Genomic DNA, 288,358 nt, shown 5'->3' with positions numbered 1-288,358 from the left:
GGACACAGCATTAGCCATGGCAAAATGCATAGAATTGCAGGAAACTAGCACATTTTCTCTCAGTTCCATGGCAGAATATGTAGAATCGCAGGAAATTACCTTTAAAACTGCAACATTTTCTCTCAGCTGCATGCGCAAAATGTGTAGATTTGCAGGAAATCAGCTTTAAAAAGGCAAAAGGTCTCTGGCTGGGACTAGGTAGATCAATAGTTATAAATATCTGGCTGGGCTACAACTAGTTCATGGCCATGTGGGACAGACAGAAGCATCACAGGGCAGAGAGGCAGGAGGGAACAGAGAAAATGTCTATCTTCTTTTTCTCTCTCTCTGTCTGTGGACTATTTCCCCCCATGCTACTGGAAAGGGAAATTGCAGCACTCCCCTCCAAGGGTAGTCTGATTGGAGCATCCTCCAGGGTTTTGGCTGCTACAAACAAATAGATTAACAGAGATGGACATATTGATACACTCAGTCACAAGCACACACACACATACACGCACACCACACACACAAAGCTCTTCGAGACTCACCCAGAAAGACTCACAGCTGTAATCACTGCCAAAGGTGATTCTAACATGTATTGACTCAGGTTGTTTTTTTTTTATACAAATGTTAGAATTTTTCTTCCACTTTGACATTATATCATTGACAAATAATTACACTTAATAATTAAACCCATTTTTGTAAGACAAAAAAAAGTGGAAAAAGTCAAGGGGGTGTGAATACTTTCTGAAGGCACTGTATATAATTTTAGCAAACATATTTAAATGTACTTTAAGCCTATTGGACTCTCCACCTATTCAAAAATGAGGTTACCTTCGCACATTCATCCAAAATAATTCCAGCATCCGAACAGTACACTGTGCACCCGCCAAATTTCTTTCAATTGACACGGCTGAAACTACTGTATCTCACCGGAGAAAGCATCCGAGCAAGCTAAACAGCGCCCCTCTGTCTTCCTATATGTAGCCCATGTATCTGATGTTGTCTGGCCAGAAAGAGTATGAAATGCTATAATATTTTTGACCAGACAGCATCAGATACACGGGCTATACATACTGAGACAGAGGGGTTTTCGCTCCCTCAACTTCCTGTACGTGCCACAAGCCTATTCAACCCATACTGGGCACCTATAGATCTGAGAGGATTGGATAGGTGTAAGCAATATGGTGGTATAACTCCATCTTGCCCTCTGCCATACTGCAGACGCCTATCCTCTCAGACCTCCAGTGCCTATGCTACGGGTTGATTGGCATTCAGATTGTCAGCAGTTATGTTCATGAGCCCAGGTTGACGACCACGGATATGGGAGGAGACAATAATCAACTTAACTGCTCTTTATCCCTATTTTTAAAGTTGGAGTTATGCATCATTAAGATCGGGATGCTTGTATTTTAGGCCAGGAAGAAAAAAAGGTTATTGCGATATGATTGGACAGTGGAGTAGTCTGAAGAATCCTGTCATAATCCAATGAGTCACCTGCCTCCATTTACTTGTCTTTGCACCTAGTGCTTCTTCAGCTTTTGAAGTCATTATGTAGAAATGGCCTATTAATAGCGCCACTTTCCAGACCAGCTTCAGTACAACCTGTTTTAGTAATGTTCCATGTTCGTATGACTAACCATAACCATAACAAAGTGCCACAGAAGTGCCACAAAACTGAAACAAGGCCAAGTGCTTGTGTAACTGTCTCTGTTTTTAAAGATATTTTGGTCACGCTTTTCAAAGGACTTCATGTTTCAGTAAGTTTCATGATAGTGTGCATTAATCCAGACTTTACCCACATGAATTAAATAGTCTTAATAACAAAGGAGGCACAGACTAGATCATTTTAAGAGCTATGGTGTCTGAAGAGAACCTTTCCAACACAATAAGAGAGGTGGAAAAAAACAATGATTACCATAGCTAGACAGAAGAGGATTAAAGACATGAGCTGGGACTTCTAATAACTAAATCTAATAACTTTGCAATGTTCCATCTAAAGCACTGAAAATATAATATAGTGCAGTCCATATTCATAAAAAAAGGTCACTGTTGTAGACATTCAGATTTTGCATAACATTACATTTGTAGCATTATGATAGTATCGGTTGTTTACTAGCTAATGACGTGTGTAGTGATGTATGTACTAACTTAACTTTTGGTAATTAAATGTACAATTTTAACTATGGCATGTTTTCTTTGAAGTCTGCTAAGGTTGACAGCAAAGCAGCAGCTATAAAAAGTTATGTTTGGATGGAAGATGACAGTCCTTTGGGCTCAGTGTGCTTATTGAGGCGGCTTCCTCACTTCACAGACCTCTCTTCTGAACCTGGGGTCAAACCTGCCACTTCTCCTGAATGTTGCAGGAGAATGAAAACATACTGCTGTTGGCTTTTTACCTTTATTTAGGAAGGAGGACAGAAGACCGATCCAGAAGAAAAAGAGAATATCAAACTTTGTCTTTATAAACGTTGATTATTTTTTGTCAAGTTCATGTTCGGTTTCATGTTTTGATTTAACACCCTGTCCAGTTTGTACTGGTGATAATTAGAATTTATCAAGTGCAAATTAAAGCCACGTGTGATGAGGGAAGACATCAGGAGGTTAATATAAAAGCAATGTGTTTTCACCCCACCAGTTAAACAAAGCCACTATCGGCTGAACTAATCCTCCGTTAGATCCATTTACATCGCTAACAAATGCCTGCTACAGACATTTTGGCTTCATGTATGAATGCTCTGATTATTGCTAATTGAGACTTTGTTTCAGGCCCAACATTGTTTAACATATGGACCAATTATTGAGCTTTGAGAGCAGACTAGATTCTAGAACAAGGAAGTTACTTGTTCAGACACCTTTTTTTTTTAAATCAGACAAATGACAAGTCCATGTTCCTCAGACAAACCTCAGCACAGTCCCACCTCTAAGGCAGTTCTCTCCTCATTAAGTTTAAACAGTTGCTTTCTTTCATTGAAGTTAGAACATTATTAGATTCAATAATGGCTGTTAATTCAAGAGTGTACTTTATTAGGTAATTTCTCAAAATGTTGCATATGCATTTCTGAGTGGAATACATTTTACAAACAGATCTGTTTACAAACAGTATTTTACTGATACAGTTCCTCATCTATCCCTGAAGCAATACTGAAAAATTACATATTTTAAGAGCACAGCATGCCGTTTTTGGCTCTTGCTTGATTCTGTAAAGAAGCCTACATTTTACTGTTGCTGTTGGATATATCCATATGTTCTCTGTTCTCCCTACAGCAATTAGGCTAATTGAAGGTAGTAGGCTTATTTGAAAGCTATTTGATGTTATGGTGAAATACCTTTGAGAAGCTATCAGTGTAATTTATGAAATACGTTTTATGGACCTTTGCCTTAAGTGTATGTGCAAAGATGTATAAATGAGGCACATGTATGGTACCATACATGTGAAATACAAGGAGACATGGTGAGTGTTCCAGCTGTGCTTGCAGACAGGACACTTACAACAAAAAACATGTCAAATTTGCAGTTTCACGTGTGAAATCACATTTTCACATGTGAAATAGCTGCTTTCACATGTTGAACTTAAAGTTCCCATGTGAAACCATATTTTCACATGTATTAAATGTAAAGTTCACATGTTAACACCACCTTTTCACATGTGAGGAGAATACTATGTTTTCACCTCACATGTCATTTACACTTTCACATGTTAAAAACTTTCATATGTGATAATTGGATTTGCAGTTTCCCAAATATGGTTAAAACCGCCGGGTGCGGATGTGGTGTTCGATGAGGATCTTTCGGCTCGGCCTCTCAGAAAACACGGCGATGTTCCAATTGATGATCTCCTGGAGCACTTGCTTCTGGGCCGGTCCAAGGTCCTCTGCTCGGGACCATTCGACGTCCCTGGTTTTGACCATAACATGGCCAAGGCTGTCCTCACATGCCACCTCTTCAACAGGTTCACATGGTAAATCTATTGGGGTTTTCCTTCTCCCCGGCTTCCATACACGGTAATTTACTGGTCCCAGCTTCTCTGTCACCTTGTACGGCCCATGCCATGTTGCCAGGAACTTACTTTCTGCGGTGGGGATTAAAACTAGAACCTTGTCACCCACATAGAACTCTCGGGGCTGGGTACCCCAATTGTAGACCTTGGCTTGGGCGCGCTGGGCCTTCTCCATATGTTTCCTTACCAATGGCCATATGGCTGTCATCTGCTCCCTCATTGTCTCTATGTGTTCCACCACGCTGCTTAAGGGGGTCGGCTGGGCTTACCACACCTACTTGGTGAGATCCAGTTGGCCGCGTGGTCTCCTCCCGTAGAGGAGTTCAAAAGGAGTAAACCCAGTGGAGGCCTGGGGCCTGAGGCCACATTAGGTGGGGTAGTAGCTGGTTCCAGTTCTTCCCATCCCGCTCGATGACCTCCGCAGCATTTGTTTGAGCATCTTATTGAACTGTTCGACAAACCCATCCGTCTACAGATGTAAGACGGAGGTCCGGATCTGCTATATCTGTAGGAGAGCACACAAATCTTTCATTAGTCGAGACATGAACTCGGTACCTTGGTCAGTCAGGATCTCATTCGGGATGCCCACCCGGCTGAAGAGGTGGAACAGATCCCAGGCAATTCTCTTGGAGACTGCCGCCCATAGGGGAGAGGGCTCAGGATATCGAATGGCATAATCTACTATTACCAAGATTACCAGTGTCCTCGGGCCGTTTTTATCAGGGGGCCCCCATTCTCCACTCCGATGATCAGTACAGGAACCAGCGGGTTCCAAAAGTGTGCTTTTGGGGTGGGGATTTGACGATCTTGGCAGCTGCGATAATAGTCTTCACAGCCTGCCTCATCCCGGGCCAGTGGAACCGGGCAACGATCCGTTCCTGGGTCTTCTCCATTCCCAGACGCTCCCCCAACAAATGGGTGTGGGCCAGCTGAAGAACGGTTCCGACGTAACGGCGGGGTAGCAACAGCACCTCTCGAAGTTCCCCCTATTCGTGCAACACCTGATACAACAGGTTATTATTATTAGGTTATTATTTTAATTGGAAATGGGGGTATCGCCAGTCACTCACCCTCGGAAGAAGCTGGCCATCCACAACTATCACTTGGGCTGCAGCAGCTTTCAAGTTTGGATCCTCCCATTGGACAGTCCCAAACTGTCCTCTCAGGGGGCTCAGGGCAGGTGTCTCGACGAGTCCCTCGAAAACGAGGAGGGGGAGCATGGGCTTCTTGTCCGGTTGTTCACCAGGTGAGGTTGGTTCCAGCACCCCTTGGACCCTGATGCTGGGGTCACTGCTCTCGTCAGTCACCGGCTCATACTCTTTTTCCCAGCTTGTGCCACGAACAGTGGACAATCTCATCCCACAAGGAGGGGTACCGGCAACTCAGGTACGACACCCACCACCATCTGGCAGCTACCTTGTGGCGTCATGATGGTGGCCTGCCCAGGCGAATACTGCTTGGTGTCGCCGTGGACACAGGAGAAGGACATCTCCTCACCACTGTCGGTCGGATGGGCCAGCAGATGCGCTTGTACAAGTGTTACCACACTCCCGGAATGCAGAACAGAGCGTGGGTGTCATGACCGCCGACTTTCACCGGGACCATGGGTGCTGGTGGTTCGCTGTGGGCCCAACGAGGTGTCCACGGGCTCCACACTCAAAACACCTCCTTTGGTCTCCATACACCTGGGGTCATCTGCGGTGGGTCTGCAGTCCTTTAGCCCAGCTGACTGTCGGATTGGGGAGTACGGTGGTGGGGTTTGCCTTCCATCCCTCTGACGGCTCTCGGACTTGGCCTGCGTCCCCTTCAGCAGGGCCTTGGTATTCTGGTGCGTCTCCACAGCTCCCAAGAGGTCCTCCAAGGTCTGGGGTGCACGTAGGCTCGCTGCCCTCTTCATGTCATGAGGTAGCACCCATAAGAAGCAATCCATGATCACTTTATCGATAACGGGGAGGATGGCTACGTCGGTTAGGAGACATGCCCTGGTGATGTGCAGTAGGTTGCTCATCTGGGCTCAGGGGGAAACTTCAGCCATCCAGTCGTGGACCAGTTGGGCCTGACAGGCCAGGCTGTACCCGTAGCGGCTGAGTACCTCCCTCTTGAAACAGTCGTAGTTAGCCAACTGTTCAGTGTTGAGGTCATAATACGTCTTTTAGACAGGAACGGGGCCAGAAGACTTACCCACTTGACTTGGGCCATCCTTCCCAGAGTGCTGTCCGTTAGAATGTGCAGAGGTAGGTCTCGATGTCGTCATCCTCTATTAGCTTGATTAAAAACGGTTTGGGATGCAATTCAATCTGCTTTTCTCCTCACAGCTTCTTGACTTCCTCAAGCAAGCAGACATTCTGTAGACGTTGTTCTTCCAGCGTATGTTCCTGAATGTCCTGTTGCATTTAATGGGCCTGAACAAACTGAGCTATCAACTCGTCCATGCTAATACTGCATAAACGTTCCACATATAAATTTGATATCATGGATGATAAGTCCTTGCATCCATAGACTACTCTATGGATTTGAGAGTGGTTGCATTTCTCCGACACCATCCCTCAGCTTTTTACCAAAACTGTGGTTGGGAGAACACTTTGTTCATGTTTTAATTAAGGATTTTTGCTTTAAACACCTTTGAATAGAGTAATAGGGTTATTAGTATTAGTGTAATCATCTAGTGACTTTTGTGCCATTTATATCAAGCAAAAAGTCTGTAGTCAAGAACAAAAATCTTAGTAAACGCAAACAAAAATAATGATATTGATAGGAAAATGAAATATTGCAAGTACAAATGTATAGTCTTTTTTAATGATAACTCAATTAAATAAATCACCTCCCTCTTTCTTTGATTATATTACCCTGGCCTTTGCTTCCGTTGCCTTTTTTCGAGTTGTAAGTTTTGGCACATTCATTCCAGCAACATAGCAAAAAAAAATGTCACATTGACATATGAAACTTCACACCCGTGTCCAAAAACCAAGAGACTGACTGGTGAAACTTCCACATGAAAACCACATGTTATTTTTCACCACTCCCCATGTCTAACCTGACTGACTCAAGTCAATGATGGCATAATAGGTGGACCGTTTTAGCCCTGTTCCCATTCACACTTCGAAGTCAACCCGGGTTGGGCTGGCCTAACATTACCCCATACTGCTGCTAGCTAAATGGTTAGTGTCATCGCTAGCTTAACAGACTAGCTAGCTAGCAAGCTTAATTCCTACCTTGCTTGCCATGGCATTGGCAATTATATAGCTAGATAACCAAGCAAACCAGACGACAGGTTTGATATGATGTAGCTAGCTTTCAATATGACCTGGCCAGCTAAAATTCCTCGCTAGCTACCTTGTTTCAACTCTGGTTTGCTAGCTAACGTTAGGTATGACTGTTCTCATAAAAGTTTATTGTGCAGTGCTAAAATGTATGAAGCATCCAGCTATGGTGGTAATTCCTGTCATGTCTGACCACTGCAGTACTACTTGTCCATGTGTTAGCTAACAGCAACAAGCCCAGACGGGCAAGCTAAACGTGGTGTCAGCATTCAACAGTGATAGGCTGGTGGTTGCATAGTAACGGCGTCACAAGCCAGAAATCAAATCGAGCTGATACCAATTGTGAAAATGGGCTCCCCCGACCCAGCGGGAATTTGAGAATTTGATTCGAGCCAGCTGGAATTTGGCCCTAATTTTAAGTGCCAGTGGCATTAGAGTGTACCCATGCCAGGAAGTGTAACCTTCAATCTGTGCCATGATTTGTTGAGTCAACTCAACTGAAAAAATATATATTCCATTGCATGAGCCACATCAGTTAGCATCATTTGAATGAACATTCTACATTACCATGGCAATCCAACATAGACCCAGTCGGTTGTGGCCCAGCCCGCCTGTGGGGAAAACAACCTGTGGTTACCTAAGTTACCCCATTGTCACACAGCAAAAGCTTGACCTTTTTCAAACGCAATTTTCTGCGTGTCTTAGTCATTTACAAAACTGCATTTAAGAAAAGTACAACATGTCTAAAGATTAATTTTCAACATTGCCTGCTCCAGGGAGTTCTCACTAAGAAAAACTTAATATTGTAGGGCTTCTCTCATGCCCCTTTTCATGACGGTGGCAGCAGCCACGTCTAAATGAGTCAACAGTCTTTTACTTTATGAAATTACAGCTTGAAGCACTCGCATCTGTGAATTCAACTTAAATTGCACTGCGTTCCTGTGTCCCATTTACAGTGCACAGCAGAGGGAAATTGAACAGACATTCCACAGTCCTAGCTAGGCTACTAAAATGTTACAGTCTGGCTCCTCATTAAAATAAAAACTGCAACAAAACAATGCAAAAGAGAAACATGTAGGCCTATTACAGACACATTTGAGCAATAGCCTAGGTTGGCGACCCAACTACAATACATTTTGAGAACATCATAAAGCAAAGCTGCATTGAACCGCACCCGTGATCCATGCAGTGCCAAAAAAAATGTGTTTTAAGTTTAAATGTTACAACAACCTATTCATAGGTTTCACCTCTTTCACTCGGTCGTGTCATGACATTGTTATGAACGTTGTCAAGCCGCCCTCTATCAGCAGTGCCATAGTGGTGTGCAAAAGGGGTGATAAACCCAGTCATTCTGGACGGAGACTAACTACTGTTACATTTAAATTACACTATAGTGCCTGGAAATACGATGACATTGCTAAAGTAGTCAAATATTTAGTAGAAAACAACTTTGCCAGCATTATCATGTTGTCAAATTTACTTTAGACAGACGGCAATGTTGTCATTGTTTGTAAAAAAAAATAGCTAGCAATGCTAACATTAGTTAGCTAAAATCCAGTGGCCTCCCATCAATCTTAGCTAGCTAACATTATACTGCATCTAAAGTCAAATTGTATGACATCAAAATTATGACAAAAGTTTTTCTTACTAATTATTTGCCTCATTTTGAATGTCATTGTATTTCCAAGCCATTTGAATGCACTTTTGATGAAATCTTCATCAGCGCTCATTGGACGATGTATTGAGTAGAATGCTCATCATCAGTTCAAAACAAATGTTGTGACGAAACATGCAACCAATGAATAGCTAAGTTTTTGTTATTTGGAGTTATGAGATACTTTTTTGATTAGGGTCGCAGCATATTGTGCACATCTGCAAGCATAGCAGCAAATTCGTTGTGTTTTTCAGTATGGCCTGTACGGTGATTGAGTTTGACATCTCTGGGCTAACGTATCTATTTTTGTAACTAGCAAGCTAAAAACACAGAGCCTAACATTAGCTTGCTAGCTGCTGTGAGGATGTCATGTCATTGGAGGAGTGGGTGACTTTATCCCCTCATATCATTTTTCGATGGCTACAGCTAGAGATGCTGCAGGTGTCATTTGGTTAGCGAGCAAGTGAATCGCTTTGCTAGTTAGCTATTCTGTCTTGAACGACTGTTATCCACAGTTAGCATATCTCAGTTGTCAATCAAATGTATTTGGCATCGATCAAATGGGCAGGCAATCAAGTTCCCATTCAGTTGTCAGGCTACTATTCCCCATTGTTTATCAGTGCAATTTTGACAGCCAACTACCTAAAAAAGTTTGAGAGGGTTTATCTAATGTTCCCTCGTTAGATTTTAGTTCATCTCGGTCTGGCTAGAATTAGTTGTTGATCTTGTTGTTGTTTATGTGCACAGGCAACAGAGAGAGAGAGCCTACCTTTTCATGGTTGTTTGATTAATAGGACTATGAAGCTCCCAAATTTAAGAGACTCCTTTGCTATTGTAACCGATGTGAAATGGCTAGCTAGTTAGCGGTGGTGCGCGCTAATAGCATTTCACATCACTCGCTCTGACGTCACTCGCTCTGAGACCTTGAAGTAGTGCTTGCTCTGCAAGGGCCGCGGCTTTTGTGGAGCGATGGGTAACGATGCTTCGAGGGTGACTGTTGATGTGTGCAGAGGGTCCCTGGTTCGAGCCCAGGTAGAGGTGAGGAGAGGGACGGAAGCTATACTGTTACACTATTTACATATATGGCTTTTGTGGAATGTGTTCTAATAATCTAAAGTCACGCTGTTGCTACTGCCTGTAAACACACAGTCCAGTTCAAAGTGAATGATGGTAGGCCCGTGTGGCAAATCGCTTATTTGTATATAGGCTTACTGTAGCTCTTGGCTATGGCACACCGGTCTGCGTAGACTCCGGTCCTGGACAACATGATATCAGCTGATGTAAGAAGGGCTTTATAAATACATTTGATTTGATGTTTTTATTCGGTGTTATTTACTGCAGTATTAAATATTAATTGTCCAAATGCTTTCGCACACTATATTGCTATATAATTTTCACAAATGCCTTACTATACGTCATTCCCAAACATTCTAGGAATCTGTGGCGATTTTAGCATGTAAATCTTGGTGGGGCAAAATAAAATAAAATATTTTATATGCATGCCAGCAAAGCCACTACACTACACAACACATCACTAAACAATACATTAATTGCACTATAACGTTGACAAACGGTGTCAAAAATTGGTTAGGGCATACATAAAGCTGTCCCAACACCTTACCACTGCTACACCTGGCTGTCAGCCGAGCCTTGTCTGGCAGCGAAACAGTTCATTCAGCCTCATTTACTACGTTTAAAAAAAAACATAGTTGACTTGCTAAAACATGTAGTTTCTAATGACAATTGAGATGTACAAACTATGGCATAAGGGGACGACGAGCAACAATCCGTAATTTCAGACAATGAAAGCTCTTACAGTATTCAATGATGACATTTCTCTAAAACAGGCTATAGGCTAAATGTGCAGAACAGTAGGCTAAATTATGAGAGGGACAGGGACCAAATTAATAGGGTGAGGCACATGTGCTACTAACAGCTTACTACACAACATACACTCAGTATTACTTTCTTAGCTACAGTATACATATCTCCCTGGCATATTACATAATTTATGCAGCAGCATACAATAATTGTTTTGACTTACCTTGTTGTGCTCACTTGAACAGGAAGGTGGAGCGGCAGTCCAATTTTGTCATCAAACTTTTTCATCAAAGTCTGGCATTCTCTGGATTTATGGTGCTTTCAAGACAACTGGGAACTCGAAAAAAGGTTGAATCAAGACCTCGGAGCTGTAGAAGGAGGCCCGAGTTTCCGACATGAAATTCCGAGTTGGATGACCGGTCAAATGTTATTTTTCCAGTTATTTTTCCACGAGTTTTCCGAGTTCCCAGTGGTCTTGAACTCACTGAAGTCTGAGATTTCCCAGTTCTGAGTTTCCAGTTGTTTTGGACGTGGCAGAAATCATGCTGGTTTGACAGCATGGCTAATGTTGAATGTTTATCCCTTTAAGCTTTGAAAAGATACCCGTAACCCCAGGCATGAACCACACACCCACTCACTGAATAGCAGGCTAGTGATTGCTTTGCAATGCTTGTGTAACAGTATAACTTTAGACCGTCCCCTCGCCCATACCCGGGCGCGAACCAGGGATCCTCTGCACACATCAACAACAGTCACCCACGAAGCATCGTTACCCATCGCTCCACAAAAACCGCGGCCCTTGCAGAGCAAGGGGAACCACTACTTCAAGGTCTCAGAGCAAGTGACGTCACCGATTGAAACGCTATTTAGCGCGCACCACCGCTAACTAGCTAGCTATTTCACATCCGTTACACTTGCAGTTAGCCACTGAATCCATCCAAACCACTCATTGTTGAATTTGCGATTTCCAACTTGTTATGTAATGTTTATGTCCAATGGCCGATGAGCACCGATACGTTTTATCTATAATTTCTCGTCATAATTTATTTTCATATGAGGATGAAAGGATTGAAAAGGATTTGCCAGTAGATTGTCACTTGATTCATGACGATGACTGCTAGCTAAGATTTTGAAAGTATGACGTTGACACGGTCAGTCCAATCAAAGCTACGGTATATATTTTTATTTATTTCACCTTTATTTAACCAGGTAGCTAGTTGAGAACAAGTTCTCATTTGCAACTGTGACCTGGCCAAGATAAAGCATAGCAATTCGACACATACAAAAACACAGAGTTACACATGGAATAAACAAAACATGCAGTCAATAATACAGGAGAACAAAAGAAAACAAAAAGTCTATATACAGTGAGTGCAAATGAGGTAAGTTAAGGAAATAAATAGGCCATGGTGGCGAAGTAATTACAATATAGCAATTAAACACTGGAATGGTAGATCGGCAGAAAATGAATGTGCAAGTAGAGATACTGGGGTACAAAGGAGCATATAATGTGATTTGACGTCATTTTATCTGTGGCCAATGACCTTGAGCCGTCTTGGATGGGCGCTTGTAATGTAACTCAATGGCAGCACCCAAGGCGCTTGAATTTTCAAGCTCTCCCTGTAGATTTCGCGGTAACCTAGTGTAACCCATGAGAGACAGAACACTGAGCCAATCAGTGGCGCAACAAGAGAACATACCAATCCCTACCCTCTGTATTTTTCGCTGGCTATGCCACCACCACAGAAAACACTGAGCTAGGCTGAAACACCTGCATTTTATAGCTTCCTTACTCAAGAAATCAAAAAAGAGACCACGTTTGTATGAGGCTTTATTAACTCAAAGATTATATATTTCTTTACATTGTTTGCAAACTGATATGTGACATGTATTAATGCCAAAATAACATGCTAAACAAGTGGGGCTCAAAACAGATGGGGCTCTGCCCCACCTGCCCTGAATGACAGGTCGCCACTGCTATGAATTTATGTAAACGGGAAAATTACCATATCTAATTGCTAACTTGTCAAAAAATGTACAATAAAGGTGTCACGTTCTTCCTGGGGGTGTATATGAACACATTTTTATAAGATTTCATGTTGCCAAAATGCTGTCAGTTCCACTTTAAGCTAGCCAAGACCAACAACACAAACAAACTATACAGCTATAAGTAGTGAGGAGTTACAAACAAACTATACTAAACAAGTTAAATGTCTTACCTATGATGAAATGTTTTCCACACCAGACCCCACATTTCCCAATCTCCCACTCTGAATAGCCTGAATCCACAGGGCTCTTCTAGCAGGCCCTATTTGCCTATGTTGGAGCATTGTGTACCGCAGGTCAGTCAGGATCTTTGACCTGGTTACATGTGTATGGAACAACACAGCAGCTTTTTGCTATGTTTTGTTTTTTCTGTACAACAAAAACAATCACTGGGGGTCAATGGGAAAGAATGTTCATTTTCCCCAATTTGTGGGCATGGTTGAGGGGAATTCCTTATTATTACATTAATATCGACTCGGACTATCAGTTGAATCAGTTAATGTAGAACATTCTCAAATTAAATTAAAAGGATTGCATGACAATATCAGGCAGCCATTGCGAGTTTACCAGTCAAATTGCCAGGGTTAGTGCTTCCAAGGCTGTTCTGTTCATTCTATTTCTATACGTTTTGACCCCCTGACCCCTTTTTGACGCTTCTGAATACCTGCACCATTTCTATCCAAGTCAAGCACTCTGTATATGTCTGCTTAGTTACGGATGTGATACAGCTTTAGAGTCAGCTCAAATTGAAGGTAGTCCATGAAAAGCTCAGTAACAGCATCTCACAATACAACATACAACTTCTATCCAATATCTTCTGCTGAGTATAATAGGGGCATAATAGCTTACGTGAAGCCACAGCATACACTGTGCAGATAATAATGTTGATTTAACATGAACATTCACTAACCTGATGCTCTATGTTCCTCACGTTTCCTCCAGTTATTTGGGCCTGATTGTTGATGTTGATGTTTTTCTGGGTTTTCATGTGGTCTTCATGTTATGTGCCATGGTGGCAAACAAATCGCAGTATCTGAGCGGGGGCACAGACCTTTTCTTTCCATTTTCTGCAGAAAGGCGGCATGAGTCTGACAGAAAATTGACACATTTGATTATGAGCCTTTTACTGTATGAGTTAACCTTCTGAGTCAGGTTGTTTATGAACTAAACTGCATTAGTTATACATGCAACTGTACCTTGCTCCCCTTCGAGCACAACAAATCTAGGGAGCTGAAAGATACATTTGCACTCAATTGACTGTGTGTCAGGAGCATTGGAATTATCTATTTACTTCATCCTAAAACAAGATGTGAGTCATGACTGTGGCAAGTCCCTCAGCAGGTGTACGCTGAATGAAATGGAACCCCATAGTTCATTCATTGCACCGTAATGCTGAGGATTTGTTATGACACAAGGACAGGGACAGGGTGTGCAGAGTGCAACATTATATTATGTGCGATCCAAGAAGAGTGTCCAAACATGTAGTTCAATTGGACCACCCACACAGCCCAGCAAGCACATTTGGTTCCTTGGAAGTTGTGGGAATGTATGTTTTTGGTTTCACATTGGTTGTGGCAACGATGCCATACATTTCCTGACCGGTAAAACTGAATGTTTTTTAAACATTCTGAGAACAAAAGTAAACATTTTGTCTGTTCTGGGAACATCTATTTTTAGGTTGCAGGGAGGTTCTGCGAACATTTTACTCAGGTTTCTTGAAAGTTTTCCTGGGAGGTTTTATTAACTCTCTGAGAACGGAAATTATATAATAGTTAGTAATAATGCTTCTAGCTTTGGGTTAACTTTTTTTTTTACTCCAAGCACTGATGTGACACATGGAAATTCATTTCATTAGGCATTAATCATGCAAATACATTTCTTTTTTCAATTGTGATATGGCGAGACAGTGAGTTTCAAACTTATAATATTCTGTTCTCTATCTATGGAATTAGTTCACTGCCCCACCAGGATGATGCTAGCATGCCATGTGTTCACTTTAGTCTATTCAAACAGACCCCATTTTTTAGGAAACAAGCACTCATTAAGATCACACCTGAACACATTTAAGATAGAGGATAGAGATAGTATTGTTAATGCTGAGAACAGAATGTGTGTGTGTGTGTTCTGAGGCGCATGTGCGTACCGATAGGACACATGGGGAGGGAGTAGCTCGACTTTGCACCGTCAAAACTGTGATTATATGTAGAGGCCAGACAACATAGTTTAATTAATCCTTTCAAATCAATAGATCAATATATCCCCAAGCAACCGGGAGAGAATGAGCGGTGAGTTATATACAACAGTGAACCAATCTGTGGGTAAAGCGACGCTGCGACTCGAACCCAACAAGCCATGGCTTCCCTTAGAAGAAAAGACAAAGAACAATTTGGAGATGCAAATGAGAGCAACGAACATCTGAAGGATATCCAGGAAAACATAGCTAAAATTCTCTCAATACTCTGGCCTTCTGGAAATAAAGGTGCAAACTTTAGAATATGAACTGGACCAGCTAGGTAACAGAACAAGACCAAATAATACGAGAAGATTGTCCCTACCGGAAGACGAGGAAGAAGGATACTTTTCCAGCTAAGTGATCAAGGATCTTGGTGTGAATATATTACCGGAGGATTCAGGATAGTCCTGAATGAATCGTGAATAATGATGAGTGAGAAAAATGCTAACCTCCCCTGTTATTGTAATGGTGAGAGGTTACATGTCTCGGGGGTATGATATTTGTGTGTCTAACTTTCCCACTCGTCATTATTCACAATATATTCAGGACTATCCATAATCATGGTAGCATCCGCATGAATGTAGAAGTGTTTAGAAACATATTCTTAATTATAATAAAAGTGACTCCAAAACTACACAATTAATTATTTACCATTCAAATTTTAAATGAAACATAATACAAAACAAGAAACACGAACACCACACAAACAGGAAACTGAAACAATAACGCCTGGGGAAGGAACGGAAGGGAGTGACATATATATAGGGAAGGTAATCAGGGAGGTGATGGAGTCCAGGTGAGGCTGATAACTCGCTGGTGCGTAACGATGGTGACCGGTGTGCGCCATAACGAGCAGCCTGGTGACCTAGAGGCCAGAGAGGGAGTATACGTAACAGTACCCCCTCCCCGACGCGCGGCTCCAGCCGCAGGACGCCGACAACAGGGACGATCCCGGGGATCAGGAGAGGACCGGCCACCTCTGCCGAAGTGTGGGAACCTGTCGAGCCAGCTGGCAACTTAGAGGCCAGAAAGGGAGTATACGTGACAGCAACCCCTCCTGGCGCATGGCTCCAGCCACAGGAATTATAAGTGAAATAATCTGTCTGTAAACAATTGTTGGAAAAGTTACTTGTGTCATGCACAAGGTAGATGTCCTAACCGACTTGCCAAAACTATAGTTTGAAGAAATTTGTGGAGTGGTTGAAAAATTAGTTTTAATGACTCCAACCTAAGTGTATGTAAACTTCCGACTTCAACTGTGACATTTAAGTAGAACCCCCCCGAAATAATGGTAATAGGAGAAAGAAAAAGAATAACTCACTTTCTACAGCAATCCTTTACGTGTACCACAACAAATATTAAATACTTAGGATGCTTAATAATTGACAACAAACAACAAATATATAAAGATAACTTTATTCCATTACTCAACAATATGAAAGCAGATCTAATTAAATTGAGTAACCTTCCCATAAACCTTACAGGTAGAGTAAACCTCTTTAGAATGGCATGGCTGCCAAAGTTTTGTATTTCTTTTTGGTAATTGTAATTATCCCCCCGAAGACATTATTTTAAAAAGTATACTCGGTCATAACAGATGGGCAAATAAAATTCATAGGATAAAAAGGAAACCTTTGCATCTTCCTAAGTCTGAGGTGATTTTAATCTTCCAGACTTGGAATTGTATCAACTCGCTACCCAAGGCTTTTACTTTCAACATATAGTTATATACACTAAAGAGGAACAATGGGTACATTTTGAAGATGAGCATTCTCATCCCCAGAATCTTTTTACCTGTCTATTTTCAAAGGATAAAGCTAAGAACACTTAACAACTTCATAGTTAAGAACACAGTAACAACACAGAAGAAAATGAAATGTATTCTACAAGAGCCCATTTCACTCCCTAAAAACACAATCTTATGGAACAATCCTTGGATAGCTTTTCAGAATTCACCGATATATTGGTCCACATGGAAAACTAAATGCTGAGAAACCGTAAATGATTTGGTTTCTGGAAATAAATGTATTTCCATGACAGAATTAAAACATTAGTTTGGACTGACCAATGTAGACCGTTTCAGATACATGCAACTTAAAACAATGACATTTCACCTTGAAATCTTTTAGACATTAGAGCAACCTTGAGGGAATATTATCTGAGTCCAAAAATGATGTTTATATGATAGGGAAGATATGCAAAACCTTGCAGAGAGCATATCCAACTGACAATCTATTAGAAAAAACAATTGGAATCAAGACGGAGGGAAAGTTGGAGCATAACTAACACATTTACAGCTAAAATAAATGTATGCTTAATCCAGGATAAACAAATGTATAGAATGTATTTTACAGGAGGAACAATTCACTAATTCTACAGCACAACGGCAGAGTTATGTCTTAAGTGTAAAAATAATAATTACTCAATAATCCAGCGGTTCCCAAACTAGTGAGGTCACCTGATATGAAAATGGAGTCGTGGGAGAATTTCCAAAATACTGAGGAAAAAATAAAACCTTAAAAATGTCAATTAAAATGGTTTAAATCTGAAAGTAAAATTACAACCAGAGCGCGCCCTTAGATCATGGGAAAAGGCCGCACTTGACCGTTGCACTTGAATCATTCCCACGATGAATGGCTAAGCAAGCTAGGTTATGAAACGTCACATTACTGCAGAGACTTTGATATTACCGGCCGCCATTGATATGGTCAAAACAATATGTGGGGAGGCAGAGGCACAGAAACTCACATCAATATCTTTGTCAGATAACACTGTGAAACTATGAATTGATGCTATAGCTAGCAAGCAAGACGAAACTCTTACTGAACAGCTCAATAACTCCCCACCTTATAATCTCCAAATGGACGTTAGTTGTGAGGGCCGAGATGCCTATGCATTGACTTTTGTTCACTACTTGTTTGGGGGGATACTATTCACAATTCAATTCTGTCCCACGATTCCCGAGCATGAAACGGCACATGGGATGTTCAGTGTGCTGCATGGCTATATTAATGAAAAACAGATTCCACAGATTTGCACAGATGGGACTCCCTCTGCCATATGGGCCCATCGTAAGATACACCCACTGAGCTATATTGGACACATCAAGAGCAACTGGCGGCAAAAGAGCTGAGCTGTAAACTACATTAACTACATCTATTGGCAAAACTATGTAGAGATATGGGGTTAGAGCATGACAATGTTCTATTTCACACCGAGGCTTGCTGGTTATCAAGGGGGAGTGTCGGAAATATTTTTTAATTGAGAGAGGAATTGTTGTCATTTGCAATGAATGTAAAAAAAATAATTTCTGTGTAATGAAAATAAATGTCTCTCCTTACCTATGTAGCAGACATATTTGGGAAACTGAACGAACTGCATGCAAGCAGGCAGGGGAAATACAAAAAAATTATACAGATGAGAGACCGAATCAGCTGATCAAGCTGTCATGTGACTGAATTCTGCAGACATCGCTTTCACGAGAGACTATGGAGGAGTTTTGGTTCATGACTCAAAGCGAATACTGTGCTGTCTCCCCCCGAGCATTAAACTCACGGTATGCTGATTCAGTGCTCTCGTCTGCATTAAAAACAAATATCGATCCAGGTTGGATGTGACAGGATGGATGAGGTGCGCACTGTCGACCACACCCCCTGACTTTTAGAAACTCCGACTCGACATGCGTCAAGCACACACATTTCATTAATGATGGTGAGATAAGAGAAATTATATCAGACTCATTTGCAATTGACTGTCATAGCCCCACATTAAAAGTAAAGGATATGATAGTGAGTTGAGAATACAATCAGAAATACTGTTAGAATGTTTTGCAATTGACTGCCGTAGCTCTAATTTAAATTTAACATTGACTGTTAATTACATACTTTTTTCCACATGGTTGGAGTTGTGAGAATTTTTAGATATCACAATGGGGTCGTTGGCCGAAAAAGCTAAGGAGCCCCTGCAATAATCCATGCTTCCTGGGAATGCTATAATCTCTGTAAATTGTGTGTTGAGCACTTTGGCTGTCAGAAGTATTACAATGTAAACATATTTATTTATTTGTATATTTTTTACCCCCTTTTTATTTCGTGATTCCGATCTTGTCTCATCATTGCAACTCTCCAACTAACTCAGGAGAGGTGAAAGAGTCGCTAGAGCGCAATGAGCCAAGTAAAGCCCCCCCCTGTCAAACCCTTCCCTAATCCGTACGACACTGGGCCAATTGTGCGCTGCACTATGGGACGGCTAGTTGTGACACAGCCTGGGATCGAACTCTAGGCTGTTGTAATGCCGCAACACTGTGATGCAGTGTCTTAGACCGCTGCACCACTCAGGAGGCCCTTTAAATCTGTCTGTCTGCCTAACGCAAGACATGGCATATGGGGGTGTAGTGAGATACCCAATGGGCTGGACAATTCTCTTCATTCATTTTGAAAAAACATACAGTGGGGAGAACAAGTATTTGATACACTGCCGATTTTGCAGGTTTTCCTACTTACAAAGTATGTAGAGGTCTGTAATGTTTGTCATAGGTACACTTCAACTGTGAGAGACGGAATCTAAAACAAAAATCCAGAAAATCACATTGTATGATTTTTAAGTAGAACTCAATCAATCCGCCATCATTGACACAATAAAAAAATCTAATGATTTATTATTGAAATATTGCAATAGCATGGGCGACCGAGAAAAATGAATTGGTACAATTTAATGCCAAGTGGCAAACACTAATGCAGGCACCGGGGATGAGTTTGTGAGCATGCGGATCTGGGCAGATGAGATGGAGTCATTGTTTGTGTGGATCTGTAAGTTGTTGTTCGTATGTACAGTATATGTATATATATATACTGCCTAAAATGACTACCGACCCGTAGCACTCACGTCTGTAGCCATGAAGTGCTAAGAAAGGCTGGTCATGGCTCACATCAACACCATCATCCCATAAACCCTAGACCCACTCCAACTTGCATACCGCCCCAACAGATCCACAGATGATGCAGTCTCTATTGCACTCCACATTGCCCTTTCCCATCTGGACAAAAGGAACACCTATGTGAGAATGCCTTTCATTGACTACAGCTCAGCATTCAACACCATAGTGCCCTCAAAGCTCTTCAATAAACTAAGGACCCGGGAACTAAACACCTCCCTCTGCAACTGGATCTTGGACTTCCTGACTGGCTGCCCCCATGTGGTAAGGGTAGGTAACAACACATCTGCCATGCTGATCCTCAACACAGGGGCCCCTCAGGGGTGCATGCTCAGCCCTCTCTTGTACTCCCTGTTCACTCCTGACTGTATGGCCAGGCACGACTCCAACACCATCATTACATTTTCCCATGACACAACAGTGATCACCGACAACAACAAGACAGCCTATAGGGAGGAGGTCAGAGACCTGGCCATGTGGTGCCAGGACAACAACCTCTCCCTCTCTTTTAAGACAAAGGGGATGATTGTGGACTACAGGAAAAAGAGGACAGAGCACGCCCCCATTCTCATCGACGGGGCTGCAGTGGAGCAGGTTGAGATCTTCAAGTCCCTTGATGTCCACATCACCAACAAACTAACATGATCCATCGAGAGCATCCTGACTGGTTGCATCACTGCCTGGTATGGCAACTGCTCGGCATCCGACCGCAAAGCACTACAGAGGGTAGTGCGAACGGCCCAGTACATCACTGGGGCCAAGCTTCCTGCCATCCAGGACATCTATACCAGGTGGTGTCAGAGGAAGGCCCTAAAAATTGTCAAAGACTCCAGCCACATTAGTCATAGACTGTTCACTCTGCTACTACAAGGCAAGTGGTAGCACCCCTTTTACTACACAAAGCCCTGCTTATCCATCCACTGGACTACCGACGTAATCTGTTCGAGTTTTTTATTTTTACAACAGGCCCCTCCTTCGCGACGTCCCCTGAATGCCCATCTGCTAGCCGTGGCCCGCTAGCTGTCTAGAGCATATTGGACTGCTAGCTGAAGAGATCCATCTGCCAGTTTCTTGGGCCACTATACCTATTTTGCCAATTGGACTGGACCCCTTTGATACACGGAACCCTACTAATCCATCACGACTGGTCTATCGACGTAACCGCACGAGGAGGCTATAACAGACTTCCTTCGTTGCGACGTCCCTCTAAGGTTCTTCTGCTAGCTTGCTAGCCCCGGCCTGCTAGCTGTCTGAATCGCCGTGTCTCCAGCCAGCCTAACTACTCACTGGACCCCTATGATCACTCAGCTACGCATGCCTCTCCCTAATGTCAATATGCCTTGTCCATTGCTGTTCTGGTTAGTGGTTATTGTCTTATTTCACTGTAGAGCCTCTAGCCCTGCTCAATATGCCTTAGCCAACCCTTTAGTTCCACCTCCCACACATGCAGTGACATCAGCTGGTTTAAATGTTTCTAGAGACAATATCTGTCTCATCATCACTCAATGCCTAGGTTTACCTCCAATGTATTCACATCCTACCATACCTTTATCTGTACATTATGCCTTGAATCTATTCTATCACGCCCAGAAACCTGCTCCTTTTATTCTCTGTTCTGAACGTACTAGACAACCAGTTCTTCTAGCCTTTAGCCGTACCCTTATCCTACTCCTCCTCTGTTCCTCTGGTGATGTAGAGGTAAATCCAGGCCCTGCAGTGCCTAGCTCCTCTCCTATTCCCCAGGTGCTCTCATTTGTTGACTTCTGTAACCGTAAAAGCCTTGGTTTCATGCATGTTAACATTAGAAGCCTCCTCCCTAAGTTTGTTTTATTCACTGCTTTAGCACACTCTGCTAACCCGGATGTCCTAGCCGTGTCTGAATCCTGGCTCAGGAAGACCACCCAAAACCATGACATTTCCATCCCTAACTATAACATTTTCCGACAAGATAGAACTGCCAAAGGGGGCGGAGTTGCAATCTACTGCAGAGATAGCCTGCAGAGTTCTGTCTTACTATCCATGTCTGTACCCAAACAATTCAAGCTGCTTCTACTTTAAAAAATCCACCTTTCCAGAAACAAGTCTCTCACCGTTGACACTTGCTATAGACCACCCTCTGCCCCCAGCTGTGCCCTGGACATCATATGTGAATTGATTTCCCCCCCATCTATCTTCAACGTTCGTCCTGCTGGGTGACCTAAACTGGGACATGCTTAACACCCCTGCCATCCTACAATCTAAACTTGATGCCCTCAATCTCACACAAATTATCAATGTACCTACCAGGTAAAACCCAAATCCGTAAACACGGGCACCCTCATAGATATCATCCTGACCAACTTGCCCTCCAAATACACCTCTGCTGTTTTCAACCAAGATCTCAGCGATCACTGCCTCATTGCCTGCATCCGTAATGGGTCTGCGGTCAAACGACCACCCCTCATCACTGTCAAAAGCTCCCTAAAACACTTCAGCGAGCAGGCCTTTTTAATCGACCTGGAAGGAATCCTGGAAGGATATTGACCTCATCCCGTCAGTAGAGGATGCCTGGTTATTCTTTAAAAGTGCCTTCCTCACCATCTTAAATAGGCATGCCCCATTCAAAATATGTAGAACTAAGAATAGATATAGCCCTTGGTTCACTCCAGACCTGACTGCCCTTGACCAGCACAAAAACATCCTGTGGCGTACTGCATTAGCATCGAACAGCCCCCGTTATATGCAACTTTTCAGGGAAGTTAGGAACCAATATACACAGGCAGTTAGGAAACCTAAGGCTTGCTTTTTAAAACAGAAATTTGCATCCTGTAGCACAAACTCAAAAAAGTTCTGGGACACTGTAAAGTCCATGGAGAATAAGAACACCTCCTCCCAGCTGCCCACTGCACTGAGGCTAGGAAACACTGTCACCACCGATAAATCCACTATATTTGAGAATTTCAAGAAGCATTTTTCTACGGCTGGCAATGCTTTCCACCTGGCTACTCCTACCCCTGTCAACAGCACTGCACCCCCAACAGCAACTCGCCCAAGCCTCCCCCATTTCTCCTTCACCCAAATCCAGATAGTTTATGTTCTGAAAGAGCTGCAAAATCTGGACCCCTACAAATCAGCCGCACTAGACAATCTGGACCCTCTCTTTCTAAAATTATCTGCATCACTACTCTGGACGGTTCTGACTTAGAATATGTGCACAGCTACAAAACTTCCTGATTGATGTCTTGAGATGTTTCTTCAATATATCCACATAATGTTCCATCCTCATGATGCCATCTATTTTGTGAAGTGCACCAGTCCCTCCTGCAGAAAAGCACCCCCACAACATAATGCTGCCACCCCCATGCTTCACGATTGGGATGGTGTTCTTCGGCTTGCAAGTCTCCCCCTTTTTCTCCAAACACGTCATTATGGCCAAACAGTTCTATTTTTGTTTCATCAGACCAGAGAACATTTCTGCAAAAAGTACGATCTTTATCCCCATGTGCAGTTGCAAACCGTAGTCTGGCTTTTTTATGGCGGTTTTGGAGCAATGACTTCTTCCTTGCTGAGCGACCTTTCAGGTTATGTTGATATAGGACTCGTTTTACTGTGGTTATAGATACTTTTGTACCTGTTTCCTCCAGCATCTTCACAAGGTCCTTTGCTGTTGTTCTGGGATTGATTTGCACTTTTCGCATCAAAGTATGTTAATCTCTAGAAGATTCCTTCCTGAGCGGTATGACGGCTGCGTGGTCCCATGGTGTTTATACCTGCGTACTATTGTTTGTACAGATGAACATGGTACCCTCAGGCATTTGGTAATTGCTCCCAAGGATGAACCAGACTTGTGGAGGTTTACACATTTTTTTCTGAGGTCTTGGCTGATTTCTTTTGATTTTCCCATGATGTCAAGCAAAGAGGCACTGAGGTTGAAGGTAGGCCTTGAAATACATCCACAGGTACCCCTCCAATTGACTCAAATCATGTCAATTAGCCTATCAGAAGCTTCTAAATCCATGACATAATTTCCTGGAATTTTCCAAGCTGTTTAAAGGCACAGTCAACTTAGTGTATGTAAACTTCTGACCCACTGGAATTGTCATACAGTGAATTATAAGTGAAATAAAAATTACTTGTTACATGTACAAAGTAGATGTCCTAACCGACTTGCCAAAACTATAGTTTGTTTACAAGAGATTTGTGGAGTGGTTGAAAAACGAGTTTTAATGACTCCAACCTAAGTGTATGTAAACGTCCAACTTCAACTGTATATATACACTGTATTAGACACGTATACTGTTCATATCAACAGTCATGTCATGTTTTAAAAGCATGCGGCATAGACTGTTTATAACCTGTTCTACTGTGTTTCATGATTTGGGCTCAGCTCATCAATTCTTAGATGCCTATGCGGTCTCCATTCCCAATGAATATTCTACATCTCCTGTTTTTGATTTTCAAGAGTTGCTGTGTGTAGTGTGTCAATAGCACTGTAATATTTCCCCATTATGATTTTTCTGGTAATTACATCTCTTAATTAACCTCAATGTTGTTTTTTGTAAATAATGGGAATAACCTCACATAAACTAGAGCTACTCAACGAGATGTATATACAGTATTTGCATACTGTATGTTTATGTGTGCCCATTGAGATGCAGAAAACAATTGAAAGTTGTACATTTTCCCTATAGATGTTTGCCCCAGGCCATGCACCCTGTCACGGATTATAGACAACTGTAATATTGTTGAGTAATTCTGTCAGTGTAGAGATCGAGAGGCCCAGAAGAGAAACATAATATTCTAGCTAGGCAATATTGCTTTGCAATATAAGTAAGAACATGTATTTTCTTTTGTTCTTTACATTGCTCTCCTAATGTTGTAATTTTATTTTTTTACATTTTATTTCACCTTTATTTAACCAGGTAGGCTAGTTGAGAACAAGTTCTCAATTGCAACTGCGACCTGGCCAAGATAAAGCGTAGCAATTCGACACATACAACAACACAGAGTTACACATGGAATAAACAAAACATACAGTCAATAATACAGGAGAACAAAAGAAAACAAAAAGTCTATATACAGTGAGTGCAAATGAGGTAAGTTAAGGAAATAAATGGGCCATGGTGGCGAAGTAATTACAATATAGCAATTAAACACTGGAATGGTAGATCGGCAGAAAATGAATGTGCAGGTAGAGATACTGGGGTGCAAAGGAGCAAAATAAATAAATAAATACCCGTATGGGGATGAGGTAGGTAGATAGATGGGCTGTTTACAGATAGGCTAAGTACAGGTGCAGTGATCTGTAAACTGCTCTGACAGCGGGTGCGTAAAGCTAGTGAGGGAGATGTGAGTCTCCAGCTTCAGAGATTTTTACAATTCGTTCCAGTCATGGGCAGCAGAGAACTGGAAGGAAAGACGACCAAAGGAGGAATTGGCTTTGGGGGTGACCAGTGAGATATACCTGCTGGAGCGCGTGCTACGAGTGGGTGCTGCTATGGTGACCAGTGAGCCGAGATAAGGCGGGGCTTTACCTAGCAGAGACTTGTAGATAACCTGTAGCCAGTGGGTTTGGCGACGAGTATGAAGCGAGGGCCAACCAACGAGAGCGTACAGGTCACAATGGTGGGTAGTGTATGGGGCTTTGGTGACAAAATGGATGGCACTGTGATAGACTGCATCCAGTTTGTTGAGTAGAGTGTTGGAGGCTATTTTATAGATGACATCACCAAAGTCGAGGATCGGTAGGATGGTCAGTTTTACGAGGGTATGTTTGGCAGCATGAGTGAAGGATGCTTTGTTCCGATATAGGAAGCCGATTCTAGATTTAATTTTGGATTGGAGATGCTTAATGTGAGTCTGGAAGGAGAGTTTACAGTCTAACCAGACACCCAGGTATTTGTAGTTGTCCACGTATTCTAAGTCAGAGCCGTCCAGAGTAGTGATGCTGGACGGGCGAGTAGGTGCGGGCAGCGATCGATTGAAAATCATGCATTTAGTTTTACTTGCGTATAAGAGCAGTTGGAGGCCAGGCAGAAGGAGTGTTGTATGGCATTGAAGCTTGTCTGGAGGTTAGTCAACACAGTGTCCAAGGAGGGGCCAGAAGTATACAGAATGGTGTCGTCTGCATAGAGGTGGATCAGAGAATCACCAGCAGCAAGAACAACATCATTGATGTATACTGAAAAGTAATGCTGAAAGCAGTCTATGTACTTGATCATCTCCAGTATTTGTGTGTTGAATTGAGCTCTGTTAACATTTCCTGACAGCCTTTGGCCACAGCAAAGGGAGATGAATCAACAGTGGAGAGGAAGAGATGAGACATACATGGTTAATCAGGCTCTGTCGTGGGTTGCAGTTTATTCTCCTCCTCGCATGGCAGCTCTTGTTCTTTTCACCCCGTAATAATTAGCCACTCTTGGATTTGACTTCAAAGTCTTCCGATGAGCATGAAACAGGATTGTATGTCTGTGAGTTTATCTTTCCACTCAGTTTGACGTTATCAGTTGGTAGTTGGTGTAGAAAGCAAAGTGACTGGTGTGAGACTAGGGCTTAGGGCTGGGGGTTTGAAAGTAATGATAATGGTCATGAGGGAGGGTAATGAGAGGTGGTTGTTACACAGCTGTTCAGCTATGATCTACACACACACACACACACACACACACACACACACACACACACACACACACACAACCAAAGGAAATGCCTCTTCCTCTTTCTGTCAGATGTTTTTTTCACCCATTCACATTCAGCTCTACCAACCTAGGATTATATGATCCAGGAACAATATGTGTCATCCATTCTCGCAAACATGTTTGCCTGGCCTATACAGAACCTTCAAAATAAAGTGGGATAAGTCAGGAAACATAAGTGGTGGTTGTTAACCAGTGATCCACATCCCTGAGTTAAAGAAATACAAACAGTGTTCGCAGATAAGACTTGGATTGACCCTGGTCTGGTGCATTTACAGTTGAACTCGGAAGTTCACATACACCTTAGCCAAATGCATTTAAACTCAGTTTTTCACAATTCCTGACATTTAATCCTAGTAAAAATTCCCTGTCTTAAGTCAGATGGGATCACCACTTTATTTTAAGAATGTGAAATGTCAGAATAATGGAAGAGAGAATGATTTATTTCAGCTTTTATTTCTTTCATCAAATCAAATCAAAGTTTCTTTGTCACGTGCGCGGAACACAACAGACCTTACAGTGAAATGCTTACTTACAGGCTCTAACCAATAATGCAAAAAAGGTATTAGGTGAACAATAGGTAAGTTAAGAAATAAAACAACAGTAAAAAGACAGTGAAAAATAAAGGAAGCGAGGCTACATACAGACACTGGTTAGTCAGGCTGATTGAGATAGTATGTACATGTAGATATGGTTAAAGTGACTATGCATATATGATGAAAAGAGAGTAGCAGTAGCGTTAAAGAGGGGTTGGCGGGTGGTGGGTGGGACACAATGCAGATAGCCCGGTTAGCCAATGTGCGGGAGCAGTGGTTGGTTAGCCCAATTGAGGTAGTATGGGGGGGCTCACAATGCAAAGAGTCCGGGTAGCCATTTGATTACCTGTTCAGGAGTCTTTCATCACCTTCCCGGTGGGTCAGAAGTTTACATACACTCAATTAGTATTTGGTAGCATTGCCTTTAAATTGTTTAACCTGGGTCAAACGCTTCGGGTAGCCTTCCACAACCTTCCCACAATAAGTTGGGTGACTGAGTCAGGTTTGGTGTAACTGAGTCAGGTTTGTAGGCCTCCTCGCTTGCCCACGCTTTTTCAGTTCTGCCCACAAATTTTCTATAGGATTGAGGTCAGGGCTTTGGGATGGCCACTCCAATACCTTGATTTTATTGTCCTTAAGCCATTTTTCCACAACTTTGGAAGTATGCTTGGTGTCATTGTCCATTTGGAAGACCCATTTGCGACCAAGCTTTAACTTCCTGACTGATGTCTTGAGATGTTGCTTCAATATATCCACATAGTTTTCCTACCTCATGATGCCATCTATTTTGTGAAGTGCGCCTGTCCCTCCTACAGAAAAGCACCCCACAACATAATGCTGCCACCCCCATGCTTCACGATTGGGATGGTGTTCTTCGGCTTGCAAGTCTCCCCCTTTTTCTCCAAACATCACAATGGTCATTATGGCCAAACAGTTCTATTTTTGTTTCATCAGACCAGAGAACATTTCTCCAAAAAGTATGATCTTTATCCCCATGTGCAGTTGCAAACCGTAGTCTGGCTTTTTTATGGCAGTTTTGGAGCAGTGGCTTCTTCCTTGCTGAGCAGCCTTTCAGGTTATGTTGATATAGGACTCGTTTTACTGTGGTTATAGATACTTTTGTACCCGTTTCCTCCAGCATCTTCACAAGGTCCTATGCTGTTGTTCTGGGATGGATTTGCACTTTTCGCACCAAAGTACGTTCATCTCTATGAGACAGAACGCGTCTCCTTCCTGAGCGGTATGACGGCTGCGTGGTCCCATGGTGTATATACTTGCGTACTATTGTTTGTACAAATGAATGTGGTACCTTCAGACGTTTGGAAATTACTCCCAAGGATGAACTTGTGGAGGTCTACAATTTATTTTCAGAGGTCTTTGCTGATTTCTTTAGATTTTCCCATGATGTCAAGCAAAGAGGCACTGAGTTTGAAGGTAGGCCTTGAAATACATCCACAGGTACACCTCCAATTGACTCAAATTATGTCAAGCTAGCTTATCAGAAGCTTCTAAAGCCATGACATAATTTTCTGGAATTTTCCAAGCTGTTTAAAGGCACAGTCAACTTAGTGAATGTACACTTCTGACCCACTGGAATTGTGATACAGTGAGATATAAGTGAAATATCTGTCTGTAAACAATTATTGGAAAAATAACTTGTGTCATGCACAAAGTAGATGTCCTAACCAACTTGACAAAACTATAGTTCATTAACAAGAAATGTGTGGATTGGTTGAAAACGAGTTTTAATGACTCCAACCTAAGTGTATGTAAACTTCCGACTTCAACTATAGTTTTATGAACTGACAGTGGCTTTGTTCAGTGCTGTATGTGATATGGAATGACTGATTTGTGTTATCATGCCTACCTATTGATAGAAGTCTGATTTCTATTTCATATAGAGTTCCTTGTTAGTAATGACTATGTTACTACAGTAATCTATTGCAGTGTGTTGATCTCAAAAGGTTTCCCTTCTGCTGTCAATTTGTCATGATTTTTCTGTGTTGTTACCTTCAGTGGGGAATTGTTCATATTATCAGTATACTGTTTTGGCTCTGGTCTATCAAATCTACATAGATTTGCTTCACACTGCCAAATTTCTCCCAGCCAGTTGAGCTGGCTTTCCTGAAGCCACGTTGAAACATAATTTTCTAATGGATAAGTTAGGCTCCAGATCAATGAATGATATTGCATTTTTGACATAGCCCCTGTGCCAGAAACCTGAATAGCTCCATTGTTTGAACAAATTCATATTTATTCTACTAGGTTGCTCTTCATTCTGATATTGCCAAACACAAGTGCAGCTAAAGAGTCTAATTAGGCTCCTTGGAGGAGACTTGGCCGCGGCAGGTGTACCGTTTTCTGACTCCGTTGGAAGCACATTCATTATTATGCAGCTGCAAGTAATCTGTCTGATTTCACTTTCCTGGAATCCAGTGCTGGTGTCATCAATCAGCCTTTCATTATCTCCAAATGCCACATACAGCAGGGCCACATATAACAGGGCCACAAAGAACAGGGCCACAAAGAACAGGGCCACCTAGAGCAGGGCCAGATAGTACAGGGCCGCATAGAGCAGGGCCAGATAGAACAGGGCCAGATACTACAGGGCCAGATAGTACAGGGCCATATAGAACAGGGCCATATAGAACAGATAGAACAGGGTCATATAGAACAGGGCCATATAGAACAGATAGAACAGGGCCATATAGAACAGATAGAACAGGGCCATATAGAACAGGGCCATATAGAACAGATAGAACAGGGCCATATAGAACAGATAGAAATAACAGGGTCAGACGGAACAGGGCCATATAGAACAGATAGAAATAACAGGGTCAGCTAGAACAGGGCCAGATAGAACAGATATAACAGGGCCATATAGAACAGGGCCATATAGAGCAGGGACACTACTTTCACTGCTCAGCGAGCCTTCATGCGGCAGTCAAGTAGGAGTTATGTAGATGGGAATGACTGATGTGAAAATGTAAAAAATATCTGTTGTAATGGTTGCTGATGTGTGACTGACACAGTAAACGTTCTGTGTATCTCTCCATTTGACAGGTTTTGAAATTGAATATCATGGCTGGGGTGGCAGGGTAGCCTAGTGGTTAGAGTGTTGGACTAGTTACCTGAAGGTTGCAAGTTCAAACCCCCAAGCTGACTTTCATTCTGCCCCTGAACAGGCAGTTCCTGTTCCTAGGCCATCATTGAAAATAATAATTTATTCTTAACTGACTTGCCTAGTTAAATAAAGGTAAAAAAATAAATAATAATAATTTAAAACTCCCCAGTATTTGGTTTCCATTCATTCATACACCTTAGCCAAATACAATTAAACTCTGTTTTTCACAATTCCTGACATTTAATCCTAGTAAAAATTTTCAGTCACACAGATTAATTTTGTCCCCCCACACCAAACGCGATCACGACACGCAGGTTAAAATACATTTAAAAAAACTCTGAACCAATTATATTAATTTGTGGACAGGTCGAAAAGCATTAAACATTTATGGCAATTTAGCTAGTTAGCTTGCACTTGCTAGTTAATTTGTCCTATTTAGCTAGCTTACTGTTGCTAGCTAATTTGTCCTGGGATATAAACATTGAGTTGTTATTTTACCTGAAATGAACAACATCCTCTAATCTGCCAATTAATCCACACATAAAACGGTCAACTGAATCGTTTCTAGTCATCTCTTCCTTCCAGGCTTTTCTTCTCTTGACTTTATATTGCGATTGGCAACTTTCATAAATTAGGTGCATTACTGCCACTGACCTCGTTCGTCTTTCAGTCACCCACGTGGGTATAACCAATGAGGAGATGGCACGTGGGTGCCTGCTTCTATAATTCAATGAGGAGATGGGAGAGGCAGGACTTGCAGCGCAGTCTGTGTCAGAAATGGAACTGATTTCTATTTGAGCCCTTGGCAACGCAGACGCTCGTTGGTGCGCGCTAGCAGTGTGGGTGGAACAATTGAATAACATAGATATCTAAATTTATTTTGCAACGCTCGTGCACGCAAGCTGTGTAGTCAGCCTGTTAGGATCACCACTTTATTTTAAGAATGTGAAATGTCAGAATAATAGTAGAGAGAATTATTTATTTAAACTTTTATTTATTTCATCACATTCCCTGTGGCTCAGAAGTTTATTTAGGTGGATGGAAGGTAGCGTAGTGGTGGACTTGTAATCGTAAAGGTTGCAAGACCAAATCCCCAAGGTAACAATCTGTCGTTCTGCCCCTGAACAAGGTAGTGTTCCAAGTGTTCCACTGTTCCAAGGCTGTCATTGAAAATAAGAATTTGTTCTTTAACTGACTTGCCAAGTTAAATAAATATGAAATAAAAAAATAGTTGGCTATTCAGAAAATGTTTTTGCCAGGGAGTTTTGCTCATCTACCCCGTGTGTACACATATGTGTATGAACCTGTTCCCTGTTTTTACTAGAGATATGGGCCACAGTAAAGACAGGAACGCAAAACAAAACACCCTACTAGCACTGTCACCAACTGCCCCACTTTCAGTTGTTTTAATGAGCTGCAACACTAGCTGCATCTAGGATCAATGTGATGGATTACTGCACTCCAAGGCAAAATATTAATATATTTCTTTGTCATAATGTTTTATTTATTCCATCTTTATAATTTAGGTCGTGTCAGTGTGTGCTTCATGATTTCGAAAAATTTGATACTGGATCATTATGGTCATGACATGTTTTTATTAACAAACTGTTTTCTGAAAAATGATGCTGAACAATATTTACTTCAATTAACCCTCTTCATGAAAGAAAAGAAAACAGTCTATGTTATCGGAATTGTCCCTTCGATTCCTAGGCAGTCGTGATCAAAGGACTTCCTGGAATCAAAATGACAGTACCATCATCAACTCAAGCGAGTCACAGCAATTTACTAGTGCTCTTTTAACGGTGGTTTCTTATGTCATTCTCAGTAAGGCAGCACAGATGATATTGATTCTTTGCACACTTGTGGACGTCTGAAGGAGAAATATGTATCCCTCTTTATTCACCGTTTAGCTGACGTTTTGAAGTATTACATAAAAGTCCAATACAATGTTATTATTCTCTGGAGGATAGAGCTTCAGTCTAAAGATGAGTGAGTCGAATCCTTAGAGGACCTAGTTGTGGAAGAACAGGTGTGATGAGTATTCCTGTTGCTCATAAGAAGCATATAACTGGAGATATTAGATAACCAAATTTGTTTACTCTCCATTTAATTGGTTCCCATTCTAAGGGGCTGGGGAGCCTGCTACAGCATTAGTCATTTTGAAATGTTAAAATGAGTGTTTCATTGGCATATTGCCTGTGAGGCGTTGCTGAACAAATGAACACTACTAAAGCTGCATTCATCATCTGGCCCTGTTGATTCATCCACTGGCCCTGTTGATTCATCCATCCATACATCACATTCCACCATTGAGTGCTCCATCCCTCAGTGTAAGATATCTCAGTGTACACAGTTCTATTATTGAAAATGACAACACTTACTGTAAGCTTTTTTATGTTGTACAAAATTTGAATTGGGATCTGTTGAACTCTCAATAAGTTAGTGTGCGTATGTGAGAATAGACCTCTGCCCTCCCACTGGGAGGTCCTTTAGTAACCCCACCTAGCTTTCCCCATTGTGGTGTGTTAACTCTCTCTCTCGCTCTCCTCTCCACAGCATTATGCTAAGAGCCTGGCCCCAGCATGTTGGAATTGGGCTCCTGTTCAGTCAGTGCTCAGACCCTGGCGGACCACAATGCCCTGGCGGTGCCCCATCTGGCCAGGGGGGGCGTCTGTGGGAGCAGCAACCCACGCCACTACATCCTCCACCCCGAGTCAGAGAACTGGCGCAAGCACCGTCTGGGCCTGACCGAGGGTTCCCACTCCTGCTCCCTGCTGGAACCCCAGAGCCTGTCAGACAGCCTGCTTTCCCACACATCCAGCTTCAACACCCTCTACCTCCCCCACAATGCTCATGCCCCCCATGGCCTCTCCCTGGATGTGGCCAGCTCCTACGACAGTGCCGGGGAAGCGCTGGTGATGGACCCGGACCGACCCGTCAGCCCCATCGTCATTAAAAGGCGCCGGGGGGGTCTCATCGAGCAGCGGGACATTGTTAAAGCCCACCAGGCTCACAAGATTCAGAGCACCCCACAGGCCCTGCGCAAAGAATGGGAGTAAGTACTACGTGCCTCTCCTCTCTAAGCAAGTTACATAGGATATACAGGAATTAGTATATACAGGAAGTATATACAGGAATGGGTATATACAGGAATGAGTCTGTGAAACATCTTTCTATTATTTTTTCTACTTCTATTCACTGATGTAAGCTTAGCTTCACCAAAGAACAAGTTTTTAATATCACGTGCACAAATACAGTGAAATGCCTTTCTTGCAAGCTCCATACCCAACAATGCAATAATCAATATCAACGTAGCACTAAAATTAACACAAGGTAGAACAAAAACAAAGTAAGAAGCTATATACAGGGTCAGTTCCAATACCTATATTTACATTGTGCAGGGATACTGGATCAATAGAGGTATATACAGTGAGTGAGAAAAGTATTTTATCCCCTGCTGATTTTGTACATTTGCCCACTGACTAAGATTTTTTTTTAACCTTTATTTAACTAGGCAAGTCAGTTAAGGACAAATTCTTATTTTAAACGACGGCCTAGGAACACTGGGTTAACTGCCTGTTCAGGGGCAGGATGATAGATTTGTACCTTGTCAGCTCGGGGGTTTGAATTTGCAACGTTCCGGTTACTAGTCCAACGCTCTAACCACTAGCCTACCTTCCCACCCCTGAATTATTCAGAGGATCAGTCTATAATTTTAATGGTAGGTTTATTTGAACAGTGAGAGACAGAATAACAACAAAATAATCCAGAAAACCGCATGCCAATAATGTTATAAAATGATTTGCATTTTAATGAGAGAAATAAGTATTTGACCCCTCTGCAAAAAATGACCTAGTACTTGGTGGCAAAACCCTTGTTGGCAATCACAGAGGTCAGACGTTTCTTGTAGTTGGCCAACAGGTTTGCACACATTTCAGGAGGGATTTTGTCCCACTCCTCTTTGCAGATCTTCTCCAAGTCATTAAGGTTTCAAGGCTGACGTTTGGCAACTCGAACCTTCAGCTCCCTCCACAGATTTTCTATGGGATTAAGGTCTGGAGACTGGCTAGGCCACTCCAGGACCTTAATGTGCTTCTTCTTGAGCTACTCCTTTGTTGCCCTGGCCGTGTGTTTTGGGTCATTGTCATGCTGGAATACCCATCCACGACCCATTTTCAATGCCCTGGCTGAGTGAAGGAGGTTCTCACCCAAGATTTGACGGTACATGGCCCCGTCCATCGCCCCTTTGATGCGGTGAAGTAGTCCTGTCCCCTTAGCAGAAAAACACCCCCAAAGCATAACGTTTCCACCTCCATGTTTGACGGTGGGGATGTTGTTCTTGGGGTCATAGACAGCATTCCTCCTCCTCCAAACATGGTGAGTTGAGTTGATGCCAAAGAGCTCCATTTTGTTCTCATCTGACCACAACACTTTCACCCAGTTGTCCTCTGAATCATTCAGATGTTCATTGGCAAACTTCAGACGGGCATGTATGTGCTTTCTTGAGCAAGGGGACCTTGCTGGCGCTGCAGGATTTCAGTCCTTCACGGCGTAGTGTGTTACCAATTGTTTTCTGGGTGACTATGGTCCCACATGAGATCATTGACAAGATCCTCCCATGTAGTTCTGGGCTGATTCCTCACCGTTCTCATGATCATTGCAACTCCACGAGGTGAGATCTTGCATGGACCCCCAGGCCGAGGGAGATTGACAGTTATTTTGTGTTGCTTTCATTTGCAAAAAATTGCACCAACTGTTGTCACCTTCTCACTGTTGTCACTATCTCAAACTGAGATTAGGAGCACTCCCTTTAAGAGTGTGCTCCTAATCTCAGCTCGTTACCTTTATAAAAGACAACTGGGAGCCAGAAATCTTTCTGATTGAGAGGGGGTCAAATACTTATTTCCCTCATTAAAATGCAAATAATTTTATAACATTTTTGACATGCGTTTTTCTGGATTATTTTGTTGTTATTCTGTCTCTCACTTTTCAAATAAACCTACCATTAAAATAATAGACTGATCATTTCTTTGTCAGTGGGCAAACGTACAAAATCAGCAAGGGATCAAATAATTGTTTCCCTCATTGTATGTATGAGGGGTAAGGGGCCTAGGCACCAGGATATATGATAAACAGAGTAGCAGCAGCGTAAATTATAATTGTAGGTGTGTGTGTGTGTGTGTGTGTGTGTGTGTGTGTGTGTGTGTGTGTGTGTGTGTGTGTGGAGTCAGTATAAATGTGTGTGCATGTTATGTGTGTGTTGGCGTGTCAGTGTGCACGAGTGTGTAGAGTCCTGTGAGTGTGCATAGAGAGTGCAAAAATAAAATACAAGGGTCAACTCAAATTTCCCGGCAGCATCCTCCTTGTGTGGCCGTATTGCCCCCCTAAAAATCCATGCCTTTTTTTTGCCAAAGTGGCAGTTGTGCCCTTGGGCTGAATATAATATGCTAATTATAATTTCTTTAGCCATTGACCGTCATGTGATCGGGTCCAACTCACAGGCATTTCAGAAAAGAAGTAGGCTACAAGTAAATTAATGCAGACACATTGTGGGTCCCTCTTATCGAATTCAGAAGCAAATATTGAAGATGTTAGAACGGTCCACATTTAGCCTACTTTTCGTCAGCCAACAAGATGAGTAGGTCTAACAAAAATCAAAGGGGAAGGGGAAAAAATGCATGTCATCTATGCACTTAAATAGCGAATAGAGGACACTTTTCTCGTGGTTCATTTTCATGCCAGCCAGATAGGCTATACACCTGTTGTAAAGAGAAACAATGCACTTAATATTAGGAAAGTTGAGAAATAAATATAGCAGGTCTAGCCTATAGAAAGCAGCACGTTTGGTAGGCTACTAATCAGTAGCATCAGAGTTTGGAGAAACCTAATTACCGTGACTAAGCTGTTGACTGCCATCCTGACTCGTGACCACTGGTTTGGTGGTAATACGGTCATTGTAACAGCCCTAATCCCTACCATCAGAAACAATGGAGAAAAATACATCCCATAACATTTAAACATGGGAATTGCTGCTCTGTCATTCAACCTACATGAGCAGCAAATGTGTGGTTTTCAATCTAGGCCTACATTCCATGAGACTGTTGAAAAAAAACATGCAGGGCTCGACATTAACCTGTTCATCCACTTGTCCTTTAGACAAGGAGGTGACTGAAAATGTTGTGTTGTTTGATGCAAGAAACCACTTTACAAAATAACATTCATTATCAAATTCATTATTATTCCCATACCATTATTACAGAGAATCAGACAAATTATGCTACCCTCTGCCCATTGGCTACTTCTCTTATTCAAAACCACTCAAAATACAACACTGCCACTTTAAGATATAAAAAAAAACTCTTTACCGGACTGAACACATGTTGCGCTCTCTTGTAGGCCTACTGCAGCTCTGATTTGTTGCACTGGCCTGTGTAGAGTATGGGCCTGCTTGTCATTGCAGTAGAATCCTATTTTATTTATTTTTATTTCACCTTTATTTAACCAGGTAGGCTAGTTGAGAACAAGTTCTCATTTGCAACTGTGACCAGGCCAAGATAAAGCATAGCAGTGTGAACAGACAACAACACAGAGTTACGCATGGAGTAAACAATAAACAAGTCAATAACACAGTAAGAAAAAAAAGGAGTCTATATACATTGTGTGCAAAAGGCATGAGGAGGTATGCAATAAATAGGCCATAGGAGCGAATAATTACAATTTGGCAGATTAACACTGGAGTGATAAATGATCAGATGATCATGTGCAGGTAGAGATACTGGTGTGCAAAAGAGCAGAAAAGTAAATAAATAAAAACAGTATGGGGATGAGGTAGGTAAATTGGGTGGGCTATTTACAGATGGACTATGTACAGCTGCAGCGATCAGTTAGCTGCTCAGATAGCAGGTGTTTAAAGTTGGTGAGGGAAATAAAAGTTTCCAACTTTAGCGATTTTTGCAATTCGTTCCAGTCACAGGCAGCAAACAACTGGAAGGAAAGGCGGCCGAATGAGGTGTTGGCTTTGGGGATGACCAGTGAGATATACCTGCTGGAGCGCGTGCTACGGGTGGGTGTTGTTATCGTGACCAGTGAACTGAGATAAGGTGGAGACAAATATATAGCGAGGGCCAGCCGACTAGAGCATACAGGTCGCAGTGGTGGGTGGTATAAGGTGTTTTAGTAACAAAACGGATGGCACTATGATAAACTGCATCTAGTTTGCAGAGTAGAGTATTGGAAGCTATTTTGTAGATCAAATCAAATGAAATGTATTTATATAGCCCTTCGTACATCAGCTGATATCTCAAAGTGCTGTACAGAAACCCAGCCTAAAACCCCAAACAGCAAGCAATGCAGGTGTAGAAGCACGGTGGCTAGGAAAAACTCCCTAGAAAGGCCAAAACCTAGGAAGAAACCTAGAGAGGAACCAGGCTATGTGGGGTGGCCAGTCCTCTTCTGGCTGTGCCGGGTGGAGATTATAACAGAACATGGCCAAGATGTTCAAATGTTCATAAATGACCAGCATGGTCCAATAATAATAAGGCAGAACAGTTGAAACTGGAGCAGCAGAACGGCCAGGTGGACTGGGGACAGCAAGGAGTCATCATGTCAGGAAGTCCTGAGGCATGGTCCTAGGGCTCAGATCCTCAGAGAGAGAGAAAGAAAGAGAGAAAGAGAGAATTAGAGAGAGCACACTTAAATTCACACAGGACACCGAATAGGACAGGAGGAGTACTCCAGATAAAACAAACTGACCCTAGATGACATCGCCGAAGTTGAGGATCGGTAGGATAGTCTGTTTTACTAGGGTAAGTTTGGCGACGTGAGTGAAGGAGGCTTTGTTGCGAAATAGAAAGCCGATTCTAGATTTGATTTTGGATTGGAGATGTTTAATATGAGTCTGGAAGGAGAGTCTACAGTCTAGCCAGACACCAAGGTATTTATAGATGCCCACATATTCTGAGTTGGAACCGTCCAGGGTGGTGATGCTAGTCGGGCGGGTGGGTGTGGGCAGCGAACGGTTGAAAAGCATGCATTTTGTTTTACTAGAGTTTAAGAGCAGTTGGAGGCCATGGAAGGAATGTTGTATGGCATTGAAGCTCGTTTGGAGGTTAGATAGCACAGTGTCCAAGGAAGGGCCAGAAGTATACAGAATGGTGTCGTCTGCGTAGAGGTGGATCAGGGGACGCCCGCAGCAAGAGCAACATCATTGATATATACAATTTGACACACTGAACTCTATCTGCAAAGTAGTTGGTGAACCAGGCAAGGCAGTCATTAGAAAAACGAGGCTACTGAGTGTGCCGATAAGAATATGGTGATTGACAGAGTCGAAAGCCTTGGCCAGGTCGATGAAGACTGCTGCACAGTACTGTCTTTTATCAATGGCGGTTAGGATATCGTTTAGTACCTTGAGCGTGGCTGAGGTGCACCCATGACCGGCTCGGAAACCGGATTGCACAGCAGAGAAGGTACGGTGGGATTCGAGATGGTCAGTGATTTGTTTATTAACTTGGCTTTCGAAGACCTTAAATAGGCAGGGCAGGATGGATATAGTTCTGTAACAGTTTGGGTCCAGGGTGTCTCCCCCTTTGAAGAGGGCTTTCCAATCCTTGGGGATCTCAGACGATAGGAAAGAGAGGTTGAACAGGCTGGTAATAGGGGTTGCGACAATGGCGGCGGATAGTTTCAGAAATAGAGAGTCCAGAATGTCAAGCCCAGCTGATTTGCAGCTCTTTCAGAACATCTGCTATCTGGATTTGGGTAAAGGAGAAAATGGGGAGGCTTGGGCGAGTAGCTGCAGGGAGGGGGGGGGTGGGCTGTTGGCCGAGGTTGGAGTAGCCAGGAGGAAGGCATGGCCAGCCGTTGAGAAAAGCTTGTTGAAGTTTTTGATTATCATTTATTTATCGGTGGTGACCGTGTTACCTAGCCTCAGTGCAGTGGGCAGCTGGGAGGAGGTGCTCTTGTTCTCCATGGACTTTACAGTGTCCCATAACTTTTTGGAGTTAGAGCTACAGGATGCAAATTTCTGCTTGAAAAAGCTAGCCTTTGCTTTCCTCACTGACTGCGTGTATTGGCTCCTGACTTCCCTGAACAGTTGCATATCGCGGGGACTATTCGATGCTATTGCAGTCCGCAACAGGATGTTTTTGTGCTGGTCGAGGGCAGTCAGGTCTGGAGTGAACCAAGGGCTATATCTGTTCTTAGTTCTGCATTTTTTGAACAGGGCATGCTTATCTAAGATGGTGAGGAAGTTACTTTTTAAGAAAGACCAGGCATCCAGGCATCCTCATCCTTCCAGGATACCCGGGCCAGGTCAATTAGAAAGGCCTGCTTGCAGAAGTGTTTTAGGGAGCGTTTGACAGTGATGAGGGGTGGTCGTTTGACCGCAGACCCGTAGCGGATACAGGCAATGAGGCAGTGATCGCTGAGATCCTGATTGAAGACAGCGGAGGTGTATTTGGAGGGCAAATTGGTCAGGATAATGTCTTTGAGGGTGCCCATGTTTACAGATTTAGGGTTGTACCTGGTGGGTTCCTTGATGATTTGTGTGAGATTGAGGGCATCTAGCTCAGATTGTAGGACTGCCGGGGTGTTAAGCATATCCCAGTTTAGGTCACCTAACAGAACAAACTCTGAAGCTAGATGGGGGGCGATCAATTCACAAATGGTGTCCAGGGCACATCTGGGAGCTGAGGGGTGTCGGTAGCAGACGGCAACAGTAAGAGACTTATTTCTGGAGAGATTAATTTTTTAAATTAGAAGTTTGAACTGTTTGGGTATGGACCTGGACATGACATTACTTTGCAGGCTATCTCTGCAGTAGATTGCAACTCCTCCCCCTTTGGCAGTTCTATTTTGACAGAAAATGTTATAGTTGGGTATGGAAATCTCAGAATTTTTGGTGGCCTTCCTAAGCCAGGATTCAGACACAGCAATGACATCAGGGTTGGCAGAGTGTGCTAAAGCAGTGAGTAAAACAAACTTAGGGAGGAGGCTTCTGATGTTGACATGCATGAAACCAAGGTTTTTTTGATCACAGAAGTCAACAAATGAGGGTGCCTGAGGACATGCAGGGCCTGGGTTTACCTCCACATCACCCAAGGAACAGAGGAGGATGAGGGTGCGGCTAAAGGCTATCAAAACTGGTCGCCTAGAGCGTTGGGGACAAAGCATGAAAGGAGCAGATTTCTGGGCGTGGTAGAAAAGATTCAGGGCATAATGTGCAGACAGGGGTATGGTGGGGTGCGGGTACAGCAGGGGTAAGCCCAGGCACCGGGTGATGATAAGAGAGGTTGTATCTCTGGACATGCTGGTCATAATGGGTGAGGTAACCGCATGTGTGGGAGGTGGGACAAAGGAGGTATCAGAGGTATGAAGAGTGGAACTAGGGGCTCCATTGTAAACTAAAACAATGGTAACTAACCTGAACAACAGTATACAAGGCATATTGACATTTGAGAGAGGCATACAGCGAGGCATAAAATAATCGCAGGTGTTGATTGGGAGAGCTAGCTAAAACAACAGGTGAGACAACAACAGCTTATCAGCTAACACAACAACAGCAGGTAAAATGGTGATGACTGGGCAGAACATCTCTGCCTACAAGAACATCTCTTGCATAGTTTGTTTTGTTTCAGTATGCTTCATTGAAAGTGGCACATTTTGCATTTATTCGAGCACAGTAGAGCGAAACGTTGATAGTGTTAACTAAATGGGAAAGCTCTAGAAAGTTGAGTGAAGTTCAATCTCGTGCTTCTCTGCACGAGCTGATATTTCTTCTGCGTGGCAGTCCAAGGGGAGCTGCACGCTTGCAGCTTAGAGGGAACATTGGATATCACACTGAGTAATATTATCAGGCTTAGCATAACATATAAGCAATAGAAGCAGACAAATCAGGTTGAAAGCAGCATACTGCAGACTGAACTCTCTCACCACCATGCTAATACCCAACCCAGCTATAGAGGAGGAAGAGGGGAGACCGGCATCTTCCCTCCCTGTGGTGCTGTGGAATCTGTGATTTCTGACAGTGATGATTGCCTCTCTCTCGCTGTGGAGCAGCCCTCCAGTGACCTTGCCTTCCTCCTCAGCACCCCAGGCACAGGAAGACTTGCCTGGTTGGAGAGGGAGAGGAAGATGGGGGTCTTTAACTGGAGCTGATGGTGTCCTTAATTGCTGCTTTAATTCTCTGCCCTGACCCCTCCCCTTGGTTTTCATTAACAAGGTGTCAGGGGAGGAGGCAGGGAGCAGGGAATCCAGACATTATTTAAGCAGCTGATATCATCTTGTATGTGTTGTGAAAGTAGAAAATAGATGGTTAATTAATGGTTCATTCCTGCATCATCTGGCCGGTTCAAATGATTGTCACAGTTTGGTTTGTCTTCCAATGTCCAGGATAATTAATGTTACTCTATTTGGGACAATAATCTACCTAGCCAGTCAGGATGTTATTACCATGGCCTTTACCTCTCACTGTCATCTTCTCTGAATAATTAAATCACCCAAATAACAGTACTTAAAGGCCTAAACTGCAAATGATAATGACAGTACTCTTGCAGAGTTGATCTGACATTTCTTTGAGCTGAGAATTAGGTTGGAGGGCATACAGGAAGGCTATTGGTTGACCAAGTACATTTATTTAATAGTTTCTTTGCGCTTTGACCTAAAAATAACTAGGAGACACAGCCTTTGACTGACGTGCTTTACTTTGTTCAACTTTTATTTTTGTTTTAATGCATAAATAGCGCAGTCACTGATGAAAGAGAAAACACTAGGCCCAAGACAAGTTGTTCAACAAGTGGGAGCAGCGGCTCCTCCCCTCAGTGAAAAGATCAACACAGAGGATTTGAAGGCCGACATTCTTGCTGTCCTCAGAGCAGACATTTTATCAATACTCAAGGAGGCGCTCAATGAGGACTTTCATTTTATTAAGTCGAAGGCAGTGAGATCGATACTTAAAGCTCATTAAAGAGCAGTGATACTATCAAGAGCAGTGTGCGGGTTCCCTCTTTTTTTCTAATTTTATTCAAATGTTACCATGCACCTCCAAAACAGATAGCTCAGATGTGCGAGTGCCTTTTGAATTCTGAACTAAGTCGGAGTTACAAGCAGTCAAGAATGAACTCGCAAAGCATACAGCATGTCTCTGACATGGAACAAGGCTTGTCAACATGCTCAGACAACACAACTACGCCACAAACCATGGTTAAGAAGCTCGAAACTGATGTGGCTAGGAACAATGCATACATTTACAAGGTTATATGCGAAGATCCATTATCAGGATCATGGGGGTAGCTGAGGACCCCGGGCTCAAGTTCTACTTCATAGGTCTCAAAGTTATTGAAAGAAGCCCTCAAATTGGATAAAGACATCCTTGTAGGCCGCTCACACCAGAGCTCTCAAGCAAGAAAGTATTTTGGAAAACCTTGCGTCATTGTGGCTAAACTGCACTACTATCAGGATTGTGGTAGATGTTCTCCAGAGAATTTGGCCCACTTTGATGGAACAGAGCACCCATCTCTAACTTCCCAGACTATGCCCCAACCGTTGCTCGTGACCGTGCCTCTTTCAACGATGTCAAGAGTCTGCTCCGTGGACGGACCAACGTTCGATATGGTGTGGCTTTTCCTGCCTGCCACTGTATAACATACAACGGCACGAGAAAGAGTTCCAAGACCTCCATAAAGCGATGGCATTCGTAAAGGCCAACATTCTACCGAGGTCGGACGAAGCAAATGGCTGAATGTTCACCTGTTTGACGATTAGGGTAATGGACGAATGTGTCTACCACTGCAGACTCGGTTTCTCTTTCGTAGATACTGTATAGCGTTGCCAGTGGTATCAGTTGATATTGTTATTATTAGGTCATGTTAATGCCTTAGTTCTGGTGAGTCAATTCTCTGTTTGTTTTAACATTTTATTTTATTACCATGAAACAGCCTAGTTTTGGGTTGTAAATAAGCATTTCTTATTTATTTATTATGTGCAACTTGTTTTAAAGTCCTTCACTATTTCAGCAGGGCTCTCTACTCGATATGTTTAGTGTTCCCCACTACAAGCACATCATGTGTGGATATCTTTACGTGCGGATTAGTGGTTACCTTGTTCTATTAAGTGACCAGGGTGGGTTTTCTTTTTCATACCAGACTTCAGAGTATTGTTTGTTTATGTTTTTTATTCTTCTTCAACTTTTGGGTTTTTATTTGCTATTTTTGGGAAAAAATGTTCAGTGGATCAATTGTTGTTGTAATCTGGCATCTGTCCTTTTCCCACCTGACTATACATGGCCTAATATCATGAGAGGGACAGCTGGTTGCTTTTGCTCGCTGGAATGTTAAATCTTTAAATCACCCAGTGAAACGTAAAAGGGTTCTTTCTCATTTAAATCACCTTAAAGTACATATCGCCTTTCTTCAGGAGTCACATCTCCGAACTTTTGACCACTCTCGTTTTTAAAGGACGGTGGATCGGTCAATCATATCATTCCAATTTTCATTCTAAAACTAGAGGAGCTTCGATTATAATGAGTAAAAACATACCGTTCGCTATGTCAAGTGTGGAGGCAAACTCAGCAGGCCGTTTCATTATTGTAGTAGGAAGACTATATAATACACCTGTTTTCTTGGCTAACATTTATGCACCAAATTGGGATAACAGTGAATTCTTCACAAATGTATTTTCTCGATTACCAAATATGGACACACACCACATACTAGGTGGTGATATGAATTGTTTACTGTCTGGATCGTAGATCTCCTAATGTATCATCTTCATCAAAGACAGCATCCACAATTCAGCTATTTCTTAAGACATATTTTTTTATTTATTTTTTATTTCACCTTTATTTAACCAGGTAGGCTGGTTGAGAACAAGTTCTCATTTGCAACTGCGACCTGGCCAAGATAAAGTAAAGCAGTTCGACACATATGACAACACAGAGTTACACATGGAATAAACAAACATAGAATCAATAATACAGTAGAAAATCTATAAACAGCATGTGCAAATGAGGTAGGATAAGAGAGGTAAGGCAATAAATAGGCCATGGTGGAAGTAATTACAATATACCAATTAAACACGGGAATGGTAGGGTGTGCAGAAGATGAATGTGCAAGTAGAGATACTGGGGTGCAAAGGAGCAAGATAAATAAATACAGTATGGGGATGAGGTAGATTGGATGGGCTATTTACAGATGAGCTATGTACAGGTGCCAGCTTCAGATTTTTTTGCAGTTCGTTCCAGTCATTGGCAGCAGAGAACTGGAAGGAGAGGCGGCCAAAGTAGGAATTGGCTTTGGGGGTGACCAGTGAGATATACTGTACCTGCTGGAATGTGTGCTACGGGTGGGTGCTGCTATGGTGACCAGCGAGCAGAGATAAGGCGGGGCTTTACCTAGCAGGGTCTTGTAGATGACCTGGAGCCAGTGGGTTTGGCGACGAGTATGAAGCGAGGGCCAGCCAACGAGAATATACAGGTCGCAGTGGTGGGTATTATATGGGGCTTTGGTGACAAAATGGATGGCACTGTGATAGACTGCATCCAATTTGTTGAGTCGAGTGTTGGGGGGTATTTTGTATGGCATATCTGATGCGTGGCAGTATTCTTTTTCCTGTCAGTTCATAATACTTTCTCACGTATAGACTACTTTTTCCTAGACAATAGATTTCTGCCCCTTATCACGGAGTGTGATTACCAAGCTATAGTAATTTCGGATCATTCTCCTCTTACTATGAAACTACTTATAATAAATACACAGCCTAATTATCACACTTGGTGGCTTAACCTTTGTTGCTATTTGGAGCTATTTGGAGCTATTTGTTGCTATTTGTTGCTATTTGGAGCTATTTGTCAAGCTTAATCAAACCCCTGGAATGTCTCCTACAACAGTATGGGAATCAATGAAGGCTTATCTAAGGGGCCAAATGATTTTGTACAGCGCAAGATTAAGGAAGAGCAATCTTTAACACCTAGGGGAACTTACAAATAAAATCTTGGCTTTGGATATGGCATATTTACACTCTTCATCCGCAGATTTACTAAAACAACGTTTGACACTTCAGACAGAGTCTGAAGAGTCTTTCAACTCGACAAGCTGAAAATCGAATTAGTAAATCTCGATACAAAAATGATGAACATGGAGAGAAATCAGGGAAAGTGCTAGCACACCAGCTGCATCAGAGAACCGCAAATCAAACCATACCTGAGATAACTGATGAGCTGGGTATCAAATGTATTGATAATTTAGAAGTCAATTCATGCTTTCACAACTTTTACTCATAATTATACACTTTAGAATCCTCTGGTAATGCTACCTTACTCGACACCTTCTTCGAGAACTTAGATATTCCTACATTTAAACCTGAGATAGCTGCTGAATTAGAAGAAAAGTTCTCCGTAGAAGAGATTGTGTTGGCAATTAAATCTTTGTGGTAAATCCCCTGGACCCGACAGATTTCCCAGTACATTCTTTAAAAAATGCAACGCTCTCCTCTCTTGCGTTCCGTATTTGAGGAATCATTCTCCTCAAACTCTTTACCCTCAACAATGAGACAAGCATGTATTTCACTTATTCTGAAAAAAAACAACAAGTGCGTGTGGTTAATTTAGGCCAATTTCTTTACTGAATTGCGATGTAAAGATACTTTCTAAGATGATTGACTGCCGTTTTGAGTCAGTCCTCCCCTCCATTATCTCTACAGATCAAACTGGTTTCATTAAAAATCGTCATTATTTTATAACTTTATAACATACTTTATAATCACTTTTCATCTGACACTCCAGAGATCTTGTTATCACTTGATGCTGAGAAGACGCGTTTGATCGGGTGGAGTGGGATTATCTATTTTATACTTTCAAACAATTTGGATTCGGTTCCAATTTTATGTCCTGGATCAAAGTTCTTTACTCCTCCCCTATGGCTGCAGTGCGCACAAATAATAACCTTTCATCCTATTTCCAACTTCAACGTGGGCAAGACAGGATTGTCCTCTATCCCCTCAGCTGTTTGCCATCGCAATTGGGCCTTTAGCCATAGCAATACATAATGACACCACTATCAAAGGTATTTGAAGAGGGGGCTTAGAGCATAATGTTTCACTCTATATGGATGACATGCTATTATATATGTGTCAGGAGAATTCTATACTCCTGTTCATTTATCAATTCAATTAAGTTACCCGTAGTCTGTTATATCAGGATTTGTAAGATACTGATAGAAAAGGAAACAGACAGAGGCCCAGTCTACCAAAGTTAAATGTTTATTCACGGGAACGTTCTGAAGTCAAGAATACAAATCAATTCATACACACATACACACAAACATACGCACACACATACACACAATCATATGCACACACATACACACATACACACAAACATACGCACACACATGTCCTGCTACACACACACTGTCTGTCTCACTTCCCAGCCGTCAGAGATAGTGACTTTGTCCTTGAGACGTACTCCCCGTTCTCTCCCAAATCTCTAGTCAGGTTGGCACCAAGCTCAGACAGTCTGTGTTTAGAATACCATAAAGGCATATTGTTTCACCCTAATTCTGACTAGGACTACACATTTATTGATTATGATTTCATACATTATAATCAATTCCATACAATTATATGTTTCAGGGCGGAACATTCTAATAATTCAATTAACAGACAATTCTCACCTATCAATATGTCTGACCCTTTAACTGGTCTTCCAGAGATGCAAGTTCTACTAATGACATTTGGTAAAATATCCAGGTATAAGGTTAATCTACAAAAAAGTCAATTGATGCCTATTAATCCTTCTGCCATGCAAACTTATTTTAGTCATGTGCCCTTCAGAGTAACTACACAGACATTTAAATATTTGGGAATTAGGGTCACACACAATTTCAAGGATCTCTATAAAGCCAATTTCCCGGTGTCATGAACATCGTCTTGAAAATGACCGGACCAAGGTGCAGCGGGGTGAGCTTACATTTTTCTTTATTTTTAAATGTCGCCAACAAAACAATAAACAACAAAAACGAACGTGAAGCTCCGTAAGGCTATACATGCATTAAACGAAGACAACAGGTCTCACCGGACTGAGGAGACGTATTGGAAGCCTGGTGCGTGGAGCTGCCCCAGGGCTTACCAGGCTGGTGAGACATACTGGAGGCCTGGTACGTGGAACCGGAACAGGTCTCACTGGACTGGGGAGATGCACTGGAAGCCTGGTGCGTGGAGCAGACACCGGATACACTGGGCCGTGGAGGCACACTGGAGGTCTCAAGCGTAGAGCTGGCACAACCTGTCCTGGCTGGATGGTTACTTTCACCCGGCATCTGCGGGGCGCTAGCACAGGACGCACTGGGCTGTGCAGATGCACCGGAAACACAGTGCGCAGAGCCGGCGCAGTACCAGGCTCCCTACCGTGTGCCCCCCCTAAATTTATTTTGGGGAGTGGCCTCCCGGTCTTCCTTGCCAGCCGTGACCCTGTGTAACGCTGGGTCCCTTTACTAACTGCCTCCGCCTTCCTCGCTGCTTCCACCTGCACCTGCTTGGTCAGTTTGTGGTGGGTTGTTGTTTTCTGTTTAGTTGATTTGCCTTACAGAACTGTTAGTTTTTTCTCTTTGTTATTTTGTTAGAGTGTTTTGAGTAATAAATAATCTTGAACACTTACCACGCTGCGCTTTGGTCTATGCCTTCTGACGAGAGACGAAACAGAACTACCCACCACCAAAGGACCAAGCAGCATGGCCAGGAGGAGCAGGGATCCTGGGTCCGGGAGAAGAATGAGTGGAGGACCTCATGGACATGGGAGGAGGTTGTGGCAGGGGACAAGACCCTGCCATGGAAACAGGCGGAAACAACAAGGGAGGAACGGCGTCGATACCAGGAGTCACGTCAACAAGGCAAGCACGAGAGGCAGCCCCAATTTTATTTTGGAGGGGGAACACAGGGAGAGTGGCAGAGTCAGTGTTCAGACCTGAGCCAACTCCTCGTGCTTACCGTTGACCTGTCAAGCACCATGCTACCCGGTTCTGCACACCATGCCTTCAGTACGCATCAACAGCCCGGTGCGCTCTGTGCAAGCTCCCCGCAGTGGCCGTGCTAGAGTGGGCATTCAGCCAGGACGGATTGTGCCTGCTCAGCGTTCCTGGCCTTCGGTGCGTCTCTTCGGCCCCGGTTATCCTGCGCTAGCTCTACGCATGGTGTCCCCGGTTCGCCAGCAAATCCCTGTGCAGCCTGTTCCAGCTCCCCGCACTTGCCGGGCTAAGGGGGGTTTCCAGCCAGGATGAGTTATGCCAGCTCTGCGCTCCAGACCTCCGGTGCACCTCCACCGTCCAGTGCGTCCTGTGCCAGCTCTCCACACTCACCGAGCTAGAGTGGGTATCCAGCCAGGACGTGTTGTGGGAGCTCCACTCACTAGGCTGCCAGTACGTCTCCTCAGCCCGGTGAGACCTGTTCCAGCTCCACGTTCGAAGCCTCCAGTGATGATCCATGGCCCGAAGCCTCCAGTGATGATCCATGGCCCGAAGCCTCCAGTGATGATCCATGGCACGAAGCCTCCAGTGATGATCCATGGCACGAAGCCTCCAGTGATGATCCACGGCACGAAGCCTCCAGTGATGATCCATGGCACGAAGCCTCCAGTGATGATCCATTGCCCGGAGCCTGCAGTAAGGATCCATGGCATGAAGCCTCCAGCGTTGGTCCCCGGTCCGGAACCTCCGGCAAAGGTCCCCAGTCCGGAGCCTCCGGCGACGGTCCAGAGCCTCCGGCAAAAGGTCCCCGGTCCGGAGCCCCCGGCGATGATTGGTGGTCTGGTTCCGCCGGCGAAGATCTGCAGCCCGGTTCCTCCAGTGAAGGTCCATGCACCAGGGCCGCCACCAAAGCAAAGGGATCTGTGGGCGGAGTGGGCGGAGGGGGGGATCTGTGGGCGAAGAGATGCCCACCCGGACCCTCCCCTTTAGAGTCAGGTTTTGTGGCCGGAATCCGCACCTTTGGGGGGGTACTGTCACGCCCTGGCCATAGAGAGGCTTTTATTCTCTATTTTGGTTAGGCCAGGGTGTGACTAAGGTTGGTATTCTAGTTTCTTATTTCTATGTTTTCTATTTCTTTGTTTTTGGCCGAGTGTGGTTCCCAATCAGAGGCAGCTGTCTATCGTTGGCTCTGATTGGGAATCATACTTAAGTAGCCTTTTCCACACCTGTGTTTTTGTGGGTAGTTGTTTTCTGTATAGTTGATTTGCCCTACAGAACTGTTTGTTTTTTCTCTTTGTTATTTTGTTCGAGTGTTAATAAATAATCATGAACACTTACCACCCTGTGCTTTTGTCCATGCCTTCTGACGAGAGACGTAACACCCCCCCAAATTGTATTTGTCACATGTGTCGAATACAACAGGTGTACAGTGTACAACCTTACAGTGAAATTCTTACTTACAAGCTCTTAACCAGCAATGCAGTTTTAACAAAATACCTAAAAGAGAGTAAGACAATAATAATTTAAGAGCAGCAGTAAATAAATAAATAATAGCCATTTGATTAGCTGTTCAGGAGTCTTATGGCTTGCGAGTAGAAGCTGTTTAGAAGCCTCTTGGACTTGGAATTGGCACTCCGGTACCACTTGCCGTGTGGTAGCAGAGAGAACAGTCAATGACTAGGGTGGCTGGAGTCTTTGACAATTTTATGGCCTTCCTCTGACACCGCCTGGTATAGAGGTCCTGGATGGCAGGAAGCTTGGCGATTTAGCTTGGTGATTTACCCGGCCGTATGCACTGCCCTCTGTAGTGCCTTGTGATGGGAGACTGAGCAGTTGCCATACAAGGCTGTGATGCAACCCGTCAGGATGCCAAGGAATTTGAAGCTCTCAATCTGCTCCACGACAGCCGCGTTGATGAGAATGGGGACATGCTCAGTCCTCATTTTTCTGTAGTCCACAATCATCTCCTTTGTCTTGACCACATTGAGGAAGAGGTTGTTGTCCTGGCACCACATGGTCAGGTCTCTGACCTCCTCCCGATAGGCTGTCTCATCGTTGTTGGTGATCAGGCCTACCACTGTTGTGTCATCTGCAAACTTAATGATGGTGTTGGAGTCGTGCCTGGCCGTGCAGTCATGAGTGAACAGGGAGTACAGGAGGACTCTGAACACGCACCCCTGAGGGGCCCCCGTGTTGAGGATCAGCGTGACGGATGTGCTGTTACCTACCCTTACCACCTGGGGGCGGCCAGTCCGGAAGTCCACTATCCAGTTGCAGACGGAGGTGTCATTTAGGCAGGTTACCTTGGGCACAGGCACTATGGTGGTCTGCTAGAAACACGTTGGTATCACAGACTCAGACAGGGAGAGGTTGAAAATGTCAGTGAAGACGCTTGCCAGTTGGTCAGCGCATGCTCGGTGTACACGTCCTGATAATCCGTCTGGCCCTGTGGCCTTATGAATGTTGACCTGTTTAAAGGTCTTACTCACATCGGCTGTGGAGAGCATGATCACACAGACGTCCAGAGAAGCTGATGCTCTCTATGACTAGTGGGAGTTAGACTGTACTTGCCTCGAAGCGAGCATAGAAGTTATTTACTCGTCTGGTAGGTTCATGTCACTGGGCAGCTCTCGGCTGCGCTTCCCTTTGTAATCTGTAATAGTTTGCAAGCCCTGCCACATCCGCCGAGCATCGGAGCCAGTGTAGTATGATTCAATCTTAGTCCTGTATTGATGCTTTGCATGTTTCTTATAAGCTTCCGGGTCAGAGTCCCACTCCTTGAAAGCGGCAGCTCTACCCTTTAGCTCAGTGTGAATGTTGCCTGTAATCCATGGCTTCTGGTTGGGGTATGTACGTACAGTCACTGTGGGGATGACGTCATCAAATGCACTTATTGATGAAGCCAGTGACTGATGTGGTGTACTCCTCAATGCCAATGGAAGAATCCCGGAACATATTCCAGTCTGTGCTAGCAAAACAGTCCTGTAGTTTAGCATTGGCTTCATCTGACCACTTTTTTATAGACATAGTCACGGGTGCTTCCTGCTATAATTTTTGCTTGTAAGCAGGAACCAGGAGGATAGAATTATGGTCAGATTTACCAAATGGAGGGCGAGGGAGAGCTTTGTATGCGTCTCTGTGTGTGGAGTAAAGGTGGGCCAGAGTTTTTTTCCTTCTGGTTGCACATTTAACATGCTGATAGAAATTAGGTAAAATGTATTTAAGTTTCCCTGCATTAAAGTCCTCAGCCACTAGGAGTGCCGCCTCTGGAAGAGCGTTTTCCTGTTTTCTCATGGTGGTTACAGCTGATTGAGTGCGATTTTAGTGCCCGCGTCAGTATGTGGTGGTATGTAAACAGCTCCAAAAAATTCTGATGAAAACTCTCTAGGTAGAATGTGTTGTCTACAACTTATCATGAGATACTCTACCTTAGGCAAGCAAAACCTTGAGACTTCCTTAGGTATCGTGCACCAGCTGTTGTTTACAAATATGCGTAGGTCCCCGCCCCATGTCTTACCAGAGGCTGCTGTTCTATCCTGCCGACAGAGTGCATAACCCGCCAGCTGTATGTTATTAATGTCGTCGCTCAGATACAAACTCGGTGAAACATAAGATATTACAGTTATAGTTTTTAATGTCCCATTGGTAGAATATACTTGCTTTCAGTTCATTCCATTTATTTTCCAGTGATTGAAGGTTAGCTAGCAGTACAGAGGGCAACGGCAGATTAGCCATACTTTGCCTGATCCTCACAAGGTACCCTGATCTCTTCCACAAAATCTCAGTTTCCTTCTCCAGCGAATTATGGGGATGTGGGCCTGTTCGGGTGTTTGGTGTATATCCATCTCGTCTGACTCATTAAAGAAAAACTCTTTGTCCAATTCGAGGTGAGTAATCGCTGTTCTGGTGTCCAGAAGCTCTTTTCAGTCATAAAAGGCGGTAGCAGCAACATTATGTACAAAACAAGTTACGAACAACGTGAAAAATAAAAATAGCACGGTTGGTTAAAAGTCAGTGAAACGGCAGCAATCCCCTCCGGAGCCATCTTTCTCCTTTCTGCATTATTTGGAGTGGCGCCAGAAGAGGCCCCTCTAAACAGTTCTTAGGGCAACATACTGGCATTTACTACGCTTCTAACTTGACGTCTTATACCATTTAAGTAAAAGGATCGGTTTCCTCCTACTTTTAACCATTGAAAAAAGGATGTTATGCAACATCTCAAGCTAGAGAAAATACGTTACTCCATTAGGGGATCTTTAATTACATTTTATAATATCTGGCAACCACTCCTTGTCACAGTTGTTTGAATGATTGGACCAAGGCGCAGCGTGCGTACCATTCCACATGTTTAATAAATATGAAACTCACCAAACAAAACAGAAGAAAACGAAACGTGACGTTCTGGGCTGCTCACAGGCAGCTACAAAAAAACAAGATCCCACAATCTAAGGTGGGAAAAAGGGCTGCCTAAGTATGATCCCCAAAACATATAAGTATTGTTGTAATTGTCATTGTTAAAAATAAATAAATAAAAATATAAAAATATAAAAATGGCAGATTAATTGGTATTGACATTTTTTGGTCCTCCAGCTGCCTCTGATTGGGAACCATACTAGGCCAACAAAGAAATAGAAACATAGATATGCCCACCCAAGTCACACCCTGACCTAACCAAATAGAGAATAAACAAGGCTCTCTATGGTCAGGGCGTGACACTCCTATCCTTTGTAGAAGACAGGAACCCATCTAATTTCAGAACTCCATAAACCAATCCAAATTAATATTTTGTAACTTTATGTTTTATAATATGTTTGTATTTCTTTTTACTATTTGATTATATTACTCATTTTACGGTATATGCCTGCTTTAAGTCTGGTTTTGAGGTTGGGCTCTATTAGAGCATGGGGGTGTTGGGGTGGGTTTGATTTGATTTGGTAGGGGATCCGTGTGTGTTCTGCCCTCTACCTGTTCTGTCTGTTATCTGTAGAATCATAAAAAATGCCAAAAATAAAAAATAAAAATATTTCATAGATGACCAGCAGGATCAAATAATAATAATCACAGTGGTTGTGGAGGGTGCAACAGGTCAGCACATCAGGAGTAAATGTCAGTTGATTTTTCATAGCCGAGCATTCAGAGGTCCAGATCGCAGGTACGGTAGAGCGATCGATAGAGAGTCGAAAACAGCAGGTCTGGGACAAGGTAGCATGTCTGGTGAACAGGTCAGGGTTCCATTGCCGCAGGCAGAACAGTTGAAACTCGAGCAGCCGCACGACCAGGTGAACTGGGGACAGCCAGGAGTCATCAGGCCAGGTAGTCCTGAGGCATGATCTTAGGGCTCAGGTTCTCCGGGAGGTTAGGGAGAGAGGGAGAGAGAGAGAATTAGGATACCAGATAAGACAGGAGAATTACACCAGATATAACAGGCTGACCCTAGCCCCCCGGCACATAGACTATTGCAGCATAGATACTGGAGGCTGAGATAGGGGTGGGTAGGGGGACACTGTGGCACTGTCCAACGATACCCCCGGACAGGGCCAAGGCTTTCCACTAGATGTTGGAACATTGCCGCGGGGCATTAGTGAGGTCGGGCACTGATGTTGGTCGATTAGGCCTGGCTCGCAGTCAGTATTCCAATTCATCCCAAAGGTGTTCGAAGGGGTTGAGTTCAGGGCTCTGTGCAGGCCAGTTAAGTTCTCCCACACCGATCTCGACAAACTATTTCTATATGGACCTCGCTTTGTGCTAGAGGTAGAACGATTATGATTTTTCAACGCCGATACCAATACTGATTATTGGAGGACCAAAAAAAGCCAATACCGATTAATCGTCCGTTTTTCTATTTTTATTTATTTATTTGTAACAATGACAATTACCGTAATTGCTGGACTATTAAGCGCACCTGAATATAAACCGCACCCACTGAATTATTAAAAAATATGTATTTTGTACATAAATAAGCCGCACATGTCTATAAGCCGCAGGTGCCTACCGGTACATTGAAACAAATGAACTTGGTCACTATCTTCCTCCTCCTGTGCACTGAAACCATTGAAGTCATCTCCTTCGGTGTCAGAGTTGAATAGCCTCAGAATTGCTTCATCCGATGTTGGATCGTTTTCATTGTCGCTCTCGTCACTTTCATCCGGAGGCAAATACCCCGCTGAGCTCATGCTGCCCCTTCAACACGCAGCAGTCCAGCCTTTCGAAACCCGTTGATGATAGTGGATTTTTTGACAATGCTCCACGCTGTCAAGACCCACTGGCAGACTTGACCATAAGTTGCTTTTCGCATGCGGCCCGTTTTAGTGAAGGATTTCTCCCCACTTGTCATCCAAGCCTCCCACTGAACAAGGAGCGCCACCTTAAATGCACGATTTACACTGATGTCGAGTGGCTGCAAATACTTTGGGCCATCTGCTTTTCTTCCCTCTGAAAGCTTTTGTGGTCTTTTTGCACTGAGTCAGTTCCTCACGCTGCTGTTTCCAACGTCTTATCATCGACTCATTAAGGCCAAGCTCCCATGCAGCAGCTCTATTTCCTTTTCCAACAGCCAGATCGATCGCCTTCAACTTGAAAGCTGCATCATATGCATTTCTCCGTGTCTTTGCCATGATGAGGGTGACAAAATTACTACCGTAATCAGAATGATGGGAAGTTTGAGCGTGCTCGATTTACGTCACATTATGTGACGGTGCTCAGTTTTTTGGCGGCATGAATCTTGTGAAAGCGGGAAAAATCCATAAATTAGCCGCGTCATTGTATAAACCGCGAGGTTCAAAGCGTGGGAATAAAGTAGCGACTTATAGTCCGGAAATTACGGTACAACAATACTGAATAAACACTTTTATTTTAACTTTATATAATACATCAATAAAATCAATTTAGCCTCAAATAAATAATGAAACATGTTCAATTTGGTTTAAATAATGCAAAAACTAAGTGTTGGAGAAGAAAGTAAAAGTGCAATATGTGCCATGTAAAAAAGCTAACGTTTAAAGTTCCTTGCTCAGAACATGAGAACATATGAAAGCTGGTGGTTCCTTTTAACAAGAGTCGTCAATATTCCCAGGTAAGAAGTTTTAGATTGTAGTTATTATAGGAATTATAGGACTATTTCCTCTCTGTACCATTTGTATTTCATATACCTTTGACTATTGGATGTTCTTATAGGCACTATAGTATTGCCAGTGGAACAGTATAGCTTCCGTCCCTCTCCTCGCTCCTACCTGGGCTCGAACCAAGGACTTTCTGCACACATCGACAACAGCCACCCTCGAAGCATCGTTACCCATCACCCCACAAAAGCCGCAGCCCTTGCAGAGCAAGGGGAACAACTACTTCAAGGTCTCAGAGGGAGTGACGTCACCGATTGAAACACTATTAGCGCGCACCCCGCTAACTAGTTAGCCATTTCACATCGGTTACACCAGCCTAATCTCGGGAGTTGATAGGCTTGAAGTCATAAACAGCTCAATGCTTGAAGCACAGCGAAGACCTGCTGGCAAATGCAGGAAAGTGCTGTTTGAAGGAATGCTTACGAGCCTGCTGCTGCCTACCACTGCTCAGTCAGACTGCTCTATCAAATATCAAATCATAGACTTAATTATAGTATAATAACACACAGAAATACGAGCCTTAGGTCATTAATATGGTCAAATCCGGAAACTATCATTTCGAAAACAAAATGTTTATTCTTTCAGTGAAATATGGAACCGTTCCGTATTTTATGGGTGGCATCCCTAAGTCTAAAAATTGCTGTTACATTGCACAACTTTCAATCTTATGGCATAATTATGTAATTATGTAATTAATTACAGTCTTTGTTAGGAAGAAATGGTCTTCACACAGTTCGCAACGAGCCATGCTGCCCAAACTGCTGCATATACCCTGACTCTGCTTGCACAGAACGCAAGAGAAGTGACACCATTTCCCTAGTTAAAATAAATGTATGTTAGCAGGCAATATTAACTAAATATCCAGGTTTAAAAATATATACTTGTGTATTGATTTTAAAGAAAGGCGTTGATGTTCATGGTTAGGTGCACATTGGTGCAACGACAGTGCTTTTTTCGCAAATGCGCTTGTTAATTCATCACCCGTTTGGCGAAGTAGGCTGTGATTCGATGAGAAATTAACAGGCACCGCATCGATTATATGCAACGCAGGACAAGCTAAATAAATCAGTAATATCATCAACCATGTGTAGTTAACTAGTGATTATGTTAAGATTGATTGTTTTTTATAAGATAAGTTTAATGCTAGCTAGCAACTTACCTTGGCTCATTGCTGCACTCGCGTAACAGGTAGTCAGCCTGCCACGCAGTCTCCTCGTGGAGTGCAATCAGCCATAATCGGTGTCCAAAAACGCGGATTACCGATTGTTATGAAAATGTGAATTTGGCCCTAATTAATCGGCCATTCCGATTAATCGGTCAACCTCTACTTTGTGCACGGGGGCATTGTCATGCTGAAACAGGAAAGGGCCTTCCCCAAACTGTTTCCATAAAGTTGGAAGCACAAAATAGTCTATAATATTATTGTACGCTGTAGCGTTAAGACTTCTCTTCACTGGAACTAAGGGGCCTAGCTCAAACCATGGATAACAGCCCCACACCATTATTCCTCTACCAAACTTTAATATATTTGTTATTTAACTAGGCAAGTCAGTTAAGAACAAATTCTTATTTACAATGACGGCCTACCCCGGCCAAACCCTAACACGGATTGCGCTGGGCCAATTGTGCGCCGCCCTATGGGACTCCCAATCACGGCCAGTTGTGATACAGCCTGGAATCAAATCAGGATCTGTAGTGATGCCTCTAGCACTCAAGATGCAGTGCCTTAGACCGCTGCGCCACTCGGGAGCCCAAATGGCACTATGCATTGAGGCAGGTAGCATTCTGGCATCCGCCAAACCCAGATTCATCCGTCGGACTGCCAGATGGCGAAGCGTGATTCATCACACCAGAGAACGCGTTTTCACTGCTCCAGAGTCCAATGTCAGCGAGCTTTCCACCACTTCAGCCAGCGCTTGGCATTGCGCATGGTGATCTTAGGCGTGTGTGCGGCTGCTGATGTTGTTTCCAGAGGCAGTTTGGAACTCTGTAGTGAGTGTTACAACCGAGGACAGATGATTTTTATGCACTCGGTGGTCTCGTTCTGTGAGCTTGTGTGGCCCACCACGTCGCAGCTCAGCTGTTGTTGCTCCTAGACGTTTCCACTTCACAATAACAGCAACTGGATCCTGGACTTCCTGAAGGGCCACTCACAGGTGGTAAGGGGAGGTAACAACACATGCGCCACGCTGATCCTCAACACGGGGGCCCCTCAGGGGTGCGTGCTCTGTCCCCTCCTGTACTCCCTGTTCACTCATGACAGCACAGCCTGGCATGACTCCAACACCATCATTAAGTTTGCCGATGACACAACAGTGGTAGGCCTGATCACCGACAACGATGAATCAGCCTATAGGGAGGAGGTCAGAGACCTGACCATGTGGTGCCAGGACAACCTCTTCCTCAACGTGATCAAAACAAAGGAGGTGATTGTGGACTACAGGAAAAGGAGGACCGAGCATGCCCCCATTCTCCAGCCATCCTAGTCATAGAATGTTCTCACTGCTACCACACGGCAAGTGGTACCAGAGTGCCAAGTCCAGGTCCAAGAGGCTTCTAAACAGCTTCTACCCCCAAGCCATAAGACTCCTGAACAGCTAATCAAATGGCTACCCAGACTATTTGCATTGCCCCCCCCCCCCCCTCTTCTACACTGCTGCTACTCTCTGTTATTATCTACACATAGTTACTTTAATAACTCTATCTACATGTACATATTACCTCAATTACCTCGACACCGGTGCACCCGCACATTGACTCTGTACCGACACCCACTGTATATAGCCCCACTATTGTTATTTACTGCTGCTCTTTAATTATTTGTTCTTCTTATCTCTTACTTTTTTTAGATATTTTCTTAAAACCCCATTGTTGGTATCTGTTGTTTGCTGTCAGCCAAGTGTAGCTGAGGGATGCAGTGCGCTACTACCTAATAATCTCACACCATCATCACTTATCTGTAATGACTTTTATGGTGGGACTATAACACTGAGTGGCTGCTCACTGGGGTGGAAATGCACATTTATCATCAAACCCAAACAAAAAAGAAAGGCAAGGAAAGGAATGAAAGTGTTTTAGCTCTACCAATATGCTGCCTAATGCCTGAAAACACTCATAAAGTATCCTTTCAGACAGGAACTCAAGCATACCTTTTCTACTCTGTCATTATGTTTGCTGTGCACCTCTCAAGTTATCCCCATACCCAGAACGTATGAGTGATTTACCTTCCTAGTTCCCTTTCTCCTCCACACAAACACAGGTAAAGATAATTATAGACTCAAACAACTACCCCTAGAGGTTATTCTTCTCAAAGGATAAGTGCAATATGTGTGTGTGTTATTTTTCAGTTTACTGGGCATGTTGTGTCATGAATAGGTTTGCCAACTTGCTGCTCCTCATGTACAACATGCAGAAGACCAGAGCAAAGAAATTAGAGACATAAGAGGTGGCTAATATGAATATATGAAATCAACTCTGGCAAGGCATCAGTCTGTGTTGTACTTCCTCATTCAATCAGATGATTCATATTCATTGGCCCCAAACAAATCTATTAATGTCCCCAATTGGGTGACGGCAGTATGTGGGAGTTACTCACAGAGCCACGAGTCTGGATTTTTATAATCTCAACACTGTCCCTCTTACAGATATAGGATCTTCATTTGATCACTCTTTTTTTGCAGATCATTTTCCTGCACTGCAGGAAATACAAACTTGTCATGTATTTGAGTTTCAAAAAGGCTTCTAAAGTTTGTCATTTCCACTTAGATATTTCAGACTTGATTTGCGGTAACAAAATTGTATCAACCCCTAAAAAATATCCATTGATTATAGTCCACATTCTAATTCACATTTCCTGTTGCTGGAGGATTATTTCCCTGCCCTAGCAAACTGGCTCAAATTAAGATCCTACATCTGTATGTGTCATAAAGATAATTGATCAAATTTTATACTACAACAAAATATGCTTCCTGTTGTCATTGTCTTCAGGTTACTTTGCTAGACATGCGTAGGTTGGTATCTGCAGAGTAGACATTTTTGGGGAAGTTAAATCAACAATATACAGTTGATGTACTCTACAGAGGAGCAGGAAGACATCAGATCAGATCAGCATCAGTTAACATAGCACACCATGTTCAATTCTGTTCTTGACCTTGCTACAAATGATCCTGGTCCTGTCCAACTATATCTCCATAGAAACCACCATGTGTTTAGAAAAATGTTTCTAAGAATATTGGTTCTGAAACGCAGTCAAATGTAATAACTTGCCTCAGAACATGTAGCTATGATTACCTGGGACAGGTAGAAAGGTGAGGGGTCTGTTCTAGTGAACACAGTAAGTCCACTATTCTAATGCCTTCCTCAAATCGGTCGACTAAGAGATAGAGAAACAACAGATTTGTGAGACTGCTACCATGTGACCATGAGATTGTGATTGGGAATGGCACATGGAGGTTGCACTCAAACACAGGGTTCTGGTTGATTGTGGTGATGGTATGAAGGGGATTAGAGTTACCCCCAGGGCTCTCACAGTGCCAGGCATGAGCGTAGTGTGCAGTAGGTGTGCTGCGAGGTGGAGGTGTTCCTGTGTGCACAGGATTTGGGTTGACCAGGTCCCGACACAGGGAAACTGAAACCCCCGGCTTGTTTTCTGTCATGATTTCTCAGTATATCTCTGCCCATTGACCATGCTTATAGAAATGGCTGCACTTTGTATCTGTGAATGAAACTCTCTGTTTAGGTTATCCTCAGATCACTTTGTTTTGAGGCGGTCGTATAAGCTTGAATACACCAGTCAACAGTAGACCCTGAAGGTTGGGCTCAGAGGTCATCTGTAAACCTGTGAACAACATGTAAGACTGACATATTAATCCAACTTCTACACAGACTACTCCATTGCTTTCAATGATTCCCCTGGCCCCTCTAGATCAAGAGAAGTCATAGATAAGCTTTGAAACGTCTTTCATCAGCGTTTGGAGCTCTAAGGTGAAGAGTGGGCCAATAGCGCAATAGATTTGGCCTTTATACGACTGCATCTGATACACAGCTGAAATAACTTATTTCTCAATTGTTGTCATCAGCCTAGAAATATATTAGGCTGCCTCAGAAAAGCAGCAAAGTGTAAATGTCAGTGGTTTGTCACAGCTGCATTATTTATGTTGACATATTGAGAAGGCCTATTCATCAGCCCTATCTGATGTCTCTGGCATCCAGGATAAGGGTAAAACAGAAAATATGTAATAGAAAAGTGCAGGAACGCATTGCCACTGGCTGTATCACAGTAATGTTTTCATTTATATGGTTTAACGTCTTCATTTATGACATACAGACTGTTTGAGCAGGACGGAGAAGACTGTCTGAGTGATGGACTACACTCATTATCTGCATTCATCTCTGTGGCTGTGGTGGTGGTGCAGTGGTGTTGTGTTCAGGCAAGCTGCAGAGTGTCTAAGAATTGATGATCTGAGCCCAAATCATGAAACACAGTAGAACAGGTTATAAACAGTCTATGCCGCATGCTTTTAAAACATGACATGACTGTTGATATGAACAGTATACATGTCTACTACAGTGTATATATACAGTTGAAGTTGGAAGTTTACATACACCCTAGCCAAATGCATTTAAACTCAGTTTTTCACAATTCCTGACATTTAATCCTAGTAAAGATTCCCTGTTTTAGGTTAGTGAGGATCACCACTTTATTTTAAGAATGTGAAATGTCAGAATAATAGTAGAGAGAATGATTTCAGCTTTTATTTCTTTCATCCCATTCCCAGTGGGTCAGAAGTTTACATACACTCAATTTGTATTTGGTAGCATTGCCTTTAAATTGTTTAACTTGGGCCAAATGTTTCGGGTAGCTTTCCACAAGCTTTCCACAATAAATTGGGTGAATTTTGTCCCATTCCTCCTGACAGTGCTGGTGTAACTGAGCAGGTTTGTAAGGCCTCATTGCTCGCACACGCTTTTTCAGTTCTGTCCACAAATTTTCTATAGGATTGAGGTCAGGGCTTTGTGATGGCCACTTGACTTTGTGACCCTTAAACTATTTTCCCACAACTTTGGAAGTATGCTTGGGGTCACTCCTAAATGCAGGTGTTTCAGCCTAGCTTAGTGCTTTCTGCCAGGGGAAAATATGGAGTGTGGGGGTTGGTAATGTTCTCTTGTTGCGCCGTGATTGGCTCAGTGTTCTGTCACTCATGGAGACACTATGTCACCGCAAAATCTACGGGGACAGCTCGAAAATGTAAGCTTCTTGGGTGCTGCCATAGAGTTACATTAGAAGTGCCCATCCAAGAAATCACGTGATATCTCCCATAGTTTTGATTGGACTGATCATGTCAACTTTCAAAAGCTTAGCTAGCAAGCTAGACAAGCAGTCATCATCATGAATCACATCAAGAATCTACTGGCAAATCATTTTCAATCCTTGTCATATGAACAGAAATGATAGATAAAACATATCAGTGCTCATCGGCCATTGGACAAACATTACACAACAAGTTGTGAATCGCAAATTCAACAATGTGGTTTGGAAGGAATCAGTGGCTAACTGCAAGTGTTGCAAAGCAATCTCTAGCCTGCTATTCAGTGGAGTGGGTGTGATCCAAGTCTGGGTTTAAGGGTCTCTTTTCCAAGCTTAAAGGGATAAACATTCAACACCATGGGCCAGAGAAGGTTGAATACATTGGCCGTTCTGTCAAATGTTCTAAACAATTGGAAACCCGGAACGGGGATATCTCAGACTTCAGTGAGTTCTCTGGATTTATGGTGCTTTCAAGACAACTGGGAACTAAAAAAGAAAAAAACAACAACTTGGAATTCCAAGTCAGGAACTCTGGTGTCTTTCTAGAGCTCTGACCTGAGGATCACTGACGTCATAAATCGACCTTGTTTTTTTTAGTTCCCAGTTGTCTTGAAGTGACTATGCATAGATGATAACGACAGCGGTGTAAAGGGGGGGGGGGCAATGCAAATAGTCTGGGTAACCATTTGATTAGGTGTTCAGGAGTCTTATGGCTTGGGGGTAGAAGCTGTTTAGAAGCCTCTTTGACCTATACTTGGCTTTCGTACTGCTTGCCATGCGGTAGCAGAGAGAACAGTCCATTTTTCGGGCCTTCCTCTGATACCGCCTGGTATAGAGGTCCTGGATGGCAGGAAGCTTTGCCCCGGTGATGTACTGGGCCGTTCGCACTACCCTCTGTAGTGCCTTGAGGTCGGAGGCCGAACAGTTGCCATACCAGGCAGTGATGCAACCAGTCAGGATGCTCTCGATGCAGCAACTGTAGAACCTTTTGACGATCCGAGGACCCATGCCAAATCTTTGCAGCCTCCTGAGGGGGAATACGTTTTGTTGTGCCCTCTTCACGACTGTCTTGGTGTGCTTGGACCATGTTAGTTTGTTGGTGATGTGGACATCAAGGAACTTGAAGCTCTCAAACTGCTCCACTGCAGCCCCGTCAATGAGAATGGGGGAGTGCTCAGTCCTCTATTTCCTGTAGTCCACAATCATCTCCTTTGTCTTGATCACATTGAGGAAGAGGTTGTTGTCCTGGCACCACACTGACAGGTCTCTGACCTCCTCCCTATAGGCTGTCTTGTCATTGTCGGTGATCAGGCCTACCACTGTTGTGTCATCGGCAAACTTATTGATGGTGTTGGAGTCGAGCCTGGCCATGCAGTCATTAGTGAACAGGGAGTACAGGAGAGGACAGAGCACGCACCACTGAGGGGCCCCTGTGCTGAGGATCAGTGTGGCGGATGTGTTGTTACCTACCAGTCAGGAAGTCCAGGATCCAGTTGCAGACGGAGGTGTTTAGTCCCAGGGTCCTTGATGAGGCTTATTGATGAGCTTTGAGAGCACTATGGTGTTGAATGCTGAGCTGTAGTCAATGAAAGGCATTCTCACATAGGTGTTCCTTTTGTCCAGGTGGGAAAGGGCAATGTGGATTGCAATAGAGATTGCATCATATGTGGATCTGTTGGGGCAGTATGCAAATTGGAGTGGGTCTAGGGTTTCTGGGATAATGGTGTTGGTGTGAGCCATTACCAGCCTTTCGAAGCCCTTCATGGCTACAGACGTGAGTGCTACAGGTCGGTAGTCGTTTAGGTAGGTTACCTTAGTGTTCTTGGGCACAGGCACTATGGTGGTCTGCTTAAAACATGTTGGTATTACAGAATCGGACAGGGAGAGGTTGAAAATGTCAGTGAAGACACTTGGCAGTTGGTCAGCGCATGCTCGCAGTACACGTCCTGATAATCCGTCTGGCCCTGCAGCCTTGTGAATGTTGACCTGTTTAAAGGTCTTACTCACATCGGCTGCGGAGAGCAGCTGGTGTTCCCATGCATGTTTCAGTGTTATTTGCCTCAAAGCGAGCATAGAAGTAGTTTAGTTTGTCTGGTAGGCTTGTGTCTCTGGGCAGCTCTCGGCTGTGCTTCCCTTTGTAGTCTGTAATGTTTTGCCAGCCCTGCCACATTCGACGAGCATCAGAGCCGGTGTAGTATGATTTGATCTTAGTCCTGTGTTGACGCTTTGCCTGTTCTGTTCGTCGGAGGGCAAAGCGGGATTTCTTATAAGCTTCCGGGTTAGAGTCCCGCTCCTTGAAAGCGGCAGCATTAGCCTTTAGCTCAGTGCGGATGTTGCCTGTAATCCATGGCTTCTGATTAGGGTATGTATGTACGGTCACTGTGGGGACGACGTCATCAAATGTACTTATTGATGAAGGCAATGACTGATGTGGTGTACTCCTCAATGTCAACTGAGGAATCCCAGAACATATTCCAGTTTGTGCTAGCAAAACAGTCCTGTAGCTTAGCATCTGCTTCATCTGACCTTTTTTTATTGATCTAGTTACTGGTGCTTCCTGCATAATTTTTTGCTTGTACGCAGGAATCAGGAGGATGGAATTTGCCAAATGAAGGGCGAGTGAGAGCTTTGAATGCTTCTCTGTGTGTGGAATAAAGGTGGTCCAGAGTTTTTTTCCTTCTGGTCGCACATTTAACATGCTGATAGAAATTAGGTAAAACAGATTTAAGTTTCCCTGCATTGAAGTCTCTGGCTACTAGGAGCGCCACCTCTGGGTGAGCGTTTTCTTGCTTGCTTATGGCGGAATACAGCTTATTCAATGCTGTCTTAGTGCCAGCCTCTGACTGTGGTGGTATGTAAACAGCTATGAAAAATACAGATAAAACTCTCTAGGTAGGTAGTGTGGTCCACAGTTTATCATGAGATACTCTACCTCAGGTGAGAAATAGCGCGAGACTTCCTTAGATATCGTGCACCAGCTGTTATTTACAAAAATACATAGTCCGCCGCCCCTTGTCTTACCAGACACCGCTGTTCTATCCTGCCATTGCAGCGTATAACCAGTCAGCTGTATGTTGATAGTGTCGTCGTTCAGCCGCAACTTTTTTTTGATTGCACGTTTGCTAGCAGAATGGAAGGAAGCTGTGGCCTACGAATTCTCAGTAGGCAGCCCGCCCGCCCTCCGGGCTTTTTCTCCATGTCCTCTTCACGCCAATCACTCACAGGGATCTGGGCCTGTTCCCGAGAAAGCAGCGTATCGTTCACGTCGGCCTTGTGAGGGCCGAGAATCCACTCTCACATAGGTACATGGTTGCAAAGGGCATCAGTGTCTTAACAGCGCAATTTGCCAAGGAAGGATACTCTGAGCACAGCCCAATCCAGAAATTGTTGCAATTTCGATGAGGCTCTCTTCAGATATTGTTTAGTGGGCTGGAGGCAGGGCATGAAAGGGATAACGAATCCAGTTGTTTATGTAATTCATTTTGGGAAAGTACCTGCGTAATTGCGCACCCAACTCACTCAGGTGCTTCACTATATCACATTTGACATTGTCTGTCAGCTTGAGTTAATTTGCACACAAAACATCATACAGAGTCCCTGTAATCCTAGATTCAGATCATTCAGGCGAGAAAAAACATCACCCAGATAGGCCAGTCGTTTGAGAAGCTCGTTGTCATGCAAGTGGTCAGACTATGAAAACTTTGGTCAGTAAAGAAAACTTTAAGCTCGTCTCTCAATAACAAAAAACGTGTCAATACTTTGCCCCTTGATAACCAGAGCACTTCTGTATGTTGTAAAAGCATTACATGGTCGCTGCCTATATCATTGCATAGTGCAGAAAATACACGAGAGTTCAGGGGCCTTGCTTTAACAAATTTAACCATTTTCACTGTAGTAAGCTGTCAGGCATTCCCTTGATAGCTGAACACTAGATGGTTTAATTATATTTTTGGCAGTGAAACGAGGCTACTCAGGCGAGATAAAAAAACTCACCCAAATGTATAGCCCCTTTGAAAAATATAAATGGACTGTTGAAAATGTGAATAATTTATTATTATGTTTTACATTTTTAAAAATGTGAATCACAATTTTAATTGGGCGTACCCCCGACGGCATTGCGCATACCCAGTTTGGGAATACCTGCTTTAGATGTTTATAACAGCTGAATCTGAATTCAGTTCACATTTAGCCTTGAATACAGGAAGTGTTAGATTTCTTGAATATGCTTCGCATCATGACTGACCTTTCTCTATTCAGAAGTGATCAAATTGGAGAAACAAAAGGGGCCCAGAAAAATAACGTTTTTTGATCGGCACATTCATTAGCTACCACTGCATGGCATTTGCAAGGCCTTTAACAGTAGTGAGTGAAGACGTAACACACTCCAGGTCCTATAGCTTGTCAATGTCAGGCATAATGGCAATGTGAAGAGGGCTTAATTATAGGCCCATTTGTTGGAAGAGTCTGACTAATTTGTCATTTTTAGCTGTATTAATAAAGAGAGGTTAGGAAATTGAAAACGGATTTAGACTGGGCTGTAATTATTCGTTCTATGGATCAAATCTTACAGACTAATTTGTGCAGAGGTCGAACATTTGAATTCAATCTAAAGGAAATTAAGACAAAACCTATATGACCTAATAGCAGGTCCATTTTCACTTTGTGTTTTTATTCTTCTATAGCAAAACTTTATCACCATACATCTCAGGCCTCTGCTCCACCAACACAGCACAGCGTCTCTAGAGAGAAACCTGTGAAGTATGTCCATGGCCCTCACATTAAATGTGACAACACGGTCATGTGCACTATACTGCGCCCACATCGCTGTCTGTGTTTCATTATTAAAGGGTACCAATTTATTGATATCTCACTGGCTGCAGGCAATATCTTGAAATAACCTGTCAGCCACTGTTTGATGGGGATATTTCAGTTGTAATTTCATCAGTTTCTTAATATCTATGTGTTGAGCAGCTGACTACTCTCAGACACATTTTGTCTTTAAGAATCTTCTCAGATGAGTTAATTCATAGCTTACTATAACCACTTAATCTGATTTCATTTCAGTAGCTTTATTAGTCACAGTCTTTAAAATAATACACTCACAAACATCACAACTGCTACAGACTTGAAATACACCCTAGATATGAGCAGGCAGCGACAAGTGGTTTTTTTCCCATCTAATGACCTCACATCTTGCTGGGTGATATTAAACCATCCAACACAGTCAACGGCCACATTACACACACAACTTACTCCACAACTGACAATATTGTTTCAATTACAGATATGCAGCTTGCTTCACCTGTGGGAATACTAACTGTAAAGATGTGAAATAAGATAGCCTAGTGGTTAAGAGCATTGGGCTGATAACCACAAGGTTGCTGGTTCAAATCTCTGAGCCAATTAGGTGAAAACTTGTCAATTTTCCCTTGAGCAAGGCACTTAACTCTAGTTGCTCTGGATAAGAGTCTCTTTTATTTAATGTAAATCACATAATAGGTAAGTGAGGGCTTAGTGGATAAGTATTGGTGTGTTCTCCAGAAGCAGTACTAGGTCCTGATGCCATTTGCTAGAGGGTCTGTCAAATCAGATTTTATTGGTCACATACACATATTTAGCAGATGTTATAGTGGGTGTAGCTCAATGCTTGTGTTTCTAGTTCCAACGGTGCAGTAATTCCTAGACTACCTTGGCTTGCTTTCCTAGTCTCATGGTCTCAACATCTGGGCTCTCGTGTAAGGTACAGTAGGCTACGTAGTGAACAAGACAACTGTAGATTACGTAGTGAACAAGACAACTGTAGATTAGTCCTAATGCCCCATTTGAGTACTCTCTCTCTCTCTCTCTCTCCTCACTCTCACTCTCCCCCCTCTCTCCCTATCACTCTCTCTCTTTCTCTCTCCTTTCTCTCTCTCTCCTTCTACATCTCTCGCTCTCTCTCTCTCTCTCCCTCCCCTACTCCCTGTCTCTCTCCCTCTCTGCATGTGGGTAATCTAGCATTTGGACTCCCCAAATCACTAACTAACAAATCGAAATGCTCTAGTGTGGTGACTAATGTTGCTCTTGGGAACTGTATGACAAATAGCTGACGCACATAAACCATCAATCCCACCATGTCTTTATCAATCCACCGACATCTCTATATATCTATATATCCCTACTCCCTCTTGTGGAGCTATGGGGAACTGCTTACAAGAGCACAGGTTGATTTTTTTTCCATTGGAGTTTATTTTTTCAATGAATCTTGTTGCATGCAGCACCAGCAGTCGAGGTGATTTTATATACCCCCAATCAACTGATAAAATACTGTATTTGACACACACACACACAGTGAGTAGGTCTATAATCAAAGAGCAAACATGTTTATCCTTCCCCTGTCCTTACTAAACAGGATGAGATGGAGAACACTGCTGTAATAGATTCTGACAGCATTCATAATAAGCCATTGTCATGATGATTCACAATACGACAGGTTGGGCACATTCATCAGAAAGGAATGGCAGCACTTGAAAATCCATTAGTGGTATTTGCCACTTCTCCTGGACTGATGACACATACAATCCCCGTACAATGTGGGAGAAACTTTCAGAGTTTATGCTGTTTTATCAACTCCAAAACTCTCTGATGACTTTGTGATTTGATGTCCTTAAGGTGGGGGTGCAGTCCAACTCTCTATTGAAGATAGTAGTTGCATGGACAGAACAAGCCTAATCCCACATCAGTCTTTCATTAACGCAGGGCTCATGCACATAATGCCTCTCTCCCCTGCTCAAGGATGTCAATCACGCTGGGAGATGAAAAGAGTTATGTGAGTTTATTTATGGGTGCTAGTAGATTTGTGAGGTGGGTGGAGTGGGGGAGAGGGAGAGACCCTTAACTCTGGCAAAGACACACAGTAGTCTCTCTCTCTCTTTCTCTCTCTCTCTGCCAGGCCAATCTTCCTGTCTTCAGTTAGGTACCAGCTGTCTATCAAGCCATCTGCTGCCTAGCCCCCGTCTCAACTGTGGAGCTGCCCTTCGCTGGTGGAGGGAGGGAGCCAGGCAGGTTCAAGGTGGGGGCCACCAGTAGGTTGCCTCCTGCCCTGGTTCTGGTGCAGTGACCTGGCAGGGAGGGCTCAGGGGAACAGTTTCTGATTAGCAGACTACTGTGCCGGGAGGGAAATGTACAGTCCACTCTGGACAATATTGATCTGATGTGCTGCCAGCATGACAATTAATATAACATTCCTTTCATTCTTTTAATATTTAGTCAGATAGAGATATGATTGTTTCATTAAAAAGGTTAACTGCAGTGAGCACTTACTCACTCTTCAGATTAAACATTGCATATTCTTGGCAGTTTTGATTACTCCCCAAATCATACATCATTTCTCTCAGCAGTTTTTTTTACTATTTCTTCACAGTCGTAAACTTACCCTCCTACTTTTGAGTGTAAAGAAGCCTCCTTCATGTTGCCACAACCATTTCCCACGGATTCATTCCTTCTCCAAATAGAGAGATTGCATAGCTTTGGATACTGCCTTTGTCTATAGGCCACAGCAATGTGTATAACTAGTGCAATGGGTCTATCCATATGGCAAAAAATGCTGACTACTAATTACATTTCATCTCTGGTATGAATAAATGTTTGTGTTGACCATTTTAGAGACAGTACTTACAGTACTCCACCAGAGGGAGGTAAAAGCTCAGAGAACACCTTATCCCAAGAATTACAGCCACAATCAGACAGCCACAACACAAATGCTAATATTGCCACATTTAACTGCCTATAATCTCATGTAAGAAGGCTGATCTGATGCCGTGTGTCAATTATCCACATCTAGGCTACTCAGCCATTGAATTAATTCAGTAAATCAACTATTTCAGAAAAGGGTTAGAGATTTTAGTCAGCCTTGGTTATGGAAAATCACTTGCTTATGTTCAGTTTGAATATTTCAAGCCTGAATTACAATATTCATTGTGTTTAGGGTGAGGTACTCGCCATGCACACGGATGATGTTGTGATTTTCATAATATTGATGCATGAGCTCAAGAACTTTAACATGTTTTGCATGACCTTTGCCTATATGTTGCATAGTGAGGTTGTCTTTAATGAACTCAAGGATCAGCGGTGGAGAAATATCCCAAGGTCTTATTCAAATGATAAAAGAGTTAAGATGCTTCTAGGCTGTTCTATAGAGAAGTGCTTGATTTTGTGCTTCATTTGGTCAACAATGGTTTTTGAATGTGAGAATTTAGGCCATACTTTGTGTCTTGCAGGCAGGAAGTATGCTATCAGATCAGATGGTTTGAGTTGAGAATGCCTGACAAGGTTGTTGTCCCAACCAACCTTGCAACACCTGTGAGACTGAGAGGGATGTTTATGAAATATAAAACCTGTTTGTTCAAAGAAAAGCAGTACAGCGATGATTTAAAATGTATGTGGAATTTCATAAATTAAAGCAAAGCATGTAAAAATATCAGATTTGTTTTTGTATTCAAATGTATTAGTTTTCTGCATTGGCAACAGTCAATTTATTTTCACCCCTGCTGGAAATCCATTTTAGCTTCTATCGATCGATGTGTCACAATGTCATTCAGATTTGAACAGAAAACACATTTGCTGTTTCATGGACAGCACAAATAATGTTGAAGAGGAATTAAGATTGATATGTTTTTTGTATATATATATATATATAAGATGGGGGTTATCGTTACTGCCTTGCTAGTAACGGGCTGAGAATGGGACAAGTTGCTAGGTAACAGTGTAAAGAAAACACTAAACCGCTCAAATCCAGGCTGCGATTGAAATCCTGCAGCAATTCCAAACATATTGCTCTATAAAGTTCTGTAGAAAACACTCAAGCTGAATGAAGGTCAACTCTTTTGATGGTCCAATCATTAACATCTCAATGGTGCTAAAAATAATCTTGCAATCAATTACTTTGTTGCCAGATTTTACATTATGCCATTTACTGTCCTCCACTGTCCTTTTGGTGCTTACAGTACCACTATAATGAGAGTACCACTATAATGACAGTATCACTATAATTTGCTTGGAAATGGAAGAGTAGTTTGACACACAACAGGTGTCATGTATGTGTCTTGAATGAAAATGTGTAGCCTACAGTTACACACTGAATGGCTGATTCAAGGTTTCATGAAGTGATTTTAATGCAAAAGGTGACATAATGTATGCAATTGAACAATTGGCATAGAACCCTCTGGAGTCCCTGGTTCTACCAATATGCTGTCAGTCAGGTGCCAAGGGCTGCGGACATATGATACATCATCATGTTTTTTAACCTAATATAAAGGATTAATGTGCCTGAAACTGTTATTTCCAACTGAAATGATTAGTTTACCTTTATTTAACTAGGCAAGTCAGTTAAGAACAAATTCTTATTTACAATGATAACCAAGGAACAGTAACTGCCTTGTACAGGGGCAGAATAGATTTTGATAGATTTGATAGATTTTTACCTTGTCAACTCGGGGATTCGATCTAGCAACCTTCCAGTTATTGGCGCAACGCTCTAACCACTAGGTTACTTGCCGCCCCATGAATGGTAAACATAAGACTGAAAATGATCAATCTATTCTTTGTTTATTGTGCTACGTTTACAGAGGCTACTAGTCTACTAGTCTAAATACATGTCATACAAATATTTGATAATCACATCCTTTGGAGTATGAAGCATTGTGACTGTGCTGCAAACAATATGGCTCTGTGTGAGAAGCAGGCCTTTGTGGTGGAGGTTTGGGAGAGAGAAGAATCCCAGTGTTGGCAAGTAGGATGACAAATCAGACATTCATGGGTGTACTGTCGCTATGGAAACTACTGTTAAGATGACAAGGAGGCAGCATTATGCAGTAGCGGGAAATCTTTCAAGCTGATACTCCTTGGCTAGCTGCTTAATTAAAAAGGCTTGTGTAGGGAAGCAGAGACAGTTGTGTTTAATCATAACTTTGATCCACCTGGAGATGATTACCATCAGGTATCCTGACACTGGCCTGACTCGTCTGTGGTAATACTCTCTCTTTCTGTCTAACAGAGCTGCTTGGCTCACAAAGTCCAATTTAACATTTCCTTATAAACTCCAAATGCAACAGTTTGTAAGTTGTTTTGAGAGTGTTGGAAATCAGTTGGAAATGTGTGTTTGCTAGTTTAATGCTACCATGTCATGACAATATTTTCAAGCCGGTGTCTGAGCATTTTTTTCTCTCGATTTTGTGTTATTGACTGCGTCTCCCATGCTTTTCATCACATGCATTCAGTACATTATGAAAAACTGTTGACATGTTGTACACAAACACACATGCTCATAGACACACACACACACACACACACACACACACACACACACACACACACACACACACACTTTTGTTTTACAGAGATGTACTTTACCGTTTTATTTAATAATTGGCCTTTCAGAAAAGGCTTTGACTGCTTGGGGAAGCTGGTGTCTTTGTGTTAGGAGAGCTCTGTGGTTATACTGATAATACCTTATTTACAGAGCAGGTCTATTCTATCCACAGAGCCTGTCAGTGTCAGGATCTGCAAGGTTCTGTCCCCAACAGAGACTTGTTTAGTTCAAGACTTATTTTGACAAACATCAGTCTCATAATCAGGTTTGAGAGAAGAACCAGTTTTGACCTCTATGGGATCGGTGTCCCCCCCGTGGGACGGTTGAGCTAACGTAGGATAATGTGATTAGCATGAGGTTGTAAGTAACAAAAACAATTCCCAGGACATAGACATGTCTGATATGGGCAGAAAGCTTAAATTCTTGTTAATCTAACTGCACTGTCCAATTTACAGTAGCTATTACAGTGAAATCAAATCAAATCAAATGTATTTATATAGCCCTTCTTAAATCAGCTGATGCCACAAAGTACTGTACAGATACCCAGCCAAAAACCCCAAACAGCAAGCAATGCAGGTGTAGAAGCACACAATTTACCATGACATTTTTGAGGAGAGTGCACAGTTATGAACTTGAAAATGGATTAATAAACCAATTTTTGTACAACATTTTGAACAGATATGCAATGGTTCATTGGATCAGTCTAAAACGTTGCACATACACTGCTGTCATTTAGTGGACAAAATCTAAATTGCGCCTGGGCTGGAATAACACATTATGGCCTTTCTCTTGCATTTCAAAGATGATGGTACAAACAAACAAATACAGTTTTTTTTCTTTGTATTATCTTTTACCAGATAGAATGTGTTATATTCTCCTACATTAATTTCTCATTTCCACAAACTTCAAAGTGTTTCCTTTCAAATGGTATCAAGAATATGCATATCCTTGCTTCAGGTCCTGAGCTACAGGCTGTTAGAATTGGGTATGTCATGTTAGGCAAAAATTGAAAAAAGGGGTCTGATCCTTCAATGACAGGTGCTTTCATTCTCTGAATGGTCTCATGTATATGAATTTGTTCTGTAGCTGTAGGTTTGTGATCCTTTGATCTTAACTAATGGATATGTCAGGACCAATATTGAAAACGAATCAAATAGGACAGATAACACAAATCCAATGTGTCTTTAATCTTTAACATTTAACACACCCTCTCTCTTTTAATTAAAAAGGCTTTAAAATCCTTCTTTAGCCTGTCTCCTACCCTTCATCTACATTGATGGAAGTGGATTTAACAAGTGACATCAATAAGGGATCATAGCTTTCACCTGGATTCACCTGGTCAGTCTGTCATGGAAAGAGCAGGTGTTCCTAATGTTTAGTACACTCAATGTATTTGCACTACATATTTGATGGACAACGGATAGATTTTCCATTCTCCTTGTGGATTTTGGCTTTAAAAAAACATAAATGTAGCTTCACAATGACACTCTTTACCTTGGACAAAGTAAAGCATGATTTCCCACGTGTTCTATTTCTGCCCTCCATGCTCTGCAGCTGTCTTTTTAATGACCTTGATATGAGACAATACTGGGTCTGTTACTGGATCACTGCCCTCGCCATAATAATTCATTAAACCAGAGCCTATTGGCCAAACTGTGCTAGTTTAACTCTGCAAAATATGCTTATTAGCCTCTTACCTTTCGCCCTACATCATCATCATTTTAATCTCTCCGTTGACGATATTATAAGGCCATGCATAATGATTTCCAAGTCCTCGCACGCGGGTTTCTGTGAGTTAGTCTAGAAAGTTTTAGCTTAATTTCCCTTCTCAGTATGAAATATTGAAAGTTTTTTTCTTAGCTCTCAATGAGTTTCAATGCTTGTTTGAAATAAGACTGCCTGTTTGCTCCACACATCAAAATATAAATTAAATAGTTGATAGATATTTTTGTTTTTTTGGAACTGCCATTGTTTCTGTGAAATATGCTAGCAGCCTCCCCTGACTTGTGCACACTCCACACATCCATTTCCCGTTCAGAAAATACAGCAGCAGCAATACTCCCACTCACTAGGAGATCATGTCCTGAAACAGTGACTTTTACCCAGCAATTACCTCATAGTGGAGAACCTACTCGAAAAAAATATCATGCCTCCCCTGTAATGAATTTCTAGCAGGTGTTTGCTCTACATTTTGGTGCGTTGACTTCCACATTATGAAAGTTTTACCTGAATAATATTTACATTAAATATATAGGCTATGCATGAATGTAACTTGCATTAAATACCCTCTATTTATAGGCTTTGAAGGCCTTATTTAAGGGCAGCTAATATAAAAAAGTATTAATAACCTTTTGAATTATCATCATGGCTATTACAAATATTGTTTTATTCTCATGGTATTGAATTTGAGACACATAGCCTATTTGAAATGTATGGACTGAAGATAAAAGGCAAAAATAAGGCAAAGCATATAGTAGAGAGACGCATTTTCTGTGAGTAGTGTAGCCTAGCCCTAGAGCCTCGAGCTTTGCATAACCAGTTGACACCTCATTGCGGAAAAACCCTCTAAAAAAACTGCGCGGACATGGTGCCTGTACCTTGTACCTGTGTGACTTCCAGTTTAGCTTGTTGCGCATCATCGCATGCCATCTACGCTTTGAGAAGTGGTGGGGTCCTTGTGGCAACGAAAAGCGAAGCAAGATTTTAGAAAATGCAAAAAGTTTGCTCGGTGCTTTTTTTTTTGCAGTGGGAATATGTTTATGACAGATGTGCAAGAGAAAATGAGAGAGTGAGGACAGGGATGTCGGTTTGTCCATGGACCCATACAAAATACTCTTGTTCTTATCTCTCATGAGGACAAACCTTCGGGAGACGTGACTTACGGTGGTTTTGTGTTGAGAACAGTTCCAGTGGGATCTGGATTGATTTTTATTAAGATTTGTTTTAGTGAACAGATTTAAGTTAGAATTTGACATTTTGAGTCTCGAATGATATTTTTTTTTATTTTTGCTTATTGGGTTTGAATTTTATGCGGACAATTGTTGTGTTGCTTTACAACCTACCCACTCGATGTAGACGTGCGTCGACTTTTATTCACAAGAAGTGCTGTAGCCCACGGTCAAAGAAGTCAAGGCTTGAATTCTAACTTCAAAACGGAGGAATATTTATTTGTGAACAACTCGACATGGGGATATTAATATTTATCATCACTTGTTGCCTTGGCTAAGGACATTATGATGGACTAAAACAAGTATTTCTTCTGTCAGATCTGTTGCTGTAACCTACCCCGCCCTGCTTCCCAGGGGCTAACCCTTTCCCCTCTATTCTGTTTTCCTTACTCCTCGCAGAATGGCCCGGTTCGGAGACGACGTCCCCGGCTTGTTGGGCTCTGGGGATGGGGGCTCTGAGCGCAACAGGACCCGGGAGGGACCGGCTCTGTCTACAGGTGGTGGAGTGTCCCCAGCCTTCAAACAGACCAAGGCGCAGAGAGCCCGCACCATGGCCCTGTACAACCCCATCCCTGTCAGACAGAACTGTTTCACCGTAAATAGATCACTCTTCATTTTCGGAGAGGACAACATTGTTCGGAAGTACGCAAAGAAGGTCATAGAGTGGCCATATCCTTTGTGTTTAAGTGTAAACACACACACACACACACACATTCGACAAAAGTTCTTAACTATATTGAACTGTCTATCTATTATGTTAACGTTTCTCTTATAATAATGAATACCGTGAACAGTAGAATTCAGCACCATGGACAGCACCAGCAGTGGTTGTTAAACTTATTATAATTCCACTCAAAATCAGGTGAATACAAATATTTTACCTATAGTACCATCTTTTTACAAATTAAGTTCCAAAATGTAACACCTAACAGGTCCACTTCACTGACCACTCACAATCCACTCAAGGTTAAGGCAGACATGTTTTAAACCATGATAACTTCCCACTGAGTAAAATTGCTGTTTATGATGCTGAACGATTTCCACAGGAGTAGACTTCAGGGTTCTGATGTGTGTCATTGATCAAAAGTCCTACAGGTATTGATATCCCCAATGGAATAAAAGGACACAACCAAATGGAAATGCATGTGATGAGTCAGAGTCAAGAGATGTGTCTGGGCAGAGCACAGACAACAGTATAACACTGTCAGTGGCCCCTTCTTTGTGGTGCTACTAACACAGCCCTTGTTAACCTGTTGGGATTCAAGCCTCAGTCTCCTGGTGGTGAATTAGCATGATGGAGCATGACAGGACAGGCTGTCATAGAGGCAGGCAGCAGGATGCAGGATAAGTCTGGCACTGTAATTGACTGCCAGGAATGAACATAAACCATGATGAAGTGTTTGAGACTGAAGTCTTGTTAGTTGACAGTGTTTTACTCAGTCGTAATTCTTATAGCAATACAGCTCTGGGTATAGATCTTTATTATCAGTGGATTTCAGATTCCTTGTAATTCTACCTTTACCTTTGCATTATAGCTGATGGGCTTCATTACCACCCCTCTACCTCTGGTCTGTCCATCATTTTATGGTTAATTCACTGTGTTAAGATACATTGATTTACCTAAATTGTATCAATATCCGAAGGCACTCTTGAATATCATTTAATGTCACCATTTTCCACTATTCTAAGGTTATTTACAATGGTTGATTTGACTATGAAAATAATGTAATATGGTCTAAGCATTTTTCAAAATATCATAGAGGATTTGCATCAGATTTTAAGGTGTGTATGATGATCAAAATGCATGAACAAAATAATGTGTGTTATCATTGGAAGACTGCTGTAGAGTATGTAAGGCTTAACATGCATGGTTGTCTTTGCCTTTGTCTCTCAGTGGGAGAGCGTGACTCACATGTCAGTCAGTGGAAACTGAATTACACACGTAGACCTCCATTCTGCTCCATGCAGCATTTTCTGTCAACAAGATGCAGGTGTTGTTGAGCGTGATGATCACTGGCTGTATATTTGAGGAATATCACCACATTACCACATGTCACTGAGGAGAGGCGATGGAGGGATGGAGAGATGGAGGGATGGGAAATGGAGGGATGGAAAAATGGAGAGATGGAGGGAACGAGAGATGGAGAGATGGAAAGATGGAGGGATGGGAAGATGGAGGGAACAAGAGATGGAGAGATGGAGGGATGGGAAGATAGAGGGATGGAGGGAACGAGAAATGGAGAGATGGAGGGATGGAAAGCGGAGACGGTCACTAATAGCCTGGAAATGACTTGGCAAAACACCAAACCAAATGGATGGCCATTTCTTAGTGAAAAGGAAGCAAAATAATGCACTTCTGTTGGTCAGCTACTGTTAATCTACAGTACAACAGGTGTCCCAGTTGTGTTGTTATTGTGCTGCCCTGCTAAATGGCTTTTTGATAGACTATTATAGCAAAATAGTCCTTACGCTATCATTTTCATGGGAGTTCATATTTGTGGTCTGATTTCCCATTATTAATTCAACATCGAATCCACTGTTTACCCATTGAACATATCAAATGAGATTGTAGTATGTGGTGAGGGTAGGCAACATGCGGAGGAGTTCAATCCATATATTATTGTGACTGCAAGCATATCATTGTTTATGCTCTGCAGTTTGTGGCTATCTTGCTGTTTTGTTGGGTGGAAATTGCAGAAACTAACCCCAAGGTTAATGTGGCATTGTGTGGGGAGTGTCTCATATTATCTAATTGACTTTCCCAATTTAATGAACAACCATTACATCTAATGACATCTGATCAGTCTGCTGTATCATGTGGTATAAAGTGATTAGAACTGTAACTGAGGATCTCATTCAGAGTAGTTTCCTATCATGATGTGGCACAGCACAGGCTGATGTTGGTGAGCTTTAGATTCAGCATTTAGAGAGCGCTGGCAAATATCCAACATAAACCTTGTAAGACATCCTCACTTGTTCACACACACACACACACACACACACACACACACACACACACACACACACACACACACACACACACACACACACACACACACACACACACACACACACACACACACACACACACACACACACACACACACACACTCTGCATGACTTATCAGAAGGTCATGGCTGTGTGCAGAACAACATGCTCCATATCATAAGCAGTTCTTTATTTTTGAGTGCTCAATTAAAACCAGTGATTGATGAGGGGTTTATTTCCAGGCTTCCGTAACTGGCTTGATGCAGGAGCAGCAGGGTTGTGTCAGGGTCGATGTGGAGGCTGGCAGGGACTGGGTGGAGGAGCCAGGCAGGCCTAATGAAATGTGGCCCACTCTGGTGCAGGTGGCCTGGGGAGGACGAGCAGCTGCTCTCCCTGCCTGATGCCCACTGGGAGGCTGCTACAGGAAGTGCCCCGGGGTGTAGATACTCCTTTAATAATTGATCCTGCCCATTGCAGAGGAGGTCTGAGGGGCGTGGAGCTGACGCCACCCTCTGTAGCCACACCCCACCTTTAGCGTCACATTCACTGACAGCAGCAAATCACAATTTATCTGGCATTGGCACGTCACTACATTTGCCTTTTCTCTTGGTTCCTGTATTCTTGGTTGATCTATGAATCATTTTATTGCGATCATTCAAAATTATTTTTCGCTCAATTCTTAAGACAGCCTTGCTATTCTAGATCGAATTCCCTCAACAAGTTGCCTTCCATCAATCCAGTAACCTTTACATTCATAAGATAATGGTAATATACTTTCAATCAGAAAGGTACTTGAAAGGCTACCTGTTGTGTTTCAATGTCTTTGTTTACTATTATAATCCATCTACAAGCACTATTTGGCATTTTCTCATGTTTGTTTAAAATCATGTTCCCCTCTTCAGTAACCCAGACTCAGTCTCAGTGATTGGTTATTTTCCTCCATATGTGTAATAAGGTTTGAATCCAGTCTAAAAACACAGATGCACCCTGTATCACATTCCATCTCCACTGCTATTTTTAACCTGTTTGAGAAGCGCGAGCCAGCGCAAACTTGTCAATATGACTCACACGTCCCCACGAGCCCTCATTACAAAGTCCCTTCGTGGATAAATGACATAGTTTCCTCAGAAGACAATTCATGAATGATAAAACTGAATTATACATATTGAGATAAAAAACCTTGAGGTTTCTCTGCAGCCCCATGCCTCCTCAATATAGGCTGATTATAAGATGATACTGTAGATACACCTGTCCCTGGAGAAATCACACTTCTCACATTGGATGATATAAAAACACATGGCTTTGTGTATGTATTTAATATATTGTGTAAATGACTCTGAGTGGAGAAGAGATTTTAAACGCAAATTAAATGAATAAGGCAGGTTTGGATTGTCAGGAGGGTGGTTGCAACATGTGGGCCGTCGCAATAGCTCTGACTGACGCCCATTAAATGTGAGCGCTGACTTTTGGCCGAGAGGAGCCTGTTGCCGTGGATACCTCTCTCTCTATCTCTCTCTTCTCTCCTCCCCTCTCTCTGAGTGCAGTGTCAGTGCTCTTGTGTTTGAGGGGATGGGGGTAGGGTGTGGTTGTGGAGGAGTGCCCATAACAGAGAGAGCCATGGGAGTTTGGGTCCCATTTTGTGAGACAGTAACAGCTACAGTAGCACAGTTTTGGTTGTCCTGGTTGAATATAGTTTGTTCAGTGCTCCCATTAGAGCAGGCCAGGAAGTATTTAAACCCAGCAGAATGGTAAAGGTGTGACGGTATGGGAGCTTCTGTTTATTTAGTTCTTCAATGCTCAGACGATGAGGGGCGTCCCTGTGTGACCCTCCAGGCAGCAGCTCCAGCTGCCAGCTCTGTTTGCATTGATCTCTTTCTCTTCCTCCCTCTCTCCCCTGAGGAGATTTAGGCTCCCTCGTTCTCTACCTCTTTTTTCCAAACAGCCAAAATAAATCCAGTGCCCACGCACAACATTTGAGAAATACACATCCTTGGTGTCATCTATGTGCTCCATTTAAACCTCCAACCACCAGGGGTCCCTTGGTACAAGTTGTACGCTTGTAGTAAAGTGCCCTTATTTGTAGGATCAGACTCCTGATCTTCCCACACATCCCCAGTGTGCCTATACTCGCCTCTCCTCCAGCTCTCCTCCAGCTTTCAGGGTTATGGCCTGTCTCCTGCTGCTGTCCCCAGCTATTGTGCACAGCAGTCTCCTGCCCCTCTCCATGGCTGGCTGGCTGGCTGGCTGGCTGGTTGGACAGCCTCAGGGCATTGTGAGGAGCTGACAGCCAGGGCCTCTGTGTGCCAGCCAGCTGTATGGAGGAGAGGAGGAGGCAGCAGCACTCTTCCAGGTGCTCAGCAGCAGGCTAGATTCACACTGGTGTGCCTGCCAATGGAGAAGTCAGAAGAATAGATACATCCTGACATTCAATCAATGAGAGGGATTGTCATCAGATGTCTTAGGAGGGTGGTGTTTTAGATAGGGCTGATGATACTGTCATCCCTGTCATTCTGTATGGGGATTATTAGGCCTCAGCACTCTATGATATATCTCTCTCATGGTGGGACTGAAATACTGCATTATGTTTTTGAATATTACAGGTTACTGTATTTGGAAAACTGTGACTTTGAAATTAGATAGAAGAACAGTATTTATGTGAGGTATATTGTGACAAAGGATTCTTCCTTAACTTGTTGCTTCACTCCGTTTGAGTACATGATCTTAGCCACCATCATCGCCAACTGTATCGTACTGGCTTTGGAGCAGCACCTGCCTGGAGAGGACAAGACTCCCATGTCCAAGAGACTGGTGAGTCAACCATCTACTAATGCACTGTGTCTTTATTCAGTTATTATCAGTGAGATTCTCTAACCTTACGGAGTCTTATTCAAAAAACACTAATTACTTCAAAATGTCTTCTTCATGAAGCTTGATATTTATTTAAAACCTGAAATGTTCTCCAAAGATTAAGTGGATAGTTGCAGCAAAACGAGAACACAAAATCTTGTTTTATTTCTTTATAGTACATTGTTAGCTTAGAAATGAGTATTTTGTGGAAGGCATGTCCCATATTTCTGAGTTACTGTGCGATGTTGCTGCATTGTTTATTCATGAATTCTGATTTCAGTATACCCATTAAACCAGGTCCAAACCGGGCTGTATCCTCTCAGTTCCCTACTGTCTGTGAATGCCCAACACAGAAGAGTACAAATAACTGTGTACTACTGTGACATTTATTATAAACCGGGTAGTTTGGGTCCTGGATGGTGATTTGCTGAAATAGCTTTCAGGCGTGTGTATATTTGACAATATGTCATTGGTATGATGCAAAAATACTTGTTTACTGTTTTATTTATGTTGGTAACCAGTTGATAATAGCTATAAGGCACCTCTGGGGTTTGTGGTATATGGGCCTTATTGCTTAAATATAGCCTGCTATTATATGGGTGTTTTGGCAAGTCACAGTTATCACCTCTAGCTTGTTAGTAGCTCGTTAGTTTCACAGTTGTGTTTTACAGCTTCCTCCAGTAGAGTAAGAAACTAGCTGGATTAATTGGTTCTTATTCTATAGCTATTAGAGCCACAGCCCTCCTCTATATTATCATGCTAAGTGCATCTGAGCGCATGAGAGTGCTTACCTACCCGCTGAGAGAAAGTGTAATTAATCCTTTCCTGAGCATGTGTAAGGGTTAGAGAGAAGCTCTTGGCAAGGGCAAACAACAATGATTAGAATATGATTGTTTGTTATGTAGTACCTATATTCAATAGGGTTATAGTATATGCATCTCCTTTTACACAGATTTCAGTTTTTTTCTAACGTGTGAAAGTGTGATAAATATGTTCACACACACAATACTGTTATTGTATAAGCCTCTGTTCTGTGACCTTTCATATTGACATGGCCATTTTGTGCTCTATTTGTCTGATGTGTCCGTTTTTAATTCACAGGAAAAGACAGAGCCTTACTTCATTGGGATGTTCTGCTTTGAAGCTGGGATTAAGGTTGTGGCGTTGGGATTTGTATTCCATAAAGGATCCTACTTGAGGAACGGCTGGAACGTCATGGACTTCATTGTGGTTCTGAGTGGGTGAGTACCCTGGCCACTGAGACACTACAGGACTACTACTGCTGTATTACATTCTGTATTGCATTCTGTATTGCATTCTGATTTGCATTCTCCTGTTTTGACACCCTGTTTATGGCTGCTTCCTCAAATAAGACAGTTGTATTGCACTTGCACTAGCCTAGTTCATAAAATATATATTTTTTAAAAACATTTTATTGAATGTTCGTCGATGTTACTGGTGTGTTTAATCGACTATTTTATATGTATTAGACTTTATCAGATGGATGGTTATCTGTTGTTAATTTCCTGGAAGGAGTTGAATACATTTCTGAGGCAAATATCGTGGCACATCTTCTCAGTTCTGATGCCAAGCACAAAAAACACTGTCCATGGAATAATCCGATTTTGCGGAGGCATAGCTTTAGGGCTCGTGGTGTCGTCCACTAAAATAACACACAAGATTGCAGTTTACCTTTTACAAACAAGGAAAGGAACTGTCTCGACTCCTGGAGCAAATTATTGCAGTGGTCAATGGAAAGGTTACTGCAGGTTATTTGCAGAGTGGCCTTTGATTTACAATATAATACCTAAAAGGGGTAAGGGATTCTCTTGAAAGGCTGAGGTATGGAGGACAAAGACAGTTTATGTTCGTAACAGCACTGCCTGTTAAAAACAGGGGGGGCAACGCTGGTTCACTTCTGCTCCAAATCAAATAGAAATACACACATACGTTCACAGATTAAATATTCATCCATTCCAAAGTGCAAAAGTACAAAGTGTGGCAAGGCTCTTACAGAATTATACATGTTTCTCTGCGTTTCCTTATTAATGGGTGCAGGCTCACAGTGCTGAATGAGGCCCAGCCGTCTGCTGAAAGGAGGAGAGGAAAAGAAGGAGAGGAGAGAGGGATGAGGTGGTGAGAGAGGGGTGTCAGACTGGGGCTGTGGAGCTCATTTTGGCATATTTAACAAAAGGCTTGTAACTCAGAATGAATTTGTAGCACAACACACACTATAGGCCCAATGAATAAGTCCTATGAGTTATTTTCAGAATAACCAGAGCATATAACCAGCACTCTATTATGGTCAGTAAAAATGTAAATTGGCTCTTATGTTGGAGCGTATGTACAGTACTAGAATCAAAAGAATCAAAGTATGTATTGTAACAGTGTCACGTCTCCTAGGAGTAGTGGGTTTGGTCTCCTAGGAGTAGTGGGTTTGGTCTCCTAGGAGTAGTGGGTTTGGTCTCCTAGGAGTAGTGGGTTTGGTCTCCTAGGAGTAGTGGGTTTGGAGTCAGGTGCAGAGAGCAGAGGGTTCGGACAACCGTATTTTTTGGGGGTACAAGAGGTCACGCCAAAACACTAGGCGCATAACACTGACCGGCCCAAACACAGGATCCAAACAGTCCGGAAAAAATAGAATACAAATGCACATCCACAAACGAACAGAGGAACAATCCCGCACAAACATAGGCGGGCCTAACAGGCTTAAATATACATAAATCAAGAAACAAAATAAGAGACCGGTGCAACCAATAAGACCAAACGAGCAGAAAAGGAAAAAGGGATCGGTGGCAGCTAGTAGACCGACGACGACTGCCGAGCGCCGCCCGAACAGGCAGGGGAGCCCCCTTCGGTGGGAGTCGTGACACACTGTGAGCAGAGCCCATCTGCTACTGCCTAATATGACAGGCTTGTGCTATAACACACTCCACATATGGTTAAAATCACACTCTTAACATGAAATGTTCCTTGCCTCCTTCCCTCTGTGCCCCATTGGAAGATCCAGCAGACCAACGTTAGTAGAACACCAGAAAACAGGTCCCAGCCGGCTCTCGGGAGAGGATTTCCCTGCCATAGTCAATGTAGTCTGGAGCCTCCCGCGGCCATTTTTGAAAATAGGCCTCCTCGCCACTGGAAAGTCATCCCCTGAGCCAAACTGGTGCTCGCTCTGTGGTCATTTGAACCAGTCATGGCCTTTAAGGTATTAAACATAACAGTGTTGTGTTTGGCCTACAGCAGGATTCAGAGTAATCACTCAGCGGGAAACTCTGGATCTTTCTGATGAGGCTTGAAATATGCTCTCTGGCTTCGAAGATCAGTGAAATACGCTTTTATGATTTTCTCATATCCACGGGGCAGAGAGTAACAGTGTTATAGTGATCAGATGTTAGGTGGCTCATTTCTGTGATGCCGTGTTCTTAAAGCTTTGATAATGTCTCCTCAACCACACTGCCCTTGACCCCCTCCTCCACTCACCCCTCCTCTCTGGCTGTGTGTCGTGATGTGTGTGTAGATGGTTGTGAGTGGAGATGTTAGACTTGTCAGATAATCCCAGCCAGGTGAGAGGAGGGTGGTCTGGCTATAGCTATTCTTTCTTCTGCATGAATTACCGCACCACAGCCCAGATTAAAGATTGAATTAAAACACAGCAAGGAGCAGATAATTCAAATTGATTGGTTTACTCCGGTTCACTTTCTCTGTAGACTCCATCTCATCTGGCCTCATTTCCCCCTTAAATGACCTGTCGTGTCTAACCTTTGAGATACATGATTAACACTCTACTCAGACATTTGTCTTCTCACACTGCGTATATTGATAGTCTTACATCTTCCTTTTCAGGCTTTACTGAACATTACATTATTTTCAGGGATACAGTTGAAGTCGGAAGTTTACATACACCTTAGCCAAATACATTTAAACTCAGTTTTTCACAATTCCTGACATTTAATCCTAGTAAAAATTCCCTATTTTAGGTCAGTGAGGATCACCACTTTATTGTAAGAATGTGAAATGTCAGAATAATAGTAGAGAGAATGATTTATTTCAGCTTTTATTTCTTTCATCACATTCCTAGTGGGTCAGAAGTTTACATAAACTCAATTAGTATTTGGTAGCATTGCCTTTAAATTTTTGAATTTAGGTCAAACGTTTTGGGTAGCCTTCCACAAGCTTCCCACAATAAGTTGGGTGAATTTTGGCCCATTCCTCCAGACAGAGCTGGTGTAACTCAGTCAGGTTTGTAGGCCTCCTTGCTCGCACACGTTTTTTCAGTTCTGCCCACAAATTTCCTATGGGATTGAGGTCAGGGCTTTGTGATGGCTACTCCAATACCTTGACTTTGTTGTCCTTAAGCCATTTTGCAACAACTTTGGAAGTATGCTTGGGGTCATTATCAATTTGGATGACCCATTTGCGACCAAGATTTTCCTTCCTCATGATATCTTCCCATCTATTTTGTGAAGTGCACCAGTCCCTCCTGCATCAAAGCACCCCCACAACTTGATCCTGCCACCCCAGTGCTTCACAGTTGGGATGGTGTTCTTCGGCTTGCAAGCCTCCCCCTTTTTCCTCCAAACATAACGATGGTCATTATGGCCAAACAGTTCTATTTTTGTTTCATCAGACCAGAGAACATTTCTCCAAATGACCCACTGGAATTGCGATTCAGTGAAATAATCTGTCTGTAAACAATTGTTGGAAAAATTACAAGTGTCATGCACAAAGTAGATGTCCTAACCGACTTGCTAAAACTATAGTTTCTTAACGAGGTTTGCGGAGTGGTTGAAAACGAGTTTTAATGACTCCAACCTAAGTGTATATAAACTTCCGACTTCAACTGTATGTGCCGGATGAGTGCATTCCAGTCTCTTGATACTTGATAGACCAATATCTTGTACTTTTAATGTCAGACAATAGTAATGTGAATTGAATATAAAATTCATATAGTGTGGGGTGAGCAGTCTGCTTCTCAGATCATTTCGCCAAATTCCTCAAATTGCTTGGCTTACCAAGCATACAGTATGTGTTGTTAGATGACTGTATTTGGCAGTAGTTTCTTACCTCACCTGTCAGTGACTGGCTCTTGCCAACTGATCTCAGCTTCCAGATGTGACATTCTTGCGTTTCTTTTGATTGTATTACTCTTGGTGAACCCTTTCCACTTTCCAGCACTGACCACCAGACAGGTTGACATCTGTGTCATATTTTCTCCACTTTGAATGTACAGAGAGAGTTGAATGATTCATGGACCTGGATGGTAGAAGACATCTGCTTTCTGACTTATAGAAAATCTGGGCACATATCAGCTTCCAGTCAAGCATGACATCAGTCAAGGAAGTCATCAGGCCTGGCATACAGCATGATCAGTATATTTCACATGAAATGGTCCACAGCATGAATACAGTATGCCCCGATCTCATCTTGAAAACATCCCCCTCTGTGGGGGATTTGATGTAGTCTGGAGGTTTTATTGGATTCATTTTGAGTATAATGAAGTGACGTTGAGATGTTTTTTTTATTTATTATTGTTCTGTCCACGGCAACCGTAATGTAATGCAATGAATTTTGCTCCCGCTGTTGTTCTCTCTCACAGACAATCACACTCACAATTCCGGCAGGGGTTTGCAACCTTGTTAAGAAATGAGTGAAGATTATGAGATTCGGTGGTAATAGGGGATGAGTCATCAGTATCCATTCGTTATTAATTAACAGATGTGCAGACAGCGGTCAGAGGGAAAAGGAACGGTCTAAGGACTCAACATTATATTTCTCTGCAACTTAAAGGATTTTACAGTATTGCTATTATCTGCTGTAGCCTAAATGTATTTCACTACAAGTGAAGTGAAAGAGAAAGGGATTTTGTGCGTTCACTTGTGTTGACATGCAGATGTGAGAGATATCTCCTACTGTACTCAAATGTCTTCCCACTGGGCACACCATGTCATTTCAACGTGGAAATGTGGGGAATTTTTGGTTGAGATGTTGATAAATGGGATTTCAACCTTTATTCACCCACTCAACAAGACAGACAGAAGTGTATTGAATTCCCAAAGTGTTATCACTGCACTTTCAACCATTTAAAAGCACCACAAAGTTCAAATGAGAATACAATGTGAGATATTTTGTATTTATGTTATCACTGTGCTTCATCTAATTGCACAACTAAATGACCTGGATTGTAGTTGGGATTACATTAAAAGTACATAGTGCAAGTGATCAAGGCTGTTTGAGATACTGCACAGATGTTTATATTGTGAAGATCTCCACAGACCTGCAACCTTTGCATGCTATCTTGAACATGTATGCTTTCTATGATCACATAAGAAGTTGCAGTAACCTCTATGTGGCCATGGATGAGATACACATTTTAAGGTTGACTAAAAACTGTTACATTAGTTTGTAAGATAGCCTTAACTTTAGGCTAGTTACTGTATTACAAAAGTCATATTGAATAGTGTTCAGGTTGACAATGCAACCAAATATCAACATTTAGAGATGTATCTAATGCTTGGATAGTTTCATCTGAGCCACTGGCTTAATCCTATTCTTTAACTTTATTTTTGGTTTAGTTAAGACTAAAGTTAATAGGCTATTTAATGTATCGCAAAAGTGACATTGAATTGTGTTTGGTTGTCAATGCAACCAAATATCGACATGTGAAGGAGATATACACTACTGGTCAAAAGTTTTAGAACACCTACTCATTCAAGAGTTTCTCTTTATTTTTTATATTTTCTACATTATAGAATAATAGTAAAGACATTAAAACTATGAAATAACACATATGGAATCATGTAGTAACCAACAAAGTGCTAAACAAATCTAAATATATTTTGTATATGAGATTCTTCAAATAGCCACCCTTTGCCTTGATGACAGCTTTGCACACTCTTGGCATTCTCTCAAACAGTTTCACCTGGAATGCTTTTCCAAGGAGTTCCCACATGTGCTAGCACTTACTGGCTGCTTTTCCTCCACACTGCGGTCCAACTCATCCAAAACCATATCAATTTGGTTGAGGTCGGGGGATTGTGGAGACCAGGTCATCTGATGCAGCACTCCACCCCTCTCCTTCTTGGGAAAATAGCCCTTATACAGCCTGGAAGTGTGTTGGGTCATTGTCCTGTTGAAAAACAAATGAGCGGGCCAAACAAGATGGCATTGCGTATCGCTACAGAATGCTGTGGTAGCCATGCTGGTTAAGTGTGCCTTGAATTCTTATTAACAAGTCACAGACAGTGGCACCAGCAATGCACCATCATACCTCCTCCTCCGTGCTTCATGGTGGGAACCACACTGAGATCATCCGTTCACCTACTCTGCGTCTCACAAAGACACGGCGGTTGGAACCAAAAATCTAAAATTTGAACTCATCAGACCATTGGACAGACTTCCACCGGTCTAATGTCCATTGCTCATGTTTCTTGGCACAAGCAAGTCTCTTCTACTTATTGATGTCGTGTAGTAGTGACTTCTTTGCCGCAATTCGACCATGAAGACCTGATTCACACAGTCTCCTCTGAACAGTTGATGTTGAGATGTTTCTGTTACTTGAACTCTGTCAAGCATTTATTTGGGCTGCAATTTCTGAGGCTGGTAACTCTAATAAACTTATCCTCTGCATCAGAGGTAACTCTGGGTTTTCCATTCCTGTGGTGGTCCACATGAGAGCCAGTTTCATCGTAGCGCTTGGTGGTTTTTGCGACTGCACTTGAAGAAACATTCAAAGTTCTTGACTTTAACCGTGGTGACTGGCCTTCATGTCTTAAAGTAATGAAGGACTGTTATATCTCTTTGCTTATTTGAGCTGTTCTTGCCATAATATGGACTTGGTCTTGTACCAAATAGGGCTATGTTCTGTAACCCCCCACCATACCTTGTCACAACACAACTGATTGGCTCAAATGCATTAAGAAGGCACACCTGTTAATTTAAATGCATTCCAGGTGACTACTTCATGAAGCTGGTTGAGAGAATGCCAAGAGTGTGCAAAGCTGTCATCAAGGCAAAGGGTGGCTATTTGAAGAATCTCAAATATAAAATATTTGGATTTGATTAACACTTTTTTAGTTACTACAAAAAGTTAAAGAATTTAACGAAGTTAAAGAAAGGGACTAAAATCTAACTTTAAATGCACTTTAAATGAAGTTTGATTTGATTTAGTCTTATTCTTTAACTTCGATTTTTGGTTGAAATGGAGATGTAAATCCAACATATTCAGTATTATCTTTAAGATTACATTTGATTGAAACCAAAGATTGAAACCTTAGGCTTATATGTATTGTCTATTTTTAGTTGAAATTAAACAATAGCTGTTGGTTGATAACTTCGCAAATGACTTATAGAGAGAGTATGGTTACATTTCATTTGCAATGTTAAACCTATCCTTTGGAATGAATTCAATAGCAACAGTGAATCTATTAAGAGATCTCTCAAATATAGTTCTGACAATAGCACATTGGTTATAGTCATTGACACATATCAAAGCTAAGCAACGCTGGTTTTGGTTTAAATCCTGCTGATAGTGGATATAATGTTGAAGATCTGACATTGTTTTAAAGGTACAAATTCAACATATTCTATACAAGGTTTGTCTATGATGAATATTGGTTACCATGATGATACAATTATGTGGTTGAAATTTCCACCTGAAAACAACAATTGAGGACTTTTTGCAAATTCAATGTGCACAAAATTACCAAAAGTATGTGGACACGTGTTCGTCAAACATCTCATTCCAAAATCATGGGCGTTGGTCCCCCTTTGCTGCTATAACAGTCTCCACTCCTCTGGGAAGGCTTTCCACTAGATGTTGGAACATCGCTGCGTGGACTTCCATTCAGCCACAAGAGCACTAGTGAGGTTGGCCGCTGATGTTGGGCAATTAGGCCTGGCTCGCAGTCGGCGTTCCAATTCATCCCAAAGGTGTTCGATGGGGTTGAGGTCAGGGCTCTGTGCAAGCCAGTCAAGTTCTTCCACACAAACCATTTCTGTATGAACCTCGCTTTTTGCACAGGGGCATTGTCATGCTGAAACAGGAAAGGGCCTTTCCCCCGAACCATGAAAAACAGCCTCTCTCCATTCTTCCTTCTCCACCTAACTGTAGATGGTGAAGCGTCATTCATCACTCCAGAGAACGGGTTTCCACTGCACCAGAATCCAATGACGGCGAGCTTTACACCACTCCAGCCGATGCTTGTCATTGCGCATGGTGATCTTAGGCTTGTGTGCGGCTGCTCAGCCATGGAAACCCATTTTAAGAAGCTCCTGATGGAGCGCTACGCGCTTCAGCACTCCCATTCTATAAGCGTGTGTGGCCTATCACTTTGCGGCTGAGTCGTTGTTGCTCCGAGACGTTTCCACTTCACAATAACAGAACTTCCAGTTAACCGCGACAGCTCTAGCTGGGTAAAAATTTGATGAAATTACTTGTTGGAAAGGTAGCATCTTAGGACAGTGCCACGTTAAAAGTCACTGACCTCTTCAGTAAGGCCATTTTACTGTCATTGTTTGTCTATGGAGATTGCATGGCTGTGTGCTCGATCTTATACACCTGTCAGCAATGGATGTGGCTGAAATAGCCAAATCCACTAATTTGGTATGTTCACATACTTTTGCATATATAGTGTATTTTCCACATACTGTAGATTCCACGTCACAATATGTTGCAAATTACATTGAAACAATGTTGATTCAACCAGTTTGTACCCAGTGGGTTGTGTGTTTGTGTAAGCTTAATACAAGGTAAACACAGGAAGTGCAGATTTGCCTACCACACTATAGCAGTAGATTAAAAAAGACCTGATTAGTGCAGTGAATGTGAGTGGGAGGGTAAATGGATTGCCAATCAAGCCAGCTGTGGATTGCCTGTTATCGGCCAGCTGTGGACTGTAGTGATTTAAATGCAAATACAATGTTGCTAATCTTAGGCCTGGTTACAAGTGGAAACGTCCCCAGCACCATGTAGAAGAGAAGACAAGAATCCCCCCATGCGTAATGGTATTAATTGGCACCTTGGTCCTAGTGGCACGCAGCCCCTCTATTAGACTGAGAACACAAGACACTGAGCTCCTCCCTCACAGGCCTCACTGTGACAATGGCACTGCTCTGAGTGTGTCACTGCTCTGTGTCACAGTGCCGTGCCACACTCACACTGGAAAGAGTGAGTTCATCCATATAATTTACAGTATTTAATTGTGTCTGATTACATCCATTTCTGTAACCTTGACTTGAGCTTCAGATTACTAGAATAATTGCTAGATTTAAGATCTACAGATGCCAGAATACACTGACAATATTTTGCGAAAGCAGCAGTTACTTTTCCTGGGGTCCACACAAAACATAAAACATGACACAATACATTAATAGACAAGAACAACTCAAGGACAGAAATACATCTATTTCAAAAAGGCACAAGTAGCCTACATATCAGTACATACACACAAACTATCTAGGTCAAATAGGGGAGAGTCATTGTGCTTTGAGGTGTTGCTTTATCCTTTTTTTTAACCAGGTTTGCTGTTCATTTGAGCAATATGAGATGGAAGGGAGTTCCATGCAATAATGGCTCTACAGGATATAATACTGTACGCTTTCTTTATTTTTTTCTGCATTTGGGGACTGTGAAAAGACCCCTGGTGGCATTTCTGGTGGGGTAAGTGTGTGTGTCAGAGCTGTGTGTAAGTCAGTGGCGGTCGGTGCCGTTTAAGATGAGGGAGGATGCTACATATTTTTTATGAACATGGCCTTATTTATATTACAGCATATTGGATGACTGTCATTCATATTCCATTCACCTAGCTCAATGCAACATCGGTTAGGCTACTACATGATACTCAAATTTTCCCTGTACCCATCATGAGGTAGCCTACGAAAGAAAATTTACAAAAGTAGGTGCACAGGTCGAGAGAATTTTGAGTAATCAATATGACAGACAGTGACACATTCAATACCACATTGCACACTCTTGCCTGAATCTAGCTGACCTAGGGTATAATCATTAGTCCAACAACATTAGTCCAAGAGTTTCTATTGGACAAATTTAGGTATGTTTATCCCCGTTGTGTTTTTCAGCCGATTCGGTGCTATGAATACACACCTGATCACATGCAAACACAGTTCACTTTCATACGAGACACATACAAACAGCTTGTTGTATTTATAATTCCTTCCAGCATCTATCTGGAAGGCAGGGTAGCCTAGTGGTTAGAGCGTTGAACTAGTAACCGGAAAGTTGCAAGTTCAAATCCCCAAGCTGACAAATCTGTCATTCTCCCCCTGAACAGGTGGTTAACCCACTGTTCCTAGGCTGTCATTGAAAAAAATAATTTGTTCTTAACTGACTTGCCTAGTTAAATAAAGGTAAAATAAAAAAATCTATGCACTCTCCTCCTCTGACATTTTCCGTTCGCTTGTGGACTTCAGTGCAGAACACATTGCTCTCTATGCCTTAGCTAGCCATTTTGTTCTACCTCCCACACATGCAGTGACCTCACCTGGTTTAAATGTTGTCTCTAGAGACAAAACCTCTCTCATCGTCAATCAATCACTAGGTTTACCTCCACTGTATTCACATTTTACCATACCCTTGTCGGAAAATTATGCCTTGAATCTATTCTTCCACGCAAAGAAACCTGCTCCTTTTACTCTCTGTTCCGAACGCACTAGACGACCAGTTCTTATAGCCTTTAGCCGTACCCTTATCCCACTCCTCCTCTGTTCCTCTGGTGATGTGGAGGTTAATCCAGGCCCTGCAGCGTCTATCTCCACTCCCATTCCCTAGGCGCTCTCATTTGTTGACTTCTGTAACTGTAAAAGCCTTGGTTTCATGCATGTTAACATTAGAAGCCTCCTCCCTAAGTTTGTTTTATTCACTGCTTTAGCACACTCTGCCAACCCAGATGTCCTAGCCGTGTCTGAATCCGGGCTTAGGAAGGCCACCAAAAATGCTGAAATTTCCATCCGTAACTATAACATTTTCCGACAAGATAGAACTTCCGAAGGGGGCGAAGTTGCAATCTACTGCAGAGATAGCCTGCAGAGTTCTGTCATACTATCCAGGTCTGTGCACAAACAATTCAAGCTTCTACTTCAAAAAAATCCACCTTTCCAGAAACAAGTCTCTCACCGTTGCCGCTTGTTAAAGACCACCTTCTGCCCCCAGCTGTGCCCTGGACACCATATGTGAATTGATTTCCCCCCATCTATCTTCAGGCCTCGTACTGTTAGGTGACCTAAACTGGGACATGCTTAACACCCCGGCCGTCCTTGTGGAGTTTGGAGTGTGACTGTTTGAGGTTGTGGACAGGTGTCTTTTATACTGATAACAAGTTCAAACAGGTGCCATTAATACAGGTAACGAGTGGAGGACAGAGGAGCCTCTTAAAGAAGAAGTTACAGGTCTGTGAGAGCCAGAAATCTTGCTTGTTTGTAGGTGACCAAATACTTATTTTCCACCATAATTTGCAAATAAATTCATTAAAAATCCTACAATGTGATTTTCTGGATTTTCTTTTCTCATTTTGTCTGTCATAGTTGAAGTGTACCTATGATGAAAATTACAGGCCTCTCTCATATTTTTAAGTGGGAGAACTTGCACAATTGGTAGCTGACTAAATACTTTTTTGCCCCACTGTATAAGTATAGTTTTTTCTAAAACTTTTTAATGTTTCACTATTTTTATTTTTATGAAATTCACTGAGAAGCATGATCCTCCTCTTCCTCTTCTGGGGAGGCCCCACTGGTGTATGTTGACTATGCAAACAATTTTGAATTTTCAACACTAATGTTTCTTATAAAAAGAAGACGTGATGCAGTCAGTCTCTCCTCAACTCTTAGCCAAGAGAGACCGTCATGCATAGTATTTATATCAGCCTTATAATTACAATGAAGAGCAAGACGTGCCGCTCTGTTCGGGGCCAGCTGCAGCTTTACTAGGTCTTTCCTTGCAGCACTCAACCACACGACTGGACAATAATCAAGATAATACAAAAGTGTCTTGCTTTTTGGAGCATGTCTTTGTTTGGTAGGACTGTCTTTTGCCTCTGGAGTTTGAGGGGATGAGCCTGTCCGCTGGAGGGGCCCCTCACTCAGATATGAAAATGCGTAATGCATTCGCAAACAAGGGTGCCTATTTCGTCACATATACACTTCGGTTAATTACAAGTGAAAACTATATAGGTCATGCGTGCATATCATGAATCCTACCCTTGATATGCCCTTCTGTCACCTCGTTGTCAATGTGTTATTAATCATTAGCTAAAATAAATGTTATTAACGTGACCAAACATAATGTGTCCAGAAAGAACACATACTTTTGGCTACTCACCCTTGCTCAGCATTGGGGGAAAATGTGGAAGACATTTTACCTATTGCAATGTCAACCATAACAACCCAATCAATATGTCCTAACAGCTCGCAGTAACTATTAAGTCTGTTAAATCCGATTAGTGTCTTCCACCTTCTTGTTGGAAATGCCTGAGTCTCTCTCGGATGTGAACGTCCTCTCAATGAGGTGATTTCCTTCTTTTTCTGTGACTCTGCTCGCCGACAACGATCTATGGGATGGCCTGCTCTAGTCTTTCCGGTGAAGGCGCCTTTCTTCTTGTGGTATACTCCACTGGGATGCCCTTGACTTCAGGTCGTCAGCCGCCTCGTCTGCATGCTCGTATGTAACCTGGCCATTATCCAGAAATACCGGCATTTTTTGCCAGGAATGGTTTTTGGAAGCGAATACCTTTCTCTTTAAGTATCTCACCCGCGTAGTCATGATCAAAGAACACTCGTTGGCCTTGGAAGTTAACAGGCTTTTTCCTGGCTGCACGTAAGACTTTCTCTTTGATGGAGAATTTTAGGAACCGTAGTACTATGGATCTTGGTGGGACGTCGCTGGAAGGTTTTGAGGCCAGAGCTCGGTGTGGTCTCTTGATTCCCAGGTCAATGTCGTCTTCAAGTATTTCTTTGAATAGACCCTTCACAAATTTGTGCATAGAGTCTTTTTCTGCACCTTTTGCTACAGAATAAAGTCTAAGGTTGTTTCGACATGAAAATTAAAAATCATACAATGTGATTTTCTGGATTTTTGTTTTTAGATTCCGTCTCTCACAGTTGAAGTGTACATATGATAAAAATGACAGACCTCTACATACTTTGTAAGTAGGAAAACTTGCAAAATCGGAAGTGTATCAAATACTTCTCCCCACTGTATATGGTTGAATGATCAGTATACATGGACACACATACTTTTGTTTAGTAGCAGTTCATTGGTCAAAATAGAAAATGGTAGAGGGTCTAGAAAGCTGCCCTGCGGTACACCACACTTTACATGTGTGACATTAGAGAAGCTTCCATTAAAGAAAAGTTATATTAGAATAATAGCTCTGAATCCACGATATGGCAGAAGTTGAAAAACCATAACATATAGTTGAAGTCGGAAGTTTGCATATACTTAGGTTGGAGCCATTAAAACTCGTTTTTCAACCACTCCACAAATGTCTTGTTAACAAACTATAGTTTTGGCAAGTCGGTTAGGATATCTACTTTGTGCATGACACAAGTAATTTTTACAACAATTGTTAACATTTCACTTATAATTCACTGTATCACAATTCCAGTGGGTCAGAGGTTTACATACACTAAGTTGACTGTGTCTCTAACAGTTTTAGAAACTTCAGAGTGTTTTCTATCCAATGCTACCAATTATATGCATATCCTAGCTTCTGGGCCTGAGTAACAGGCAGTTTACTTTAGGCACCTCAGTCATCCGAACTTCCGAATACTGCCCCCTAGCCTTAAGAAGGTCTTACAGTCAGTTTCTTAACAGGTGCATGTTTATAAATAATTGGAAGAAGCAATTTCATAAATTCATCAAGTGCAATGTCTGGATGCTCATTATTAATCACATCAATCACATTTTTGACATCATCCACATAAGAGTCACTGCAAAATCTTTTGTATGATCTCTTATACACTAGTTTAGCTTTATACACTCTTTTAGGCCCAGGTTTTGGAACTTTGTCTTTCTTGGATATAGCCACTATACTGTGGTCACTGCATCCAATGGGTATGGATACAGCTTTAGATCAAAGTTCTACAGTATTAGTAAAAATGTGATCAATACATGTGGAGGATCTTGTTCTTGTAGTGTTTGTAGACACCCTGGTAGGTTGATTAATAACCTGAAACAGATTACAGGCAGTGGTTACAATGATAAGCTTCCTCTTAAGTGGACAGCTTGATGAAACCAGTCAATATTCAGATCCCCAAGAAAGTAGACCTCTCACATACACTATATGTTTGTCTGTTGCCAGTTCGTCTTGTTTGTCAAGTCAACCAACCTTTTGTTTCTCAGCTCCTGCTTTTCCCCAGTCTCTCTTTTCTCGCCCTCCTAGTTTTGACCATTGCCTGTCCTGACTCTGAGTCTGCCTGCCTGACCACTCTGCCTGACCCTGAGCTTGCCTGCCGTCTGGTGCCTTTGCCCCTACTCTGGATTACCGACCCCTGCCTGCCTTGACCTGTCGTTTGCCTGCCCCTGTTGTTGTAATGAACATTGTTACTTCAACACGGTCTTACCTGAGTCTTACTTGAAACGTGATACTATCAAGCATTTCACATATTATTATTAAGATACTGACTGTTAGCACTTTGTGGCCTATACCAACACCCCAAAAGAGAAGGTTTTTGATGTGCCAAGTGAACCTGCAACCACAACACTTCAATAAAACTTGACATAAGATATTTTTTAAGCATTACAGGGATTTGGCTCTGAATATATACAGCAACACTTCCCCCATAAGCATTCCTTTCTCTTCGATAGGCGTTATTTCCCTGTATTGCTACTGATGTATCATCAAATGAATTATCTAAGTGAGTCTCAGAAATGGCTAATTATGAATGTTATCTGATGTTAGCAAGTTATTGATTTCATTAACCTAATTTCTAAGGCTACATATATTAAAATGGGCTATTTTCAGCCCTTTCCTGGGTAGCTTATCATAATATGGAAAAGAGCAAACAAAGCAAGAGAAAAAATATACATTCAGCAGTCCATTAATCAGTTGGTGTGTGTAAGTAAGTATGAGTGTGTGCTGCAGGGTTGAAACTACGAACCCATTGGCTTGGCTCTCTCATCCCTTCCAGGCTTTTGGGAGGGAGGGTAGACAATGAGCCTGTCATAGCGGATGTAAGCAATGTCCCCACGCGCTCTGGCAGCTTTCATGGCTGGGATAAGTTATTTCCTCTTCTGGCACAGAGCTTCGTGATAGTCCTCATTGAGGAAGATATACCGTGCATTCAGAAAAGTATTCAGACCCCTTGTCTTTTTCAATTTTTTTCCAATTACAGCCTTATTCTAAAATTAATGAAATAGTTTTTTCCTCTCATCAATGCACACACAATACCCATTTTTTTGCTATTTATAAAAAATTTAAAACTGAAATATCACATTTACGTAAGTATTCAGAACCTTTACTCAGTACTTTGTTGAAGCACCTTTGGCAACGATTACAGCCTTGAGTATTCTTGTGTATGACGCTACAAGCTTTGAACACCTGTATTTGGAAAGTTTCTCCTATTATTTTCAGCAGATCCTTTCAAGCTCTGCCAGGTTAGATGGGGAGTGTTGCTGCACAGCTATTTTTAGGTCTCTCCAGAGATGTTCGATCAGGTTCACGTCCGGCATCTGGCTGGGCCGCTCAAGGACATTCAGACTTGTCCTGAAGCCACTCCTGCGTTGTCTTGGCTGTTAGGGTCGTTGTCCTATTGGAAGGTGAACCTTCGCACCAGTCTGACGTCCTGAGCGCTCTGGAGCAGGTTTTCATCATGGATCTCTCTGTACTTTGCTCCGTTCATCTTTACCTCGATCCTGTCTCCCAGTCCCTGCCGCGGAAAAACATCCCCACAGCATGATGCTGCCACCACCATGCTTCACCGTAGGGATGGTGCCAGGTTTCCTCCAGATGTGACACTTGGCATTCAGGCCAGAAAATCTTGTTTCTCATGGTCTGAGAGTCTTTAGGTTCCTTTTGGCAAACTCCAAGTAGGCTGTCATGTACCTTTTACTGAGGAGTGACTTCCTTCTGGCCACTCTACCGTAAAGGCCTGATTGGTGGTGTACTGCAGAGATGGTTGTCCTTCTGGAGAGTTCTCCCATCTCCACAGAGGAACTCTAGAGCTCTGTCAGAGTGACCATCAGGTTCTTGGTCATCCCCTTGACCAACGCCCTTCTCCCCCGATTGCTCAGTTTGGCCAGGCGGTCAGCTCTAGGAAGATTCATGGTGGTTCCAAACTTCTTCCATTTAGGAATGATGGAGGCCACTGTGTTTTTGGGGACCAATGCTGCACAAATGTCTTGGTACCCTTCCGGGGGATCTGTGCCCCGATACAATCCTGTCTCGGAGCTGTATGGACAATTCCTCCAACCTCATGGCTTGGTTTTTGCTCTGACATGCACTGTCAACTGTGGGCCCTTATATAGACAGGTGTGTGACTTTCCATCATGTCCAATCAATTGAATTTACCACAGGTAATTTGTAGAAACATCTCAAGGATGATCAATGGAAACAGGATATACCTGAGCTCAATTTTGAGTCTCATAGCAAAGGGTCTGAATACTTATGTAAATAAGGTATTTCTGTTTTTATTTTTAATATATTTGCATACATTTAAAAAAAAGTTTTCGCTTTCTCATTAGGGGGTGTTGTGTGTAGATAGCAGAGGAAAATTATTTATTTAATATTATTTATTTAATCAACAACATTTTGAAAAAGTAAAGTGGTCTGAAAACTTTCAAAAGGCACTGTATGCTCCTCTCAAGTTCTTTGCTCTTTCCAGAACAGCTATTCTTGAACCTCAGGAACGTGACCTCTTTCGGCCTGGGCCTGTCACCTGGGCCGGTGGTGGGTTGTGCGTAGTTTAAATTATCCTTCACCTGTAATAGAGAGACACCACTGTCCTCAACGGTGCTCCTGATGGCTTTGGTCTTTGTCATGGTAGCAAAGTAGGTTACGCTCTTACTCCCCGCAGTTCCAGACAGGGCAGGTTGCAGGGAAGATTGAAAACAACAAATCATTAAAATCCAGACAGAAATATATTTACACAAGAAGCAATCTAATATCACACAGTCAAAACTCTCCGTCGTTTAGTTAAGTTCACCAAGCCCGGGACAATCCACGGTCCCAGCCACAATGGCTAACCGTATCACGGGCTGCTTTCTAGCCCTCAAGAAAATCCTGCTAACTTGTTTGTTTTAAACTCTAGTCTGTGCTTTGTTCCTCTGTCTTCAGGGACATTGTGACATGAATGATTTGGACCTGCTTCACCTCCATCCAGATCTGGCTGTGTATCAGCGCTGACTTATGACCCGTGCTGCAGACTGAGACATGTTTATGGCAGAGCTTTGAAAAGTGGGGCAATTCAATCCCTGACTCTAGGCAGGATTTACAGCTGTGTCTGAGAGTAGAGGAGAGAAGAGACGGATGTGACGGAGCGGGACGGTGCAGGGGTGTCCACACAGACAGGACAGACAGACAGGACAGACAGCTATCACAGCTAGCAGGCCCATTGTTCTTCCTGGGCTTTATAGCCAGGCAGCTATTTTAAAAAGGCTCCTAATGGGAGAGTTTCTCAGTTTCCGTCCTGTCACAGCATCAGCAAAGAAACTAGCACTGGCAGAGCCGACAGAGCCATAATGAGGGGAAGAGGAGTAAGTAATGGGAGCCCATGGTTAGTGTCACATTTAGGAGTGAGCAGGAGGAGTTCACAGATGAGGGCTGACTGTACTTTGAGTGTGCCGTGGGTCTGGTCACAGCTCCATGAAGGAGTGACTGTGTTAATCAGACATTCAGTCTGTTGGTTCTCTTCACCATGTGATTCGGGTGCTGTGCTGATCTGTTCACACACTATTATTATCTCAGGCTGACGTAAGAGAGGGTGTTCCGTGACAATGTGGCTCTGGAATGAGCTGGCCAGAGGCAATGCTTTACTGAACCTAAGGGAGGATCCCTGACAGTGTAGGCTTCTATCATTCAGCCGTCACGCACACACGCCCATGCCCACATATGCTCACACATACGCACACACGCACACACACACACACACACCCACAGACACACTCAAACACACACACACACACACCCACATACACACTCAAACACACACACACGCACATACACACTCAAACACACACACACACACACACACACACACACACACACACACACACACACACACACACACACACACACACACACACACACACACACACACACACACACACACACACACACACACACACACACACACACACACACACACACAGTCTCAAGAGGCCATCTGCCGTGTGATCCATTGATGAGTATGGACAAGGCAGGGGAGTTTGTGTCTCCTGGAGCAGTGACCATGGTGACCCTCCACTATGTCCCTCTGGTCTGGTCTGACCACCAGGGACAGCATGTCAATAGACTCTGTTTGGAGGTTTCACATAATGCTTTGGGACATCAAACTGGTTCAAGGAGTAAATCATTATTTCTGGACAGAAAGAGTATTATTGACCTCTTTATGTTTTTGTGTGGACTGTTTTCACTTCATTCAACAACATCATGAATTGTGTTAGAGTAGGAAATGGAGTGAACATGTTTTATCTCTTATTTAGGATTTGTCTAGTGAATGATAATCGGATTGGTCAAGTACCCACGGTGAGCACTTGTTGCTGTGCTTCAAAGAGAGGATGAGTGGGAGAGACACAGGGAGAGATTTTAGAGAGCTGTCTGCTCCTCTCTACACAAGCGCACTGGAAAGCTTTTGAGATCAGACAAAACAGTTATGATTTTTAGGGTAGTGTACATTATTACTTGTTAAAGGTTTGGTAAATTGTTGTTAAAGTGTCACAGTTTGTTATATTTGTGAGAGAGATAGGCCTCCTCCACAAACTTGAGGCATTGTTCAAGTTTTGTAAGATGGAGAGAACATTTACTTCTCTAGGAAGAAAGGGGCTGGTTCTCTGTACTGCTTCTCTATATCACAGCATGATACATGATATTTGTATCAGATATTTACAAAATGATTTACAAAACAGATATTTGAAAATTATCTGGATGTTAAAGGTCCCCATTTCTGTCCTCTGCTCTTTGTCACCGTGTATTGGTAATGACCTAAATCAGTTTATACTGTATCCTCAAAGAGAAAGGTGAAGGCAGATTAACCACATACAGAACTGAATTATACTCCTCTTGTCTTTGCTCAGTGTCTCTATGGTCCCCTCTAAAGGATGTAGTACCCTGAACTATAATAGATATGACCAGTATATTGAATTTGATCAACCTTTCTGTTTCCCATCTGGTCTCAGTGGTCAACATATAGTACAAAAAAATATCCAGCCATGTTGTAACTCTCAGAGGACTTATAGGCTATTATAAAACGGGTGGTTCGAGCCCTGAATGCTGATTGGCTGAAAGCCGTGGTATATCAGAACGTATACCACGGCTATGACACATTTGTTATTTTTACTGTTCTAATTATGTTGGTAACCAGTTTGTAGGAGCAATAAGGCACCTCAGGGGTTTGGGGTTTATGGCCAATATACCAGTGTCACGTCTACTCCCGCTCCTCCTCTCTGGCGCTCGTTGTCGCTAGTTTTCTTATCATTACGCACACCTGTCACCATCGTTACGCGCACCTGCGCCTCATGAGACTCACCTGGACTCCATCACCTTCCTGATTACCTCCCCTATAACTGTCACTCCCTTTGGTTCTTTCCTCAGGCGTTGTTGTTTCTGTTTATATGTTTAATGTCTGTACGCTACTCGTGTTTCTTGTTTTGTTCCATGTTCGTTTATTTATTAAATTCACTCCCTGTACTTGCTTGCTGATTATTAGTGTACACGTTACAACCAGGGCTAAGGGCTGTTCTTAGGCATAATGCAACTTGACCATATACCACAACCCCTTGGGCCTTATTGCTTAAATATAGCCTGTGCTTTCAAATGACAAAACTGGAATCATGCAGTATTAACTTCTGCAATGTTAACACCCTTTGGGCTTTGGTTGGTATATGAATTTGAGGATGCAATTTCCAACCAAATCCTACAAGACATGGAATATGTTTTTTCTATGTGGGTTATTACATTTGTATCCTGCTGTAAAGAAACCAGATGGCTCTACTGTATAGTTCTTCTACTGTTTGTCTTTCTATTTACCTCTTGATCAGACAAACAAAGACACCTGGCATCTGCTAAGGATAATTCATATCTATAGCAGCACAAATGATCAACCTGTGGTTTTATTCCCCATGGTGTGGGTTTGTGGGGCAAGCAATGTTAAGGTAACTCACCATTCCCCCTTTTCCTGTAGAAATGTGTTTTGTAATTGTTTTGGAGTCACATTGTTTCACTGGGACACAAGGTATTTGCTGAATTGTCCTCAGGGAGCTTCAAATGGCCCATTTAGGTGAAATTGCGTTTTCACTGCTGTAGGATGCCTTTTCTAACTCCTCTCTACGAAGAGTACATTTTTTCATTATTGGCTGTATTGATATCCATGTTCTACAGGATACCTTAGATATAGTTAGGGTGTTTGACTGTGTTTGACCAAAGTGTTTGGTTTGGGGACACTGAAATCAAATGGGCCTTCCTTAGCACAGGGAGGTACAGGCTTCCTCCTGCTACACACACATCATGGCCTTTGATAGCTGCCCACTACTGGGCTGTCTGAAAGGGCTGGTATCCCTGGGTGTGGATCCAGTTCCCACACATATAAAAAGTGCCCACAGACTGGGTCAATGCAAAAAAAAAACGACTGAAAGCTTCAACTTTTGTTTTTAATGTAGTGGCTTTAGGGCCTGTAGTTGTAGTGTACAGTTAGCTCAGGCCCTCTGGTCCAGTGGGAGATTCAGGGGTGAGGCTGGGCAAGGGCATTCCTGGGATGCATGGAGATACAGAAAGAGATTATGAATGAAATAAAAGGCTCTTTGAAGTCTGCATGTGGTAGTTATGTAATGGAGGAAGAGACTAGGCATTAACTCACCCTGCTGGGTCAATATGGAGTGTAATATAGTAGAGACTTTCAGTTTAGTATTGTAGGCTACTAGGTGATACAGTAACCATTGATGTCAGATGCCTAAGAGTACAATTTTTGAGAAAACATGATTTCATCCTGGCATCCTGGTGTAACATAAGCTATTTTTCACAGCAGATGGCTGCCAGCGAGAGAATGCTCTTCCAAATACAGTATTTTGCTTAGAAACTGTCATGTGTCAAGGTTCTCTGGTACACTATAAACATATAGAGCAACAGAATGAATTTAGCATATTATGTTTCAGTTTCAATTTTTATTGTCATGTGCACAAGTAGGATGAAATGCCTTTCTTGCAAGCTCTTTCCCAACAATGCAGTAATAAATACACTATATCTACAAAACACCCCTTCAAATGAGTGGATTCGGCTATTTCAGCCACACCCATTTCTGACAGGTGTATACAATCCAGAACACAGCCATGCAATCACCATAGACAAACATTGACAGTTGAATGGCCTTACTGAGGAGCTCAGTGACTTTGAACGTGGCACCGTCATAGGATGCCTCCTTTCCAACAAGTCAGTTCGTCAACTGTCTGCCCTACTAGAGCTGCCCGGTCAAAACGTCTAGGAGCAACAACGGCTCAGCCACGAAGTGGTAGGCCACACAAGCTCACAGAACAGGACCGCCGAGTGCAGATGCGCTTAGCACTCACTACCGAGTTCCAAACTGCCTCTGGGAGCTACGTCAGCACAATAACTGATCGTCGGGAGCTTCATGAAATGGGTTTCCATGGCCGAGCAGTCCCACACAAGCCAAATATCACCATGCGCAGTGTCAAGCGTCCTCTGGTGTAAAGCTCGCCGCCATTGGACTCTAGAGGAGTAGAAACGCGTTCTCTGGAGTGATGAATCACGCCTCACAATCTGGCAGTCCAACAGGACACATTTTTTACTTATTTATTTTTTAACATATTTACCCCTTTTTCTCCCCAATTTCGTGGTATCCAATTGTTTAGTAGCTACTATCTTGTCTCATCGCTACAACTCCCGTACGGGCTCGGGAGAGACGAAGGTTGAAGGTCATGCGTCCTCCGATACACAACCCAACCAAGCCGCACTGCTTCTTAACACAGGGTTAGGGTTAAGAAGCAGGGTTAACCTCACTAATGCTCTTGTGGCTGAATGGAAGCAAGTCCCCACAGCAATATTCCAACATCTAGTGGAAAGCCTGTTATAGCAGCAAAGGGGAGAGTCAGGGGACCAAAGGGTCAAAGGGGAGAGTCAGGGGACCAACTCCATATTAATGCCCATGATTTTGGAATGAGATGTTTGACGAGCAGGTGTCCACATAGTTTATCAGTTGTAAAAAATATTACACTATCAAATAAAGTAAAGTAGAACAAAATGGCATGTTATTTTTAGTTATAACAGGTAACCTTCTGTCATTAAGTTTGCAGATGACACAACAGTGGTAGGCCTGATCACCGACAACGACGTGACAGCCTATAGGGAGGAGGTCAGACCTGGCCGGGTGGTGCCAGAATAACAACCTATCCCTCAACGTAACTAAGACAAAGGAGATGTTTGTGGACTACTGGAAAAGGAGGACCGAGCACGCCCCCATTCTCATCGACGGGGCTGTAGTGGAGCAGGTTGAGAGATTCAAGTTCCTTGGTGTCCACATCACCAACAAACTAGAATGGTCCAAACACACCAAGATAGTTGTGAAGAGGGCACGACAAAGCCTATTCCCCCTCAAGAAACTAAAAAGATTTGGTATGGCTACTCAGATCCTCAAAAGGTTCTACAGCTGCAACCTGACTGGTTGCATCACTTGTACAGCAACTGCTCAGCCTCCGACCGCAAGGCACTTCAGAGGGTAGTGCGTACGGCCGGGTACATCACTGGGGCTAAGCTGCCTGCCATTCAGGACCTCTACACCAGGCAGTGTCAGAGGAAGGCCCTAAAAATTGTCAAAGACCCCAGCCACCCCAGTCATAGACTGTTCTCTCTACTACCGCATGGCAAGCGGTACCGGAGTGCCAAGTCTAGGACAAAAAGGGTTCTCAACAGTTTTTACCCCCAAGCCATAAGACTCATGAACAGGTAATCAAATGGCTACCCAGACTCTTTGCATTGTGTGTCCACCCAAACCCCTCTTCTACACTGCTGCTGCTCTTTGTTTATCATATATGCATAGTCACTTTAACTATACATTCATGTACATACTACATCAATTAGCCCGACTAACCGGTGTCCCCGCACATTGGCTACCCTGACAATCTGCATTGTGTCCCACCACCCGCCAACACCTTTTTTACGCTACTGTTACTTTCTGTTTATCATATATGCATAGTCACTTTAACCATATCTACATGTACATACTACCTTAATTTGCCTAATTAACCGGTGGTGCCTGTACATAGCCTCGCTACTGTATATAGCCTCGCTATTGTTATTTTTCACTGTCTTTTTACTGTAGTTTTTATTTCTTTGCTTATCTATTGTTCACCTAATATCTATTTTTTACTTAAAAATTGCACTGTTGGTTAGGGCCTGTAAGTAAGTATTTCACGGTAAGGTTGTTGTTGTATTCCTGTTGTGTTCGGCACACGTGTCAAATAAACTTTGATTTGATTTAATAGGAGCCAAATCTTTCCCGCAAAACTAAGTGATGAACATGTGAACAAGCAGATAATGCACTTTGTCTTCATAAAGTACATGAAATCCCCAGTGAATCAATGCTCAAGGCTTAGCTCAATGTTTGGAAATAATCTGCAAGCTCCAGTTATTCATATGAAATCGAGGTGTCGTCATTGACACTTCTGTGTCTCTCTCTGTTGTCTCTCTATCCTTGAGTGTCTATCACTGGTTCTCTATATTACACCTTGTGACAATTAGCTCAAGTCTTTGCTCTTTGCACAAGTTGATTAATAGATCTGGTGGTGAGTGAATGATTCATAAGACACAGAGGAACAGAGCAGGGTTGGTGTGAGACGAGCCCTCATCAAAACACAAGGCTCTCTCTCTGAGTACTGTAGAGTAGACAGGTTATGGAGCGGTTATATATAGGTGCAAATACACAGAGTGCTGGCTAACATTTCACACTTACCACAGACACACCATCATGGGCAAACACATAGAAGGTGTCTTGTAGAAACGGTGAAGGCACAAAGGTAGGCCTTGGTTACAGCAATCTGTCAAAAGCAAAGACTTCAATGACGCAGCTCCATGTCCTCCCTATCAAAGTAGTCAGTTAGATAACTTCCTAACCTAGATTTGCCCTCAAGAAATGACAGCTGTCTGTCATTTGACATAATGTTCATGACAGGTGCCAATCATGTCATGATATTGATAGTATTATGACTTACAGTATGTCACTGTCAAGGGACTTATTATTGTTGTTTCTTGTGTGTGGATTTACAGTTGAAAATGACACCAGCGAATCATTATCAGAAACGGAGATAAATAGGATCAGTAATGAGTGTGAATTCTGCAGCTGAGGGTCCAAGTGGTGTTAAAAGTGAACAGCTTTTGTTTCCTGGCATGATGCAGTAAAATCAGTGACAATACATTGTTCCCTTGCATGCAGTGGTACCAGTGACAGTGGATCGTCCTTACCCAGGCTTTGTGCTGCTGAGGTACTCCCACACTGCTCTGCTTTCTGGCACAAAGAGATAGCATCCATTCCTTCTGGAGCCTCCCACAGTGTCTTCACTCCTCACAGGGTTTTAACATGCTGGATTATGCTCCTAGGTTGAAAACTTAAAAAACAAACACTGTTGCCTCTGAATTTTGTTGCGTAAATTGTATTTGCTGAATGAAATATTAAATTGTAGGAATGTGCACCATCCACATAGATAAGGTTTGTCCGGTATCCAGATTTTCATACTGTCATACCGTTTCTGTATCATACCGGGTTATACAGTATTTTAATATACATTATTATAAAGCCACTTGCACACATAATTTTTCTATCAATATTATTTTTGACACACAAAACAATTTGGCAACAGCGATCTTGATCCAGGAGGGGATTGAATGTCTCTAGTCTGGGAACCAGTCTCTTTAGCTAACATTAAACTCATTGTCACTCCATGTCATTGCCAAACAGACCTTCTTTTCGCAGTGGTTTAAAATACTTAAGTAAAACTACTTTAAAGTACTACTTAAGTCGCTTTTTTTTTAGGTATTTGTACTTTACTTTACTATTTATATTTTTGACTACTTTTACTTTTATTTCACTACATCCCTAAAGAAAATAATGTACTTATTACTCTATACGTTTTCCCTGACACCCAAAAGTACTCCAGTTACATTTTCAATGCTTAGCAGGACAGGAAAGTAGTCCAATTCACTCACTTATCAAGAGAACATCCCTGGTCATCCCTACTGCCTCTGATCTGGAGGATTCACTAAACACAAATGTTTCGTTTGTAAATTATATCTGTGTGTTGTAGTGTGCCCCTAGCTATCTGTAAATAAAAAAACAATTTGGTTTTCTTATTATAAGCTATTTGAAATGATTTATACTTTTACTTTTGATACTTAAGTATATTTTTGTAATTATATTTACTTTTGATACTTAAGTATATTTAAAACCGAACTACTTTTAGACTTTTACTAAAGTAGTATTTTTCTGGGTGACTTTTACTTTTACTTGAGTCATTTTCTACGAAGGTATCTTTACTTTTACTCAAGTATGACAATTGGGTACTTTTTCTGCCACGGGCATTTCAGCAATCTCCATATGCAGCTGGATTTATTGTGGAGTTGCTCATTGGTTGTTGGAAACATCATTCATATTTTCCATGACAAAATGTGTAGCCTCAAAAATAGCATTACAATTAGAATAAAGTGAAAAACAAACATTTAGCTGCTAGCTAGGCTGAAAATCAAAGCAGAGGTTTTGTGGTTGGAATTGCAGTATGTATTTAGTTTGAGAATTTAGACGTGAGTTAGCAACTTTTGACAGAATGGTTTCGTCTGTACAAACAAAAAATGGTTGCTTAGCAAACGGTATTGAAATCATACCGTCAGTTTTTCAAAATACCCTGGTATACAGTGTAAACGGTATATTACCAAAGCCTAATGTAATGTTCTCTTTGTACTTTATTTATGCCTTCTGTTGAATGGGACTTAACGGCTACACATGTACTGTAACTATGTATCATCAAGCTCATGTGCCTAGCCTACACGTGTGTCTGCCCAGTGGCCACTTTCTCTGTCCACTAATATAGACCAGACCAGAGTACAGCTCACCTGGCTGGCTCCTCACAAATCACAAGGGTGTCTGCCTGAGCAGGAAGTCCATCAGCAGAATAAATGGGGATTACAATTTTAGCTCCTAGATCCCCCAGTCTCCATAACAACTAAAGAGCAGGCCAGACTTGGTAATGATTTGGAGAAGGGGAGGAGGCTCTGTCTGTTCTCAGCTCATCCTAGATGGAATAATATAATTTCTGTCTCTGAATGGACGTGCTATTTTAAGATCTCTCTCCAGTCTTAATTAAAATGGCTGACACCCCAGTGTCCTGACACCCCAGATGTGACTAATCTTCAGGCTATAATTGGATCTATGCCATATTCAATGTACTCTGTATTATTTATGTGTAACACTGTGTTAACAGAAAATGACAAAACAGGGATATAGCAATTTACTAATGTTGAAAAAAGTACGCCCTTCTTTGTTGTTTGAAGACATCATCTGCAGCCGCACGTCATTTAATCTCTGTATCTCTGAATTCAGACCTCAGGTTGTTACTTTGAAATGTTCCTGGAACTAATCCTTAGCATCTCTCTCCAGTAAGTCCTGCTTGCTGTGTTCAGAGGGGTCCCAGACTACATAAAACTACACAAAAAGGCAAAAGGCGAAAATGAATGAAAGGCAAAAATGAATGAGGGAGAAAACAGTGAGAGGGGTGACCATGGGTTGTCTATCACTCCCATTATGGTGTAAAGTGAGCCGCGCTGGAAGTGTATTTAGAGAGAGAGGGATGAGGAGAAAACGGGGGAGGGTGATCTGAATCCCCCCGAGTGTGCACAGCAGCCTAGTGCCACTAACACGTGAAGGAGAGGAGGGAAGGAGTAATGGAGGAGATTGGGAGTACACAGTAAACACATAGGCCTCCCTTACATATCTCTCTTCTACCTGCTGTGCTGTATCTACAATGTGTACCATCCTATTAAGAGGCACATCAGAGAAAGGACAACATTTGCATTTTATAATGAGCTGCTTCACATGTGCTCCAGGTAGCTGCTGTCTGTGGACTGCACCATTTTATCCAGGGGGCTGAAACTCTATGCCCACTGCTTAAAGTATTGAAACTCGGTGATCTTGTTTTCATTCAGCGTTTTAGTATGTAAGCCACAGCAAGAATACAATTCAATAATATATGTATCTATTTAACAGTTTACAGCATATTAGCCGGAATGTGCATTGCCTTGATAGAGCTGCAGCCTTCATTTCCTTAATAGAATTTGTCAGTGCCTACGCAGTGCAGCCAAAAAGACGACTTGTTTTCTCCTGCATTCATTGCCTGTTGTAGACCCTCACACTCCCTATTATTTGTGTCTGCGTGCAGGCACACCTGTGTGCCTTTCACAAACAAGAACCAGGGAAACCAGATTGCTTGAACAACAGTACCCCCTTCCCCTCCCTGCTCCTCCTGAACCTTCTGAGTGGGACACATCTATAATGGCTGGTCTCATTTTACTCCAGTCTGATGGGAAAACATAACTAATGTGGTTAGCTGCACACATGTGACAGATGACTCAGATGATAAGACCCAGAGATGAAGTGCTAGGATGGCTGCTGAATGTTAGCTAAACAGAGTAGGAGCAGAATTACACTAATGGACCATTTCACTGCAATATTGATCTGTCAATCATGTGTGTTGAGTCTCGAAAAATGCTATTTTATTGTTTAAAATCAGGAATTTTCTAAGATTCTAGTATTATCCATGAGTAATAGCCACGAATAGTCTTAAGTGTAGACCAATTTGTAAAAGATAACAGCCTTGATAGACTGCGTCGTGTTGTTTTGAGCCAATTTTGTTCTAATAGCATGAAGGGGACACACGGTTCTAATTGCGTAGGTACATAGTTTAATTAGAGCTAATCAGACTGTGTAATGAAGAAGTGTCATGTTTTCCTGGGGAGCTGATGTGATGAATACACCGCCAACAAGTACTTTATTTGGGGGCACCAGTGCCAATACATTACCCTCTCCCCCAACTGTGGTATAGGTTCAGTCATGACCGGTCCTGGACCTGCACAAAGAAATGTATCACACAATGCCTGATTCAGATCATGTTTGACATTACATTCAGACCCCTCTTTGAAATATTAATGGAATATTAACGGTGTATAAATTATTTAATAATTCCCTGTGTTGTGTGTGTGTTGTGTGTGTGTTGTGTGGGTGTATGCAGGATTCTGGCCACAGCGGGAGCTCACATGAACATCCCAGTGGACCTGCGGACCCTGCGGGCCGTACGCGTGCTCCGACCCCTCAAACTGGTCTCTGGAATCCCCAGTGAGTAGCTTACACCACCAGATGTACTGGGTGTCCATGGATCTGCTCTGCCTATCTAAATCTATACTAGTGGAGGCTGGTGGGAGGAGCTATATGAGGACAGGCTCATTATAATGGCTGGAATGGAATAAATGGATTGAGTCAAACATGTGGTTTCCTTATTTGTTTGATGTGTTTGATACCGTTCCATTTATTCCATTCCAGCCATAGCAATGAGCCCATCCTCCTATAGCTCTCCCCACCAACCTCCACGGATGTATACAGTACACATATAGGTATCTGCACTGGTTCTACTGGTGTTTTCTGGACCGCTGTCTAACCTCAATTTGGAGTCCGTAAAGTTAGTCCTAATGAGTTCTTCTGTTGGCAGAACACATCTGAGTCCGACTGACAACTAGCAGATGCAGTAGTGACCCACTCCCAAAAGGCAACGATGTCTTAGGGGGATTGTTGTGTTAGCCAAAGTGAGAGTTCTGACAGTATCTGCTTGAAGTGGTTCCCACACTTACCATTTACAAATGTTTTGTGCTGTTACTCATTGTTGGCACTTATAACACATGACAGTTGTCTCTTTCTCTATCTTTGTCTGTGTGACCAGGCCTGCAGATAGTCCTGAAATCCATCATGAAAGCCATGGTGCCGCTGCTCCAGATCGGCCTGCTGCTCTTCTTTGCCATTCTCATGTTTGCCATCATCGGCCTGGAGTTCTACAGTGGAAAGCTCCACAACACCTGTCTGCCCATGCCAAATATCCTGGGTAAGACAGAATATGCATCCCAAATAACCACTGTATTCCTTTTGTAGTGCACTACTTTTGACCAGGGATTATATAGGCTATAGAGTACCATTTGGGACTCACCCAGACAGAGAAAGGGCACTTTGAGCTCCAAGCCTTAGAGAGATGCCATCAAGTCTGCAGTCATTCAGGACGCACACTGCTCTGCGTATCAATTCGGGTTGGTTCTGTAGCTGTTGGTGTCCCTTTATGAGGTTGAATGTGTTGTATTCAGTGTATTTATACCTGTACTTGCTTATAGCCTATGCTTGCATTGAACACCTAGCTACATAGAATTGTTTTAAACAATGCGTTAGTATCGTGCTGTGATCCTTCGCTGATGTATACATTTAGGGTAAGTTATCGTAAACATCCTTCAAGCTGATCATTTATCAGCAAGGTTATACTGCGCCTACACAACAAGTGGATTATTATTTTCTACGAGGCTTCCTCAGCTGTAATGATAAGCCATACAAACGTCCTGTGAGTGCTCTCTGCTGTTCCCTCCCACCCGCCCAGTGTAATGTATTGTCAGTGGTCAGGATGACACTAGCTGTGTTATCCAACAGACCTGAAACACACAGTACCAATCCTGACTGCACCTGTAAATGTAACCACAGCCAACATGACTGCCTATGTAATTAAACCCCACAATATAGCAGCTCAATACAGTACCTCGACTAATTGTAAAGTCATAGATGCATGAATCATGTTATAATAAAGTGGGTTACACAGTTCTATTCACACACATGTTTATCTCCTGAACATAATTTGTTATTCAGGTAGTGTGGTCTTTTAACAAGCTTACTGGGGATTTGTTCCTTCGTTTCTTTTACATTATAGGAACTTAGTTGTCACAGATAGAGAAGATGATGAAGTTATCTTTCCTTTTCAAAAAGGGTTACCTTACCTTATCTTTTGTCGAGGTTTCAATATCACTCACAGCTTGACTTGGTTATAAAAATGTTCCTTGGTCTGCCATTGACAGGCTGTAGGGTGTTCACTCACTGCTGTACAATGTGGAATAAAATCTGGCAATTCAAGAGGGTGCTACGAAATGAATGTCAAAACGTAGTTGTCTTTGCCCAATGTCATTATAAATGACATAGAATACACCCTTAGATTGTTTTCTACAATATTATAACCTTAATAGACTAGTACTTGACAGTGTTGATGAAATAAAGTGTTAATTTACTGTGACCATTGCTCGTTTAGACTGTGCCGCTTCTATATTTAATGTTGTGATGTTGTACCATTTGGAGGTGTCTCCGCTGGTTGGACCAATCAAAATCAACTTGATACCTTTGTCATTTTCATCACCAGATCCTTGGCTTTTATTGTCTTCTTTATTGCCTAATTGGCGATATATATATACAGTGCCTTGCGAAAGTATTCGGCCCCCTTGAACTTTGCGACCTTTTGCCACATTTCAGGCTTCAAACATAAATATATAAAACTTTATTTTTTTGTGAAGAATCAACAACAAGTGGGACACAATCATGAAGTGGAACGACATTTATTGGATATTTCAAACTTTTTTAACAAATCAAAAACTGAAAAATTGGGCGTGCAAAATTATTCAGCCCCCTTAAGTTAATACTTTGTAGCGCCACCTTTTGCTGCGATTACAGCTGTAAGTCGCTTGGGGTATGTCTCTATCAGTTTTGCACATCGAGAGACTGACATTTTTTCCCATTCCTCCTTGCAAAACAGCTCGAGCTCAGTAAGGTTGGATGGAGAGCATTTGTGAACAGCAGTTTTCAGTTCTTTCCACAGATTCTCGATTGGATTCAGGTCTGGACTTTGACTTGGCCATTCTAACACCAGGATATGTTTATTTTTGAACCATTCCATTGTAGATTTTGCTTTATGTTTTGGATCATTGTCTTGTTGGAAGACAAATCTCCGTCCCAGTCTCAGGTCTTTTGCAGACTCCATCAGGTTTTCTTCCAGAATGGTCCTGTATTTGGCTCCATCCATCTTCCCATCAATTTTAACCATCTTCCCTGTCCCTGCTGAAGAAAAGCAGGCCCAAACCATGATGCTGCCACCACCATGTTTGACAGTGGGGATGGTGTGTTCAGGGTGATGAGCTGTGTTGCTTTTACGCCAAACATAACGTTTTGCATTGTTGCCAAAAAGTTCAATCTTGGTTTCATCTGACCAGAGCACCTTCTTCCACATGTTTGGTTTGTCTCCCAGGTGGCTTGGGGCAAACTTTAAACGACACTTTTTATGGATATCTTTAAGAAATGGCTTTCTTCTTGCCACTCTTCCATAAAGGCCAGATTTGTGCAATATACGAGTGATTGTTGTCCTATGGACAGAGTCTCCCACCTCAGCTGTAGATCTCTGCAGTTCATCCAGAGTGATCATGGGCCTCTTGGCTGCATCTCTGATCAGTCTTCTCCTTGTATGAGCTGAAAGTTTAGAGGGACGGCCAGGTCTTGGTAGATTTGCAGTGGTCTGATACTCCTTCCATTTCAATATTATCGCTTGCACAGTGCTCCTTGGGATGTTTAAAGCTTGGGAAATCTTTTTGTATCCAATTCCGGCTTTAAACTTCTTCACAACAGTATCTCGGACCTGCTTGGTGTGTTCCTTGTTCTTCATGATGCTCTCTGCGCTTTTAACGGACCTCTGAGACTATCACAGTGCAGGTGCATTTATACGGAGACTTGATTACACACAGGTGGATTGTATTTATCATCATTAGTCATTTAGGTCAACATTGGATCATTCAGAGATCCTCACTGAACTTCTGGAGAGAGTTTGCTGCACTGAAAGTAAAGGGGCTGAATAATTTTGCACGCCCAATTTTTCAGTTTTTGATTTGTTAAAAAGTTTGAAATATCCAATAAATGTCGTTCCACTTCATGATTGTGTCCCACTTGTTGTTGATTCTTCACAAAAAAATACAGTTTTATATCTTTATGTTTGAAGCCTGAAATGTGGCAAAAGGTCGCAAAGTTCAAGGGGGCCGAATACTTTCGCAAGGCACTGTATATATATTTAGTCGCTATTTAGTTTTATATTGAGCAGATTTAATTTAGAAAAAGCCCATATTTTCACTCACAAACCTGCAGCCAGCTTGTTAGCTGATGTTCGAAGTTAGCACTGTTCTGCCCGCGGAGCAGCATCACAGGGTTTTATTGGGCAGTGACGACTTATTTGATCATGCCTGTGATGACCTTCCATTCACATGCTACATAAACATGCTACATATTTATTTAAATATTTGTATAAACCTTGAAGGAATTAATCATTTTATGGGTGAACACCCTACAGTCTGTCTCGGTGGTTTAATACAGTAAAGAATTATATATCATATATATTCTAGTATTCCTTTACTACATTTCAAATATATCCCATTTAATACAGTACCCAATTGTATCAAACAACATACTCTCATTTTTAAGATGACATCATAAAGGTTATGTGGGGACCACACTGTACGAGTTAACCTTATTGGCTTTAGAGAGATTATTTATGATAATCACACATTGCACAAATCAAATAGCGTATTATTAGTGTCATCTTTCACAAGGGTTCAGGAAAGGACTTTCACACAGAGAGCTGCTGCTGCTCACTTCATTGATCGAGTCATGCATTACATTACAATCATCATATTGTGCTACTTATTCATGCATCTCCAGTAGATGCAAGTCATTTCTCAGAATTGAGACATTTCTCTGAAGTCATCATATCTCTCATGGGAAAAATCACGTTCAGTTAGATTGATTTCAGTATTGCATCGTTTAAAAAAAATCTTTAGCCTAACCTACACATCCTATAGTGGACTCTGACTCAGGACAATAAGAACAAGTTGAGGAACTTTATTCTCTCTTGTCCCTCTGTCAGAGAATGAAACGGTGGACAAGTCAGAGTCAGAGTTCCCGTGTGGGGTGAGGAAGTGCCCTGACAAGTACGCCTGCAGTGAAACCTGGATCGGCCCCAACGATGGCATCACCCAGTTTGACAACATCCTGTTTGCTGTCCTCACCGTCTTCCAGTGCATCACCATGGAGGGCTGGACCACCGTGCTCTACAATGTGAGTCACACCTGCTTCTGCCATATATGAGGGAAAAATAAGCCTATTATTTGACCTGGTAATATATTTCTTTGATATACCTCTCCGAATCCTAGCTAGCTGTTTTTATCTGTCATTACTAAAGCTATCGGATATTTGTTGCAAGATGCACTCAAACATCCCTTACAGTAGCTTCCCTGTTCTGTGATTGTGAACACAATTGATTACACACCATACCTGAGAAATGATTGAAGCATTGCACAACGATAAACAAACACACCATTTAGGCTGCGTTTACACAGAAAGCCCAATTCGGATCTTTTGCCCAATTATTGGCAAAGCAGCTGATCTGATTAGTTTTTTTGTTTCTGTTTTTTAGAGGGTAGATCAGCTGTAATATTGAAGATAGATTGTGGTTTCTATCAATGTCTGAATCATTTCCAAACACCTGGAGGTGTGTTGGGTCATTGTCCTGTTGAAAAACAAATGATAGTCCCACTAAGTGCAAACCAGATGGGATGGTGTATCACTGAAGAATGCTGTGGTAGCCATGCTGGTTAAGTGTGCCTTGAATTCTAAATGAATCACTGACAGTGTCACCAGCAAAGTACCCCCACACCATCACACCTGCTCCTCCATGCTTCACGGTGGGTACCACACATATTAACCTACTCTCACCTAAACAAAAATCTCAAATTTAGCCTCATCAGACCAAAGGACAGATTTCCACTGGTCTAATGTCCATTGCTCGTATTTCTTGACCCAAGCAAGTCTCTTCTTATTATTGGTGTCCTTTAGTAGTGGTTTCTTTGAAGCAATTCGACCATGAAAGCCTGGTTCATGCAGTCTCCTCTGAACATTTGATGTCGAGATGTGTCTGTTACTTCAACTCTGTGAAGCATTTATTTATTATTTCTAATAAACATATCCTCTGCAGCAGAGGTCTTTCTTTCCTGTGGCGGTCATCGTGAGAGCCAGTTTCATCATAGCGCTTGATGGTTTTTGCGGCAGCACTTGAAGGAACTTTCAACGTTTTTTTAAATTTCCGGATTGGCTGACCTTCATGTCTTAAAGTAATGATGGATTGTCGTTTTCTTTTGCTTATTTGAGCTGTTCTTGCTATGATATGGATTTGGTCTTTTCGGGCTATCTTCTGTATACCACCCCTACCTTGTCACAACACAACTGATTGGCTGAAACGCATTAAGAAGGAAAGAAATTCCACAATATAACTTTAACCTGTTAATTGAAATGCATTCCAGGTGACTTCCTCATGAAGCTGGTTGAGAGAATGCCAAGAGTGTGCAAAGCTGTCATCAAGGCAAATGGTGGCTACTTTGAAGAATCTAAAATATATTTTGATTTATTTACAGTTTTTTTTCGATTGCTAAACGACAGTGGGCACAACTGGAGTCACATGTGCAAAACTCTAACTACAGTCTGCACTACCAACAGTCACCTGAGCTAAACAGTTCACATCACCTGCAAAACAAATTCCAAGCAACAAAACTCTTAACACATGGCTCAAAACACGCTCAGTGCAGCCAAACACTATGCACAACCCTCACTGAGATAACACACACTGTCACTCAGAACACACTGAGAGTAAAAACACTAGCATCAAACACCAATACAGAAAATACAAACTTTTCATCTTTACAGTTTGAAAAATTTCAGTGACTTCATACAAAGTAATATTTTCTTCAAAGAAAAGAGTGACATTCTTTCACATGATTTATAATTTTTTTTAGAACATAACAATTCTTTAAGGTAAATGAAAATTAGCAGTTTGCTTCAATAGTCTGTAGTAATTTACGAAATTACAGTAATGAGAAAAAAAAGGTAGAAACTAAAAGTACATACTGTAATTTGAACAAATAATTGAGGGGCTAATCCTGCCTCTCTCTAGCATCAGGCCACAGGTTTTCTTCAACATCACATCTAATGTTTTCTCTTGCCATGCACCTGGGGAAGAACCTTCTGGAGTGCCTTATCCATCCCTGGCAGTCCTCTGGACTCGTGTCCTCACATCCGGCACGCATGGCTTCCAAAAGAGACATTTGGTCATGTGGGTGGTGACCAAACACTTTCCACCTCCAGGCAGAGAAAAACTCCTCTATTGGGTTGAGGAAGGGTGAATATGCAGGCAGGTCCAAAATCATAAATCTGTGATGTGCTGCAAACCAATCTGTGACAGCTGCAGAGTGGTGAAAAGCAACGTTATCGCAAACTATGACAAAAACTTGGGGGTTTCTTACTGGCTCCACCTGTTCTGCTGGCACTAGCTGAGCATAAAGCTGTTCTAGGAAAGCTATAAGCCTTTCTGTGTTGTATGGACCAATGAGTGGTGTGTTGAGAAGCAAACCATCATTGGCCATTGCAGCACACATGGTGATATTTCCCCCCCTTTTGCCTGGAACCTCCACAGTGGCCCTTTGACCTATAACATTCCTTCCTCTGCGCCGTGTTTTGGCAAGGTTAAATCCAGCTTCATCGATAAATACAAATGAATGTGGTCTTTCCAGTGCTTCCACCTCCATTACTCTCTGAAAAACAGTAAGTGCACAGTTTTACTGTAGAAATGCTAGTGTTTTTTTTTACTGTAAATATTTTGTATAGCTTTGTACGTAACCTCAGATGTCTTACCTGGACATATTGGTATCTTTGCTCTTTTACCCGTTCACTGTTTCTCTCGAACGGTACAGTGTACAGTCCCTTGCGAAAGTATTCGGCCCCCTTGAACTTTGCGAACTTTTGCCACATTTCAGGCTTCAAACATAAAGATATAAAACTGTATTTTTTTGTGAAGAATCAACAACAAGTGGGACACAATCATGAAGTGGAACGACATTTATTGGATATTTCAAACTTTTTTAACAAATCAAAAACTGAAAAATTGGGCGTGCAAAATTATTCAGCCCCTTTACTTTCAGTGCAGCAAACTCTCTCCAGAAGTTCAGTGAGGATCTCTGAATGATCCAATGTTGACCTAAATGACTAATGATGATAAATACAATCCACCTGTGTGTAATCAAGTCTCCGTATAAATGCACCTGCACTGTGATAGTCTCAGAGGTCCGTTAAAAGCGCAGAGAGCATCATGAAGAACAAGGAACACACCAGGCAGGTCCGAGATACTGTTGTGAAGAAGTTTAAAGCCGGATTTGGATACAAAAAGATTTCCCAAGCTTTAAACATCCCAAGGAGCACTGTGCAAGCGATAATATTGAAATGGAAGGAGTATCAGACCACTGCAAATCTACCAAGACCTGGCCGTCCCTCTAAACTTTCAGCTCATACAAGGAGAAGACTGATCAGAGATGCAGCCAAGAGGCCCATGACCACTCTGGATGAACTGCAGAGATCTACAGCTGAGGTGGGAGACTCTGTCCATAGGACAACAATCAGTCGTATATTGCACAAATCTGGCCTTTATGGAAGAGTGGCAAGAAGAAAGCCATTTCTTAAAGATATCCATAAAAAGTGTCGTTTAAAGTTTGCCACAAGCCACCTGGGAGACACACCAAACATGTGGAAGAAGGTGCTCTGGTCAGATAAAACCAAAATTGAACTTTTTGGCAACAATGCAAAACGTTATGTTTGGCGTAAAAGCAACACAGCTGAACACACCATACCCACTGTCAAACATGGTGGTGGCAGCATCATGGTTTGGGCCTGCTTTTCTTCAGCAGGGACAGGGAAGATGGTTAAAATTGATGGGAAGATGGATGGAGCCAAATACAGGACTATTCTGGAAGAAAACCTGATGGAGTCTGCAAAAGACCTGAGACTGGGACGGAGATTTGTCTTCCAACAAGACAATGATCCAAAACATAAAGCAAAATCTACAATGGAATGGTTCAAAAATAAACATATCCAGGTGTTAGAATGGCCAAGTCAAAGTCCAGACCTGAATCCAATCGAGAATCTGTGGAAAGAACTGAAAACTGCTGTTCACAAATGCTCTCCATCCAACCTCACTGAGCTCGAGCTGTTTTGCAAGGAGGAATGGGAAAAAATGTCAGTCTCTTGATGTGCAAAACTGATAGAGACATACCCCAAAGCGACTTACAGCTGTAATCGCAGCAAAAGGTGGCGCTACAAAGGATTAACTTAAGGGGCTGAATAATTTTGCACGCCCAATTTTTCAGTTTTTGATTTGTTAAAAAAGTTTGAAATATCCAATAAATGTCGTTCCACTTCATGATTGTGTCCCACTTGTTGTTGATTCTTCACAAAAATATACAGTTTTATATATTTATGTTTGAAGCCTGAAATGTGGCAAAAGGTCGCAAAGTTCAAGGGGGCCGAATACTTTCGCAAGGCACTGTATAACTAACTGTTTCATTGTAACTTGGTGTTTCTTTAGGACTCGAGCAATAGTTGTTGTGCTGACAGAATTAACATTTTCAAATATATCATTATCAGCCATCACTCTTTCTTGAATCTCCCGCAGTTTTATTGCATTGTTGACAACAACCATGTCAACAATAGCATTTTCCTGCGCATCTGAAAATATTTTTCCTCTTCCCCCTGTTGGGGGCAGCCTTTGGGTCCTGTTGTAAAAATATATTTTACAGTCAAACTTACTGTAATATATATCTGTGTAAATATTCTATAATTGCAATACAAAATAGATTCCTGTAATGTTTTCATTTACTGTAAGGATGTAACTCTCACCTGTTTGCATGATGGAAAATTCGCATTACAGATGCCACTGTGGATCTTTGCAGATTGGGTTGCACCCTCAACCCTGCCTCTCTCAATGAGAGACCATGGTTCACGACATGGTCTATTAGTGTAGCCCTTATTTCATCTGAAATAACAGCTCTTTGTCTTCTTTGTCTTCCTCCACGCATCCGCCCTCTCCCTGCCACCCTTCTCCCTCCACGAACCCATCTTCCTTGTTCCATTTCCAAAATGAGTCTTTCTGAGCTCTACCTATATATACTGTAATATGTGTGTGTGTTCACTAACAAGTCTAAAACAAGACACCTGCTTAGCCTTTCAGCTGAAATTGCAATCAGCAGTGTTTGAAAGGCACAAGGCTGAAATCTATTCCGTTTTGAATGTGTGGTTCACAGTTTTGCCAGCAGTGTGTTAGCATTTGAACAAAGTGCTGTAAATCCACAGTGTTGTGCAGGTTGTGGTTAAAGTCATGGGATAAGTGTGTAGAGTTTTGAAAACTGTGTTCAAGCAATGAAAAACGAACTAGAGTTTGGTCCACATGAACTGCTGCTGTGCAGACTGTAGTTAGAGTTTTGCACATGTGACTCCAGTTGTGTCCACTGTCGTTTAGCAATCGAAAAAAACTGTAACACTTTTTTGGTTACTACATGATTCCATATGTGTTATTTCATAGTTTTGATGTCTACACTATTATTCTACAATGTAGAAAATAGTAAAAATTAAGAAAAACCCTTGAATGAGTAGGTGTGTCCGAGCTTTTGACTGGTACTGTATATTTAAAAAAATATTTTCCTTCTCTAATATTTTCCCTTAACCCTTTCATCCCTTCCCTAATTGGAGTATAATAATGTTTCAAGTTCTAGTGCTGTGAATTGCCTTTCTTGCAAACTCAAAACCCAACAATGCAATATTCAATAACAAGTATTACTAGAAAAAAATACACGAGAAAGTAAGTAAGCTTACTATATACAGGAAATATTTAAAAAGTCAGTTCCAATAACATACTTACATTGCAGGAATACTGGAGTGATGGAGGTGGGTGGATATGTACAGTATAGGGGTAAGAGGACTAGGCAACATGATATAAGATTAACAGAGTAGCAGCAGGTTGTATGTGAGTGGGTGTGCGGGTGTGTAGAGTCAATATAAATGTATCTGCATATTATGTGTGAGTGAGCAAATGATGGAGTGAGTGTTTGTGTGTGTGTTGGAGTGACTGTGTGTGTGTGTGTGTGTGTGTGTGTGTGTGTGTGTGTGTGTGTAATGTGTGTGTGTGTGTGTGTGTGTGTGTGTGTGTGTGTGTGTGTGTGTCGGGCCCTGTGAGTGTGCAAAGAGACAAGGTAAACTTAGATAGTCCATGTAGCTATTTTGTTAGCTATTTATCAGTTGTATTGCTTGGGGATAGAAGCTGTTGAAGATCCTGTTGGTGTCAGACTTGATGCACCGGTACCTCTTGCCGTGCGGCAGCAGAGTAAATAGTCTATGGCTTGGGTGGTTGGAGTCTGACGCTTTTACGGGCCTTTTTTTCACACCGCCTGATATAGAGGTCCTTGATGGCAGGAAGGTTGGTCCCAGTGATGTACTGGGCTGTCCGCACAACCATCTGTAGGTCCATGCGATTGAGGGTGGTGGTATTGCCATACCAAGCAGTGATGCAGCCAGTCAAGGACCCATGCCAAACTTTTTCAACCTCTTGAGGGGGAAGAGGCACTGTCATGCCTTCTTCACAGCCGTGTGTTTGGACTATTTGAAGTCTGTAGTGATTTGGACACAGAGAAACTTGAAGCTGTCTACCTGCTCCACTGCCACCCACGTCAATGTGCTCTGAAAATGTGCCCTGGAATACCGTTGGGGCCCGCGGCCTTGCGGGTGTTGACCTGATTAACGACCCTTCTCACGTTGACCTCAGAGAGCGAGATAGCCTAATCCTCTGGGTCGGTGACGGCCTCACACCTGGCTCGATGTTGTTGTTGTCAAAGCATGCATAAAATGCATTGAGTTTGTCTGGTATTTGGCATTTAGTATTTTATTAGGATCCCGATTAGCTGTTGGAAAAGCAGCAACTACTCTTCCTGGGGTCTACACAAAACATGAAACATAATACAGAATGACATAATACAGAACATCAATAGACAAGAACAGCTCAAGGACAGAACTACATACAAAAATGTAAAGGCACATGTAGCCTACATATCAATGCATACACACAAACTATCTAGGTCATATAGGGGAGAGGTGTTGTGCTGTGATGTGTTGCTTAATCAATTTTTTTGAAAACAGGTTTGCTCTTTATTTGAGCAATATGAGAAAGAACGAAGTTCCATGCAATAAGGGCTCTATATAAGACTGTACTATTTCTTGAATTTGTTCTGGATTTGGGGACTGTGAAAAGACCCTTGGTGGCATGTCTGGTGGGATAAGTGTGTGTGTCAGAGGTGTGTTGTTGTTTTTGCAAATGATTTGGGATTTCCAACACATTAATGTTTCTAATAAAAATAAAAAGTGATGCAGTCAGTCTCTCTCAACTCTTAGCCAAGAGAGACTGGCATGCACAGTATTTATATCAGTCCTCTGATTACAATGAAGAGCAAAACGTGCTGCTCTGTTCTGGGCCAGCTGCAACTTAACTGGGTCTTTCCTTGCAGCACTGGACCACAAGACTGGACGATAATCAAGATTAGACAAACTCGAGCCTGCAGAACTTCATTTTTGGAGTGTGGTGTCAAAAAATCAGAGCATCTCTTTATTACGGACAGACCTCTCCCTGTCTTTACAACCATTGAATCTATATGTTTTGAACATGACAGTTTACAATCTAAGGTAACGCCAAGTAATTTATTCTGCTCAACTTGTTCAACAGCCACACCATTCATTACCAGATTCAGCTGAGGTCAAGCACTTAAGGAATGATTTGTACCAAATGCAATGCTCTTAGTTTTAGAGATGTTCAGGACCAGTTTATTACTGGCCACCCATTCCAAAACAGACTGCAACTCTTTGTTAAGGTTTTCAGTGACTTCATTAGCTGTGGTTGCTGATGCGTATATGGTTGAATCATCAGCGTACATGGACACACATGCTTTCTTTAATGCCAGTGGCAAGTCATTGGTAAAAATAGAAAGAGTAGAGGGCCTAGAGAGCTGCCCTGCGGTACCACACTGTACATGTCTGACATTAGAGAAGCTTCCATTAAAGAAAAGTTGTATTATATAGATAGCTCTGAATCCACGATATGGCAGAGGTTTAAAAGCCATAACACAAAGTCAAACACCATTTTTTCCAACAGTTTGCTAAGAGCTGTCAGCAAGCTCATAAGTCTGCTGTTAGAACCAGTAAAGGCTGCTTTACCACTCTTGGGTAGCGAAATTACTTTGGCTTCACTCCAGGCCTGAGGACAAACACCTTCCTCTAGACTCAGATGAAATATATGACAGATAGGAGTGGCCATAGAGTCAGCTACCATCCTCAGTAGCTTTCCATCTAAGTTGTCTATGCAAGAGGTTTGTTATTATTGATCGATAACAATCATTTTACCACCTCTCCCACACTAACTTTACAAAATTCAAGCTTGCAATGCTTTTCTTTCATTATTTGTTTTTTTATGCATGAATACAATTGCTCACATTTTGTTGTTGGAATTTCCTGCCTAAGTTTGCCCACTTTGCCAATTAAATAATCATTAAAGTAATTGGCAACATCAGATGGTTTTGTGACGAATAAGCCATCTGATTTGATGAAAGATGCAGTTGAATTTGTCTTTCTGCCAATAATTTCATTTAAAGTACTCCAAAGTTTTTGTACTCCATCTTTCTTTATATCATTGATCTTGGCATCATAGTACAGTTTGTTCTTCTTTTGTTGAGTTTAGTCACATAATTTCTCAATTTGCAGTAAGTAGGCCAGTCAGATGTGCAGCCAGACTTATTTGACACTCCTTTTGTCCCATCTTTTTCAACCATAATGTTTTTCAATTCCTCATCAATCCATGGAGCCTTAACAGTTCTAACAGTCAGTTTATTAAAACTCTTGCTCCTACCTGAGACGCAGATGTCTCAACTAGGCACCTGGAAATGCAAATGCACTACGCTAAATGCTAAATGTACTCGTTAAAACTCAAACGTTCATTAAAACACACATGCAGGGTATTGAATTAAAGCTACACTCGTTGTGAATCTAGCCAACAAGTCCGATTTTTAAAATGCTTTTCGGCGAAAGCATGAGAAGCTATTATCTGATAGCATGCAACACCCCGAAATACCTGAAGGCGACGTAAACAAAATAATTAGCGTAGCCGGCGCTACACAAATAGCAGAAATAAAATATAAAACATTCATTACCTTTGACGAGCTTCTTTGTTGGCACTCCTATATGCCCCATAAACATCACTATTGGGTATTTTTTTCGATTAAATAGGTCCATATATACCCAAAATATCCATCTATAGAAACTGTGTGATTCAGAAAAAAAACACTGTTTCAAAACGCAGCGTCATTTTTTAAAATTAAAAAAGTCGACGACAAAACACTTCGAAATACTTTTGTAATCCAACTTTAGGTATTAGTAAACGTTAATAATCTATCAAATTGAACACGGGGCGATGTGTATTCAATAGCTCCACGTCTTCAAATCATGTTTGGGAAACCTCTCTTCCAAGACGTCCTGTCGGAGACCGGATGGAATGGAATCTCTCTCCTTTGTTTGACCAAGAAATAACTCTCAGGAAAATGACAAGACTGGCGAGACTTGGTGTCCCTTAAACAATACATGCAAGTGGCGCATGGATCTTTTTTTCAGTTTTCAGTGACCAGTTTTTCTTGCGCTTTTCGATTAAACACACGAACTGTTATAGTCACAGGCGTGATTTAACCAGTTTTAGAAACTTCAGAGTGTTTTCTATCCACACATACTAATCATATGCATATACTATATTCCTGGCATGAGTAGCAGGACGCTGAAATGTTGCGCGATTTTTAACAGAATGTTCGAAAAAGGAGGGGGTAGACGGAAGAGGTTTTAACAGGTGCATGTTTATCAATAATTGGAAGAAGCAATTTCATAAATTCATAAAGTGCAGCGTCTGGATGCTCCTCATTAATCACATCAGACCAACAAATATTTTTAACATCATCCACATAAGAGTCACAGCAAAATCTTTTGTATGATCTCTTATACATTATTTTAGGCCCAGCTGTTGGAACTTTGGCTTTCCTGGATCTAGCCACTATACTGTGATCACTGCATCCAATGGGTACAGATACAGCATTAGAACAAAGTTCTACAGTATTAGTAAAAATGTGATCAATACATGTGGATGATCTTGTCCCTGTAGTGTTTGTAAACACCCTGGTGGGTTGATGAATAACCTGAACTAGAATACAGGCACTGGTTACAGTGAGAAGCTTTCTCTTGAGCGGACAGCTTGATGAAAACCAGTCAATATTCAGGTCCCCAAGAAAGTAGACCTCTGTTTACATTACATACACTATCAAGCATTTCACACATATTATTTAGACACTGACTGTAAGCAGTTGGTGGGCTATAGCTACACCCCAAAAGAAAAGGCTTTAGATGTACCAAGTGAACCTGCAACCACAACACTTCAATAACACTTGACATAAGATCTTCTCTAAGCATTACAAGGATTTGGCTCTGAATATATACAGCAACACCTCCCCCATAAGCATTTCTGTCTCTTCTATAGATGTTATATGCTTGTATTGCTACTGATGTATCATCAAATTAATTATCTAAGTGAGTCTCAGAAATGGCTAATTACGAATGTTATCTGATGTTAGCAAGTTATTGATTTCATTAACCTTATTGCTAAGGCTACATATATTAATATGGGCTATTTTCTAATGTAGCCGGTGACGGAGGTGGTTAACTTGTCCATGTTTTCGGCGGAGTCTCGTTACATAATCCAATTAGCGCAGTCCTGTAGCATAACCTCGGATTCTGATGACCATTTATAAACGGAGCGAATCGTTGGTTCTTCCTGTTTCAGCTTCTGCTTGTAAAGAGGAAGCAAGAGTACGGAGTCATGATCTGATTTGCCGAATGGCAGGTGAAAGAGGGCCTTGTATGCTTGCTTGTGTTTAGAATAGCAGTGGTCCAGGACTTTATCACCCTTAGTGGTGTTGGAGATCTCTTCGTGTTGGAGTCTCTTAGTGACGCCAATCGCCGACAACCAGAAAGGCAGCCACTTGGTGTAGGTTATCCTGCTTGTTTATAGCCTTGTACAGTTCATTAAGTGCCAGCTTGTTATTTTTATTGTCCTGAGGTGGAATGTATACAGCAGTCACGATAACAGCTGAAAACTCCCTCAGGAGGCAGAAGGGTCGGCATTTGACCATCAGGTATTCCAAGATGGGTAAACAGTGGGTCGACACTTCCACCGTGCTGGAATTAGAACACCAGTTGTTGTTGATGAAGAAGCAAACCCCTCCCCCTGTCAATTTCCCTGGCCACACGGTGAATGAAGAATCCATCGAGTTGGATAGCTGTGGGGGGTATCTTGTCCGAGAGCCATGTTTCTGAAAAGCAAAGACTGTTGAAGTTTCAAGAGTCCCGTTTTTAGTAAATCCATGATCGGAAGTCATTCATCTTATTATTAAGTGACTGTACATTACCCAATAGAAGGGAGGGAAGAAGTGGCCGGTTTTCACTTCACCTTAATCCTACAAGGACCCCCCTCTTGCCTCTGTAACGCCAGTGTTCCCTATTGTGTAGCCCGACAATTGGATTGGAATTACGTAGAGAACCCAGGGCAGATGAGTCGAAGTAGAAGTCGGAATTGGGGTCAGTAACTGCCATTCTGATGTTCAAGGTTTCTTGTCGGTTGTAAGAAATAACAGCGGAAACATTTTGTGAAAATAGAGTAAAAATAAACAGCAAAACAATTACAGAATAGCAAAGTTGTGTTGGAGCTTGCAAAACGGCGGCCATCCAACACGACTCCAACAATACTTAGGTTTCTACTTCCAGCTTATACATACTATATACAGTTGAAGTCGGAAGTTTACATACACTTAGGTTGGAGTCATTAATAAAACTTGTTTTTCAACCACTCCACAAAATGCTTGTCAACAAACTATAGTAATGGTAAGTCGGTTAGGACATCTACCTTGTGCATCTTTTTTCCAATAATTGTTTACAGACAAATTATTTAACTTATAATTCACTGTATCACAATTCCAGTGGGTCAGAAGTTTACATACACTAAGTTGACTGTGCCTTTAAACAGATTGGGAAATTCCAGAAAATTATGTCATGGCTTTAGAAACTTCTGATAGACTAATTGACATCATATGAGTCAATTGGAGGTGTACCTGTGTTTGTATTTCAAGGCCTACCTTCAAACTCAGTGCCTCTTTGCTTGACATCATGGGAAAATCAAAATAAATCAGCCAAGACCTCAGAAAGAATATTGTAGAATTCCACAAGTATGTGATGTTCGTCCTTGGGAGCAATTTCCAAATGCCTGAAGGTTCCATGTTCATCTGTACAAACAATAGTACAGAAATATAAACACCATGGGACCATGCAGCCGTCACACCGCTCAGGAAGGAGATTCGTTCTGTCTTCTAGAGATGAACGTACTTTGGTGCAAACAAAAGTGCAAAATCAATCCCAAAACTGCAAAGGACCCTGTGAAGATGCTGGAGGAAACGGGTACAAAAGTATCTATATCCACAGTAAAACGAGTCCTATATCGACATAACCTGAAAGGCCACTCAGCAAAGAAGAAGCCTGCTCCAAAACCGCCATAAAAAAAGCCAGACTACGGTTTGCAACTGCACATGGGGACAAAAATCGTACTTTTGAGTACGAAGGAACTTTTGGGTACGGAGGAAGGAAAATTATGTGGATATATTGAAGCAACATCTGAAGACATCAGTCAGGAAGTTAAAGCTTGGTCACAAATGGGTCTTCCAAATGGACAATGACCCCAAGCATATTTCCAAAGTTGTGGCAAAATGGCTTAAGGACAACAAAGTCAAGGTATTGGGGTGGCCATCACAAAGCCCTGACCTCAATCCTGTAGAACATTTGTGGGCAGAACTGAAAAAGCGTGTGCAAGCAAGGAGGCCTACAAACCTGACTCAGTTACACCAGCTCTGTCAGGAGGAATGGGCCAAAATTCACCCAGCTTATTGTGGGAAGCTTTTGGAAGGCTACCTGAAACGTTTGTCCAAAGTGAAGCAATTTAAAGGCAATGCTACCAAATACTAATTAAGTGTATGTAAACTTCTGACCCACTGGGAATGTGATGAAATAAATAAAAGCTGAAAAAAATCATTCTCTCTATTATTATTCTAACATTTCACATTCTTATAATGAAGTGGTGATCTTAACTGACCTAAGACAGGGAATTCTTACTAGGATTAAATGTCAGGAATTGTGAAAAACTGAGTTTAAATGTATTTGGCTAAGGTGTATGTAAACTTCTGTCTTCAACTGTACATTTTATGGACACAGTATATTTTACATTAGTTATCTTGTTTTTTTTGTTATTTTTAGTCCCACCTTTCAGCTCCCCTCACACCTCCCATCTTTGTCTGAACAGCATCCATTCTATTAGACATATATTTTTCAACTGTGCTGTGATGTTTCACCAAAGTCCTGAACCTTTCTATTCTCGTAATTTCTACAGATTGTAAATTAAAGATCAAATATTTTGCTAAGAGTATGATTATATTATTGGTGAATTGACTATAACTTTTCAAATCACCCAGCAGTACTATTTGCAGAGTTAGCTCCAGATAAATGATGTAAATCTTTAGCCATTCCTGTACCTGCGACCAAAACAAGCTACATATGGGCAGTACCAAAACAAGTGTTCAAGAGCTGATCTGATTGTTCGAAAGACATACAGTACCAGCCAAAGGTTTTGACACACTCATTTTTTTATTTTTTATTTTTTTTATTTTTTATTTTTTATTTAACCAGGTAGGCCAGTTGAGAACAAGTTATAATTTACAATTGCGACCTGGCCAAGATAAAGTGAAGCAGTGCGACACAAACAACACAGAGTTACACATGGGATAAACAAACGTACAGTCAATAACACAATATAAAAATCTATATACAGTGTGGGCAAATGTAGTAAGATCAGGGAGGTAAAGGCAATAAATAGGCCATAGTGGCGAAATAATTACAATTTAGCTATTAAACACTGGTGATAGATGTCCAGAAGATGAATGTGCAAGAAGAGATACTGGGGAGCAAAGGAGCAAAAAAATTAATAACAATATGGGAATGAGGTAGTTGGGTGGGCTATTTACAGATGGGCTGTGTACAGGTGCAATGATCGGCAAGCTGCTCTGACAGCTGATGCTTAAAGATAGTGAGGGAGATATAAGACTCAAGCTTCAGTGATTTTTGCAATTCATTCCAGTCATTGGCAGCAGAGAACTGGAAGGAAAGGCGGCCAAAGGAAGAGTTGGCTTTGGGGATGACCACTGAAATATACCTGCTGGAGCGCGTGCTACGCGTGGGTGCTGTTATGGTGACCAGTGAGCTGAGATAAGGCGGGGCTTTACCTAACAAAGACTTATAGATGACCTGGAGCCAGTGGGTTTGGCAACGAATGTGAAGCGAGGGCCAGCCATCGAGAGCATACAGGTCGCAGTAGTGGGTAGTATATGGGGCTTTGGTGACAAAACGGATGGCACTGTGATAGACTGCATCCAATTTGTTGAGTAGAGTGTTGGAGGCTATTTTGTAAATGACATCGCCGAAGTCAAGGATCAGTAGGATAGTCAGTTTTACGAGGGAATGTTTGGCAGCATGTGTGAAGGATGCTTTGTTGCGAAATAGTAAGCCGATTCTAGATTTAATTTTGGATCGGAGATGCTTAATGTGAGTCTGGAAGGGGAGTTTACAGTCTAACCAGACACCTAGGTATTTGTAGTTGTCCACTTGAATATGTGGACACTCCTCCAACACTCTGCTCAACAAATCAGAACCGTTCAGAGTCGTGATGCTAGACGGGCAGGCGCGAGCAGGCAGCGATCGGTTGAAGAGTGCTTTTCTTTATTTTTTATTATTTTCTACATCAAAACTATGAAATAACACATATGGAATCATATAGTAACCAAAAAAGTGTGAAACAAATCAAAATATATTTTAGATTTTAGATTCTTTACAGTAGCCACCCTTTACCTTGATGACAGCTTTGCATAGTTTTGTCTTCAATACTATTTTAAAATGTAGAAAATAGTGAAATTAAGAAAAACCCTTGAATGAGTAGGTGTGTCCAACCTTTTGACTGGTACTGTATTTGTTTAAAAAATATCATAATTGGGCTGCCTGGCTAAACACAGCCATAGAGTGTATCTGTGTCAAGTGAGTAGGGGAATTAAATTCAGTGAATGGGCTAGAGCATTAGGGTGGTCATTCATTCTCCTAATCTCCCAGCCAACCTCCCTCCACTGACTCACTACTAACATCTGCCTGCCCACGGACCCACTTCATCTAATCCCACTAAATTACATCCTAAGCACATGGGCACGATTGGGCCGGGCTGGAATGTTGCTAGTAGACATTTAATGCTGACACCATTTTTTGAATGATCAGTTACACTCATTATCTGTATGTTAGATCAGTTGCTTACAGATTGACCATTGTGTCATGATAATAATCGTGTTAGGACATTATAAGCATGTTAGGATATTACTGAGTTCAAACTGGTTCTCTTTCAATTATTAATTTCAATATCTCACATGTGGGATACACCTGAATCTCAGAAGCTTGATGCACCTGAGTCTCAGAAGCTTGATGAACCAATTAAACATGTCTGTCGGAGACAGACTGGACGCGTGGCGAATTAGATGAGCCCCTCCCCTCATGATAAGGAGCCACTCGCCTTCCGTATGGTCATTCTCACCTTTGTTCCTGACAAAGAGTACCTACAGTATATAAGCTCTCCTCAGCATGACTTGATCCCTGTTTTCCTGCTTAACTGTTCACAGGTGTGCTGCGAGGTTACACTTCCGAGTGCAGATTTTTTCATCTTGTCTTTTGTGTTGGGTGACTTTACCAAAAGGAAAGTTTTCACTTCGAATAAGAATTAGCTTTTCAGCTTTTTCTTCCCTTTGTCTCAGTAACATCAAACGGAGGCTACTGAGACTTGGCTATGCAAGGCTTAGCTAACCTGGCTAGCCCGCCGCAAAGCTAGCTACCCTAGCAACTAGCTTTTCTACCTGGAAGGGTAGAATTACAAGCTTGCTCTCTCGTTTATCACAAGCCACTACCGTGCCACGTTGACTAGACCGTAGTGCTTAGCAATTAACAAAATGTAGGTTATTTTTCTTTTTTTAAGAACTAATTGACCACAGTCTGTTCAATTATTTGATTTCCATTTATTTGTTTATTATTTGCTCAATGCGCACATTGCTCAGTTTCTCTAGAGATCAGAGTCAGATCAAGCCTGAACTGTGCGATGCAGTAGGGAGTTGTAGTTTTCAACAGGCCAATATTCTGCATAGTTTAGTGCAGACAACATGGTAATTAACCACAATGACCATAATCCATTGTGTGCCTACTTGTTCGGTCGGTCTGTGTGTTTCTTTTACACCTGCTACGTTTGGTTACAGTGGAGCAGACATGAAGACAAAGAGAAGAGACAGAAGAATGTGCGATCGAGAGGGATAGAGAGCAGTTGCTTCTACCTGAAAATACATGATCTCAGTGATTGATAGTTGGTATTCAGCAGTCATAAAAGTATGCCTTATTTACTTTGAGGAACTACTAAAATAGTGATTTTGCCAAATAGCATAGGCTGCAGCTCTATAGAAATTAGATGATGACTTGGAATCAAATCAAATCAAATTGTATTGGTTAGCAGATGTTAATGTGAGTGTAGCGAAATGCTTGTGCTTCTAGTTCCGACAGTGCAGTAATATCTAACAAGTAATCTAACAATTCTCAAACAACTACCTAATACACACAAATCTAAAGGGAGGAATAAGAATATGTACATATAAATATATGGGTGAGTGGCATAGATGGTATAAGGTACAGTATATACATATGAGATGAGTAATGTAAGACATGTAAACATTATTAAAGAGACATTGTTTAAAGTGACGAGTGATCCATTTATTAAAGTGGCCAATGATATGAGTCTCTATATAGGCAGTAGCCTCTCTGAGTTACTGATGGCTGTTTAGCAGTCTGATGGCCTTGAGATAGAAGCTGTTTTTCAGTCTCTCGGTCGCAGCTTTGATGCACATGTACTGACCTTGCCTTCTGGATGGTAGCGGGGTGAACAGGCAGTGGCTCGGATGGTAGTTGTCCTTGATGATTTTTTGAGCCTTCATGTGACATCAGGTGCTGTAGGTGTCTTTGAGGGCAGGTAGATTGCCCCCGGTGATGCATTGTGCAGACTACGGCACAGTCTGGAGAGCCTTGCAGTTGAGTGCGGTGCAGTTGCCATACCAGGCGGTGATACAGCCCAACAGGATGCTCTCGATTGTCCATCTGTAAAAGTTTGTCAGGATTTTAGGTGACAAGCCAAATTTCTTCAGTCTCCTGTGTGTCTGTGTGGACCATTTCAGTTAGTCTGTGATGTGTACGCCGAAGAACTTAAAACTTTTCACCTTCTCCACTACTGTCCCTTTGATGTGGATAGGGGGGTGCTCCCACGGCTGTTTCCTGAAGTACACAATCATCTCCTTTGTTTTGTTGACGTTGAGTGAGAGGTTGTCTTCCTGACATCACACTCCGAGTGCCCTCACCTCTTCTCTGTAGGCTCTGTAGGCTCTGTAGTTGTTGGTAATCAAGCCCACTACTGTTGTGTTATCACCAAACTTGATGATTGAGTTGGAGGCGTGCATGGCCATGCAGTCATGGATGAACAGGGAGAACAGGAGGGGGCTGAGCACGCACCCTTGTGGGGCCCCAATGTTGACGGTCAGCGAAGTGGAGATGTTGTTTCCTACCTTCAACACCTGGGGACAGCCCGTCAGAAAGTCCAGGACCCAATTGCACAGGGCGGGGTTGAGACCCAGGGCCTCCAGCTTAATCTTGATCTTGGAGGGTACTTTGGTGTTGAATGATGAACTGTAGTCAATGAACAGCATTCTTACATATTCCTTATGTCCAGATGGGATAGGGCAGTGTGCAGTGTGATTGCGATTGTAAATTGAATATGTCCGTAAACACGCCAGCCAGCTTGTCTGCACATGCTCTGAGGACGCGGCTAGTGATGCCGTCTGGACCAGCAGCCTTGCGTGGGTTAACACATTTAAATGTCTTACTCACGTCAGCCACGGAGAAGGAAAGGGGAGAGGGCGCAGTCCTTGTTAGCGGGTCGCGACGGTGGCTTTGTATTTTCCTCAAAGTGGGCAAAGAAGGTGTTTCATTTGTCTGGAAGCGAGAAGTTGGTGTCCGTAACGTGGCTGGTTTTCTTTTTGTAGTCTGTGATTTCCTGTAGACCCTGCCACATACGTCTCGTGTCTGAGCCGTTGAATTGCGACTCCACTTTGTCCCTATACCAACATTTCACTAGTTTGATTGTCTTGCGGAGGAAATAACTTCACTGTTTATATTCGGCCATATTCCCAGTCCTCTTTCCATGGTTAAATGAGGTGGTTCGCGCTATCAGTTTTGTGTGAATGCCACCATCTATCCACAGTTTCTGGTTAGGGTAGGTTTTAATAGTCACAGTGGGTACATCTCCAATGCACTTCCTTATAAACTCACTCACCGAGTCAGCGTATAGATCAATGTTATTCCCTGAGGCTACCCGGAACATTTCCCAGTTCACGTGATCAAAACAATCTTGAAGCGTGGATTCCGATTGGTCAGACCAGCATTGAATGGTTCTAGTCACGGGTACATCCTGTTTGAGTTTCTGCCTATAAGACGGTAGGAGCAAGATGGAGTCGTGGTCGGATTTGTCAAAGGGAGGGCGAGGGAGGGCCGTGTATGCATCGCGGAAGTACCAGCGATCAAGTGTATTGCCCGCGCGAGTGCTGCAATTAATATGCTGATAGAATTTAGGTAGCCTTGTTTTCAAATTTGCTTTGTTAAAATCCCCAGCTACAATAAATGCAGCCACAGGATATATGGTTTCCAGTTTACATAGAGTCCAGTGAAGTTCCTTGAGGGCCGTCGGGGTGTCTGCTTGAGGGGGTATATACACAGCTGTGACTATAACGGACAAGAGTTCTCTTGGGAGATAATATGGCAGGCATTTGAATGTAAGGAATTCTAGGTCGGGTGAGCAGAAGGACTTCCTGTATGTTGTAATAATAATCAAGTCATCAATAAAAAAAAAATGCAATATACACAACAAATGAAATATTGTATTAAAGTAAAGTAATGTGAATGAATGATGGTTAATAAGTGATAAGCAGTAATGGGAAGTCTTTCATTCATTGTTTTATTCTGTGTTGTTACAGCATTCAACACACATAATAAAAAATGGATCAAAACCGAAATCGTAATTTTTAAAATAATTGAACTGAAACCAAACTGACCTCAAAAGAACAAATTTATCTCCACTACTAGACTAACCGTCCTAGCTTCACTGCTTATCAGTCAAGAGACACGCTTTTGTTCATTACACTGACTAGTAGGACAGGAGGAAACTCCCCTCACACCGTCCCAGGCAAGCAACTCCTCCCAGCCATCCCAGCTTGCGTGGCCGAAGCCAAACGTAACTGGGACAGACTTTTTGCCAACATGAATGTCAAATACATGGAAGAGCTGGGCCTCGGCAAGCCACCAGTGGTAGAGTGGCCAACCAACTCAACCCTGCTAGCCTACCAATCTGTTTTGATGCTACCGGATAAATGTCTCTTCGCAATGTATGAAAACGTGGACTGCCCGCTGTTCGCTGGCACACTCTTGGCCGAGGGTGCTGCTTTACTCTTTTCCTCCTCTAACCCTCATACACCCCAATCTATTCAAAGTGAGGAAATGCCTCGATTGCCAGGCAGATCGTTCTTTTGCTGTACGACAAGCCCTGGCAACTCCAGTTACGCAGGGATCTTTTGACCCAAGCAAACTGATATTTTCCACCCTCACCTGGACACCATAACCCTCTGGGCCTGGTCCGTGAGAGGTTAAATCTGGATATGACAGGGTTGCCTCTTGGAGTCATTGAGACTATCCAGAGTGCCAGCCAATGTTACCTCCAAAAAATTGGGGCACTGAGCAAATTTCAGGTTTGCTGAGCGCAAACTTGAACGTTGTGAAAATTCTATGCAACTTCCTGGGTGCGTTTACTGTGAGCACTGAGGCTGTTCCCACTTTAAGGTACAGTTTTAACAGTGGCCAAGTACGCTACTGAGGCTATTTGATCGTCATGTAGGCTTAACATTGTGGCCTACCATCAAAAACAATGGAGAAAATAAAATGTTAATATGGAAATAGCTGTTCTGTCATTTAGCCTACAGTAGCAGCCAATGTGTGGTGTTCAAAATAGGCCTACATTCCATGAGACTTTTGGAAGAAAAATACAAAGGGCTTGTCTCGGGGCTACTGCATGCCCAAAACCAGATAATTCATTACCAATGCTCTGTATCTGAGGTTTTCTGCTTTTTGTAGGACCGCAAAGTGAGTGAGTGAGCTGCATGAACTGTCAGTTCATCATTCGTGCCTAAGGTTTGCCCCAGGTTTTTCCAAGGTTTCCTTGTTGCCCAACCCTGCTTTTATGCCTATGGGCAGCGACTATTACAATTGAGCTTGTGACTTTCCACCCACCGCCCTTCACTTCATAATATTAGAGAACCGGGGTAACGAAAGTAACCTTGAGTTTTACTCTGTCAGGATGGTGTATTGGAGACGAAGTCAAGTGTAGGAGAGCAGATACAATGAACAGGGGAACTTTTATTATAGTTCCAAAAACGAGAGCACCACATGAAACAAACACGCTCAAAAAACAGAACATAAAAGTAGAGCGCGTAAACTAACACCACCTAACATGAAAACAATTACACACAAAAAATGATGGGAAACAGAGGGTTAAATACAAGTAGATTGATTGGGGAAATGTAAACCAGGTGTGTATGGAAACAAGACAAGACAAATGGATATAAGAAAAATGGAGCAGCGATGGCTAGATAGCCGTTGCCCGAACAAGGAGAGGGGCTGACTTCAGCAGAAGTCGTGACATACTCAATGATCTGGGCTTTCTGTTCAGTGCAGCTGATTGATTTCTGATTAGAGTCCTGGAAGCTAATATGAAATTCTGATTCCATGATTTTTCTCCTTCAGATTCAACTAGCAATATGAAATGACTGGGATGATGTTGTTGACACTGCAGAGAGTTGTGATGATTCTTACATGTCTGACTGCTGCTTCACAGCTTTTGATTTCCATTTCATTACTGATTATCTTGGGACTCTGAGGGATAAGAATACTCTCCTATATATAGCACACTGTTACTCTCCCCATCTGTTGCTGCCAAATGACAGCCAACAGTTATCCATATTACAGTATACGTAACATAACACTTCCTCGATATTATACTATACCTGGATTCAATGTGAAAAGGGTACAGCCGCTGGACTAGGAGGAGCAGTTGTATTAGTGTGTTTAGTTTAATGGTTAACCCCCCCTGTCCTCCATCCATAGATTCGTCAGCAGCATACCACCCTGCATCCCACTGTTAGCTTGCTTCTGAAACTAAGCAGGGTTGGTCCTGGTTGGTCCCTGGATGGCACACCAAATGCTGTGGAAAGTGTTGTTGGAGGGCCAATAGGAGGCACTCTTTCCTCTGGTGTATTTTTTGTATATCCCAATACCCCAGGGCAGGGATTGTGGACATTTCCCAGTGTAGGGGGCCATCTTTCGATGCGACGTTAAACGAGTGCCCTGACTCTCTGTGGTCACTAAAGATCCCTTGACACTAATCGTAAGAGTAGGGGTGTTAACCCTGATGTCTTGGCTAAATTCTCAACTTGGCCCTCATACCATCATGGCCACCTAATCATCCCCAGCATCCAATTAGCTCATTCATCCCCCACTCCTCTTCCCTGTAACGAATCCACAGGTCGTTGCTGTAAGTAAGAATGTGTTCACAGACAATCTTACCAGGTAAAATAAGGGTTAAAAAAAATAATAATAATAACATTCTGTCTGACGAAGATCATGTCACTGAGCGTTTTCTTAGAACGTCCCCCATGTCCAAACCACCAGTGCCTGACTGGCTGGCTGGTGTTATGTTGCGGCAGGCAACGTCTATTTCTGGAGGGGTGCAGAAAGACAGTGTAGGAATTCCCTAATCTGATCATCTGCCTGCCCAGTTCAAGCAAACTCAATCATGTTCGCTCTTCTCCCTTGGCAAGCTGAATCAGTTATCATCATTAAAGATGGGATCCGCAGTAGGGGGAAACAGCACCGCTGTCAGCCCCACAAGCGTTGTTATTGTCTTTGTTGCCGAGCTGAGGAGCGTTGTGTGGAGTGGTGATTTTAGCCTGTAAATCTTGGTGGGGCAAACTCCCACCCAAAATGTTTGATGCATGCCAGCAAAGCCACTACACTACACAACACAACAATAAACAGTACATGAATTACACTATAATGGTGACGAACGGTGGCCACAAACTGTTAGGGCCTACATAAAGCTGTCCCAACAGCAGAGTCCCAACAACAGTCCCAACACCTTCCTATTGCTCTACCTGGCTATCAGCAGAGCCTTGTCTGGCAGCGAAAAAGTTTATTTATTGCCTTTTAAAAAACATAGCTGATATGGCTGACCTGCTTAAACAAATGTGGTTTCTACTGTCAACTGAGATGGACAACAGAATTCAGAACATGGGCCATCCTTACAGTATTCTCCCTGTACACCAAGTCAGAACCCTAGGATAAATAAAGGGTGCATATAAACAGACAACGAAAGCCCTTACAATATTTTATAATTACATTTCTCTAAAACAGGCTATAGGCTACATGTGCACCATCAAGTCAGAACAGTAAAAAAGCAAAATTATGAGTGGAAAAGGGAACAAATTATTAGGGTGAGGCACATTGGCTCCTAACAGCTTACCACACAACATACACTTAGTATTACTTTCTTAGCTACAGTATACAGTGCCTTCAAAAAGTATTCAGACCCCTTGACTCTTTCCACATTTTGTTACATTGCAGCCTAATTTTAAAATTGATTTTTAAAATATTTTAGCAATCGACACACAATAACCCATAATGACAAAGTAAAAACAGGTTTTCAGAATTTCTTTCAAATTTATTACAAATTAAAAAAACAGCTATCAAATCAAAACCCTTATTTACTTAAGCATTTGCTATGAGACTCAAAATTGAGCTCAGGTGCATGTGGGAAATTCAATTGATTGGACATGATTTGGAACGGCACACACGTCAATATGGATCAGCACACACCTGACAGAGCTTGAGAGGATCTGCAGAGAAGAATGGGAGAAACTACGCAAATATACAGTGCCTTGCGAAAGTATTCGGCCCCCTTGAACTTTGCGACCTTTTGCCACATTTCAGGCTTCAAACATAAAGATATAAAACTGTATTTTTTTGTGAAGAATCAACAACAAGTGGGACACAATCATGAAGTGGAACGACATTTATTGGATATTTCAAACTTTTTAACAAATCAAAAACTGAAAAATTGGGCGTGCAAATTTATTCAGCCCCTTTACTTTCAGTGCAGCAAACTCTCTCCAGAAGTTCAGTGAGGATCTCTGAATGATCCAATGTTGCCCTAAATGACTAATGATGATAAATACAATCCACCTGTGTGTAATCAAGTCTCCGTATAAATGCACCTGCACTGTGATAGTCTCAGAGGTCCGTCAAAAGCGCAGAGAGCATCATGAAGAACAAGGAACACACCAGGCAGGTCCGAGATACTGTTGTGAAGAAGCTTAAAGCCGGATTTGGATACAAAAAGATTTCCCAAACTTTAAACATCCCAAGGAGCACTGTGCAAGCGATAATATTGAAATGGAAGGAGTATCAGACCACTGCAAATCTACCAAGACCTGGCCGTCCCTCTAAACTTTCAGCTCATACAAGGAGAAGATTGATCAGAGATGCAGCCAAGAGGCCCATGATCACTCTGGATGAACTGCAGAGATCTACAGCTGAGGTGGGAGACTCTGTCCATAGGACAACAATCAGTCGTATATTGCACAAATCTGGCCTTTATGGAAGAGTGGCAAGAAGAAAGCCATTTCTTAAAGATATCCATAAAAAGTGCTGTTTAAAGTTTGCCACAAGCCACCTGGGAGACACACCAAACATGTGGAAGAAGGTGCTTTGGTCAGATGAAACCAAAATTGAACTTTTTGGCAACAATGCAAAATGTTATGTTTGGCGTAAAAGCAACACAGCTGAACACACCATCCCCACTGTCAAACATGGTGGTGGCAGCATCATGGTTTGGTCCTGCTTTTCTTCAGCAGGGACAGGGAAGATGGTTAAAATTGATGGGAAGATGGATGGAGCCAAATACAGGACCATTCTGGAAGAAAACCTGAAGGTGTCTGCAAAAGACCTGAGACTGGGACGGAGATTTGTCTTCCAACAAGACAATGATCCAAAACATAAAGCAAAATCTACAATGGAATGGTTCAAAAATAAACATATCCAGGTGTTAGAATGGCCAAGTCAAAGTCCAGACCTGAATCCAATCGAGAATCTGTGGAAAGAACTGAAAACTGCTGTTCACAAATGCTCTCCATCCAACCTCACTGAGCTCGAGCTGTTTTGCAAGGAGGAATGGGAAAAAATGTCAGTCTCTCGATGTGCAAAACTGATAGAGACATACCCCAAGCAACTTACAGCTGTAATCGCAGCAAAAGGTGGCGCTACAAAGTATTAACTTAAGGGGGCTGAATAATTTTGCACGCCCAATTTTTCAGTTTTTGATTTGTTAAAAAAGTTTGAAATATCCAATAAATGTCGTTCCACTTCATGATTGTGTCCCACTTGTTGTTGATTCTTCACAAAAAAATACAGTTTTATATCTTTATGTTTGATGCCTGAAATGTGGCAAAAGGTCGCAAAGTTCAAGGGGGCCGAATACTTTTGCAAGGCACTGTAGGTGTGCCAAGCTTGTAATGTCATACTTGGTGCTGTAATCGCTGCCAAAAGAGCTTCAACAAAGTACTGAGTAAAGGGTCTGAATACTTATGTAATGTGGTATTTCCGGGGGGGGGGGGGGGGGTTTAATTCGCAAAAATGTCTAAAAACCTGTTTTTGTTTCTCATTATGGGGTATTGTGTGTAGATTGAGGACGGGAAAAACGATTTAATACATTTTAGAATAAGGCCGTAACGTAACAAAATGTGGAAAAAGTCAAGGGGTCTGGATATTTCCGAAGGCACTGAACATATCTCCCTGGCATATTACATAATTTGTTCAACAGCATACAATACCGTTTTGCATTCAAGGCGGCAAGTAGCCTAGTGGTTGGAGCGTCGGGCCAGTAACCAAAAGGTTGCTGGATTGAATCCCCGAGCTGACAAGGTAAAAATCTGCTGTCCTGCCACTGAGCAAGGCAGGGTGCGCCGAAGAACCCCCTGTTTTCTGAGCGCCAAAGATGTGGATGTCGATTAAGGTAGCCCCCCGCACCTCTCTGATTCAGAGGACACATTTCAGTTGAATACATTCAGTTGGACAACTGACTAGGTTTTCCCCTTTAACTTGTGCTATGCTCACTTGAACTGGAAGGTGGCACTGCAGTCCTTCGTAGGCTAATTTTGTCATCAAAGTCTGCCATTCTCTATAAACTCTGAAAAAAACAAGGTTGAATCATGATGACGTCAGTGATATTCAGGTCAGAGCTCTAGAAAGAGGCCTGAGTTCCCGACTTGCAATTCTGAGTTGGATGACTGTCAGAGCTCTTTTTTTCGGAGTTCCCAGTTGTCTTTATCTCAGAAGTCAGATTTCGCAGTTCCGAGTTTCCAGTTGTTTTGAGCGCAGCAGAGGTCATGCTGGATTGACAGCATGGCCAATGTTGAATGTTTATCCTTTTAAGCTTGGACCCTTAAACCCAGACTTGGGACCACACACCCACTCCACTGAATAGCAGGCTAGTGATTGCTTTGCAATGCAATCTGATGTCTTCCAAACCATTCATTGTTGAATTTGCGATTTCAAACTTGTTGTGTAATGTTTATATCCAATGGACGATGAGCACCAATACGTTTTATCTATAATTTCTCTTCATTACTTCTCTTCATATGACAAGGATTGAAATGATTTTCCAGTAGATTGTCGACTTGATTCATTGTGACTGCTAGCTTGCTAGCTAAGATTTTGAAAGTCCAATCAAAGCTACTGTAGATATGACGTGATTTAACGTAATTTTATCTGTGGCCAATGACCTTGAGCCGCCTTAGATGGGCACTTCTAAGATGCACTTCATAGATGTTGTGGTGACGTAGTGTCCCCATGAGCAACAGAACACTGAGTATAATCACGGTGCAACAAGAGAACATCACAAACCTCTACGCTCTATATTCTCCGCTGGCTGCCCCACCACCACAAAAAGCACTGAGCTAGGCTGAACCACCTGCATTTTGGAGCTGCCTTATTCAAGAAAGCAAAAAAGAGACCATGTTTGCATTCAGCCTTATTAACTTAATGATTTTTATATTTTTTTCATTATTTGCAAACTGATATGTGACATTCAAAACAGGCCAAAACAGGGGGGAAATTATATGATTATGTTTTTAGCTAAACAGGTGGGGCTCAAAACCCCCCTGAATGACTGGTCATCACTGGTGGTGCGACATGGTAAAAAAAAAAAAATCAGTACATATTGTGCTCTTCTGTCACACGTGTGTTCGTTGTTTGCAGTAACTTCATTGTTGATATAATATCACAAACGAACGTGGCTGTTTCACCATTAAGGATTCCAACTTTAATGCCTCTTCCTCTTTCCCCATTAATTTCGCTCTCATGCTAATATCACAGTGGAGTAGCAGCCTATTGAACCCTCTGTTGTTAATGATGGTGATGCAATACAATGCAATACAACTTCCTTCATGGCATGCCTAGGGATATTAGTAACATCAGCATGTGCCAATGTATGCTGATGAATAGCTTTATTTAGAAATGACAAACTTCTACTGTGTTGGATAGCATCTACCACAAGTGTAACATTTTGAACGTGATAGCAATAGCATTTTGTCAGCTTGTATCTAATTATTTTATTTTCTAGACATGGATTGATGGCACTGGTTTCAGAGCAAGAATCAATGAGTTGCCAATTGAAGACTGTTGAAGCCCTCTTGCCTTTTTGTGTTGACAAAATTAATCAATATAGTGAAAAGGGCCTGGACACAAGAACATCATCTTTTATCTCATTTCAGCATTTTATCAAAATGCTAATTTGAAAATGAAAATGCCTGTGGCTTTACTCTGGATAACATGCTTGCCATATGCTCCACAACCTCTGAAAACCACTGTCCTCACCAGGGTAATCATACAGTTTAGATCATAGATACCCTGGGATTGAGATTCACGGAAAGATTATCCTAACACATCTTCCGTAAGGTAGTGGAAAATACATTGAATTGATTTTGATTAAAGATGTCATTTTCACTGCTTGACTACCAGTGTAGCACAGTGTATGATAGGCCTACCCACAGAGCATAGATGCCAGGCCATACTTTCTGCTCACTGCTTTCACGGCTCTTTATTTAAATTGATGGAAGCAGATGATTTTCTGCTGTGATTATATTATGTTGACTGACATCATGGTGAATGTAATTTATTAAGGAATGAAGAGAGACAGTGGAGGGTAGAGAATGAGAGTCTCCTCTGGTGGTTAAAAGGGCTAGCAGACAAGATAGTCTCTAATACTGTTTGCTGTTTTTTATTCTTTTCTACAGGAATGCAAACACTGCATGCACGTACACACACACACTCAGTCAAACACACATGTGCACATGAAGAGTTTATTTCCAAAACGCTACATCCACCAATTTTTCAGATGTATTTTTTTTCATCATGATTGCTTATGGGTTCCTTCATGTGTGTGTAAAATATTACTGCTTTCTTCGATTTGTAATTAGAGATTTATGTATGAAAATGTGTTTTTCTGCAAAACGCTATATGTCCATCGTTTAACTGGAATGAAATGTTCTTATCCAAAATATTTGACTCTGATATGTGGTTGTCTCACCTAGCTATCTTAAGATGAATGTACTTACATTAAGTCGCCCTGGATGAGCATCTGCTGAATGACAAAAATGTCAAATGTAAATGTTTTCAAGTACAGTGAAATGCCTTTCTTGAGAACTCAAAACCCAACAATGCAATAATCAATAACAATGTATTACTAGAAAAAACACATGAAAAGTAAGAATAGGAAATATGAAATACACAATAAAGTAATTACGTAAGTAAGCATACTATATACATAAAATATTTACAAAGTCAGTTCCAATAACATATTTACATGTGCAGGAATACTGGAGTGATGGAGGTGGATATGTACAGTTTAGGGGTAAGAGGACTAGGCAACAGGATATAAGATTAACAGAGTAGCAGCAGGTTGTATGTGAGTGGGTGTGCGGGTGTGTAGAGTCAATATAAATGTATCTGCATATTATGTGTGAGTGAGCAAATGATGGAGTGTGTGTGTGTGTGTGTGTGTGTGTGTGTGTGTAGGGCCATGTTAGTGTGCAAAGAGACAAATATTGAAATAAAAGGTCAATAAAGATACTAGGTACACTCAGATAGTCCATGTAGTTATAGTGTTAGCTATTTATCAGTCGTATTTCTCTGGGATGAAAGCTGTTCAAGAGCCTGTTGGTGTTGGATTTGATGCACCGGTACCTCTTGTTGTGCGGCAGCAGAGAAAATAGTCTATGGCTTGGGTGGTTGGGGTCTTTGACAATTTTCCTGGGCCTTCTTTTCATAATGCCTGATATAGAGGTCCTGGATGGCAGGGAGCTCGGCCCCAGTGATGTACTGGGCTGTCCGCACAACCCTCTGCAGCGCCATGCAATCGAGGGCGGTGCTATTGTCATACCAAGCAGTGATGCAGCCAGTCAATATGCTCTCAGTGGTACAGTTGTATAACCTTTTTAGGATTTGAGGGCCCATGCCAAACTTTTCTTTCTTTTTTTACATACAGAGCTCATATTACTGTATTGAATTATTTAAAATAATAATAATAATAATATTGTAAATTTCTTTATAAAATGTTTAGCTATTTGTTACATTTGACTGTGTAAAACCTACTGTGTAAAAGCTAGCAGTACTACTTATTTGTCTAAGAGTGAAGTGCAAAAAAACATGATTATTTGCCTCTCCGAAATGAAACCATCATGTGATAGATTTTAAATTAAACAAATGTGTGTCTGTCATTGAACAACCCCATACCTTGATAAGATAGTGAAAAAACACACCAATCTCTTTCATAATTTCTTTAAACAATAAAAACGAATTTACCAACATTTCTGAAAGTGGAAACAGTATATAGTGTTTTGGAGTGAAACTCTTCATATGTACACTTACACAGACTCTTAGTCAGTCAGTAAGTCACTCACAAACAAACCAATCCATCCACTTCATTGCAGTCTGCTAAAACAAGGTTGAGTACAGATGCTGCTCTTTATTGTTTTCATTGCATTCTCTGATACAGAATCCACTTACTGTCATACAGGATCCAACCTCCCCTCTCATGTTGGCCCAGAGCTAATCAATACTTCTGTTCTCTCTAGGATTGAGACACCAGCAGGCAGTTGCTGCCTCATCCTCCCTGCTGCACACTATATCCTTCTGTTTTATTTAACGCAGATCAAATTGGTTTTCAGTTTCATACATATCCATTACGTTCCCCAAAGTCCACATTCAGTGAAAACCGTTTATACAGTGAAAACCGTTAATACAGTGAAAACCATTTATACAGTGAAAACCATTTATACAGTGAAAACCATTTATACAGTGAAAACCATTTATACAGTGAAAACCATTTATACAGTGAAAACCATTTATACAGTGAAAACCATTTATACAGTGAAAACCATTTATACAGTGAAAACCGTTTATACAGTGAAAACCGTTTGTGAATCGTGGACAAAGGGCATTGTCACATGGACGTAGAGAACAGAATAGGCCCCTTCATTAAGTTATTGAGAGCTCTGTATAACTGTGAAACTGAGGATTTGGGGTACAGCCTAATAGCTTGTTAAAGACTACCACTCTCTGACTCTGAATGCTGCTGTCTGATAAAGCACAGATACCCAAGGTGCAACAGCATGCAGACAGTGCACAGCAGGTCAATGGAACGCAAGCCAGTACGCTTTACACTGGCTTTAGTCAGGAGCTAGTCATAGCCATGTTTACTTGTTAACAATTGCTTGGGATCGTGGTAACACCACCTTTTAGATAATTAAGGGATAGCTCATCCAAATTACCAAATTACACATTGGTTTCCTTAACCTGTAAGCAGTCTATGGACAAGCTTAATCCATGCCATGCTTTGGTCTTATTTCCCTGGGACTGTTTCCAAATGCTAATGTTTAAACATTTGTGGCACCAATCCCAACCAGGTCCTAGCATCGATGTTAGCATTTTTCACACATCATGTCCAAATCATCCAAAAATATCTAAACTTGATTGTGAAGATCAACAAAGTCATAGATGATTTGAACATGGTTCACACAAAAATATAATATTGGTACCATGACTTTGTGGTATTTGTGCCGATATCATACATTTTTGTGTGTGTGGAAGGTATCTGGAGCCCAGACTGTTTACGGCTCCGTCTGCAGCTCTGCACTGCCTCAACACTTCAGGAGGATTCCCTCTGGTTCCTCTCTCATGGCATCCCACTCTCACTAATGGATGAATAAACTGTAGGACTGTAGGATGGAACAGAGCCAGAGACATGCATGTCCATATTGGGCTCAATCCTGTCTTGAGACAGGACTGTACTTTGCACAAATCATGCATTGATGATGATGTCAAAACATGATTTATAATCATGGGTCTCAGGTGCAGAACAACAATGTGGGGCTCCATTTTTTGTGTTGGCATGTAGTACAACAATACAGTGCTTTCTCCTGGATTCAATAGCTCCTGGTTATTGTCTGCTGTTTGTTTTTTATCTCTACAGACCAACGATGCCTTAGGCCCCACGTGGAACTGCATGTACTTCATCCCTCTGATAATCATCGGCTCCTTCTTCGTGCTGAACCTGGTTTTGGGAGTTCTTTCAGGGTGAGTCCAACTTAACATTACAGCAGCACTGTGGCACCGCCACATTGTGCCGGGGTGGCTGACATGTATTTTATACACTCTGTTACCGTCTGTACAAGTTCATGTTTTTTTTTTCAAAAGGTGAACGCACAATATGCTCTAATTAACTGCATGGGAAGGAGACAAGGTTAGAGTCTCCCCCCTCCACAATACTTCTCTCCCATGGTGTCTGAATGATGCAGAGAAGAATAAGCGCTGAACAGCAGGTCCCAGAACAGTCATTATCTTCTGTTGTGTTTGGCTTGCAGGGAGTTTGCCAAGGAGAGGGAGCGGGTAGAAAACCGCAGGGCATTCATGAAGCTCCGGAGGCAACAGCAAATTGAGCGGGAACTCAATGGCTACCGAGCCTGGATCGACAGAGCAGGTACTGAAACCACTGTCTGTATTACACTATAGACCCAATACATGTCATGCTTTTAAAAGGTTACCTCAGAAATGTCCTTGATATTTACTTTCATACTGTATGAATCAGACTTCATTGTTGGGTCTGCTTTGCAGAAGAGGTGATGCTTGCGGAGGAGAACAAGAATTTAGGACCTTCTGCTCTTGATGGTAAGAATGGAAAGATGGCCCCATTGCTTATATTGTCTTTAGACCCCTGCATTAGTTTACTGTTTATCTGTCTGTACTGGATTATTGGCATTCTGTTTTGTACACATGACTGTCTACCATGAGAATATTTCTCATCTGCCTGTCCTCTAAGACAACCACACACTGCAAGCATAACTAAAACATTGGCCGAGACTGAAACATATCATTTGTAGAAAATTGTAATTGTTATTTGTAATTTAATAATATCATATTACCCTATGCGCTGTGCATGATACATACAGTGGGGCAAAAAAGTATTTAGTCAGCCACCAATTGTGCAAGTTCTCCCACTTAAAAAGATGAGAGATGCCTGTAATTTTCAATGACAGACAAAATGAGAATTTTTTTTCTCCAGAAAATCACATTGTAGGATTTTTTATGAATTTATTTGCAAATTATGGTGGAAAATAAGTATTTGGTCAATAACTAAAATGTATCTCAATACTTTGTTAAATACCCTTTGTTGGCAATGACAGAGGTCAAACGTTTTCTGTAAGTCTTCACAAGGTTTTCACACACTGTTGCTGGTATTTAGGCCCATTCCTCCATGCAGATCTCCTCTAGAGCAGTGATGTTTTGGGGCTGTTGCTGGGCAACACGGACTTTCAACTCCCTCCAAAGATTTTCTATGGGGTTGAGATCTGGAGACTGGTTAGGCCGCTCCAGGACCTTGAAATGCTTCTTACGAAGCCACTCCTTCGTTGCCCAGGCGGTGTGTTTGGGATCATTGTCATGCTGAAAGACCCAGCCACGTTTCATCTTCAATGCCCTTGCTGATGGAAGGAGGTTTTCACTCAAAATCTCACGATACATGTCCCCATTCATTCTTTCCTTTACACGGATCAGTCGCCCTTTGCAGAAAAACAGCCCCAAAGCATGATGTTTCCACCCCTATGCCTCACAGTACTTCACTTTGTCCTCCAAACATGACGAGTTGAGTTTTTACCAAAAAGTTATATTTTGGTTTCATCTGACCATATGGCATTCTCCCAATCTTCTTCTGGATCATCCAAATGCTCTCTAGCAAACTTCAAAAGGGCCTGGACATGTACTGGCTTAAGCAGGGGGACACGTCTGGCACTGCAGGATTTGAGTCCCTGGCGGCGTAGTGTGTTACTGATGGTAGGCTTTGTTACTTTGGTCCCAGCTCTCTGCAGGTCACTCACTAGGTCCCCCCGTGTGGTTCTGGGATTTTTGCTCACCGTTCTTGTGATGATTTTGACCCCACGGGGTGAGATCTTGCGTGGAGCCCCAGATCGAGGGAGATTATCAGTGGTCTTGTATGTCTTCCATTTCCTAATAATTGCTCCCACAGTTGATTTCTTCAAACCAAGCTGCTTACCTATTGCAGATTCAGTCTTCCCAGCCTGGTGCAGGTCTACAATTTTGTTTCTGGTGTCCTTTGACAGCTCTTTGGTCTTGGCCATAGTGGAGTTTGGAGTGTGACTGTTTGAGGTTGTGGACGGGTGTCTTTTATACTGATAACACGTTCAAACAGCTGCCATTAATACAGGTAACGAGTGGAGGACAGAGGAGCCTCTTAAAGAAGAAGTTACAGGTCTGTGAGAGCCAGAAATCTTGCTTGTTTGTAGATGTGATTTTATGGATTTTTTTTTCTCATTTTGTCTGTCATAGTTGAAGTGTACCTATGATGAAAATTACAGGCCTTTCATCTTTTTAAGTGGGAAAACTTGCACAATTGGTGGCTGACTAAATACTTTTTTGCCTCACTGTAGATAAACACACATTATTTTACTTAGGTAAGTGCTAGCGAGGAAAAGTAGGTGTTTTGATTCTCACTGTTAATTTCAGTCTCTCCTGAGGCCTGAAATGTATACATTATGTCTCATTGAGTGTTGGAACTTACAGTACAATCTCTTTGGTTGACTCTGTGAAAGTAATTTACTTACACTTTCTCATGACAGTGTAACTACTTTGAGCAGTTTTGTCTCGCAATACTCTTAAATGTGTGTGCTATCCTGTTTTTGTAATATATCTGGGCTTGTGTGTACTCACGATATACAGTACCAGTCAAAAAAAGTGAGTGAAGGGTTTTTCTTTATTTTTACTATTTTCTACATTGTAGAATAATAGTGAGGACATCAAAACTATGAAATAACACATATGGAATCATGTAGTAACCAAAAAAGTATTGGTAGCCACCATTTGCCTTGCTGATTCCATATGTGAAATTCTCTCAACCAGCTTCATGAGATAGTCACCTGGAATGCATTTCAATTAACAGGTGTGCCTTCTTAAAAGTTTATCTGTGGAATTTATTTCCTTCTTAATGCGTTTGAGCCAATCAGTTGTGTTGTGACAAGGTAGGGGTGGTATACAGAAGATAGCCCTATTTGGTAAAAGACCAAGTCCATATTATGGTAAGAACAGCTTAAATAAGCAAAGAGAAACAACAGTCCATCATTACTTTAAGACATGAAGGTCAGTCAATCTGGAAAATGTCAAGAATTTTGAAAGTTTCTTCAAGTGCAGTCACAAAAACCATCAAGTGCTATGATGAAACTGGCTCTTATGAGGACCGCCACAGGAAAGGAAGACACAGAGTGACATCTGCTGCAGAGGATACGTTCATTAGAGTTACCAGCCTCAGAAATTGCAGCCCAAATAAATGCTTCACAGAGTTCAAGGAACAGACACATCTCAACATCAACTGTTCAGAGGAGACTGCGTGAATCAGGCATTCATGGTCAAATTGCTGCAAGGAAACCACTACTAAAGGAAACCGATAAGAGGAAGATAATTGCTTGGGCCAAGAAACATGAGCAATGGACATTAGACCGATGGAAATCTGTCCTTTGGTCTGATGAGTCAAATTTTGCGATTTTTGGTTCTTTGTGAAACGCAGTGTTGATGAACGGATGATCTCCCCATGTGCGGTTCCCAACGTGAAGCATGGAGGAGGAGGTGTGATGGTGTGGGGGTGATTTGCTGTTGACACTGTCTGTGATTTGTCTATATTTCAAGGCACACTTAACCAGCATGGCTACCACAGCATTCTTCAGTGATACACCATCCCATCTGGTTTGCACTTAGTGGGACAATCATTTGTTTTTCAACAGGACAATGACCTAACACACCTTCAGGCTGTGTAAGGGCTATTTTACCAAGAAGGAGAGTGATGGAGTGCTGCATCAGATGACCTGGCCTCCACAATCACCCAACCTCAACTCAGTTGAGATGGTTTGGGATTAGTTGGACCGCAGAGTGAAGGAAAAGCAACCAACAAGTGCTCAGCTTATGTGGGAACTCCTTCACGACTGTTGGAAAAGCACGACTGTTGGAAAAGCATTCCAGGTGAAGCCGGTTGAGAGAATGCCAAGAGTTTGCACAATTCTTGAAGATTATAAATACATTGTATAATAATATTGAAGACATCAAAACTATGCAAAGCTGCATCAAGACAAAGGGTAGCTACTTTGAAGAATCTCAAATATAAAATATTTTTTGATTTGTTTAACACTTTTTTGGTTACTACATGATTCCATATGTGTTATTTCATCGTTCTGATGTCTTCACTATTATTCTGCAATGTAGGAAATAGTAAAAATAAATAAAAACCATTGAATGAGAAGGTTGACTTGTACTGTATATCTATTCCAAAGACATATTTAGAAGCAAATCTTCACAAGAATAGCAATGCCTAAAATACCATTGTTGTTGCTTCTGATGTGGTGCACTTCAAAAACAACTTTGGTTAGGATTATTGAGGACCATGCATGCTGTACCCCCAAAATAATAATCTCTGCTACCTCAATATCAATATGGACTTTTAAACCTACAAGACAAACCCTTGCACAAAGCTATGACTCTATCAAGTGAAGCATGATTTTTTCCCCCCCAACAAACAAAAAAACAAATCGTTTTTATTAAATGTTGATTGACAGCTCCCAAGAGGCTGTCTGAATGGAATACAGGCGGTAACCATGGTGAGGAACAACTTATATTCTACACTTACTTGCCACCTTTTGTTCCTTTTCAACAACTCAGTCTGACATGAACATTTAAATAAAGCCAGCTATTGTTCCATAAACCACACTTACAAATAAACCAGGAGCCATTCTGAACTTCAAACATTTAATTTGGCACAAGCGAACCAAAAGTAGCCGTAAAAAGTTCCAGCTGTTCCAGTGGAAACAAATTCAGAAGATGTAATAGCTTTGAGAGAGTACGCCAGTGTTGCCATAGCAACTAAAATTAAATGTCTGGGTGTCAGCCAGTGTGTGCCTTGTGCAAACACTATTGGTTCACTGGCTTATTAAAAGGGAGAAAGCCTAGGTAAATATTAATAAATAAATTAGATTCTAACCAAAAGGTGGTGGGGGTGTACGAGGGTTGGCTGGAGGAAGAGTTCAACTTACCCTGATAATTAATGGTTATTTCCGCATCAGGCACATATAAAATGATATGTGTGCATCAATACAGCTCTTTAGAATGCTTATGGTATGATATTGTCTCAAACTTAATGTGAGTGTGGGTTATAGCCCAGATAATAGAACTAACAACAACAACGATTAGTTGAAGTTAAGTTGGGTTCATCATACAGTAGATAACAATAGATGCATATTTTAATAACACCATGTTGCTGTAATCTGTTGCACATGTCTACTAAATGCATATGTTTGTACTCTTGTTTTACAATACCCAAAGCACCAAACACAGTGGCATGTAAATGTGTTTATTATTTTCACCATTCTCTTCTTGTTAGTAATGCCCTCATGATCTTGTATATCTACTTGTGTGTCTCATGACATGTTTGGAGTGTCAGAAACATTGTGTTTTGTGTGGGCTTTCTGCGGGGTGACAATGTGAAACCTTTGGCTGCAGTGCTGAAGAGGACCACCATCAAGAGGAGAGGGTTGGATGCCGTCCACCGGGGCCCAGAGGAGGAGCAGTACGGTGACATCTCTTCTGTGGGTGAGTGTGTGTGAAGCCACTGAAAAAAGTAGTATGTTGTAGCTAACATCCCAAATGGTTGAATGATCTGCCATCAGGCAACAGGCACCCCTTCCGTATTAGACTCTGTAATTACAGAGGAGATTGTCATTGTCGTATTGGGAATACGACTGGAAATGGCAGCTCATCAGTTCCAGCCATCATTACATGTCAGTTGCGAAGCTAAATGGACGAGAAGGCCTTTGGCTCTTTGTTTTCCTGTTGGAGAAATTGTATCTATTGTGCAAGTGAAACATTTGACAGAGGAGAGATCTAAAATATACTGTCTATTTGTGATTGCACTACTAGGGGGATTTTAGTAATGATCTTAAATGGGCTGTCCCCTCCAGGCATCCCGATGACCAGAGCCAGCATCAGGAGTGCTAAGAGAGGACCCACGGCTTATTTCAAGCGGAAGGAGCGTCTGCTGCGTATCTCTATCCGCCGCATGGTGAAGACACACACCTTCTACTGGACCGTACTGGGCCTGGTGGCCCTCAACACACTCTGTGTGGCCATCGTCCATCACAACCAGCCCCACTGGCTGTCTGTGTTCCTCTGTAAGTCACACACAAACACACACACACACACACACAGGTACATACCATCATCTCCATCCAAAATAAATCAAGTCGAGTGACATTAATCTTTGAGATGATTGTTTTCTGCTGTGTTTATGAGTGTTGTTGTTGCTGTTGTTGTCTGCATTTCAGACTATGCAGAGTTTCTCTTCCTGGGTCTGTTTCTCACTGAGATGTGTTTAAAGATGTACAGCCTGGGACCCAGACTCTACTTCCACTCCGCCTTCAACCGCTTCGACTGCGGCGTGAGTCCCTTTATTTGTCTGCCTCATCTCTAACCAACATGGAGACACCATGCCAGATGGAAAGACAGGGACATACTATAGATTATAACATTGCCCCCAGTAACGAGGGAGTGAGAGGAAATGCTTTACTTAAAACATTGGACAGTGACTTAAAGGGGCAATCCGCAGTTCCATTTTAAGATTTATAAATTCATTATATATACTCATTGATTCTTGAAGAATATAAATGCAACATGAGCTTAGTTCTGTTGTACCCCATCAGAACCGAATATATAAACTTATTTTACTCCGTTTGTAAACATTGTACATATAAACAAACACTGTATATCCTCAAAATGTGCTTAAAACAAGAATTGTGACATCTTGGATGGTCAGTCCTTGCATCAGTCGCTCTGTCTTTGAATGAGTGGCTACATTTCTCCAGACCCATCCCTCAGAATTTTTGCCAAAACCGATGTGGGGTGTCTGCTTTGTTAATTTTTCAACAATGAATTGCACCTTTAAAGACTTTTTAATGAAAGTGACACTGATGGGTGTAACTTAGTTAATGAAGTGCAGTAAATGTCCCTGTTCTGTTTCTGTCACCTCTGCACTCAGCTGTGAACGGACATCCTTCATCTTTGTCTCTCTGTATACTTACTGTATGTTAAAGGCTGCTGTTGGTGTGCTGGTACATCTGGTGACTATGTTGTTTATGGCTCTGTTGACAGGTGATAGTGGGCAGCATCTTTGAGGTGATGTGGGGGTTCTTCAGGCCAGACATGTCCTTCGGCATCAGTGTGCTGCGCGCTCTCCGTCTGCTGAGGATATTCAAGATCACCAAGTTAGTCCAAGGCCTCCTCATTGGTTTCTAACATTCTTCCTGCAGTATGCAATGAGGCAATGCACTGGCACCTAGCTATCAATGTCCTAGATTATGAAGATGCTGGGTGTCACGTCAGTGGGATATTTGTAGCCTCCTGCTAGGGATAGGTTATGCAGATACGTATGTTCATTTCCAGGCTGGCTACAAATAATTGAAAACACTCACAATAGCAACATTTAGACACTGTTAAATTAAGCAATTTGTCTCTTATTTCGACGGAATTCAAATGCACCCAATCCCACCCCCGGTTGGTTGTGATTGACAGGTACTGGGCGTCGCTGAGGAACCTGGTGGTATCCCTGATGAATTCTATGAAGTCCATCATCAGCCTCATCTTCCTCCTCTTCCTCTTCATCCTGGTCTTTGCTCTGCTGGGCATGCAGCTATTCGGTGGCAGGTACTGTACCATAGACACAAGGACGAACTACTACTGCCCTTCTGTCAGATCTCATCACAAACTATGATGGACACTGGCAGTCAATGTAATCAAAGTGGATGTAGTACAACTGATTGTTTGATTTGTGTCACCATGACCTTCTCCTTGTGACATTTGATATTACAGAGGACATTTTCATCCCCTGTGGCAATGTAAAAACACCCTGACAGGGCTCAGTCTTCCCCAAGAAGATTCTGTCACACATCAAGTCTTAGCTGTTGTGCCACTATGTTCCCACAGAGAAAGGACAATTTCTGTGAAACTGTCACTTCAATGAATGCAGTGCATGCCGGAGACGTATGTTGCCTGGTCACTGGAGTACAGTAAAGAAAACAGACTTTTTATTACCAAGAAAAGGAAAATGTTTTCTCTCTCTGGGAAAAAAAATTTTTTTTTAAAATCCTGGCTCAACTCGATGTCCTCTCTGTCCTCATCTTTCTATGCAGGTTCATCTTTGAAGACTACACTCCTACAAATTTTGACACATTTCCTGCTGCCATCATGACTGTCTTTCAGGTCTGGCTCAATTCAATTGTTTTGATTGAGTAAAGTTTTGTGTTTTTGATTAAGGTAACAAAGCTTTGCATGTGGAAATCTTAGAGTCCATATAAATATTTGGATTGTCATGAATTTACAGATGATCTACACTGTAGCTTGTGAGAGAATCCTGTGATACAGTATGTGGTATTTCCAGTCGCTAGTGAAATTCTACACACCCCTTGCACAATCTTAACATTTTGCTGTCCTAAATTGTAAAAAATGTACATGTATTGATTTTGTGTCTTCACACCCCAGAGTTAAAACTTGGTGGAAGCACCTTTGGCAGCCATTACAGCTATGAATCATTTTTAATAAGATTCTACCAACCTTGCACAACTCTACCAACCTTGCACAAGATGGCGCCGAAGAACATAGCTGACGTTTTACATTCTCCCAAACAATTGTGCAATTTTATTCTTTTTTTTGCATTTTGTGTAACTTCTTTTTTCACTTATTGTGTACATAATGTTGCTGCTACCGTCTCTTATGGCCGAAAATAACTTCTGGACATCAGAAAAGCGATTGCTCACCGGACTGGAAGAAACTTTTTCCTTTAACGAGTCCTTCGAGAAGGATATCCTGCTTTCACTGGAATAGGCCCAGATCCACGCCTTTTGCGCAAAGAAAAGACGCTGAAAAAGGGGATACAGATCGGGGATCCTTCTGAGAAGCGGGAGATGAGCGAGTAAACTCCCAATGCTTTCCATACTCCTTGCTAACGTGCAATCGTTAGAAAGTAAAATTGATGACCTACTATTAAGATTATCCTACCAACGGGACATTAAAAGTTGTAACATCTTATGTTTCACCGAGACGTAGCTGAAAGAAGAAACGGACAATATAGAGCTGGTGAGATTTTCCATGCACCTGCAGAACAGAGACCCTACCTCGAGGAAGACGAGGGGTGGGGTGTGTGTCTTTTTGTCAGTAACGGCTGGTGCGTGATGTCTAATATTAAAGAAGTCTCGAGGTATTGTTCGCCTGAGGTAGAGTACCTTATGATAAGCTGTCGACCACACTATCTACCAAGAGAGTTCTCATCTCTATTATTCATGGCCGTCTATTTACCACCACAAAGCGAAGCTGGCACTAAGACCGCTCTTAGCCAACTCTATAAGGCCATAAGCAAAGAAGAAAATGCTCACCCAGAAGCGGCGCTCCTTGTGGCCGGGGACTTTAATGCAGGCAAACTTAAATCAGTTTTACCAAATTTTTACCAGCATGTCAAATGTGCAACCAGTGGGGAAAAAAATCCTAGATCACCTTTACTCCACACACAGTGATGCATACAAAGCTCTCCCCCGTCCTCCATTTGGCAAATCTGACCACAATTCTATCCTCCTGATTCCTGCTTACAAGCAAAAACTAAAGCAGGATGTACCAGTGACTCGCTCAATACGGAAGTGGTCAGATGTTGTGGATGCTACACTACAGGACTGTTTTGCTAGCACCGACTAGCATATGTTCCGGGATTCATCCAATAGCATTGAGGAATACACCACCTCAGTCATCGGCTTCATCAATAAGTGCATCGATGACGTCGTCCCCACAGTGACTGTACGTACACTCCCAACCAGAAGCCATGGACTACAGGTAACATCCGCATCGAGCTAAAGGCTAGAGCTGCCGCTTTCAAGGAGCGGGAGACTAATCTGGACGCTAATAAGAAATTACGCTATTCCCTCAGACAAACCATCAAACAAGCAAAGCGTCAATATAGGATTAATATTGAATCCTACTACACCGGCTCTGATGCTCGTCGGATGTGGCAGGGCTTGAAAACTATTACGGACTACAAAGGGAAACCCAGACGCAAGCTGCCCAATGACGCGAGCCTACCAGACGAGGTAAATGCTTTTCATGCTCACTTTGAGGCAAGCAACACTGAAGCATGCACAAGAGCACCAGCTGTTCTGGATGACTGTGTGATAACGCTCTCGGTAGCCAATATAAACAAAACCTTTAAACAGGTCAACATTCACAAAGCCGCTGGGCCATACGGATTACCAGGACTTGTACTCAAAGCATATGCAGATCAACTGTCAAGTGTCTTCACTGACATTTTCAACCTCTCCCTGACCGAGTCTGTAATACCTACATGTTTCAAGCAGACCACCATAGTCCCTGTGCCCAAGGAAGCGAAGGTAACCTGCCTAAATGATTACTTCCCCGTGGCACTCACGTCGATAACCATGAAGTGCTTTGAAAGGCTGGCTCACATCAACAGCATCCTCCAGGACACCCTAGACCCACTCCAATATGCATACCGCCCCAACAGATCCACAGATGATGCAATCTCAATCGCACTCCACACCGCCCTTTCTCACCTGGACAAAAGGAACACCTATGTAAGAATACTGCTCATCAACTACACCTCAGCGTTCAACACCATAGTGCCCATGAAGCTCATCACTAAGCTAAGGACTCTGGGACTTAACACCTCCCTCTGCACCTGGATCCTGTACTTCCTGACGGGCCGCCCCCAGGTGGTAAGAGTAGGCAACAACACGTCTGCCATGCTGATCCTTAACACTGGGACCCCTCAGGGGTGTGTATTTAGTCCCCTCCTGTATTAACACGACTCCAAGTTTGCTGACGACACAACAGTGGTAGGCCTGATCACCGACAATGATGAGACGGCCTATAGGGAGGAGGTCAAAGAACTGGCAGTGTGGTTCCAGGACAATAACCTCTGCCTCAATGTGAGCAAGACAAAGGAGATGATTGTGGACTACAGGAAAAAGGCAGTCTGGACAGGCCCCCATAAACATCGACGGGGCTGTAGTGGAGCGGGTCGAGAGTTTCAAGTTCCTTGGTGTCCAGATCACCAACGAACTATCATGGTCCGAACATACCAAGACAGTCGTGAAGAAGGCACGACAAACGGGGCAACAGGGGCAACAGAAGATGAACAGCATAGGGGCTAATGACTTTGGAGATGGGAAATGGGCCGATAAACCGTGTGGACAGCCATACATTCTGCCCTAGCCGATACCGGGGAGCCAGGGTCCAGTGGCAATCTACTTGTCGTCGATACCTGGAGGTGGTCTTGAGGAGGACCGACCGGGCTCTCCTCCAGGTATGACGACAGCGGTGGACAAACATCTGGGCAGTGAAGAGCGGGGGCTGATACCCCAGGGAACATTCAAAAGGGGATAGGCCAGTGGCAGAGCAGGGAAGGGTGTTGCGGGCGTATTCAACCCACACAAGCTGCTGGCTCCAGGTGATGGGGTTGGTGGAGACCAGGCAGCACAGAGTAGTCTGTAGTTCCTGGTTGGCTCGCTCCGACTGGCTGTTGGACAGGGGTGGAACCCAGAGGACAGGCTGACCGATGGCCCAATGAGGGTGCAGAATGCCTTCCAGAACTGGGACAAGAACTGAGGACCCCGGTCAGAGACCATATCTACAGGTAGACAATAGGTCCGGAAGACGTGCTGCACCATGAGCTGGGCATTCTCTTTGGCAGAGGGTAGTTTGGGGAGAGGAAGGAAGTGGGTGGATTTGGAAAACCGATGCACCATGGTCAGGACGGCGGTGTTGCCATCAGATGGGTGAAGACCATGACAAAGTCCAGGGAGATGTGATACCAGGGACGGTGAAGAACAGGCAGAGGTTGGAGGAGACCAGCTGGAGCTTGCAGAGGAGTCTTGTTCGATGCAGACACATCAGGGACCATGGTAGGCCACCAAAAGCGTTGTCGCACAAAAGCCAGGGTCCGACAGGAGCCCAGGTGGCAGGCAAGCCTGGAGGAGTGGGCCCACTCCAGGACGGCGTCAGGAACGAACATCCAGTTATCAGTGCATCTGGCTTGACATTCTTGGATCCCGGCCGGTAAGAGAGGGAGAAGTTGAACCATGTGAACAGCAGGGCCCATCTAGCCTGCCTGGAATTGAGGCGCTTGGCGGTGCGGAGATACTCCAGGTTCTTGTGATCGGTCCACGCAATGAACGGCCGTCCCTCACCCTCCAACCGGTGCCTCCATTCCTCCAACGCCATCTTCGCCGCGAGAAGCTCACGATTCCCCACATCGCAGTTCTTCTCCATGGCGTTGAGGCAATGGGAAAAGAAGGTGCAGGGATGTAGCTTGAGGTCCAGGGCAGAACGCTGGGACATGATATCCCCCACACCGACATCCGAAGCATTGGCCTCCACCAAGAACTGACGGAATGGGTCAGGATGACCCAAGATGGGAGCTGTGGTGAAGTGATGTTTGAGGTTCCGGAACGCCCGGTCAGCAGCTGGAGACCACATGAACAGAACCTTGGGCGAGGTGAGTGCTGACAGGGGAGAAGTAGGCTGGGGCCAATCCACCACCGCTCTCACCTTCCCAGGATCCATTTGTACATTCCCTGCAGCAATGATGTAACCCAGAAAAAGGAGGATGGACCTCGCACTTCTCTGCTTTTACAAACAGCTGGTTCTCCAGGAGGCGTTGGAAAACCTGTCGGACATGGACCACAGGTTCTTGGGTGGAGCGGGAGAATATCATTAACTAGATTCTGGAACACAGCAGGGGCGTTGTTAAGGCCAAATGGCATGACCAGAAACTCGTAGTGACCGCTGGCCATGTTGAAGGCAGTCTTCCACTAGTCCCCTTCCCGTATCTGCACCAGATGGTAGGCGTTCCGTAGATCCAACTTGGAAAACACAATGTCCCCCTGTAGTGGCTCGAAGGCCAAGGAGATGAGGGGTAGCGGGTATTCACCATTATGTCGTTGTGACTCTGGTAGTCGATGCACGGGCACAGGGACTTGTCCTTCTTCTTCACAAAGAAGAACCCTTCGCCAGCGGGAGAGGAAGAAGGAAGGATGAATCCTGCAGCGAGGGAGTCCCCAATGTAGGTCTCCATCAAATCAAATCAAATTTATTTATATAGCCCTTCGTACATCAGCTGATATCTCAAAGTGCTGTACAGAAACCCAGCCTAAAACCCCAAACAGCAAGCAATGCAGGTGTAGAAGCACCTTGGTCTCTGGTCCCGACAGAGAGTACAGTCATCCCCGGGGCAGAGTAGTGCTAGAGTCCTGCGGGAGTCCTGCAGCTACTCCGAAGCTGGACATCTTGCTGGAGCAATTCCGCGGGTTGGCTGAGAGGCAGCCTACTATGACTGTAACCTCACAGCCCCCCAGTAACTTAGCTGTTAGCAGCGTCGCCTCACCGGTCACTCCGCCTTCCCGGGAGCCTATTCTGGCACCTGTCGGGCGTTTCTAGCTCAGTGTGCCCTCATCTTCGAGCAACATCCGGGCAGCCTTTCTCCCGGAGAATGGGGCATCAAACACCTTCTTGACCTCTCCCACAAATTCATCCAGACTGATGCATATGGCCAGCTGTTGCACCATACAGCTCTAGCCCAGGTGGTGAGCTCCGTCCCGGACATCAGCATGATAAGGTACGCTATCTTAGAGCGGTCCGAGGGTAAAGAGGAGGGATGAAGCTTAGAAGATGGTGGCTATCAATGGTGGCTCCTTGGGAGAAGATGGCGTTGCGCAGCTGGTCCGAGTCTGCTGGTTCAGTCATGGATAGGTTGTACTATCATGTTTCAGGTAAGACCTAGATGCAGACAACGTCGAAGTAACAACAGTTTATTAATCCAACAGGGGCAGGCAAAAGGCAGGGAAAAGGTACAAGACGGCAGGCAGGCTCAGGGTCAGGACAGGCATGCTCAGGGTCAGGGCAGGCAGAATGGTCAACAGCGGGGAAACTAGGAAACAGGAACAATCGAGAGACAGGAGCAGAGTGAAAACCGCTGGTAGGCTTGGCAAAACAAAACAAACTGGCAACAGACAAACAGAGAGCACAGGTATAAATACACAAGGGATAATGGGGAAGATGGGCGACACCTGGAGTAGGGTGGAGACAATCACAAAGACAGGTGAATCAGATCAGGGTGTGACAGTATTGTGTGTAGATTGATGAGGAAAAATATGAATTTAATCCATTTTAGAATAAGTCTGTAACATAACAAAATGTGGAAAAAGTCAAGAGGTCTGACTACTTTCCGAATGCACTGTATGTTCCCCTAAGAGGTTGGTAGAATCTTATTCAAAATGATTAACAACTGTAATGGCTGCCAAAGGTGCTTTCACCAAGTATTAACTCGTTGGTGCCAAGACATGCGCAATCAAGACATCTTAGCTTTTTTGTTTATTTATTAATTTGGCAAATGTTTTGTAACCTTCTTTCACTTTGAAAATGTGGAGTAGGTTGTGTAGATCTGTATGAAAAAACCCAAATGTAATCTGTTTTTAAGGCAGAAAACTGAAGACTGTGCAAGGGGTGTGTAGACTTTCACTAGGCACTGTATATCTAGATCCTGACAGGAGAAGACTGGAATGAGGTGATGTACAATGGGATCCGCTCCCAGGGAGGAGTGAAGTCAGGAATGTGGTCCTCCATATACTTCATTGTGCTCACACTCTTTGGTAACTGTATCCTTTCTCAGCTAGCAAATCACTTTTCACACTGTCAGTATGATTAGATTACATGTCTGATGTGTGGATTTTGTAGATCAGACATGTAGGTCCTTGACATGAGTGTGACCAGACACACTGCTGAATGTCTTCTTGGCCATTGCTGTGGACAATCTGGCTAATGCCCAGGAACTAACCAAGGTAAAAAATCTAATTTCAACAATGCACTAGTCTTCCCATAATTGAAGATGATACCCGCTCTCAACAGCATCTGTGATTATTTATTCTGTTCTATGCAATCTTATATCTAGGACGAAGAGGACGAAGAGGCTGCTTTCAATCAGAAACATGCTCTCCAAAAAGCCAAGGAAGTTGGGGCCATGTCTTCCCTGATGTCATCACAGTAAGTGGTGTGTGTACGTACCCCTGCTGCCTGTTCCCCTTCCTCTCTGTCTCCCTCAGGACTCTAATAGACTGCTAACTAACCGTACTAACACTGTGTAATCCCACCAGAGGCTATTGCTGCAGCACATACAACACTAAAGGAAGGGAGTGGTTGAGGCTGACAGAACAACAGATTTGTACATTGCAGCTCAGGGATTCGAACTTGCAACCTTTCGGTTATTAGCCCAACGCTCTAACCACTAGGCTACCCTGCCACCCCTAACCGGTGCACCTGGCACATACTACCATACCCTGTTTAAAGGCCCTTAAATATTTAGTCTTGCCCATTCATCTTCTGAATGGCACAGATACACAATCCGTCTCAATTGTCTCGAGGCTTAAAAATCCTTCTTTAACCTGTCTCCTCCCCTTCATCTACACTGATTGAAATGGATATAACAGGTGCATCAATAAGGGATCATAGCTTTTACCTGGATTCACCTGGTCAGTCTACGTAATGGATGAGCAGGTGTTCCTAGTGTAGTTTGTGTTACTGGTAAATTATAGTTGATTTAGTCAGTTTGATCGAGGCACAGGCTACTGTAATTGGAGCCTATAATGGAGCCCCAGACAGTCGTAGTGCCCTTCATAATGACGTTTATATTGCTGAAAATATGTACTGGAAACAACTGAACTGAACAACTAAAGAGGTATTGATATGCCCTTCCTGATAAGGTCTATAGGTCTGCTTTAGCTTGTACCTCTGTAATTTGCTCTAAATTCAACAGTGTGTCACCATGGCTACCGGCAGTCTTCCCAGGATCTGCAGGGATAAGCCTATACCGTTGTCATAGAGACAGCAGTACTGGCATCCAAATTAATATATCATTCCCATTAGAGAAATATACTGCAGTACTTAGTCACCCTTACTTTCACAATACTGATTTTTTGTAATCATTATGTTTTTGGAATAAGTAGAAGAATTACCAAGTGTCAGGAAGTCATCTAGACATGCCATGTTGGGTTATAAGAGACAAGAGTCCTAAAGTAATGTTATTTCATCAAAGCCCACGGTATTGATTTCCTATATGAATGGTCTGACACCCAGTCTGTCTGGTGGAAGTGCATGTACTTGGGCATGGTGCAACATAGAGAGATGATACGCATGTTGAAAATGAACAGCATATTGCATGGTCATTCAAACCACATGCACGGAAAAGTAATTTTAAAATGTTTCATAATGAAACATTTTGGTCTCATGCTGTGCAGCATTAGTTCTCCTTGGCAATACGTTAGTACAGCAGGAGTAAAGATTAGCAGAGCGGTTGTGATACAAATATAAACAGTTCTATGAATTGCTTATGCGGAAAGATCAAACTGCAGGATTTTTGCCTCAGTATCTTGAAGTTGTTGGTTTTTCATCTAGGTTCACCCAGGTTGAGGCATAGATATACGTGCAGGGTTTTGTAGTGTACCTTATGACATATTCAGGGTCAGGCACTTGTCGAATCACATTGATGAGATTTGAATACCATAGGGTTTTCCAGCATCTGTGTTTGGAGAAAACTTTGAACTTTGGCAGCATTGCATCATGTCAGTGATGTTTGGGGTGAAATGCTGTAACTGTCTTCCTTCCGGGGGCTCTTGCACAACTGACCTTCAGAGCATGATGATGATGATGATGTTGACTAAGTGAAAAAGGTTGAAGCATGTCTGAGACTCTTGATAATGTAGAGAGCGGTGGGTGCATGTCTCTCTCTGACCAGCATGACCAATGAGAATGTTACCCTGGCACAACTTTGGAGAGGAGCGCTGCACACATAATGCAAACTGATATGGTTGCTTTGCCTAAACGATCTCCGTCTCTGTTCTGTTTGTGCCAATGAAGGCCATTTCTGTGTTTTATTCCTGTGCCATACTGTATCTCTGAATGTCTTAAACATTTCAAACTTCCTGAATATTTTATATGTTGCACCTGTTGATGTTAATGTTGTTCTGATCTAATACTGCTGCCATCCTGTTTGTCATGTGGCGCTTTGCCTGGCTAGAGGCACAATACAAAACATTTAGGCAATATTCATTTGGTTGAATCATTTAAGAGGATTTTCCTACTTGGTAATACAGAAAATAATGATTTCGGCTATACAGAAATACAATGCAGTAGACTATAGTCTAATAGTGATCCATTGAAATTGGTCATGTGTTTTGAACTGTGTCTCAGGGCCTGTTTTGTCTCTGCTCACAAAAGCACTAATGTCTTGTTTTCAACCAATCGCTTATTGATAACACGGACCACACAAGAGTACAAGTACGAGTAAGTATTAACACTGTCTGTTCATTTCAATTTCAAAACAAACTGCCTGATTTTCTTAACTGGGTAAATCTTCTGTTCTCATTTTATTACATTCCTCGTTTTACTTCCAGAATCTTACAGTACTTGGCTCTGCATTTAATATCAGTTCCACTGGTTTCTACATCTCCCACTTTCATTATAGTTATTACAACTTCCTAGTTACATTTTGCTTAATTTATTACATAACATCTTCATTGATCCAGTGAATTGTTTTTCATCAATGCTTAATTAAAATTCTGGATCTTGTTTACCAAGCTTTGAAAATCAGACTAGATTGCCTTTTCTTGAATGTGTTCCAACTGCTCACTGGTTTTGTACAAAGGTTTTATTTATAAATGTATATTTCACAAACATTTGTACACAAGCAAGTAAAATAAATTAAAAACAATTCTAACACATTTTGGAATTGGTTTAAAATAAAAAGTAGAGCTTACAACATTCAGTGTATATCACTGTTTTAGACAAGTACTGTGTTGCTATCTCCCTTACTGCTCATCCTGACAGTGTTGTTGTCCTCTCTCCCAGCAGGAGGAGGAGACCGTACCTGTACAGGAAAAGAGCGATACACAGGAGCCGGCCTGCCTACTCTCTGGAGGAGGCTGAGAGCCTCGCCGAGGGGCCCCCCTGCCCGCCATTGAATTCCTCTAACTCTTTCATGTCCAGGGGAGAGAGGAGAAGACGGATGACCATGTCTGTGTGGGAGCAGAGAACCAGCCAACTGCGCAGGCACCGGCAGATGTCCAGCCGAGAGATCCTCTTCAGCAGCCCCAGTGAGGAGCAGGAAGCGCCCCCTGGATGCCCCCACAACCTCAAAGCCACAGGCACACCCACAGGCAGCCTGAAGCTGGCTGACCCCACGGCTGACCCTACGGCCTCCACAACTCAGCCCCCCAAGCCCATGGACCAAACTCTAGAGGAGCCACCCCTGTCCATGGGGGTCCTTGAGCCCCCCTTGTCCCTCCCTTTAGCAGAGCCACCCATACCCATCGACAGTCCCCTGCCTGACCCCCCCACGTCCACAGTTGTGTCCATTCCGGAGCCCACTGAATCTGAGCCATGCCCAGAGGGCCAGCTTGATGACACCGACCACTGCCACCCAGGTCTCAATGGCCGCAGGAGCCCCAGGTTAAATGGGGAGAGAAGGCAGAGAGCAGTGCGTAAGTTCCGCCCTCCTGCTGGTGACACCCTGACCCCTGACATGGCAGGGATGAGGCTCAGGAGGCCAAGGGGCACAGGGCACCACGAAGCCCAGGCTGGGGCTAGAGGCCTGGACTCACCCCAGGGGGAGGGGAACAGTCGCTCTGTCAGCAAGGAGAGAAAGACCCCAGAGGAACGACAGGACAAGGAGAGGAGAGCCTGTAACACGGGAGAGACCAGCCAGCCTTCTGAGACCAGAGAAGCTGAACACAGGTGAGGAGGAACTGACACTGACGTACAGCTAGTTCTATTAGTTCAATAAATAGTAGACTGTTTGTATAGTATTCTGTAGACTCTGTTGGTATAGTAAACTCTCAGTAGTCCGTTTTCTGCTATGTTCAATGTATCAGACTTCAGGGTGCCCAAAATGCAACAAATCCCCAGTGAATCCAGACTCCAAACCAAGATGTTGTCCCTTGTCCCTCTGCTCCTCCACAGACAGGGTGACCCTAACCAGGCTGGGGGTCCTGAGCTGCAGAACAGGGAGGAGGGTCCACAGTCAGAACCACCCCCCATTCAGCCATTTCAGGCTGCAGTACCGGAGCGCCCAGAGGGCCAGACAAGAGACAGTGATACTGGTAACAACGCCACCACTCTGAACCAGGATAAGTCCCCTCTGAGCTCCAGTATCTACATAGAGGTGACCAATGTTCAGTCTTCACTAGAGCTCACCCCCATCACAGGTAACACCTTCAAGTGTGTCCTTATTCTATCACATATGTGCATTCAGTGTGCTCTACTCACATTAAAAATAGTTCAGCTGTGAGGTGTATGAAATGCCTTGGTGTATGAAAGCCTCCATCTCTTGGGGGTTGGAGATATCTCTGATATCCCAGCATGGTACCACAATCAGAGCACAGCAGCACACCCACATTCTCTACCTCTTCCAGGTAACAGTAAAGACATGGAGGCGTCCAAGCCTGAGAAAGAAGAGGAGCAGTTGACCAGCCCAGCCAATATTGTCACGCCTGACAGCATGTTCATCTTCAAACCTGGCAACCCGTAAGTCTCCCTCTGCTCCTCTCTGCACCTCCTATTATATTGTCCTAACACCATCAACTTAACACCATCATCTGAGTACCATCATCCTAACACCATCTACCTAACAACATCATCCTAACACCATCATCATAGTACCATCATCTCAACACCATCAACCTAACACCATCAACTTAAAACCATCAACCTAACACCATCAATCTAAGACCATCAATCGAACAACATCATAATATTACCATCAACCTAACACCATCAACCTAACACCATCATCCTAACACCATCAACCTAACATCAAATCAAATGTATTTTTAAGGCCTTCTTACATCAGCTGATATCTCAAAGTGCTGTACAGAAACCCAGCATAAAACCACAAACAGCAAGCAATGCAGGTGTAGAAGAACAGTGGCTAGGAAAAACTCCCTAGAAAGGCCAGAACCTAGGAAGAAACCTAGAGAGGAACCAGGCTATGAGGGGTGGCCTGTTCTCTTCTGGCTGTGCCGGGTGGAGATTATAACAGAACATGGCCAAGATGTTCAAGTGTTCATAGACGACCAACAGGGTCAAATAATAATAAGCACAGTGGTTGTCGAGGGTGCAACAGGTCAACACCTCAGGAGTAAATGTTAGTTGGCTTTTCGTAGCCGATCACATTCAGAGTATCTCTACCGCTTCTGCTGTCTCTAGAGAGTTCTTCTGCTGTCTCTAGAGAGGCCAGGTGGACTGGGGACAGCAAGGAGTTATCAGGCCAGGTAGTCCTGAGAGGTCCTCCGAGAGAGAGAGAGAGAAAGAAAGAAAGAAAGAGATAATTACTTACTTAATACTTAAATTCACACAAGATAGGAGAAATACTCCATATATAACAGACTGACCCTAGCCCCCCGACACATAAACTACTGCAGCATAAATACTGGAGGCTGAGACAGGAGGGGTCAGGAGACACTGTGGCCTCATCCAACGATACCCCGGACAGGGCCAATCAGGCAGGATATAACCCCACCCACTTTGCCAAAGCACAGCCCCCACACCACTAGAGGAATATCTTCAACCACCAACTTACCATCCCGAGACAAGGCCGAGTATAGCGCAAAAGATCTCCGCCACGGCACAACCCAAGGGGCGGCGCCAACCCAGACAGGAAGATCACGTCAGTGACTCAACCCACTCAATTGACGCACCCTTCCTAGGGACGGCATGGAAGAACACCAGTAAGCCAGTGACTCAGCCCCTGTAATAGGGTTAGAGGCAGAGAATCCCAGTGGAGAGAGGGGAACCGGCCAGGCAGAGACAGCAAGGGCGGTTCGTTGCTCCAGTGCCTTTATGTTCACCTTCACACTCCTGGGCCAGACTACACTCAATCATAGGACCTACTGAAGAGACAAGGCCGAGTATAGCGCACAAAGATCTCCGCCACGGCACAACCCAAGGGGGGCGCCAACCCAGACAGGAAGATCACGTCAGTGACTCAACCCACTCAAGTGACGCACCCTTCCTAGGGACGGCATGGAAGAACACCAGTAAGCCAGTGACTCAGCTCCTGTAATAGGGTTAGAGGCAGAGAATCCCAGTGGAGAGAGGGGAACCGGCCAGGCAGAGACAGCAAAGGCGGTTCGTTGCTCCAGTGCCTTTCCGTTCACCTTCACACTCCTGGGTCAGACTACACTCAATCATAGGACCTACTGAAGAGATGAGTCTTGGCCTCCCGGGTGGCACAGTGGTTAAGGGCGCTCTTCAGTAAAGACTTAAAGGTTGAGACCGAGTCTGTGTCTCTCACACCATTTCATAAAAATGGAGCTCTATAGGAGAAAGCCCTGCCTCCAGCTGTTTGCTTAGAAATTCTAGGCCTGTGTCTTGTGACCGTAGCGTACCTGTAGGTATGTCCGGCAGGACCAAATCGGAAAGATATGTAGGAGTAAAACCTTGAAATCAGCCCTTTCCTTAACAGGAGGCCAGTGTAGAGAGGCTAGCACTGGAGTAATATGGTCAAATTTAGCAGCCATGAAGTTTATTTAGTGCTATATCCGGATAGCCGGAAAGTAGAGCATTGCAGTAGTCTAACCTAGAAGTGACAAAAGCATGGACTAGCTTTTCAGCATCATTGTTGGACAGAAAGTTTCTGATTTCTGCGATGGTTCGTAGATGGAAAAAAGCTGTCCTTGAAACAGTCTTGATATGTTCGAGAGAGATCAGGATCCAGAGTAACACCGAGGTCCTTCACAGTTTTATTTGAGACGACTGTACAACCATCAAGGTTAATTGTCAGATTTACCAGAAGATCTTTTTGTTTTGTCCGAGTGTAAAAGTAGAACATTTGCAGCCATCCACTTCCTTATGTCTGAAACACAGGCTTCCAGCGAGGGCAATTTTGGGGCTTCGCCATGTTTCATCGAAATGTACAGCTGTGTGTCATCCGCATAGCAGTGAAAGTTAACATTATGTTTCCGAATGACATCACCAAGAGGTAAAATATATAGTGAAAACGATAGTGGTCCTAAAACGGAACCTTGAGGAACACCGAAATCTACAGTTGATTTGTCAGAGGACAAACCATCCACAGAGACAAACTGATATCTTTCCGACAGATAAGAACTAGAAGCATAAGCATTTCGTTACACTCGCATTAACATCTCCTAACCATGTGTATGTTACAAATAACATTTGATTTGATTTTGATTGGATTTGGAAGTGAGGGATCTAACATTAAGTAGCCCTATTTTGAGATGTGAAGTCTCTTTCAATAATGGCAGGAATGGAGGAGGTATTTATTCCAGTGAGATTGCTAAGGCAAACACTGCCATGTTTAGTTTTGCCCAACCCAGGTCGAGGCACAGCCACAGTCTCAATGGGGATAGCTGAGCTGACTACACTGACTGTGCTAGTGGCAGACTCCACTAAGTTGGCAGGCTGGCTAACAGCCTGCTGCCTGGCCTGCACCCTATCTCATTGTGGAGCTAGGGGAGTTAGAGCCCTGTCTATGTTCGTAGATAAGATTAGAGCACCCCTCCACCTAGGATGGAGTCCGTCACTCCTCAACAGAGGGCCAATTATCTACAAATTCTATCTTTTGGGAGGAGCAGAAAACAGTTTTCAACCAGCGATTGAGTTGTGAGACTCTGCTGTAGAGCTCATCACTCCCCCTAACAGGAAGGGGGCCAGAGACAATTACTCGATGCCGACCAATCTTTCTAGCTGATTTACACGCTGAAGCTATGTTGTGCTTGGTGACCTCTGACTGTTTCATCCTAACATCGTTGGTGCCGACGTGGATAACAATATCCCTATACTCGCTACACTCTCCAGTTTTAGCCAGCACCATCTTCAGATTAGCCTTAACACCGGTAGCCCTGCCCCCTGGTAAACAGTGTATGATCGCTGGATGATTCGTTTTAAGTCTAATACTGTGGGTAATGGAGTCGCCAAATGACTAGGGTTTTCAAATTGTCAGAGCTAATGGTGGGAGGCTTCAACGTGTCAGACCCCGTAACAGGAGGAGTAGAGACCAGGAAAGGCTTGGCCTCTGACTCCCACTCGCAGCTTAATGGGGAGAACTCGTTGAAAGTTTCTGTCGGCTGAATGAGCGACACCGGCTGAGCATTCCTACATCATTTCCCTCCAGAAGCCATGAGAAAGTTGTCCGGCTGCGGGGACCGTGCGAGGGGATTTATACTACTATATGTACTTACTGGTGGCACAGACACTGTTTCATCCTTTCCTACACTGAAATTACCCTTGCCTAACGATTGCGTCTGAAGCTGGGCTTGCAGCACGGCTATCCTCAACATAAGGCAATCGTTCTCCTGTATATTATGAGTACAGTGACTGCAATTATAAGGCCTTATGTTAATGTTACTACTTAGCTTCGGCTGGTGGAGGTCCTGACGAACCACGTCCAGATAAAGCGTCCGGAGTGAAAAAGTTGAATGAAAAAAAGTAGAGCGAAAAAGGGAAAAACTAAAAATATAAACGTTAATTAAAAAGTAAAAACCGTAAAGTTGTTGTTAGCAGCAACACAGCAGCACGTAAACAAGTCTGTAAATTGTGACTGGAAATGACAAAAAAAGAGTGTCCATGACAGACAGCCATCATCCTCACACCATCAACCTAACAACATCATCCTATCACCATCATCCAAGTACCATCATCTCAACACCAACAACCTAATCCCATCATCCTAGTACCATCATCCTAACACCATCAAACTAACACCATAATCCTAACACCATCACCCTAACACCATCTACCTAACAACATCATCCTAACACCATCATCCAAGCACCATCATCTCAACACCAACAACCTAACACCATCATCCTAGTACCATCATCCTAGTACCATCATCCTAACAACATCATCCTAACACCATAATCCTAACACCATCACCCTAACACCATCTACCTAACAACATCATCCTAACACCATCATCCAAGTACCATCATCTCAACACCAACAACCTAACACCATCATCCTAGTACCATCATCCTAGTACCATCATCCTAACAACATCATCCTAACACCGTCATCCTAGTACCATCACCCTAACACCATCATCCTAGTACCATCATCCTAACCCCATCAACCTAACACCATAATCCTAACACCATCACCCTAACACCATCATCCAAGTACCATCATCTCAACACCATCATTCTAGTACCATTATCCAATTACCATCATCCTAACATCATCATTCTAGTACCATAATCCTAGTACCATCATCTAACACCATCATTCTAGTACCATCATCTAACACCATTAACTTTAAACCATCATCCTAACACCATCATCATAGTACCATCAACCTTACACCATCATCGTAGTGCCATCATGTGGGGATAGGGCACGACATCACCTTTTCCCCCTCAGGAGACTGAAAAGATTTGGCATGGGTCCCCAGATCCTCAAAACGTTTTACAGCTGCACCATCGAGAGCTTCCTGACTGGTTGCATCACCGCCTGGTATGGCAACTGCTCAGCATCTGACTGTAAGACGCGACAGAGGGTAGTGCGTACGACCCAGTACATCACTGGGGCCAAGCTTCCTGCCATCCAGGACCTAAATACTAGGCGGTGTCATAGGAAGGCCCCATGTCACCCAGTCACCCATGTCATTCATAGACTGTTCTCTCCAATAGCGCACGGCAAGCGGTACCGGAGCACTAAGTCTAGGTCCAAAAGGTTTCTTAACAGCTTCTACCCCCAAGCCATAAGACTGGTGAACAACTAGTCAAATGGCCACCTGGACTATTTACACTGAACCCCCCCCCTATGTTTTTACACTGCTGCTACTTGCTGTTTATTATCTATGCATAATCACTTTACCCCTACCTACATGTACAAATTACCTCGACTAACCTGTACCCCTGCACATTGACCCTGTATATAGCCTCATTATTGGTATGTAATTTTCTTGTGTAACTTTTTGATTAAATTTATTTAGTAAATCTTTTCTTAACTCTATTTCCTTAACTACTTTGTTGGTTAAGGGCTTGTAAGTAAGCATTGTATTCGGCGCATGTGACAAATACAATTTGATTTGATCATCCTAGTTCCATCATCTTAATAGCATAAACCTAACACCATCAACCTAACAGCATCAACCTAACACCATCAACCTAACAGCATCAACCTAACACCATCAACCTAACACCATCAACCTAACAGCATCATCCTACTACCATCAACATAACACCATCAACCTAACACCATCAACCTAACACCATCAACCTAACACCATCATCCTAACACCATCAACCTAACACCATCAACCTAACACCATCAACCTAACACCATCAACCTAACACCATCAACCTAACAGCATCAACCTAACACCATCAACCTAACAGCATCAACCTAACACCATCAACCTAACAGCATCAACCTAACACCATCAACCTAACACCATCAACCTAACAGCATCATCCTACTACCATCAACATAACACCATCAACCTAACACCATCAACCTAACACCATCAACCTAACACCATCATCCTAACACCATCAACCTAACAGCATCATCCTAACACCATCAACCTAACACCATCAACCTAACACCATCAACCTAACAGCATCAACCTAACAGCATCAACCTAACAGCATCATCCTAACACCATCAACCTAACACCATCAACCTAACAGCATCATCCTAACACCATCAACCTAACACCATCAACCTAACACCATCATCCAAACAATCTAACAGAGACATGATAGAGATATAGAAACAACACACTCAAATCAGTTTTGCTCTGTCAGATGTTTCTCAGTCAGAGCGGTTGTGTCCTCTGTTCCTTCTCTAGGATCCGCCGGGCCTGTCACTATGTGGTGAACCTGCGTTACTTTGAGACATGCATCCTGCTGGTGATCGCTGCCAGCAGTATCGCCCTGGCTGCAGAGGACCCCGTGTCAGCCACCTCTAACTGGAACAAAGTGAGAGCCAGTCTGGTCACTGGGCTTTACATGGACTCAACAGATGGCTGTTTTCCTCGCTGACCTTGAGCCTCACTATTCTAACTGTCCTTCTCCACAATGGTGGCTAGGCTATTGTCTTTGGTGTGTGGTTGCTTTTGTTTTGCTTTGTTTTCCTCTGCTGTATTATCTTTCTCTCAGCATAACGAGGGGTGCAAACGTGCGCCCCTGACGGGGATTGTGTCTGCGTCTGACACTCTATCTGATCTATATTAGAGTTGTCACTCTCTGCTCACACTGAGGAGCCAGATTGAGGAGAGGAGGGTGTTGTGGGGTGTAGAATCATCACATCACATTCCCTACAGCTGCCTCTGCTTTAGCCTCTTCATACGACAACAAACCAAACAGATAGCTGAAAGACTAAATGAAAGCATTATTAAAACTGCTTTGTGAAGGTCTCCCACGGTGACTTAATGAGGGGGGGGGGGGGGCTTCTCTGGATGTTGGTGATTGAGGCAGATTGAGTTGGAAATGAAATGGGCCTGTGTGATATGCAAGGAAGATAATCAAAGCACATATTCATCAGAAGAGCGCCACTTAAAAGCATCGTATTAGAAATAAAAGGCCCTCGGGGTAAACGTAATCAATGTGACCATTAAAGAGAGAAGTTGGTTTCCTAAAAGCAAAATGTGTCCCTAGTTCAGTGGTGAAGAACAGATGCAACACATTAAACATAGTGTCTCAGAGTCTCTCTCTGGTCAGAAGTGCTTTTTGTTCTCCTGTAATGTATGAGCTAATGGCAAATAATGAAATGTTCTTCATCAACCCCTGGAGTCCAATATTGTGATTAATGTTTTAATATATTTGTCTACTTTTTACCCCACAGGTTTTGCGTTACTTTGACTACGTGTTCACAGGTGTCTTTACATTTGAAATGATAATAAAGGTGAGTTATTCAATCAGCAGGAATCCTGTTTTAAAACAGTGTCATATTGACATGACAGTGGACATACCATACTGTAGTGGTGTCAGTTGGATTTGACAGATGGTACATGAACATGTTTGCCATTAGCTGTTACCCACTGGGCACACACTGGTTGAATCAATGTTGTTTCCATGTCATTTCAATGAATGACGTCTGTGCCCAGTGGGTAGTCCAGGGAAAATTTAATGTCAGATAGACAGAATTTACAGTATTTTGCTAATGAACAGTGAGGCCCCCCTATGCCAATATTTAGTGCTGTTTTCAAATGACTTAATAAGATGTGTACTTGACAGATGATAGACCAGGGCTTGATTCTCCATGACGGCTCCTATTTCCGGGACCTGTGGAACATTCTAGACTTTATCGTGGTGGTCGGAGCTCTGGTGGCCTTCGCCCTCACGTGAGTCATGTGACCTTGCATATGTTATAACTTCCTGTGTAGTGGTTTGTGTAGTGTACAGTGCTAGACTGTAAACTGCCAGTGTAGCTTGACTGGATTGGACATAGCATAGTTTTTCACTCTGTTTTGTGATGTACATGTTTTTCCCACCCTGAGATGTACATGTTCAGTATCATGTCTTTCTCTCTGTCGTCCTCTGCTCCTGTGGATTGTGTTGCTGTGGGACTGCCAGGAATGTGTTGGGGTAAAAACACTTTCTTCACTCCCTTTCTTTCTGCTAATTTCTTAACAGTTCTGAACAGCATCCTGTCTTTCCTCTATAGTGCTATGAAAAAGTATTTGCCCCCTTTCTAATTTTCTCTACTTTTAAATATTTTTGATACTCAATGTTATAAGTTCTTCAACCTAAACCTAAAATTAGAATAAAGGAAACTGATTGAACAAATAAAACAACAATTACATACCTCTTTAATTGATTTCATAAACAAAGTTATGCAACACCCAATGCCCCTGTGTGAAAAAATAATTGCCCCCTTACACTCAATAACTGGTTGTGCCACCTTTAGCTGCAATGACTCCAACCAAACGCTTCCTGTAGTTGTTGATCAGTGTCTCACTTCACTGTGGAGGAAATCTGAACTGCTCACATTAGCTGCTCGTGTCAAGTTCTGCCACAACATTTGGGATTAGGTCTGACTAGGCCATTCCAAAACTTCAAATTTGTTGCCTTTTAGCCATTTTCATATAGACTTGATTGTTCGTTTTGGATCATTGTCTTGACCCAGCTGCGCTTCAGCATCAGCTCACAGATAGATGGCCTGACATTCACCTGTAGAATTATCTAATACATAGCAGAATTCTACTCTACCACCACCATACTTGACCGTTGGTATAAGGTTCTTACTGTGGAATGCAGTGTTTGGGTTTTGCCAGGCATAATGGGACCCATGTCCTCCAATAAGTTATACTTTTGACCCATCTGTCGATAGCACCTTCTTCCAAGGGTATTGCTGATCATCCAGGTGCTTTTTGGCAAACTTGAGTCAACTTTTTGGACGAGGTGAGTCCCATTATGTCTGGCGGCGACTTGCCTTAATAGAAGGAATGATAAACTCTGCTCTGTATCAGTGAATTCTACAGGAGAATGTCAGGCCATCTGCAGCTGGGTCACGCAGCAAGTCAATGATCCCAAACTCACAATCAAGTCTACATGAAAATGGTTCAAATGCAACAAATATTGAGATTTTGTAATGGCCTAGTCATTCCAGACCTAATCCTAATTGAGATATTGTGGCAGGACTTGAAACTAGCAGTTCCTGATTGAAAACCCACAAATGTCGCTGAGTTAAAGCAGTTCTGCATACAAGAGTGGGCCACAATTCCTCCACAGCGATGTGAGAGACTGATCAACAACTACAGGAAGCATTTGGTTTCATTCATTGCGGCTAAAGGTGGCACAACCAGTTATTGATTGTAAGGGGGCAACTACTTTTTCACACAGTGGAATTTGGTGTTGCATAACTTTACTAATTAAATAAATAAAATAACTATACATTTGTTGTGTTATTTGTGAACTCAGGTTCCCTTTATCTAAGATTAGGTTTTGTTTGAAGATCTGATAACATTCAGTATCAAAAATATGAAAAACTGAGAAAATCAGAAAAGGGGAAAATACTTTTTTATGGCACTGTATCTCTTTCTAATCAGAGATGTAAAGTACTGCAAAGCTCAATGTTGGAGTGAGTTTATCAGGTCTTCATTCTATGTGTTTTTACTTGTAGAAATAATAAAGGACGGGACATCAAAACCATCAAGTCTCTTCGGGTCCTGCGTGTCCTGAGGCCCCTGAAGACCATCAAGAGACTACCGAAACTTAAGGTAACCTTTTCCATTTGCTTTCTCAGCAATTGCTTCCCATGTTAACAGTGCCTGCCCCAGTCAACAGTTGGAGGGATAGACTACAGGGCAGCTCTATCAGGCTGTTCAGGGTTTATCAAGGCTGCAGTACTGTCTATGTGTGTGGTATAACGGTATCAGGTCAGTAGCCACTGCCACACATCCATTTAGTCACACCTATTTCCACATGAGGGTTTCCAGGCAGCAGAGAATCAGCTAGAGAAAAGATTGAGAGATGAGGTGATAAACCTGAGCGTTCGAGCATGAAAACATTTTGTCAAGACTGAATTTCCCAAACCTCACACATTCCATTTCTGCTGGGGGGGGGTATCTGTCAAGGGGAATGAGGAAATGAGTCCGACTGATATCTGTGTGAGTGGACCAGGGAGTCAGTCAGCTGATACCAGACACACTGCAATCAATAGACCTGATTGTCCTGGGAATGGAAAGTGAAATAAAGATCTACAGGGTAATACAGTCCTCTTCCAATCACTCATGTAGCAACAACAGTTTGGGATCATATTGGACAAGTGTATGCTATTTACACCACTTGAGTTAGAAGTCAGCGTTAAGGGCCTCCCGAGTGGTGAAAAGGTCTAATCAAATCAAATCACGTTTAATTGGTCACATAGACATAGTTAGCAGATGTTAACGTGAGTGTACTGAAATGCTTGTGCTTCTAGTTCCGACAGTGCAGTAATATCTAACAAGTAATATAACACCACAACTACCTAATACACACAAATCTAAAGGAATGGAACAAGAATACATATATGGATGAGCGATTGCGAGCGGCATAGACAAGGTGCAATAGATGGTATCAGATACAGTATATACATACAGTATGAGATGAGTAATGTAAGATATGTAAACATTATTAAAGTGGCCTTATTTAAAGTGACTAGTGATCCATTTATTAAAGTGGCCAATGATTTGAGTCTGTATGTAGGCAGCAGCCTCTCTGTGTTAGTGATGGCTGTTTAACAGTCTGATGGCCTTGAGATAGAAGCTGCTTTTCAGTCTCTCAGTCCCAGCTTTGATGAACATCTAAGGCACTGCATCGCATGTGCAGCCTGGGATCGAACCAGGATCTGTAGTGATGCAGCTGGCAGCAACCGGGAGACCCATGAGGCGGCACACAATTGGCCCAGCATCATCTGGGTTAGGGGAGGGTTTGACCGGCTGGGTCGTCCTTGTCCCATTGCGCTCTAGCGACTCCTGTGGTGGGCTGGGTGCAATGCACGCTGACATGGTCACCAAGTGTACAATGTTTCCTCTGACACATTGGTGCAGCTGGCTTCTGGGTTAAGTGAGTTTTGTGTCAAGAGGCAGTGCAGCTTGGCGGGGTCCTGTTTCGGAGGACACACGGCTCTCGACCTTCGCCTCTCCTGAGTCCGTATGGGAGTTGCAGCGATGGAACAAGAATGTAACTACCAATTGGGGAGAAAAATGAAAATATATATATAAAATAAAAGTAAGCCTCAACAAATCCCTGGCTAACTGGACGAAAGCTGAACCCCCACAGTTTTAGCGTATCACTTTCTTTGACTCTCTTTTTCAATTGCCTTCCCTCATGCTTCGTCCTCTGCCTGTGTGTGTAGGCAGTGTTTGACTGTGTGGTGACCTCTCTGAAGAACGTCTTCAACATCCTCATCGTCTACAAGCTCTTCATGTTCATCTTCGCTGTCATCGCTGTGCAGCTGTTCAAAGGGAAGTTCTTCTACTGCACAGACGGATCCAAAGACACAGAGAAGGACTGCCAGTAGGTGTCTGCTGAGCTGCCTGTATACGTTCATACACTGGGCCTTACAGAACACTAACATACTGTAGTTGTGGTGGATGGAGACCTATTGGAGACCTACAGTATGGTCATGTTTTTTACTGCTTCTTTGTCCACTGAATGTCTATTGTACACTGTGTGTCTGTCTCTTCCTTTCAGAGGCTTCTACATTGACTATGAGAAGGATAAAAAGGAAGTGAAGAGAAGGGATTGGAGGAGACATGACTTCCACTATGACAACATAGTCTGGGCCCTACTCACTCTGTTTACTGTCTCCACTGGGGAGGGCTGGCCACAGTAAGTCTCACTCTCTCCATACACACTTTCCACTATGTTACAACAGCACCTTGTGGACTAGTGGTTAGAGTGTCCTGCCTGAGATAGAAAGGTTGGAAGTTCGATCCCTAGCCGAGTCATACTAAAGACTGCAATAGACTAGCGTTCTGTCCACGGGGTGTATTTGTGCCTCACACTACAGAAACACTATGAGCAGTTCCGACTCGCACAAGACTACTTTCTTTTACTATGTCACTACTGTACATAAGTTAGACTGAAATATCTTTCAGAAAGTCCATTGCTGAGTACACTGTGGTCTGTCTGTGTGTCTGTCCAGGGTCCTGCAGCACTCTGTGGACGTGACAGAGGAGGACAGAGGTCCCAGCAGGGGCAACAGGATGGAGATGTCCATATTCTATGTCATCTACTTTGTGGTCTTCCCCTTCTTCTTTGTCAACATCTTTGTGGCTCTCATCATCATCACCTTCCAGGAGCAGGGAGACAAGATGATGGAGGAATGCAGCTTGGAGAAGAACGAGGTGATGGAGTCACACACATACACAAACACACACACACACACACACACACAAACACACACACACACACACACACACACACACACACACATACACAAACACACACACACACAAACACAGTGAATCATAAAACAAGCTAAATGGAACCTAGACATTCCTTTTTAACTGTAGACTTTCCAGTGATAATCTAGAACACACCAGCTCAGTGTATGTGTTATTGATATGGTTTGCTGGTGGAATGTAGCACACACATCAAAATGACCCCGTCTGCGCTTTTAGATTTAACTCGCTCAGTCTTGACAGGTTATTACACAGAGGAGCACACTGGCTCATGGAAAATGCCTGGTAAATATACAGGAATAGTGAGATTTCCCCTCCAGACTCACATAGTCTCTCCCACCAGGTATCCCTCAGTCAATATTGACCAGAATGTTCCCAGCAGTCCATACAGCAGTGTCTCTACTTCAAGGAGAAAATATAAGGACTTTCCCAGAGCTAACCGCTTCATGCTTATTCCCAACAAAGTGTTCTTCAACTTTGCTTCTTGTGTGTTTTCCCTTACAGAGGGCTTGCATTGACTTTGCCATAAGTGCCAAACCCCTGACCCGCTACATGCCTCAGAACAGGCAGACGTTCCAGTACCGCCTCTGGCACTTTGTGGTCTCCCCCTCCTTCGAATACACTGTGCTGGCCATGATTGCACTCAACACCATTGTCCTGATGATGAAGGTGTGGATAATGATCACATTCAAACAATACACTGAACTAATCCCATTTGTAAAGCAGAAGTCTAGTCCCTGTGGTGCAGAAGGTATTATGGCGCCTGTAGCTGTAGCTGATTGGGGTTGTAAGATGCATGTCCCTCTACTCTGTGCTGTTCTCTAGCTAACGGTCTGGGTTTCTTCCATTCCCGTCCTTGTGAGCATTTCATTTATTCCAAGAAAAGGCCTTCAGTCAGATGGAAGGAGAGGATGACTCAGCCTCTATTAAATATTGATCTATATCCACCGGCTAGTATTTAACATGGCCTCGTTAACTCTGTCTGTACAACTCAGAGGAATGACTCCTTTTATAGCCTCAGCTTAATGTTACGCTATTTATGTATCAGAGGAAATCTGCTATGAACCTGTGGCTATAGATCTACAGTTGTATGGTGATTGAGCAAGATGGTCTGTGTTTAGGTTCATTGTGTTATTTTGGGTTGTCTGTGCATCCCAGTAATTTGGGGTCATTCCAATGGTGTTTAATGGTGTCTCTCTTTATCTCCTATATGGTGGTAGTATTACTCTGCCCCACCAGCATACGAGGCTGTGCTGAAACACCTGAACACAGCTTTCACTGTGCTCTTCTCTGTGGAGTGTGTCCTCAAGATCATGGCCTTTGGCTTTCTGGTGAGGAGCAAGTTAATGCCTTACTGTCCCATGACATCATGATCTGATCCTGTTTGCCATGCTACTAACATCTACTGACTGAAGAATGGATGTGTTCCCCTCTTCTTCAGAACTACTTTCGAGACACTTGGAATATATTCGACTTCATCACAGTTTTGGGAAGCATCACAGAAATAGTGGTAGACTTGCAGGTAACAAAGCATTACTGAATATCAATCAATGGCTGATTGTGTTACCATTTCTATACAGTGCACTGATAAGGAGCTGTAAACATACTCTCTCATCTCCCTGAAGTCAATTGAGACCTTCAACATGGGTTTCCTGAAGCTGTTCCGTGCAGCCAGACTGATCAAGCTGTTGAGGCAGGGTTACACCATCCGCATCCTGCTCTGGACCTTTGTCCAGTCCTTTAAGGTCAGCTCTACACACAGTACAGTACAGCACTGGATAGGGACACTTAACACTGAAGGCAGGTGTGTGTGTGTGTGTGTGTGTGTGTGTGTGTGTGTTTGTGTGTGTGTGTGTGTGTGTGTGTGTGTGTGTGTGTGTGTGTGTGTGTGTGTGTGTGTGTGTGTGTGTGTGTGTGTGTGTGTGTGTGTGTGTGTGTGTGTGTGTGTGTGTGTGTGTGTGTGTGTGTGAGTGTGTGTAATGTCTGTTACTGTGTCATGACACAGGGTTTCTCTTTCAGGCTCTCCCCTACGTTTGTCTGCTCATTGCCATGCTCTTTTTCATATATGCAATCATCGGAATGCAGGTAAGGTGTTGCTTTATCTATTCTGCCACTTTCTAAGTTTGTCATTGCATGGTGTGAATCTGTCGTTTCTGTATACAAGACTGAGTCAGGACATATCTCATGATATATGCCTGAATATTCCTCAAGGTTTTTGGAAACATCAGACTGGATGAGGAGACACACATCAACCAACACAACAACTTCAAGACCTTTTTTGGTGCTCTGATGTTGCTATTCAGGTACAGTTGGACATCCTTCATGTGTCACACAGTGGCAAACCGGGGCTCATTTTCAGTCACTGAACGACACACCGCTGTCTGCCTGCAGGAGTGCCACGGGGGAGTCGTGGCAGGAGATCATGCTGTCATGTTTAGGGGGGCAGAAGTGTGAGCCAGACCCCTTAGCTCTAACATCAGACCACGAGGAGCGCTGTGGAACTGAGTTTGCCTACTTCTACTTTGTCTCCTTCATCTTCTTCAGTTCATTTCTGGTAAGAGTCCTACTCTGACTCCTACTGTCCTACTCTGACTCCTACTGTCCTACTCTGACTCCTACTGTCCTACTCTGACTCCTACTGTCCTGCTCTAAAAGTACTACTGTCCTACTCTAAGAGTCATACTGTCCTACTCTAAAAGTCCTACTATCCTACTCTAAGAGTCTACTGTCCTACTCTGAGTCTTACTGCCCTACTCTAAGAGTCTACTGTCCTACTCTGAGTCCTACTGTCCTACTCTAAGAGACCTACTCTAAGAGTCATGCTCTCCTATTCTAAGAGTCCTACTGTACTACTCTAAGAGCCCTACTCTAGGAGTCCTACTGTCCTACTCTGAGTCCTACTCTCCTAACTCTAAGAGTCTTACTGTCCTACTCTGAGTCCTATTGTCTTACTCTAAGAGACCTACTCTAAGAGTCCTACTGTCCTACTCTAAGAGGTATACTGTCCTAGTCGAAGAGTCCTACTGTCCTACTCTAAGAGTTCTACTCTTACCAGAAATTAGCGGAAGAAGTTGAAGGAGACACCTACATGCATATATATTTCACTTTCATACACACATACTGTAGTTCCTTGTCTATGACCTCCTCTAATCACTGTTCAGATGCTGAATCTGTTTGTGGCTGTAATCATGGACAACTTTGAGTACCTCACCCGGGATTCCTCGATATTGGGGCCTCACCACCTGGATGAATTTGTTCGTATCTGGGGTGAATATGACCGAGCTGCTTGGTAAGTCAGAGGCCCAACAGCAACACAACACATACAAAGTAGCAGCACATATGTGAATTATTTACTATTTTACAGTTATTCTAATGTTACTCCCACCTACTTACAAAGACCACCATATAGCCCTAATGTCCAAAACATCTCATGATATGAAAAGTATTGCATATTTGGCTAATTGCTGTCCATTGTGTCCTGATGCTTTGCTTTCCAGGTTATTTATCTTAGGGCAATGCTGGCACTTCAGCTCTGGTAAACTTCAGCAAAGCTGAATCTCTATGTTCATTGTTAACTACATAAATGTATGTTCTTTCCAGTGGAAGGATTCACTATAAGGAGATGTACAAAGTAGTACGCACTATTTCACCTCCCCTGGGCTTTGGAAAGAACTGCCCCTACAGGGTGGCCTACAAGGTTTGGCTCCCCCACCACTATTCCTCGCTCCCTCAACCCCTTCCTACGTTGGGATCCTTGCTCTGCCCCCCGCCCCCTCCATTCCTCTCTACCAGTTACTACTACTGCTCTATGGCCTGCTTGCACTGCTGGAGGAGGCCAGCTCTGGCTCTGCTCCAGGCCAAAGAATGACTGGGCTGTGGCTTCAGGATACAAAGAGATGGGTGTTCCATAAGTACCTGCCAGATCCACAGAGGACCCTACTGTCATTCCTTTGGTCATGTTAGATTTCTTCTGCTCCCTCTTTTCTATGCCAGGTCTGCATAGAAAGACCACAACCTGATCTTATCATTTTCCTCTTTCTGTGTAATGCCATTGAATAACCCTCTTTCTGATATCTCTTCCCTTTTACATATTCCTTTCTTCCTCCATTCCTTGGGAATGCCTTCCTTGCCCTCCTCGTCATCTGCCTTGCTCCCTGCCTCCTCCCCAGCGGGCGTATTCATTACACTGACATGTATGAAATGCTGACCCTCATGTCGCCACCTCTAGGCCTCGGCAAGAAATGTCCATCCAAAGTGGCTTATAAGGTAGACCAAATGCAGACAGGCAAAGTTTCTATGTTAGGTCAATGGAGACGGCAAACTAAAACCTTGCTCTCTGTCATACCGGATCATCCCAATTCCAAATGAAGTGTGGGAAATGGCTGTTGTCTATCGTATCGTAATGTGTCGCTTGTTCAACTGTAAGAGAATCTACAATGGTGTTTTTTGATTGGTGGATGACAATACGTACAGTAAAAAGAAAATAAGCATTGTGCTTTGATGTTTTCTTGTTTTCTATTGGTTTGCATCTTGGCAGAGAACTGACTGAGTAATTAATTGATGTTTTGTGTGTTAAGAGCTGTCTGTGGAGTAAATGGCTTTTACAGTCAGTAAGAATGCAGCTGTTTTGAAACGGGTGCATAAACCTGACATATATTTCATAGAGCCACACTGTACAGTGTCAGAATGTCATACAATCTTCCTCAATCAGTGTTTCTTGATTACTTCCTATAAGTATATGCATATGCCTTCTGCCCTTGCACTCTTGCTTTTTTTCACATATCATTTCCCTGTCATTTATTTTGTGATATGTGTGCATGTGCAATGGCAGAGATGCACCTACCCTCTTTGTGCATGCTGTGTTGTGAGAGTCTCTTGGCTGTTCTTACTATGTCATTCTTATTAGAGTATTGTCTTATCACATGTGTTTTTATCCTTATATTGTAAGTTTAGCTTAAACAGTGAAAACATATTATCAAGTAGAGACTTGAGTACTACATTAAGACTGCAAATGGCTAGCTCCTCCCATTTGCATCATGTTGTCTCCTGTTTGATGAGATATATTTCCTGCTTCCCCCTCTGTTCCTTCCATGGACACCCTCAGAGGCTGGTGCTAATGAACATGCCTGTGGATGAAGAGATGTCGGTTCACTTCACCTCCACCCTCATGGCCCTGATCCGAACCGCCCTCGAGGTGAAGATAGCCAGAGGTCAGGCGCTAGCTAACATGCTATATACTTAGTATAACCTTGTTGTTTTTCTCTACTTTCTCCACACACTGTTGATCAATTTCCTCCATAAGTTGCATGCTTGATCTGCTGTTGTTGTGGTGGTTCCAGGAGGGGAGGACCGAGGTCAGATGGATTCAGATCTACAGAAGGAGATAAGTGTCATTTGGTCACACCTTTCACAGAAGACCCTGGACCTGCTCGTCCCCATCCACAAAGGTGACAGTCAGAATGTATGGTCCCACTGGCATTAGTCAATGTAATTGAACTATTTACTCTAGGAGTTATGAATTTCAAAGAATTCCAAATTAGTGACATTATGCCATTGGTCTTCCAGCCAGTCATATGACCATTGGGAAGATCTATGCAGCCATGATGATCATGGACTACTACAAGCAGAGCAAAGCCAAGAAGCTCAGGCAACAGCTGGAGGAGCAGGTATATACCTCTATGTACAGTATAGTTAGGAAACCACCTCCTCTTAACGGTAGTTTGCATACTCTCATACTGTACCTGTTTCATCTTCACCCTCTATAGAAACACGCTCCCATGTTCCAGCGTATGGACGCGTCCTCTCTGCCTCAAGAGATCCTCTGCAGTGCCAAAGCCCTCCCTTTCCTGCCCCACAGCCCTGGATCTGCCCTGTAAATATGTTATTTTACTCATGAATAGGGCTGCCGGCAGTCATGAGTTATGACCGCAGTAAAATTCCACGTGACCGCTACCCATCCCTGTCGCGGGATCATTTTCAACCGCTGAATAGCATAGCGCAACAGTCACATAATATTACTAAAAAATATTAATATTCATGAAATCACAAGTGCAATATTGCAAAACACAGCTTAGCCTTCTGTTAGTCTCAGATTTTGAAATTATGCTTTACAGCGAAAGCAATCCAAGCGTTTTGTGTAAGTTTATAGATAGCTTAGCATAGCATTATGTACACTTAGCATCAGCAAGCTTGGTCACGAAAATCAGAAAAGCAATCAAATTAACCATTTACCTTTGATGATCTTCGGATGTTTTCACTCACGAGACTCCCAGTTACACAACAAATGTTCCTTTTGTTCCATAAAGATTATTTTTATACCCAAAATACCGACGTTTGTTTGTCGCTTTATGTTCAGAAATCCACAGGAAAGAGCGGTCACGTCAACGCAGACGGAAATTCCAAATAGTCTTCATAATATCCACAGAAACATGTCAAACGTTTTTTATAATCATTCCTCAGGTAGTTTTTAAAATATATATTCGATAATATATCAACCGAGTGTGTAGGTCTTTCAATAACAGCGGGAGGAACAATGGAACAACTCTGTAGTGCAAAAACTCACTCTGAGAGCCCCCACCTATCCACTTACGCAATGTGATCTTTCACGCTCATTTTTCAAAATAAAAGCCTGAAACTATGTCTAAAGACTGTTGACACCTTAGGGACGCCAGAGAAAAAGGAATCTGGTTGATATCCCTTTAAATGGAGGATAGGCATGCAAAGGAACAGAAGGGTTTCAAAATGAGAGGCACTTCCTGATTGGATTTTCCTCAGGGTTTTGCTTGCAATATCAGTTATGTTATACTCACAGACAATATTTTGACAGTTTTGGAAACTTTAGAGTGTTTTCTATTCTAATCTGTCAATTATATGCATATTCTAGCATCTTGTCCTGAGAAATAGGCCATTTACTTTGGGAACGTTATTTTTCCAAACATAAAAATAGTGCCCCCTAGCTTCAAGAGGTTAAGTTATGGTAATCACCTCTTATGCACTCTGGGCATGCTTTGATAGTACCCAACTTGCTAACTACCATCAGGTCCTACTGGCCTGGTACTCAGGGCCCTCTAACCACTCTGACATCATCGCAAATGCAATTTAAAATCACAACAAACACTTATCATCAAAACAGTATAGTGCTTTTAAAACTGACTTCACTGTGATGATCAGTTTGAAGACAGAAGTTCAACAGCAGGTTGCATTAAGTGTAAAACATGGTAGTTGTGGATGTTATTTCAAAGCCTAATACAATGAAATGGACAGCGCTTTCTAAGGTGATGATTCATTCAAAACACCTATACACATATTAGAGCATATACATGTGCATAGACTTATGCGCTCAAGCCTGGGGAAAAAAACAGAATAAAATTATGATTGTGCAATACATAGCCTACCGCATGTTACCCATGGCAGAAAAACATAAAACAAAACTGATTTAAAATGTCTGGTGCATAATTGGTCTGGCCTATACTTTAAAATTAAACAAATTAGAGTAATCACCTTTGAGAGTGGTGGACTGTATTATTATGCATACTGGATGGACTGGTTACCTTATGCTCTGCTCCAAAATGTCTATCCATGATTCTGGTAGAGAGCCCTAGGCGATTCTGTTGGTTCATTGTGCAGGGCAGGGCAGCTTACAGGTAGCCTACAATTAAAGGGAATTTGTATTTGATTTTGAATAGCCTAGTAATAGGGATTTAAAAAAATATTTGTATAATGAATTGGGTGGCACATTACCTTTTAGCTACAGAATCTCTCACCACCGTGCGTTTCCATCTCCTCCTCTCTCCTTTATTCCTTTCTCAAGCATGCAGAGGGGCTGTCAACAGTTCAGTGAAATATGTTTTGTTTGCGAAAACATGTTACTATTGATGTTCCCGAACAGATTTCATTCACTTGGTATCCCAAATCAAGCACTGGGTAGCTGCAGGAATAGGGTTGGATAGCCCATTGCATACAGAGTTTGGGTGGAATATCACCTGTCACACAGCAAGCGCATGCTCCTCAAACAGTAATGCATGGAGTGAAATAAGTTTACTTATATGTATTTCTCAGCTGCTCATATTAAGCATAGCTCCGCTATAAAACCAAAGTAGCCTACCGGACCAGTGGGAAAGCACAGAGCCTCCATTCGCTATTCCAGTGCATACAGATGACATGTATTTTTATCATGTCCTTGTTCCTGCCCATTTGATAATGGGCCATTCTAAATCCGAACTCATTTTACATATTAGTAAAGACAAGATTATATTGCTTATAGCCGCATCATGCAGCCTATATATGTTTTCATTTCTAAGACATTCTAAGGTTTGTATCATTCACAACTAAAGTTGCCAAATAACTCTAAATCTTGAGTATAGGAGGACCTGTTTCAAATTATTTTTATGCTCCGGAATGGTAAATATATCTTATTTTATTCAGCTAGTTCAATTATATTCTTCTTACTATAAAATCATATACAATAATAGAACAGGACTTATAAGCGTATCTTGTAAGCTAAATGAACAAGCCTACAGCTTATGGCGCACAGCCAGAAAACATACAGTCTGTCACGGCCGTTGCTGGAAGAAGACCAAGGCGCAGCGTGGTGAGCGTACATTTTCCTTTTTATTTCAAAATGTTGCCAACAAAACAACAAACGAAAAAACAACAGTGAAGCTTACAGGGCATTAGTGCCACAAACAAAGTTAACTACCCACAATGAAAGGAGGGAAAAAGGGCTACCTAAGTATGGTTCCCAATCAGAGACAACGATAGACAGCTGTCTCTGATTGAGAACCATACCCGGCCAAAACATAGAAACACAAAATCATAGAAAACAAAACATAGAATGTCCACCACAAATCACACCCTGACCAAACCAAATAGAGACATACAAAGGCTCTCTAAGGTCAGGGCGTGACACAGTCGGCCTACTCCTATTCTGTTTTCTGAAATACATTTTCTTCGTATCATAATGTTTCTTTAGACTTGACTAAAATATATAATGGAATTATTGTGAAGGTGTATATTAAATTGATTTATTATACTTCTTAAATGTAGATGTTCATCGGCAGCTTGTATGCGTGGAGGGCTGGAGATGCTAAACATGTTTACATTAATTAACAGTCAATTGCAGTGAGACTGACAGTCTTTTTACATTGACATTTTAGTCATTTAGCAGACAGTAGTGAGTGCATACCTTTTCATAATTTGATTCTCCTTTTTTTCCCCGTACTGGTCCCTCATGGGAAATGAACCCACAACCTTGGCGTTTCAAGTGCCACGCTTTACCAACTGCGCCACAATAACCAGCTGCATGATAATAACCGTCTGACAAAATGTCATGACCGTCACAGCCCTACTTCTGAAGTCCCCAATCCTGTGTGTGCGTGCCTGTAGATGGAGTTAATAGATATGTGTTCATCCTAGATAGGCATGCCTCTCTGAGCGTCTGTCTGGCTTCCTATCTGTTCCATCAGGACCAGAGGAGGATTTGTGGCCTTGAGTCCCATATCCCCTCAGGAGATGTTCATGCAGCCCATGTCCCAGGACCTAGAGGACAGAGAGGAGGACTACCACAACTATCACCACCACCACCTGCTCCACCACCAGCTCCACACACTGGTAAGGACTTGGTCTCAAGTACTGTAACACCTCCATGAACACACTCACTCAATGCACTATAATCAAATCAAAATCAAATCAAAGTTTATTCATCCCGTGCACAGTTTACAGCAGGTATAAACGGTGCAGTGAAATGCTTACTTGCAAGCTCCCTCAACCAAGCAGTACAATACATTATGTCACATTGTATGTTATATGTATGTATTACTGTGTTACACACTTAATGGGGAAATAATTGTGTTATTATTACAAACATAATGCATGAGTAGACTTTTGATGGGTAAACCTCCAGTGAGATAGGATGGAGTGAGAAGGGTTCCATTATGGTCTGGTCGGCTGTGGTTGTGATCCAGAGAGATGGGGAGGAGAGGAGTGGGGGTTGAGGCTGTCTCTCCCAGGAGAGGCAGCGTCTGACTGGACTCACTCTGACTCATCCACTCCCCCATCCATCTCTTTGTCACTGTCCAGCCAATTAGCTGTCTCTGTCCACCAATTGTTACCCAAGAGGCCCGGTCCAATCAATATTCGGGTATTTTGACACTAGTTGATTAGTGGGGTGGAGTTGGTTGGGGGGTGGTTGTGGGAGGGTGTTGATTTGTGATTTGTGTTGAAATATTTGATGTATGGTGCCAGTATATTCTGATTCAACATCAAACTCTTGTCTGAAACAAGAACGTAAAAAGTATTGCTGTTGATCAGACTATCATCATAGCAATTAGACCCAGAACAGATTGGTCATTCATTTGTGAGTCATGCACACTCTTACCTTACACTCAAAGCCATTCAAACACACAACAACTTTAGTTAACTCTACACAGTCCAAGCCAGTTCTATCTAGCAGAGCTGGATTGTAGTCGATGATACGGCTGTCTGGCCCCTTCTGTGTCATTCTCAACTTCACCATGGCAATGTCTCACCATGCTGTTCACTCCACACAGTGTCCCTTGTTTAAGGCATTTATCACTACTCACCCATTTCTTTGAATGGTATCATAATTTCTCCGCCATAGGCTTTGATGAACCATGCGTATTATGCTTATTTTGCAAGATTGTTGTGATTCTGCTGAGTTTTGGCACTGTGGGGAGTGTGACTTTGACGACATGAAAGCGTGTGACTTTCTGTAAGTGTGTGAATGGAACAGGGACAGAGACGGCGGCTTGTCTCTGGTGGTTTGGTGTCAGCACTCTTCTCATGGTTTTGTGGTTTAATTATGCTGTGTTGGTATTTGGCACCTTTGTCATCAACAGAGCTAAATGCCATATGGCACTCCCATCCATCTCTCTGTTCTTTGAGCAGCTGTACCGAGTTCTGTTGGAGGATACTGCTCATATTTCGTGGTTTTGGTTTCTCAGCTCTTCTCAGCTCTTTAGTGAAGAGTGGGGCATTTTGGTTTCCTATGCCTGCATGCCTGTGACTGGTTCTTGCCTCCGCTTCATGGCTTTCAGTTATTCAAGCTCCATTTTAAGCTTTAAGCCGTTGTTGCGCATGTAGACACCGCCCACTTCCTTCCTTCAGCCCCTCCTATCTGCCCTGCCCCGCCTGGTTGTCAGCCCCTCGTTGACAGTGGTACTCCTACCCACAGTACTTCTGAGCACCCCAGACAGTCACCACTCACACAGGTTCACAATGAATAATGAAAAATGAATACATTACACTGCCAACACACAGTGCTTTGGCTGCCGTTGTGCTCAGCCAGTGCTTTTAATCTGAGTAAAGAGGGTGTACGGCTATTCGATAGCAATACTGTACAAAATCTCAGTCAGCATACTACATCTGCTTGTGACGTGTTGGTACAGTAGCCCTCTGCTGGTCCTCTGACATCATTGCTGCCAACTCTGTTTTCACACATTAGAACTCTGCTGTGTTTCTCTCTCCTCCTTCTTTCTCTGACTATATAGGTTCCGGAGCGCAAAGAGTTTAACCGCAACCTTTGCCCCACTAACAGGCAGGATGCCCCACTCAGGGTGCCCGGGCGGGCAGTCTCTATCCGAGCCTCCTCTATGCCTCGGCTGGCTGTAGACACACAGGTACCTGTTACTGTATAGCCCCTCACCTCCCCTCCTCTACCCATGGGGCCTCAGAGAGAACAGGACCCAGGCAGACAGCCTCTGTGGGGGCTTCAGAGGGACTGAACACTGGAGCAGTGCAGCCACATATATACAGCAATCAGCCATGAAGTGGAGGAGGATTGGGTGTTAACTAGGTTGCTACAGTATATACATCTGATTTCAGCTGCTACCTTCAATGGTTGTTGACAGTGTGGATGGCGTACTTTGATGGTTTCTAGTTCATCCTTGCGTGGCCAACATGCCAGTGTGCCATGTTTCCCAGACGTTGTATTTTTAGTCCATGGTAATATGGATAGGAAGTGGCTTTGGGTCCTCAAAAAAGCACAATATAATTACCATGTGTTAAACATGGAATGTGTGTTGTGGATGAGAGAAAGTCTTCTGCTCAGAACTCAGATTAGAACTCCACACACTTTCTACCCTCTCACATTCTCTCAACCAAATGTATATGTGTGTATATGTCTGTATATCTATATGTGTGTGTGTCTACTGTATGTGTGTATGTGTTTATCTGTTTGTGTGTAGGTGGGGACAGACAGCAGCAAATCAATGAAGCGCTCCTTCTCCACTATTGGGGATCAATGTGTGAATGGCCTGTGGCAGGAGGAGTACTCTCTGAAGAGGGTCAGTCCTGACCGTCTGAACAGACCACGACAGAGGAGCATCAGAGGTATACTACACTCAGTAACAGTCAGCCACTGAGTTTACATGGCATCTTTTCCTTCACTCTGGTTAAAGCTGGAATGTTTTCAATATGCCTCTGCTTAGGGTCCATTCACTGATCCTGACCCCTTTCATACTTTAAAACCATTGAAGAACAGTGGAAGCTATCAGTTTCAGATGCCCCCTGATGGCTGTGTATTTACTATACTGTGTTCCTCTTCATAGCTCCCCTCTCTCCCCCTGCCTCTCAGGAATCAGGTGCAACCTCAGGGAACCAGTGGATCATGAGCGGGGGCGCTCCAAAGAGAGGCGTCACCTGCTGTCTCCCGACGTGTCCCGCTGCAACTCTGAGGAGCGGAGCCAGGACCCGTCACAAGAACGCAAGCAGTCCCGTTCCCCCAGCGAGGGACGCACACATGCCCTCCACAGACAGGTGAGTGTAGGCCCTGAGCCTATTATTATTCAATTCCTGGCTTTATCTATCAAACACTGTCCCTACTACCATTGAAGCTTGGTTTATGTGTGAGGTCTCTACTCTCTGCAGGGCAACACTTCAGGCAGCCCAGACCTGTCCAGCACACCCCGCGGCCGGCGCCAACTCCCCCAGACGCCCTTGCGGCCACGCCCTCACATCTCCTACTCCCCCCTGGTGTGCAGAGCCCACCTCTCCCCCCCTGCTGCCAGTGAGGGCAGAGCCCGGACCCAGGAGGCCCCCGGAGAGACGGAGGATCCCTCGTTGCGGGAGGAGGGGAAGAGGCTAGCCCCAGAGTCAGGAGCGGGGGTGGGGGTGGTAATAGGGGTGGGTGGCCCAGGGTTAGGGGTCAGTCACCCGCACCACTCACCTCACCGGTACATCTCGGAGCCGTACCTGACCCTGCACGAGGAGTTACACAGCCCAGACTCCTCAGGCCTGGATGAGACTCTGACCTTCGAGGCGGCCATTGCAACCAGTCTGGGCCGGGCCAACACCATCAGTTCTGCCCCCCAGCTCAGACACAACTGGCAGGTCCCCAACGGACACTTCCATAAACGCCTGGGTCAGGCCAGCTCTGTGGTTGCCTGCGAGCTCTTGAGTGACACGGACGAGGATGACCGCTGTTAGGGCCGGGACTTGTAGAAGAAGAGCAGGAAGATGGACAGCAAAACTGGGTATCAGAAAGACAGGGGTCCTCAGTTTGAAGCACACTGTCAGGTCGTGTACTGAGTGTGCATCTGTATGTGTGTGTATCTGCACTCTTAAAAAAAAGGGTTCCAAATGAGTTCTTCAGCTGGCTCCCGAGTGGCGCAGCAGCCTAAGGCATTGCATCTCAGTGCTAGAGGCATCACTACAGACCCTTGTTTGATCCTGGTTTGATCCCGGGCTGTATCACAACCGGCCGTGATTGGGAGTCCCTTAGGGCGGCGCACAATTGGCCCAGCGCCGTCCCGGAGGATTTGGCCGGGGTAAGCTGTCATTGTAAATAAGAATTTGTTCTTAACTGACTTGCCTAGTTAAATAAAGGTTCAATAGGATAACCCTTTTTAGTTCCAGGGGGGGAACCCTTTTGGGTTCCATGTAAAACCCTCTGTGGAAAGGGTTCTACATGGAACCCAAAAGCATTCTACCTGGAACCAAAAAGGGTTCTTTAAAGGTTCTAGAAAGCACCTTCTTTTCTAAGAGTGTGTGTTTGTAGGAGTGCAATATGTTTGTCAAATCAACAAGACAAGGAAGATATGGGGACTGCTGGCGTACAGTGCAAACGTTCACCAGTTGCATTTTGATTAATAACAAAGTTGAATAACTCAAGATGTAAAGAATGTTTCCTCACTTCTTAGACCTATGAAACAGAGTAAGTATGTGTTCAGTACAGTGTGTAGCAGAAAAATAGTATGTGGCACTGAAGTATCAGGAATGTATTGAAATTGTGCTCTTTTCCTCCTGTAAGATAAGAAGTTCTCAGTTATTAGATCTTTATTGATCATGACACAGTGGTAGGTGTGTAGGGATCTGAAGCAGACATTGTTTGTCACAGACACTGTTTTAAAACAACTCTCCTCTCTCATTTCACACGACATCAATGGGGTATTTCTCAGGCAGTGACGTGAATGGTTCTGTGTCAGTCAGCCAATGAGGAAGAAGGTGTCACAACAGAAATGACCGTATGCACCAGTTAACTCACCGATCGTGAGCTCTCACCTGAGAACAAAAAAGGTTGTTGAACAAAGTGAGAGGAAAGGCCTTTCCATTTGTTGTAATGTTCTCTCCAGTAGATATGACGATCCACTTCAAGACGAGACAAGGACCTGACCTTTCCCTGATATATGCTGTACATTTCCAGAGCTCTGGTGCTTTGATCCCTCTAAAGTCAGGTGTTCCAGCGTCATTTCATGTCAATGCTCTAGTTGTCATTTTCAGCCTAAATATGTTGGGTACTTGTGTGCTCCTCAGTGTGTCTCTGGACAGAGGACCCTCTTCCCTGCTTTTGTCTGTCACTGTCACCTCACTGGATTACGCATGATGTCCACTGTGAGGCCCTGGATGAGGTCCAGCCCTGAACTATAGACCCTCACTGGACAGCAGCAAAACTGGCCTCTTGTACAGAACAATATGGAAACAACAGACATAGCATGTCCATGTGCTGGATACTACTGAAAAATATAGTCTACAAAGCCATTTTTCCTGTAAATAGAATCAAGTGTCTTGAGGATGTGTTGCCTTTTATGTCATTATGAATACTATCTGTCCTTTGATGCAAATTATGTCAATATGGATGTGTTTATGGATGATTCCTAACTATGATTTATTTGTAAGTTAACTCCCATGGTACTCTGAACGCTGACTGAGTAAATTTTTGCCAACAGGTTTAGCAGTGCTGTATAAAAAGAGAGTTTTCCCTGATACAGCTCTTTGTTGTAGCAACATGATCGTGATGGTGATGGCGATGATGACGGTTATGGTGATAGTGATGATGATGGCTATGGTGATAGTGATGATGATGGTGATGATGGTTATGGTGATAGTGATAAAATGTGCCTGCCTGTGAGTAGGGCGACTCAGAACAGTTGATGGATCCATGTGCACTCAGTGGTGTTCTCTCTCATCAGACCCCAACAGAATGATGTTTACATTTTGAACAGTGATTGTTGCCAAAAAGAGAGCTTATATTATATCATGTGCTGTGTTGTAATTTGTTTTGTTGACATGTTTCTGAAATGTGAACAGGACGTATTTGGTCCGATGTTCTGCTGGCCTATATGGGCCCACTGCTCTGTGAAACATGATGAGTTTTATGTTGCTTCTGAATTTCTGGTATAGAAAAGCATTCTGGTATATATGTAGTATATATAAATAAATACATGTGTAGTTTAATGGATTGTTTATACTATATTTCAATCTAGATGCCTGTATGACTTTGACAAAAACAATTTGCATATCTGTGTTGTGGCAGAACAGAGGGTTTGGTCAAGACGTTTACACAGATCAGACACGGACAGAAAAGGATTAGCTCAGTTTCAAGGGTGTTTATTTAAATAATACATCAAAAAGAAAGGGTATGTCTCCCCTATGACACTCTCTCCGGGATACCGTCTTCTGGGCTCCGGGTCTTGCTGTATCCTGTTGGGATCAAAACTGCACTCACTCCTGTTACCTCTGTAACCGTCCCCAACTATACAGGAGTCCTTTCTTATCCCACTCTGTCTCTGTGTGCTGCCCTTCTGGCAGCTTTATGGGCCTTGCACAGCTGGTGAGCAATCAGCCCATGAGATTACTCACCAATTCCCAATCAGCCCCAATTAGTCCTGGCCGGAGAACCCATCGAGACCTGGCACGTCCAGCAGATGGAGCCATCGCCTCGTGATGTATACACCGTCTGTCACCAGGCCTCGACGAGTCTCCCCCTGGTGGCTGACGTGCTGTATGTCACCCCCCCCAGCTCTATCGGGGAGGGGACTGTCATCAGTGCGACATATGTCTCCCTTCTCGATAGGGCATCTGCGTTTCCATGCTTTGCCCCTGACTTGTACACAACAGAAAAAGAGAAGCGTTGAAGGGACAAGAACCACCTGGTGACCCGATCGTTTGTGTCCTTTCCCCTGGCCATCTAGACCAGGGGAGCATGGTCCGTGACCAGGGTGAAGTGGGTACCTAACAGGTCATTCTTGAGTGTCTAGCACCCCATCGTGTATCTGGGACAGAACAGCCCCTAGTCCCGTATCACATGCATCCGTCTGGACCACCATCGGCACCTGGAAATCAGGCGTTACGAGAATCGGATGGGAGCACATCGCTTCCTTCAGACGGCTGACCACCGCTTCTGTCTCGTCCGTCCATCTCACTGTTTTCGGGAGGCGGGCTCTGGTTAGATTGGTGAGTGGGGAAGCTATAGCCGCAAAGTTGGGAATAAACCGGCTATAGTATCCTGCCAGTCCCAGGAAGGACTTGACCTGTGTCTTGGTGCGTAGAACGGGCCAGTCACGTACCGTGTGAACCTTCCTCTCCTGGGGCTTAACTTCCCCGTCTGATCAAATACCCCAGGTACTTCACCTCCTCAAAACCTAGTTTGCACTTCTTGGGGTTCGCGGTCAACCCGGCTTGTCCGAGCTCGTACAGCACTTCCTGGAGGCGCATCAGCTGCTCTTCCCAACCTTGGCTGTGGATGATGATATCATGCAGCTATGTCGTTGCGTACTGCTGGTGGGGTCGAAGCATTCTGTTCATCAGTCGCTGGAAGGTAGGCGGGGCCCCATGGAGACCCGAATGGGAGGACCCGGTACTGATACAAACAGTCAGGTGTCGAGAACGCCGTTGTAACGGTTTTCTTCCGTCTCCTCCTCTGATGAAGAGGTAGAACAAGGATCGGACCAAAATGCAGCGTGTAGATTGCGATCCATGTTTTAATGAACAAACGTTAAACACGAATCAGTACAAAAACAATAAACGTAACGAAAACCTAAACAGCCTATCTGGTGAAAACACATAGACAGGAACAATCACCCACAAACACACAGTGAAACCCAGGCTACCTAAATATGGTTCCCAATCAGAGACAATGACGAACACCTGCCTCTGATTGAGAACCATATCAGGCCGAACATAGAACTAGACAAACTAGACATGTAACATAGAATGCCCACTCAGATCACACCCTGACCAATCAAAACATAGAAAATACAAAGTAAACTATGGTCAGGGCGTGACAGTACCCCCCCCCCAAGGTGCGGACTCCGGCCGCAAAACCTGAACCTATAGGGGAGGGTCTGGGTGGGCATCTGTCCGCGGTGGCGGCTCTGGCGCTGGACGTGGACCCCACTCCATGACAGTTTTAATCCCCCTCCTAAACGTCCCTAAATAGGTTACCCACCACAATGATAACATGGGACAGAGGGACAGCTCGGGACAGAGGTAACTCGGGACAGATGGGTAGCTCAGCCCTGAGAGGAAGCTCAGCACTGAGAAGAAGCTCAGCACTGAGAAGAAGCTCAGCACTGAGAAGAAGCTCAGGCAGGTGGTTAGATCCGGCAGATCCTGGCTGGCTGGCGGTTCTGGAAGATCCTGGCTGACTGGCGGATCTGGGAGAATCTGGACGACTGGCAGATCTGGGAGAATCTGGACGACTGGCAGATCTGGGAGAATCTGGACGACTGGCAGATCTGGGAGAATCTGGACGACTGGCAGATCTGGGAGAATCTGGACGACTGGCAGATCTGGGAGAGTCTGGACGACTGGCAGATCTGAGAGAGTCTGGACGACTGGCAGATCTGGGAGAGTCTGGTCGACTGGCAGATCTGGAAGAGTCTGGTCGACTGGCAGATCTGGAAGAGTCTGGTCGACTGGCAGATCTGGAAGAGTCTGGTCGACTGGCAGATCTGGAAGAGTCTGGTCGACTGGCAGATCTGGAAGAGTCTGGTCGACTGGCAGATCTGGAAGAGTCTGGTCGACTGGCAGATCTGGAAGAGTCTGGTCGACTGGCAGATCTGGAAGAGTCTGGTCGACTGGCAGATCTGGAAGAGTCTGGTCGACTGGCAGATCTGGAAGAGTCTGGACGACGGGCAGATCTGGAAGAGTCTGGTCGACTGGCAGATCTGGAAGAGTCTGGACGACTGGCAGATCTGGAAGAGTCTGGACGACTGGCAGATCTGGAAGAGACTGGTCGACACAGACTGGCTGCTCTGGCTGCTCCATGCTGACTGACAGCTCTGGCTGCTCCATGCTGGCAGACTGCTCTGGCTGCTCCATGATGACTGGTAGCTCTGGCTGCTCCATGCTGACTGGCTGCTCCATGCTGACTGGCAGCTCTGGCTGCTCCATGCTGACTGGCTGCTCTGGCTGCTCCATGCTGACTGGCTGCTCCATGCTGACTGGCTGCTCCATGCTGACTGGCGGCCCTGGCTGCTCCATGCTGACTGGCGGCCCTGGCTGCTCCATGCTGACTGGCGGCCCTGGCTGCTCCATGCTAACTGGCAGCTCTGGCGGCTCCTTGCAGACTGGCAGCTCTGGCGGCTCCTTGCAGACTGGCAGCTTTGGCGGCATCCTGCAGACTGGCAGCTCTGGCGGCTCCTTGCAGACTGGCAGCTCCATGCAGACTGGCAGCTCTATGCAGACTGGCAGCTCCTTGCAGACTGGCAGCTCCTTGCTAACTGGCAGCTCTAAGCTAACTGGCAGCTCTATGCTAACTGGCAGCTCTATGCTAACTGGCAGCTCTATGCTAACTGGCAGCTCTATGCTAACTGGCAGCTCTATGCTAACTGGCAGTTCTGAACAGGCGGGAGACTCCGGCAGCGCTGTAGAGAAGGCAGGCTCTAACAGCGCTAAACAGGCAGGAGACTCCGACAGCGCTGAAGAGAAGGGAGGCTCTGGCAGCGCTGGACAGGCGAGGCGCACTGTAGGCCTGATGCGTGGTGCTGGCACTGGTGGTACTGGGCCGAGGACACGCACAGGAAGCCTGGTGCGGGGAGCTGCTACCGGAGGGCTGGGGTGTGGAGGTGGTACTGGAAAAACCGGACCGTGCAGGCGCACTGGAGCTCTTGAGCACCGAGCCTGCCCAACCTTACCTGGTTGAATGCTCACGGTCGCCCTGCCAGTGCGGCGAGGTGGAATAGCCCGCACTGGACTATGCAGGCGAACCGGAGAAACCGAGCGCAAGGCTGGTGCCATGTAAACCGGCCCAAGGAGACGCACTGGGGACCAGCTGCGTAGAGCCGGCTTCATGGCATTAGGCTCGACGCTCAATCTAGCCCGGCCGACACGTGGAGCTGGAATATACCGCACCGGGCTATGCACCCGCACTGGAGACACCGTGCGCACCACTGCATAACACGGTGCCTGTCCGGTCTCTCTAGCCCCCCGGTAAGCACAGGGAGTCTGCCCAGGTCTCCTACCTGGCGTAGCCATACTCCCTGTTAGCCCCCCCCCAAGAAATTTTTGGGGCTGCCTCTCGGGCTTCCTTGCCAGCCGTGTTCCCTCATATCGCCGGCTCCTCTCTCCGGCTGCCTCTGCTCTCCTAAGTGCCTCCACCTGTTCCCATGGGAGGCGATCTCTTCCAGCCAGTATCTCCTCCCAAGTGTAACAGCCCTTGCCATCCAAAACGTCCTCCCATGTCCATTCCTCTTTACGCTGCTGCTGCTGCCTGTTGACACGCTGCTTGGTCCGTTGGTGGTGGGTGATTCTGTAACGGTTTTCTTCGTGAGAAGGAGAGTCGGACCAAAATGCAGCGTGTAGATTGCGATTCATGTTTAATGAAAAACCACACTAAACACAAACACTACAAAAACAATAAACGTAACGAAAACCTAAACAGCCTATCTGGTGAAAACACATAGACAGGAACAATCACCCACCAACACACAGTGAACCCCAGGCTACCTAAATATGGTTCCCAATCAGAGACAATGATGAACACCTGCCTCTGACTGAGAACCATATCAGGCTGAACATAGAAATAGACAAACAAGACATGAAACATAGAATGCCCACTCAGATCACACCCTGACCAATCAAAACATAGAAAATACAAAGTAAACTATGGTCAGGGCGTGACAGCCGTCTTCTCCCAGGAGGAGAAGGCCAACGGTACCTGCCAATATCCTTTGGTCAGGTCGAGGGTGCTGATGTACCGGGCCTTTCCCAATCGATATATGAGCTTGTCCACCCTCGGCATGGGGTAGGTGTCGAATAAGCTTATGTTGTTCACACCCCGGAAATCATTACAGAAGTGGAGGCTACCGTCCGGTTTGGGCACCAACACGATGGGGCTGCACCATGCAATGTGAGACTCTTCAATGACCCCCATCCTCAGCATAGCCTCCACTTCTTGTTTCACGGCCTTCCTTCAGGCCTCCGGAATCCGATATGGCCTCTTTCATACCATTTCCCCACGCCAGGTACGAATGTGGTGTTCAATGAGGGTCGTGCGGCCCGGCTTCTCGGAGAACACCGCCGTGTTCCGATCGACAAGCTCCCTGAGCTCTTGCTTCTGGGCCGGGTCGAGGTCCTTGTTGCTCGGGACCACCACTGGTACCGTTGGTGCCACTTCTTCAACAGGTTCACGTGGTAAATCTGTTAAGGTTTCCGTCTTCCCGGTTGCCGTACGCTGTAATTGACAGGTCCCAGCTTCTCGATCACCTTGTATGGCCCGTTGTTGCCATGTTGCCAGGAACTTACTTTCGGCCATGGGGATCAAGACCAACACCCTGTCTCCCACCTGGAATTCTCGGGGCTGGGATCCCCGATTGTAGACCTGGGCTTGGGCGCGTTGGGCCTTCTCCATATGTTCCCTCACGACTGGCCATATGGCTGTCATCCGCTTCCTCATCGTCTCCATGTGCTCTACCACGCTGCGTAATGGAGTCGGTTGGGCTTCCCACACCTCCTTGGTGAGGTCCAATAGGCCGCGTGGCCTCCTCCCGTAGAGGAGTACAAAAGGGGAAAACCCTGTGGAGGACTGGAGTACTTCTCGGATTGAGAACATTAGGTGGGGTAGTAGCTGGTCCAAGTTCTTCCCGTCCTGCTCGATGACCTTCCACAGCATTTTCTAGAGTGTTTTATTGAAGCACTCGACGAGCCCATCCATCTGCAGGTGAAAAACGGCGAGTCTTGCCCTGGTTGGCTGACGTGCTGTACGCCACAGTGTATACAGTAGAACCATTAAAAATATGAATCCTCTTAAATTACATGTCAACTAAGCTGTGGTAACAAATCGTCTTTTGAAAATCGATTTATGGCTTCATTTTTATGCACAGCGAAAACGCTGAAGGATTATCACAGAATTTTGACTCCAGCGAAATAAGGAGAAGAGAGATTTATTTTGGAGCAGGTGTTTTGGTCTCATCTTTGATGATTAAATGTTTTATTAAACTTATATAATGTATAAATCACACAGCTCACTGCTTAAGATGTAGCAGATATATTTATGATGATGTGGAGAGTTGTCTCTCTTCTCGCTTGGCTGCTTGGCTTTGTCTCGGTATGCTAAAGATAAACCACATGTGGTTTGATATGTAGTTTGATATGGGCGTGTGTGTACCTACAGAGCTCAGGTGAGAGTGGTTCAGTGGTGCGGTAGACAGGCAGTGGTGGAGATCTCTACAGTGTTTGTGAGAAGAGAAGACATGACAACGCTGATACAGTGAGTCATCGTGATCGTGTCCTCAGATCCTCCTGACTAGTCCCCCTGGGATATGATGGGCACTGGAAGGGAACCTGGAGGGGTCGGCATGGCTGAGACCTTGCTGTTTCTCTGGGCAGGACTAGGTCTGTTTGGGGCTCCGGGAGAGGGAGCTTCTCAGGATGGTTCCTCACACGGGCTGTGCCCTGTCCAGCCGGGACCAGAGGAGTATGGGGGATGCAGGGGAGACCAAACACCAACCCTGGCTAAAGGTGAGTACGGCATCCCAGGATAAATGGGATCTGGTCATGGCAGCAATATATTGTATGTATGTTTGCATGTTTTGTGTATTTACTGTAATTGATACTGAAGGTTCTGAGATTATTTTTGATACTGTGGTAATCCCAGAATTGTGATAATTAATTACAAAAGAACTGTAACAAATATACCTGTGTTTAGCAGGAAGGTGTTGTTTTGTGTAATGTGTTCCTTCTTCGTTACTATAACCATGCCAACTTCACCAGAGCCATATATCTATATATCCTTATTGTTCTGGTTTTCCCCACACTGTGCCGTCATAGAGCCCTTTAAAATAGGCAGAGAGTTGGTCCATATCAAACATGGGGTTTGCTCTCATGCTTGGGGAGATTCCACCCAGACATTCCACACTGGCAGCAGGTGAGGCTCCAGGCTTTGATCTCACAGAGGGCAGCCAAGTTCTCTCTTCTCTAGGTAGACACAGCAACCTGTTCCAATTATCAGCGGCTAGTATCTCACCTTGCCCTCACAGTGGCTGGCCAAACAGATGAACATGATCACATCCAGCTTATTTTTAAACTAACTCATGAACTCTTATTTACATCAAAGTCCTGCCCTGATAAGTTTGTTTCAATTCCATTGATTGAGGTGATGATGAATACAGTACTAGCTGATTAATTCCTAACATTCATTTCAATCAAAGTTGGGTATTGCCACGGCTATCAATTCATACCCTGTCTCTGAGATGCATGTTTTGTTCCCTTTTCTAGAAGTGGATCTGTTGGACCTCTTGGACATGCTTTCCCCAGACCACTACAATGTCTCTACAGCAGAGGATGACAGGGGCTGCTTGGCCTACGAAATCGGACAATACGCCACCTTGTTCCTCCCCACACACACAGCGTTTGGCTCTCAGTAAGTCATATAGATAAACAGCTTGTGGAAATGGTAACCAGCGAGCTGATGTAATGAGAAAAGAGAAAATAAAATAATGTTGAGTTTGAAAGCATTGATGAAATACCTTTCTTAGGGCTGCAATCCCGTTAAGGTGATTGATATGACAACAGCCAGTGAAAGTGCAGAGCGCCAAATTAAAACAACAGAAATCTCATAATTAAAATTCCTCAAACATACATGTATCGTATACCATTTTAAAAGGTAATCTTGTTGTTAATCCCACCAAAGTGTCCGATTTCAAATAGGCTTTACAGCGAAAGCACCACAAACGATTATGTTAGGTCACCACCAAGTCACAGAAAAATGTCAGCCTTTTTCCAGCCAAAGAGAGGAGTCACAAAAAGCACAACTAGAGATAAAAATGAATCACTAACCTTTGATGATCTTCATCAGATGACACTCATAGGACTTCATGTTACACAATACATATATGTTTTGTTCGATAAAGTGTATATTTATATAAAAAAAATTCTCAGTATACATTGGCGCGTTACGTTCACCAGTTCCAAAAACATCCGGTGATATTGCAGAGAGCCACATAATTTTACAGAAATACTCATTATAAATGTTGATAAACACAATTGTTAGACATGTAAATATAGATATACCTCTCGTTAATGCAACCGCTGTGTCAGATTTTAAAAAAACTTTACGGAAAAAGCAAACCATACAATAATCTGAGTACAGCTTTCAGACAACAAAGCAGCCAAAAAGATATCCGCCATATTGGGTAGTAAACAGAAGTCGGAAATAGCATTATAAATATTCCCTTACCTTTGATGATCTTCATCAGAATGCACTCCCAGGAATCCCAGTTCCACATTAAATGTTTGATTTAGTTCGATAATGTCCATAATTTATGTCCAAAGAGCTACTTTTGTTAGCACGTTTGGTTAACAAATCCAAAGTCATGAAGCGCTTTCCCTAGTTGAAGACGAAATGTCAAAAGGTTCCGTTCCTGTCCATAGAAACATGTCAAACGATCTATGGAATCAAGCTTTAGGATGTTTTTAACATAAAACGTCAATAATGTTCCAACCGGAGAATTCCATTGTCTTCAGAAGTGCGGTGGAACAGAGCTCCCTCTCATGTGAACGCGCATGGTCAGAGCATGGTCAGCTCATGGCAGACCTTACTCATTCCCTTCTCATTCGGTCCCACTTCACAGTAGAATCCTCAAACAAGTTTCTAAAGACGGTTGACATATAGTGGAAGACTTAAGAAGTGCAACATAACCAATATCCCACTGTGTATTCAATAGGGGCTGGGTTAAAAATCGACCAACCTCAGATTTCCCACTTCCTTTTTAGATTTCTTCTCAGGTTTTTGCCTGCCATATGAGTTCTGTTATACTCACATACATCATTCAAACAGTTTTAGAAACTTCAGAGTGTTTTCTATCCAATACTAGTAATAATATGCATATTTTGCAACTGGGACTGAGGAGCAGGCCATTTACTCTGGGCACCTTTCATCAAAGCTACTCAATACTGCCCCTGCAGCCATAAGAAGTTAATTTATTGGGTAGATGAGGAAATTCCCTTTCGATGAAGTGTCTTGCTCTCAAGGTTGAGATTATGCTTTGGTGCTGAACCTGAAGTTGAATGTTGACATGTCAGGCACTAAAGCTGAATTAATTTGCCAGCGTTGTGGTACACTTTGCATTGGCTTGTGAAACTGGTCTGGATGGACCCACTCGTCACATTGCTCCTATGTGTTTAAAGGAACAGTATACCCCTTACCTTGTCTGAAACATAACCTAAATTCAATTTCACTCCACTTGGAATGCAAAATAGCCTTATTTGGCTTGCTAATTTGCGTCAGTCACAATTGTATAGACAAGACTGTCAAGTGTGTTTCTGCTTGATGATGCAGTGAGCCTGATGTGTGTATGTGTCAGGTTTTCAGATGAGTTGAGCATTGTGATGAGGCTGAGGCTAGGGGGGCTGTGGGTGGAGGAGAGGAGCCTGCTAGCGGTACTGTCAGAGGAAGGGGAGGAGTTGCTACAGCTGAGATTGGGACCTGGACTACTCACCTTCATCAGTACCTGGAGCCGCCACTACGAGTGAGACAGCACCAACATATACATTACATGTGCCATGCTCATGGACACACACAGTCACCAAGTTATCGTTACGCATTGTGTATTTATTCCTCGTGTTATTATTATTTTATTTTCTCTCTGTATTGTTGGGAAGGGCCCGTAAGTAAGCGTTTCACTGTTAGTCTACACCTGTTGTTTATGAAACTTGTGACAAATAAAATGTTATTTGATTTCAAATTTGATTGTATTAGATGTTATCCTCACACCACGGGCTATGGCTGATGATGTTGTAATACATGGCATTAGAATGGTTGGTATACCAAATACTGTGTGTCCTATCACAATGTTATGAAAGTCCGTTGAGCGTATCATTTATTTTGCACTTAAGAAAAAGCTCCATGACTAATTCTACCTGACATAGACACTGTAGCTCAGGGGTCGGCAACAGGCACCCAAGTAATTTTTTGGGGACCCAAAAAGTTTTTAGTAAAATTGCAGTGTACAAATGATTTGAATTATTTTCCGGAAACCCCAACCATTTGCTCTGACAAAAATCAGCCCGCGGGTGAATCTAGTTGCTTAATCCTGCTGTAGCTCATAGGCACAACGTCCTCTACAGTGGAGTGGCTCTATACCAATTGTCTATACTGATCCACCACACCTCTCTTTCTGTGTCCCCCTCCTCTGGGCAGGTTCCCAGCAGGCCTCCTGTGGGATGGCGAGTGGCACTGGCTGGCCCTGTCTGTCTCGCTGTCCAGACTGGAGGTGTATGCTGACTGCAGCCTGCTGGAGAGTATACCCTGGAGGAACTACCCCGGCCTGGAGGTCTCCACCCAGGGTCTCATTCTGCTGGGAGGGGCCACCCAGCCCCACCACACACCCTTTACCGTAAGCCCACTGCTTTTCTGACCCCCGTGCTACATTCCTCACATTGGCCCCAGTCCTCCTCCCACCCCAGGGGAATAGAGGGGGTTGCACCAGGGAGGAAGGCTGGCTCAATATGAAGTTCAATGGCACAGAAAAAGATTTGGCTTGATTGGACTAATCAGTACCTACTGAGCACGCACTGGTTTGTGCCACTGAATCAATGTTGTTTCCACATTATTTCAATGAAATTAGTTGAACCAACATGGAATAGACATTTAATTGACCCAGTGATTTATGCTGATTAATCATATCTTCTGGTGGAGTAAGTAAGATTACTGTTATTTTACTAATTAACTTGTCTTATTTGAACTGATATTGCTCTTGATGATGAAACTGTTTTACGAAGCATTTAATGCATCATTTGAATTTTGTCCATTTGAAGCAAATTAATAAAATTAACATTTGAAGATGTTCAGAGCTTCGTTTTTGAATTTCATATTGGCCCTTTGGGTAGTTCTACACAGTTAAAGCTCTGCCTGATAACATATTAAAATCAATGGAGAACCATCATCATAATATATTTGGTGGTCCTGTATGGCTTCTCTAAGCCAGCCAAGGTGTGTGGACACAGGCAGGTGTGTGGTGTGGGTGGTCTCTGAGTCCAGCCATCTCAGGAGACATCCGTCATCCTGGCCCACGTCAGTGACAAGGCCTCTATGGGTGACGCTGCTGCTGTCTCACTGATGCCCTGCCTGTATAAAACCTCACGTCTCCCCTCACTCTGTCCTTCCCTGCACATGAACAAAGCAGGACTAACACACACCACACACACCAACAGCTAGCACTACCGTCTGAAAATAATTGACCAATGCATATGGAATATACTGATGTTTACGCGTAAGAAGATCCCTGGTGGATACTGACCTGACTGTCTGGAGCTACACACTGTACATAGGAAGTGGACCTGTCACCTTGTGAATTTGTTGTGTGGCGATTGTCTGCTGTGGTTGAGGGCTATTTTCCTGGTCATTCCGTCACTGCTATGGTCTGTGTCTGTGGGAGCCAGCCTAGAACTGGCCCTTGTCCAGGGAGGGGTCTGTTTTAGCACTGCACTGGGTGCTGAGTTAAGAGTGTGTGTGAGTGAGAGGGGGAGACCTGTTCTTACTGCAGTCAGAGGGATCAACCGTCTGTCAGCTCTGCAGCGATGCAGGGCCCTGCCGTGATTCTGCTGCTACTCAGCTATGTAAGTCCACCTCTGCTATTAGCTCTATGGGGTACATTCTGGGGTAAGGGAAGAGCAGGGGATTCTGTTGATTTGAAATGTAGTTGTTATGGATTCTGCGTGAATTCTGGTTCTTCTGTGCTCGATTTTTCATTGACAGTAGTACCTCACATGTAAAGTAAGAGACAAGTGCTGTAAGAATTATAATGCAATACTTTTTTTTATATAATGCGAGATTGGACAAGATTGTTGTGTTTTGCTTTCTTTTGTTGTGTTAGGAGGATTGTTCCTGGTCACATGCAACATAGTATTGGGCCTTCATCCTAACAACTTACTAAACCCTTTGGATCGAGTTATTTCATTTTTATCAGCCTTCTCCCAGTACAGCATTGCTTGGTTATTTTTTCTGGTTTTCTGTAAATGCAACTGTTAGTAACTACTTGCCCCTGCATTGTCATGTGGTGCGTACACAGTGTACAGCCTGTGGCTGGAATATGCCCTGGATCTGTGGATCAAGCCTGAGGCCTTTTTACATGTGCATGCGAGCAGATGACGGACAGAGAAGATTTTCACATTTGCAAGACAACTCTCATAAATCGTTGGGTAAAAAACTGTCCTCTTTGCAGTGGCAAACCCAAGACCACAGTCATATCTCGGTACTTTATGTAATAGTTGCCTATGCAACAAGTAATATTATACAGAATGAGTGTAATATTATGATGTAATACAGTCTTATTCGGTCTTTGGCCTTGACATTCAAGTGGAAACAGGGATAAACTGAGAGGCCTGAATATGATTGAGTTCTTTGTTCAGTGTAAAGTGACATCTCAAAGGCAACCTAATGCATTCGAGAGTAGATACTTCAGTTGTTTTGGAGGTTTTTGGCATGCGTTTCCACACTACTTATACACTCTATGATTTAAAGTTCCAATCACTGCTATAGCTGTTTGACATGTGAAGACTCAGATAGTGGTGTCCCTGACAAGGCCTCTCCTCCACATCATTGGGACTTGTTTTGTTTTCAGCCGTTCCCATTGGAGACTACGTTTACCTAAATCACTGCCCTGGTCTAATTATAGACCGTTTATGGTTTGGGGGGGGGGGAATGTTTTCCCCTAGTTTGACTGTATTTAAATCAGAGACAGACATATATGAGAACGGCCTGCACTCTCAGAAAAAAACAGTACGATTAGGCTACAGTATTTATCCCTGGGGCACAAAAAGATCAATATATGGGTGTGCCTTCAGAGGTACAAGATCATATGTGTATCTTCAGAGATATGCATATGATCTCACATGGTACTGTTATGTACCTTTTAGGGTACATGTGCGGATAGTCTAGTATAATGTTACATTTTTGGACTATATTTTGAATATAAAAAGTACAACCATCACACACTCTAAAAAAAAGTGAAGGTAGAGTTCTGGTTCCCAGGGTGGAGGCGTGGTTAATGGGGGAGTGACTTTCAGGTAGTTATTTTTGGCCACCCGTGAATGGACGTATTGTAGCAGTTAAAGTGGTCTATGGTTATGTTAATTAAAGTTTGAGCATGTCTGCTGCCAGTTCTGAAGTCTTTATACAAGCTTACTTAAGAGCATGTGGCAATAAAGGGCTGTAATTCATATTGTAGTGACATTAACACAACACTGAGAGGCCTTGTCTTGAGGTACAGACCTCTTTGTGTAATGGTTAAGGTGTTGAAAATCGCTGGACTCAGGTTTGAGTCCCGTTTGGGGCTACCCCCCAATTCGCTCCAATGGTGTCAGAAGTGGGATGGTGGAGATGTGTGTGTTCGTAAGGGACTTGATATAGAGAAGAGGAACATTTTTGCCACTTAAAGGAACAAAAAGCTTTGTTACTGTGGTGGTGCCCTAAAAAGGCACATTTTTACCTTTTCAAGAAGATACGGTTTTGTACCTCAAATCAAATCTAATCTAATCAAATTGTATTTGTCACATACACATGGTTAGCAGACCATGTGTATGTGACAAATAAAATGTGATTTGATTTGATTTGATATACTATTGGCATATTTAAGGTACAATCTGCAAGGGTACAACTATATACTTATAAGTAAATGGTACAATGGACGTACCTTACAGGGTACCACTACAGTGACAAGCATTTGTACCCCTTTTAAGTACAATAAGTGTTGGGATGGGATGGAGCTTGTCTGAGCCTTGTCTAGACAAACATGTGACTAGTGAAAGCTGCCACAGATTCATGGCGAGGCTCTACTTCCCAGCTGCATGGCAGTCGGCCTCTTACACAGGGTCACAGGGCCCAGGAATCAGGATCAATGCTACTTGACCCTAGTGGACCCATGGAATAACACTGTCATTGTATGACATCATCAAACAAAGGCCGCCAGTCTGACCGCAGTGTCAACACTGTCTGAGACCTGTCCTGTCCTCCCTGGCTAGGTCATTGACCCAAAAGTTCTCACTCAACTTTGTTTAAATACATGCCACATTGTGGAGTACAACGTGATTGATGAGATTGTCTGGTATCTGCTCAGATTAAAAAGACCGTTAACAGCATTTCCCCTCCAAAAGAACACATCATTTAATGAAGTAAACTTAATTTATTGATCATATCAAATGTTTTAGGCTGTCATTAGTTATGTTTAATGAGCCAAATATTATCTTTCCCAAGTTGTCTTGGTTCAGGAATTGAGCTGCTGGGATTGCTGTTTTTGCCTGTTATTTTAGTATTTCAGGGATTTTTATTCATACCAATTGATTTCCCCTATTGAGAAGATGACATTTTTTTATTGACTTTTTATTGTGTAGCGATTGCCTCATGGGCCATAGATTTTGCCCAAAGCTCTCATGCACTCCGTCTGTTGTATATATGATATTCCATCTGATTTGTTTTATAGCTAAGCATTTCCCATCCTCATCATTGTTTGTGTCACAAGGGAAACCAATAGATCTCTACACTGGGATCAATAGCCAATGTGAATACATACCATATGAAAAATGGGCATTCAATTAGAGTTTTGCAAAGACATGAATGACAGCTTCCAAATGATTAAAAAAAATATTACACAGACAAATCTGAGATACAAGGTATTGCTCCAATGCTGATGATTTGAAAAAGGCATTGATAGCATGTTTTATTGTTTGGTTGATCCATGTCCAGGGCACCATACAACAGATGACCTTCATAATGGGTGATCCTACAGCAGCCAGACAGCACTGTCAAGACTACAACTCCACCTGCATCCCTCACACAGACAAACAGGTATGGTCCACAGGTCTATAGCAGGTGTAGGGCTTAAACTGACCATCAATAATGCTATATGTAACTGATAAGAATAATGTTTTGTTTGTGTGACACCAATGCTTGGAATTTTAACTTCACCACAATTCCATGTCTGTCTGTTCGAGTGGCTCCATAGGGTCATGAAAACAGTCTGCATGAGAGTGCAAGGTTTATGAAAGAATAATAACCTGTATTTGAGGGCGGTCTTCTTTTAAGCACACTCTTTTCTTTACAGGCATATAACAATCCTGCTTAGATTCTTATTTTTAAAATGGACATGAGAATTAACATCTTACATTAGTTTTTATTTCAACTTATTTTCCAGGAGAAAGTGATTTTAGCTGCTGAGAAGGTGCTTGGTCGAGTTGCGACCAGGGCAACATTCAGAGAAGAGTCTCATGGACCCAGGCTGAGAGATCAGATTGCAGAGCAGGACACAGCCAAGAACACTAACCTATCAGCACAGTCATTGCCATCCATAAGAGCTCAGTCAGTTCCAGAGACACAGAGAAAGACAAGGATAACACCTGAAACAGACAAATTAAAGCTCACTCAGAAGATAGGATGGCTGAATGAAACTTCCACACTGCAGGATGATAAAGCAGCAAAGATCACTAGAAACAGAACAGTATATTCACAAACCGCTGGATCTCTTCATCAGCCAAACCAAACCAATACAGCCAGAGATGTCTCTGGCATGAAAGGTGTAGTAGTACCATCTCAGACAGTGGAGACAGCCATTCTCAGTCCCACTGCATGGTCAGAAAACCCCACTGAACCAGCCCTGCTGATCCAGGAGTCAGACAGTGATGGAGAATCAATAGGCTCAGGGAGAAATACATCAGTAAGGTTAGATGATTTACAGATCCCACCTGAACCCAAACAGGGCTTTGGGCCTACAAGACAAACATGGTCCTTAGAACACACCATAAAACCCAACCTTTTGGAATTCAAGAAAATAGATGCGGAGGAGCTACTGAGGCAGGCTGTGATTCCTCTGCCTCCAGTGCTACCTCCAAATAATAGCACTGTCACAGGGCGAAAGACAGCACTGGAGGCAGAGGAGCCTCTGGGACAATCTCCAACACATCAAAACACCACTGGTATCACTTCCACATCAACAGGTGACAAAGCTTCAAAGAGACAAAGGGGCCAAAAGACTGTGACAAAGACTTTGACAGATTCTGGACAAGTCATGGAGAAGGGGGATAAAGTTTTATCCCAGGAGCCACCCACAGAGGATCTAGACACAGAAACAGAAATGGAAGAAATTGATGAGGACAATGATAAGGAATCAGAGACAGAGGAAACAGATGTAGGCGACAGCAAGTTGGCACACAACATCACTCAAGTCAACACAAGGCAGTTTAAAAATAATGGAGGAGCCGTCAAAACTGATGTTCTAACTGAGCTCATGTCCCCGGAGCCGAGAGGATTAGAGCGGGAACTGCCGCCTACCCCTCTGCCTCCTGCCAGTGTGCCAGGTAAAGTACACAGCATATGTCCTTTGACACAGTACCCTCACAGCATGCACCCCTCAGACTCTCTGTGGGCCGAGTTTTACTTCTGTTTCCTCAGAGACACTGAGCAGAGAGGTCAAAGGGTCATCGCCATGACAGCAGGGGCAAGGACTCAACCTCTGACACAGGGTCTGTCTCTGAAAGCTCAGAGGATGCTGTACGAGTCCAGGATGAACACCCTGTCCGTTCCTGTCGTTTCAGCCAATCATCAACCAAAACACGCACTCAAAGAGCGAGGGACAGCCTATAGACCGGGGCTTCGAGTGCAACAGGTAAAAAGTTCCACTCATACTCACCGAGATGCACATCACACTAAAGCAGAGGCATGAACACTTTGGCTGGCTAAAGAAAATATTTGTGATGGTTTTTGTAGCATGTTTTGGGGAGTATCGGGACACATTTGAGGATTACTTTGGAGCACGTTTCAGCATATTTTCATGTATTTCTCTTCTAATTTTGTTTGAATGAGCAGAGAAACATTTAACATGCACACATGTATCCTTGAATGTACAAACACCATTATTTGCATATTGTTCAAGAACATCCTTCAAGCAATGAAACTATGGCGTTATGAAGGGGCATCTCAGTGCTCTGGTCTACAGTCAGGCTGCATAGCTGTCTGAAGACCTTCATATGAAATTGAGTTTGCATTGAGCTTATTGAATTAAGCCTAGGGTGGTGGAGGAATGGGGTCATTTAAGTGTACTAGCAAAGCCCTACAGATGGGATTTGGTCCATTATGCTGCATATATATAGAAATTACCCATATTGAAAGAGGGTGGGGATGCTGTTGATCAATCAGTGTGGCCGGTGGGAGTCTTTTGCCCAAAAATGTAAGCAAGACACATGCCTCCTCCAGTGGTGGGTTTTGGAATTGCAGAATTTAAGCACTCATCAATACCAGTACATTAGCAGTGGGCATGCAGTCATTGCAAACAACTTCAATGGTAATGGAATTAAATGATAATTCATCGTAATTGATTTACAAAAGTTTTACTTCATGTATCAAGACATCATACATCATACAAGACATCATACAAGACATCATACATGACATCATACATGACATCATACATGAAAACAGACACTAATGGGAATGGACTGTTTTCCCAGGGACTTCAGGGCCCACCTGGTTTGACAGGGCCACCTGGACCAAAAGGGGATAAAGTATGTGTTAACTTTTTCACACAATATCTACTGAATCTAAACTACTCATAGTGACACATATGATAATTCTGTTGCCCACTATTATTGGGTGCTCAGTATTATCTCTAGAGTGTGCTGTGTGGATTCCTATTGACATACAGGTCTGTATGCAGATGTTTCCATATTGTGGAATTTCTTAAAACACTTAAGTGTGTATTGTCTCCTGACAGGGCTACGCTGGCGGGATGGGCCGGACTGGACGCACAGGTTACCGAGGCCCCATTGGTCCACCAGGGATGCCCGCCATCGTAGTGTTCAAGAGCTCTGAGGAAGAGTGGGAGAACTTCAAGGTGCTGTTATACTGTGTTTCATAGTACACGACAAAGGCTATGTCAATGCATTCTTGTTTGGTTGAGTGATTATGAAATGTGATTATATTTCAGCATAAAGCCATTGATTATTGAACCATTGCCCAGACCTTTGATTTCTTATTACTTCTTTAAAAGTTGTGTGTACTGTTCTCTTGCAGAAAAAGACATTCTACAAAAAGCTTGTTGCAACTTGGCCGGTAGGTGATCTCAGCTCTATATCAGTAGTTTCTAGGCAGAAACAACTAGAAGAATATGCCCTTTAGGTGGCAGTATAGTAGCCAAATCATAGGCATTTAAATCACAGCTTATTCAATGCAGAATATCAAGTAATTTATTGCATCATATCAGAAGGAATATAATTTAGTATTTTGAAATGATTACCCAGTCTATGTACTGTATGTACGGTTGTTTATCCTCAGAGATTGAAGGGCCCTCCAGGGCCCCTTGGCCCCCCTGGGGATGCTGGACCTCCTGTGAGTAAATGTATAACTGTAAACTGTATGTCAGTATCCCAACATTGCTCATTATTAGACTCTACTGATTGACACATCACACTCATAATACTTGTTCACTGACAGCAGAAGATTGTTTGTATTCCAGGGACCCCCGGGAATGACTGGAAAACAAGGACGAAAAGGAGATGGAGGGAAAATCGTAGGTATCCCCATTTTATCTGAATATGATCAGAGTCATAACTTGTTTTGCCTGTGAGTTGAAACTCAGTCAATGATATGTGGACACGAGTGGAAATTTAATCATATGTATGTGATCACCCAAATAAATTACAGATTCATTCCAATCGTGAGAACACAGGATAAGTATCTGTTAAGCGTGTCTATATGGTATGCTGAATGTAGCTGTTAACTACAATTACTTCAACTCTGAGATCTTAAAACAGAGCAGTGAGGTGAAGCTAACCCATCTGCTGTTTCTATTCTCCCTCCTCTGCTATCACAGAATGTTAACAACACTGAAATAGGATCACAGGATGCTGTTAGATGAGTCAGATGACTGCTTCCACACTCCACAGTATCATAGCAACACCCACTTCAGGCAACAGGTCAACGCAGTGCTCTCATTAGCATTCATTGGAGATCTGAGCCCAAAAACCACATACTGCTTTTGCTTTCAGCACTTCTGTTTGTGAAGCAGCAGCACTTTCATGGAAATGAGCATTTCCAGTGAGTGCCCAGGGCGTCATTAGTATAAGTGTTAACAGCACCTTAGCGCTTGAGCTCTTTTTCAATGATCATGCGTCTGAAATGCATCACCGCTAAGTGTTGCTCTTTTTGCCCTGGCACACTGCTACTGCTGTGAAGCCCAGTAACGCAAAGCTGCCCCAGACAGACGGTGTCAATAGTGGCGCTACACAATGGCAGCAGACTGGGCAAGCTGTCCACATCTGATTGCCAGTGAACCCAGCTGACACACTGAAGGAACTGCTTTCACCACAGTGTTACCTCAGCTGTGACACAGAAAGTGCAGAAAGCTGTTGTTCTGATTGTACACAACACCACTATCGGGGTTTTGATCATTATCTGCTAGTCTTGTGTAGCCAGACGAGACGCTGTACCCTCGCATTTGTTCTGCATCCTGGCTAGAAGAACTTGGAAGCCTGTCACACTAGGCTACTTGTCTGCTAACCAATGAGGGGAAGCCACCCACTGAAATCTATACTGGCCATTGTCGGAATTAACTACTATACAATTTAATTTTAAAATTGTGAGGGTCGCTTTCAGTCTTGAATTGGACTTATCATGGCCCTTGGGCTGCATGTTGTCTGCCATTATCATTGGCTATAGGATTGAGCACACTGAGTCCGAGACTGAATTCCTCATCTTATGCCGTCCGTGTCTGTATTCAAGGGTGGTCCTGGACCACCAGGGATGCCCGGGCCTCCAGGAAGAACTGGGAGTGATGGGATTGATGGTATAAATTCTGATGATGGCCCTGCAGGACCACCTGGGGAACAGGTAGGACACATTTAACAAAGACTGAAGAGTTTTCATGTGTTATACATCAATAGAGACTGTTCCAGTGTCAGTGTTGTTGACAGAGCTCTCTACTTGTACTAACAGGGTCTCCAGGGTTACAGAGGAGAGAAGGGCAGCAAAGGGGAGCTGGGTGAGTGGGTAAGAATGGCTAGGACTTCTAACGTTATGTAGATTATATCTTAGTTTGACCAATAGAAACACATTAGATATCAGTGGTCAGATGACAGACACTCAAAGTAAATGTTTTAAGCAGGGCAAATGTATTACTGTACTCTGACCATGAAAGTTTCATCGTGACTGGAAATTTCAGCACTGCCAGCTGCAGTATATGCCGTCAAGCTTTCCATCGATTGGTTGTGCAATAAATCCCTGCAAGGCCCAATTAAGAAATGTTTTGTAGGCTAGACATTCATACCAGTATGTCTTGCCACCAATTCTTTGTAACAGTAATTCTGTGTATTGTTAAGGGTTATGAAGGGGAACCAGGACCCCAGGGAAACAGAGGCCGGAAAGGAGACAAGGTCAGACTGAGTGTCTTGTTTTCATGGAACTAAATGTTCACACTTGAGTCTTTTTCCTCACTGGTTCCGGAGCTCTGCTGTGAACGCTAATTTTCATTCCAACTAATCCCAGATTGATATCGGTTCAGTTCAATGAGCAACCCAATCACACGTTGAGGGATTCATTTGAAGTTCATAATGGCTTTCAACATTAATTCTAACTTGTGTCTTTGCTGTTGTCAGGGGAATAAAGGAAACCGAGGGCTCATAGGGATCACTGGATACATAGTGAGTAATGAATATTACCTTTGAATATTGCTATTTCATCAGATACGGTACATCAGCTGTTTGATACTGAATCCTCATGTTAAATATGAACATGTTGAAGTATGTTGAGTGTTTAAGTAGTTCTTTTCATGCTGTGTAGGGAATACCTGGAGCCAGAGGGCAACTGGGCTACCCGGGAACATCTGGACCTCCTGTGAGTCTCATGGCTCTCTGTATATTAAAACAGTTACAACACAGTTATTTACCTGTCTTCTGAAAAATGTCTGCACTGTCTTGAGAGAGTATTTTCTGTTATTAAGGGAGACATCGGTGGCATTGGTTTTGTTGGATCACCAGGCCCTCCTGTAAGTTGTTCTGCTTCACTCTCAATTGGATCATGCTCTGAAATTAATGTCAACCAAGTCACTCAAGCTGCTTATATGAACCTATACATCTCCTTTTCAGGGCAAAATGGGGCCAAGAGGGCCAAAGGGGGTACCAGGAGTCAATGGACCACCAGTAAGGACACATTTGAGCATGATATTGTAGGTATTGAGCCACATGTGTCAACAGCCCTGTCTAATCTCTCTGTCTGTCATTAGGGCCAACCAGGTGAGCGAGGCCTAAGGGGACCACTCAGGCCTCAGGTGAGAATTAATCTTCCTGAATTGAAAGCTGAATTGACATCCAGGTAAATGTACTTGTCCACAATTCATATTATTGTCTCTCATTCCAGGGAGAGCCAGGTCCTGATGGGATTGTTGGATTCCCTGGCGTTCGTGGACCTCAGGTAGAATCAGATGTTTTTTTCTCACTCATTGATTTGATCATGCTACATTTACTCACAAGAGAATATGCACAATACATACATCTGTGCCAGTGATCATAGACCATCATCAATTCACATGTATTATCTTATTATTATTATTATCTTTATTAAGTTTTGAATGTGTCCACAGGGAAAAACAGGTGCAGATGGGCCTACAGGTCCGAAAGGGGATCCCGTGAGTATCAATCAAGGCTGAATAATTAAATTTTTAAAGCATTTATGATGAATGTTTCCATAAATTTGACTTCTTACGCAATCCTTCATGTTTTTAAACAGGGTGACGCAGGTGATGAGGGAAATATAGGAGAATCAGGACTCTCTGGGCTTCACGTAAGCACACATTAATGTACACGTAAGAATTGAAAACTCAAAGCAATGTATTTTATTAAACCAATTATACTGAAAAAGTAATTCACAAACTTGGCCTCTGTTTTTTCCTTCTTATCAGGGAGCCAATGGCAAACCAGGAAAAACTGGACCCTCAGGTGACCCAGTAAGATTACTTAAAGCAATTTCTTTATTTTGAATTGAGTTGATATCGAGGTCTTAAGTATTTAACAGTAATCATGTTAACACTATAAGGACATGTAGTTTTGTCCCAGAAAGTAAAAATTCCATGATACAGTAGTCGTTTCTTCCTGTCCCTGAAACTTTACTTACTCTGAAAATGTCCTGTGCGGGTTTTCTTACTAATTCATATTCCCCTTCATATCCAACCGCCTAGTACTAACTGTGTAGCTGTCTTTGTTTGTCCGTCTGTCCATGTTCACCTTCCTCCTGCAGGGGATCAAAGCATCTAAGAGAAGTGACAAGGGTGACCCAGGATTTAAAGGGGACCAGGTGAGTGGACATTATGCACATGGCTAACATTACTACATACAGTATAGAAGTTGCTTTATGTGACCCTACTCTTCTGTCAGACAAGACAGTTGTGTATTTGCTTGCATCTGTTAGCAATTGACCTCCTTCCATCCCTTCACTGTGCATTCATTTACTTGTCCTCCCTGATGGGCAGGGTCGACCCGGGCCTCCAGGTAAAAGAGGCTTTAAAGGCAGAGGAGGAGCATCAGGGCTGCTAGGTAATGTTGGACCAGTGGGGCCCCCTGGATTTCCTGGAACCACAGTAAGTAGAACCTCTAATCTGGTCACTGCACAGTACTGTAATGGGATGGAATATCATTACACCTGTTCAGATCACCATATCCTGATGTAATGGTACTTTACCTATCTGTTTCTTCAGGGTTATGATGGAATCATTGGGGAGAATGGTAAGCAGGGAAAAGATGGGCCAAAGGTAAGAGCAGTCTGGAGGTGGAGCTAACATACCTTGTACAGTACTTATCCAGATTGACTATTGTATTTTAAAAATCCGGCCTTCTGTCTTTTGCAGGGTGGCAGAGGTCCTAGCGGTGGGCCAGGCGTTGTTGGACCTAGAGGTGATAAGGTACTAGAAGAGCTTGCAATTTCTGTTGCCATCTGCCACTTATCAATCTTGTAACATCGTTTTGATCTCAGTGGTGCGTACCAATCCAGTAGGAGATGTACTGATGCTGTTGTTTGTTGGTTTCTCAGGGGCGAGAAGGTCGAGTAGGATTTGCCGGTTTGCCAGGGCCTTTTGTAAGTGGGCATAGCATAGTCTTCATTTACGAGACAATTCAGAATGATCAAGGTCAAGGAATTATTGACTTTCATCCATCATACAGTGGTGAAATACTATTTTTACCTTGTTTCAAGTAAACATGATCACAGATTTCTGATTTTAGATGTGACTACCAGTTTTATTATGGCTTGATGTGTCTGTCCTGTCCACAGGGAGAGATGGGGAAGTCAGGAGAGAGAGGAGCTGAAGGAGAACCCGGTATTAAGGTTCCTAAGTACCTACACTTCTTATTCTGTCTATATAGTTTCCTGCCATCATCAGTAGAGAAAAATGCACTCACACCATAGATCTATACACCAGACCATTGAAGAACAGATCTGATGCTATAACATGGTATATATTGAGACCGGTCAGTATGTTTGAGGGCTTGTTTTCATCTAACACTTGGATTTGAATCACACAGGGGAGGACTGGAATTCCAGGAGTCACTGGACTGAAAGGGCTGAAGGTAAAACTAATATTTTATTTAAGGATGCAGTTATTTTCACTCCTTGCCACACCTGCACATATTACTAAGGAGGGCCAGAGTTCAGAAAAGTGCAATGGAAGAGAACATGAAAACAGAACAATTGTCTTTGTCCACTCAGGGACTTCAAGGCTATCTAGGAGGTAGGGGACTGGATGGAACACATGGACCCCCGGTAAGATCCCATCATACTGTATGTGTCCTGTGCCAGAGATGGTCCTGTGTTTAATTCACTCACAGGTGTGGTTTGACCATGATCCCTGTCCTCTAGGGACCCATTGGAGGAACTGCATCTGACGGGGATACTGGATCTACTGGACTAAGGGTAGGTATTCTACAACTTCAATTATTATTTTCTATTGTTGGCTTTTTGGTCATTTTTTGGGACTACTAGACCTTACAGTTGTGATACACTATATATACAAAAGTATGCGGACACCCCTTCAAATTAGTGGATTCAACTTTTTCAGCCCCACCCGTTGCTGACAGGTGTATACAATCAAACACACCGCCATGCAATCTCCATAGACAAACATTGTCAGTTTAATGGCCTTACTGAAGAGTTCAGTTCCAACAAGTCAGTTCGTCAAATTTCTGCCCTACTATAGCTGCCCCGGTCAACTCTAAGTGCTGTTATTATGAAGTGGAAACATCTAAGAGCAACAACAGCTCAGCCGTGAAATGGTAAGCCACACAAGCTCACAGAACGGGACCACTGAGTGTTGAAGTTTGTAGCGTGTAAAAATTGTCTGCCCTCGGTTGCAACACTCACTACCGAGTTCCAAACTGCCTCTGAAAGGAATGTCAGCACAATAACTGTTCGCTGGAGCTTCATGAAATGGGTTTCCATGGCCGAGTAGCCGCACACAAGCCTAAGATCATTATGCGCAATGCCAAGCATCGGCTGGAATGGTGTAAAGCTCGCCGCCATTGAAGTCTGGAGCAGTAGAAACGCGTTCCCTGGAGTGACTCCACCTGCCCAAATCCATAGTACCAACTATAAAAGCTGGTGGAGGAGGAATAATGGTCTGGGCTGTTTTTAATGGTTCAGGCTAGGCCCCTTAGTTCCAGTGAAGGGAAATCTTAATGCTACAGCATAAAATGATATTCTACACGATTCTGTGCTTTCAACTTTTTTGGGAAGGCACCTTTCCTGTTAAAGCATGACAATGCCCCCATGCACAAAGCGAGGTCCATACAGAAATGTTCTGTTGAGATTGGTGAGGAAGAACTTGACTGGCCTGTACAAAGCCCTGACCTCAACCCCATCGAACACCTTTGGGATGAATTGGCACGCCGACTGCGAGCCAGGCCTAATCGCCCATAATCAGTGTCCAACCTCACTAATGCGCTTGTGGCTGAATGGAAGCAAGTCCCCGCAGCAATGTTCCAACATCTAGTGGAAAGCCTTCACAGAAAAGTGGAGGCTGATAAAGCAGCAAATGGGGGACCAACTCCATAATAATGACCATGGTTTTGGAATGAGATATTTGACGAGCAGGGGCCACATACTTTTGTTCTTGTAGTGTATATTTATATATGATTTCATAGGGAATGGTGGGGAAGACTGGGGCACCAGGGATTCAAGGTCCAGTTGGGAAGAGTGTGAGTATTGAACTGTTCTTGGCTATACACACTAATTTACAACTAATTTACAATAAAATGATCATACTGACCAAGCATGGGGATATTATTTATCAACAGGGGGATTCTGGTGGTAGAGGGATCACTGGTAAGCCAGGAAAGCCAGGAGTCAGGGTAAGTCCACGTTACCCCATAAACATTCTCTAACTCTTTTACTTAGCCATGTCTGACAAAGCAGTTGTGTTTGTCAGTGTATCAGCACAATCTTTTTTGTCAGTTTGTTTTACCATCCTTTACATAGGGTGCCAAAGGTAAAGAGGGTCCGAACGGCCTTCTGGGAAATCCTGGCCTGAAGGTACTGAAATGGACCTCCTAAAATACAAAACATTCAATTGTTTCCCATAAAGCAATAAAGGATTTATAAACTGTTTAGTAATACTATAGTGTGGACATAGCTTACTGATATGTTGATTTCGGAAGGGAAACAGAGGTCAAGAAGGTTCGAAGGGGAAACGCGGAAGTCCAGTAAGTGTCAAATTAGATCTATTCTCAGAGCTTTATAAAGTGTGTCTGACTGAATCTACATGGAGACTCATGACATCTTCTCACATTGTGTTTCAGGGCGTGCAGGGATTGACAGGGATACAGGGATACAGAGGAGCTCCTGTAAGACTAAGCCACATTTTAGTCATTGTAACAGGGGCCATTTTTTTTATATACACGGCAATTCAAAAGTTTTGGTCACTTAGAAATGTCCTTGTTTTTGAAAGAAAAGCTTTGTCAATTAAAATGACATCAAATTGATCAGAAATACAGCGTCGACATTGTTAATGTTCTAAATGACTATTGTAGCTGGAAACGACAAATTTCATTATGGAATATCTACATAGGCATACAGAGGCCCATTATCAGCAACCATCACTCCTGTGTTCCAATGGCACATTGTGTTAGCTAATCCAAGTTTATCATTTTAAAAGGCTAATTGATCATTAGAAAACCGTTTTGCAATTATGTTAGCACAGCTGAAAACTGTTGTTCGGATTAAAGAAGAAATAAAACTTGCCTTCTTTAGACTAGTTGAGTATCTGGCACATCAGCATTTGTGGGTTCAATTACAGGCTAAAAATGGCCAGAAACAAATAACTTTCTTCTGAAACTCGTCAGTCTATTCTTGTTCTGAGAAATTAAGGCTATTCTATTCGAGAAATTGGCAAGAAACTGAAGATCTTGTTCAACGCGGTGTACTACTCCCTTTACAGAACAGAGCAAACTGGCCCTAACCAGAATAGAAAGAGGAGTGGGAGGCCCCGGTGCACAACTGAGAAAGAGGACAAGTACATTAGAGTGTCTAGTTTGAGAAACAGACGGCTCACAAGTCCTCAACTGGCAGCTTCATTAAATATTCCCTCAAAACACCAGTCTCAATGGTCATCAGTGAAGAGGCGACTCCGGGATGCTGGCCTTCTAGGCAGAGTTGCAAAGAAAAAGCCATATCTCAAACTGGCCAATAAAACGAAAATATTAAGATGGCAAAATAACACAGACACTGGACAGAGGAAGATTGGAAAAAAGTGTTATGGACAGATGATTCTAAGTTTGAGGTGCTTCGATCACAAAGAAGAACATTCGTAAGACACAGAAAAAATGAAAAGATGCTGGATGAGTGCTTGACGCCATCTGTCAAGCATGGTGTAGGCAATGTGATGGTCTGGGGGTGCTTTTGTGGTGGTAAAGTGGGAGATTTGTACAGGGTAAAAGGAATCTTGAAGATGGAAGGCTATCACTCCCTTTTGCAAAGCCATGCCATACCCTGTGGACGGCACTTAATTTCCTCCAACAACAGGACAATGACCCAAAACACAGCTCCAAACTATGCAAGAACTATTTAGGGAAGAAGCAGTCAGCTGGTGTTCTGTCTATAATGGAGTGGCCAGCACAGTCACCGGATCTCAACCCTATTGAGCTGTTGTGGGAGCAGCTTGATCACATGGTACGTAAACCGTGTCCGTCAATCCAACTTGTGGGAGGTGCTTCAGGAAGCATGGGGTGAAATCTCTTCAGATTACCTAAAAAAATTGACAACTAGAATGCCAAAGGTCTGCAAGGCTGTAACTGCTGCAAATTGAGGATTCCTTGACGAAAGCTAAGTTTGAAGGACACAATTATTATTTCAATTAAAAATCATTATTTATAACCTTGTCAACATCTTGAATATATTTCCTATTAATTTTGCAACTAATTTCATGTATGTTATTATAAAAACAGACATTTCAAAGTGAAACCAAACTTTTGAAGGGTAGTGTATATACAGTTGAAGTCGGAAGTTTACATACACTTACTGTATGTTGGAATCATTAAAACTAATTATTTGTTAACAAACTATAATGTTGGCAAGTCGGTTAGGACATCTACTTTGTGCATGACACAAGTAATTTTTACAACAATTGTTTACAGACAGATTATTTAACTTAGAATTCACTGTATCACAATTCCAGTGGGTCAGACATTTACATACACTAAGTTTACTGTGCCTTTAAACAGCTTGGAAAATTCCAGTGAGTTATGTCATGGCTTTAGAAGCTTCTGATAGGCTAATTGACATCATTTGAGTCAATTGGAGGTGTACCTGTGGATGTATTTCAAGGCCTACCTTCAAACTCAGTGCCTCTTTGCTTGATATCATGGGAAAATCAAAATAAATACCTGAAGGTACCACTTTATCTGTACAAACAGTAGTACGCAAGTATAAACAACATGGGACCATGCAGCCGTCATACCGCTCAGGAAGGAGACACGTTCTGGAGATAAATGTACTTTGGTGCGAAAAGTGCAAATCAATCCCAAAACAACAGCAAAGGACCTTGTGAAGATGCTGGAGGAAACAGGTACAAAGTATCTATATCCACAGTAAAACGAGTCCAATATCGACATAACCTGAAAGGCCGCTCAGCAAGGAAGAAGCAACTGCTCCAAAACCGCCATAAAAAAGCCAGACTACGGTTTGCAACTGCACATGGGGACAAAGATCGTACTTTTTTGGATTAATGTCCTCTGGTCTGATGAAACAAAAATAGAACTGTTTGGCCATAATGACCATTGTTATGTTTGGAGGAATAATGGGGAGGCCTGCAAGCCGAAGAACACCATCCAAGCCGTGAAGCATGGGGGTGGCAACATCATGTTGTGGGGGTGCTATTGCTGCAGGAGGGACTGGTGCACTTCCCAAAATAGATGGCATCATGAGGTAGAAAAATTAGGTGGATATGCCGAAGCAACATCTCAAGACATCAGTCAGGAAGTTAAAGCTTGGTCACAAATGGGTCTTCCAAATGGACAATGACCCCAAGCATAGTTCCAAAGTTGTGGCAAAATGGCTTAAGTAAAACAAGGTCAAGGTATTAGAGGGGCCATCACAAAGCCCCGACCTCAATCCCATAGACAATTTGTGGGCAGAACTGAAAAAGTGTGTGCGAGCAGAGGCCTTACCAACCTGACTCAGTTACACCAGCTCTGTTAGGGGGAATGGACCAAAATTCACCCAACTTATGGTGGGAAGCTCGTGGAAGGCTACCCGAAACATTTAACCCAAGTTCAACAATTTAAAGGCAATGCTACCAAATACTAATTGAGTGTATGTAAACTTCTGACCCACTGGGAATGTGATGAAAGAAATAAAAGCTGAAATAAATAATTCTCTCTACTATTATTCTGACATTTCACATTCTTAAAATAAAGTGGTGATCCTAACTGACCTAAGACAGGGAATTATTACTAGGATTGAATGTCAGGAATTGTGAAAAACTGAGTTTAAATGTATTTGGCTATGGTATATCTAAACTTACGACTTCAACTGTACCAATAATCCTGAATATTTACACTTCCGATCACACTTCCGGAACACCTACTCATTCAAGGGTTTTTCTTTATTTTTACTATTTGTATAATAGTGAAGACCTCAAAACTATGAAATAACATATATGGAATCATGTAGTAATCAAAATAGTGTTAAACTTATCAAAATATGTTATAGTTGATATTCTTCAAAGTAGCCACCCTTTACCTTAATGACAGCTTTGAACACTCTTGGCATTCTCTCAACCAGCTTCATGAGGAACCTGAATTTCAATTAACATGTGTGCCTTCGTAAAAGTTTATTTGTGGAATGTCTTTCCTTCTTAATGTGTTTGAGCCAATCAGTTGTGTTGTGACAAGGTAGGGGGGTGTGTAGAAAATAGCCCTATTTGGTAAAAGACCAAGTACATATATAGCAAGAAAACCTCAAATAAGCAAAGACAAACGACAGTCCATCATTACTTTCAGACATGAAGGTCAATCAATCCGGAGCATTTCAAGAACTTTGAATGTTTCTCTGCGCAGTCGCAAAAAACATCAAGTGCTATGATGAAACTGGCTCTCATGAGGACCGCCACAGGAATGGAAGACCCAGAGTTGTCTCTGCTGCAGAGGATACATTCATTAGAGTTACCAGCCTCAGAAATTGCAGCCCAAATAAAAGTTTCAGAGTTCAAGTAACAGAGACATCTTGACATCAACTATTCAGAGACTGTGAATCAGGCCTTCATGGTCGAATTGCTGCAAAGAAGTCACTACTTAAGGACACAAATAAGAAGAAGAGACTATTGGACCAAGAAACACAAGCAATCGAAATTAGGCCAGTGGAAATTTGACCTTTGGTCTGGAGTCCAATTTGGGAATTTTTGGTTCCAACCGTCGTGTCTTTGTGAGACGCGGTGTGGGTGAACGGATGATCTCTGCATGTGTATTTCCCACCGTAAAGCATGGAGGAGGAGGTGTGATGGTGTGGGGGTGCTTTGCTGAATACACTGTCTGTGATTTATTTAGAATTCAAGGCACACTTAACCCGCATGGCTACCACAGCATTGTACAGCAATACGCCATCCCACCTGTTTTGGGCTTAGTGGGACTATCATTTGTTTGTCAACAGGATAATGACCCAACACACCTCCAGGCTGTGTAGGGGCTATTTTACCTAGAAGGAGAGTAATGGAGTGCCGCATCAGATGACCTGGCCTCCACAATCACCTAACATCAACCAAATTGAGATGGCATATGTGGGAACTCCTTCAAGACTGTTGGAAAAGCATTCCAGGTGAAGCTGGTTGAGAGAATGCCAAGAGTGTGCAAAGCTGTCATCAAGGCAAAGGGTGGCTATTTGAAGAATCTCAAATATAAAATATATTTTGATTTGTTTAACCCTTTTTTGCTTACTACATGATTCCATGTGGTATTTCATAGTTTTGATGTCTTCACTATTATTTTACAATGTAGAAAATAGTAAAACATTTAGAAAAACCCTTGAATTAGTAGGTGTTCTAAACTTGACCGGTAGTTTACTACACTGTCCAAACACCCTGGTTTTAGCATTAGACTAGAGCATGTCGTGTTAATTACTTGATTTCAGAGTTTATGTTCTTAATGATGTGTATTGATCTTATTTATACAGGGCATAGCAGGCAATATAGGACCATGGGGTGAGGTGGGCCTCCAAGGGCCACCAGGGGACAAGGGGCCCCCAGGATTAGTTGGGCCCCGTGGAGTTGTAGGTTACCCAGTAAGTTACCTTGACGATTTGATTGATTGCTGTATTCTCAACGATTGTGGGGCGATTGACATTTTCTTTAATTTTGATATCTTCACATTGTGAATGTCCTTAAATTCTAGGGTAAAGATGGACCACAGGGAGGTATTGGGCCATTGGCAGACAATGGGGATAAGGTACAACTATACTCTATACTACTGTATATTCTGTCGTTATCCATGTCATTGGGGCATCAGCTGTATCCAGTGTCTTTTTATAATCCTCTGAAATATCCTGTGTTTGTGCAGGGGTCCAGAGGAGCTATCGGACAGAAGGGAGTTGCTGGTGTCGATGGTGAGGAGGTAGATTGATTATACTGTATTGATTATTTAGTCATTCTATTTATTCTAAATCTAGATTTGGTAATCCAAAATACAGGCATAAGATTTTGACTAAAGAGTCTGATGTAAATCCATTGATCCTCAATGGGTAAAGACAATGATTGCATAAGAAGGGACAAGTGTTCCTGTGCTTTAGGGCCCGACTGGATTGTGGGGTCCAATGGGGCCACCAGGACTGAAGGGGCTACCGGTGAGTATCACAGGATTTATTGATCATGGTTGACAATAACTGGGATATTCAACCGACAAAAGGATCAATATGACATTTGAATATCTTAGGGTGAAAAGGGGAAGATGGGCGCTCAGGGGGAAAGAGGTGGAAAGGGGATCCAGGGAGACAGAGGCCACCAAGGTCAAGAAGGACCAAAGGGCCCACTGGGGAAAGAAGTAGGTGTTGTGTTTTTTCTAAAAATGTGATTGTGATGGCTCAGAATCAGTCTTCCTGTGAGTTTACAGTATACAGTGCCTTGCGAAAGTATTCGGCCCCCTTGAACTTTGTGACCTTTTGCCATATTTCAGGCTTCAAACATAAAGATATAAAACTGTATTTTTTTGTGAAGAATCAACAACAAGTGGGACACAATCATGAAGTGGAACGACATTTATTGGATATTTCAAACTTTTTTAACAAATCAAAAACTGAAAAATTGGGGCGTGCAAAATTATTCAGCCCCCTTAAGTTAATACTTTGTAGCGCCACCTTTTGCTGCGATTACAGCTGTAAGTCGCTTGGGGTATGTCTCTATCAGTTTTGCACATCAAGAGACTGAAATTTTTTCCCATTCCTCCTTGCAAAACAGCTCGAGCTCAGTGAGGTTGGATGGAGAGCATTTGTGAACAGCAGTTTTCAGTTCTTTCCACAGATTCTCGATTGGATTCAGGTCTGGACTTTGACTTGGCCATTCTAACACCTGGATATGTTTATTTTTGAACCATCCCATTGTAGATTTTGCTTTATGTTTTGGATCATTGTCTTGTTGGAAGACAAATCTCCGTCCCAGTCTCAGGTCTTTTGCAGACTCCATTAGGTTTTTTTGGAATGGTCCTGTATTTGGCTCCATCCATCTTCCCATCAATTTTAACCATCTTCCCTGTCCCTGCTGAAGAAAAGCAGGCCCAAACCATGATGCTGCCACCACCATGTTTGGCAGTGGGGATGGTGTGTTCAGCTGTGTTGCTTTTACGCCAAACATAACGTTTTGCATTGTTGCCAAAAAGTTCAATTTTGGTTTCATCTGACCAGAGCACCTTCTTCCACATGTTTGGTGTGTCTCCCAGGTGGCTTGTGGCAAACTTTAAACAACACTTTTTATGGATATCTTTAAGAAATGGCTTTCTTCTTGCCACTCTTCCATAAAGGCCAGATTTGTGCAATATACGACTGATTGTTGTCCTATGGACAGAGTCTCCCACCTCAGCTGTAGATCTCTGCAGTTCATCCAGAGTGATCATGGGCCTCTTGGCTGCATCTCTGATCAGTCTTCTCCTTGTATGAGCTGAAAGTTTAGAGGGACGGCCAGGTCTTGGTAGATTTGCAGTGGTCTGATACTCCTTCCATTTCAATATTATCGCTTGCACAGTGCTCCTTGGGATGTTTAAAGCTTGGGAAATCTTTTTGTATCCAAATCCGGCTTTAAACTTCTTCACAACAGTATCTCGGACCTGCCTGGTGTGTTCCTTGTTCTTCATGATGCTCTCTGCGCTTTTAACGGACCTCTGAGACTATCACAGTGCAGGTGCATTTATACGGAGACTTGATTACACACAGGTGGATTGTATTTATCATCATTAGTCATTTAGGTCAACATTGGATCATTCAGAGATCCTCACTGAACTTCTGGAGAGAGTTTGCTGCACTGAAAGTAAAGGGGCTGAATAATTTTGCACGCCCAATTTTTCAGTTTTGGATTTGTTAAAAAAGTTTGAAATATCCAATAAATGTCGTTCCACTTAATGATTGTGTCCCACTTGTTGTTGATTCTTCACAAAAAAATACAGTTTTATATCTTTATGTTTGAAGCCTGAAATGTGGCAAAAAGTCGCAAAGTTCAAGGGGGCCGAATACTTTCGCAAGGCACTGTATCTTTAAAAAGGAGCTAATGCTGGTGTCCTCTGATTCACAGGGATACTTAGGGCCATCAGGGGACAGAGGGAAAGAAGGAGCTTCAGGACTTAAGGTGAGTCACAAATCATCAAACAAGATCATTTTTTTCAATCCCACATAAATCCATAAATTTGATTGAAATGAGATGAGATTCCTGCCTGATTTCTGTGTCTCCTAATGATGTGGATGTGTCTTGACAGGGCCAGCCGGGCATCAGAGGCCCTACAGGTCTCGCTGGGCGTTACGGACCAGGGGGCAACACTGGAAGAGGCCGTGCCAAGGGAGAGAAGGGGCTCCCCGGAACTACAGTAAGTGTTGTTATGGTACCACTATTTGTAAATATACAGTACAGTATGAAGCTGAAATGTTGCTGAGAAAGATGTTCTGGGTTGGGAATGAGTGTCTGACTGGTGTGTTCTCTCTGATGTTATAGGGGCCTCCTGGAAGGTTTGGGCCTACAGGCTTAGTTGGACCAAAAGGACCAACAGTAAGGACAGATTTCAAGGCACATTATTTAGAGTTAATTTAACCTGAGAATACATAATAGGACACTTAATGTCCTGTCATTGCAGGGTTTACCAGGAAAAAGAGGAGTCGATGGAAAAAGTGGACTTGGTGGACTTAAGGTGTAATGCACCATTCAATCTGTTACATTTACATGACCATGTTAGTCATTTAGAATATGCTCTTATCCAGATACCTTAAGGATGTTGAGTAATTCATATTGTTTAACCAGTTTATATGGATTTGAGTTACCATGATGCAATTTTAATACAATTTGTGTTTGATCCCAGGGAGATTATGGGGAGAGGGGAAAGACTGGGGCTGGTGGTATCAAAGGAGATGTGGTATGTTTTGCTCTACAACTTTTAAATAAATAACAATTCAACTTTTTTTCATCGTTTTAGCCTCCACATCTACTCTCCTTCTCCTTCCTTTATGTTTTTCTCAGGGATTGCAAGGTCCAAGGGGGAAGAAAGGAGAGTCTGGAACAGGAGGCAAAATGGTGGGATATTTCATTTTGATTTAATACAGTTTACTAGCTGTTTTCAATTAAAGTTTTAATATGTTTTGTGGATGTTTGTACACAGGGGACATTGGGAAAGAGGGGGTTCACCGGGTCTCCAGGAGGTAAAGGCAGATCTGGGCCTGCTGGTGCCCCTGGAGAGAAAGGTGGTAAAGGAATAGAAGGGCCAAAGGTGAGAGGTTGTCATGCAGTACACAATCCCTCTTGAAATATCACACTCTTCATATGAAGTGGTTTTGTCTGACCTGATTTTCTCATTTATCTTTGATGAAGGGATTGCATGGCAGCCCAGGAAAGAGGGGAGGCAGGGGAGTTAGAGGCAAACCAGTGAGTTTAATCAGTTCTTTCTTTCAATGCTTGCTCTACACTCTACCAAACCCTCTCGCCACAATCAGGGTTGGGTAGGTTACTTTCTAAATGTAATCCATTAAAGGTACTAGCTACCTGTCAAATTGTAATCAGTAATGGAGTTTGGATGACCCAAACTCAGTAAATCAGTCTGATTACTTTGTTACTTTTGGATTACTTCCCCCTTTAAGGAATTAGAAGAAGACAAAAGGGATCCATCAAATGCATTTGGGGTGTCATCATAGCAGTCTGACTTATTTTCAGACTTGCTCAGGTGGAACAAACTTAAACTTGCCTCTTTTTCAGCGCTGAATTGAATGTCCTTGAGAAAACAGAAAGGTGTCATAATGTATTTTTTTTACAAACATCCTTTGTGAATTTAACATGTAATCCAAGAAGTTATCTAGTTTTTTTTTAAGTATCTTTAATCTGATTACATTATTTTAGCTGGTAACGTAAATGATTACAGCTACAGTTTTTTGCAATCAGATTACATGTAATCTGTTACTCCCCAACCGTGCCCACAATGATTTCCCCCACAATGTATTGAAGCGAAGAGTCAATAGTACAATTTGAACTTTTCTTCTGCGCCACATTTTCCTCCTCTTGCTTATAGGGAGAAGAAGGCCCATTGGGACCGGATGGACCAGTTGGAAGATCTGGAAAGCCAGCAAGTATCCCTATAGGGCATGATCCTATCACAGAAAATACAATATAATGTGTTATGATGATGTTGATCCTATTGAGGTGTTTGTTACATTAGTCTTTTCTATCTCAGGGACTTGCTGGTTTGGATGGATTGCTGGGGGTTGAAGGAAATGAAGGAGATAATGTAAGCATTGTCTGGTTCCCAAGCATAACCTTAATGTATATATTTGTCAATCAGTAGCCCCAGGACATATTGTCTAATAGATCTTCCTTTGATTCTATTTGTCTCCAGGGTGATATTGGTTACAGAGGAACCCCTGGGAGGCCTGGTCTACCAGGGAAGATGGTGAGTGAAATACAGACTTGACTTAAGCATAGTGTTTTTAAGGCTGTATAAGTACACAGTATGTTGGAACTTGATGCAGCCCTACTCTAATGATTAATGTTACAGGGTCAAAGTGGACAACCTGGATTGAGTGGTGGTCACGGAGCACCAGGGTCAAAGGTACGACCTGTGTTTGACTAAGTGAGATATCCAACAGTGCATGTACATAGAAATACAACAAGAGCTATTTGGCCAAACATCTTTATTTTGCCATGGTTTACATTCAGAACCTTCCACCAATGTTTTGTCAAGGGTAATCTTGGATCAAAAGGAAAACGAGGACCTGCAGGGCCAATGGGGCCAAGGGTAAATACATGTGAAACCTTTACGTTAATGTTTATAACTCCTTGTCTATATTCTCAAACATTTTTTCTTATGCTTGATAACTAAGCACTCTGATATTGCTATTTTGCATAGGGTATTCCAGGGTTTGGAGGAGCAAAGGGGAAGTTTGGCCAGCATGGATCAAAGGTGCTGTATATGTCTCAACACTCAATAACACCTACAGTATGTTATAGAGTAAAACAACAGTATTAGTTTTCTATGTGGTCACATCATCGCTCCTTTATATCTGTTATCTCTCAGGGTCAGGCAGGCGGCAGAGGCCTGCAGGGACATATTGGACCGCGAGGAATCAAAGTAGGTCATTTGGAATGTATTTGGAAATCAATGAACCACACCTCATATTTAGAGAGCAGATGACTCTTCAGTCTGTTTTCTTTTAGGGGAATCCAGGACTGCCGGGGAATAAAGGGCAGCTAGGCCCAAAAGGCATACAGGTTAGCTGGTGGTATCTCTTTTCCATATGAATTGTTTTAAAGGAATTATATCCTGATACATGTTGCACAACAGTAACAGCACAAATGTATTATCAGTTTATGTCAATGTATTGGTAATTTATAGGGCGACATTGGTCCTCGTGGTCCACCTGGGAAAAAGGGCTTCCCTGGTCTACCTGTATGTATTTTGTCCATATTTCACAAACCTTCTTAGAGTCTCTTCCAGTATAAGTTTGCTAAAATTATGACATTTTGAAGTCTTGTTTGGTAAATTGTGTTTTGTTTTATTTTACAGGGTCTCTTTGGAAATAGGGTAAGTAACCATTTCGCATTCTAATGTCTATTGTTGGGTATATTTCCATGGTTTCCATCTAAATCCACCATGCTCTTCACAGGGAATGAAGGGGATACAAGGAATGCCTGGAGTTAAGGGACTGAAAGGTGTGCGTGGACAACCAGTACGTAGAATTATATTATTCATTATAGTCTTATGATCCAAATTAGTAACAGTAACTTAATCATCCAGAATGCAGAGTACAGTACATAATGGATCCCATGTAAATGCAAGCCCCCATTTATGTCACAGGGAAAACCAGGTCCTCCTGGCAGTCCAAGAAACAGGCGACCTGGAGCCCTTGGTAAAAGAAGAGGATCCAAAAAAGTTGGTACCCGATGTATTGTAATCTATACCTCTTTATTATACTGTAAAATGGAGGAATCATACGCCACAGTCCACACTAAATGTTTCCTCAAAACAATTGCATAACCTGTACTCCTGCACATAACTTGTTCTGGGATTCATCCGATGGCATTGAGGAGTTTATCACATCAGTCACCGACTTAAGTGCATCAATGACGTCCTCCCCACAGTGACCATATGTACATATCCCAACCATGGGATTACGTGCAACATCTGTTCTGAGCAAAAGGCTAGAACTGCCGCTTTCAAGGAGCAGGACACTAATCTGGACGCTTGTAAAAAATACTGCTACGCCCTCCAACAAAATATCAAACAGGCAAAGCGTCAATACAGGACTAAGATCGACTGTGTGATCACAATCTCCATAGCCAATGTGAGTAGAAACTTTAAACAGGTTAATATTCACAAGGCCGCAGGGCCAGACAGATTACCAGTATGCGTACTCAGAGCATGCACTGACCAGCTGGCACGTGTCTTCACTGACATTTTCAACCTCTCCCTGACCCAGTTTGTAATACTTACATGTTTGAAACAGACCACCATAATCCCTGTGCCAAAGAACGCTAAGGTAACCTGCCTAAATGACTATCGCCCCATAGCACATATGGAACCATTAAATACTTTGAAAGGCTGGTCATGGCTCACATCAACAACATCATCCCAGACACCCTGGATCCCCCAACAGATCCACATGACACAATCTCTATTGCACTCCACACTACCCTTCCCCACCTGGACAAAAGGAACACCTATATGAGAATGCTGTTAATTGACTACAGCTCAGCGTTCAACACCATAGTGCCCTTCAAGCTCATCACTAAGCTAAGGAGCATGGGACTGAACACCTTGATCCTGGACTTTCTGACGGGGTATGTAACAACACATCCGCCACACTGACCCTCAACACATGTGCGTGCTTGCTTAGTCCCCTCCTGTACTCCCTGTTCACCCACGACTGCGTGGCCGTGTACAACTCCAACACCATCATTAAGTTTGCCGACGACACGACGGTGGTAGGCATGATCACAGACGAACATCAATCTTTCCCTCAACGTCAGCAAGACAAAGGAGCTGATCGTGGACTACAGGAAAGGGAGGGCAGAGCATGTCCCCATTCACATCGATGGGGCTTTAGTGGTGCAGGTTGAGAGCTTCAAGTTCCTCCGTGTCCACATCACTAAGGATCTATCATGGTCCACACACACCAACACAAAGGCTTAAAAGATTTGGCATTGGCCCTCAGATCCTGAAAAAGTTCAACAGCTGCTCCACTGAGAGCATCTTGTCTGGCTGCATCACCGCTCGGTTAGGCAACTGCTTGGCATCCGACCAGAAGGCACTACAGAGGGTAGTGCGTACAGCCCAGTACATCACTGGGGCGGTATAGAGGAAGGCGCAAAAAATTGTCCAAGACTCCAACCACCCAAGTCATAGACTGTTTTCTATGCTACTGAACGGCACCAATTCACCAAGTCTGGAACCAACAGGACCCTGAACAGCTTCTATCCCGAAGCCATAAGACAGCTAAATAGTTAATGAAATAGTTAACCAAATATCTATCTGGTCTATCTGCATTGACCCTTTTTGCACTAACTTTGTTTCATCACATACGCTGCTGCTACTGTTTATTATCTGTCACTTTAGTCCTAGTTATATGTACATATCTACCTCAATTACCTCGTACCCCTGCACATTGACTCGGTACTGGTACCCTGTGTATGTAGCCAAGTTATCTTTACTCATTGTGTATTTATAATTAAATATATTAATATGTATTTTACTTTTCTATTATTTCTCTACATTGTTGGGAAGGGTCCATAAGTAATAATTTCACTGTTAGTCTACACCTGTTGTTTACGAAGCATGTGACCAAATAAAATGTGATTTGATGATGTATCAGTCTTTATTTTTTAGTAAAACCTATTGTGAGTCGGTTTTTGGATGGCCCTGTTTTCCCAGCAAACTCGGGCCATGACCAGGAGAACGCTTACCTCACTGCCTGACCAGAAGCCAAGCAGCTCCATCAGCTGGCCTCAGGGCAGCAAAGACAGCCCTGCAACCACCTGCCACGAGCTGGGGCTGATTCGTCCACACCTGCAGGATGGTGAGTAGAGCTCAGCAGGTAGCAGTTAGACTGAACACTGAGCTGATGTAGGTAACAGATCTAGTGAAAGCCAACCTCCTCTCCTCCTTTTTACAGCTAGAGTCATTTGTCCAGTAATGTGTTTTGTAAAACTAACAAAGTCGGATCTTTCCAGGACACTTCTACATGGACCCTAACCAGGGCTGCCCATTTGATGCCGTGCAAGTCTTCTGTAACTTCACTGCAGGAGGGATGACCTGTATACCTCCTGTCCAGTCACAGGTAAGTAGCTGGTCCTGGCATCAGGACACTGGGGAAAGGGGCTGCACAGAATATCTGAGTATGAATGATTTATCTACAACTTTGCCTCTCCCTTGAGCAGAATATTAAGGAAGGCTTTCTGGTGAGCATCAATTATGGGTCACACCATTTCTCACTTACACGTATTGTTTTCATTTTGAAAAGGCATGTTGTGGTTTATCTTTCTATAGATAATAGGAAAATGGGAACCAGAAAAAAACATGTCAAAAAAGTATATCCAGTGGTTTAGCCAGCTTGATGGTGGCTATAAGGTAAGACATACTGCATGTTACATTTAGAATTCATCTATAACTACATTACTGTAACTGATCCAAATAATTTCCCCCTCCTACTGTAGTCTGAGTATGCTGGTCTTGATGTGGTCCAGCTCCGATTTCTACGGTTACACAGCCACTCTGCCTCTCAGCACCTGACCATCGCCTGCCCTTTTAACCACAATAGTAGAGAAATCAGGAAAAATGCAACAAACAGGGTTCTTCACTTTCTGGGAGACTCTGGTGGGGAGATTGGTTCAAGCTATATGACAGTATCGAAGAATGGTTGTGAAGTAAGACCCAAAGAACAATGTAACCCTTTATACACACCAATTACATTTGTTGTTTTATGTCAGCTACAGAACAACTCATTCTACACAACCATTGTAATTCATGGCCTGGCCACTTGATGTCAGTCAAGACCAATAAAAAGACGACAGGGCCATTGCAATGTGAGAACAATGTTGTGTACTGTAATGACAGCCAGGTATTTTCAGCTTGTTTTCCCATGTTTGTCACTCAGGTGGAGGTGGAGGTACGAGTGAGGGGAAGCACAGAGATCCACAGAGGGGACATGGAGCTGCTGCCCCTCAGGGATGTTCGTATGGAGGGAAGGGGAGACCACTGGGACACAGACCTCAGAGCTGTCCTGGGACCTTTGTGCTTTTTGTAGCCTCAGCTTATCCATAGAGAAGCAGCACGCTCTGACCAGTGTATGGGTCAAGAACATTTGGGTGCAATTCCTCTTCAGGACAAAAGAAAGAGATATCATCATTTTGTGTGATAGCTTTAGCATTTGTGTAATTGTGATAAAAACTAGAGCTATATAATAAAATGTAGTTTGAGTTATTTGTTAATCTTATCATATGTGTCTTTTATAAAGAAAAATATAAAGCTGTTGTGTTTATCTCCCGCATTTCTATCTTTTTTGAATGATTCACTTTTCTTAGTGATGTACTGTGTGTATATATGCTTCATATTAGATTAATGTGGATGTTGTATTTAATTGTTAAGCTTTTGTAAGTATGTCTTTGCTATTATTTGATGTCTTGTTTTTTTATTCCTGTCGACTAATACCTGAAGTCTTGATGAACACCAATATCTGGATGGTCTAAACTTCAAATTGTTATAAATTGAAATGTTTGAAATGTCACTTCAGTTTACTTTACAATAACTTGAGCACACATTTTATGGTTTATACCTCAAATGCAGTAAACAGTAGTACACCCTGTTGTCACAAATGGAATTAACCGAAATATGTGCAATGAATTATATAAATGGTTTTCGTAAGATGATGGAAAACTGTTGTAGTAGGCTGCTGTATGTATTACAGAACATAATTTGCAGGACAATAAACCCATGCTGGGTAAAACTGTTGTTCATACAGACAGTGTGCAGTAGGTTACACATTCATACATTGAGAACTTATGTGTAGGAATGCGTTTTCTCTTGTGGTGTCACTTCCCCATTACTCATCCGGTCCTTCTACCATGCTTTTAGACCAGGGGTACTCAACTACTATTTGAGAAGGTCCGGTCACACACGTCGGTCACACACATTTCCTAGGCTGCAGTTTTTAAACTAATTTCCTGTAATTCTACACATTATCGCTCCTGTGTTCATATGATACCTGAGTGAGTCAACAAAATCAATGTGGTCCCCCTGGGGGTCAAGGACCCCATGGGCACAATCTGGCCATGATAACTACAAGGTTTAAATAGCTGATTAGCCTAATTTACCTAACATGGGCTAGTAGTTGATCAACTGGACATTTCTGACAGGTTATATACTGTAGTTTACAAAGACTGTTGTTTAACATTCTGTTATCAATGTTCTCTCTCACCATTCTCCATGGTCAACATAACTTTGGTGATATTTTGCCTAAAGCTATGGAGGACAGTATCAGTGTGTCTTCTGACTGAGGTCTCTTACATGGACAGCTTGGCACAGAAAATAAAATGTAATTTCCCAAATTGCTCGAAACCCATGTAGACAGATTTAATTCACCACGCTATAGCACATGTTTACCATTATACCAGCATGGTCTCATAGATTAAACGTAATATAGTAAACGTAAATCCAGGAAACTGACATTAGTATTATATGTTACATTTGGTAAGGTTACATAAGACAGAAGCTTACTTAAGGCAAAAATGATATATAACGCAAACGTCTAGCATCCCAAAGGTTGCATGTTCAAATCTCGTCATGGACAACTTTAGCATTTTAGTATCCTGGGGATGACAGTGCCCTGCGCTGCCGCAGCGCTTCACTATTTCAGACCTGGATGGTATGGGTGGAGAGAGCAGCAATGGAGAGAACCCTTGCAATGGAGAGATCCACAGTAATGGTGCAAGAATGGAGCTTGATTAACAGGTGGTTGAACAGTTGGAAAGTGTTTATGCTTATGAGTAAGAATGATCTATGTGGGGTGACATTATCAGGATATAGATGGTGCAATTCTTAGGTCATGGGTTGAGCTCTCAAATGCCATTGTTTTATTTCCACATAGTCAATGGTCAAACCTGTTTAAATTCTGAATGCATTTTTCAATTCATGTATACCTAACTATCAATGGGCATAAAAACAGTGGAAGACAAGCTATTATCTCTTTGCTTACTTGCTTGATTGCTAACTGACCTCATTGGAACTGAAAGACCTGGTCTGTCAAAAAGTTAGTTGAGGGTCAGCGGACAGTTGTGATTTGCTGAGCATGCCTTGCTAGCTGGCAGCAGTCAGAGATTTGTCCAGAGCCAATAATATAATAATGTTTGAACCATCATGATACAGTCATTCAGTCATGGGTGTGTTTGAATGGTTGTACAGTGGCACTTGCTTAAACCCCAGCAGATGTTTCTCACTAGTCATGTCTTTATAGTGGTTACATTTGTTTCTCAAGACCAGTCTTCAATGACTCTCAAATGACTAAGCACCTCATGGAACTTCCCTGATCTGTCCTGTTGCCCAGTTCATTAAAGTTTTTACATTTCTTGTAAAATTATTTTTCAACAGCATTCAAAGGTCAGTTGTTATCTGTATAACTATATCTGGTCTAAAGGCTAAATGGTAGCGTAATGCAAACGTCTAGCATCCCAAATGTTACATATTCGAATCTCGACATGGAAAACGTTAGCATTTTAGCTAATTAGCTACTTATCAATTACTTAGCATGTTAGCTAACCCTTCCCCTAACCTTAACCTAGCAACCTAGCTAACATTAGCCACAACAAATTGGAATTTTTAACATATACGTTTTTCAAATTCGTAGCATATTGTACTAATTGCAATTCATAACATATCATACAAATTTGTAACTCATATATCATATGAAATGGATGACGGACATCCACAAATTAATACACACCATACGAAACTTAACATATCATACTAAATGGAGTGGCTCGGATTTACTTACAGCATATTGTGAAATGCTCTGAGACTAGGTTGCAGCCAGCATCCTGGTCTGGAGAGGGAAACTAATAGGCCGAGTGACTATAGATGATTGATTTGGGACTGACCCTCTCGTCATTTAGAGGCGGGGTGGTGGCGTAGAAAAAGAAGGGACATCATCGCATCACGTTTTTTCAACATTGAAGAGATGAGAATGTGATGAAAATTGAAAGTAACAGATTAACACGGGGGTTTCATTTCAAGACACGGCTCAGTGAAGGGTGAGTAGCATCAATATAGCTTGCTAGCCAATTCCTTATCTCGCTAACCAAAAAAAAACACCAAACGCCGAACTTGACAGACAAGCTTTGCTAGTTAGCTCGCGCTTGACTGACGTTTTCTCGAGCGATGGAACCACAGAATTTGAACTCTCATAAGAACAGATATTTGTGTGACTTGATTAGCTCGATTGTAGCAAGTTTGTGACGTATATCCAGGGCACTAGCTACATAGCATAGCATAGCTTGTTGTTGAATACCTGGCACACTGTGATCACTGGCGCAAGCCAGCAATTTATCCATGATGGTTCGAACATTATTATATTATTGGCTCTGTACAAATCTGACTGCTGCCAGCTAGCAAGGCATGCTCAGAAAATCACAACCGTCCGCTGACCCTCAACTAACTTTTTGACAGACCAGGTCTTTCAGTTCCAATGAGGTCAGTTCGCAATCAAGCAAGTAAGCAAAGAGATCATCGCTTGTCTTCCACTATTTTTAAGCCTATTGACAGTTGTATACATTAATTGAAAAATGCATTCAATGGCCACTGATGTTTTCACACTTTGGCGTTATCAGGTTTTTTAAGACTAGGAAGTTTAATTGTTTTAACTATTGTGTGGAGCTCCATCTAGCTTGTCGGGTGAATATGATTTGTGTGTGTAAACATATCCAACATTTTGTTCTCTTACAGGATGGAGAGTGGGGATGACAGTGTCCTGCGCTGCCGCAGCGCTTTACCTAAGATGTCCACCATTTCAAACCTGGATGATATGGGTAGAGAGGGCAGCAATGGAGAGAACCCTTGCAATGGAGAGATCCACAGTAATGGTGCGAGAATGGAGCTTGATTAACAGGTGTCAGAGCTAAATGCAACACAGGTGGTTGAACAGTTGGAAAGTGTTTATGCTTATGAGTAAGAATGATCTATGTGGGTGACATTATCACGATATAGATGGTGCAATTCTTAGGTCATGGGTTGAGCTCTCAAATGTCATTGTTTTATTTCCACATAGTCAATGGTCAAACCTGTTTAAATTCTGAGTGAAGATAACCTGGATTAACCCCAAGTACAGTCATTCAGTCATGGGTGTGTTTGAATGGTTGTACAGTGGCACTTCCTTAAACCCCAGCAGGTGTTTCTCACTAGTCATGTCTTTATAGTGGTTACATTTGTTTCTCAAGACCAGTCTTCAATGACTCTCAAATGACTAAGCGCCTCATGGAACTTCCCTGACCTGTCCTGTTGCCTAGTTCATTAAAGTTTTTACATTTCTTATAAAATTATTTTTCAACAGCATTCAAAGGTCGGTTGTTATCTGTAGAACTATATCCGGTCTAAAGGCTACATGGTAGCGTACTACTCATTTGATCCTGTTTGAAGACAAAAATGGATTTAACCACACCCCAGCTAGCTCTGTTCCTTGTCCTTAAGGTTCCCTGAGACTGTGCTTATTATTTCCCATGGGGAATAATGGCCAATTGTCCACCCGCTATATTGATTTAGGCATTTATGTAAATATTTAACATGGTATTGTTTACTCATAGTAGGCCTATATTAATCCTCCTCTTCCTCTTGGGTAACCTGGCAACTGTATTGGTCCTGAAGTCATTTAGGATTTATATTCCTCACTGGCACTGGTAGACTTTGGAACTGAATGAATACGAAAGCCTGATCCACGCTTTATTGCTTTGCGTAAATGACATTTTCTCCATCTATTTCAGGAAAAATGGAAGTGGAGCGACTCATCAGCAAGAAACTCCAACTGAAGAGGAAAGCAGAGGTGAGACTTAAAACAGAATGTGTTGTCAGCAGGTCAAATTTGTTCTGAGCCTGTGATTAGATTCTGAGTTCTGATGTCAAATCCTCCAAACAATGTTGTCTGTTCTCACAAGTCACCCATCCATTGTTTGAGTCCCAATGATTCAACAAACTCCTCTTAGTTCTGTCACTGTTTGTGGATGTGCATAATCATATATATTTTTTAAAGTGTTTTGTGCCTTGCTTCTGCACTGCCAAATCCCTACAGGACTGATTCAATATTTTCCTTAAGCCTATGTGAGCTGTAAAATTATCATTTTAACTTGGCGAGCTGCTTTGCCTTGACTGTTTGTTTTCAAATCCTGTCATTATTTGTGCATTAGAAAAATAGCTAACAACTAGCAGTGAGCCAAGGCTATTCTAATCTCCATCTTTCCCACTTTCATGCCTGGAGAATGGAAAGATACAGCAAGATTCAGTTCTGCTTTTATGACGTCCAAACCCTTGTCTGATTTGAGTCCATCGGTATTGCATACCAGTGAGGAAATTACTGAAATGCATTGTAGGGGTCAACCTCGGTGACTGAGTGTCCAAACGAAAGTTTCACAATTAATTGGGAAGTGCAAATTGAAGAGGGCCACTTGAAACATGTATGGTGTAATTGGCTGAACTATGAAGTGTTATTCACATCTTATCGCATTATAATAGATGGGTGAAATTAACACGTCCTGTCTTTACTGTACAGGACACCCAAACCCAGAGAGCGCCCTTATTTTCACACAATGTAAGAGGAAGAGAGAATGAGGAAGAGGATTATTGTTTTCTTAAAGGGATCTTTTAAGGGCAGTTTGTTTAGTATAAAGGTCAACTAACTTCTACTGTGCAAACAGAACAGTCACCACAGTCTTTCTGGACATGAGGTCATCCTTAAAATATATATATTTTTAAAGGGTCATCATTATCTCCAGCTACAAATGGTTACTTTCTGTTCTGACATGTTTGTCAATGTAATATTTGTCTTTATGATATGGATTTAAATAAAAATTCACAATCGTCCTTTTCATTTAACTGAACCCTATGACTTGCTGATTGTGGATGTGTATCTGGTTTACAGCACTTGAAGTTTGACCTGATGAGGCAGTTTGACTCCCAGGTGTTGGAGTTCATGGACAGTCTGATAGAGGAATCGGCCAGCCTGGAGCCTGCTCCTGTCCCTGCTGTCTTCTCCCCTCCTCTGTCCGATAAAGAGAGGAGTAAGCTCAGGTATTGAGCTCCTCACTGCTCCCTTTTGCCTTCCACCCTTCTCCTTTCTGACCTACTCTCTTACTATGTCAGAGGTCAACATCTATTTAACTAATATTTTGTCAATGATTTTTATTCTATTAGGCATCTCCAAGGGTCATCCCAGGGCCAAGGCAAACAGTTTGTGTTCCGGAGGTCCTTGTTAGAGTAAGTGACGAGTTAATAATAGACTGTGTGACTGCTTTTGATAAAAAAGCTCCCTCATCGAACACTATATACATTGTGCTTAAACTGAAATCTTGCTGGTTCCGTATTGCTTATGTTTATCATGGTCTATGTCTCTTGTTTCACAGTGAGCTGTTTGAAGTGAACCACATCCGGACCATCTACCACATGTTCATTGCCCTGCTGATCCTCTTCATCCTCAGCACCCTGGTGGTTGACTTCATCGATGAAGGCAGGTGAGGTGTAACACTGACTCTTTACTGATCTCTCTCTTTAAATATAAACTACCACTTGTGTATTGACTCTTCATTCCCCCCTCTTCCCCAGATTGGTGCTCGACTTTGACCTGCTGGTCTATGTATTTGGACAGTTCCCCCTGGTGGTGATTACCTGGATCTGCATGTTCCTTTCAGTGCTGGTGGTGCCCTACAGCCTGTTCCACACCTGGGCCTCTCACTACCATGAGTCCCGCCATGGGACCCTGTGGTCTCTTCTACTGGGCGCTCTCTTCCTGCTCTATCAGGGCCTGGGCCTAGGCTTCCTGCCTACCTTTGTGGTGGTGAAGAACAGCTTTCCCCCTGCATCCTGCTTCATCATCATCCTGGAACAGGTACTCCAAATGCAGGACTGCCCGGGGAATGACATGTTCTTTGTTTTATTGATGTTCAGTCTACTGATGGACATGCATTGTGATTGGTTGACAACATGTGCTGTCTCCCTGCAGGTGCGCTTGATGATGAAGGCACACTCCTATATCAGGGAGAATGTCCCCAAAGTTCTGGCTTTGGCAAAAGACAAATCCAGTAAGCAACTGTTTTTTTTATGAATCATTTATATACACTAGCTTATATTGTTTTTGTCTGTAGATGTATTCAGTTCCCTTTTTTATTTATTTTTTTATTCTCCAGGCTCCTCCCCAGTCTCTCCACTCATCCCACAGCTGAGCCACTATATCTACTTCCTCTTTGCTCCCACCCTTATTTACAGAGATAAATATCCCAGGTAAGCAGAGTGGAATGACATAAGACCTAGTTTAAATTAACATACCTCTTGCATGTTATACTCAGCTGCAAGAGCGCTATTTGCCTTTCTGTAAACATTCAAACTCTTGTTTCCCTCTGCAGGAATCCCACCATCAGGTGGAGTTATGTGGCCTCTAAGTTATTACAGGTATGATTTGAGAATCTAAATGAATACTTGAGCATAGTTGAAGAGCAGGAGATCAGTTCATTTATGTAGTTTCTCTCTCTCTCGTCTCTCAGGTTCTAGGATGTCTCTTCTATGCCTACTATGTGTTTGTGCGCCTCTGCATCCCACAGTTCCGCAGCATCAGCCAGCAACTGTTTGACCTGCGGGCCATGGTCCTGTGTGTGTTCAACTCTATCCTGCCAGGTAACTCCAGTCAACACATCCTCACTTGTAGCTTGTGTCATCGGCACCACAGTATTCCTCCTGCATGTTCACTATATTGTCTTCTGGATCACTCTGTCTGGATGATTCTGTTAACTAACTACAAAAATATTTGAATGAATGGAGGGAAATCATATGTCATCTGTGTGTCTCTCTCTAGGAGTTCTGGTTCTCTTCTTGGCCTTTTTTGCCTTCCTGCACTGCTGGCTCAATGCCTTTGCTGAGATGCTGCGGTTTGCTGACAGGATGTTTTACAAGGTACACAGGCAGATGCCTTTCCTCGGCCATATTACTCACTTAGTCAATCACTGACTAGATCTACAGCACAGTAGTGCCACAGTGTTCACTACACTGCCTCAATCAGCTCTTTGCTGTGTTCTTTTTTTAAAATAATATATTGATTTGCTTCACAGGATTGGTGGAACTCCACATCCTTTGCCAATTACTACCGCACCTGGAATGTGGTGGTACACGACTGGCTGTATTACTATGTGTACTGTGACTTCCTATGGGTGAGTGTTATTGTTGCACTTGGCATTAATGTTAATCTCTCTGTTTTTACAATACTTATGAAGTATCCCTCCCATTGCTGTGTAACTCTAATCTCAAACAAGCAAGCCAGTTGAGCAGCTTTGATTTAATTTTGTTCATGCCCGTCTTAACCCTCTGGTCTGTTTTTTTTTTTTCCCCCTACTCCACTCCCTGACAGATGTCGAAGAAGAGATTTCGGGCGGCAGGCATGTTATTGGTCTTCACTATGTCTGCAGTAGTGCATGAGTACATCTTGGCGATCTGCTTCGGCTTCTTCTACCCAGTCCTCTTCTGTCTCTTCATGTGCTTCGGAAGTAAGACCTTACCTTCATTACAATACAACAGACACAATATAAAAACAGAAGTTTTTTTCTGACTCCCAATCCTAACTGCTCATCTTCTTTACTGTGCTGTTCACCTGGCAGTGATGTTTAACTTCATTCTTCATGACCGGAGAAAAGGCCCAATTTGGAACGTGATCATGTGGACTGCTCTGTTCCTCGGTCAGGGGGTCATCATCTGCCTCTACTCTCAGGAGTGGTATGCACAGCGCTACTGCCCCCTTCAGGAGGTATACACCACTGCACATCTAGGAAAAACATTCATTTTAGGCTCATATTTCATAGCTGTTCAGATCAAGGAGAGTAAATATTTTAAACAATTGAGATGCAACCTTAGATTCAACCAAGTCTTTACATGCCATGTTTTTTTTGTCTTGTTTTTAGCCCTCTTTCCTAGAGCTGCTGAAGCCGCGTTCCTGGAGCTGTCACCTCCAGACCAACCCAGCAGTCGACTCTTGAGGGGCTGTGACTGACATCACATTGAACTACTGAACCGACAACACTCGCCAATCTATTGAATGTGTTTAGGAAGAGCACAACCTCCTGTTTCTTTCAAGCCTTTTTACTTTTTGTTTTACTTAATTTTTTTTCTGTTACACTAGTCTGACTGATATTGAGAGACTGCGTTATTCATTTGAAAGAGCATGGAGTGAGTGAGACATATAATGGCCTCTGTCATTCACAAAGATGCCTTATTTATCCTTTTAGTTTCATGACAAACCCATTGGAAATCAGGGTAACATAGAGCACAGAAATGTGAACCATATATATATATATTATTATTTTTTATTTATAAATTTTATTTCCAGCCTGGATACAATTACCATATTCTTTCATTTGAAATGCACTTTCAATGCCAATATGGTAAATTGTAAAATTGCTGCTTTTCCCAAAAGTTAACCTCTTAGCAAACATGCAGTTATATATTTAGCAAATAATTTACTTTTACTTTTTTTTTTTTTTTTTTATGAACCCAGACATTTCAAATGTTCAGCCACTGTATTTTGTGTCGTCTAGTCTCCAAGGGGTTTTAAGTCATGTTGATGGAGATCAGCGTTGGGCTCATTTCAGTTTGAAATTAACTCCCATTCAACTCATGAGTTGAAATTAGAGTTGAATTGGCTGCACTCCACGGGATGTAGAGTTTGTGTGACAGAAAGTAATCCAAGGAAATTTCACTCGTCATACAACATAAGTTTCATTGAATCTCACAGTTCCAGACACCAAATAATAACTTTTCTCTGGAAATAATGTTTATAACTTTGGTGCTTAGAATAGCCAATTATATTTTTGCCAACCATTTCATTTGTTTGGCTTGTTTTTGAAGTCCTCAGGGTCAACTGCAGGGTTACACTAATGCATTCTGGGAAATGTATTTTCCTCATTGAACAAAATTTATTCAATTTAATGAAATACAAAAACTTTGAATATTCACTTACAGGTTGTTTCCCTTGATCATTCAGTTTGTCCTGAAAAATCAATTGTTTTAACAATTCTATATGCATGTATATAATGACATGTTTCATGTCCAATATGTATATTTGTATAGACCACCTAATATAGAATAGAGGCATTTGAATTTCTCTGAACTCAATTACATTTCCTTTCAGTCAAGTTTGAATTGCAATTTTGTTTTCTGTTTACTATTTAAATTCAACATTTAAATTGGAATTTGAGGCATTCTCCATTTCAATTCTGAAGTGAGCCCGACCCTTATGGAGATGTTAGCTTATTCAACAAAATGGAGATACGTTTGCTCTGTGTTTAGTGCTATGAATGTTTTGTCAGATGTGAAGCCTTACACAAAGATTCATGTTAATTAAGAATATGTATTTATTCAAAAGCAATATTGAAAGTGTTCCTATACCAATCAGAAATTCCACACCTGACCTTGAGTTGGTGGAAACTGCACTGCTGTTGCACCTGGCTGCTCTGATGTTGCCATTCATTATCAGTATGACTGATGCATGTATTGTTTATTTACTTGATTAGTGCCAATGCCTAAATATACACTAGTGCATTATTTGCTTTTGGCAGAAATGACACGATTACACTAACTGTTGCCATTAATGCTGTAAATTAGGGATTCAATTTCAGCTTCAATCCATGAGTCTGACTTGTCATTTTGTGATTGTCTCTCTATGGAACAGTTTTTGTTTTAGACTCAAACCATGTATGGTGATAATTTAAACCACCAGATGGCGCTGTAATGTAACATTTTTGAATTCCCACTTGTTTCTCATGACAATCTATTTTACTCATAAGTAATTATTTAAGAAGGACCGTTAACAAAACATTGTTATATAGAGAAACGTGTGTGTGAATGTGTGTGTTTATATATATCCTATCAAGAGATTTTGTTGCAAGACTACTTCAGCCTGTATTGTAATTGGGAGACTGTTTACTATTTGTGGTCGTATTTCAGTGGTTATTTCGAGCCCACTTTTGAGATTATTATGATGCTCTTTTGATCATTTAGAAAATGAGTGATACTTTTGTTCAGATATTTCTATTTTTGAACAGAGATTGACATTCCTCTATTTTGCTTGATACATTTATGGAGTTCTAGTGTTTGAAACATTTATTTGGTATTATACGAGATATGTTGTATAATATTTACCATTACAGTGCATTAGGTATATGTCAGGTTGAAAATAAAGCTATAAATCTATATTTTTGGTCTTTAAACCAAACCCTGGGTTAGAATTGAGACTGCAACATTTTTTTACTTTAAAATAACAGTTCCGGTTTTTGATATACTTTCCATATATAGAATATTGTGAAATGTACAATGTCAAGACAATACAAATTTGAATGGATTTTGCTAAATGTTTTTTGTCATAAAGTTTATTGTTAATATTTATTAATCAAATGGCCACCCTTTTGTTTTTACACTGCTGCTACTCGCTGTTAATTATCTATGCATAGTCACTTTACCCCTACCTACACATACAAATTACCTCGACCAACCTGTACCGGTACCCCCTGTATATAGCCTCGTTATTGTTCTTTTATTGTGTTACTTTTATTTGTTTTAAATTATTTAGTCAATATTTTCTTAGCTCTATTTTCTTAAAACTGCATTGTTGGTTAAGGGCTTGTAAGCATTTCACGGTAAGTTGTATTCGGCGCATGTGACAAATACAATTTGATTTGATTTAATATAAAATGTAGTCAGTTCAAATCACAGATGTGGGATCCTATCCATGAAATCACACCAATATGTACACTAGGAATAGGGAGGGTGGGGGGACGACGACGACATACAGAGGCATGAAACATTAGCTGTCAAGTCAGTGGTATGGAGCCGAACTGTCACTGCCAAAAGAAAACAGCCATAGGTTGTCTTTTTAAGTGTTCTTTGGTAGAAATGGCTTTCACACAAATAACATTTGGTCAATGTTATGACAGTATTTCAAGAGTGTATATTCTAACGTTGAACAATAGACATTTCGTTTTTCCAGAGGTTTTACTTCATACATAAAAGTTGTGAACAATGCAATCATGATAGTAGTTGGTCTAGCGAATCTCGACAGAGGGTCTATGGTTGGTCCTCGAGCTGTCCGCCTAGTGGCTCGGAGGTCCTAGTAATGTTGGGGACAGGGATGGGAATGGAGTTTGGTGAAGGGTGAACCCCCCCTTCTTTGCGAAATAGCAAGCTCTATTCTGCGGTAAAGATGGCGGCGGCAGAGGGGGCGCGCAGTGGCCGGAGCACGGCGAAACGACCCTGAAGAAAGGCTCCATATTTCATAGAAACTCGGACGTGGGGGACCGAATATTACTGTCTCGAGATCCCACGGGCCGTTGGCAGAGAGTTGTTTTCAGTGATTTATCAGACTTTTGCTTTATTGTTTGAGGCAAGGTGGGTGGGTTTCACAACGATATAGCTAACAGCTAACGTCAGCCTGCTAGCTAGGAGACGGGTTGAGGAAGACTTCTGAACAGGCCGCTCCATAATTGGAGGATGTGAACTGGGAGTGTGCAGAGTTGGATAGCTTCGTCCCGAACATCTTTACACTGAACTGCGGGGATGGGACAACAGGTAGGCCGCGTTGGTGAGGGGACTTCGACAGGGCTGCCACCGCCACAACAACAGCAGCAACACCCGGGGAAGGGGAACAGGGGAAATGCCGGGAGGAGACCCCGGGAAGTCAGTAACGTTAGCACTGGAACACCGCCAGGCAGGGTTGCTGCCGTTAACGTGCCGGACCCAGCAATTAATATATTCACCCAGCATTCAGGTAGGAATAGCCACATGGTATTACACAATAGTTTATTTAATCAATTGGTTTGTGCAATAGTAGTCAAACTGTGATTTTTAATTGGCTAGCTAACCAGCCAATTTACTTCTACTAATCAACTCTGTGCTCGTCAACGACGCGTTAGCGGAAATACAACCAATTGCCATCAGTGCCAGCTCTAGTTGTACGGTTAGCCAGCTTATGTTTGCTAGTTTTCTTGGTTTCTAATATGTTCTCGTACATTATCAGACAATGAAGTTGAAGAGCACAAGCGTGAAGTGACAATGACAGCTTGACATGTCCCACAAGTAGCCTAATGGTTGTGTTTTTTTCTTCATGCAGCTGTCTGGCATGGGCAGGTAACAGTGCAGTCAGTGCTACTAACGAGGATTGGGGTTGTTATTCTGATCCCAAACAGAGTGATGAAGAAAGAGCCGTTTCAGGACTACACAGCTGCAAGCAGCAAAGGGACTGTTCACTTCTCCTGCCACTGAGAGATTTTTGTTAAACAATGATCTCTGCCACAAGGGGATGCAGTGGCAATTCCACTCCATTAACTCACTATGGCAGCCACAACAGTCTCACATTTCAGCCTGAAGAGGTTTACACATGCTCGGTTACAACATACTCAGCAGACAATTGCAGCTCAAAGTAATTTTTTTAATTATGTTTGTGTAACTGACTGTAATCCAACATATTCTTTGAGGATACTCTCATTTTCATAGACATTGTAAGGTACTGAAAGACTCACTGTGGTCAAATGATCTAGTGCCCCAGTGACACACACAGTGGGCTCTGAGGGTCAAACTGGATAGATGCACTCTCATTGTGCTGCTGTCTAGGCCTGTTATGTGTCATTGGCACTCACGATTTGGTCAAGAGAAGGCAATCATTAAGGATCTCCCTGCAGGGAAACCATTATTGCATTTGGTCAGCCAAACCCTGCTCTGAGCTAGAATGAATTGCTGTTGTGTATGTCTGCTATTAGGTTCTGTATGACCATTAGGGAAGCGTTATGTTGAGGGGATGTTATTATTCTTTGCATGACAAAGCTATAATATCCATCCATGATTGTAACAACTATCCAGTCTACTGCTTCCATTGAGCTTCTGCTTGCCTAAGGGAAGGTCAGTATGAAATCACATGTGATGTGAATCGCAATATTGTACGGCTCATCCAATAGTTGTTTTTTCAGTGCTCTGCACTGGGGCAAAGAGATACCTGTCACATCTCCACAATTAAACTCTTCAGCTGGAAACGCAAACCTGAAAAGTGCACACTATCTGTTTTTTAATGTCAAGTGTCCTTTTTATAGCTGGATGCATAGCCAAGTTGTTGGAAGGCTGTTAACCTTGTAAACCTTCCATTATATTTTGAAGTATGAAAGCATTTGTTTGTGCAACTCTCTCCTTGACCTAGCAGAATCAATTCTAATGTAAGTCTAGGCTATATGATGCAGTTATTACCTGGCAGTGCCACTGTTCGGTAATATCAATGTGTTGTGAAGTCATTGGACCATGTGAGTAAATTAGCAGTGTGTCAACGTCGAACATGGTTTTGTCTGTTCATAGAATTTGAGCCCTGCACATCTGGCTGAGTTATGTGACCACACATCAAGGCTGCTTTAACAAAGTTATTTTGCAACAAAGCACATTTCCTCCTTTCTTTGCTGAGCAAGATGATTTGAGATCCTTCCTCCATTTTGCCATTTGTGATTGCCATTGTTGAATAGTTTATCTTTTGTGTGGTTTGTCAATGGTGAAAGGCCTAGGTGTACAGTGCAGGTTTTACCAAATGAAAATGCAATGACTTCGTAATCATGTTTTGATACTGTGGCTATTTTAGATGTATGTCTGTCTGTGACCTTTTTGAGAGGTGTGTGTGTGTGTGGTAAGTGTGTACGGGTGTCCATGTTTGTATGGGTTATGCTTGTGTACGTGTCTTTTTTCCTGAAGGGATTCACGGTGGGGACAGACAAGTTTTCAAAATCAATGGCCTCTGCATGTCACTGTCCCGCTAGGTGACTCGGCACAGCCCTGTTGGGTCACGATGCCATTTTGGTATTTCTTTATTTATTCATTGTCTCCGGATCTTAGAATACGTTTCTTTGCAGCGTTATGAAAACTAAACCCTACGTAACTCAGTGGCATTTTAAAGCCGAAGGGAACGGTATCTTTGATATGTAATGTGTAGCCTCAGTGAAAGAAGGTTCACATTCCCCCTAACCACATCATGAGTTTAGAGTGCTCATCCAGTGTAATGCTCTTCCGATCAAGTGAACTTTGAAGAATTCTATCGTTTAATGGCTTGTGTGGAACTATGGTCTTTCATTTTGCTCTGCCTTGGGCTCTCTTGTTTGCAGAATTCACAGAAGTGCTGATTTGGCTTTCAAGCCCATAAGCAATTCAGCTGGTTGAGCGGTCAAGAGCAGGTTTCATATACTTGATTAGGAAATGGGCCACTTGTATTTGACATCTCTGCTCTACATGTTCTCCCTCCGCCTACCTTCATAAAATGGAATGAATTCCATGGCAGGCAGAACAGTGGATGGGTGATCTGCCCATTATCCCTGATACATAAACTGATTTGCATTAGGAATGAAATTGGATAAGACAAATCCTCTTTTCTATATGTGCAAAGGCCCCTACAACCAAAATAAGCCTCACAGTACTGCCAATTGACTTTGAGGCAACTGTAAGATTTTAACAAATGTAAACTTGATGTGTTGTGAAGTAATCATGTCATTTGGTGGCTTATCTGGGTGACTGGATCCTCTCCCCCACCCAGCAGGTCACCCCAAGTTGCATCGTTCAGCCACTAGAAGGAGCTCCGTCTCGTAATTTTCAGCCCTATATATGCTGGGTAGTTGTGTTTATTTGCATGTTTACCAGGGTATGTACTATGCTTATGCATGCCATGAAGCGCATTGATTAATGTGGCGGACTATGTTCTGGTAATATAGTACACTCTGTACTATGGCTTCATTCATTATTCATTCTTCCTCTTGCTCCTCTCTGTGCCTGACTGGTGAAAGCATGAGGCTGGAGACTAAAGACAGCACTTAATCCTGGCTCATGTTCCCCTTCCCAGTGGAACTCATTTAACTCTCATTAAAATAACCAAAGGAAATGGTCATAGTCGATGTTGCTGCTGTTGCAAATGATAACTGTCCCACCTGAGCTTACATACTCCCACATATATATCATATTGGGACTTTGTTTACCCTACATAAGGTCAAGTTGTTTACTGTCTATCTTGTAAAACCAAGATCAGTGGGTTTCAACTGGTTTTGCTTGGGGAACAAAATCGAACCAGGTTGTCTCGGTCGCGATGCAATATTCGCATTGTGGAAAAAGAATCACCAAATTACAATCTGCAAGCTATTTTTTTTATGCTATATTGATAGTAAATGTATCAGTTATAACAAGTTAACAACATTCCCACCTCTTTCATTGACAATAATACAATGGTGCCCATATTCTTGATGAAGAATGTTAATAAATTCACTGACTTTGGACACAAAATCAACCAAAATATCGCTGCTGTTAGCTCTATAATGAAAATACTGTGATTGAAGACATTTTTTATCAGAGATTAAATTATTAACAAATGTAAGTCTTATGTTCAGACTGGAGTGGTATGTGTGTGTTTATGTATACGTTTTGTATAGAAGAAAAAAACATTTAACAAAAAAAGCTGACATCCAGGACCCACTTAAACTACCGTGAACCAAATTTAAGTCTTGACTCACCAGTTGAGAATTGCTGACCTAAATCATATAGGTCCAGATACAGTATGTCATGCTGCTGTTGGGTTTTCCAAGTGGGAGACTGGTCTATTGGGCTGCTTGGTGAAGATGTCTGATTTGAAACGCAAAACCAGTTCAGTGTTGACTGGGTGCCAGCACTTGGCCTGGGTTGTGTCTGACTGCTCTATCAGTGCTTATCCAGAGATCCAAGCTCCTGGCTTGGACCCTATTCCCTCAGCGGGACTGAGTCTCTATCCACTATCACTCTCATCCCAGACTACTTGGTTCTCTCTGTGCCCAAAGCTCAGCTCAAATCCTTCATCTTCATTCCCTGTCTTCTCATCTGCCTCTCTGTGTCATCTTAGTGGAGTTGAAATTGAGCACTGCTTATACCCGGGATAATCCTCTCCGTCCTCCCTCTTCTTCCTCTCCTGTTTAATCACACACCAGAGTCGGCCTTAATCTGGCCTTTAATGTGGTGCTGCCAGGGCCGCCTCCATGCTCTCTTGTGTTGAGCAGTGGGGGTGAGACCAAGAAGCTCAGCCACAGAGAGGGCCAATTTCTCTTTCAATAGACTGGGATAATTTGCCCCATTTCAAAGAGAATGAAGCGAGTGGCTAACCTGGGTGCTATCGGAAGCCTTTGATACGGTGCATGTGCAGGGCTATTTGGGTGGCCAAGCCCTGCATATGGAAGCAATGGGAAAGTAATCTCGTCAAGCTCAGTGTATTATCACAGGAACATGAATAGACCCACTGAAGTCAGTGTAATCCTCTTCAGCCAGGCCTGAATGTTCATAGTAATTTCAGCAGTTCGAATACCCGAGTCGACAAGGTAAAAAAATAAAATCTGTGCCCTTGAGCAGGGCATTTAACCCTATTTTGCGTCCAGGGACGCTGTACTACTATGGCTGACCCTGTAAAACAACACATTTCATTGCACCTATCCAGTGTGTGACAATAAAACATATATACACTGCCGTTCAAAAGTTTGGGGTCACTTAGAAATATCCTTGTTTTTGAAAGAAAAGCAAAAAATTGTCAATTTAAAATAACATCAAATTGATCAGAAATACAGTGTAGACATTGTTAATGTTGTAAATTACTATTGTAGCTGGAAACGCCAGATTTGTATTTTTATGGAATATCTACATAAGCGTGCAGAGGCCCATTATCAGCAACCATCACTCCTGTGTTCCAATGGTACGTTGTGTTAGCTAATCCAAGTTTCTCATTTTAAAAGACTGACTGATCATTAGAAAACCCTTTTGCAATTATGTTAGCACAGCTGAAAACTGTTCAGATTAAAGAAGCAATAAAACTGGCCTTCTTTAGACTAGTTGAGTATCTGAAGCATCAGAATTTGTGGGTTCAATTACATGCTCAAATGGCCAGAAACAAATAACTTTCTTCTGAAACTCATCAGTCTATTCTTGTTCTGAGAAATGAAGGCTATTCCATGCGAGAAATTGCCAAGAAACTGAAGATCTCGTACAACGCTTTGTACTACTCCCTTCACAGAACAGTGCAAACTGGCTCTAATCAGAATAGAAAGAGTGGGAGGCACCGGTGCACAACTGAGCAAGAGGACAATTTTTTATTATTATTTTTTTACCTTTTTATTTAACTAGGCAAGTCAGTTAAGAACACATTCTTATTTACAATGACAGCCTAGGAACAGTGGGTTAACTGCCTTGTTCAGGGGCAGAACAACATATTTTTACTTTGTCAGCTCGGGGATTCGATATGGCAACCTGGCCTTCTAGGCAGAGTTCCTCTGTCCAGTGTCTGTTCTGCTCATCTTAATCTTTTCTTTTTATTGGCCAGTCTGAGATATGGATTTTTCCTTGCTACTCTGCCTAAAAGGCCAGCATCCTGGAGTCGCCTCTTCACTGTTGACGTTGAGACTGGTGTTTTGCGGGTGCTATTTAATGAAGCTGCCAGTTGAGGACTTGTGAGGCGTCTGTTTCTCAAACTAGACACTCAAATATACAGTGCCTTGCGAAAGTATTCGGCCCCCTTGAACTTTGCGAACTTTTGCCACATTTCAGGCTTCAAACATAAAGATATAAAACTTTATTTTTTTTGTAAAGAATCAACAACAAGTGGGACACAATCATGAAGTGGAACAACATTTATTGGATATTTCAAACTTTTTTAACAAATCAAAACCTGAAAAATTGGTCGTGCAAAATTATTCAGCCCCTTTACTTTCAGTGCAGCAAACTCTCTCCAGAAGTTCAGTGAGGATCTCTGAATGATCCAATGTTGACCTAAATGACTAATGATGATAAATACAATCCACCTGTGTGTAATCAAGTCTCCGTATAAATGCACCTGCACTGTGATAGTCTTAGAGGTCCGTTAAAAGCGCAGAGAGCATCATGAAGAACAAGGAACACACCAGGCAGGTCCGAGATACTGTTGTGAAGAAGTTTAAAGCCGGATTTGGATACAAAAAGATTTCCCAAGCTTTAAACATCCCAAGGAGAACTGTGCAAGCGATAATATTGAAATGGAAGGAGTATCAGACCACTGCAAATCTACCAAGACCTGGCCGTCCCTCTAAACTTTCAGCTCATACAAGGAGAAGACTGATCAGAGATGCAGCCAAGAGGCCCATGATCACTCTGGATGAACTGCAGAGATCTACAGCTGAGGTGGGAGACTCTGTCCATAGGACAACAATCAGTCGTATATTGCACAAATCTGGCCTTTATGGAAGAGTGGCAAGAAGAAAGCCATTTCTTAAAGATATCCATAACAAATGTCATTTAAAGTTTGCCACAAGCCACCTGGGAGACAGACCAAACATGTGGAAGAAGGTGCTCTGGTCAGATGAAACCAAAATTGAACTTTTTGGCAACAATGCAAAACGTTATGTTTGGCGTAAAAGCAACACCCTGAACACACCATCCCCACTGTCAAACATGGTGGTGGCAGCATCATGGTTTGGGCCTGCTTTTCTTCAGCAGGGATAGGGAAGATGGTTAAAATTGATGGGAAGATGGATGGAGCCAAATACAGGACCATTCTGGAAGAAAACCTGATGGAGTCTGCAAAAGACCTGAGACTGGGACGGAGATTTGTCTTCCAACAAGACAATGATCCAAAACATAAAGCAAAATCTACAATGGAATGGTTCAAAAATAAACATATCCAGGTGTTAGAATGGCCAAGTCAAAGTCCAGACCTGAATCCAATCGAGAATCTGTGGAAAGAACTGAAAACTGCTGTTCACAAATGCTCTCCATCCAACCTCACTGAGTTCGAGCTGTTTTGCAAGGAGGAATGGGAAAAAATTTCAGTCTCTCGATATGCAAAACTGATAGAGACATACCCCAAGCGACTTACAGCTGTAATCGCAGCAAAAGGTGGCGCTACAAAGTATTAACTTAAGGGGGCTGAATAATTTTGCACGCCCAATTTTTCAGTTTTTGATTTGTTAAAAAAGTTTGAAATATCCAATAAATGTCGTTCCACTTCATGATTGTGTGCCACTTGTTGTTGATTCTTCACAAAAAAATACAGTTTTATATCTATGTTTGAAGCCTGAAATGTGGCAAAAGGTCGCAAAGTTCAAGGGGGCCGAATACTTTCGCAAGGCACTGTACTTTTCCTCTTGCTCAGTTGTGCACCGGGGCCTCCCACTCCTCTTTCTATTCTGGTTAGAGCCAGTTTGAGCTGTTCTGTGAAGGGAGTAGTACAAGGCGTTGTACAAGATCTTCCATTTCTTAGCAATTTCTTAGCAATTTCACACATGGAATTGCCTTCATTTCTCAGAACAAGAATAGACTGATGAGTTTCAGAAGAAAGTTATTTGTTTCTGGCCATTTTGAGCCTGTAATCGAAACCACAAATGCTGATGCGCCAGATACTCAACTAGTCTAAAGAAGGCCAGTTTTATTGCTACTTTAATCAGCACAACAGTTTACAGCTGTGCTAACATAATTGCAAAAGGTTTTTCTAATGCTCAATTAGCCTTTAAAAAATGATAAACTTGGATTAGCTAACACAATGTGCCATTGGAACACAGGAGTGACGGTTGCTAATAATGGGCCTCTGTACGCCTATGTAGATATCCCATTAAAAATCAGCCATTTCCAGCTACAATAGTCATTTACGACATTGACAATGTCTACACTGTATTTCTGATCAATTTGATGTTATTTTAATGGATAAAAAAATAGCTTTTCTTTAAAAAATAAGGACCTTTCTAAGTGACCCCAAACTTTTGAATGGTAGTGTGTGTATACATGTTTTTTTTAATCTAGCGTAGCCGCACTATGGAAAAATTTAACATGGCTAATGAAAGGCCAGCTGCTGCTGTATACTGCCTTACAATTTCCATAATATCATGGGGTCAATTGAAATGAGATGTTATATTTTCTGCCTTAGGACTTTTGCTCCGAGTCCCACTTGATCCTGTCAGGCTGATCCTATCATCTCACCTTGGCTGGACTGTGATGCAACGTATGTATACCATTTTGCTTCGTAACTGATGTAATCATCTCTAGGCTTATGTCTCTACACCACACAGAAGGCACTTGTGTCTCTCCACACAGTGGTCCAGTTGGTTTCACATTGCCAAATGTCAAACTAAAACTCCTCAACAAAACCAGGTGTCCATACAAGTCATTTGTTTATTGGACAAAAATGCTCATGCTAAATCGTCTACCATTATCATGAAACGCTACTTGTGTGTCACAATCGTCATATTTCTTTTTCAACAACGTGTGGGAGGAAACCGTGCAATAGCCGCTCTAACTGTGAAGTGAATAGCCAATATTCAGTGGCCTATAGCCCCCGTACCCCTAGTCTGCATCGGATGCTCTCATAAATGCGCTGCTATACGGTTAAATCCATATGAATTCAATCACTTTTTTGACAGCACCCCTTTTGAAGTTGACCCCTTTTGATTTGAACAAAACCTTCCATAAATATTTGCCCGTTGTTGAAGTGAACAGAAAGTTACTCTTTGGACCTGAATGCCAAGACATCTAAGAGAGAAAGTTGACCTATTTTGTGTACCCCACCATACCATGAAACATCTTCATTACTGGAAAATATCAATGGTTGAGATTTGATATCATTTAAAAGCTTACGAACAAGTGTGTCAAACTATTTTATAATGTTTATAACAATTTGAATATTTGAACCTTATGTCAATTCTCTAAAAACACATGAACCTCAATGTTTTTCATATTTGCATATGTTGTTGCTTAGACCTTTCTTTACATCCTGGGGTTTTTGTGTTGTGCCCGCCATCGGTTGAGAAACAACATGCTCTTGAATACAGGGTGGGTGTCATGTTGTGGCTGATAAATGTACTAAAGTTGAAATTTCAACTTTCAAATGGTACCACAAAAAGAGGTCCACAAATCAGAGAATGTTGAGTTGAATGGGAATACCTGTTCTGAAATAACCATCAACCCTCCAAAGGAAACTTATTGAAATCATATAAATATTTGTATTGCTTGTAACTGTTTCGGGTAATGAAAGTTCTTGTGCTGTTAGGGGAATAACCTGTGTGTAAATGTAATCTGTTGCTGTATTCTTTTGTGTTATCTGTGATCGTTTTGTTTGTCTTGTGTAGTTTCTTAATCATTGTACCTAAACTCTGTGTAAACATGTATACGCAGGGCCCAGCTGTAAAAGAGACCTTGATCTCAGTCTGTGTTCCTTGAAATAAAGGTATAATAATAGAATAGACATGACCATTATGTTGATATTCGATGGTGGGTGGACCGGCGTCCATCTTTATGGTACTAATTATAATGAACAAAAATATAAATGCAATATGGAACTATTTCAGCAATTTTTACTGCGTTATAGTTCCTATAAGGAAATCAGTCAATTGATGTCAATTCATTAGGCCCAAATCTACTGAAGAAGCTGGATGTGGAGGCAGTACGCTGGCATGTTTACACATCGTTTGCGGTTGTGAGGCCGGTTGAACATAGTGCCAAATTCTCTGAAATTACGTTTGAGGCGGTTTATGGTAGAGAAATGAACATTCCATTTTCTGGCAACCACTCTAGTGGACATTCCTGTAATCAGCATGCCTATTGCACGCTCCCTCAACTTGAGACGTGGTGTTGTGTGGCACAACTGCATATTTTTGAGTGGCCTTTTATTGTCCCCAGCACAAGGTGCACCTGTGTAATGATCATGCTGTTTAATCAGCTTCTTGATATGCCACACCTGGCAGGTGGATGGATTATCTTGGTGAAGGAGGAATATTCACTAACAGGGATGTAAACACATTTTTGCGCACAATTTTAGAGACGCTTTTTGTGCATATGGAAAAATTCAGTCATCTTTTATTTCAGCTCATGAAACAGAACCAACACTACATGTTGCGTTTTTATCATTTTGTTCAGTATAGAATTAAAAATGTACTTTCAATGTACATTTTCATGGCGTACCAGCTAAGTTACTCTGGTCTGAAGTAATAGAAATAGAATTCATAGAATGGACCTATGATTGAAATGAAGCCCACTCTGTATTCAAGAGCATGTGTCTCAACCAATGGTCTGCTATAACAATGTAAAACAAATCAGAGTTTACACATCTTTTTATAATTGATGTTAAGGTTGAGTGTCGTCATTTTTATAGATTTTTTTTAAAGATACTTTTGGTCATGTGTATGTGGCCCACGTGCTTGTCGAACATCTCTTTCCAAAATCATGGCCATTTATATGGCGTTGGTCCCGCCTTTTGCTTCTATAACATCCACTACTCTTCTGGGAAGGCTTTCCACTAGATGTTGGAACATTGCTGCGGGTACCTTGACTCAAAGCGACATGAACATCTGGCCATCCCATCAGATATCCCACCCATTGAACCCCCGGAACATCATATTGAGACCAGCCCTCCGACATGGAAAGAGGTGGAAAACACAGTTCGACGGGCAAGAACAGCATCAGCCCCGGGGCCAAATGGAGTCCCGTACAAAGTGTATAAGAACGCACCAGACGTCCTGAGGTTCCTCTGGAGGCTTATGAGAACAGCTTGGAAAAATAAGATAATACCCAAAGTGTGGCGTAGGAGAAGGATGCAGTGAACATCAGCCAATTCCGCCCAATCTCCTTACTGAATGTCGAGGGTAAAATCTTCTTTAGGGTCATTGCCCAGAGGATGGCCGAGTACCTGCAAAGGAATGCGTACGTCGATACATCTGTACAGAAGGCAGGAATATCAGGGTTCTCTGGCTGCTTGGAACATTCCAGCATGATCTGGCACCAGATCCAAATGGCCAAGGTGGAAAAAAGGGACCTGCATGTAGTCTTTCTCGACCTCGCCAATGCATTTGGCTCTGTGCCCCATTAACTCCTGTGGTCTGCCTTCAGATTTTTCCACATACCGGACACCATCACAACCCTGGTGAAGTCGTACTTCCAGGATCTGCAGTTCTGCTTTACCACCTCAGAGTTCACCACCTCATGGCAGTGCCTGAATGTAGGTATAATGGCGGGATGTACCATTTCTCCGTTGGCATTCATAATGGCAATGGAGGTTATCATCAGATCCTCAAAATGGGTTGCTGGTGGACAGCGAGTCGACTCTGGTTTCCGCCTCCCTCCACTCAGAGCCTACATGGACGACATTACAACATTGACCACCACTGTCCCATGCACCAGGAGACTGCTCAGAAAACTCGAGGAGAACATCAGCTGGGCCCGTATGAAGATTAAACCATCCAAGTCACGCAGCATCTCGATTGTGAAGGGAGTACTCTCTGACCTGAAATTCTTCATCGGAGATGACCAAATCCCAACAGTGTCTGAGCAGCTGGTAAAAAGCCTTAGAAGGTGGTATGATGCAAGCCTGAAGGACAAAGACCAGGTGCAACAGCTGCGCAAAGACATCAGTAGTAGCCTACAGTCCATCGACAACACCCAGCTACCTGGAAAGTTAAAGGCCTGGTGTCTGCAGTTTGGTCTCCTACCCCGGGTGTTGTGGCCCTTAGCAGTGTATGAGGTTCCAATCTCAACAGTGGAGAAGATGGAAAGAGGAGTCACAGGCTACTTAACCTTTCTGATCTCCCCATCCCGGATCCGGGATCGTGAATACAGACTCAAGCTCATTACCATAACGCAACGTTAACTATTCATGAAAATCGCAAATGAAATGAAATAAATATGCTAGCTCTCAAGCTTAGCCTTTTGTTAACAACACTGTCATCTCAGATTTTCAAAATATGCTTCTCAACCATTGCAAAACAAGCATTTGTGTAACAGTATTGATGGCTAACGTAGCATTTAGCATTAGCATTCAGCTGGCAACATTTACACAAAAAAACAGAAAAGCATTCAAATAAAATCATTTACCTTTGAAGAACTTCAGATGTTTTCAATGAGGAGACTCTCAGATAGCAAATGTTCAGTTTTTCCTGAAAGATTATTTGTTTAGGACAAATCGCTCCGTTTTCTGCGTCACGTTTAGCTATGAAAAAACCCCTGTATCCAGGATTGTGTAAATCTATCAGCAAGCTCATTAGCATAACACAACGTTAACTATTTATGAAAATCGCAAATGAAATGAAATAAATATGCCATCTCTCAAGCTTAGCCTTTTGTAAACAACACTGTCATCTCAGATTTTCAAAATATGCTTCTCAACCATAGGAAAACAATCATTTGTGTAAAAGTAGCTAGCTAGCGTTAGCATTTCGCGTTAGCATTTAGCGTTAGCATTAGCGTTAGCATCCAGCACGCAACATTAACAAAAACATAAAAGCCTTCAAATAAAATCATTTACCTTTGAAGAACTTCTGATGTTTTCAATGAGGATACTCTCAGTTAGATAGCAGATGCTCAGTTTTTCCAAAAAGATTCCTTGTGTATTAGAAATAGCTCCGTTTTATACATCACATTTGGCTACCAAAAAAAATCCGAAATTCAGTCCTCAAAACGCGAACTTTTTTCCAAATTAACTCCATAATATCGACTGAAAACATGGCAAACGTTGTTTAGAATCAATCATCAAGGTGTTTTTCACATATCTCTTCATTGATACATCGTTCTTGGACACATGCTTTCTCCCCTGAATCAAATGGTAAAGTAGAAGCAGCTGGCAATTGCGCACCGAATTCGACGCAGGACACCAGGCGGACACTTGGAAAATGTAGTCTCTTATGGTCAATCTTCCAATGATATGCCTACAAATACGTCACAATGCTGCTAAGATCTTGGGCGAACAACAGAAAGTGTAGGCTCATTCGTTGCGCAATCACAGCCATATAAGGAGAGAATGGAAAACAGAGCTTCAGAAATTCTGCTAATTCCTGGGTGATGCATCATCTTGGTTTCGCCTGTAGAATGAGTTCTGGGGCACTTACAGACAAAATCTTTGCAGATTCTGAAACTTCAGTGTTTTCTTTCCAAAACTAGAATATGCATAGTCAAGAATATGCATAGTCGAGCATCTTTTCGTGACAAAATATCGCGCTTAAAACGGGAACGTTTTTTATCCAAAAATGAAATAGCGCCCCTAGAGCTCTAACAGGTTAAAGAAGTGGCTCGGAGTTCCACGATGCCTTACCACCATAGGCCTCTATGGAGATGGTGTCCTCAAGCTGCCCCTCACCAGTCTAACAGAGGAATTCAAGTGTTCAAAAACCAGGCTCCAGATGACACTGAATGAATCTCGAGACCCAGTGGTGAGCAACAACGCGCCAACCTTGGCAACTAGGCGCAAATGGAGGCCAGGAAAAGCAGTCCAGGAGGCAACAGCAGCCCTCAGACATGCTGACATTGTGGGTCATGTTCAGCAAGGGAGAGGAGGCCTTGGGCTAACTAGCCGTGCTGCTTGGAGTAAGGCCACTGCACCAGAGCGGCGGAAGATGGTAGTGCAGGAAGTACGCCATCAGGAGGAGGCTGCAAGGTGGGCCAAGGCAGTCTCTCTTTCCAAACAGGGACAGTGGACTCGATGGGACAGTGTGGAGAAGAGGAAGATAAGGAAGGATCTGTGGGCCATGGAAGCGAGGCGGTTGAGCTTCTCCATCAGAGCAACATATGACGTCCTTCCAACACCAGTTAATCTTCACCAATGGTATGGTGAAGATCCGGACTGTGCCCTCTGTTCCATGCCAGCCAACCTCAGGCACATTCTCACAGGGTGTAAAACAAGCCTCACTCAAGGACGCTACACTTGGCGTCACAACCAAGTCCTTAAAAACCTTGCGTCCGCCCTGGAGGACAAGCGAGCTGCCACCAACTCCCTACCACCCCCAGCAGCATCACACCCCTTACGGACAAACTTTGTCCGCGAAGGGGCTAAACCACCGAAGCGTGGCTCGACACCATTAGAGCGAGACCAGCTGCGCTTGGCCCGCGACTGGAAAATGCTAGCTGACATTGGCCGGCAACTTGTGTTTCCTCCGGAGATCGCAACCACCACCCTAAGACCTGACATGGTGCTCTGGTCCCGTTCACTCAAGAAGGTCTTCATCATTGAGCTCACAGTACCCTGGGAGGACTCAGTAGATGAGGCTTATGAGCGAAAGCATCTGCGCTATGCCGATCTAGCTGCCGAAGCACGGCATCATGGCTGGAACACAGAAGTCCGACCAGTGGAGGTGGGCTGCAGAGGTTTTGTGGCAACATCTACAACCAGACTGCTTAGAGACCTTGGAATTAAGGGCCAGAGCCAGCGTTCGGCAATCAAAGCTGTATCGGAGGCGGCAGAAGGCAGCAGTCAGTGGCTCTGGATGAAGAGGAAAGACCCCAGCTGGGCCCCGAAGTGAGAGGGCCAGGAGGTATGCGGTCAACAATGCTTGACTCAGGGAGGAGGATGCCCCTGCCATGCATAGTCCTATGACTAATTGGGAATGGGACGCAAGCGTAGGATTGATCACCCTGTCGCTGGCCGCCTTTGGGGAGGGTGTATAGTGTGAAAGGCCGAAACACCCTAGGAACCAAAGGTACACTACTGATGATGCGCTCCCCAAATTTCACCAGGCTCACTGTTCATTAACTCTTGGAAGTGCTTGCACAAAGGATAGTAACATCTCATCCTGTGTTCTTGGAATCTTCCATTCAGCCGCTGGCATTGGTGAGGTCGGGCACTGATGTTGGGCGATTAGGCCTGGCTCGCAGTCGGCGTGCCAATTCATCCCAAGGGTGTTAGATGGGGTTGAGGTCAGGGCTCTGTGCAGGCCAGTCAAGTTCGTCCACACCGATCTCGACAAACCATTTCTGTATGGACCTCGCTTTGTGTACGGGGCGTTGTCACGCTGAAACGGGAAAGGGCCTTCCCTAAACAGTTGCCAAAAAGTTGGAACCACAGAATAGTCTAGAATGTCATTGTATGCTGTAGTGTTAAGATTTCCCTTCACTGTAACTAAGGGGCCTAGCCCAAACCATGAACAACAACCCCAGACCATCATTTTTTCCTCCTCCACCAAACTTTACTGTTGGCACTACGCATTGGGGCAAGTAGCATTCTCCTGGCAGCCGCCAAACACAGATTAATCTCTCGAACTGCCAGATGGTGAAGCGTGATTAATCACTCCAGAGAATGCGTTTCCACTGCTCCAGAGTCCAATGGCGGCGATCTTTACACTACTCCAGCCGATGCTTGGCCTTGCGCATGGTGATCTTAGACTTGTGTGTGGCTGTTCGGCCAGGGAAACCCATTTTATGAAGCTCCCGACGAACAGTTATTGTGCTGACGTTGCTTCCAGTGGCAGTTTGGAACTCAGTAGTGAGTGTTGCAACCAAGGATAGACGACTTTTACAAGCTTCAGCACTAGGCGGTCCCGTTCTGTGAGCTTGTGTGGCCTACCACTTCGCGGCTGAGCCTTTGTTGCTCCTAGACGTTTCCACTTCACAATAACAGCACAGGGCAGAAATTTGACGAACTGACTTGTTGGAAAGGTGGCATCCTATGACGGTGCCATGTTGAAAGTCACTGAGCTCTTCAATAAGGCTATTTTCATTTTTGTCTATGATTGCTTGATTTTATACACCTGTCAGAAACGGCTGTGGCAGAAATACCCAAATCCATTAATTTGATGGGGTGTCCACATACTGTGTCTATGTAAACTCAGCAAAAAAAGAAACGGCCCCTTTTCAGGATCCTGTCTTTCAAAGGTAATTTGTAAAAATCCAAATATAACGGAGACACAGATCTTCTTTAAGGGTTTAAACACTGTTTTCAATGTTTGTTCAATGAACCATAAACAATTAATGGACACGCACCCGTGGAACATGTAAGATACCAAATTAAAGCTACACGTGGTGTGAATCCAGCCAACATGTCAGATTTTAAAAAGGCTTTTTGGCGAAAGCAAACTATGCTATTATCTGAGCATAGCACCATAGTAAACAAAGCGAGAAAACATAGTGGGGCAAAAAAGTATTTAGTCAGCCACCAATTGTGCAAGTTCTCCTACTTAAAAAGATGAGAGGCCTGTATTTTCCATCATAGGTACACTTCAACTATGACAGACAAAATGAGAAAAAAAATCCAGAAAATCACATTGTAGGATTTTTAATGAATTTATTTGCAAATTATGGTGGAAAATAAGTATTTGGTCACCTACAAACAAGCAAGATCTCTGGCTCTCACAGACCTGTAACTTCTTCTTTAAGAGGCTCCTCTGTCCTCCACTCATTACCTGTATTAATGGCACCTGTTTGAACTTGTTATCAGTATAAAAGACACCTGTCCACAACCTCAAACAGTCACACTCCAAACTCCACTATGGCCAAGACCAAAGAGCCGTCAAAGGATACCAGAAACAAAATTGTAGACCTGCACCAGGCTGGGAAGACTGAATCTGCAATAGGTAAGCAGCTTGGTTTGAAGAAATCAACTGTGGGAGCAATTATTAGGAAATGGAAGACATACAAGACCACTGATAATCTCCCTCGATCTGGGGCTCCATGCAAGACCTCACCCCGTGGGGTCAAAATGATCACAAGAACGGTGAGCAAAAATCCCAGAACCACATGGGGGGGACCTAGTGAACCTGCATAGAGCTGGGACCAAAGTAACAAAGCCTACCATCAGTAACACACTACGCCGCCAGGGACTCAAATCCTGCAGTGCCAGACGTGTCCCCCTGCTTAAGCCAGTACATGTCCAGCCCAGTCTGAAGTTTGCTAGATAGCATTTGGATGATCCAGAAGAAGATTGGGAGAATGTCATATGGTCAGATGAAACCAAAATATAACTTTATGGTAAAAACTCAACTCGTCGTGTTTGGAGGACAAAGAGTTGCATCCAAAAAACACCATACCTACTGTGAAGCATGGGGGTGGAAACATCATGCTTTGGGGCTGTTTTTCTGCAAAGGGACCAGGACGACTGATCCGTGTAAAGGAAAGAGTGAATGGGGCCATGTATCGTGAGATTTTGAGTGAAAACCTCCTTCCATCAGCAAGGGCATTGAAGATGAAACGTGGCTGGGCCTTTCAGCATGACAATGATCCCAAACACACCGCCAGGACAACGAAGGAGTGGCTTCGTAAGAAACATTTCAAGGTCCTGGAGTTGCCTAGCCAGTCTCCAGATCTCAACCCCATAAATCTTTGGAGGGAGTTGAAAGTCCGTGTTGCCCAGCAACAGCCCCAAAACATCACTGCTCTAGAGGAGATCTGCATGGACGAATGGGCCAAAATACCAGCAATAGTGTGTGAAAACCTTGTGAAGACTTACAGAAAACGTTTGACCTCTGTCATTGCCAACAAAGGGTATATAACAAAGTATTGAGATTAACAAAAACATTTGACCAAATACTTATTTTCCACCATAATTTGCAAATACAATCATTAAAAATCATACAATGTTATTTTCTGGATTTTTTTCCCCTCGTTTTGTCTGTCATATTTGAAGTGTACCTATGATGAAAATGACAGGCCTCTCATCTTTTTAAGTGGGAGAACTTGCACAATTTGTGGCTGACTAAATAATTTTTTGCCCCACTGTACACTCAATTGGAATTTGGTAGCATTGCCTTTAAATTGTTGAACTTGGGTCAAACGTTTCAGGTAGCCTTCCACAAGCTTCCCAATTTTGGCTCATTCCTCCTGACAGAGCTGGTGTAACTGAGTCAGGTTAGCAGGCCTCCTTGCTCACACACACTTTTTCAGTTATGCCCACAAATGTTCTATAGGATCTAGGTCAAGGCTTTGTGATGGCCCCTCCAATACCTTGACTTTGTTGTCCTTAAGCCATTTTGCCGCAACTTTGAAAGTATGCTTGAGGTCATTGTCCCAGAAGACCCATTTGCGTCCAAGCTTTAACTTTCTGACTGATGTCTTGAGATACTTTTGTACCTGTTTCCTCCAGCATCTTCACAAGGTCCTTTGCTATTGTTCAGGGATTGATTTGCACTTTTCGCACCAAAGTACGTTCATCTCTGAGACAGAATGCATCTCCTTCCTGAGCGGTATGACGGCTGCGTGTTCCCATGGTGTTTATACTTGCGTACTATTGTTTGTACAGATGAACGTGGTACTTTCAGGAATTTTGAAATTGGTCCCAAGGATGAACCAGACTTGTGGAGTTCTACAATTTTCTTTCTGAAGTCTTGGCTGATTTCTTTTGATTTTCCCATGATGTCAAGCAAAGAGGCACTGAGTTGGAAGGTAGGCCTTGAAATCTATCCACAGGTACACCTCCAATTGACTCAAATGATGCCAATTAGCCTACCAGGAGCTTCTAAAGCCATAACATCATTTTCTGGAATTTTCCAAGCTGCTTAAAGGCACAGTCAACTTATTGTATGTAAACCACTGGAATTGTGATACAGTGAATAATAAGTGAAATCATCTGTCTGGTAACAATTGTTGTAAAAATTACTTGTGTCATGCACAACGTAGATGTCCTAACCGACTTGCCAAAACTATAGTTTGTTAACAAGAAATTTGTGGAGTGGTTGAAATACGAGTTTTAATTAATCAAATCAAAGTTTATTTGTCAAGTGTGACGAATACAACAGGTGTAGTAGACCTTACATTGAAATGCTTACTTACAGGCTCTAACCAACAGTGCAAAAAAAGGTGTTAGGTGAACAATAGGTAAGTAAAGAAATAAAACAACAGTAAAAAGACAGGCTATATACAGTAGCGAGGGTATGAAAGTAGCGAGGCTACATACAGACACCAGTTAGTCAGGCTGATTTGAGGTAGTATGTACATGTAGATATGGTTAAAGTGACTATGCATATATGATGAACAGAGAGTAGCAGTAGCGTAAAAGAGGGGTTGGTGGTGGGTGGCGGGACTCAATCCAGATAGCCCGGTTAGCCAATGTGTGTGAGCACTGGTTGGTCGGGCACAATTGAGGTAGTATGTACATGAATGTATAGTTAAAGTGACTATGCAGGAATGATAAACAGAGAGTAGCAGCAGTGTAAAAATAGGACGGTGCACACAATGACAATAGTCCGGGTAGCCATTTGATTACCTGTTCAGGAGTCGTATGGCTTGGGGGTAAAAACTGTTGAGAAACCTTTTTGTCCTAGACTTGGCACTCCGGTACTGCTTGCCATGCGGTAGTAGAGAGAACAGTCTATGACTGGGGTGGCTGTGGTCTTTGACAGTTTTTAGGGCCTTCCTCTGGCGGTGTCAAGGTCCTGGATGGCAGGCAGCTTAGCCCCAGTGACGTACTTGGCCGTTCGCTCTACCCTCTAGTAGAGGTTGACCGATTTAATCGGAATGGCCGATTTAATTAGGGCCGATTTTCAAGTTTTCATACCAATCGGAAATCGGTATTTTTGGGCGCCGATATTTATTTATTTATTTATTTATTTATTTATTTATTTATTTATTATTATTTTTTTTTTACACCTTTTTATTTAATCTTTATTTAACTAGTTAAGAACACATTCTTATTTTCAATGACGGCCTAGAAGCGGTGGGTTAACTGCCTCGTTCAGGGGCAGAACGACAGATTTTCACCTTGTCAGCTCGAGGGAACCAATCTTGCAACCTTACAGTTAACTAGTCCAACGCAATAACGACCTGCCTCTCTCTCGTTGCACTCCACAAGGAGACTGCCTGTCACGCAAATGTAGTAAGCCAAGGTAAGTTGCTAGCTAGCATTAAACTTTTCTTATAAAAAAACAATCAATCATAATCACTAGTTAACTACACATGGTTGATGATATTACTAGATATTATCTAGCGTGTCCTGCGTTGCATATAATCTGACTGAGCATACAAGTATCTAAGTATCTGACTGAGCGGTGGTAGGCAGAAGCAGGCGCGTAAACATTCATTCAAACAGCACTCTCGTGCATTTTGCCAGCAGCTCTTTGCTGTGCGTCAAGCATTGCGCTGTTTATGACTTCAAGCCTATCAACTCCTGAGATGAGATCGATAAGTCATACAGAAAATGCAACCAAACAACACATTTCTGAATGTGTTATTATGAATTAACTTTCTCCCTGACACTGAAAACTTCATGTAAAATATGACTCTGATCATTGTACAAGAAGCCCATTTTCTGGCTATTTATACCAGAAAGAGCGTGGTGGGACTCCCCATAATAGAGGAATAAAACATTAAAGTGGAGTATGGCTGGCTAGTTAGCGCGCGCTACTCGCTCTGAGCCTTGGGGTGGTTGTTTCCCTTGCTCTGCATGGGTAACGCTGCTTCGATGTGGTGGCTGTTGTCGTTGGGTTGCTGGTTCGAGCCCAGGGAGGAGCTAGGAGAGGGACGGAAGCTATACTGTTACACTGGCAATACTAAAGTGCCTATAAGAACATCCAATAGTCAAAGGTTAATGAAATACAAATGGTATAGAGAGAAATAGTCCTATAATTCCTATAATAACTACAACCTGAAACTTCTTACCTGGGAATATTGAAGACTCATGTTAAAAGGAACCACCAGCTTTCATATGTTCTCATGTTCTGAGCAAGGAACGTTAACGTTAGCTTTCTTACATCGCACATATTGCACTTTTACGTTCTTCTCCAACACTTTGTTTTTGCATTATTTAAACCAAATTGAACATGTTTCATTATTTACTTGAGGCTAAATTGATTTTATTGATGTATTATATTAAGTTAAAATAAGTGTTCATTTAGTATTGTTGTAATTGTCATTATTACAAAGATTTAAAGTTTTAAATCGGCCGATTAATCGGTATCGGCTTTTTTGGTCCTCCAATAATCGGTATCGGTATCTGCGTTGAAAAATCATAATCCGTCGACTTCTATTCTGTAGTGCCTTGCGGTCAGAGGCAGCGCAATTGCCGTACCAGGCAGTGATGCAACCGTTCAGGATGCTCTCGAAGTTGCAGCTGTAGAACCTTTTGATATTAATCAATGCTCTTAGGTTTCTCCTGAATGTTTTGGCATTCAGCTCCAAAAAGTCACTTTCTGACCACTTCTTCCATGGGCAAACATTTAAGGAAAGTTTTCTTTTAAATCAAAGGGTATGCAGTTATTGAATTCAAATGGATTTACCCATATTGATGCTGCATTTAATTAAATGTTCTCTGTCAAACAACCAATAATACTGCGCTACTGGTTATTTTCCTGTGTTTGGTCCGGACTGCGTTCTCACCTGCAGCAAAACGCAACCAATTCGGTTTGAAAGCCCCCTAAAACCAGAAAGCTCAGACTCATCTTATTAAATACTTCCCACCACTTGAACCTGTGTCATCACCTGGATCCTGGCTAGGTTGGGTTAGCCAGGGTTAGTCATCTTCTCTACAGGAATCTGGTAGTTTCATATTAATCAATGCTCTTAGGTTTCTCCTGCTTTCATACCCCACCACACAACCTCTTAGAGTATTTTACACGTTTACTCTTGAAAGAGCCTGTGGCTAAGCATGTTATTGTGTTAAAGGCATGTGGGGACTCGGTACCATAAGGGAGAAGGTAGGAGCATCTCTGGCTTCAAACCTGTCATTTGTTCTCTGAGATGAAGAGGAGGATGTAAAGTGAGCATCACTCATGGTGTTCTGTTCTGGCATTCCACCCAGGTCTTTGTTGTGTCAATGGGAGAGTGACTGGGAGGGTCTGCCTTTGGCCCTGGTGGGGGAAACACTGACTGGGACAGGTTCTCAGAAACAGTGATCCAGTAAACACTGTGTCTAGAATAGATTCTCAGGAACAGGGACTCTTCTCCTGAGTGATGCTGCTGAGTGGTGATTAGTTAGTTACAATATCACCCCATCCGATTGGGAAAGACCCTCCTATCGGTCTGCCTGTCTGAGCCTCTCCTGGGATCTGCTGGATCATATCCTTATGGTGGATGATGCCAATCATACCTCCACCCTTCTGCTGTGTCACAGAGCCCAGCCCAGCACAACACAACGGTAGACTACTGCCAGACCAGGAAGAACAAGTACTTCAGGTAGTACAAACTGAGTGAACCAATGAGCTGCACACATGTTACAAAATAGAGGTTCTCTTGAAATGTTTGTCGTAAACAGAACAAGCAGGCACATCTATGGAGGCATGCCAAATGCCATGACTTTCAAGTGACTTGATTTTCCACTCATCACTTTTCGTTGTTCCAAACTAACAATACTGTGTACTGTAACTTAGCATTTTGCAGGAGTTAATTGAGACAATAATAGTGTGGTGTTGTATTTTGGTTTTGCTCACACAAACCTCAACATGAACATGGATGGAATATTTTTCAGCCTCACTATGTGCATCCTGAAGAGGAAGATTAAAGGCAGAATGTGAGGGATTGTGGATGGCCTTCCTCTAGTCCACTGCAGAGAGCTATATAGACCAATACTTACTGTGTTGTGAGTGAGCCTGGAGGGACGCACTTACTCCACATTAACCAATTAAAGGGCCATGGTGGGCAGGCGATGGGCTAGAGCCCCATTATTAGGGTGACTGATTTACGCTGTCCAGTCTGTAATTGCTGTATGCCTAGTGGAGCACAGGCTATAGATGAATGGTACATGGCGTTTCCCAACACCCCGGTGTCTCATTATTTGCTCACTGACATTTATGGGAATAGGATGTAGATGAGTAGGGGGGGGGTCCTGCTCGTAAGGCTTATTACTAGCACAGCTAAGGCGCTGGCCAGACCTAAAGGGCTCTGGTGCTGTCCTCTTCCATTATGGTTTGTACAACCATCACCACTTCTAAAGCCCCTCAAATCTGTCTGGATCCAACTTCAGCTGTTCATTTTAATCCCCCTGATTAGGAAAAGTTGGGAATCAATTATGGTAATTGTGAGTGTGTTACCTAAATGTGTTGGCCTAATTCAGTAGTTGGGTGATCTGTGTTTTTAAGGAAGGTTTCGTGATTTAGAATTGTCTCTGGTTTTTTGGGTTGTGTTTATTGTTCTAAATGCTTACCCCAGCAGTGCTGTTGAACAATGTAACTCAACTCTGGAAGAATATTATTAGCCCCTGCTGTGTTGAAATCAGGTTGCATGGAAGACTTGTCAAGTTGATACTAATGCTCACTTTGCCTGGAGGTAATCAATTAAGGATGACAATCCACTTTTCCTAATCAAACCAACACCCAGAGATCGACTCCCCACTGTTGTGATTTGATGTGAATGGGTCATTTATGTGTCCTCGTTAACAACAACAGATGGCTACTGCCAACTCTGCCTCTCCTCAGCCACTCAGCCTCTCCACTAGACTGCTGCATGGGGATCTCTGTCTGTACAACTGCCCTCTTTAGAGTGGAGTTGAAGTGGCACTGTCCTCTGCAGTCCATGTCTGTTCAGCTAAAAGCATGTCTGTCTGTTCTGATCAACTGTTCCTCTAACCAAAGGCCTGTCTGTCTGTGTTCATCCCACATTAATTCTCTGGCTGTTTGGCCCGGCCGCGACAGGATTTGTCTTGTGCTGTGTGCCTCTCATCCGTGACATTGTCTCAGCTTATTGTTAACATTTCCTCCAGCTCTCTATCTGAAAGCTGTGATCATTCAGGAGGTATTTATAGCCATGATGTTGCTTTGTTTTGCTCTGTGGCTAAAGATATTCCCAGGCCAGCAGGCAGTAGTGCATAATACTGCTTGTGTTTTAGATGGTTTCAGTGGTGTCTCCTTGTAATACTCATAACTAGCTAACTGTTTTACACTGACTGAGGCCTGGTCATGTGTTGGGTTAAGCTATGTATTCTGACAGGGCACCGTGAAAGGATTCACATGTGGTCCTGCACAGAGATTGGGAGGGTGCAGAGGTGGCTGGTTCAGCTGCCACTTGCCTGGACAGACCCTACCAACAGCTGCAGGAGTGGTAGAGGGTGGGGTAGGGTGACCAGGGGAGTCGGTGTCTCAATATGCCCATTGAGCTGAAGCAGAACTGGAGGGGCACCACTGTCTCAGCTGTCTGGGGCTGGAACTGTGCCTGCTGCTCATACCCAAACACTGGTCAAGTCCCTGCTCACAGTCCTCTGCCCTCTGCAACCGCACAAAGGCACACACACATGTGCACACGCACCCATACAGGCACACTGACAGGCACACGACGTACCTCATGCATGACATACCAACTGGTGTGGGTCAATCTCATGTTGTAAACAGCTTCACTGAGGAATAGTCAACCAGATTCAGCTGCGGGCAGAATTTTTTGAGGATGGTCAAGGGGCCGGAACATAATTACAAATCATTTGTAAAATAATTGACGAAAACACAACCATTTCAAACCATGCTTACATTTGTATGTGATGACATGTATCTCTCTATTATGCATGGAATACTTGGAACAGAGTTGGTATTTTTACTGTCTTATGTCCAAAATATATACAGTACCAGTCAAAAGGTTGGATACACCTACTCATTCCAGGGTTTTTCTTTATTTTTACTGTTTTCTACATTGTAGGATAATAGTGAAGACATTAAAACTATGAAATAACACATATGGAATCATGGAGTGACCAAAAAGGCTTAAACAAATCAAAATATATTTGAGATTCTTCAAAGTAGCCACCCTTTACCTTGATGACCGCTTTGCACACTCTTGGCATTCTCTCAACCAGCTTCATGAGGTAGTCACCTGGAATGCATTTCAATTTACAGGTGTGCCTTGTTAAAAATTAATTTGTGGAATTTCTTTCCTTAATGCATTTGAGCCAAACAGTTGTGTTGTGACAAGGTAGGGGTGGTATACAGAAGATAGCCCTATTTGGTAAAAGACCAAGTCCATATTATGGCAAGAACAGCTCAAATAAGCAAAGAGAAACAACAGTCCATCATTACTTTAAGACATGAAGGTCAGTCAATGTGTAAAATTAAGAACTTTGAACGTTTATTCAAGTGTAGTTGCAAAAACCATCAAGCGCTATGATGAAACTGGCTCTTATGAGGACCGCCACAGGAAAGGAAAACCACATGTTAACTCTGCTGCAGAGGATAAGTTCATTATTTACCAGCCTCAGAAATTGCAGCCCAAATAAATGATTCACAGAGTTCAAGTAACAGACACATTTCTACAAAGAAACCAGTACTAAAAGACACCAATCAGAAGTCTTTCTAGTCCAAGAAACATGAACATTAGACCGGTGGAAATCTGTCCTTTTGGTCTTTGTGAGATGCAGAGTTGGTGAGCGGATCTCTGCATGTGCGGTTCCTACCAAGAAGCATAGAGGAGGTGGTGTGATGGTGCTTTGCTGGTGAGACTCAGTGATTTATTTAGAATTCAAGGCACACTTAACCAGCATGGCTACCACAGCATTCTGCAGCGATACACCATCACATCTGGTTTGCGCTTAGTGGGACTATCATTTTTATTTATTTTTTTCAACAGGACAATGACCCAACACACCTCCAGGCTGTGTAAGTGCTATTTGACAAAGAAGGAGAGTTGTGTAGTGCTGCATCAGATTACCTGGTCTCCACAATCACCGAACCTCAACCAAATTTTGGCCCGCGGGCCGCCAGCTATGGAACCTTTTACATGGTTTTGCCAAACGGTGGTTGTTGCTTAGTTGTTAATATTTCAGGGATCAGCTATATTTCTGTCAACATTGATTGACCAAACTCTTATTCAAAGATCAATCTTAATTGATAAAAAAAAATGGACTGATTTGAATTAATACATTTAGCCGTTTTCTGAGTCTTAGTCTTTATGAGTTGAAATTCTCCAGCTCTCAGTTAAAAATAGGCTTGAGGCTGACTGAATAAAAATATTTGTAATAGTGTGATATGCTTGAGCAGTGTTCTTCTGACATTAGGAAATTCAGGGCCTGTAGCAGTTGTAGTGCCTCTTGCCCCCCCCTGGAGGCTATGAGTGTATCTCAGCAAGTGGCATCTCAGCAACAGCCATCTGCTGTTGACCTCAAGACTGCCCCTACCCCTCTGCTCTGTTCCTCAAGAGACCTCCACCACAACTCACCTCCCCCAGTGAGCTCAGATTTCCTATGTCTCACACACACAGCGAGCCCCTCTCTCCCTCCCTCCCACCCAGTCCCTCTGTGGAGAAGTTTTAAGAGAGAGGGAACTCGTCAGACGTCTGTACTAGGATTGTCCTGGCTGGGATTGTCCTTGCTGACTGGGTCAGGCATCTGTACTGGGATTGCCCTGGCTGACTGGGAATAAGTGGAAGATGTACTGGGAGCTGTGGCTGAGCCAGTTGACAGCGACAGACCTGCATCATATGCTGGTGGGGAACAAAGGTGGGAGAGCATCAGCTCTAGACAGGGCAGAGTCACACCTGACCACTAGGCCAGTTTAATGTCCTTAGCAGATGTCCTGACAGATTAACTATACTGCTGCCATGTAGTGTACTGTGTAGTTTGCTTGCTGAATGGAGCAATGTGTACTTTAGTAGTTCTGTGTTTAGAACGGAGCAATGTGTACTTTAGTTTTGTGTGTTTAGAATGGAGCAATGTGTACTTTAGTTTTGTGTGTTTTAGAATGGAGCAATGTGTACTTTAGTAGTTCTGCGTGTTTAGAATGGAGCAATGTGTACTTTAGTAGTTCTGCGTGTTTAGAATGGAGCAATGTGTACTTTAGTAGTTCTGCGTGTTTAGAATGGAGCAATGTGTACCGTAGTTGTTCTGCGTGTTTAGAATGGCACAATGCGTAGTTCTGTGTGTTTAGAATAGAGCAATGTGTACTTTAGTTGTTCTGCGTGTTTAGAATGGCACAATGCGTAGTTCTGTGTGTTTAGAATAGAGCAATGTGTACTTTAGTTGTTCTGCGTGTTTAGAATGGCACAATGCGTAGTTCTGTGTGTTTAGAATAGAGCAATGTGTACTTTAGTAGTTCTGCGTGTTTAGAATGGAGCAATGTGTACTTCAGTAGTTCTGCGTGTTTAGAATGGAGCAATGTGTACTTTAGTTGTTCTGTGTGTTTTAGAATGGCACAATGCGTAGTTCTGTGTGTTTAGAATGGCACAATGCGTAGTTCTGTGTGTTTAGAATGGAGCAGTGTGTACTTTTAATAGTTCTGTGTGTTTCCTGTTTTACTCCCTATTTCACGTGTGACACTCATTAGGCTGGATTTGGAGATCTGGGTCATTTGATCAACTTTTTATTTGCCTACCTCCTCATGCCTTTTGCACACAATGTATATAGACTCTCTCTTTTTTTCTACTGTGTTATTGACTTGTTAATTGTTTACTCCATGTGTAACTCTGTGTTGTCTGTTCACACTGCTATGCTTTATGAGAACTTGTTCTCAACTAGCCTACCTGGTTAAATAAAGGTGAAATAAAAGATGCAGGACTTCATAGTTGAGGTTAAGCTTTAATTCAACTCAGTCTTACACAGTGTATATCTTAAAGGGTAAGTTCACCAAAATGCCATATTGGTTTCCTTACCCTGTATGCAGTCTATCGACAAAGGATGACCGCAATCCATTTTCTGGTTTAGTTTAACATTTTAGCATTTGGAACAAATCCCATTCAAGCCATAGGACCAATAATATAATTTTTTTGCGCATCATGTTCAAATCATCTATCAGTGACTTTGTTGAGCTTCACAATACATTTTAGATACTTTTGGACATGATGTGTGAAAAATGATCATATTTGTCCAATGACTTAAATGGGATTTGTGCCACAAATGCAAAAACTTTAACATGTGGAAACCGTGCCAGAGAAACCAGACCAAAGCATGGATTGCTGTCGTACCTTGTCCATAAACTGCTGTGAACTATCCCTTTAACTTCTCAGATGCTATTGCTTTTGATCAATTCCACTGTAACAGAATGACACTGAGACTTTAAAATGTATGTCAAACAAAAACCAATGATGGCAATGAACAGAGCAGCAGATGCGAAGTTTGGCAACAGAATGACGGTTTGCCGTTTGTGCCGTCATTCTGTTACCAAACTTTGCATCTGCACTGTTCTTCAAGTAAATGTAGTAGTAGGAAATAGTAAATTGTTTAAAATGTCAAAGTAAAACTTATCGAGTCTTATCGCCCCAAATAATGGCCAAAAGCCACCCACGGAAGAAATAGGTAGGAAGATGTTTGGTATTATATTTATTGAATATTATCTGAATCCTAGATATTAATATGGCCAATTTGGGTGTCATCAATTAGCTTAATTTCTCAGATCAAATTATATTTTAACAAAATGTTTCATGAATGTTAATTGTATCTGTTTCTGACTACAGAAACGATTCCAGAACAATCTGGGTGTCAAAATCCTCTTCCTTGTGCTTTTTGAATTTGGAACGACCCAGGAAGTGTAATTAGGAAGGGATGATGCCTTTCAGAAATGATATTTACTGTAACATTAGCTACTGACCACCACAGACTGACACTGATGGTACCAGTCACTTACTGTACTGTAGATGTATCACTTAAACTTTGGTGTAGCCAGTCATTCCTTAGTTGTATTGGGGTAATTCCACGGTAACGGAGTGAAAGTAGTCTTTGTCCATACAGTTGTATAGTTTGTTTAACTTTGCAATCATTGTTTTGTTTTTTTACATATATCTTATGCCAACTCTCGACTTTCTTTTCAATGCCTCTACCTGTCTTTAATTCACTTGTCTCCCTCTCTCCCTAACAGTGGGTAAGTCCCACTCAGCAGCTGTCCAGACATGCTTTAGAGTTTGTTGGCAGCTGTTAAGGAGTTATTGAGGCTCAGGCATGTTGTGTGGGCGTGGTGACCCACAGACGCTGACAGAGACCCTCCCCACAGCTACTACACTCTTTACATACAGGCAGGGAAGAAGAAAGTAGTGACTTCCTGTAGGACCTAGTCCTCAGATCTCAGATTAGTGTGTTTGGAAAAAGAAGCGAGTCAATGTTGAGCGTGGACATGCAGAGTATGTATTTGAGGACCCTTCAACCCAGCAGCAGTTTTGAGAAAGAGTGGGTTAGGCTGACATGCCGGCCCTACACGGGGGTAACGGATGTGGACGGGCCTAGACTCTCGGGTAGCTACAACTTAGCTCTTTCTGTTTATGTTGGTAGACTCCAGCTGCCTATTAATTGGACAGCTATTGATATTACGCTAGCAGTGGTAAATGGTAGCCTATTTCACAGTTGATTAGTGCAGATTGTTAAAGGAACAGAAACTGATTTTTGGTTGAAATAAAGAATTTATGCATGTTTTGGGTCCCTAAAAGGTAGGTACGTGTTTTGTTAGGCATATCTGGGGCACTCATGTGGTTTATGTATTTTGAAGTTGAGATTTCAACAGATATTTTTAGTCCGCTTGACTTTCACTGAACCATTCACCGACCGCTTTCTTTCTCTATCGCTCCCTTTCCCTTCCTCCAGAGGCCCTCCACCGACCCTTCGGCCTGGACTCGGCAGCGTTGACGGAGGCGGTGCGCTGGAGCTCCAAGGAGAACCTGCTGGGTGCTGCCGAAAGCGACCCTAACCTCTTTGTTGCACTTTATGACTTTGTTGCCAGTGGCGACAACACGCTGAGCATTACGAAAGGTATGTATTCTGACAGAGATTTTTATCAATAGCTGCCGTCCCAATAGATAACCTGGTTTCATTTCCTCACCCTGCATCATCGCAAACCACTCCTTATCTAAAGATGATTTGCTTCGAGGTATGGGGACCTTCTGCAGGGGAGGTCAGTTCTTCAGGAGATCCTCTAAAATACAGTACCATGGTACCCTCCAGTGAACTATGTTTGTTTATTCCAATCCTTGTTCTACTTTCCCTTTTTATTTAATCCGTGTCCCTGTTTTCCCCAGCAGCAGTTTGCTGATCAAAGAGCTGTCTCCTGGGTAATGCGCTTAAAATCATAATATTTTGGAGAGTCAGACTTTTTAAATTAACAGATATAAAAGCATTCGCTAAAGATGGAGAAATATCTTAAGCCGATGCCTGCCTTCACCAGTCGCCCCATTGCTGCTGCCTGAGATGGAGCTAATGTTTAGACTGTGAGTCACTGCATGCCCAAGGGAGAGGCAGGCAGGCTTGCCCTCCCACACCCTTGTTAGGCTCTAATGCACTTTTAATGTGGAATCCTTTCAACTGTAATAATAACAGGTGCATAAACCCAGCAGGGTTTATCCACCTGCTGGGTGATCACAGAGAGTGACTTGGCGGCCCTGCCGGCCCTTAATCGCTGTCTCAGATCAATGCCATGTCTCAGATCAATGCCATGTCTCAGATCAATGCCATGCCTCAGATCAATGCCATGCCTCAGATCAATGCCATGCCTCAGATCAATGCCATGCCTCAGATCAATGCCATGCCTCAGATCAAAGCCATGCCTCAGATCAAAGCCATGCCTCAGATCAAAGCCATGCCTCAGATCAAAGCCATGCCTCAGATCAAAGCCATGCCTCAGATCAAAGCCATGCCTCAGATCAATGCCATGCCTCAGATCAATGCCATGCCTCAGATCAATGCCATGCCTCAGATCAATGCCATGCCTCAGATCAATGCCATGCCTCAGATCAATGCCATGCCTCAGATCAATGCCATGCCTCAGATCAATGCCATGTCTCAGATCAATGCCATGCCTCAGATCAATGCCATGCCTCAGACCAGTAATGTCCACCGCAGGCGCCTGACATTGTGTTTCCACCCGGAGCTCTCTGGCTCCCCACAGTGTGTCGCAGAGGAAACTGTCTAGTGTGAGTGGTTAGGCCAGCCCAATGTTTTTCTGCCTCCCCGGCTGTCCAGTGTCAATAAAGCCTGTAGCTGTATCCTCTGTGGCACCAGAGGGTATTGAGTCTGCAGCATGTTCAGCTCAGCCCATGATGTACAGGGAGAGTGAGTAGGAGGGTGAGAGAGAGAAGAGAGGTTAAGTTGCAGAAAGCTTGGCGGCGCTCCCTGTCCCCTCTCCAGGCCGTGTCTTGTCGCTGCCATAACAGCTCACTGTCATTATCCTCTCACTGGGAGCAGCTTTGAAGGGCTGCAGAGAGCTGCCGGACAGCCAGGGCGTGTTTCAGCTACACAGACACACAGCTCCTCTATAGTACTGCATTCTCTGTCTCTATTTAAGAGGCACTCCCTCCCGTCTCCACCGTTGACCTCATAGGACCCAAACAAAGCAGCAATCCAAGTCACTACATGCGTAGCCCAGACCTACTTTTTGGGACTGTATTAAATGAAGCATCAATAGGGGCCATTTAAACCCTATGAAGGAACCAACAACTTCAAGGGGTGATAATGTCCTAAAGTCTAAATGTTTGAAGATGATGTGCTTTTACCTGACTGTCTCCTTGTCCCTCTCTGCCCAGGTGAGAAGCTGAGGGTGCTCGGCTACAACCAGAATGGGGAGTGGAGCGAGGTGCGCTCCAAGAATGGCCAGGGCTGGGTGCCAAGCAACTACATCACGCCCGTCAACAGCCTGGAGAAGCACAGCTGGTACCACGGGCCCGTTTCGCGCAGCGCTGCAGAATACCTGCTAAGCAGCCTCATCAACGGCAGCTTCCTGGTCCGGGAGAGCGAGAGCAGCCCAGGACAGCTGTCCATCTCCCTGCGCTACGAGGGGCGTGTCTACCACTACCGCATCAACACCGCCTCAGATGGCAAGGTAGCTAGTGTCTGGGACCTACAGATGGGCTGTCTCTCACCCTTTTCTTTACTTTTGTTGTGAAACTACTCTGCCCCTGCTAATTTTCCTGCTCTGTCTCTGTTGGCCATCTCTTGTTTCTCCTCACGGTGCTGACCCCTGTGTGTCCCTGTCTGTCTTTCTGTCCCAAGGTTTACGTCACAGCAGAGAGCCGCTTCAGCACCCTGGCCGAACTGGTCCACCACCACTCCACCGTGGCCGATGGCCTGGTCACCACGCTCCACTACCCGGCACCCAAGTGCAACAAGCCCACCGTCTACGGTGTGTCGCCCATCCACGACAAGTGGGAGATGGAGCGCACCGACATCACCATGAAGCACAAGCTGGGAGGGGGGCAGTACGGAGAGGTGTACGTGGGAGTCTGGAAGAAATACAACCTCACCGTTGCAGTTAAAACACTCAAGGTTGGTCTCTCTATAAAGATTGGTGGACGCATGTAAAATCTCCATCTTTTGTGTGTCTATTTTGTGAAATCCTCTATGGGATCATGAAATATGAATGGGATGTGGTATTTAGTGGTTGATGGTCACCATCTGCTGGTGAAATGCGGTATTACATCAACATGAAACTCAATGGGGGCAACGACTACTGTTGGAGATATGTTTGTTTATTCACAGTTTAACTTGTTCTGCTCACCTTGGTATCCTGATACTAAGATATTGAATGAATCCAGTGAATATTGACCTTTCTGCTTGTTTGTCTTCCAGGAGGACACTATGGAGGTGGAGGAGTTCCTGAAAGAGGCAGCAGTCATGAAGGAGGTGAAACATCCCAACCTGGTGCAGTTGCTAGGTCAGTGCTGCTCACAGTACAGCTCCACTTACTAACAGCACATGGGATATCTACCGGCTGTTTCTAGACTCGAGGCGTAGTTACCTCTGACCTCTGTTGGCTTGACTCTGTCCAGGTGTGTGTACGTTGGAGCCTCCCTTCTACATCGTGACAGAGTACATGCCCCATGGTAACCTGTTAGACTACCTGAGGGAGTGTGACCGGGAAGAGGTGAACGCAGTGGTGCTGCTCTACATGGCCACGCAGATCTCCTCTGCCATGGAGTACCTGGAGAAGAAGAACTTCATTCACCGGGACCTGGCGGCTAGGAACTGTCTGGTGGGGGAGAACAGCGTGGTGAAGGTGGCTGACTTTGGGCTGAGCAGGCTGATGACAGGGGACACGTACACGGCCCACGCCGGAGCCAAGTTCCCCATCAAGTGGACCGCCCCCGAGAGCCTGGCCTTCAACACCTTTTCTATCAAGTCTGATGTGTGGGGTGAGTCAGAGCCAGATTTTCAGTCATCGCGTGTACTAAATCAGTCAACATTCGTGTGAGCGTGTTTCTCATCCTATGATGGTCTCTCGTCCTTCAGCTTTCGGTGTGCTGCTGTGGGAGATAGCAACGTACGGTATGTCTCCGTACCCAGGGATCGACCTGTCTCAGGTATACGACCTGCTGGAGAAGGGCTACCGCATGGAGCAGCCAGAGGGCTGTCCACCCAAGGTCCACGAGCTGATGAGAGCCTGTGAGTATGGGCACCACACTTAGTACACACACACACAGTACACACACACAGTCCCTCGCACTATCATCCATTCACGTATGTCCTGCATAGAAGCTCTATAACCTAAATGGAGTAAGAAATAACATTAACTTTGTTTTGGTGTGATATCAGGCTGGCAATGGAGCCCGTTGGACCGACCCTCGTTTGCCGAGACCCACCAGGCTTTTGAGACAATGTTCCACGATTCCAGCATCTCTGAAGGTACTTGTACGACACAGTCACATTACTACCCTCATGGCTGAAACACGGTCAGATACGACAGTCACATTACTACCCTCATGGCTGAAACACGGTCAGATACGACAGTCACATTACTACCCTCATGGCTGAAACACAGTCAGATACGACAGTCACATTACTACCCTCATGGCTGAAACACGGTCAGATACGACAGTCACATTACTACCCTCATGGCTGAAACACGGTCAGATACGACACAGTCACATTACTACCCTCATGGCTGAAACACGGTCAGATACGACACAGTCACATTACTACCCTCATGGCTGAAACACGGTCAGATACGACAGTCACATTACTACCCTCATGGCTGAAACACGGTCAGATACACTTCTCTTGGAGGCATTTCCTTCTGCTGCCTGACTATTCAAGCCTGTCAGTTTTGGCACTAAAGCGGATGCATTTGTGGACATAAGAGAGATAATGGCCTTTAATGATGCGTAAACATCTCCTGTAGGGCCTTTTCAGAGTGGTACAGCATGCCTGGTGCCTCAGGGAGAGACGGAGGATGATATTTGAGTGAGGATGAGGAAAGGGCAGGCTGAACTGAGGTGAGGGGAGTACAGAGAGAACGAAGGGCTTTCAGAGAACCATTATAAACTCAGCATTGATTTATTCAGTTATTCCAGTGAATGCAGTACTACTATTTCTAGCAAGGGATTCAATATGTATAACGGTCTAATGTAAATGTCCACTTCATTAAGCATTCCTTTCCTGTGGCTCCCTCTCTCTCTCTGTAGAGGTAGCAGAGGAGCTGTGTAAGACGGCCTCCTCTGGCCATGGCCCGTCACCACACTCCTTCAGCCACGACATGCCCCTGCTGCCCTCCAAGTCGCGCACGCTCAAGAAGCATACGGAGAACAAGGAGAACATCGAGGGGGGTCTGGATTGCAGGCAGGAGACACACACAGCCAGCACCCACAGCCCCTCAGGTACCTGCCTTGCCCGCCACCGTGCCTGTAGACTGAGGACAAGGGCTGCTGTCACAGGAACACCTCACCCAGTAGTCACCACAGGTGGTGCCATTACACAATCACAACAGAGAAAGGGTTTGGATTAAAGGCATTCTCAATCCTCTCTCTATCTTCCTCCCTTACCTGAAGGGCTGTAGGGAGCTGGGTAAATAGGTCTGTTTGTATGCGTCTGCGCTCATGTCTGCGCTCATGTCTGCCATCTGTTTTATTAACATGACGATTGAGGGTTTGAATTGTAATCCTCCGGTCTCTGTCTGTTGCATCCTCCCCACACAACACACACAACTCTAAAGATCACTAAGAATGACTACATACGTATGTACCAATACCTCAATTAAAAGCAGATCATATTTTGTATGGTTTTTGCCATGTTGTCATTCATGTTTTATTGCATGTTTTCTTGTGTAAAAACCAAAGGCGATTTATGTTCCTGTCAACCCTTATACTCTCACTCATTTCTCTGACTCAGGCTGGTGACTTGCTCACTCTGGCGCTCATCTATTACACATACAGAGCCGCTTCGCATCTCTAGTACAAGGTGTCACCGCAAAGTTATTGGGTCTGGTACCTTTTTAACTCCCTGTTCTCTGTCCTCTGTTCTCTGTGGGTCTGGTACATTTTTAACTCCCTGTTCTCTGTCCTCTGTTCTCTGTGGGTCTGGTACATTTTTAACTCCCTGTTCTCTGTCCTCTGTTCTCTGTAGGTCTGGTACCTGTAACTCCCTGTCCTCTGTTCTCTGTTCTCTGTAGGTCTGGTACCTGTTTAACTCCCTGTTCTCTGCAGGTCTGGTACCTGTTTAACTCCCTGTTCTCTGTAGGTCTGGTACCTTTTTAACTCCCTGTTCTCTGTCCTCTGTTCTCTGTAGGTCTGGTACCTGTAACTCCCTGTCCTCTGTTCTCTGTTCTCTGTAGGTCTGGTACCTGTTTAACTCCCTGTTCTCTGCAGGTCTGGTACCTGTTTAACTCCCTGTTCTCTGTAGGTCTGGTACCTGTTTAACTCCCTGTTCTCTGTCCTCTGTTCTCTGTAGGTCTGGTACCTGTTTGACTCCCTGTCCTCTGTAGGTCTGGTACCTGTTTAACTCCCTGTTCTCTGTTCTCTGTTCTCTGTAGGTCTGGTAGCTGTTTAACTCCCTGTCCTCTGTTCTCTGTAGGTCTGGTACCTGTTTAACTCCCTGTCCTCTGTTCTCTGTAGGTCTGGTACCTTTTTAACTCCCTGTTCTCTGTGGGTCTGGTACCTTTTTAACTCTCTGTTCTCTGTCCTCTGTTCTCTGTAGGTCTGGTACCTGTTTGACTCCCTGTCCTCTGTTCTCTGTAGGTCTGGTACCTGTTTAACTCCCTGTCCTCTGTTCTCTGTAGGTCTGGTACCTGTTTGACTCCCTGTTCTCTGTAGGTCTGGTACCTTTTTGACTCCCTGTTCTCTGTTCTCTGTAGTTCTGGTACCTGTTTGACTCCCTGTCCTCTGTTCTCTGCAGGTCTGGTACCTGTTTAACTCCCTGTCCTCAGTTCTTTGTAGGTATGGTACCTGTTTAACTCCCTGTCCTCTGATCTCTGCAGGTCTGGTACCTGTTTAACTCCCTGTTCTCAGTTCTCTGCAGGTCTGGTACCTGTTTAACTCCCTGTCCTCAGTTCTTTGTAGGTCTGGTACCTGTTTGACTCACTGTTCTCTGTAGGTCTGGTACCTGTTTGACTCCCTGTCCTCAGTTCTTTGTAAGTCTGGTACCTGTTTGACTCCCTGTTCTCTGTTCTCTGTAGGTCTGGTACCTGTTTGACTCCCTGTCCTCTGTTCTCTGTAGGTCTGGTACCTGTTTGACTCCCTGTCCTCTGTTCTCTGTAGGTCTGGTACCTGTTTAACTCCCTGTCCTCTGTTCTCTGTAGGTCTGGTACCTGTTTGACTCCCTGTTCTCTGTAGGTCTGGTACCTGTTTGACTCCCTGTCCTCTGTTTTCTGTAGGTCTGGGACCTGTTTGACTCCCTGTCCTCTGTTCTCTGTAGGTCTGGTACCTGTTTGACTCCCTGTCCTCTGTTCTCTGTTCTCTGTAGGTCTGGTACCTGTTTGACTCCCTGTCCTCTGTTCTCTGTAGGTCTGGTACCTGCTTGACTCCCTGTCCTCTGTTCTCTGTAGGTCTGGTACCTGTTTGACTCCATGTCCTCTGTTTTCTGTAGGTCTGGAACCTGTTTGACTCCCTGTCCTCTGTTCTCTGTAGGTCTGGTACCTGTTTGACTCCCTGTCCTCTGTTCTCTGTAGGTCTGGTACCTGTTTGACTCCCTGTCCTCTGTTCTCTGTAGGTCTGGTACCTGTTTGACTCCCTGTCCTCTGTTCTCTGTAGGTCTGGTACCTGTTTGACTCCCTGTCCTCTGTTCTCTGTAGGACTGGTGCCTGTTTGACTCCCTGTCCTCTGTTCTCTGTAGGTCTGGTACCTGTTTAACTCCCTGTCCTCTGTCCTCTGTAGGTCTGGTACCTGTTTGACTCCCTGTCCTCTGTCCTCTGTAGGTCTGGTACCTGTTTGACTCCCTGTCCTCTGTCCTCTGTAGGTCTGGTACCTGTTTGACTCCCTGTCCTCAGTTCTCTGCAGGTCTGGTACCTGTTTGACTCCCTGTCCTCTGTAGGTCTGGTACCTGTTGAACTCCCTGTCCTCTGCTCTCTGCAGGTCTGGCAGCCACTCTGCTGGCAGGGGATGGCCGGTCAGGCAGCTCTCCTGCTCTGCCTCGGAAACAGAGGGACAAATCCCCCAGCAGTCTCTTGGAGGACTCCAAGGAGACCACGTTCACACGGGACCGCAAGGCTGGCTTCTTCAGTTCCTTCATGAAGAAGAAGTCTTCCTCCAACTCTCCCTCCTCCCAGCTGCAGCAGAGCCTGCCTACGCCACCCAAGAGGAGCAGCTCGTTCAGGGAGATGGAGACCCAGCCTCACAAGAAGTATGAGCCCACGACTGGCTTTAGCGCCCCTCCTCCTCCCCTTCCCCAGGCAGATGGCCTGGGCTTTTCACCGTCCCACGGAGAGGGGAACCACGTCCAGTCACGCTGCTGTGGAGCCACTTTTGGACAAAAGGCCTCTGCCAACCACACCTCTGGGGCGCCGCCCTCACAGGTGGGCAGTAGTAGTAGCAGCAGCTGGGCAGGCCTGGCAGGCTTCTTCACCCCCCGCCTCATCAAAAAGACCTTAGGGCTACGGACTGGCAAGTCCACTGGGACCGAGGAGGGGGGTGGGGGAACCAAGCCCTTCCCCAGGTCCAATTCCACCTCCTCCATGTCTGCAGGGCTGCCTGACCTGGAGAGGATGGCTCTGACTTTACCCAGGAACCGCAGTAAGCCTCCTCTAGAGCGCACTGCCTCCACCACCTCGCAGCCTGAGAACGGGGCAGCACACACCTCTGAGACCCTTCTCCGTAACATGGATGAGGGAACAGCTCAGATCAGGGACCGGCCTAAAGCCAAGCTGCTTCCCCGGGTGGTGGGGGGAAGCTCTGGGGTGGTGAGAGCTCCTGGCGTTGGGAGTGAAGCAGATTCATATTGTCCCTCGGGGACTCTACGGGGTAGGGAGGTTCAGGAGGCAGGAGGACAGGACCGTCAGGGATGGTCGTCCCCCTCCAAAACAGTGGGATCAGGCCTGTCAGCGGCTCCACACAACCACAAGGTTCCAGTGCTGATCTCGCCCACACTCAAGCATGGCTCGGCCGATGTGCACCTGGTGGGGATGGACTCTCAGGGGAACCGCTTCAAACTACTATCAGAGCATCAAGCGGACCGGGACCGACCACGGCTGGTCAAGCCTAAATGTGCCCCACCTCCCCCTCCCACTCTGCGCCTCCTTGGACACTCCTACAGCGGGGATGGAGAGGAGCAGGCCGGGGTGGCTGTGGAGGTCAATGGTGATGGGGTGAAACGGCCGGGACGAGTAAGGGAAGTTGGAACAGGGAGACCGTCAGTGCCGCCACCACAAGTGCCTCCACCTCCTTCAGCCTCTTCTTCCTCTGCCAACAACACTACCCCTACTAAGATGGCTAACGGTGCCACCAGCACTGGCTCATCCACAGTCCCCTCTGGTGGCTCTAAGCTTCTGCGTCGGACTCGGCAGCAGGCAGAGAGGGTTCAACCAGAGACGATCAGTAAGGAGGCTCTGCTGGAGTATGCTGAGTGCCTGAGAGGTGCCCTCCACAGCAGCCCTGAGCCCTCCTCCAGCAGCCAGGTCCTAGACGCTGCCCACCAGCTGCTAGACTACTGCTCAGGCTACGTGGACTGCATCCCACAGATGCGGAACAAGTTCGCCTTCCGAGAGGCCGTGGGCAAATTAGAGCTCAGTTTGCAGGAGCTGCGGGCATCGTCCTCCTCTGGAAGCGGAGGACCATTCAGTGGCCCGGCGGCTAGCCCTGCTCTGGACAACTTGCACAACTGCATCAAGGAAATTAGTGATGTGGTTCAGAGGTAGCCTCCGGACCCTTTCAAACATTTCCTTTTGTATTCCCTTTGTTGGTTCTATTAACATTTTGGGGACAGAGAACAATCTCAGAAGTACCTCAGAAAATCACTACAAATTGTTTCTCTTATTGTTTACAGTTGACTCTTTCTCAAAAATGCCAGTGGAAAACACTGTTCTATTCTTTGATCATAAACATTGTTGATACCAAACTAGAAAAATTATTGTTTTGCCCCAAATTGTACCTTTTCCACCAGGTTTTAAGGCCTTTCTTTTAACTGGACGTTGAGTATATCAGCAACGTTTTCAGTCCCAGAGTTGATAAAGAACAAAGTCAGTTTGAGTATCTGTCATTTACTAACTCAACCGAGAAACAAAGTGGAGAATAATGCATTCATTCTCCTGGCAACAATGAAAAGAGTCCCTGTGACAGGATGTCACTGTTCAAAACTATTGTCACCTGGGACATCGAGTGTTCCACATAATCAGGTCTACTTTCTCTGCCATTTGGTTTGATTATTTCAATGTCACAACGTTTGAATAGAAAATGTAAGCATTTCAATATTGATGTCCAAATTCCCTTGCACATGACCTAGGTATATGTTTGGAGCCTATGAGAAGAGCGAAGAGAGTGCAGGGTAGTACATGAGCAGGTGGTTTGGGACAGTTTCTAAGTGTCCTTGGACAGTGCTGAATTCCCTGTGGCCCTTTCCCTCAGTGCCTATAGTTTAAATGATTGAAAATCTGCAAATACAACTACTCCTTGACAAAATACTGATCTCATCACAAACTACAGTATGTCTCTAGCACATCAGTGATTTATTTGTACATTATTTGGTTTTAACTTTGGAATGGCTTTATGTATGAACTTGAATTTTAAATTATTGTTTTTTATTAAAAGCACAGACCTATTTTTAAAATGTTATGTAAATATTTGCTTAATATCATATCCAGGAAAAAGTGAGGTCACATTTGCTTGGATAAGTGTTTGACTCTACAAAGAAACTGTAGTAGGAAGTTTATCACAGGACTGAGGCCCACAACCCCATCTGAACATCTGCTAAATGAATGTATTATGTATTGTTATCTTCCTTTTTTGAGAAGATGCCATGTTTAATTGTTGTCTGGTCATCATTTCAGTACCAACATCAGTCAATGCTTATGGTCAATTTACAAAATTGATTCTTAAAGCACGTTTTCTGTTTTGATATCCCTTAGTAGGTGTCATCTCTACACAAACATTTCCATATCAGGTTGCTGGATGTAATTTCATCCTGTTTGTTCTATTGTGCACAAATAACAAGTTTCACCTGTGTCTGCAATCATTTCTCAATAATAATTTGGCTAATGAATCAAGCAATCAAAAACAAAAAAAGCTTGCTTATAACAGAGTGCTCCTCAACTGTTTAAAAAATCCCCTAATCCCCACTTGAGATGTTGGAACCCTAAGTGTATCAAAAGGGGATCATCACGCTCTCCCAGAAGCTTGACTAGTATGTAAAACCTACAAATTCAGGCAAACAAAAGATGTAATGGGTCTACACTCAAAAAGATGTCCCATAAAGCCTACTTAATTTATCCATCCCTTCACTCTTCCCTGCGTCAGGCACAGACGTCTCGGCCCTGTTTGTCGGAACCCTGAGTGTACACTGGATAAAGCCTATGATATAGTAGACATTGATTGGTATATTGCATTTCATCTTAGTATAAACTCTAGTAATGCCCAATATATTTTCACATTTCATTCCATTGTGGTACACTACCTATCTAATCCAGCAGATGAGCTTCAGTGTGCCTCTGGTGATTCAAAGGTCCTCTTGACTAATAGCATGAAATAGTTTATTTTCACTGGGAGGTTCACTTATTATTATTATTATTATCTATTTTTATTTTGACACTGGATACAGCAATGTTTTTCCTATGGTTCTTGGTGCCTTTTGTGAAAGATATGTTATGTGTAGTGCACTACTCAGTTAAGAAACGGATATACAGCGATGTGTAATTGTAAATATCTTGTGCTTTTGTTTTCAGATGACAGATTTTGCAATGATGTTGTGGCCAAGTATAAATATCACTACAACGTGCATTTCTATTATTGGGAGTAAACATTTAGTTTTTTAATTTAAAACTCACATTTAATAGTATATTACTGTGAATTTCTCCCCATCAGTGTTAAACTTGATATAAATAAAATGTTGGAACAATTCTAAGGTCCTTTTTATATTTTTGATTTGTCAAAATGTTCAAGATTTATCCAGAGAGTGACTATTCTTTTGATTAATAGCATACATGTCATTGACCTGTTGGATCAGAGACTGATAATGACCAATGCATTTACTACTCTTCAGGTCAGTATTGAAATGACTTTACTGTAGATATAATACAATTGGTGGGAGGAATATAATGATAGCCGCAGTTAGGGGTTGGATCATTTTCTGGCATGTGATTCAAATCCTTCTGAATTTAGGGCACATCCTGAGCACAGTGCCGCATCTGTGCCTGGAACTACGATCTAAAATTTCCTTTTGAAGAATAAATTGTTCTGAAAAAAATCTGTGCAACCCTCCGCTGAATTTGACATTGGGATGTGGCCCTCGGCCTCGGGATAATAAAATGCCTACCCCTGCTCTATGATATAGGCCTATAAGAAGCTACCTGGGTGGTGGTCACCAGGGATGTGGTGCTGCTCTAGTGAGGGGGGAGCGGTGCTCCCT

General features: G+C 43.0%; 4 protein-coding genes across 24 annotated transcripts; all 4 read left to right on the top strand.

The window, feature by feature from the left end:
• The first annotated feature begins 80,297 nt into the window (after nucleotides 1-80,297).
• cacna1ea (calcium voltage-gated channel subunit alpha1 Ea) lies at nucleotides 80,298-193,602 on the top strand. 2 transcript variants are annotated; one of them, XM_090235748.1, is made up of 45 exons: nucleotides 80,298-80,732; nucleotides 81,873-82,012; nucleotides 110,215-110,318; nucleotides 110,917-111,075; nucleotides 114,955-115,145; nucleotides 145,879-145,982; nucleotides 146,270-146,385; nucleotides 146,520-146,573; nucleotides 151,458-151,547; nucleotides 151,916-152,125; nucleotides 152,279-152,391; nucleotides 153,102-153,214; nucleotides 153,522-153,653; nucleotides 154,139-154,208; nucleotides 160,543-160,660; nucleotides 160,776-160,843; nucleotides 160,954-161,045; nucleotides 163,905-164,789; nucleotides 165,015-165,259; nucleotides 165,467-165,578; nucleotides 171,871-172,000; nucleotides 172,866-172,925; nucleotides 173,258-173,364; nucleotides 175,146-175,242; nucleotides 176,862-177,022; nucleotides 177,200-177,337; nucleotides 177,654-177,855; nucleotides 178,417-178,581; nucleotides 179,133-179,243; nucleotides 179,354-179,434; nucleotides 179,538-179,657; nucleotides 179,932-179,997; nucleotides 180,124-180,215; nucleotides 180,304-180,466; nucleotides 181,074-181,201; nucleotides 181,513-181,609; nucleotides 183,017-183,122; nucleotides 183,252-183,359; nucleotides 183,478-183,578; nucleotides 183,678-183,784; nucleotides 187,377-187,521; nucleotides 189,420-189,548; nucleotides 190,116-190,260; nucleotides 190,505-190,686; nucleotides 190,798-193,602. In XM_090235748.1, exons 1-45 carry the CDS (start codon nucleotides 80,640-80,642, stop codon nucleotides 191,353-191,355), a joined length of 6,708 nt encoding a protein of 2,235 aa, XP_090091874.1. In that variant the 5' UTR covers nucleotides 80,298-80,639; the 3' UTR covers nucleotides 191,356-193,602. The 2 variants fall into 2 exon arrangements, with proteins under 2 accessions (XP_090091874.1, XP_036834134.2); XM_036978239.2 differs by lacking the exons at nucleotides 175,146-175,242; nucleotides 176,862-177,022; nucleotides 177,200-177,337; ... (17 more) ...; nucleotides 190,505-190,686; nucleotides 190,798-193,602 and having other exon boundaries at nucleotides 164,043-164,789; nucleotides 173,258-173,407.
• A 6,114-nt stretch (nucleotides 193,603-199,716) lies between these two features.
• si:dkey-21p1.3 (uncharacterized) lies at nucleotides 199,717-234,772 on the top strand. Of its 16 annotated transcripts, XM_090235740.1 has the most exons (68): nucleotides 199,717-200,109; nucleotides 200,866-201,010; nucleotides 202,953-203,117; nucleotides 203,789-203,984; nucleotides 208,331-208,432; nucleotides 208,779-209,937; nucleotides 210,175-210,245; nucleotides 211,087-211,140; nucleotides 211,350-211,469; nucleotides 211,649-211,687; nucleotides 211,910-211,963; nucleotides 212,091-212,144; nucleotides 213,356-213,463; nucleotides 213,569-213,622; nucleotides 213,952-214,005; nucleotides 214,228-214,272; nucleotides 214,412-214,465; nucleotides 214,572-214,616; nucleotides 214,717-214,770; nucleotides 214,854-214,898; nucleotides 214,988-215,041; nucleotides 215,211-215,255; nucleotides 215,357-215,410; nucleotides 215,529-215,573; nucleotides 215,864-215,920; nucleotides 216,096-216,203; nucleotides 216,321-216,374; nucleotides 216,471-216,524; nucleotides 216,653-216,697; nucleotides 216,893-216,946; nucleotides 217,144-217,188; nucleotides 217,328-217,381; nucleotides 217,478-217,531; nucleotides 218,758-218,811; nucleotides 218,911-218,964; nucleotides 219,092-219,145; nucleotides 219,271-219,315; nucleotides 219,412-219,456; nucleotides 224,276-224,383; nucleotides 224,494-224,547; nucleotides 224,659-224,712; nucleotides 224,888-224,941; nucleotides 225,031-225,138; nucleotides 226,875-226,928; nucleotides 227,056-227,163; nucleotides 227,289-227,342; nucleotides 227,428-227,481; nucleotides 227,650-227,703; nucleotides 227,808-227,861; nucleotides 227,947-228,054; nucleotides 228,156-228,209; nucleotides 228,847-228,900; nucleotides 229,009-229,062; nucleotides 229,171-229,224; nucleotides 229,330-229,383; nucleotides 229,516-229,569; nucleotides 229,681-229,734; nucleotides 229,849-229,902; nucleotides 229,989-230,042; nucleotides 230,167-230,220; nucleotides 230,338-230,355; nucleotides 230,438-230,500; nucleotides 230,629-230,703; nucleotides 232,702-232,846; nucleotides 233,001-233,107; nucleotides 233,317-233,397; nucleotides 233,484-233,693; nucleotides 233,924-234,772. In XM_090235740.1, exons 1-68 carry the CDS (start codon nucleotides 199,911-199,913, stop codon nucleotides 234,071-234,073), a joined length of 6,045 nt encoding a protein of 2,014 aa, XP_090091866.1. In that variant the 5' UTR covers nucleotides 199,717-199,910; the 3' UTR covers nucleotides 234,074-234,772. The 16 variants fall into 16 exon arrangements, 13 of the variants coding, with proteins under 13 accessions (XP_090091866.1, XP_090091865.1, XP_090091871.1 ...); XM_090235739.1 differs by having other exon boundaries at nucleotides 208,779-210,245; XM_021604065.3 differs by lacking the exons at nucleotides 199,717-200,109; nucleotides 200,866-201,010; nucleotides 202,953-203,117; nucleotides 203,789-203,984 and adding an exon at nucleotides 204,747-205,206.
• A 1,620-nt stretch (nucleotides 234,773-236,392) lies between these two features.
• soat1 (sterol O-acyltransferase 1) lies at nucleotides 236,393-245,250 on the top strand. Its single transcript, XM_021604066.3, has 16 exons — nucleotides 236,393-237,071; nucleotides 237,763-237,899; nucleotides 238,794-238,852; nucleotides 239,945-240,093; nucleotides 240,217-240,279; nucleotides 240,426-240,533; nucleotides 240,625-240,907; nucleotides 241,022-241,100; nucleotides 241,206-241,299; nucleotides 241,422-241,467; nucleotides 241,560-241,689; nucleotides 241,868-241,965; nucleotides 242,121-242,219; nucleotides 242,417-242,552; nucleotides 242,664-242,809; nucleotides 242,964-245,250. Exons 1-16 carry the CDS (start codon nucleotides 237,010-237,012, stop codon nucleotides 243,036-243,038), a joined length of 1,764 nt encoding a protein of 587 aa, XP_021459741.3. The 5' UTR covers nucleotides 236,393-237,009; the 3' UTR covers nucleotides 243,039-245,250.
• An 863-nt stretch (nucleotides 245,251-246,113) lies between these two features.
• Nucleotides 246,114-287,849, top strand: LOC110524437 (tyrosine-protein kinase ABL2). Of its 5 annotated transcripts, XM_036978218.2 has the most exons (11): nucleotides 246,114-246,820; nucleotides 254,966-255,040; nucleotides 276,194-276,358; nucleotides 278,125-278,420; nucleotides 278,591-278,863; nucleotides 279,167-279,251; nucleotides 279,367-279,729; nucleotides 279,827-279,979; nucleotides 280,130-280,219; nucleotides 280,999-281,190; nucleotides 283,879-287,849. In XM_036978218.2, exons 1-11 carry the CDS (start codon nucleotides 246,610-246,612, stop codon nucleotides 285,654-285,656), a joined length of 3,681 nt encoding a protein of 1,226 aa, XP_036834113.2. In that variant the 5' UTR covers nucleotides 246,114-246,609; the 3' UTR covers nucleotides 285,657-287,849. The 5 variants fall into 5 exon arrangements, with proteins under 5 accessions (XP_036834113.2, XP_036834114.2, XP_036834118.2 ...); XM_036978219.2 differs by lacking the exon at nucleotides 254,966-255,040 and having other exon boundaries at nucleotides 246,157-246,820; XM_036978223.2 differs by lacking the exons at nucleotides 246,114-246,820; nucleotides 254,966-255,040 and adding an exon at nucleotides 272,852-273,127.
• The last annotated feature ends 509 nt before the right edge of the window (nucleotides 287,850-288,358 follow it).

The sequence above is a fragment of the Oncorhynchus mykiss genome, chromosome 5 (assembly GCF_057628025.1).
Source record: "Oncorhynchus mykiss isolate SJ-2025 chromosome 5, ASM5762802v1, whole genome shotgun sequence".
Taxonomy (NCBI): domain Eukaryota; kingdom Metazoa; phylum Chordata; class Actinopteri; order Salmoniformes; family Salmonidae; genus Oncorhynchus; species Oncorhynchus mykiss.
The sequence above is the reverse complement of the archived record's forward strand: the minus strand, read 5'-3'. Positions and strand labels throughout refer to the sequence as shown.

Coding starts and splice junctions, on each gene's coding strand:
- cacna1ea (XM_090235748.1), top strand. CDS start 80,640: ATGATCTTAGCCACCATCATCGCCAACTGTATCGTACTGGCTTTGGAG. Junction 165,260..165,466: donor AGAGCTCACCCCCATCACAG/GTAACACCTTCA, acceptor TACCTCTTCCAG/GTAACAGTAAAGACATGGAG. Junction 181,202..181,512: donor GAATATGACCGAGCTGCTTG/GTAAGTCAGAGG, acceptor TGTTCTTTCCAG/TGGAAGGATTCACTATAAGG.
- si:dkey-21p1.3 (XM_090235739.1), top strand. CDS start 199,911: ATGATGGGCACTGGAAGGGAACCTGGAGGGGTCGGCATGGCTGAGACC. Junction 225,139..226,874: donor AGGGCCCACTGGGGAAAGAA/GTAGGTGTTGTG, acceptor TCTGATTCACAG/GGATACTTAGGGCCATCAGG. Junction 227,482..227,649: donor GTGGACTTGGTGGACTTAAG/GTGTAATGCACC, acceptor GTTTGATCCCAG/GGAGATTATGGGGAGAGGGG.
- soat1 (XM_021604066.3), top strand. CDS start 237,010: ATGAAAATTGAAAGTAACAGATTAACACGGGGGTTTCATTTCAAGACA. Junction 240,094..240,216: donor AAAGAGAGGAGTAAGCTCAG/GTATTGAGCTCC, acceptor TTATTCTATTAG/GCATCTCCAAGGGTCATCCC. Junction 241,300..241,421: donor TACAGAGATAAATATCCCAG/GTAAGCAGAGTG, acceptor TTCCCTCTGCAG/GAATCCCACCATCAGGTGGA.
- LOC110524437 (XM_036978218.2), top strand. CDS start 246,610: ATGGGACAACAGGTAGGCCGCGTTGGTGAGGGGACTTCGACAGGGCTG. Junction 279,252..279,366: donor CAACCTGGTGCAGTTGCTAG/GTCAGTGCTGCT, acceptor GACTCTGTCCAG/GTGTGTGTACGTTGGAGCCT. Junction 280,220..280,998: donor CGATTCCAGCATCTCTGAAG/GTACTTGTACGA, acceptor CTCTCTCTGTAG/AGGTAGCAGAGGAGCTGTGT.